This window comes from Haemorhous mexicanus, chromosome 1 (genome assembly GCF_027477595.1).
Source record: "Haemorhous mexicanus isolate bHaeMex1 chromosome 1, bHaeMex1.pri, whole genome shotgun sequence".
Classification (NCBI taxonomy): Eukaryota; Metazoa; Chordata; class Aves; order Passeriformes; family Fringillidae; genus Haemorhous; species Haemorhous mexicanus.
The window spans coordinates 37,042,387-37,330,744 of NC_082341.1; the positions used below are offsets into that span (position 1 = coordinate 37,042,387).

At 38.3% G+C, this 288,358-nt stretch overlaps 5 protein-coding genes across 8 annotated transcripts; 2 read left to right on the top strand and 3 right to left on the bottom strand.

Annotated features, from left to right (window-relative positions):
* Positions 1 to 1,753: 1,753 nt before the first annotated feature.
* Positions 1,754 to 16,319, bottom strand: EFHB (EF-hand domain family member B). The gene is made up of 13 exons (XM_059857543.1): positions 16,254 to 16,319; positions 15,899 to 15,958; positions 14,956 to 15,099; positions 13,446 to 13,626; positions 12,705 to 12,815; positions 10,963 to 11,089; positions 10,371 to 10,454; positions 8,587 to 8,654; positions 7,028 to 7,182; positions 6,026 to 6,233; positions 5,454 to 5,657; positions 4,778 to 4,959; positions 1,754 to 1,918 (listed from the first exon to the last, which is right to left on the bottom strand). Exons 1-13 carry the CDS (start codon positions 16,317 to 16,319, stop codon positions 1,754 to 1,756), a joined length of 1,755 nt encoding a protein of 584 aa, XP_059713526.1.
* A 6,008-nt stretch (positions 16,320 to 22,327) lies between these two features.
* Positions 22,328 to 38,431, top strand: RAB5A (RAB5A, member RAS oncogene family). 3 transcript variants are annotated; one of them, XM_059846084.1, is made up of 6 exons: positions 22,328 to 22,479; positions 28,144 to 28,396; positions 31,646 to 31,797; positions 32,870 to 32,992; positions 34,803 to 34,896; positions 37,233 to 38,431. In XM_059846084.1, the coding sequence occupies exons 2-6, from the start codon at positions 28,234 to 28,236 to the stop codon at positions 37,346 to 37,348; spliced, it is 648 nt and encodes a 215-aa protein (XP_059702067.1). In that variant the 5' UTR covers positions 22,328 to 22,479; positions 28,144 to 28,233; the 3' UTR covers positions 37,349 to 38,431. The 3 variants fall into 3 exon arrangements, with proteins under 3 accessions (XP_059702067.1, XP_059702073.1, XP_059702083.1); XM_059846090.1 differs by lacking the exon at positions 22,328 to 22,479 and adding an exon at positions 22,582 to 22,601; XM_059846100.1 differs by lacking the exon at positions 22,328 to 22,479 and adding an exon at positions 22,814 to 23,041.
* PP2D1 (protein phosphatase 2C like domain containing 1) lies at positions 38,039 to 51,462 on the bottom strand. The gene is given in 11 exon segments (XM_059838600.1): positions 38,039 to 38,984; positions 38,987 to 39,273; positions 39,453 to 39,596; positions 39,822 to 39,990; positions 39,993 to 40,030; positions 40,032 to 40,091; positions 40,638 to 40,650; positions 43,485 to 43,684; positions 43,686 to 43,727; positions 43,729 to 44,168; positions 51,406 to 51,462. Coding segments are annotated over 11 exon segments (1,533 nt in total). The 3' UTR covers positions 38,039 to 38,901.
* A 2,046-nt stretch (positions 51,463 to 53,508) lies between these two features.
* KAT2B (lysine acetyltransferase 2B) lies at positions 53,509 to 94,124 on the top strand. Of its 2 annotated transcripts, none has more exons than XM_059846114.1 (18): positions 53,509 to 53,745; positions 62,652 to 62,778; positions 68,064 to 68,209; positions 68,810 to 68,899; positions 70,632 to 70,813; positions 73,067 to 73,258; positions 75,740 to 75,846; positions 76,436 to 76,561; positions 77,995 to 78,131; positions 79,927 to 80,135; positions 82,325 to 82,451; positions 84,673 to 84,783; positions 85,770 to 85,913; positions 87,459 to 87,573; positions 88,334 to 88,370; positions 88,731 to 88,794; positions 88,892 to 88,976; positions 92,125 to 94,124. In XM_059846114.1, exons 1-18 carry the CDS (start codon positions 53,524 to 53,526, stop codon positions 92,316 to 92,318), a joined length of 2,415 nt encoding a protein of 804 aa, XP_059702097.1. In that variant the 5' UTR covers positions 53,509 to 53,523; the 3' UTR covers positions 92,319 to 94,124. The 2 variants fall into 2 exon arrangements, with proteins under 2 accessions (XP_059702097.1, XP_059702104.1); XM_059846121.1 differs by lacking the exon at positions 53,509 to 53,745 and adding an exon at positions 65,722 to 65,886 and having other exon boundaries at positions 62,666 to 62,778.
* Positions 94,125 to 95,232: 1,108 nt separating this feature from the next.
* Positions 95,233 to 100,158, bottom strand: SGO1 (shugoshin 1). The gene is made up of 9 exons (XM_059846133.1): positions 99,828 to 100,158; positions 99,395 to 99,537; positions 99,116 to 99,312; positions 98,603 to 98,707; positions 98,072 to 98,136; positions 97,775 to 97,914; positions 96,379 to 97,224; positions 96,014 to 96,188; positions 95,233 to 95,780 (listed from the first exon to the last, which is right to left on the bottom strand). The coding sequence occupies exons 2-9, from the start codon at positions 99,528 to 99,530 to the stop codon at positions 95,639 to 95,641; spliced, it is 1,806 nt and encodes a 601-aa protein (XP_059702116.1). The 5' UTR covers positions 99,531 to 99,537; positions 99,828 to 100,158; the 3' UTR covers positions 95,233 to 95,638.
* Between the last annotated feature and the right edge of the window lie 188,200 nt (positions 100,159 to 288,358).

The following is a 288,358-nucleotide window of genomic DNA, read 5'->3' on the forward strand; positions in this document are numbered from 1 at the left end:
GTATACACAGATCCAGTAAGTTTTTTTCATTTTCCCCTGACATAAGCTTGAGTATTTCATCTAAAATCTTCTATTGAAGAGGGAAACTATTTTGTTTTTTCTAAAGTAATTCTCTCCGATGCTTTTGAAAGTTTGCTGCCACAACGGTAAAGGACTCTTCCTTCCCACATAATATGAGCAGAAACTAAGCTTTAGAGGGTTTCACTGAAGGTGTTAAAATTCTAACATTGTAAATTCAATTGTAATCAGCTGTACATTTATCTTTCTTTCATGGTTCCACTTGGGACAGTCAGTCTGCTTCCTGCACACTTCTGAGCGCATGCAGAGAGTTCCAGAAGGATGGGGAGGCAAGGCAGCAACAGTGCAGAACATTCATTCACCGCAGGAAAGAAGTTGCCTTCATCAAGCAGCATTTCTCCCACCTGCTCCTTGGAGATACCAGAAAGCAAATTCTTTCTACTTGATATAAGACAGCTACTGTTAATGCTACAAAAATAATGTACAAAAGGGTCTGGCTTGCAGATTTGATATAAAAAGCTAGTTACATGCAAATGACCAGCTCCTAGAACATAGGCAAAAGAGGAATCTTAACAAACACAAGAGAAGAAGGAACTAAAACGTTAAGCTGCATTACATATGCGTTTCTAGTATTTAACAAAACTAACCTTTACTTTCATTGTAAAACTCAGTAATGCCTTTGGCTGGCAACATTCTCCAAATTTTATTAAGGTATTTAAAACACTAATCGGTGACAAAATAGCATTCTTCTTGAAATCCTGTATATCAAGATTACATTGGGCAAGGATCTTTCATTTGAATTTGAAAGTCTAGAAGAAATATTTCTCACTGTTAATAGTGAACAACTTCCATCTGTTTACAAAGTTCAGTACTGTAGTAGAAGAGTGAACATTCCAACTCACAGTTGCAGGTCTTCATATTATTTTCTTTCCATTGTTTATTCTTATTGGATGTTACATCTATTCATTGAAATTTGCATAATAATCTTTAAGTGTTTTCTATTAATGACTCTCCCTCTTCCCAAGAAACCACACTGGTCACAAATGAACAGCTGGCTCTCTGAAAGCCCTCACAAACTTTTCTGACTACTCAGTAATGAAATGTTTATTACACAAACACCTCTCAATGCTTTTCTCCTCTTTGTGAAAGCTGAGTACTATTAAGTAATAGTCATAAGCTTGCACAAATAATAGGAGCCCTCTGCCACAAACTGGACATTCAATTCTGGCACTTCTTAACCTACAGGTTTTTATGGAATCTATTTCATGACAACACTTTAGATTCCACACCTATTGCTATGTACCTTCCTTACTATTTGACTGTAAAGCACTTCCTCACATGAATGTTCAAACATCTCAAGTACTTTGCCACATCCAGACCCCTGTTGACAAGAAATTTGGAACATGAGAAGAAAGGGAAAATGCCATGATAATAATCTTCGACAGGCTTTGAATATCTGAAACATTTATCTTGAGCACTTTTAAAAGTGTCTTTCCATTTATAAGATAAAAAAATAAATTAAAAAAATGCAAAATGAGATATAAGGTATTTGTAAATATTTGTATTACATTTACAAGCATGGATACCAGTTCCTACCAAATGCAATGATTCATATATATGTGGTGAACCCACTACTCAGAAAGACAATACACATATAAATATTTCTTGTTTATTTTTTTATTCAGCACCAGACTAATGTTAAATAAAAGCAGTGCCCAAAGACTAGAATCAGAGTCTAGAAATTTATGCCTGATTCATGTATCTTATTCAGTATATTCCACATACTTTCTTCACAATCACAAAGCTCTTTTATCTCATGTTTTCTACACACTTGCTTCCATATTTCTTCAAACCTTTCATCTGAAGCATTCATGCCCATATTGTGGAGAACTTGTTTAATCTACAAAAATAATACAGAATAATGCAATTCATGTAATTCTAGTCAGCATTTTGTTAAACTCTACAGTGTCTGGCTTTGACATATTTAGCAATCTTTTTTTGTCAAAGAATATTTTCCAACTCCTAAATTAAAACTGACCACAACCTGCATCCTTAACAAAAGAAGTTTCTATTTAAGTAAATCTGAATCTTATTGCAATGAAAGCTGTACAAAATTGTCTGTAATTAATACAGTAGTGTTGATGCACTACTTCAACACTGGGAAAAAAATCAAATACAGAAGACTAAGGGAAAAGTAAATGTTTTTCAAAAGCCCTAAGTAAAGTTCTGTATATCCACTCTATTTTTGCTGTCTACAGTTACCAACATAAATCAGATTATATTATTATCTGCATTTCACAGCAACAGTACTACACACAAGGTCATCAGCTGGTAGAGATAAGTGGGTGAAGTGACTAAAATGAAATGGTTCACATCAACTTTGAGCCTTGCTATAATTTTACACCAAAATAATTCAGCAGAAGGGATTTTTTTTCCATGTTTTCTCACTTGGATGCTTCCTGTTGCATGCCTCATTACACTGACCTGTTGACTCATTAGAGGAAGGTAACTTTAGACTATTGACGCACCCTGTGCTTCTGTTAGTATCAGCAAACATTTGGCTTCTTCAATTGTATCATATAATGTGTGTTATATTTTTGCTATGGAGACATTATGCATGCTTTGATAAAGACCTTTAATGCAGTCAAATCAGCCTTGTTATACTGTCTTTTATATTTTTGTATAAATATAGGCCTGATCCCCAATACAGCAAATCTTCAGCTTCATCTTAGCCAATAAATCTATGAGCGTTTGTGTAAGCTGAAATTGCAGGAGGAAAAAAGGGACTGAATTTTGTTTCTTTAAGCATATGTGTTGTTTCAGTTACATCAATCATACCACCCGGTAAAACAAACCAGATCTGATCCAGTGTAAAATATAGTAAAATATAGTAAAATATAGAAATTAAACTAAAAGCAATATTCCTTCACAGGACACCACTGCAGGGAAAATAAAGGCTTACATGCTCTCATAATTTGGCTTCACCATATTAAGAGAGAGCTCTGTCCTGACTCATCAACTGCTGTAAAATCATCACTGACCAAACCACAGACTACTGTGTGCAGACAGGATAAAACTCACTCTCACCTATGATCAACATGTTGCATACAAATCACACACTATTCCTTAACTACATAACTTCTATTCTCTTTAACAGACTGGAGAGAATTTCAGTGAAGAAAACAGCAAGCCCAAAAACTATTTTGTTCTTTTGCAACAAGATGAGTCACCTCAGGAAACTATTTCATAGTCAGAATTTGCATTAATTTCTACCACACTGTGCAAAAAAAAGTATTAAATTAGTCTGAGCTTTCATCTAATAATAATATAATATAATCATAGAATAATTTCATTAACCATGAAATTTTTGGAAACATTAATTGTACATATCAAAACAATAATCATAAAATGCCCAATTATCCCATTTCATGAACATAGGGTGTTTCAACTGACTCAGAGGTGGTTCCGCACTGAATTCTATATAGCTGGTATAGTCTTTAATAGAGTACGACATCTCAGGACATGTTATAACTTCAAAGAACAGCTCTATCTAGTGCCTGACATCTAATTGGCAGATGTAATTGGCTTCTCAATGAAGCATGAATTCCATTTACTGTTAGCTATTTGCTGCATGCACTCATTTCCTGCTTTCAGAGCTAGATTAAAAAGTGGTAAATGCTCATGTACACAACATTCTGACAAGGCGTTTGATGAGCATGACACCACACCTTCTACCCCCAGTCACCAACCAGCAACACTATTTTTTGTAAAATACATATTCAATTTCTAGATCCACTTTCAAACTTTACTGCTGAATATTTAATATAATGAGTAGAGGTCATTAATGTAATGAAGAAGAGGTTGCAACAGCTTCTTTTCTCATTTTACATAGGAATTTCACATTTCATTACAACTCTCTAATAAATTGTATTTCAGGTAATGAAGTTCTCTTAATATTTTTTCCCTATGAATTGTATACAAATGTAAAAACAAAGTGGTAAGCAATACTGAAGAAGAAATAGCAAAATGATTTTAGTATTTATGCGAGAGAAATTCTGATCTGTGAGAAAACAGAGTGATAGGAGGCTGCAGATACATTAGAAAAATCATGGAGTCCCCAAGTAAGTTCCTAGAGTATCATGTCCCATCTTTGTCTTGAGAATTAAGAGACAGCACAGCATTGCTGTGTGACTCCCAATGTCCTCCATCACTATACAGATCCTTTGTAGACCTGAGCCTACAACTGTGACTCAGCAGAGCCCTTAAAAGGTACTTTCAAGTGGTTTGCTGAATTTGTCATTAGCAAAACCTGCCAAGTTTGTCTGAGGAGAGATGCTTTTGGTAAAATTTTCCATTAAACGCCCCTATGTGATAGAAATTATTTTTTTACACCATTAAAAATCTCCTTGTGGGGTTTTTTAAGACATCTCATAGAATAACTTAGATTGGAAGAGATCTCTGGAGTTCATTCATCCAATGACATAATCAAAGCGGGGCTAACTTTACTAATAAACCATGTTGCTTGAGACCTTGCTCAGAAATTTCAATAGGTTGAATCTCAATAAAATTAATATGTACTATCTTTATGAATTATTTAAAATGTGAAGAGTACATATTTTTCAGATAGCTGAATGGATGTAAAGCAAGATGGTAATGTTGCACTATGAATTTTACAACCTGTTTACTTGATGACTTCCCACTCCCATATGGCTAGCAGAATAGTTATCTTGGAAGAATATTCCCAAGAAATTGACTATACCTCTGCCTTTGGTCTCTTTTTTAAAAGATGTTTTTCATATACTCCCTTTTGACTGAAGACAGAGGGGAACAATAGTGAAAAACTACTGCCTTGGTCACCATAATTATTCGTGTCACTGAGGCGTTGAACTTGAGGAGCAGGAATATCTGAACGAATACTTGGAACACCACACAGTGGATAACCTGTGAAAATCAATCAACAGAAAGCATGGATAAATAGTGCCAGGGAGGATAAAACATTTTGCATGAAATAAGAAGAAATATGATGCTTGACATAGGTTCAAAAACAAGTTACATCATTTTCTTCCTCGTGTCTTTTTTCACATTTTTAGAAATCCTGGCTTCAGCTACATCATGAAGTGAGAAAACAAGGAATCTTGCAGTAATATACTAGTACTTACTTACTTAGTATTCCCAGCTGAAATTATTTCAGGTGATTGTAAGGAGATATGGTTCTCCCAAAAGTACTAGCATAATTTCTCAAAGACAGCTAGATTAATTTCAATTTGTTTTGTATAGACCATCCCTTCCAACTTCCAAGTCCTAATCCTAAAAAAAACTTAGCTTAGATAAAATAATTCACTATTTTACACTAGTAGAACCGGTAGCAATACTTTTCAACTTTGCTCCTGATTTTGTCTTAAATAATGCTCAGAAGTGAGCAGCATTGTACTTACAGGATGTTGGGATACCACCAACTACAGCATTATACTGAGAAGATGATGTTTGATAATTTGTATATACACAGTCTGTTGATCTTGTAAGTGGTTTTGGCATATTTTCTGAGCTTTCTGGTTCTTTTAACTCAAGATCTTCCTGTTCTGGTGGTGGTTCATCCTCCTTCTTTGTGTCTTTGGGAAGATAGGCATCTAATTTTTTCCCTATATACAAAAGTTATGGGACAGCCAAGATATATTATCAACATATTATAGACTAAGAGGCAAAAAACTTTGCTTGAATAACTGTAAAGGAGGTAACATAATTCATCTACATTTCTGATAACACTTCTAGGAGATGTTTTATTTTCTGTTGATTTGTATTACTAAGAAAACATCTCAGTGTCAACCTCAGGATGCAACACAGAACTCCAGGATTCTGAAACACATCTGTACCTGAGATGCTGGTAGTTAAATCAGTCTCTAAATCCTACCCTTCTAAAGGAGCACCTAGTTTACAACAGCAATGTCCTTTCAACAGCTATCCGAATAACAAGATCATCCCCATATTTTCCCAGTATTAAGGCACCTACCTTTTGTAATTATTTTTTCTTCAAACTCTTTAACACCCATTTTATCTTTCCAGTTCAGAAAGTTTGCAAAGTCCTGGTAATTAATCAGACCATCCTTATCCAAATCACAGCAGTCAAGTAAGGATTCCAGGAGCTCCTTATCCAGATTCATGTTCAGCTGAAAAATGATCTTTCGTAGCTTGTCCTTGTGGATCATTCCACCACCATTCTATTAGAAAAAAAGCAAAACAGTTGTTATATTCTATGATTCTCTAACAGCCATCATAAAGTAACTTCACCAAAAGAAACTGTGGTGCTATTTATATATATATATATATATATATATATATATATATATATATATATAGCACCAGACACACTATTTCAAGAAGAGTAATATTGCTGAATACAAAAATAAACCCTAAGTATTTCAGAAATCTGAAAAGTCTCAAAAAAGTAATTTTCAACCTAAATAATACAGTGATTTGTGAGTAAAGGTGTGACAAGCTATTGTGACAAGATAGCAGTCTAATCATAAATGTTGAGGAAAAGCCAAAATATCTTTAAAAGTAAGACATCAATCATTCTGTATACATTACAGTTACTGTTACATATGAAATGCCAATAACAATTTCTTTTCCAGAGAGAAAAAAAGAAAATACCTGAAATTCTGAGGCTTGGCAACCCAGTCAAAAAATACAGCTTGGAAGAAAATATGAATATAACCCCTTCCACTGTTTTCTCTTTAGGAAGGAATGCCAGATTTTGAAGTCCAAAAATTGTTAAGATTACTCCTGCTTGTGTGTCCCTTGCTCCCTCTAACCTGGATATTCCAAATAATATTACAAAAAGCTCCAAATACTATTGTGTCTAATTCCCTAGCATATCACAGTAGATGCACAGTTATGGTCTTCATGCATATTTACCTTGCTATGCTTATGTTTCTTCATGTCTGTATCTCTAGAGCACAGAAGCGCTAATGTCACACATTCCTTTACATTTATACCTTTTCAGAGCACCAACCTTATCAAAATGTCTTAATGCTTCTAGTAACACATCAAAATTCCTATAGTTAGCTTTCTTCAGACTTTCTCGAACTGCAATCAAGATAACTCTTTCCCTGTTCTTCCCACAGAGGAACTCACATGGAACCCGGACATGAAGAAGATCATGAACATCTATAAAAATGAACAAATCCTCAATTCGTTGTGCATATACAGTAATCAGACATTTACAAAAGAAAAAAAAAAATCTTGCATTCATTAGGAAAAGGAGACTTTCAGTTTCAAGATGCTGATTTTCGGCACTGCTGAACAGCTGATACAACCATTTCATTATTTCATTGCAAGATCAAATGGTTCATTGCAAGATCAAATGGTCCATATAATCATTTCTCTACTCACACACAGTTAATATCAAAAATTTTGGAACGTAATAACGTAGCTTCACAATCTATCCACTGCTTCCAAAAGCTTCTAAAAGCAGTAGTTTTTACTCAATGTTGAGATAATTGAGCAAAAAAGAAAATATATTATTGATCTACCACTTCCAGTCTGTCATGTTCCATATACTTATGAGATATAAGTATACTAATATACTACCCAAAATTTAGTATTTTGGATAATTATATATCACAGGTTTCTAGAAAGACAATGCACTATTTTTATGTTACTGCTCCCATTTTCCATGTATCCTAACTTTATCAGTATTTTTAAACACTTTAGCACACTGACTTACGGTCTTCATCCAAATTCCCAAGGTGCCAATGTCACTTTCTGGAGTGCAAGAAGTTCCTTCAGAGTACAGTAACAAAAGGAGTAGCTCACCTAATCCCCCTCTAACAGCAGTGTACAAGTATTATTTCCTATGAACTCTTTTGTTCAGTTCCTTCTGCTCTTCCTTATAGCATGAACTTTATTACACTACATAGTAAAACATGTAAAAGATTATGCACTCTTTGAACAGACTTTCTCTGGCCCAGATTAACTGTATTACTTTGATCCTATTCATTTTTTTGCTTCACAATTGATGACTGTGTTCCCTAATTATTAAACACAACATTAAAACATCATCAATCCCACTAATTATTTGAGTTGACTAGCTTTCAAAATTTTGTCATTATAAAAATTAAGAGGTTTTCTTGTACTCTGCTTTATATCTCCTTGCAACCTTCAAAAACTTAATATTCCTATTTATTGCTTGCAATTTTTACTCATTTTTAGAGAAGTGCTTGAGAAATCATTGAGAGGGAATATGCATGATTGATTTAAATAGCCATTTTAGTTGGTCACTTTGATGTCAATAAGGTTTTTCTGCCATTTCCCATTTTGTTACATTCAGATACAAAGGCTTTAAAAAAGAAAAAACCCCAGCATGATAATCCCAAACCTAAAGCATTTTTATTTTTGACATCTACTTTTTTCTCACTAGCAACTTCAAATCCACTCAAATTTACATTTCAGAAATTTACTGTCAACATATTTTTGTACCTTTTTTTAGGAAAATTGTATATACAACCAACAGTTATGACTTCAGCAGAGTTTCATCAGCAAGGTAAGATTTTATTCTGTGTTTGAACTTACCATATTTATCTGGTGGGACCACCAATCCAAATGTATGGTCTGGGGGAACATTCATTGTATCTGCTATACTGTCAAAAAGGACATTTTATTTGTTAATTGTCAAACAGCTTGTTAATCACCAAAATAAAATCTCAGCTACTATTAAAAAAAGTGACTAATAGTAGGGATGACACTCATAGTTTACCTGAAATTTGTTTATCAGGACTTTGTTTCAACATTACCATTCCAGAAAAGCAACCCTTTACAAAGCTGATTATAACATTCACTGTTTGTAACATAACACAGCCAAATGTAAACATTAACTTCTTGAACATTTATGCTCATTACAAAGAAAAATATTCTATGCCACTTTTCGAAAGAAAATGATAGAAACATATAAGAGAGGTCTTTGTAGTCAAATAATAGAAATATTTAGACAAAATCTCCAACTGAAATGTCTGAAATAAACTACTTTTGGCTAAAGTGGAAAAATTGAATCACATATCTGCTTTTCCACATGCAATTTTGTGTCTACCAAAAACAGCAACCAAGCCCATATCCATGCAGAAAGGTTTTCTCAGTTCTATTTTCCAAAAATTGAAGATTCTACTTTTGACATTCAAGAACTGTTTCCTTTTTTTTAATTTTAAAAAGATACAATGCTCATTTTATTTTTAATAATTAAATAATTAAAACACTTATCTGATTCAAAAATCCCCATCAGAATTTTAAAAAGATTATCAGTGCTTTGTTCTAAAGCACAAAACAAACAAACAAAAACCCACACACAGAAATGGAAATACCACAATCTAAAAACAACTATGTATGTTTTTCTTTTATCATTTTCATATCACACATAGGACGTGGATGGCATAAAATTCACCAAATAAGATTAAGGTAGTCTGTATCTGTCTTGTAACATTAGTGGTGGGTTTCAGCCTGCACTGCAACCATCCCTGACTGATCACACTGCTTCATGTTGCTCATGCTCCAGGTCTGTCTCACAGTAAGCTGGGACACTGACTTGTATTTGCGCTCACTGCTCACACGCACTTATGAGAACACTTCCCCAGATCAACGTAAGCCTGAGATCTTGAGTTTGAAATTATATTTTGCCACCAAAGTCAATGTAAGTGAGCCTTCAGATATATTTTTGCAGAAATCTAGAGCACCTGCAAAAACAGCCTTTGGATACATTCAGGAGCCCTAGATCTGCAGCACACCTGGATCCCAACCCCACTGTACCTTATGACTTCTGTGATGCTTCTTTAGCACTGTTCTGTGAAATTACAAACTGTCCCAGATTGCTTCATAAATGTCAGTTATTCTAACAATTCAACAGAGATTGGTAAATGCTGCTAGGTAATAAAATTTAGTTCCATGTCCTTTTCCAAGGAAGTAATACAGTGAGATTACAGATGATCTAACGAAGACCAAAAATAGTGTGAGAGTAAGCAAAATGGTTGAATCCCAAAACATTAGGTGATATGTGTCAGTCCTTTCAAACCTTACTAATTGCAAAATACTGGGGAGAAAAAAGTCTTAAAGAGTGCTTGACCACTTAAACACTAAGATCTAACTTCACTACATGGACACAGTACAGCCCTTACTAGAAACTTGTGTACTTATCAGCCTAATTTAGGCAGGTAGAAGATCCTTTTCCGTTAAATGAGTGCTGCACTTGAAGCACTAAGCACACAGTTATATTTTTTATCCAAGATATAAAAAGATATTGGAGAAATGGCAAAAGTGAGTGAATTTTGTGCTTGATCTATTTGTAACAGAAGGTATCTTTGCTTACTTACGGATCAATAACTTTTCCAACCAGAGGCTGGTATTTTTCCTTGAAATCATCACTTCGTTTTGACACAAGGTGTGGTGCTCTCTTCCTACAAATTACAAAAATAACTCCTGCATGTGTTTTTTTAAAATACACAAAAAAACTGAGATCATGCTCTCTCACTTGCTATTTTTCACATAATTTTTAAAATAATATATATTGCATTATTACAGTGGTTAAAATTAATAGTTTATATCTCAAAAAATAGCATACAGTAGGCACTGAACGCACATAGAGGAACTTTATTTTTTCAATAATATTTTAAAATATTATTATATATTAAAAGAAAACAGCAACTCCTTTCAACTTATTGATTAAACTACTAAAAATCAAAGGGCTTTACATAATGCTTAAGACATGCTGAGAGTTGTTATATGGTAAAACCTATTTGGATAAACTGTTCTGAAAATCACATCCTGCATTTTCTATTCAGTTCAATACAGCTAAGGATAGGATTGTGAGATATACAATTTTCTTAAAATATGAAGACCCACTCTTCCTGAGTGGGTCTTCATTAATTATCCCATTAATTAATTAATTAACTCATTGCAACTTACGAATCCAGGTCCAAGACCCAATTGAAGGTCTTGGCTGCATTTCGCCCATCTTCATAGTGAGGGGTTTCCATTCCATAAACAAAAGACTTGTCAAAGTGTGAGTTATACTTCCTATTGACTGATTCCCCTGCAGAAAAAGCAGGCATTTCAACCTGTGTAAAACACCTAGGAAAAATGTACCCAGTATCTCTATTCTTAAAACAAAACAATGAAGAAACAAAGGCAAATAACAAATCTGTTCAATTAAAGATAAATAACTAGCATTCTCCCTGTTTATTGAGTAGTTAGGAACAATCTCATTGTCAAAAGTGAAGATAAAAGGCAAAATAAAAAGCAAAACTGCTTCAGTTGGATGTTCTTTTAAGTCCGATTAAAGGCAAGGCCACCAAAATAAATTAAACCACATAGCCTAAGTGGTGAGGGTCAAGCAAACATTGCTTTATAATATCTACACTTGAGTAGAAATGGGTACCATTTGATTTATTGTTTTCAAAAAATGCAAAAAATGTTTTTGATGTGCTGCATTTTCAGATATACTCTTGCTATGCCTTTTTGTCACAGAAAAAAACAGTCATTCTTATTCTTCAAGGTCTTTTCAATCATCTTTTAAAAAGAATGATAATTAGAACTTTCAAAAATATTATTCACTGCATGTTTTCTAATAAGGGCTCCAAATGGCTGTATGGCAGTGTGGCATTTTTTACACTATTGCTGGGGCACATAGTTGACTTTTTTTCCATCAGTCTGCTTCTGATTTGGCCTCTCCATGGTGGATGGATGTTACAAGAGAGACAGAAACAGATAATGAATAATTTCACTAAGACATGCAAGAAAGGCAGAGAAGAGAGGAAATGAAGTTCAAGGTTTGGCCAATTTATACCAATACTATTTACAGAATAATTTCTCAGTGAGACAACAAAGTACTATAATTTCACATCTATGTAACAGTCTCCACATAAAATTTACATTTTCAGCGTAAGTGAAAGTCATGGAATTGGGAAAAATAGAAATGGCTGGAAAAAAAAAAAGTGTACTGCATTTTAGAGTACTATTTGTCACTCTGCTCCTGTGCTCTTGTGAAATAAATGGTAACCATACCTGAGCAGACCACATCACACAGGTACAGCCCCCAGGGGCTGAAGCAACACAGGCACAGCCCACAGACCCATGGAAGGATTCTGTAGGTTGTGGAACCTGCATTCCAGAGAGCCACCCAGCAGCCTGAAATTCTTCACAACCAGATCTTAATCCAAAACTCCCCATCAGAAAGTCTGCCTGCTCTGAAATTCTGTTTGTATCCTGATGAAAGAGAGGAAGTAGAGGAAAAGGTACTGGAATGGGTTGGGCTCACAGTATGCAACTTCAAATCTGGGATTGCTTTCAGTGGCAAAGACAATGCCAAATTCAGTAAGCAACCAGGGCATTTGTAAGTTTCTAGTTTCCTGGAAATATTTTGCTTTTCAAACAGCATCCAAAAGAAATCCAAAAGAAATCAGGCTTCCAACTCCTTCATGAGGTTCTTACACTGTTTTAAATGCCCATCCTGAAGTGATTGACAGTTCTAGAAACTGAGATCATGCTCTCTCACTTGCTATTTTTCACATAATTTTTTAAAATAATATATATTGCATTATTACAATGGTTAAAATTAATAGTTTATATCTCAAAAAATAGCATACAGTAGGCACTGAACGCACATAGAGGAACTTTTTATGTCGTTTCTTATGAGCCTTTTACCTTACCCACATAATAATCCTCATGTGAGAGAACATACAAATCATGTCCTTCTCTCGCTTCTTTATCCACTTCCTCAAAGGTTTTTGGTGGATTTACAACCTCTCCAGCTGTTAAATCTGGAAACAAATAAAGAATGTAGGGTTGGGGGAGCTAAGGGGGGGTGGATATCTTGTTTCACTTATTCTTAATTGTAAACAATACCTTGCTAGAGAAGTTGCTAACACTGTGGAAGGATGATACCCCTTACCACATCGCTAGTCAATCTATATTCATCTAATGAATAGATGAATAAACATCTAACTCATTATTCACATAATGACATGGGACTAGGGAGGGAATCACAGAAACCCAGATGAACATAACTTTTGCAAGAAAGCTACATGGGCAACACAGATGTGATTTCCTCCAGTCTATGGAGGAAAGCTACACATGTCAAGGAAGTTTCTTTCATGAGACCTATTAGAGTTGTTGGGAAAAAGAAGGTAAGTTGACAGTTGCACTACAGTTCTCACAGGAAATCTATAAAGACAGATCAGGAAGAAAGCCAAAAGCCCTGGTAGTTACCATATGTTCTCAGTTGCTTGTTTCTTCATCAAAACTGAAAAATTTTTAGGCCTTTCAGTAGCAGTTATATAATAACTCTTCTCTTGAAATGGAGTTGTGGAATCCTAGAGCATGTGCTAGATAATAAATTGCAGATTATCTTGTATTTACAGGAAATATGTTTTAATGACATATTTTCCTACCTTTGAAGACTTTCATTCCAAATGTAGTATTAATTATATCCAAGCCCTCAGGTAACTTCAAAGATTGATCATGTGATTTACCCAAAGGTGCTTCACGATTACTGGAGTAAATTGCTTCTTTCATGTCTTGCATCTTTTCTTGAAATTCGCTTTTAGCAACTGGACTTATCAATGAAGCTACCTGAAGACATCACAAACAACACCAGAGGCAGGAAAACCAACAAACTTTGATCATTCACACAGCACTATGACTACCCACACAAACAAAAGCTTGCTCATAAGTGTTCTAATGAGATCTTCCATGGTTACACTGACACAATTTTATCCACTGAGATGCAAACCAAAACTGTATCTTGAGAGAAGACCACTAATAGCCAATGCTATGCTAAATTTCCAGTTAAATAAAATACTTACTGTGAGATATTTTTATGCTACCTTTTCCACTTTTTAATATATACATTTTCTGACTGCAGTCTTTCTTTTCTTAGCACGTATTAGAAACTATAGTCAAATTACAATGTGACCAAACCTTAAGTGATTTGATTTTTCAGGCTATCCATTAAAGTAATGGGGATTCTAGAGAAGATTTATTATTAAACTCTTATTAAATATTATATGAAGAAATATTGAAAAAAGTAGTAGAAAATACAACTGATCCAAACCCATGCTTAGCAAACTGACTAGGCTTCCAACCCTTCCTACAGATAATTTTTAATTAATAATGCAAAGTCTTCAACAGACAGTACAGACTAATCCAGTACAGATCAATCCACTCAACAAAAAACTTCTGAGGAAGGACACCAAAACCTGGCTTTCTTTCATTTTGGATATGCCTAATAAATGTCTTAGTCAACATCCTGTAATATTGGGACTTATTTCCTTCATAAAAATACACTTTACTAATACAACTGCTATTTTGAGAGATAGGAACACTAACTGTGTGATAAAACCACTGATGATCTCATCAGTAGTTTGATTACAGATTACAAAGATAATTTCTAAAGAATATACACAAAATAGTCTGACATATCCAAAGCATCACTTCTTAGCTAAAAAAATCAGTTTCTAGCCAAAGGTAAGAAAGCACACAGAATAATTATACCAAACTGCAAATACATTCACAGATAATAGCTCTTTTGCTAAGAGCTCAACTGGTTTTATCTCTATAACCCACAAAAAAAAAAAAAAAAAAAAAAAGCGAGCAGCTAAATTTGTGGTCAGAAGACGGTTTATTAACATAAATCTTGAAATTTAATTAACAATTCAGTAGTCACTATGAAAAGTTACATCACTGATAAGAGTCACTGAAGTTCAAATATTTTCCAGTTTCAATAATGTTAAGTAAGTTCTATGATTTGACCTCAGAACTCAGATAATTCACAGCAGCTGTGAAATGCTGCAGTATAAATCACTCACCTTTATCCCTGACTATGAAGACATCAGTTGCTTTTACTAAGAACACTCTTAAGAGGTTCATTCTTAAACAAGAGTAAATGAGTCACATTCTTACAGTGAATTGGGCGGTTGACTTTATGCCATGTGTCAAATGAGTTGCAACATCGGGATCATCCGCAGTGCCGTAGAATATTATTTTAGCACCAGGAGCTGGATCTGTTGTATTTCGAAACTTTCGTACAGCAGTGGGAGTAACAGGCTATATGTAAGGCAAAGCAAAAACAAGTTTACACCAGACATTCACAAAACAGTAATGAAACAAATGTACTGCAGACATTTGTGTCATTTCAAATATAAGAACAAAATATGAGGATGCTTTAGGGCTGCAGTACATGCACATGCTCCTGCAGATGCTGATGCTGAGAGCATAAGGTCAACATAACCCAGACTAAATTTTATCAAACTAGCATTGCTAAGTTTCAACGCTTCTCATATTTATTTTTTTTTAATTTGGGTAACAGCTGTTTCACATGCTCTTGATGAAAACTAGATGTTACAATTATAAATTTCAGAAACCTTTAACCCGATTCACAATTTACACCATCAATGAAGCAATTTTGGAAATTATTTAAACTAGGGTGCTGGGGTTTCATTAATTATCATTTAAAGGGAGACCTGCTATTCACAGGATCCATTTGTGTCTCAGAGCCTCTGACTCTTCAGGGCCATGGGGAAGGGCCAGTGGGATTCCCAATTCTGGCAGCATCCTTGTAAAGAAGAATCTCCATCAGAAGTAATAATAATTTCCAATAATTACTTCAATTGCATTACCAGAGGAAAAAACTGCCTAAAACAATTATATTTAGTCCCAACTAAGCAAGCACGGTGACTTTTGTAAAATATGTGGAATGAAAATGAACGGCCAGAAGTGTTTTCCAGTCTTGCCAGCTAGTCTCTGTTATTTCACCTGACAAAAAAACATTGAAATAAATGGTAGTTTCAAAAGCGAAGGGATGTAGAAAAAAACCAAAACGGGAGCCTCTACAAAACCAACTCACCCTGGGTGTCTCTTTGAGACAACTCGCAACCGTCTTGCCCGCGCGACTCAACTTTCCAGCCTAAGCAATGCAATCAAAAAATAAATAGCGTCTAACTCGTAATAGTGCACACAACTAGTCAAACTGGGATCTGACACTATGCACGGGACGTTGTCCAATCGTCCCCGTTTTGATGAGGGCTGGAAGGAGCCTCCCTCATTTCTGGGAGAGAGGGGGCTCGCAGGGAGATGCCCCATCCCCTCCCACACGCTGCCCTCCTCCAGGCCCTTCCCTCGGTGAGACTCCGCCCCAGAAAAGCACAGAAATGGGCCGCCGCTCCGGGGTATCGGTGCGACCCCTTGGCCAAGGCACTCACGTTCGGCAGCTCCGGAATCCCGTCGGAGAGCGTCTCTTTGGGACATGGTGGTGGCTGCTCCGCCATGGCCGCCGCGTACTCTGCTCGCTCGGTAACGGCGGCGGCGGCAGCGCCGGCAGCGCTCGTGCGAGATGCGCGGTGCGGGCGGCGCTCACAGCGCTCGCCATACCCTCACAGCGCTCCGCCATCCCCTCGCACCCAGCGCTCCCCGTCCTGGCTCCTCAGAGCGCTCCGCCATCCCCTAACACCCAGTTCCCCCCGTCCTGCCCTTCACACCGCTCCTCCATCCCCTCGCACCCAGCGCCCCCCGTCCTACCCCTCACAGCGCCCCCCGTCCTACCCCTCACAGCGCCATCCCACTCACACCAGCGCCCACCTCTTCTCTCCTCGCAACCCTTCCTCCACCGCCCTTAGCACCCGCCACCCCTCTTACATCTCACACCTCTCGCGAAAAGTCGGGAAATAAATTGCACTGGGCTATTTTGTAAATGTCATGGTCTAGAAAAATAATTAGGGCCCAGCCGCAGAGGTCGCGCATTCCTTAGACCGACTGTTAAATCTTTGAAACTCTCCCAGGTTTCAGACAGGCGGGTTGAATCTTGAGGTTGAAATGAGGTCTTACATGCTCAAAAGTTTGATCAAACTTTCAATCTTTATTACTGTAATAAAAAATACTGCCTCTTTAACAAGTGTTGTCACATGCTATTAAAATATTGGGACTGTTCCTCTAGAGAAAACTGCAGCTCACCCACACACAGCTTGGAGGTGGGCGAGAGAAGCCCGTCAGCACTACCCCATGTATCAGACACGTGAGTGGTCTTACTGTTTGTCTTAAATGAGTCAACACCTCATATATCTAACCCACTGTATTTGCCTTTTAGAAACAGATGTGGATTATTTCAGAAAAGCAGCGTGGGTAAGACTTGAACACGTTTCACCGCTGTTTAAGAGACCCTCAGTTCTTACAAAGACTTTTATTCTCAGATGACATGTAGCAAACCATCCTATTCTTCCCAGCAAAATATCTCAATTTAATCACTTCTTGATCCATTCTCTATAGTCCTTCAAAGGCAAAACCAATTTTAGATAAATATACAGACCTTAATTGTAATTAATCAAACATTACCAGGCGTCACCATTTTATTCTCTGTTCTAACATTTGTTTTGTAAGGACTTTAGATGAATGATGCTTGATGAAAACTAAATTCCTTTTCTACAAATGGAAGGTGAGAGGCTCAGGCAGCCACTGCTATCTGATGATGTGCTCCAGCTGTCCAAGTCACCAACAGTACTTGTCAGTGCCATGATCCATGAACTTCCGGCACATACAAATGTATCTTGGAATTCTCCAGGCAAGAAGCATCATGTATAACATCAACTATGATCTAGCTGTGGCAATGCTGGTGCCCTTTTTCAAAAGACATTATGTGTTTTTCTGCTTTAGATGTGGCTGCACCCCTCCCCCAGTTTGGAACATCCATGTCCACTTGGGAACTAAAGAAGCTCTTGTAAAGTTTTAGTGTGTTCAGTTCTTTTCATATTTCAATCATATTTGTTGTTGCTAGAAGTTTCGAGTTTTCCTGCAAAACAAAGCAAGATTTTTTTGGTAGTTTAATAAATAAAATGATTGGTTATTTCTTGCCTTGTGAACCATTAATCTGTAAGATTAAATTTCTATCTAGTAAAGTTGCCAGAAGGGAGAACTATTCATAGAGCAGAAGAGCAAAGTACAGTAATGTAAAAATTAGATGGTAATAAAAGGGTACAGGAAACTGGGATTTTTTTATCCCTGGATAAAATTCAGGAAATAGAATTTTGGTCCTTGTGTTTGTTGTATTTCTAGATAGCTCTCTACCTGTGCTCAAGGTGGTATCATTTTTATACATTCTGTGCACTGCTGATTTATTTTTACCTTGTTTTTCCCCCAGTAGGTGGCCACACTTGCTAATTGAAACCATCCACTCAGCCCCGATGGAGTGGGTTGTGTCAAAGGCATAAAAATAGAATAGGACTTGGACATGTAAAAAGAGTGCCTATTGCAGAAATAAGTAGAGAAGAAGTAAGAAGTCCTCAGATTTTTTTTTTTTTTTTTTTTTTTGCCTCTCTGTTCTTCTTTCCTTTTTTGCAGAAACCTGGGTCCCTATAAATCAATTTGAAACCTACTGACAATATACATTCTTTCCTATAATTCCTCTCATTCTGGAATGAGTGTCATATCCATTCTTTCTTATACTGAAAGTTATTTTGGCCACAGAGAGAATATTTGTGGAGTGGGAAGGACCTGTAATTTTAAAGATAAGATGATGAATTAACAAAAAACAATTGAACTCAGGGAAAAAAAAAAAAAAGATTAAAACTTTCTTTACTTAAGCATGAATTTGTCATCTCCTATGTCAAAAGTAGGATCTCCAGAGAAAGCCGTTGGGAAAAAGTTGAAAATTTTCCATTCCACAGAAGCACTTTTTTTCCTCAACAGTATTTGACATTTCACTAGTTTCTGACATCCAATTCCCACAACCTAATGCCTTTTTCTGTCTTGTTTAGGCTAAAACAGGAATGGAAACTGTCCAAAACCCTGCATTTTACTTTCTTTATGAAGTGCAAGCACCCCATGTTCTGCAACACAGCTCTCACTCTGACTATGGTGCTGGCATAGACCAGAGTCAAAGCACTAAGTTTGAATATTCCTGAGGGTCTCTGAAGGCCAGAGAACTCCATGTACAACACTCAAAATGTTGTGAAATGTCTTGCGTCAGCCATGCTGATGCACTTTGCTGTTACTGCCTGGTTGCTTTCATGTTTTTTTATTCAGTTCATTTATGGATAGGAAATTACTGTTTCCTATGTGCTGCACACTTTCTGTGTGTTCTGATATGACTAGGCCAATGTAGGTACAGAGAAAATGTAGACAAGTAGAGATAGGAGACAGAGAAAAAAAAAAAAAAATGGGAAGTTCAAACACAATAAAGAGATTCTGCACATTCTCTAAAGTCAACTTCCACTTATTATTACACATCTAGCATTAGATTTAAAACCAAAAAGCCTGAGCAGAATATAATATTAAAACTCTACAGAGAAATTCTAAAATAGATGGAATGCCACCTGATGAAACCATGACCCACTAACATAAATTTGTTAATATCACCCAGCAGTTTCCCTTTTGGTACATGATCTATGAACTACGAAAAATAAAATATAAAAACAAGACCACTGGTAGGGGCTATCTGTGTGATTTCAGAGCTTTCCTTCCACATTTTTTTATACAAACTACAACAGAAGAAACTTGTCTTCACCACTAGAACTCACAGAGACCTGTCAAGCCTGAAATACAGAAATACAGTAAATACAGGAACTTGGTCATTTGATTACTGCCACATTCTCTCGTGCCTCTTTCACACATTCACAGTGAACCCTCGGTGTTTGCTGTCCCACTCTGTCAGCGTCAACCTGCTGTGAACAATTTGGGCATTTCGCAAAGCGAGAGAGATGTGCTACAGCTCTGCCTTGCACTCAGAGAGTTAAGTTAGCCAGCAGGAACCTCCTGCATGTAAAACAGGCTTCCTAACAGCAACTATACCATGTGAATAGAATTCCTGCATCAAAAATTCCATTTAGGCTTGAACTTCCGATACATCTGATAATCTGAAAGATAATTTCAATTTTATGAAGTATTCATTTATATTAGAAGCACAGATAATGATCCCTACATATGGAATAGTATGGTTCTTTATTAGATAAGATAAAGTGAGACATCAAATGTCATGTATGACGTGTTTAATCTCTAAAATTAATTTAGTTCAAGTAATTCTAAAGTGTGTAAATTCTAAAGATTTGGTGTAATATTTTTCCACAAAAACTGTTAACGTGTGTACTGTGTCTTACTGAGGTGGACTTAAGTTTCTTCATAGCAGCCTGAATGGTGCTGTGTTGCAGATTTGTGATTAAACTACTGTTTATAACACAGCGATACTTCAGCTACTGCTGAACAGTACTTGCACAGGGTGAGGACTTTCTCTTTTTCCCCACTTTGTCATCAGCCCCACCTAGGGAGAAATGCTGCTGATGGTTCGGGAAGATGGGAGTGGAATACAGCCAGGACAGCCAACCCAGACTGATCAAAGGGATGTTCCATCTCACACAGTGTTACGCTCAGCAATAGAAAATGGAGGTAGACAAATGAGATGTCTTCCAAGTTGGCTGCTGCTTGGAGACTGGCTGACACTGGCCTGTTTATGGGAGGTAGCCAGCGATTTTCCTTGTATTGCCTTTACTCTTCCACTTTCCTTCATCTATTACACTGCCTTTATCTTAGCCCACAAGTTCTCCTGCTTTTGTTTTTCCTGTTCAGTTCCCTGTGTTGTTGCAGGGAGGTGAGTGAGTGAGTGAGTGAGTGAGTGAGTGAGTGAGCAGCTGCCAGGCTGACTGGATGCTGTCTGGTGCTCCAATGCTTGCCTGTCAGGTGTGCAGTAAAACACATTTGGTTATCAGGAATCTGCTGTTTGGCCAGCAAATCCTGCAATCCAGTTGAACATATTGAGACCAGTCAGAGGGTTATGGCAAATAAGCAGTGTGTTAGGGCAGGACTACATGGTTTGAAGGACAACTCTCACATTTAGAAAACTCACAGCTCAAAAAAGTTTGTATACTTTACTTACAAAAACATGTTTCTCTGGAGCTAGTCTGGCATTCTACATCACTGGTGAATGCAAAGACTATTTTCCTTTTTTTGAAGTTACATATTGGCCTTTCACAAAGCACTCATGTAAGTGATTAACTTCAATGTAATAAAGCAGAAAGGGGAAATTGTTATTCTGAGACCAAACTGGTACCAATGGAAAAGTGTATGGAAAAGAAGAACTGATGAAGATTAAAAAACCAATCTGTTTTCACTCCATTCACTTCAGTATGTTCAACTATTGATATGTCATACTAAGGAAGGGAAAGTAGCATAACATTGACCACAGGCTTTACATAACTTGATTTTTGTTTCATTTAAATATTTGTGGTTGAAATAAAAAATATACATCGAGAATGCAACTACATCAACTTGATTATTTCCTGTGATGGAGTATCTAAACAATCTTCACTAAATTGTACCAATTACTAAATACCATTATTGATACACTTGCTAAATGTCTTACCAGCTTGTTTGTTTGTTTCTTTCAAATGGCAACTCTTAGACCTTGTTAAAGCTGCTATACTGAAGAAACACTTATCACGATTGTTCTGTTTCCGCTGCAACCCACTTAGAGCTTGTGGCCAACTGGCCTTTATCCTGCCCTCTCGCAAGGTCATGCTTTGCGCTATGAAGCAATCAAGACTTGTTCTGGGCTTTATCAGGGGCTGTTCGAAAAAGGCAAATTCCCGTTGGCAATTCAGGTTTTCCTATGCAGTTCCTCCTTTCAACTCATTTGACTAAGAGCTTTGGAAACTGGTTCTTTTAAAGGGTTAAACCAGGACTTGTCTGTATGTGCAATACCCAGCTCCCATGCCCGGCTCCACAGTGGCCTCCTCAGGCTGCAATGCAGTCCCTAGAGGATTGGCAGAGAAACACGGAGTAGTTTGGGGTGGGAGGGACCTTAAAGATCATCCAGTCCCAACTCCCCTGCCTTGAGCAGGGACACGTCCTACTACACCAGGTTGCTCAAAGCCCCACCCGGCCTGGCCTTGAACGCTGTCGGGGATGGAGCATCCTAAACTTCTCTGAGCAACCCATTCCAGTGCCTCACCACTCCCACCGTAAATGGAAGATGGAAGACGCGCGGGTGGCTCGCAGGGACTCCTCCCCCGGGCGCTGGGGAGAAGCGGAAGATAGGGAACACCCTACAGCCGAGTGTGGTTCGGCCGCGGTGGGAGCGGCCGAGCGGGAAGGAGGGAGGGAGCGGGAACAAAAGCAGGAGTGGAGAAGGTGGGAAAGAAAAGGGAGCCACGTGACGACTGGCGCGGGCGAACCGGAAGGGCACGGCGCGTGCGGGCGTGACGTGCCGGCGGCGGAAGTGCGTGTTGTGTGTGTGTGAGTGTGTTTTGGTCGGGGCAGAGGCGGCGGCGGAAGTCGGCGGCGGGGCTGGGTGAGGCACGGCTGCGCCCCCGCCCCTCGCCCCCACCGAGGAGCCGCCTCCCCTCTTACCCCTCCTCCGCCCACCCTGCCCCAGCGCGCCCGCCAGCCCCGACCGACCGACGGACGGACGTCGCCGCGCCGCCGCCCCGGCTCCCCCACCCCGGCCAGGTGAGGAGGCGGTGGCGGCGCGGGGGGTCCCGGCGGCGGCGAGACGCGCCTTGTCCGGGCTCCTGGCGGCGGCCGCTCCGCCGGCGGTGCGGGAGCGTCGTGCCGCGGTACGGGTGGCCGAGGTGGGCAGCCCGGCGTGCGGGGAGGGGACGCTGCTCTCTCCTTTCCCGGCTCAAAATGGCGCCCCCGGTTTTCCCACTTCCCCTTATTCCTGTGCCTGGAAGGGAGCCGCGGGGGAGGGGAGGTGGCGGCGGGGGTTGAAGGGGCTGGGCCCGGGAGAGCGGGGATCCTCCCCTGCGTGCGGGCGCTCCTGCAGAGAGGTATCGCTGTCTGCGGCCGGCCGTGAGGGCTGTGCCCCTCGAGTTGCTTGTGAGATATGGAAGGGGAGGTTGGGTGATGGGTCCCTCGCTTTCCCTTTCGCTTGCGTCTGGAAGAAGGACGGTGAACTAGGTGGGAAGTAAAATGCTCCCGACAATGCGTCGCCATCGGGGGGATCGCGACAGGCCTAGTATGGTGGATATCTTCTGCATCGCATGGAGTTGGAACTAGACACAAAGCTGGGGTAGGGTGGAGAAACAAACCTAAGCTTTTTGTGTTTTAGAGGAGAGCCGAATTGCATAAGAACTATCAAAATGTTCCAAACAGGGCCATGAAAGGCTGTTCTCTCAGCATTTTTAATTATTTTTTTTCTACCTTATACCTCTTTCAGAGCTCGGGGGTGGCAATGAGAGGCTAAGCAGCTAATTAAGCAGCTGAAAATAATCTGTTTCTTTCATGTAACTTTCAGGCAAAGTAAAAAATCATGGATTTTTTTTTCCTGTTTTATGGTGTCCCTTCAGAGTTACAGTCATGCTTACCTATAGATTGCATGTAGGTACTGTTCTCCATAATGGGAAATGTAAGGAAAAGGTAAATGTTGGCTGAAATGAGGTGGCTAGAGACAATGGTATTGTAGTCATCACTTGCATTTCCTGTATGATAAACCAGTTTATCTGAAAGCAATTGGTACCATTCATCATTTGGATGAGCTTATGAGATGGCTATTACCTTTAATTGTAGGGCTATGATTTTTTTGCAGCAACTGTGTTGATTCACTTGTTTAACTTACAGTCTCATTATGTTTCAATATGGCTTACATATGACAATCATTTTGTTGGTTATCTCTGTCACTGTCTTGAACACTGCAGTAAGGTGTCACACTAATTCTGCTGAACCTGGAAGGAAAATTCAGTTAGTAGGAGTGGCTAATATATAAGCCTTTGTAGTTACTGCCTTTTAAAACATTCAAGGAAGTCCAGTATGAAGAAATTTAAAGTAGGTAATAGTTGCAGTCTCAGCATTGTATGCGTTGTGTCCGAATGCAGCATACAAAAGTTTATTAGTAAGAAACAGTGTTGTTTGCTGTGAGATATAAAAGTGGTGGAATGTTCCAGTTTTAAATTTATCGTGAATTTTTTTTGTGTGGCCTTTCTATTTGATAATACACTTAATCACATTAATTGTAGGAACAGTGCTCACTGTCTTAACCTCTTCAGTAGGCTGGCTTTTGTCACCAATGTTACTTTGATGCTTCTGTATTAGCTGTATTGTAGTTGAAAATAGTCCAGTGCTTATGCTTACATGACTGAATTATGCCATTAAATTGAGAATTTGTAGGTATTGGCTGGAACTGTTGGTGTTTTGTACACAGACTCAAGCGTAATAAGATTTGTGTTTGATCTATTAAAATACTTAGTACTCTTTCATAAATGAAACTCAGACTGTCCAACAGCATACAAATTTCTCTCCTGGAGTGAGGAGAACACCCAGCATCCAGTAAACTAGTTGGTGGGATTTCCAGGAGTATTTGGCTAATAATATATTCCAGGCTTTGTGTTCTGGCATTTCAGCATGGACCTGCTCTGTCATGGGGGGAATATTCAATAGAAGAGTGAAAGTTCCTTATTAGCACAGTGACCTATGTATTTGTACTGCCCAAGACTGCAAAATGGAGTTTTTATGTTAAACTCGATAAAAGTAAGAAAATCTTCCTCATTTTCATCCATGTGAAGCCATCCATCTCAAAAAATTTTATAGTATTTTCTTTAGCAGATTTTTGTATTAGTAGGTCACTTCTGTAACTCCCATATGTATCAGTTTAAGAGCTTGTTTCAAGTCAAGCAGTTGTGTACTTGCCTTTTTGTAGGTGAATGAAAGTGTCTTACTCAGGTTTTCTTTCCTTACATATTCCAAACATATTGATTACATTGTATACAAAATTGGAAGGGGAGGAGAAGGAGAGCCATATCATTGGATTTTTTTCCCAAGAAATTTTCACCAGACCTGAGTTTGCAATGTATGTGTAGGGTACTGTGTGTACTATTCCTCCTGGGTTCTCCAGGTTTGTATTTTACTGATGAATTAAGAAATAGTAGAATGAATGTGACCTGGGACTTGGAGTGTGCATGGGGGACTGTGGCATTGAAATCTACTTCTGAATCTTTGTGAGACACAGTGTGCTCAGCTGACAGACATGAAAAGACCAGGCCAAAACCATTCTGCAGTGGCTGTGTCAAACTGCAGTACTGCTTTTCTTCAGATTAAGCAGGTACTTCCCTTGTTTTTTGTGTAAGTAAGCTGCCATGTTGTGAACTTCAACTACAGAGTTTTGGCATCATCTGAAACCTCAAAAGATTATAATTTCATATACACTGAGAGAAGGTGTTAGTGACTTTTTTAATATGTCACAATCATCAGGTGCTCTATCAGGTTTTCAGTCTTGAATTTTCTTTTATCCTGAGCTGTTAAAAAGTGGGTGGTATGACTAGTAGGATTCATTATTAATTTATTAGATGTACTGATGTGACTGTTGAATGAATGAGGTTTGCAGTATGTTTCTTAGATGGCCTTCCTATTAGGTCTTGTGGTCTGCTATCAGCTTGAGAGCTGGTTCTCTTTGTACATGATATCTGACTGTCTAGAATGATTTCAAGGGAGGGATGCTGTAAGACTGTAAACTTTGAAGGTCTCTGATAACTACAGCTTTTGTAGCTTGGGCATCTATAAAAATCAAGCTAGGTGTTTTTCTTGACAACCTGTGTCAGCTTTGTGTTCTGAAGTAGTTTTGCCAAGGGTAGTAATTACTGTTTCATGAGTGATAAAAATCTGAAATAATTACCAGCCATAAATGCTCAGGTGAAATTGATAAATATTATGCAAGTTAAATGTTCTTTTCTCATACCTCCTTTTGCTCTCAGTATGGGAAACAGCGAGTGAAAAATCAGTCGTAGGGAGTAAGCTGTGCAGTGGCTTGGTTTCCTCACTGTGTGTCATCTAGAAGTCACTTGCTCCCGGGAGTACTAAGTCACATAGTCATTGGATGTTGTCCTTATGTTTTTATGAATGCTGCAGAGTCTGGAAAAACATGGGACGTATTAAGATTAAAGGGTTTTAAATTATTTCATGGTTGTCCAAACACACTGGAATGCTACAGCAAACAGATGGGGTTTTTTCCATTTTAAAACAAAAATAACTTAATTGTCTTCATTACTTTTCCAAAGGAAAAGATAAACAAATGGCTAGCAGTATTCTGAACCACCTATATTTTGGTTATGCCTTGCTGCATTCTCTATTGTAGTACAATTAGGGAGAGATTAATTGTTGTCATTGGTCCATTTTTATCCAAATCGTTCCACAACTTCTGAATCATATTTCCACAGCATGGAGGGGGGAAGAGTCTTGCCTGAGAACCAACACACTAGTAGTGCAAAATCATTTTATGGTGTAAGGATGAAAGGTCTGATATTTTTAAAATAACTGGATCCATTCCTGTATTCTGAAATACTCCAAAATTAGTTTAATGAATAAGAATTGTAGTATAGAATTAAGGTGTGAATTAATAAGAATGATGGTAGGATTTGCAGGGACATTTTTGCTTCATTCTTTCACTGTGGAATACCTTCACATGTTTCTAAGAATATACAGCTAAAAGATAATACTTGATAGATTATGTTGTACAACTGAAATTTAAAAAATATGGTTTTTTAGTGTGATGTAATAGTCAATTGAACACAAACTCAGGACAGAATGCAAAATCATTATATTCTACCTCAAAGAAGGGAAATTATTTTGAGAAATAGGAGAAAAGGAGGAACATGAGCAAATAAAAGCGTCGCTAAGATGCTGAAAATATTTTTTAAAACCTGTATTCTGTTTACAATGAGAAATAAAGTACCTGTTTTTCAGCTGTTATGTTTTTCCACAAATAATGCTAATATTTTTGTTCTCATTTATTCTATGAATATTAGCTTCTAAGAGAGTATCTTACTGAAGGGTAGGGTTCTGCTAGACTGCTGAAACACTTTCCAGGAAAGAAGGTTCTTCAGGACTTGGGTTGAGGGAAGCGGGGGGAGAGTTAGGAAGGAGAAGGAATGCTTAGCATCTGAGCTAGGCCTGTAGCAAACTGGAAAGCTCAAGTGCCTGATCTGTGTTTGAAACAGGAAGGTGGTTAAAGACTACTGCTTGTTTTTAAATGTAGTTGCTTTATCACAAGGGATAAAGAACAGGAAGTCATTTGAAAGTATTATGTTTGCTTACTTTTTTGCAACATATTAATTAAAGCCATTTTTTGCATTAGGAGCATGTACTCTAACCTAACTCTCATCCTAGATGTTAGAAAAGCTGTATCCCTGCAAAGTGTGCTTAATTCAAGTAAATGATCAGCTGGAGCAGGACAAAATTATGAGCTAATTTTGAGAGGTCTTTTGTTTTCTATCTACTGTTAAGTGTGTAAAAGCATAAATATTAGGGTCAGAAGTGGTACCAGCAGAGTCAAAAGGCTTCCATTTCTATATGAATAAGTACTGTGGGTGGGGTTATTTTAAGCAGCTGGAAAGAAGAGTTAGCAGACTAAGCAATACACTGTTCATACTTGTTCTTACCAAAATCTCTGTTGTTAATACTGCTCTAGGACACACGTAAGTATTGGAAATTGAAATGTATCATCGTATGGTAGTTCTCTGGTAGTTTGTGCAAAGTGGCCTGGAATTATTACTGGTCAATTGGTTTTCATGTGGAAGGCTTCACTGTTGCTTCTCAGTACAGTTGTTAATTAGAGAGGATATTAATGGTTTGTGTGTGAAGATCTGTACTTGTATGTAAGGAAATGGTGTTTGATAGATGGGATAGAAGTGAATTGATGAACTACGCTTTCAAAGAAGCTGCTGTGGTGTTTGAGTTTTCCCAAATTGCTCCGTTTTCTAGCATCCTTGAGCAGTGCTGACTTTGGAATATTGGTTAGCAATAGCATAATTATGAAGAGTTATTCCTGCTTGTCATTTGTTATTTTACTGACAATTTGAAAGTCTGAATCTGTTGTGTTATACACCAGTCTTGATTTGTTAAGAAATAACAGGTTGCTGAGGTCTTGCAAGAAGCAGCATGATTGGATTTTAATGTGCTAATTTGAAGCTTTGATGAGAAGACTAGGTGTTGATGAAGATAACTGGTTCATGTGTCATAAATTCTGACTATAGTTGACAACTTACAAATGATGGTACCTGTAGTCTGGACTGTTGAATTTGGTAAATACTAGGTGAAGTTATGCATAATATATTGCATTAGTGAATGAGACTTGTCTTGCTTGGTTTGTAAATCTAATGCACCCACTGTCTTTTTACAAAATAGGTTGTTACTGGCAGAAGAACCAGGATTCAGATCTCAGTGGAACTTGCTTTCAAAAGCTGTTGAAACAAAAGACTGCTTTCTAATTTGGACATGGCTAATCGAGGAGCAACAAGGCCCAACGGGCCAAATGCTGGAAATAAAATTTGCCAATTTAAACTAGTACTTTTAGGAGAGTCTGCAGTTGGCAAATCAAGTTTGGTGCTTCGTTTTGTAAAAGGACAATTTCATGAATTTCAAGAAAGTACGATTGGAGGTGAGAAAATTACCCTGTTAATTTGTTTCATGTTATGTGTTTATATCGTCCTTGCCCTTGAAAGCCTTTAATGTAATGGCACTTCTAGAGTGGGTCATTGACAGCAAGGATCAAACCTGTGTCATTAATTGAGAACTATAGCTTTCTGAATTAAACACAAACATCCTTTTCTAGAGGAGGTAGTAAATGTGTTCTTAAACTGCATAGTTTTGAAACCTGGGCTAAATGTTACATTTTGTTTGTAAGTGGGTGTGTGGCTCTTTTAATTGTGCTGCATGCTTAATGCATGAAATAACTGCTTAGTAAGAATTATGAGCTTAGTTTCTGTGAAAAAACCCCAAGCATTGCATCTTCCATAAAGCTTGTGTTTGTCACTTAGGCATTCTGACTTTGATTTTGGAGAATTTACTACATTTCTGGATATATTTCTGTGTTAGTAATCACAGAATTTATTGTGCTGTTTTTCTGTTTTGTGATTTCAAACAAAACAGGTGCTGGCTACCAGAATTTAAAAAAAAATCTGTTTAGCTTTAAACAGATTTTGTCACACTCTTCCCCTTGGCAGATTTCTTAAGTTATGTTGTATTTTGGAGTTGTTTGTGCTTTGAGCTGTATTCCTCCTTGGATAGATTTAAATGTATCCTAAAACTACCTAACAGCATACAGACTTTACAAAGTATGTTTTTTTGTGAATTGATAAATACTCTCCAGTAGTTACTGTTGCAGCTTGCATGAGTCAGCCTGTTCCATTGTAATTTTTATGTGAAGGCCTTTCAGTGGTCTGTATGTGTCTTCACACACCAACAGTTGTTGAAATGTAAAAATGCTGGAAAGCTTACAAAAATAAATGCAAGCTGAATTTCATTGCATTCTTCTTTTGCGCAATTTCTAGCTGCTACATGTGTTTATTTTTTCTGTCTGTCAGCATAAATAGACAACCACATATTTTCTACTTTAGCAATCTTACTAATGCACACTTTTGGCTTTGTGCATTTTATCATGTCTTGAGGATGGGTGTTAGTATGATAGTTTCTGTATGCTCTGATAAACAGCTGTGTGGTAATACAGAGAGCATTCTCAAAGATGTGTTGTGAATTAGCTTTCCAATATCACCAAGGTTTTTAGTTTAGAAAAACAGTTAAAATTAAGTAAAATTCATTGTTCCATTTCAAAGATCTCAAAATTCATTTAACATTTTTTTAGTTTTTTTCTTGTTTTAGTGTTTGGAATAACCCAAACCCTGTTATGCTGATCAAAATCTAAAGGTTAAACAAGACCCTAAGTTCAAGTTCAGATATGTAAGGTTTAGTGTAATCTGTATTAACTTGTGCCTCTTCTATATCAAATAGAAACAAGGATATGCTATATAATACAGCTGAGAGCTGTGTTGGGATTCAGAAAAGTTTTCTATAGACAAATCTGTCTAACTCTGTGGCTTGTAGTTGCCTAAGGCATAATTTTCTTTGTATACAGAAGGGCCTTTTAACAAAGAGAGGCTTATGTGCATTGTGAATGTGGATAAAAACATCTGAAAGGGAGTGCAGTAAAAGGCAGACATGTTTCATGGTGGTGGTGTGGTTTTGCCACTTCAGACTAGTGTAGCAAGGCCTGTTAGTTGCTTAAGACAAAAGTGTGGCTGTTAAAGATAGACTTTCAGATAATTAACAGATCATTAATTGTCAATTTACTATGGCCTTGGCAAGGTCGAAGAAATTTATCTTTTTTTGCAGAAATTAACTGTCATTTTAAAGTGGTTGAAATGTTACTTTTGACAAAAACAAGAGGATTGCAAAGAATAAACCTCTTGTTAATTCTCTTTCCAAGTGCATACCTTCATTTATGCAGTGTAGGTACATTTTTTTGTTAAGAGAATAATGTCTGTGAGAACTTAACATCTTGTCTCTGCCTTGGAGAAGTATAATATTGAGCTGGTTCTAGGGAGAAAGCCTTTAGTTTAGTGCAGGATGTACGGTGTTTTTCCACTCTGCTTTGGTTCTGGGCTGCTTAGGGAGCTGCCAAGTGGAGCCTGTTCTTCCAGCGTTGGAATATGTAGCATTTAGAGAGATTTATGTTGATTTAACACTGGAACATCAAAGCTTTTACCTTCTCCAGCCTGCCTGCTCATCTGTGATGGATGCTAATACCCCTGAAGCAGGAGCACCTGACCACTTAAGGAGTCAGCTTCTGGTCACAGTTTAACCCCAGCCAGCAGCTAAGTACCATGCAGCTGCTGCTTACAGCTGAGACGGGGACACTTCCGTATGCTAGTTACAATGTCCTTTACAGAGCACGATTGGCTTCATTTTGGTTTCTGTAATGAGTTGAGTTGAAGGTTGGAGCAGTTTTGGAATGATTCATACACTATGGTGTCTCAGAATATGTAGGACAGGATGAAATCCAAGGTATGCAAGCATTATGGGTCAGTGTCTCTTCAGCCATTGGATTTAAATTGGTCACAGTCCATCAGTGTGCCTAGTGATCTGAGTTCCTGCTTCAGCTAAGTAGTGGGCTTTCCTTAGTTAAGTTTTTAATATGGATTTCTATGCTGTGTGGGCACTCATCTCCATACTTCTGATTGTACCTTAATCTGAATGGAAAAATTTTACTAGTAGTAACTGTTTGAAGACTTGGAATAAGTTAGTATTTTCTGGAAGACCATTATTTATGGTAATGCATTCAGCTGTAGTAGCAATAGCTGCAAGTTTACCTGAAACTACAGGCTGTTGAAATTGTGCTGAAATTAATTCTTGAGATGACTTGAAAAGTCAAAAATATAGCTGCTTTGAGAACAAGAACTTAAAAGAAGTGCTTCTTTCTTCCAGACCTGTTAGCTAAGGTGAAATCAAAGTTTTAAGATGCTATTCAAGTAATACAAATATGTAGAATTGAAAATACCTGAACTGTTGGATTATAGCATGATGGGATGCTGTTGCTGGTACTCTAGTATACATCCTGCTTCAACAGACTGTATCTAGAAGCTTTAAGAGGAGGCATACGGTTACTCAGATTCACTATAATGAAAAAGGGAATTCTTTCCAGTTTTTGCTTTCTTTTGTCTAACTTGAGGAAAGTCCAGTTGTTTAAATAACTCTGTCTTGATCAGAGTCAGATTGTCAGCTAATGATTGCATCAAACCTGTTGTATTTTAATAGTAGGCTTGAAATGTTTTGCATCTCTGTGAGCATAACTATATATGAATATAGAGATATGAGCAAACTTCTGGTTTCATCACCTCTGTCTTTTTTGTAGCTGCTTTTCTAACTCAGACTGTATGTCTGGATGATACAACGGTAAAATTTGAAATTTGGGATACAGCTGGGCAAGAGCGGTACCACAGTTTAGCACCCATGTACTACAGAGGAGCACAAGCAGCTATAGTGGTATACGACATTACAAATGAGGTAAGTACTGGATTAGGGATGCACAAGGGAGATCTGGAAGTTACCAGTCTTGCACTGATCTTAACTTATTTTTTTCTCACTGACTGGTGTAAATCAGTTCATCATTTGTAGAATCATAGAATGGTTTGGATGGGAAAGAGCCTTTAAAGGTTGTCTAGTCCAGCACTCCTGCCATGGGCAGGGATGCCTTCTGCTGGACCAAATTGCTCATTTCATACTGCACTGTGTAATGTCAATTTGTGTCTAAACTTTTCTGGCTAAAAGTCTGTTTCTAGAGTTGAGGTTTTGTTTGTCGTTGTTTGTTCTTTTTTGGGTTTTTTTTTGTTGTTGTTGTGTTTTGGTTTTGTTTTTTGTTTGTTTGTTTTGGGATTTTTTTTTTTATTAAAAAGATGGAAAGGAAGAGGAAAAATCCTCTTGTAAAAGTGTTTCAAACTCACCCTCAAATCAATTCATAGAGTTTGAGCTTTTACTCTCATCACATTGCTGGTGGCACCTTTATTTCTGATAGTGCAGACATTATTTTAGTATTGTATTTTTGCAAATTTTGATTAAGGATTGGAAAGGTAACACAAGCTATTGAGATGAAAACCTAAGGTTATTAGAGTTCTTTTTATTTGAACTAGGATGAGATAAGCTTCACTAGTTTCTGATAAAATTAGACTTAAAACCCAAAACTCTAAAAAAACCACAGAAATCATGTACCAGAAAGAACAGACCTCAGTAATTAAAAAATCATTTTGAGGCCTTTTCAGTGTAGCCGTTCATACACTTGAATCTTGCAGAGAAACTCAAGTTCCTGTTTTCTCTCTTAACCACTTCTTTCCTTACTCTGTCTGCACAAAGATCTTCCTACATATTTACTTCAGCATTATCCCAGCTAAGCACAGTTGAGAACTAAGGTAGGAATGTTTCATTTTAAAAGCTCAGTTGGCAATTTGGAGTCTTCGTTTGGACTAAGGTAGCAGCCTTGCATTGGTGTTTTGTGCTTGAAGTGTAGATAACAGAGATGGGGATAATAGGTGAGTACAAAAGGATGATAAAACTCAGTTGCATCATTTGTAATCATTAACAGGAGTCCTTTGCCAGAGCGAAAAATTGGGTCAAAGAACTTCAGCGACAAGCAAGTCCTAACATTGTAATAGCTTTAGCAGGAAACAAAGCTGACCTAGCTAACAAAAGAGCTGTGGATTTCCAGGTATGTGCATAATTTTTGTTCATAGAAATTGCATTTTGTTTGAATAGATAGTAAATAAACCTATGGGGAGCTTATATGTATAGCCTAGCTAGTTATTATAGAGGTCATGCTGTTAAATATAAATGTCAGCTGAGACTAATTAAATTATACATGCTACTGAAAAACCTATTTCTGTAAAAGTAATATGGAGGAATAGACTTTTTGGAATAATTAATTTGACTTTGAGGAATAATTAATTTATTTGCATATCTTTAAGGCTAATTGTGTATCTGTTCTTTGATGTGACCTCTTTCTGTCTTCTACCCAAAATTACCAGTAACTAGACTTTCAGTGGATGAGATAGCAGTAAATCAGTGCAAACTGTTCTGTCTGGCTTGTCACCCAGAGAATTTTGATTATTGTATGATACAAAGCATTGATGTGCCTAACTTGCTTGGGCTGTACTGTTGAAGCAGTGTTGAAATTTTAATTGAGCCTTTCATGGCATTTATTTTGGTTTAGGGGTGCTTTCACTGGTGTATTTTATCTTCTAGAAAGTTTAATCAAGTCATCGGAAAATAGCTTTTAAACTGAATTAAGCTAACTGCAGGTAGTTTTGGTCCATTCATGATTGACTGAATTTGAATTAAGATAGTATTTTAATTAGTCAGTAATTGACGGTTTTTAATCTGTGTTTGGGGTCACTGTTTGAGATACAGCTGCATATAGCAGTGAATCTTTTTGTAACTATAGAGAGTTTAATTAAAAGGTTAGCAGTGATTTAGGTGTTTTTCTGCCAGTTTTTAAATTTTATACTTCTGTGACAGTTGACAGGCAGGTTTGGTTTTATGAAAAATTGTGGTGTTTAACAAAAATTTCATACATGACTGCAGTCAATAATGTAATCACATTTAACTACCAAAGTAGACCTACTTGTACTGTGTTTTGAGCAGAGTCAATGTTTTTCAAATGGTAGGGGGTTTGCTACTGCGGATTTATTGGCTCCTTGTGGGCTTGACAGGCCTTTCTCATTGCAAATCAAATATTATATTTCTAAGTATTTGTTAATGTGTTGTTTCAGGTAGAATTACATAGATCTTAGCAGGTGTCAGTTAATTATAGAGAGTTGTTGAGTATTCTTATCATAGGTGTTCTGTAGTTCAGCTTTTTTGTAGGTTTCTTATTGAATGCCAAGGCAGTTATATAATCATAAGAAGCTGGAGATTCTCAGCTGAATTGACTAATAAGTAGTGGGAAAAATAGCATGGTTCTTAAGAGCAGTGTATCAGATTAAAATTCCCACTGAAAAGGGAGGTAACATGACAAATTACTGATTACTGCTTATTTGCTGTAACTGTGAATTTATATCAGGATAATAAAACTGTTCTGATCTATCTGCCTCATGGCTGAAAGATTCAAGATAGTTCAGACTGCCTTTTTCCAGGGTAATAATGGACTTGCTGACATTTGATGGCACTTTTGAAGCTTATTTGTAGTTACTGTCAGAGCTAATGTTTTACATTGGGGTTATCTCTTTCATAAATGTTTTCGTTTTTAATTTAGTTTTGCCTGAGATTTTTCCACTTATATATTTTTAAGATTAGTAGGGATCTTTAAGACTCCACTTAAAGTTGTTTAACTGATGGCGAAATTGTAACTTCTCCATAGCTGGTGTATAAATTTGTCAGATGGGTGTTTCCACAAATTGTCTTTCTTTCAAAATGCTGTAGAGATTGTTTCTTTGTAGCAGTTAAAAGTACAGTGTGTAATGATTGTGTGTGTTTTCTTTTTTTTTTCTTATGAAGTAACAGAATCTTATTTTAACTTTCAGGAAGCACAGGCTTATGCAGATGACAACAGCCTATTGTTCATGGAGACGTCTGCCAAAACATCTATGAACGTAAATGAAATATTCATGGCAATTGGTGAGTTTATGAACAAAATAAGAGCTTTAAAGGGAATGGTTTTCCTGAGATTTAGACCATAGCAACCTTCCTAACCTAAGATTTCTGTTCTTCATGTAAATTATTTTTGGTATTGAAGTGTTCTTACTCTCTTTCATTTGTTTAATTTTATTTAAGCAGCTATCTGAAATCCAAAAGCTGTGCCAAAGATGGCAATGTGTGCTTAAATTCAGTGTCCAAGTTACAAGTAAAGGATGCTGCATGTGAAAAGTAAATCTACTCATATATTTTTAACTTAGAATGATCTTAGGGATTTTCCTAAGATGCTAGCATGTAGTAGTAAGTATAAACCAAGAACTTTTGTGTTCCATTGATACCCAAAATTGTACGTAATTGTTAAGAGACTTGTGAAAGCGGAGGATAAAGAATTCATTTTTAGGCTGGCCACTAATCTATTTAGTAGTTACCTTAATTATAATAGATGCTTTGCTAGTAGTAATGTAGAGCATCAAATAACTCAATCTGTTTTGTCTGTTGCACCTCTCTAACCTGCTTTTTGTGAAAAAACATCATTGATGTTAAAATTAAATGTTTTTAAAGAGGTCTTAATCTTCTGCTTTCCAGGCCAGGAGAGCAGGAGGTAGTTTGTGGTGTCTTTCAAACTTCCAGCAGATGCAAATTAAATTATCAGCATAGCAACACTTTATAACAAGTACTTGCTTCATATTGACTGTAAGTTATTGAAAAAGGAGGATAGACACAGACACTTAACTGACAGGAAAGTGTATTTTTCTCTTAAATGTTCAAGATAGGCTTGCATTTAATGATATAGAAATGCTCAACTGTACTATTCTGGTGAAATTTCAAGATTAATGGTGCAGGTTGTTTCCTGTTTAAAAAAATCCCCAAAATCTGATTTTTTTAAAAAATTTGATACATCAACAATAATACTTGCCTCCATATTTTAATGAAGCCTCTAAAGTAAATTTGAGTAAAAAATGCCCAATTAGTAACTGTGTGTTTTGTCTGCAATGTTTTTTGGCCATGTGAGAATTTTACATCAGTGGGGTGAAATTCAGCTTTGTCAATGCATCAGAACAAGATCTGTACAGCAATAGTTTCTGAATGGAAATTCTGAGGAGGTTATATGTATTGCACGTAATTTAGAATGACCTGCAAAATATGGATGCAACCCTCAGGGCCATGTATAAATATGATCCTAAAGCTGGGAGAAAATGAAAAGTGAGAATGTTGAAAGAATTGTTGGATGCAAGCTGCAGCTGCTTCTAAATTGACTGCTTCAGCACTCATTCAGAACTCCCAGTTAAAAAATCCCAATGCTAATTCAGTTGTAGGTACAGTTCTAGAATCCAAAACATTGCTCTGAAGATATTTTTCTCTTGGTGCGTTGAGCCTTTGTACTGGCTCAGCAGCTTAGTACCGTGTGGATTCTTGGGTTTCACCACAGAACTCTAGAACTGCTCAAGTTGGAGCGGATATCAGAGGATCCCTGTGCCCCACCCTTTTGCCCAGCACCCTGAGGTTATCTGGCACCACAACATGTTGCTGTCAGCTTTGCGGTTTTTTGACTGGGTTTCATTCATTTTAGAAAAAGTTATTTTAAAAACTGACAGAAGTAATTACTTTGGAGTAAAACCATTCAGCCAAACTATAGAACACGGGTGGTTGTTGGGCCCTGGTAAGATAGGCCCATGGAAGTCCTTTTGTGTAGAACTTAGCAATTTTCTGATGGAGAGAAATCCAGGAGAAGCTACTGCTCAGAAGGGTGACAGCTCTCACCCTTATTTTTTGTGTTAAGACTGAGGAGGAATCTTGGAGCTGCAAGGGCAACAAAGAAATTACCAGTCAATTGACTGATAAAACTGGAGAGAAAAGACAGCTTGGAAAAAAACCAGGACTGGCTTGATTTGGTGTTGAGGGCCATTTTATATGTTGTCTGCAAACACTTATTCTCTCTGGATATCTGGGAGCTGTTTGACCCATTTCTGTCTGTGTTTTGTGCCTTTTCAGTGTTTCTGTATCTTTTTGCACTAACATCCTGATCTTAAAGCCTGTTCTGTGTGGGTGGATTCCTACAAGAGCTGTCATTTACTGGCATAGCACACCTGTGCAGATACATTTTACTGCTCAAGTTACCGAAGCGTTTCACTCCTGGAAATCATGAAGTAGCTAATCATTAAGAAGTGTCTTCACCTCTTTTATTACCAATGCACCAAATCAAATCAGATTATACAATAAGTACGCTGATGTGCCTATAATGTGTTGTTCTGTTTGCTCAGGTGATTTAATCTTAGTGAAATCTCAGGTTTAACTCTTACTTCCTGTTCACCCTACAGCAAAAAAATTGCCCAAGAATGAACCACAGAATGCAGGAGCCAGCTCTGCCAGAGGAAGAGGAGTAGACCTTACTGAACCCACACAACCACCCAAGAGTCAATGTTGTAGTAACTAAAAGATCAATTGCTTTAAACTGTTCTGAATATTCTTCTGCTTCCTAACTGTTAATAACCATGGAATTGGAGTGCTTAACCTGGTCCAGTACAGCTTCCAAACAGCGAAGAGACTTACGATAATAGTCAAGTTCATGATACAGAGTTTTCTTTTCACCTAAAATTTTAACATGCATGTATCCACCACTGGCTGTAATGTTTCAGCAGTAGAGGAGAGATGGAGGCGGAATAAACTTCCTTCAGTTGAAAGGTTTTAAAAATCAATTGTTATTATTAGGGGTGTAGAAGAACTACTTTCTGTGGACCTAATTGGCCAGTTCCTGTAGCCTCAATACTGATCACTGTTATAATAAATAGAATTGGGTCTTATCATAATTCTCAATTGTGCTTTAAAACCTCCTTAGAAACAGGGTCTAAAAATTACTTAAACTTATTTGCGGTATTGATGCAGTTGTTTCTGCAGGTATCCATTGTTTAGTTATACATTCCATAGGTTAATAATTTTATTACAAATAATACTTGCATTAACAATTTTAAGAATCCTATGCTTGCCAGAAAGTGGAGTTTTAGTTGGTACACTGTATGTAAATTATATCAACCCAGTTAGTTATCTTAATGAATTAGTGATGAATCAAGTCTAACTTCATTTCTAATCTGTTCAGAGGGTACAGACCAGTAAATTCAACTCTACAACTTAGGGTATGGGGTTTTTTGTCCTCTACAAACTGTAAGAGCTCTTCAAGTAAAACCACAACAAACTCGGTGTCTGTGACTTCTTTCTTGTTTCTGATCATTGCTGGCCATTACAGTTTGTTTTTCCCCTAAGGAAAAAAAATATAGTGCACTAACGATTATGTACATCCAACTTGATTTTAAATTTGGATATTAATGTACTGTAAATAGGTACTCTGCATTGTAGTCTACATTTGTTTAATACTTTCTGTAATATTTAAGAGTTGCTTAAAGGTATACAGAATGTACAGTTACTTAAAGCTAACTTTTTTCCTCTCTAATCAAAGGGGGTTCTGAGTTCTTCCTTTATGGCTAGAACAGTAATAAATGATGCTCCTGTATCTGTAACATAAGTACTGCTGTCTGTCAGTAATGAACTTCGCAACTTTGTTTTCCAAAGTACATTTTATTTTGATCAGTCCAGTATATTGCACTAATTCTTTTAGTTATTTTCATTATATGAAATCTACAAAGTGTGTCAGAAGAGATGAATTAGTCTATTTAAATGTTGAACTGATAGAAACTTACTTGTGCAGATTTTAAATTTGCAGTAATCTGGGTTTAGCAAGAAAAATGACAGTTCACCAGTGTTTAGTTTTATATTGAGGTGCTCAGGTTTGAATAAAGTGGTTTAAAAAATTTTTGATTGCTGGTTCTTATTGAGAGTTTCAGGAGGTTTTACTGCATTTGTACAGTTCCAGACAAGATGTCGGATTCACTGTATGGGTCAGCATTTACGATGCTTACAATAAATTCATGGCACAGCTAAATATAAGCTTGTCCTATATATATTGTGGCACTCCAGTTATCCTGTGATAAATCTTTAAATGTTGAGGTAATGGGGTATCTTATCACATCCATTTAGAAGTATGATCAAAATAGTAATATTGTCTCTTGAACCTGCAGCAGTGCAGTCTTTGCCAGTTGTTCACAAGGTGACTTGTTGCATTGCAGTGTCTCTGAGCTGACTGTGTCTCTTCTGCAGCTTGTGATTTGCAATTGATCAGGTACAATTTTTGTGTCTTTTTCAAACTGTGGTGGTGGTTTAGAACCCAGTGGTGATACAGTTTTTAGCAGTTCTTGACCAACATCACCTGCATTCACTTTGTCACAAAATGAATTGGAGTCCATTTTTTTCTGCCAGCTGTGTATTTGAGTCAGAATTAAGATAGCATGGTTTTGTCTATTTTGGGAGCATTTTCATGGCTTTAGACCTTCATGCCAGCACATTCTCTTGCAGCTGTTTATAGCTGTGACTTGGACCTGTTGCACAGAAAGTGTTGGTTTCTTCTTGCTCTGAAGTCTCACAGTGGATGAAAACTGAGATAAAATTTTCTGTCTTCAAACTGAGTTCTTCAGAGTCACCTTGTGTGCTAGAATTGGAGTAGTGTATCTCTATTCTTTGAATTTACTTCATTGTTACTGAAAAGAGATTGTTCTGGATTAGGTTGATTTTTGTGGTCATTGGTTTCCTTATTAAGAATTCCATTTTTACTATGCCTATAATTCTTCCAAGAACATTTTCACTGATTTTGTTTCAGGTTGCCTTTTGAGTCACTCTGAAAAATACTTTTATTGGAATAAAATAGCTGTATTCTATCTGGCAGATGATTAATAGTGTTTGAGTCAGTTAAGTTGTCTCCGGGGAGGGATACTAGATACTGACACACAATGTCCTGTTTTGTTGAACAGTGTTCATGCATTCTCAAATCATGAGTGAATGTTAAGAGTTGGTGCAAGTACTTCAAGTAATCCAAAACCCCTCAAAGCCCGTTAGAAGCCAAAATAAGAAACTGGCAAATAACATTGATAGGGACAGATGGAGTATGAGGTACAGGTATAACAGATGTTCTTTTTACTGGAGCTCTGTGATGTCCAAGAGCCCTTATAGTTCTCAGGTATCCCTCTACAAATCTGGTTTATTAGTGCTGATGTTTCTACCATTCTGAAGTGTTTTCTCTCATATTAGAAGTGCTGTGCTCTTGAGGGACATGACTCCATTTTTGTGTAAGACTGCATATACATCATCTGAAGTTTAAATAGTATTTATAGCATACTGGTTTTGTTGTTTTTTTTTTTTAAGATACTGCTGTTACAGTATCAGCCTTTTTTTAAGGACTGGGAAAAAACCTGAAATCATAGCTAATAATCTATTTAACAGGCAATGATATGTCCATCATTGAATCTCTTCCTGGTTTTACAGCAAAGTTTTCTGTGGTTTTTCCCCTTCCATTCTTAGAAGACTGTTCTGGAATTTTAATCTCTTGGCTGCAAATAAACTCTTATAAGGAGTCTTAGGTGACATTTCATTCAGCTTAAATTGCAGTCTAATGTGAAAAATATGCACTCTTGTTTAAAAGCCAGTCAAGGTGCAACTTCTCTATTTGTCTCAAATACTTTTTCTCCTATGAGAACATGTGCTTTCAAGTGTCTGAATGAACTCAGCAAGAGGTTTCAGCTCAGACTGTTTCTGGCAGCCTACAAATTCTAGTACTTGAAAATAATTTGGACATGATGTAGGATTTAGTGTTTTCTTACAGGATGCCTTAAATCTCTTACTTGGTTAAGGCACCTAAGGGAGCAAGAATTCTTAGTCATTGTGGGAAGTTGAGGACTAATTTCTTGGCTTTAGTAGGAAGAGGTAATTTCCATGTCCCTCAATGTTTCTGAAATCTGAGAATTAAAAGTGTTAGAAATTGCAACACTGCAGGGGGCTGGTCATGGTCAGATTTGAATGCAGAGCATAAAGGAAAGAGCTCTGAACCAAAGTGCTGTATTGTTTGAGATCCTCTGTGGCTGCCCTGGGGGACCATTTCTTGTGATAGGGGAGATGTTCCTCCGATCTGTTGGTATAAGGGCAAAAGCAATGCCAGGCAGAAGGAACTTCCTTCTGATGGGGTGGTTTTTTAGGCATGAAGCTGGCTGCAGTGTGTTCATTTATGTTGTATTTTTAATATCATCTGGCTAGACTGGGGCACAGACCTCTGAAAAGGGTGTATGAGTAGGCATTGCTTACACAGTAGTTGTGTTTCTTGGGCAGTATTGGCATCATCGAGTGTAGGAAACAGCTGAGTGTGGTCTGTGAAGGCGGATTTCTTCTGCTTTAAATGAGAAAGTGATTCAAAATACCAAACAGAAGGATGCACCTTTTTAATTAATTATAAATTTTAGATGCCTTAAGTTGTGCTCTGTATGTTTCCTTGTGCTTGTTTCCCCCTCCTTCCTCTGATTTCCATGGAGAGCTAGAAGAATGTGTAAAATATTCTTTAAACCCTTGGAGCAAGACCACCACCTGTAAGCATAACCAAGGCCATACTATAACCCATGTGGAACAATATGACTGCAAGAAACAGTAAAATCTAGTCCCTTTTGGATGCATGTCTCTCTTGTCTGCAAACCAGAGACAGGGCAAAAAAATCAACAAAACTTAGCTGACTTATCAATGTGGGACTAAATGAAGAAGATGGCCCATGTCACCACCTCCTGCTCCTTGTATCTGGCCATCCTCTTTAGTTGCTTACCTGGAGCTGAAGAAACATGTCTTCACTTCTGTAAGAATGCACTCCTTGGGGAAAAATTAAGGTTCATGTTGCATGAATTTTTTCCTTTGATATGGTACATTTGGTGGAAAAATAACTGTAGTAGATTAAATAAATGTGTATTTAGCAGTGGTTCAGAAATGTGGACTTGAATCATAAAAGATTTAAAGTACTTCTGATGAACTTCATACGTTAACTTGTTAGCAAAGCTTGAATTTATGGTATCCTTAATTGCAGCCAGCATGAAACCCTCTCTGTAAGGAATGGATGAGGCAGGTAACAAGACCCAGAAGCAATTTGGTAAAGAATTCACCCAGCCTCAGTTCTTGCCTTCATCAATCTCTTTGAAATAAAATATATTTCCAATAAGGTGAAAACAAATGCCTCTGAAAACACTGCAGCCTTTTAGTGAGATAAGGCTGTATTCCAGTAAAGGTGTGACTGCATTTCCTGAAAGAATAGCTGGGCTAGTGCTAAACTACCAGCCCAGCTAGTGTTTTGATACCGGTACCTGTCAAGGTCACATAGGTGCAGAAAGCTTATTTGAGGTAAAGTACTGTAGTAGCAAGCATTGAAGAATGGAGGTGATGGGATATACTATAGTTACCTAGATCAATGTCAGTGATAAATTTGGTTTACAGTGTTTCTCAGGCTGGCAGATAAGTGCAAATTGTTGGGGGTTTTGGTTTTGGTGTTGGGTTTGGTTTTTTTGGGTTTTATTTGTTTGTTTGTTTGTTTGTTGGGGGTTTTTTTGGTGTGGTTTTTTTTTTGTTGTTGTTGTTGGTTTTTTTTTTGTCCTGACAACAATGAAGTCTCTCAAATGGTTCTCCCTTTTTCTACTGATCTTTGACCCTCTTCATTAATTTTCTCAAATTTCATGTGGAGAAATATGAAGAAGTCTTACAAGTTTTGTGAATGCACACATCACAGAAGAAAGAGTGCCTCTGTCAGCTGCAGTGTCAGCCCACTCCTTACTAATGCCAGGGAGAGTGATAGAGAAGTGGTGTAGTGCTGGGCATGTGCTTCAAGCAGAGGCTGGAAGAGAATGTAGCTGCAGACACAAATCCATTTGGAACTCTTCACCCACCAGCTTTTTTATACCCACTCTGCTTTTATTTTTTTACCCACTCTGCTTGTGTGTTCCTTTGTGGGAAAGCAGGTATCTTGCTTGTAATCTCACAGCTGTTTTTCTGATTGTAATAAATAACTGATTCTGCACTGAAGAAAAGCAAGGTTCTACTTCATAAGGAAACAGGTCTGAATAGTTCTTTAATAAGAGTAAAATACAACAGATTCCTATTTCAGAAAGTAATTATTCAGATTATTTCCTCAAATCATGTTTTCAATTTGCTGGTCTCAAAATGGGGTGATACTTAGTCCAATGAAAGAAATTAATTAAAAGATTATCTTAGGCATGTTTCACCAACACAAGGACTTTGACACCTCAAAAATCTGAAGCTTGTCCTAAAGTGATGACACTTTTAACCTCTTGATTTAAAAAAAAATAAAAAAAACCCATACTATTCTTGCAGAGGTCACTTGTGTATTATGGAATATTTCCTAACTCTTTTACATTAATCAATTGAATTAAATGCTTTAATTCAAATATTGTGCTCAGGCTACTTATCTAATAAGCTGAATACTATTGTCTGATAGCAGTATCAGTTGTGAGGGAATTTATCATGTCTCCTTCACATTGTCAAGCTAAATGAATTGCTGCTTTTTATCTCCAGATGCCAACTGCCAACAAATCTCTAGATTAATTTAGGCTTTTAGGCTTGCTCTTTTTTTTTTTTTTCCCTCTTTTTTTTTTTTTTTTAACTTAATTGCATGAAGGGAAAAAAATCCTGGTGTGGAATGTACTTACCTATAATAGCAAGGTGCACTAGCCCAGGAACACCTTTGGCTGTCCTGACTAATGGGCCGTGTGTGTTGTTTTCAGGATGAGGATGTTTTCTTTCTTCTTCCCCAGTGCCATCCATCTCTTCACTAGGAATTCTTTTTCCCACTGAAGAGCCACTCCAGTGAACTTTGGAAACCTCATTCCTTCCCAGCTGTAAAAATCTGCATTCTCCAAAAGGACTTAGCATACACTTGCCTAATAGACTGGGCTTGTTGGTCTCCTCATTGCCTGGTTCTTCTCTTTTTCTCTGTAATCTGCCTTGATTACTCTGGCAAAAAATTCTAGAATTTGTTCTTTGTCACTTTTATTTTTGTGGGAAGAATCCATGTGAGAGAGCTGTTCAAGAAATAGAAGTGGAAGCTTTGCTACAATTGTTTCTGTAGCTGTCACACCGTTACAGCCATCAAGAATCTCCAGAAAACATGTATCTGACCTACTTTTGTGGTTGTCCAGCACAATAAACCTGTCTTCCATGTCTCTCTGCCATGTGGAATTTTTATCTTAGCAAATCAGTAATACTTTTATTAAAGAATTATTTATTTTCTTAGAAGTACCAGGATTGTTGATATTGGCAATATCACAAAATGGTGTGGGAGTGGAATTATCCTCAAGGAATTCAAGTGAGTAATGAATCTTCTGCCGATGTGTCTCAGAGAATTTAGCAGTGTAGAATTGTGTGAAATGACCTGACTAGTCAGCATCAGCTTCTCTGCCTGTCCTCCAGCCAGAGCTTGTATCTTCCCCTTGTCCCCCTGTACCTCCAATTCTTCCACTCCAGCTCCTTGCTTCAGTCTCCCCCATCAGCCCAGTCTCTCTCACCTCACTCTGCTCCCCCAGTGCTGTTCCAGGCCTGGCCCCTGGTGCTGCAAAGCCAGGAGTCAGAGCTGTAGAGCTTCTGAGCAAGGTGCTTCCTGACAGAGCCCTGGTGGCGCAGAGGGACCTGTCTGAATTCACTCCCTGCACATTGGCATGTCTCTACCTGGCATGGGTAAACTGATGCTGCTTTCTAAATATTGTAACTTGCTCTGATTTGGGCAAATTGACTAGAATGACGAAAGAAGCACTGCTGATGCCATTTCAGCCAAGTTGCCAAGTGGTAGTTTAAAACCTGACCATCTTGGAGCTTCTATAGGGAAAAAAAGACTTTTGGCTTAATACATTCAAAACAACATATTTTCCAGATCCTATTCTCAGGAACAGCTAAGCCATTTTACCTAGAATTTTTTCCCAAGTGATTTCTGCTTCAGGCTTGGAAAATTTCAGTGTCAACTGCTGCTTGCATAACATTCTCTCTCCCTAAACCAGCACGTGACATACATGCACAGACACCATAACACAAAATCCTGACACCATGTGAGCAGCTAAGCTTGCCAGCCTATACTTCATGTATCTACCAAGTATGAAAACAAATGTTTATATTCAAGTTGATTATAGGTTTTTTTTTTAGTGTCTAGCATTTATGGATGAGAAAAATCGGACAAAAATGCATGTGCTGTTGTATTCTCTATTATTTCTGTTTCAGTTCATCTTTGTTAACTGCTGATAATTCATCACCAGGGCAAAGGAAGGTAGTTTAGCAGCAGTTATACCCCACAGCCACATTACAAGAGCAGCCTTTGGGAATTTCATCCTACTTTAACCTCATTCCTTTATTAGGGCTCTCTCTTTGCATTCCATACAGCCACACCTGAATAAACTATTTTGCACCTGTTTTCTCTTCCAGGATTTCAGCTAGGAAGTACATTTTTTTTTTTTTTGGTCTCACTACTTCTCTTCATCCTATGTTTTATAAGGATTTCTGCAGTTTGTGTTTCAATGTGTGTCTCTTTTCTGTCATGGCAGTTAGATAAAATTTCGTTAAATTCAAAGCCCAGACCTCCTCCAGCTCAAATTAGTCCTAATACATCTTAATTAATCAAGTGCCTCTGATCAGCTGGGGTAGATCAATTACAACATATCTTCTGCAAAGGGTGATATTAAGCAGAGCCACTTAAAAACCCCTTTGACAGATAGCTTATCCTTTCAGAGGTGGCTTGCAGCTGGCTACAACTCTCAATCTGCTGTAGGACCAGTTTATAGGAAAGTCTGTCTCTCTACAAGAGGTGAACATCAGACTCCTCTGAAAATGCTGCACCACTCCAACAGGGAAAGGTAAGGAGGTACATGGGTAAAGCTGCTTGTGCAGATCTCTTTTCCTTTATTCTGCATAATTTGAATTTGAGACTGAGTGATGGCACAAGACTTTTCAGTGTTTTCATTACAATGACACATTCAGGCCTGAAAAAAATTAGGACTAATGTATACAAAACACTTGGTAAGCTATTTTTTGTCAGTCTTTTAAATATTAACTCATTTTAAATTTAGGGTATATAAAAGCCCTTGGAGACAGTAAATTGATAACTTTCAGCAAAATTTAGTTTGATCTCAGCAAACTGAATTCTTAACACTCACATATATTTTATATGGGTTTGTATCTCCATAAGTGGCTGTAAGTGCTAATAAATCACATTTTCAAAGCACCAAAACAGTCCCAGTTAATTACAATGTGTAAATAACCAGGATAATATACATAATAATTCATGTAGCAAGATAGGCTGTAACTCTTTAGTTGCAATAACTTTGCTTATAATTATTAAAAGGGCAGCCCTGATATTAATTTTTTATGCTATGCATAAATTGGTTATGTTAATAGCTAAAAGACTTGTAAAACTATATAAAAAAGAAACATTTGCTTTGCTGATCTCTTATGAAGTAAAAAGATTAGTCTGTATGTCCTTCTCTCCTTGCATTTCTATTATCAGGAACAAACACAGACTGGGAGGTTTTTTTGCTGTCAGGTTAAAGGATAACAGTGAGATACTGATAGCACAATACACCAAGCTAAAGCACTGCCAGTCTCACAGTGAAAGATAAAATTCAGCTTTCTAGCTCACTGCAGTTTCCCTGTGCCTATTTAGGGAGCCAAAACCCAACACAGTTTAATGTTCTGAGATGAAAATAGAAGCAGATAAAAAGAAATTAGATACAGAAGAATGGGGAGTGAACCACAGTTTGAGATTATGTGTGTTTTCAAGGGCAAAAAAATTGTATTTACTGTGTGTGTCATAACAAAGAGCCTCCTGGTCAGTGCTTAGTCTGCCATACCCTGGCCTGTCTAAAAGGGACAAAATGAGACCCATATGGCAGTTGATACCATTTTCTCAGTAAATCTCATATTTCTGGAAAACCTCTCTAGCTATGACGCTTGGAGCTGCTTGCTGTTAATAAGGTAAGGCAAGATTATTTTCTGTTTCTGCACTTAGGCACTACAATCATAATTTTTTAATTACCAAAGATGGAAGATGTTCCTGAGCTTTGAGGATGGAGGATCTGAGTTGTATCTGAGCAGACAAGTCCCATATGCAGTTATCTCCCTTTGACATGTGTTGTTCCTATCTCCACCCAGAGTGTTTCTTCCTCACTTCCCTTTGACACAGTCAGAACTTAGCTTGCACAATCTCCAGGCCTGAACTCCTTCCTCCCCTAGATTTGGGGGTTTTATTATTTGCTACATACTTATGGTCTTAGAAAATGGTGACTGTTATTGATGCTGAAACCAGTGCTGGAAAGATGCCTGCCTGCCTCTGGGTGATGGGACAAGGCAGAGAAGGACTGTGGGATGTACAATGGAGGTCATGGTCTCCCTGAGTTTCTCATCAAAATATTATCAACTAGTACCTATAAACAAATTCTTGCTGAATGAGCACTAGCTTCCTTGCCTGTCTTTTCCTGCTTCCCTGATGTACTTATTTACTTATTGCTCATGTCTCAGGTTGTGCTTCCCTCTCAGCCCTCTTCTTCCCCATGTGCCTGTGACACCAGGACATGGCTTCATTGCCTCCACACCTTCAGCACAGTTTCTGCAGCAGCACCTCCCCTGGAAAACTGTGAATGCATCACACTCACTTACAGCAACCATGACAGACTCTCAGCATGGCTAGGGCTCTCCCTGAGCTGCAGGGTGCCTGATGCCACCAGCATGTGTCAGCAGCCACCCTGGGTGGGCAGTGAGGCATTGGCATTGGTCTGGTGCAGTGTGGCTGTGCTGTGCAGCTCATGCCCTGCTGCACAGCTGGAACCAGCCTCTGCTGGGTGGGCGCTGCCTTAGCAGGTCCCAGGTTCATGTGGTCATCTTTGGCCAAAGCAGCAAAAAGCAAATATCTCATGTGAAAACCCTTAAAAGCCTTCCCTAAACTCATATAAGACCTCTGAAAAAGTCTTCACCTGAGAAAACAAACCGATTTGCCAACCCAGGAGCCATGCCCTATCCCTTCCATTATTTTTTTATCAGAGCTGCTCCTCTCATTCTCTAAAACCATCCACAGAGGGAATGGTGCAGAAGGAGCAAGACATCTTCTCCCAAGTGAGTCAACTGAAGTGTGCATACATAGCCTGCTTACTGCATCCCCAGAAGCAGTGATGTAGCTTCAAGAAAGTCTAGTTATGATAGGTGTGGGAAGAGATAAAGACAAACTTGGTGAGTCACAGGAGAATGCCAGGGGCAGAGCCTGCGTTCAGGACTTGGAATCCTGTACTCCCACCTGTAAACCTGATAATAGGTAAGAAAGAAGGAAGTGATTGATAATTAAAATAATTATGGAATAAATTAAGATAATTAGTCTCCTTATTTATCTCCTAAAGTGTTGTCCAAAACTGGAATCCCTGCATTCCAGGCCCTCTGGTTTTGTGCCACCCTATAAAATAAGAGTCCCCACCATTAGGTCTTCTTGGGCAAGAGTTATAATTTGTGACACTGTCCACTTGTGCAGAGCTGCAGCTCCTTAGCTGGGAGGAAGCATCAAAATGGGAAATAGGAGTAGTGCAATGATGACAAACCAGCTCTTTCTACACTCCAGATATTTTGCAGCTCTTTCTCATAGATGAGTCAGTCTCAGTGAGGCAGAAGTAGCACTTTGCTATCCCCCAAGGGCCGGTGTGGGACAGAGAGGCCATGAAACGAGTGAGGATGGTGAGCCTGCCAGCCTTGGCACAGGAGGTGAGGAATGTGAGGTTTGGGGATCCACAAAGAAAGCTGTGGCAGAAGCTAGAAGATGGGTGGTGATAATGTAACTGTGCCTTCTGCAGTCCCAGTGACATCCTGCCTCCCTCACCCCACAGATCCCCATCAGGGCTTGGTGCAGTACTCCTGGGGTTGCTCTGCATTTTTCAGCTCTACACAGCATGATTACAGTTGGTCCAAATGGAAGTTTTTAACCTGTCTAGTTTCTGCTTCTTGGCCAAGTGGTTAGCAGTGGTGCCTGTGGTTGTATCTCTAGTTCCTGGAAAATCTAGGATTTCCAGGATATGTGGAAGGGTCATGACTGGGTTTGCACAACCAGATGTGCTTAGGCCACTGTAACTTCATCTTACAGAACTAAAATCTATGTCAGTGTTGTATCAAGGGCGCTGGCTGGCACCTGGAGAAAGGAGGCCCTTTCTCTCCCATCCCTGCCAGCAGCACCTATGGCATTCTCCCAGGGGTAATTCAGGCTTCCAGCACCAAAGTACCTGCCCTACATGGTACAAGCAGTCAAAATGCACCAAGTGGAGTCCCAGAGGTTTGCAGGGACCTCTGCCACGAATTAAGGAATAGAAAGAACAGAAAAATACATTAGAGAAAGGAATAAACAAAAGAATTGTGGGGAGTCAAAGAGAAGGTAAGGGAAAAGTAGGTATTACATCCCATGTTTGCAAGAAGAGATCCAGAGCTCTCACTACGGCAATATAATACAGTGTAAGCCTATGCAGTGGCTGCTGATGGCTAAATAACTTCAACAAACATCTTCTGGACTTCACACACACAGCTCAAATTGTGCAAAGGCAGGAGTGACTCCAGCCTTTAGTTTTCTCACTTGGTTTGGGTTAAATCAAAGTCTGACTGCAGTCAAGAAGAGCATCCTCTAGGGAAGAAGCATATAAAAACTGCTAAATAGTCCATTACTAACAAGAAATTTGTGTGACTGGAGCAGCCATGGGCATTGCAATTATATTTTCTCCATTTATTTTTCTGCATTTTTTCCTTTAGAAACTGGATAATTGGGGTGTGAGGTTTCCTACCAGAGCAAAAACCTGATGGGAAGGTCTGTGTTGTTAGAGTCAAATGTAAGCACCATGCGAAGCTGACGAGATGCTAGAGGCGGCCTAATGAGGAAAACTTTTGTATTGTTAATACTTCCAGTGATTCATAAATTATTGATAGCACTCCTGAATGCCTGGTGGCCAGGAGGGAGGCCACTTCACCCACAAGGAATGCACTAATGAAAGGACACAATAGGATTTCATACTCAGAGAAGTTCCCAGGAAGAGCAAGAGCTAGATTTTTCCTATTGGAATTGAATGGCAAGAAAAAAAACAGGTGGGAGCGCTGGAAGAAAATCTCTCTTGAACAAAAGGAGGGAGACAAGGCTGGGTTGGGCCTGCTGGATCTGACTGGGCTGTGAGACAGGGATGAGGGTTAGGGGTAGACTCCCAGAGCTCAGCTGCGGGCTGGGTGGTCCCTGTCAGAGCAGTAGCATTCAGCATTAGGCTGCTATTAACTGAGTCATTCTTTAATTTATGGGAGTAAGATAGGCCCCAAAAGCCCTAAATGACAACTTGGTAATAACCAGGAGTCCAACACGCCCTGAACTGTATTTTGATTTCTCTTTCGTGACTCAAGAATGCAGCTGTCTCCTTTGCCTCCTTGGAATAATAGTAACACACAGGCTCTTGCATTTAAGCCTGTCAGGTGTTCACAGTGAATTCATGCAGGAGCAACAAATGTGAAATGCATGTCTGATCTGCTGGGAGCATGGGCTCTGAGCAGGGATCTCCTCTGGGCTATCAGCAGCCTGAGTGAGACCTGAAACCCACATGAGCTGGCACTTGTGTCTCACCTGGCCCCTGGCTTCCCTAATTTGATGTGGATGAGTAGCATTCCTGAAGTCACCTGGCTGCTCACCTGAGCTTGTGAGCTGAGCAGCACAGGCAAGATCATCTACTTCCACCTGTGCTTCCTCAACTTGGGTTTCAGAGTCAGCTCAACTTGTGCAAACCCACTGACATGCCCCAAAGGACAGAAACTGAAAAATGTGGTGAGGGTTTTTCAGACAATACTGTGAGTTTGAATCTAATTGAATATATTCATGTTTAATGATGAAAACCAAGCAACAGAGAGGTTACGTGGTGCTCAGATTTATGCATGCCTTATAATTAGAAAATTAGTATGTACTGCACTTCTGAATTCAGCCAACAGAAGAAACCAGCTTGGATATATGCAACAATGACATATATCCACTCGTAGGTCAAAGCAGAGGGGCTTTGGTTTTGTTTGTCTTTTCCCTCCTTAGTCTTGATAAAATTTTTAATGTAATATTTTACTTTTTTCTAGAGCACTTTAAGACAAGGTAAAGCTTTTTTTCTTTTTGTTTTTAACAACATATTTGCACAAAGTTAGAATGTGAGCAATGATCAGGCTTAATGTTAAAAAAAAAAAAAAAGAGGAAGATTACCTGTTCACAGTTAGAGTGGTTTCTTTCTACGCAGCTTCTAGCAGGCAGCAGTTCTGCAAGTGTAGTGAAATTAATGTTTATAAATGTTACTATAGCAACTGTATCTGTAGCCACAAGCTGGTGGACTTACATTTCTGGTTATCTGGCGAGCATCAAGGTATAATGGAAAAAAAGAGACATGGTATTGTAAGGCAGCCATGCTCTTGAGGATTCAAGAAGGAACCGCAGTAAAATTATTTGCTTCCTGACAACTTTCATCTTTGATTTTACTTTAATGGAAGTAATAAGTTTTCAGGCTTTTAAGGTTCCTAAAGAATAAGGTTGTTCACCTAGGCTGTGATCCTGTGAGCATTCACCTGTGCAGCTTCAGACATAAATGCCCACCGAGTGGCCTCGATGGCCTCGATGCACATCGTTGGAGTTATTCATCTGCCTGAAAGCAGTAAATGTATTTTCAGTATCAAAACTGTAATTCATTACATGCAAGTGTGCAAACTTAATGCTGGGTTAAATATCATTATGTACCTGATTAAAGGACAACCTGGTGATTTGGGGAAAAAAAAGAAAAAAGGAAAAACATACAAAGGCATGTAAAGGTACATCAACTCCCAGGAAAACTGGGAGCCTATGTTCAGGCGGGGATATTAAGAGGTCCATTGCAGCCAGCGTGTTGTTCCAGATGTGCTCTTTGCTTGTAACATTTGCTCTGCCGAGGAGGAGTCGTGGGAAAGCTGAAAGCGAAACTAAGCAAGAACAGTTTCATTTTCAAGTCCGAAAGAAGAAACCTAACCGGCATAAAGAAAATGCAAGAAAGAGCTTCTTAGGGGCTGCTAACATACAGCTGCTATTTGCCATTTTAAAACGTGATTCGGACACTTACCACAAAAATTTAAAAATAAAAGACTAAGATAATTCTCTCCTAAATTCCAGAGAAACTGGATTTTCGTATCACGTTTAATTTCCTATTAATCTTGAGGCTGCTATCGCCAAGGGCAGCGGCTCCTCCACCTTAACCAGTCCGTCTTAAAGCGCCGGGGATGGCAGCAGCCATCTTACGGGTCGCTGTCACAGCTGCTGGGAAGCCCGAAGCCAGCCCCGGCTCCGCCGCCGGCTCCCCGGGGTACCCCGGCTCCGGCGAGCCCGCGGCGGAGGCCGGGGAGCAGGTCTGACCCCCACCCCCATCGATTTTAAATCCCCTGTCGATTTTAAAACCTCAGCAAAATAAAAATATAAATAAGTAAATAGAGAAAAACAACACATCTTGTTTCATTAAATACTTCATTTTATTCCATTCTGGTTTCCTGTCATTTCGTGAATATGTCAACTCGCTGTATGACACCATGCTTGTAAATATCCCCAGGAGCTGCCAAGGGAAGAAGGACGCCTCAGGGTTTTGTCATCCACCCTTCCCCCCAAATGTTACTTCGCACAAACCCAGAGTTATTTTTGCTTTCCTCATGCAAGGTGCCAAGGCCCTGTGCCTGCAAAGCCCTCTCTCTGCGCTGGGACTTCCCTCCAAACTCACACTGCTTTTTTGATAGTTTAGCTTCACACATCAAAGAACCGTAAATCCCACGCAAACGCCCAGCCTCAATCCCAACCCTTTAAACCGCGGTGCCGTAGTACGGAATTGCCATTTGTGGTTTCTCACGGCTCAACCACGGTTTTACATTGGTGCAACGGGGCAGAACCGCCTAACACCCGGTGCGCTTGCTGCTGTGCACGGAGTGCGCTCTTTGGAGCGGGGCCATTTCCTTAATTTAAGTTTCAATTAAAGGGTATTCCCTTTAAGGTATAAACTGACCTGCTCTCAACACTTGTTTCTGGACACAACAAAAAAACTAACCCACAGAACCATGACACGAAAAACTGAGCAGAGAGCTTTTAATTAGCCCGTATTTCAAACTGACCCGTACTTTTACATTCAATTAGAAATCATCTGGGGAAGAAGACTGAGCCCTTCAAAGGTGGCCGCAGAGTACACAATGTGGGAAGGCAATGGTTAAGCCAAACAAAGTAGCGGCGCTCCGAGGGGCCACGGCGGTTGCGGCAGCACCGCGGGCTCACCGGGGTTCGGGACCGTGCGACACAGCCAGCGATGCCGCCTCTTTTTAGGGCAACTTTCCGCGCAGCCTCCCGGAGGGCCGGGATGGCTCCATAGCGGCTCCGCACGCAGCGGGTGCCGCCGCCGCCGCCCTTCCCGCGGGGGCGCCGCCCGCCCCGCGCAGCCCCCGCGCAGGGAGGGAGGCGGGCGGCGGGCGCGCCCTTGCGGTGCGCAGCGGCGGGAGGCGGGTGCCGGCCCCCCACCCCCGCCGGAGGGGCAGGAGCCGCCCGCGGAGCGGCGGGTCCCTCCTCCCGCCCCCCCCGGGGAGCAGCCGGCGGCGGCGGAGCGGTGAAGGGGAGGGTCTAAGGCCGGGCGCACCGCGCCGCGCCGGCTGGCCGGACGGACGGGCGGCTGCCGCCGCGCCGCGGGCATGGCGGAGCCTGGCGGCGGCGGGGCCGGGGCGGCGGGCGGCGGCGGGCCGCAGCAGGGCTCCCCGGCCGCCGCGGGGGTGGCCGCCGGGGGGCCGGTCCGCAGCGCCGCCGAGAACCCCGGGGGCGCCGGTTCGGCGCGCACCGCGGGGAAGAAGGCGCAGTTGCGCGCCGCGCCGCGGGCCAAGAAGCTGGAGAAGCTGGGCGTCTACTCCGCCTGCAAGGTACCCGGCCGGGCGGCCGCGGGAGCCCCCCCGCCCACGGAGGGTGGGGATTGACGGGAGGGGAGGGGAGGGAGGAAAGGAGGGAGGCGGTGGGGAAGGGCCGTGCCCTGCCGGGCTCGGGGGCGGCCCGGCTGCCGCCCGGGGCTGCCCGAGGAAGTGGTCGCTACGGCGGTGCCGGTGGATCCTGCTCCCCCCGGAGCGTTCCGGCCGGTGGCCGCAAAAATTAAACCTGCGCGCAGCGAATACGGGTCCGCGCGGGTAGCGCCGCCTCCCTCCCTCCCGGGGAGCTGCCCGTCCCGGCGCCGCCGCTCCCGCTGCCCGGCGCTCCGTCAGTCCCTCCGCGGGAGGCGGCGGCGGGCGGGGCGGCTCCTGGTGCCGGCGGTGAGCGCTGGGTTAGCAGCGCTGCTGCAGCGCTCTCCGCGTAAACATCCCGGGCGGGGAGCGGGGCACCTCTCTGCTCTGCCCGGAGGTCGCGGCCCCGGCCCCGGGCGGGGGCTGCTCCAGCCCGACCCTGGCCGCCGTCTCGCAGCGCGGAGCTGTTGACACCGCTGAAGACGCTGCTCCGAGCTGGAGCTGCCACCGTCGCCAGCAGCTCTGGCAGAGGGGCGAAGGGGCGCGGCCTCCACGCTTGGGACAGTTGTGTCCCCGGCGGTCACGCAGCGCCGGGCCGGTGTCCGGTATGTGGTGCCCGAGCGGACGGCGGGGTCCCCTGTCCACCTGTACCCTGCCCCAGCGGGGCTCTCTGCTCCGTGTCTGCCCTGCGCTCGCATTCAGGAGTGCTGCTCCTGGTTTCTAATCACAAGCACTTTCTGTCCACCTGCGATTTTCTTCTTGGTGGGAGAAGCAAGACTCGCCTGTTTATTATAGAGCGAGGGAGCTGGGTCAGAGCTGTCGGTCCCGCCTTTAGAGCTCTGACCGTGTGCATTGTCGCCTGCGCTCAGAGCACGGGCCGCTGGCTGCGCTGCTGCTGTCAAGGCAATTTGTGGATGCACAGCGGGGCTGACATATTTGGATTGGCAGTGCTGATGTCAGATCCTCTAGTAATGCTTTCAGCTTTGAGAGTAGCTGTTTGTGAAAAAAGTGCATCTTCTTCTCTCTGTTCTCCAACTTTGGCAGATGTTAAGTGAAAGGCCAAGCTAACAAACGAGATGAAGCATCATTGCACCATGGCTCCGTAGTCCTGGCTGGTGGTGCCAGGAGATTTAGCTGTATGCTGAGGGCATGCTGCAATGCTGCCATGGGAGGGCAAATTACGGAAGCCACTCATAGCAATGCCTTAGCTGTTCCCACATGTGCAGGCACCTACACTTCAGCTTTGCTGCATGCATGGGACAGTGTGAGATTACACAGATGCCAATAAGGTTAAAGAGCAGCTGCTGTACTTGAGCTTTGCAGCACTAACTGTGGCCAGAGCGATATGGTTTGAAGCTTTCCTAGTGATAATTCCCTTTTGCACCTCCATATTTTAATGTTACCAAGACTTGCTAGTAAATGAAGCTGGTTGTGAAGTGAGTAAATTTTTCGTGGGCTGTTAGGTGTGTGTGTGTGTGTGTGTGTTTGAATTGCTTTTTTCTTCCCTGGTTGGTGCTTTTTTTTTTTCCTCTCTGATGCACCTCCAGGCTATGTTTTTGTGGGTGAAAGCCTTCTCCTGTAGTGCTCGGCCCCTAAAGTTGCTGTACTGTAGAGAAGCCTTGTCTCCTCTGAAACCCTTTGCTTTTTGGGGGCTACCAGTCTCTCTCTTGCAGGTGTTTTGTGGTAAGGGAGGTGAGCACACTGTGGCCTGCTGTCAGCTCCTCTTTCTCTCTTGCAGACTCTGGTGACAGGGTACAGAGCAGGAACAGCTCCTGTTGTCAGTGCTCTGCTGGATATCCTTGCTGGCTCTCATATGTGACAAGTCTTGGATGCATGTCCCATTGGTACTGCAGTGATGAATGGAGCAGGACCTTGGTCGAGGGGTCTTCCTCCTGCCGGGATGTAGGCACAGTTCCAGCACTAAGCACTGCACTGTGTTCCGATTAAAGTTGCTGTTTGGCTTCTCTACAGTGGCAGGCAGCTTGCTTTCAGATCTCGTAACAAAAACAAGCGGACTGGAAGTTCCTTGCAAGCTTCTCCTGTGGGATAAGGTGGGAAGGATAGTGCAGGGTGGAAGAACGTTTAATTTTTTTTCCTGAGCACCTGGCAGGTGCTCCGGAAGAACATTTTTTGGCTTGTAACATTAGTGATTTGCTGGAAACTGTAGCCTGGAGAAGCTGGTTTGCCAACTGTAGCAGTGCAGAATGTAACTTTAAACTTTTTCTTACTTTGTGTTGCAACTTCTCTTTCATTGATTTTGCATTTGTGCGTGTGAGTACAAAAGAGTGAGAGGAGGCAAACACTCGCACCTTCTCCAAAGGGGACATCTGTTCTCATTCAAGTAGTGACTGTACGTGGATCTTATGTAAATCTACATGGAGCTGTGCAAGTTGGAGTGCTAAAATATGTAACGGCATCCTTAAAGCCAATCACCTTCTCCCACGGGAGTTTCATTGCAAAATTCAGTGTGCAGAATTTATTAGGAGCTCAGCCTCAGAGATGTTTGGACTAACAGCCTGTCAGCTAGGGATAAAGTCAGAACACAAGAAGGTGGAGAGGTCAGTGACCGTGCAGAGGGTGAGTCTCACTGCTGAGAGCAGAAATGCTGAGCAGAGGAGAGTAAAAGGCACTGCTCTGGGGCAGGGTGCTTGGTCCCCAAGAAGGACCTCCTGGTCGTTCTTTACAACCCATCCCTTTTCATCATGGGAAACATGGACAAAGACTGCTGGTAAATACATATTTGGTGTACACGTATCCTGAGCAGAATGAGCCTGAAGTTTAGGGAGCTGAGACTAGGCAAATGTGGAGTTTGGGTTTTTTCCTGATAAAAGAACTGGACAGGAGAGTTGTAGCTGTTGAGCTGCTCCACTTGACTTGCTCCTCTGTGAGAAAAGTCTGGGTGGGAGGCATAGAACAGGCTCTTCTCAGTAAAAACCTTCTTAAAAGCCCAAGTCTGAAGGAGGAGGGTGGCATTCTGAACAAGATATATGAGAGGAGTTGGTGCAGTTTTCTTGACTTTTGGAGGTACACAGTAGTGCTGTGTGCTGTGAGGGGTTTTGTATTTGGCACTTGCTGTGTCTGTGTGTGCATGAATGGCTGCATACATCGTTTTGGTTTTGTCCACTGTGAAATTGAGCATTAGGCATGTGAGCTTGCAGCATTTGATATAAAAGCAGCACTGTGTGACTTACACACATAAATATATTTAATGAAGATGTAGGAGGAAGGCTCCTCTGCATTTTTTTCCCCTATTGGTTTACAACATGTGAAAATACAACTCTCTCTCCCGTCTCACTGGGAGCTTTTTTTAATAAATAAGTGAAATATGTACTATTTTAGTACACAAAGTTTTCTGTAAACTCGTTTATTTTTCATTATACATATCTTACAGTAATGCCTGGGTGTTTACAGATATAATTAGAACCCAGTAGCTTAAAGCACATGCACAAAGAATAATGCCTTCTTGAAGAAAAGCTTTTTGCTTTAGCTAACCAAAGAAGACACAGTGAGAAGGGTTGTGATGAGATGACTTGGCCAAGGCCCTGCAGCAGGTGAGCAACAGGCAGATGTAGAAGTAAAATCCCAGCCCCAGGCTCCAGACCAGCTTCCAGATCCTTTCTGGAAGGACTTCTTCCCACTTCTCATTCTAGAGTGACCTCTAGTTTTCCCACACATTTTAAAAAAAAAAAAAAAAAAAAAAAAAAAAAAAAAAAAAAGAGTTCATAAGGTAAACTTGTACCACCTTTTCCATAAGAAAATATTTTATTTCCTGATTTTTATAAGGCAGATTAAGATGAGGCCAATTTGGCCATGTTACTGCTGGGCTCTGTATAGTGAGAGTACAGCTCCTTGAAGCTCAACTTGAAATGTATTGTTGAATGTATTGTTTTCTGCAGAAGTGTATAGGAGACAAAGAAGTCATCTAAAGATTTCTTATCACTTTCATTGTGTAGTGAATCTGTTTTATAATGTCTTACAGCCCAAATTATAGCATCTTCCTTTAAATAGGAAATCTATCATTAACTTTACAAGGTAGGAACTGTTTGCTTATTATTAATAAAAGCTTTATATGGTAGCCTACTTCTCTTCTGTAAGTGAAACTGGAAAGTACAGGGAATAAAATAATTGGATCAATCAATAAATGAAGAACATGCCCTTTAAGCTGCCCATTAAACTGCTTATTTTGTATTGTTAAAGTTAAATGGGTCAGCTAATTTCCTGATACATATGAGTGGCTCTTTGAGTAGAGTCCAGCTGTCTGGTTCTTTGGTACTGGATATATGAGTAGGAAAAATATATTATTTAAATTCATCAATGTATTTATTGTAATTTATGTGATACTCTTTCATAAAGTTATCACTTTGAGCTTGCTGCCAGCAGGAAAAAGCTTATAAGGTATTTTACACGGCTTTTGTGCTGGGAGGAAGAAGATGTTTTCTAGAGTAATTGTACTTGCTGGAAATAGAGAAGATCTGTAATGTTCTGTGTATAATCTGCTGAGCCTGTTTTGCATCTCAATCACCAAATAGCATAACCTGTATGATTTTTAGCTGGAATGAAAAATCCTGCACAACAGCTATTTGAAACTCAGATTTAGAACTGTTGGGGTCTTTCGCCTTATAATTAAGTTAGCTTGAAGTTTGCACATTCACTATCCAAAAGGGGGAGGGATATTTTAGTCAATAGGTTATTGTAACACTCCTAATTTATTCTTATTTGCAGAGCTGAAACTCACCTAAAAGGGGCTGAGATATGTGCAATATTGTAACTTTCAGGCCTTCCTTTTTAAATATATTGTATTGGCAATTTGTGTTAAAATGTGCTGTATTTTTTCACGGTCCATATTTGACCTATCAGTGAATACCTATTCAGTATTCTAAAGGGAACCATCACTTTATTTTTCCTAGAGTTATAGTTTTCACTGGACAGTTTGACTTCTCCCATTGTAACACTCCACCAAACATGGAAGGAGTTAAAAAGAAAATTGAAATTGTGTCATGCAGTGCAAAATGTACATAATTTCTGCAATGGGGTAGGTTGTTTTTTTTTTGCTTGTTTTGTGGTTGGCTTTTTTGTTTGTTTGTTTGCAGGGAGGGGGGAAGGCAATAGCATGTAGTTCTTGTGTTTTATTTTATTGCACTCCTCTAATTTTATTTAAAAATGCCAAATAAGGTGTGATGTTCATGATCTCTGGGCCTGTGAAAATGATGGTCATCATTTTTCAGGCCTCATTAGGGCAGAAGTCCCCATCGTTCCACAGGGGATTTATCAAAGCTCTGCAGATGTCCCAGAAAACAGGGCTTCAAGGAGGGAATGTGCTGCTTCAAATACTTTTCCTTTCTTCCCTCAAAACTGTTTTGATCTTACATTAAGTTTTTGCAGAGGTGAAGTCATACTTTATTTTCTAATGAAAAGCAGATGAGTGACAGTAAAAAAAAAAAAAGGAAGAAAAGAAAAAGCTGAAGATAGTAAAAGAAAGGATTGAATGAGCAAAATGCTGTGGAACGTTTAAAACAGCTCAGCAAGTTAAGCCACTGAGGAATGCACATTGCATATTCACTGCAAAATACTTGCACTGTCAACATCTACAATAAAAGCTAAGTTTTAAAGAGGACCTTTTTATATTCTGTTTTGCCTTGGTTAACAGAACATTAGTGCTGATTCTGGTGTTTTATTGAGATTAACCAAGAAAACCCCACCCTAGTGGTTGGCTGGTTCAGGTCTCTAGAATAATTCGAACAATACCAATTAACAGTTGTTGCAAAAAGATCTGGAGAGGAAATACCAAAAAGAGCAGAAAAAAATTTGTCACTGAGCATGCTGGTTTTGTTCTTCTGTGGGTGGGTTGATATTTATTTTTGTCAGTTTAACTGAGCTGTTATCACGATTCGTACATCTGTTTGCATCTTTGCTGTTAATTATGGTGTGACACTAAAGTTTGCATAGTTACTCACTGTTTATAGTTTTTTGGCTTGATAGTAAACATTGTTTGGTGAGCTTCTGTGACATACTGCTTCCACTCAGAGAAAAAAAAATCTCAAAAAAGCTTGGGCCTATTTTTAGGAGGGAGTTCTGGATATGCTTCATTGTGACATGATTTAAGGCAATAAATAGTAAGCATGGTGATATGTCAGTAATTTACAGTGTTGAACATTTGTCCAGACAGCTGCATGGGAAGGGTCAAATCTTACTTCCCTAAAATAATATTCAGTCTTTTTTTGTTTGACAACTCCTTCACAATTGTCTTTTGCATTTTCTTTGTCAATAATCTCATTTTCAGACTTTCTCTTTTTTTGTTGACAGTTTCTGTAGCCTCATGTTAAATGCAAAAAATTTCATGGCAACGTTGCTTTTCTCACAAAACAAACGTGTATAGTTTATTTGGCATTGGTTTTGCATTGGGAAGCTAATTGAAAACAAGGGGTTTTGTGTCATCTCCCAGATGTCCAGAGTCCTTGCACTGGGCAGTCTGTGCTTCACAGGTATCCCTCAATCTGTGATCTCTCAAGCCCATTTAGCTTGGAGGGCCTGTAGGGCTGGATGAAAACACAACTGGCTCAATGCCTGTGAAACTGCAAGAGACGGCTTCTGCCATCAAATTACACTTCAGTTCTCTGCCTATCACATTACTCACAGAAAACACGATAGGAGAAGAACATAAACTTCACCATAAATCTTTTCAGATTGCATTTTATGAGACTTAGAAAAAAAATTTGTTTTCATCTTCCTCTCATGTCATCCTGAAGCCTCACTGATTTCACTTTATAAATGCATGGGCTGGCAGGTGGTCTGCACCCACTCAGTGAGTTTGGAGAGCCGGGAGGTTCAGGCTGTGCAGGTTGTCCCTTTTTCAAGGGAAATAGGCGGAGATGGTTTTGCTGGGCACCTGCAGGTGGATCTCTGAGTCACCCTGGTGTCTGCACAAAATGCTGCTCACAGCCCTTGGTGCCTGCCAGACCGCCCCGGGCCAGGCAGAGGCCATGGCACCCAGGGCCAGGAGCCCAGCTGGATAAATGCTCAAGCCTCAGAGATGGTAAAAACATCATGTGTTGCTCAGCAAACTGCAGTTTTCTTGGTTCTCAGGTTACTGAATATTGAAATGAGTTTAAAAGAACAATATACCAGCCATTTACAAAGCTGTCAGTGTTAGGAGCTGTCAAGCTGTGATCCTTTCTGCTTCTCCTGGGTTCTTCTTCCTTAGGTAGGATGGGATTTGGAAACTTAAAAGGAAAATGAAATAGGTTCCTGAAATATATCACACAAAATGCATGCAGAATCAGTTTTGAAAAATGATACATTAGTGCAGCATATATTACCATCACAATTTTTCCTACTAAGATTGTTTCAGCCATAAATATTATGCAGCAATTGGCACACTTTCCTCACTGAGGTCTCGGCAGTGCAGTTTCATGAGTATCTTTTTACAACTCACTGCACAGATATGTCTGAAGAGTAGAAAAGCAGTCTTTCTTTCCAATTAGATCTTCAAATAGGAGTATGAATGATGTTAGAATAACCAAGATCTTTTGGGTGTGCAGAAGAAAATCCCCTCCTGTGAAGCTTCTCTTTGGATAACTGGAATCGGTACTTTGATCTTCTGAATGATTTGAGACACGATTACCAAAGTCACAACCTCTCCCTTCGTGGTCTTCCCTTTTAGCTGCATTCTCTTGGTGGTTGTTTCACATTCAGTGAGCGTAAGTAAACTTCCTGGGAAAGCAGCAGGTTGCAGTGGAAGTGCCACTGTCTTTGGCATCTGTTGCTTTTGCGGCCAAGCGTTCCTTGCCTTAAACACCTTTTCCAATAGTGCATTTATTGCTTGGTTATTTCAGCATTAGTTAGCCCTGCCTGGGCTGACATGGGCTTGGTTTCAGCTGTGTGATTCCTTGGTGCCGGTGTTGCTGACAAGGCAGTGACAAACGCGCTGCCTGTTGGATAACCTGTTTATGTTTAAATAATTAAATCCGTCTCGGTGGCAGTGATAAAAACTAGAGCAAGCTCCCGATACTAAGTGATTTCAGCTTTTATTATAAGAAAAAGAAAGGCCTAAAGCAAGGGGGCCCGCGGGCAAGCAGGAGCCCTCCCGTCGAGGATGCGGCAGCGCCGGTGCTGGGTCGGTCTTCTTTTCAGTAACGACGTAGCGATGTCCCTATGTCCCAGATGGAGCAGCACACGTTCACTGGGTCAGAACCCCCTTTTTATCCCTTTTTTTTTGTCCCTTTGGATTAGTTTCTTTTTGGATCCTTCATTGGCATGAAGGTTTAAGGCGCTGGATCGACCCATTACAGTTCTGTCCAGGCTGGATCGTTTTGCTTGGGGGTGGTGCACTTTACTTCGGTGTATTTCGGTACGTTGAGTACGGTACTTCTTAAAACCACCCCTTTTAAACCCTTTTACAGTATAATAACCGAACTAACAGTACATGCTAGACGATCTATCAACTATCTTACAACAGTTTCTAACCTGTTTTTAACAGCAGGATCTGTAAATGTTGTTTTACTAGTAAATATTTGAGTACTTTTTTCAGTAGAGTGAGAGCTGTCTGTAAAGGAGCTAGGCAGGGTTGGTTATCTGTTATGTTAATCTCTCTGTTTGGGATACTATTGTGTTTCTGATAATTTCCAGAAGTAAGGAAATAAGTAATGTGGTATATAAAAATGCAAACGAAACAACAGCAAAACTTCCCAAGTCCCCTCCTCTCATCCCAGCCCCCGAAAAAAAAAAAAAAAGAAGAAGCAACCTGTAATTCTTTTTTATTGCTTTTGAAAAAAGGCAGTTCCAGCAAGATCCTGTGTTCTGTGGCGTTGATCGATATCCCTTTGCTTTGATTTCAGGCCGAGGAATCCTGTAAATGCAATGGCTGGAAGAACCCGAACCCGCCTCCCACGCCGCCGCGGGCCGAGCTGCAGCAGGCGGCGGTCAGCCTGGCCGAGCCCTGCCGCAGCTGCAGCCACGCGCTGGGTGAGCTGCTGCATCCTCCTCCTCATCCTCATCCTCCCGCCGCACTCCGGGCTCCCTCGCCCTAACATTTCAAGTCAAGGCCTAGAAATGGGAGTTGCGATTAGGTGTAAATGTCAATAGCTTCGATTGGAATATGTTTAATATTTTAAAGATATGTTTAATGTGAAAAGAATCCTGAAATTAGTTTTAAAGAGATCCAGCTCAGGAGCAACTTCTAGCCTTCAGAAGTTGTTAAAGTGCAAAAGCACCATTAAGCTACCCCTAACAATTTTATTACTTTGTGTTACATATGCCTTAACCTTACACAGCTTTTCTCTGCTTTTGTTTCAAGGTGAATGACTCTCTCCTGCAGGCTGTGTTATGCTTCCTTACTTTAGAACAAAGTATAAAATATTCTTGAGCATTGCTGAAGCAGGTACTCCTACCTGCAAAAAGAACTGTGTCTTTTCTGAGTCACAGAAAATAAATCTAGGGTTGTACATCTTAGCTATTGTGAACACAGCTTGCATGTTTTGGAAGCAACTGCTCAAAATCCACTCTTAAATACTGTTATGGTTTTTGGTTTTGTTTTTTCAGACTTAGAATAAATAACAATTTGTTACCCACATAGCCTGAAAAACAGTGCTGAATCACTGTATTATTATTTTAAGAATTTATACTTATCCAAAATAAAAGCTGATGGCTTTTTCAGGATATATCAGAGTCACAGAACAGTTTGAGTTGGAAGGGGCCTTTTAAGGATCATCTAGTCCAGCCCCTAGAATCAGCAGGGATCCTCTCTGTTAGATCACATTGCTCTGAGCCCCAACCAGCTCTAACTTGGATGTTTCCAGGGATGGGGCAGCCATCACCTCTCTGGGCAACTTGTTCTGGTATTCCACCACCCTCATAGTAAAAAACCCTTTTTCTGATATCTAATCTAAACCGATCTGTCACTACATGTCCTTGAAGAAGTCCCCCTTTGGCTTTCTTGGCAGCCACCTTTGGGTCCTGGAAGGCTTTAGGATCTCCCTGGAGCCTTCTCTAGTCTGAGCAGCCCCACACTCTCAGCCTGACTTCATAGGAGAGGTGCTCCAGCCCTCGGATCACCTTCATGGCTCTCCTCTCGACTTGCTCCATCATATATCCTCACCCTTCTTAGCAAATACTGAATAAAAATTCAGCTAAAATAAAATTCAGAACTAATTTAAAAGAAGCACTTACTATTTAATTTTTGTTGCTGCCCAAAACTTACGACAATGAAATGAAAAAAAAAAAAAAGAGGGAAATTTCAAACCGTCGCAATATATCATTTATTATTTTACTTTAGAAAAAAATATTGTACTTTGAATGAAATACTTTTTTTTTTTTTTTTCCCATTGGATTTATTTCTATTTATGCCCTCCTCTTTTTATGGTCTCATTACATGTCATTTATTTCTAGGCTTTTCAGCAGGATTTTTTCTTGATATTCCAAGTATCTGGGTTTGCTTACAGGAGAAGGGTAACAAATGCATAGTATCACAGAAAATTCAGTCGCTTTAACCAAGTTAGTTCCAATTTTTCATCTCACAGCTTCTCTGTGCTGCTTCTGTTTGTGCAATTAGGGTGGCTTGTGTTACCCATCCCTTTCAATCCTGGCCTTTGAAGGAAGAGCTTTTTCTTTTTAAACTTGCAAAATGTGCCTGTCAGTTCTCTGCTCTTCAGCAGAATTTGTGGATGCTTTGTATTTTGTAGAAAAACTCAGCTCTTCTAAAAGCTGGCCTGGTTTTGGTCTATTAAATAATATTAAATCATTCTTTAGCCAGGGAACCAGGGAAAACCAGAACTGTAAAACCAGAATAAAAGTATTCTATGAAGAAACTGTATTTTTGTCTACTGTTCTGGGGTTTTTTTAGAAGACTTCTGACTGTAGCTAATGAGGAAGGTGTTTCATTTAAAATAACTCATATGAGTTGCTGTGTGCTTCCTCATACTCCTGGAAAAATATGTCTTTCAGCTGTGTTTTCCAATATAATTTTCCTATTCATCTCTTCTAAATTAGTGTGTTTCTGTTGAATAACTTTAAACCAGATTAACCACAAGGTGTGTGGGCTTCACATTGGCTGTGCTGCTTTTTCTTCTCAGAAAGCCATTGAAGTAGCAATATAGAAATGAGCTGCCTAAAGCTGTACATGATGTAAAAATGTAGAATTTCTCTTTTTTTCTTTTTCTTTTCTCTTTTTTTTTTTTATTTTCTGAATTTATTTATTTCATCCAGAGGTAATCCTACATACTATAATGCTTGAGATGTCTCTCTTTGGGGGTGTTGTTTTATCTTCAAGCCAGTGCAGCTTTTGGTGCATAAATCTATTTGATTGTGTTTATTATTGCCTCCTTATGTACAACATATATATTCACCCTTTTGGTGCTCAGCCCCACCGTTTGGCTCAATGTGGTTGTTTTAATGAATATTTCTTTTATTTGGGTGATATATTTTCTAACACTTTGGCTGGATTAGATGCTGGGACAATTCACTGTCCACCAGCCACAAGACCAGGTGTGGCAGGGTCAGAGACTCTTTTCTATTTGATTGTTTCTCCTGTGTTGCAGGGTGCATTTTTTAATTGGTAAATGCTGTCGGTCTTGAATCACTTTTAAAACTAGTTAATTGATGTGCTAACACACCATATATACATTCAATCTCTTTTTTTTTTTTCCCCCATCAGTGTCTTTGGTTCCTGCTGTTGTGGGTTTCCCTGGCTCTGGATTGAAGGCCCTTGAGACAGTAGTTCATGTTTGGATTCAAGTGTTTATTATTTCTTATCAGTAAAACAGTCTCACTACTGTGAGTTTGGCAGCTTTTCATTAGCAGGCACAAAATGGCTCACAATCTCTTGTTCCAAGGTCTTTTAAGACTAAACTATCCCATTAAGAACTGGCACCTAGATTATTTTGCCTTTTAACCCAATAACTGATCCCACAGACCCTGCAATGGAGACTTTTCTGCCCAATTACAAAATGCCACCCAAACCCAAGAAGAAGAAGGAAGAAGAAGCATGAAGAAGAAACCCAGGACAGCACCCTGTGCTCTCCATCTTGCTTCCATTCACAACATACTGAAAATCCCAAAACCTAAATTTTTCACCAGGTGATACACCTACACTACTCTCTACAATCTATTTCACACTTTTGTAGATTCCAGTCTATCTTGAAGTCTAGGAAACTTTCTCCATGAATGAGGGTCAAAGTCAGTGCTTCCCTGGGGGTCAGGACACCCCAGAGCAGACAGAGAAATACTCCCAGTGCCCTGGGTTTCCACATGCTGTGCACCTTCACATAGCATATTTGGGTATTTCTTGGTTGTAGTGTTTTGAGATAGGCTGGCTACATTCCTTGTTAATCTCTTTTTTCACTGTTCCAAATTTGTGCACTCCAGTGCTTTTTTTGCTGAAGTTGCAGGTCTTCCTGTCACTGAGCCTTGTTCTTCCTGCTTGCTTTTCTGTGCACGCCCTAGCAACCTATACATGTGATATTTGAATTTTCTTTTCAGGCATAACAGCTACTGAGGAAGGGTGTACCAGCTGAGCCGTGCATGTGATTGGGACTGTGTAACTCTAGTCAAGAGTGATGCAGTATTTGATGTCAGTGTACCAAAGCTTTAATTTTAATAGAACGCTTACTAACAGCCACAGAGTTTGGAATGGGCTGTGAACATCTGAATAAAGATAGTTTGTTGGCCTGGTGTATAAACATTGGTGTCCCTTTGGCAAATACGTGCTGGTAATACACTTAACTTTTAGATTCACAGAATAGGTAATAATTCTCTAGTTAAATAAAATGTTTAAACACCACTAAGTAGTCAAGGTTCAGCATTGTTATGGAAACTGCATAGAAATGGCTCCTTATGCTGATGTTTTATTCATTTGTTGAAGACAAGGTTTCTTTGGTAGGTTATCAGTTTCTAATGCAAAGCTCCTCTAGAAGGATATTTATTACTTGCAAATGATCAAGACAGACTGCTGGGAATATTAACCCTTCATACCTGTCTTAAGGACAGAAGTTAAATGATTTCATTCTGCCCAGAATATTTATCCTCAAAGGAAGCTTATGATGGCCATGTGCCAAAGACACAATATTATAAATTTTCATTTAAGTGGAAACAGTTGCTGTCATATTTTAAAGTTCTGCATTACAGTGTACTTTTTACTTGAAGTCAAATAAAGGTATTGAATTTAAACATTTTGGTATCATACTAAACTTCTCAAAACAAACCATCTTTGCTGCGTGGCCAACAAATGAGATCGTTTTCAAGTCAAGTGTTATTTCTCCTCACTAGCTCCCCAACTAAGGAGTCAGATTTCCATTGAAAAAATATGTTAATCTCAAGAAGTAAATATAGATAAAATTTATTAAAATATAAAAAGCTAATATGCCCGAAATTAAAAGTATTATTCTCTTTCTTCATAAGGATATTTTCTTGTACTTTCGGAGGAAAGGATAAGCATACTGTCTACATTGGCCTGGAGTCAGCTAAGATCATTGCTTTTTGTAATGCAAATATCTTCTTTCTGGGAGTTGACTTTTTGTTTTACACTGCCTTCCTTCTTCCCAGGGCCAGTTGTTCAAAGGAGCTTGAAATGAATGTCCCGTTTTACAGGGAGCAACCTCAGGCTTTTGAAAATTACAGATATGGAACTGTATTTACCTTTGGAGATGATAAAAGGGAGTTTGTCACTTGGAAATGAACAAATGAGCATGTACAGGATGCAAAATCTCTGTTAACACAGTGTGCACAAAGCACAGTTTGATCTTACGTGATATGAAAGCAAGGGACTTAGCCAATAATGCCCAGTTTAAAACAAAAAGGCATTTTTTGGAACTGGGTTTTTTTTCATTCTTACTGAAATAAGGTGCTGCTTACATCTGGATTACATAATTTATGAAATTCTGGATTTATTTTCTTAAGTCAAGAAACCTTGTCTCAAATGCATAGCTCTAGGACAAAAATGTATGTAGTTAGTTATGCAGTGGCAACATATTCACACAAGCAGGACTTGTGTAGTCAGCCTTAAGTGTTAACAGATGATGTGATTCCAAGCAGCTGCCATTCCTCTGCTGTGGAAGTTGCCACCCCTGGTCAACCTTTACAAACTGCTCTGATGTGACACAGGTTTCAGTTACCTCTGATAAGATGTGTTCTGTTTAAGTAGGTTATTACAGGGTCAGTGCCTTTACAGTTAAGGCTTAGTTGGAGGTCTTCTGAGGTACAGTTGGTGCTATGGGTCCTCTCAAGCCTTTACAAGTTTGGGTTTTCATTTTGTTTAGCTGCTCATGTTTCTCACCTGGAGAATGTGTCTGAAGAAGAGATGAACAGGCTTCTGGGGATTGTATTGGATGTGGAATATCTGTTCACCTGTGTCCACAAAGAAGAAGATGCAGACACCAAACAAGTTTATTTCTACTTGTTCAAAGTAAGCTGAACTTGTGGAGTGTCTTCTCAGATTTCTCACTTTCTCACACAGAAGCCAATTTCATTGCCACTCGGGCATGCATTGACTTTATCTGCTGAGACAGTTTTTCTCTAGGATGATTCTCTACTGAGTAACTGTGGGCTGGATGTTCTGGTACTTGTAATGCACTGATTCCTACTCCAAAAAGCCATCTAGATGATTGAGGAACTGACCCTGAGCCCCATGCAGCCTCCTTCACTGACATACCAGGAAGAGTCAGTTGACAAGAATGGTAACTTGGCTGCCTGCATTTCCTCAGGGAAGCCTCTTGTACACATTTCAGAGAAGGTGATTTCACAGTGCAGTTTAGTAATTACAAATTCAGCTGATTAAACAAGCATATATATCATATATCTATATCTATCTATCTATCTATCTATCTATCTATCTATCTATCTATCTATCTAAATATATATGTGTGTGTGTATGTATATGTATATGTATATATATGTAGCCAGGAGAATTCCAACACTGCTCACAGTGTGTTGTGCCCTTGTGACTTCCAATGACCCTCTGTATGAAAATATACTAACTTTTAAAAATTTGTGTGTTTTTTAACAGCTTTTGAGGAAGTGCATTTTACAAATGGGAAAACCTGTAGTAGAAGGATCTTTGGAAAGTCCCCCATTTGAGAAACCTAGCATTGAGCAGGTAAAGAGTCAAAATGTGGGTTTTGTTGGTGTATGGTGTTTTTTTTGTTGTTGTTGTTTATATACGTATTTTTAAATTTTATTTTGGTAGAGGCTTGAAGGCTTTGTTTGTTTTGAGATTTTTTTGTGGTTTGTTTTTCTTTTTGTAAATGTAAGCACTGGTTTTGAAAACGTGGCATTTTTTAAAGCACTTTGCAGATGTTTCTGTGCTCTGCTCAGGACCAAATAGGGGGCTATGGGAGATTGCTCTTGGTTCCCCTTTTAGTGTTTGTACAATAGTTACATTATTTGTATTCTCTTTCTCATCATTGGTCTTAGGCTTTAATGAAACTGACTTTTTTTGTGGGTTTAGAGAATTAACTTGAACTGCTACTTTTATGTGGGCAGTTCTAATCTTTCTTTGTTTCAAGTGATGAAAAATGCTGTTGAAGTTTTGAAATCCAATATTAAAATGAGGCTTGCCTTCTGTATATCAAGAAAATTGTTACAGTTCAATTCAGTGAGATCATAGCCTTCTCTTTCAAAGGGTACACAAGAAAAAACCAAAGCTGAAACCAAAGAATAATTGAGGCTTTTGTGACTCTCAGTAGATAAAGAACATATGACAAATTCAGTTTTTGGTTAAGCAAGCTCCTAAGAATGCACTCCTGGCAGACAAGTGGGCCCATGAGCTCCAGTGAGACTATGCAGAGGCTCACATACCTCGATGAAACAGGAGCTCGATGTTTTCCCATCCCTGGATGAATGGATGTTCTATTGTTAAGCAGGGTAATTTAAATGTGAAGACTGTTACTTGTAGTAATTATTTCTTTGCAACTCTCACTTCTTGTCATGTAGGAAGATCAAACCACTTTATTGCTGAATTTCTCAGAAGTCTTCACTTTAAGTTCTCCTTTAGTTTGACTATAAACAAAAAATGTGTATGTAATCCCCCATGGCTCCTAATCCGTAAAATACACTATTAAAAAGGTTTTGTACAATGCAATTTTTTGTCAATTCCTTCATAATGTTCAAGTTGCTTAAGAAAATAAAGCATAGAGATTAAAGGGTAATTCTTGTTGCTTCTTACTTAGAGATCATTTTTGCTTTAAAAAAGACCAATATTTTCAATTCTGTTTTTGGCAGCTCAGCCACTCAATCAAACAAAATTATTTGCTAAGCACCGGTATTATAAGGGGTTTATAAAATATATGTGTAGCAGCACTTTTAGTTACCCATTTTAATCATGTTCAGTAGATTTTTCTTCAAACTGGACAGTGTCCAAAGTGCAATGAAGAGACATGATTGTGAAGTATTAAGACTTCTTGAAGAAATAATATGGTTTGTAGACATAAACTTATGTAGAAGTCCATAAGCCCTAATCTATTATTGAAAAGTAGCTGGTGAGTTTTGAGGGTGATAGTTGATTTATGTATGGATTAAAGGCTACCAGAGCTTTCTCTGTTCACTGACTTTGAGAAGGAAGGAAAAAAGGAATTTCTTCTTCTTTTCCTTTCCATCACCTGCTGAGAGCAGGTTGAAAATACCTGGATGTACCTCCTGCTGTGTACACAGGTACCTGTGAGTCAGCATGTGTCAGCATGAGTAGCTGAGCAAGGTGTTCATGGTTTCTGATATTTCTTTTCTTTCCCATGCAATGCAAGTTCATGATAAACATAAAGTGAGGAATGTTTGAGGATGCTTCTGTAAAATTTATGACTAAATTATTAAACAGAATTTTCTTACTTTTTAAGGGTGTGAATAATTTTGTGCAGTACAAATTTAGCCACTTACCCTCGAAGGAAAGGCAGACAATAGTGGAACTGGCTAAAATGTTTCTGAACCGCATTAACTACTGGCACCTGGAGACACCTTCTCAGCGAAGACTGAGGTCACCCAATGATGATATTGCAGGGTATAAAGTGAATTATACCAGGTAATGCTGCTTCTGCTTGTTGGGAGTCTTCCTTACAAATACAGCATGTACAAACTTCAGGAGTACACCAGTATCTTTATGCCGTAGATGGACCTTGTGCATTCTTGCAGCCATGGATTTAACATGATGACCTAAGGGTTTTGCTGAGACTATATCAGTTTCACATGCATCCTTGGGTCTTGAGAGATGTGCTTTATCAGCCAAGAACGGGGAGTAGAGGCTGGAACACTTGTATTTAACAATGTCTCTGCAAGGTTTGTATTTGTGAAGTGCTCTCGGTCTTAACATTTGAGCCTCATGTAAGTTCCCTATTTATTATTCAACTTAAAAAAGAAGAAGAGAGAAGATAACATTTATCATTGTAGAGCATCACTGTTTGAAACCGAATAGCAGAGGAGTTGAAAAATCAAACTAATTTTGCAAGTGCTTGAATGCTAAATGGGGAACAGATATTTCCAGGTTCCTTAAAATTGTAGTGCTTGTTGTGACCATTTAATGAGCTGTTAGAATTCAAAGGAGTAACTGTGTTGCTGGAGGATGAAGAGCTAGGATAAAAAGACATGTCTCTATTTATTTTCTTTTTCTCACAGGAGTAGTGCAGTGCCTTTTTCAGTGAGCAGTTCAGGGAGAGCAGTTCAGGGTCCTGCAGCAGGGTCAGGCAGCAGGTAGTTAACCTCTGTCAGCACGCTGTTCTCAGGAACCCCTGGACATCTCTGCTGGCCCAGGGTGAGCACCACCTTCTGGCTGCTTTCCTGGTGGCCTTTCCTCTCACACACCTCCTCTTCCTGAAGGAGGACAGCAGCAAACCTGGTGTGAGTTGAGACTCTGGCTGGTCACAGAGCAGGCTGTGCTGTGTCTGACCCAGATGTCCTGTCACCATGAAGGACACTTATAATCCATGGTGCTCTTAAAACCATGTTTGGTGGGTGTTTGACCTCCATTTGTTTGTGATAACTGGTGTTACCCAGGGATGGTAGGAGTTAAATCTTTTCAGGAATCAATAGCTCTTTGGTTCTGGTTGGTGGCTTTTTGTGGTTAATTATTTTGTCACTTATGTTTTCTCAAACTATCCTGCCCAAAGTCCCTAAGGTCCCCCCACGACCCAAAGTGCTCTTCCCATCAAATCTCACTTATCATTGTGAGCTTTTCTCCTCTGTGTTGTCCGAGGCATTGCTCAGGGTGCTGCTGGGCACCATGGCCACACTTGAATTTTTGCAGTCACCAATTTCATTTGAGAACCTGAGGATTTGAATGAAACTGTTTCAGAGTTTCACATGCATTCTTGTGTTTTGAGAGCTGTGCTTTATCAGCCAAGAACAGGAAGCAGAAGTCTGTGAACAGCTCTATCTCACAAGTCTTTTCCAACACATGTTTGCAAAGATTAAGGCACAAGAGTTTGGGAGAATATTTCGAGACAGACTGTACTTTGGGTCTGGATGAGGAAATGTGTGCAGGATCCAGCACAATATGTTTGTATCCAATTCCTAATATTTTCTTTTCATTGCTGGAGCTTTCATAGTGGTTGTGGTCTGATTCTGCTAAAGCTCCAGATTCCAATGACTGTTCACTTACACACAGATATCAAAATCTTGTCTATACAATTAACAGATATTGTGATGTACATAGGCAGTGTACTCCTGAGTTATCCCTTTGGTACCATAATCTCTTTTCCTAGAAAAGAAACATGACATGCTGTAATTTTCCTTAGTGCAAAGTTTATTATGGATGGACATACTGGTAATGAAAGAATAACAAAGCAGGGTATGATGGGAAGAAGTCAAATGGCGGAAGACCAGGGCAGGAATCCAGTTGGATTGGGATGGAGCTAGTTAAAACTGTCACCCATTTGGCCTTTATGTGGGGAAAGGTAAAAGTTTAGAGGGGAAAACAGGCTGTGCTGAGGATCTTTGGAGTCAGTGGCAGGAGATGTGTGAGGCTGAATGGATGAGCTGTGGAGAGAATCCCTGACATAGCCATGAATTGTCTGTAATCTGTGATTATTGTCTGGAACAAGAGCACTTTGTTTAAACTAGACTGCAGAGAAAAATAATATATGGAAATTTAAAAGTACTTGGTTGTCATGTCTGTAAAAAACTGGGCAATATAAATGCTGCCTAACTCTGTCCAACCTTGTAGTGGAACTGATTTATACCTATAGCTCTCACTGCATTATAAATGGTGTGGGTAGTGGTTTTATTGCATTAAGTCCTATGTTAGATGGTGATAATTATCTGGCTTTTTTCCTCTTTACAGGTGGCTTTGTTACTGCAATGTCCCTCAGTTTTGTGACAGTCTACCTCGGTATGAAACCACCCAGGTGTTTGGTAGGACATTGCTTCGCTCTGTTTTTACTGTAATGAGACGACAACTGCTGGAGCAGGCCAGGCAGGAAAAAGACAAGCTTCCTCAAGAAAAACGAACACTAATCCTCACTCATTTTCCAAAGTAAGGGGCCACAGTGTGCCTGCATTCAAAGTTAACCAACAACTTCATTGTGGAAAGGGAGAAGTTGCCTGCAGCTTAAAATAATTTATCTTTTTATTCAGTAGCAACTAGATACTGCAGCTTTCTTTACTGCCATAACTTACATTAGTGTATTTTATGTACACAACTGCTTGCTTTGTTTTTACTAGGGACAATTTATTTTATAAAAAAGATTATTCATATTGCTGGGTGATTGTACTGGTTGCCTTTTAGCAGGTATTGTAGGTCAATTACTTTCTTTTTCTGTAGTCCTTGGAAACAATGGACTTCCAAAAACATTCTCACATCTGCTTTGGTGATGGAAGATTAAGGAGAGGCAGTGTTGTACAAAGTTTTTCAGTTGAAAAAACTGAATGTTAAAAAAACTACAAAGTTTTTTCAGTTGAAAAAACAGAATGTTTAATTCAATGTTGAATTAAACTGAAAAATAATTTCAGTTTAATTCAACATTATAATAGTGAACAAAGTAGTCACCCTACCCCCAGAAGAGATGGGGTTATTAGAGAGGAGTCAGTATAAAGCTGCATCATTGAATCCTAAACTGATAAATTTCATACTGGGTATCTTTTCCAGTACTGGAATGTTGATGACAATCTCTCACAATAAAACAGCAATAATTACCTATGGGGATATTGAAACATGCTCAACTTTGATAGTCATTAATTTCAAACATTTTACTGTTGTAAAGAGGGGTAGTGATGATGACAGGATCATTCATTTTAATGAATTTCTGTTAAAATAGTGTATCACTTTAAAAACATCCTTTTTTTACAAGGGTAGGTTGGTTCTCCAAGTCATACTTTAAAAGCCTGTCCCTCCTAACAACAAATGAACTGAACCTACAGAAGTCCTGGTGGAGCTGATGCTATCTATGCAAGCTACTCTGTTGGACCACAAGATGAGTTAGAGTTCAGGGGAATGAAAAACAACATGAACTTTCCAAAGCTGAGTAGAGCCAGGATTTGTTGCTCCTTCTATAATTAATAATTTATTTTACCACTGTGAAAAATGTACACTGTCTTTGGGGCAGACTGGATAGAGGCTCTGAAACAGACATAGGAAAGGACTTGACACCCCATTGATGCAAGGAGCAGATTTGTGGAGGAAGCAGGTGTGCATATGCCCCTGTTTCCACTGCCTTTTAAAGCCTTTTGCAGTAATTTGGAAAGCATTATTATTCACTGCAATTCCTTTTGGTATTCTGCTGGGGAAAAAAAGACAAGTACTGTTTGCAGATGATCTGTGGGAAGTATGAATAATGTTTTAAATCTTTCATGGGCTGTACTTATCTGAAGCATTTGTCTTTCCTCTGGCATTGTTCTGAGTGACCTGTGTCTCAGAGCATGGATCCTGGCACTGGCACAGGGCCCCCCTCTGCCCTGGGTCTCCTTTTGGACAAAGGGAGCACCCAGGGGTTGTGTCTGTGCATACCTAGGAAGGAGTATCACAGAGGATGAAGGCAGAGCCTCTGTGCTGCCTGGAAATGGAGCTTTGGCTGAAGTTGAATTTGTCCTTCTGCTCTGTCACAGATGGTCAGGTCACTGTTACAAACTTTTTAGCCATTATCAGCTGTACAGACTGCAGCAAACTCTGCACATTGCTTAGGTATGGCTGTCCTATATATACAGTGTGAGAGTGTGACTTGATACTTGAAAGCCCTATCCTGTTCAAGGAAGTTATACTCAACAGTCCTGTTGGTTTCAGCTGAACAGTTTCTATACATGTAGATGACTCCAGAGAGTAGAAATGTGCCATGTCAACTCCTGGTCTGAAAACCCCTTTTGTGCAATGTAGGATAAGCAGCTGTCTTCCTGCTGGGAGGGAATTGGTGTATCAGCCCTGAGAGGGTGAGCGTGCTGGAGAGTCTGATCTGTGGAATTCAATGATGCTAAGAGGGGCTTAACATGGTGCTGTTTCTGTAGCTGTACCAAAGTAAGGTTAAAAATACAGTTATGCAGTTAAAAGTTACAGTGGGACACTTAAAGGAATGAAAATATCTTCCTAAGAGCATTGTTAGTAACACTGGGGTTCTATCAAAGACAGAAAGCAAATGCATCTGCAAAATACTGATTTATCAAAACAGACATATTTTGCCATCATTGTATAACATCAATCAGCTCATGGCTTTCTCATTAGTGGGGTTTTGTTCTGTAAAAGTAGTTTGTAACTGTCTTTTTCTGCGCTTGCAAATGAATAACTATTGCTTGTAATCAGAGGAAAGGTTTAGTAAGTGAAAGCACTCTACTGAATTATGATACTTCGTGTCTGCTCTGGCTTGTGATTTTTGCATGTATGGAGTTGTTTTAATAGCATTGGCCAACAGCATTTTATTAGTGACTTAGTGAATATTTTTAATTTAAAAACATTGCAAGTGCTTGTTTTCAAAAAGAACCTGTTTGGAATGATCCCATTAGTTGATATTTTCCCTGGTTTTGTACCTAGGTTTCTGTCTATGCTGGAAGAAGAAGTGTACAGCCAGAATTCTCCCATTTGGGATCAGGATTTCATGGTGTCCAGTTCCAGAACTGGCCAGCTGGGAATCCAGACAGGTAATTTGCATTTAGTGATGGGTAACACAAATGAAAACTGCATGATTTAGAACTAATGTGAGGCTTTATATATATATATATATCAGAGAGAGAGATGTTACTCTATGACCTTTTAAAATAGTTTCATTCTCTTAATTGGTGGAACAGCTTCTCCCTTTATTGAGTTTGATTTGTCCAACCAGTCTTAGAGCACTGTAAATTAGACAGATGGAGCTGAATGATGAGATTTTGCTTTTCAATAGAGCCCTACAAAAAACTTTTTCATGAAGGTAAATGCCAGCAGGCTTGGCAGGTATTTTAAGGAAGTTTGTTTACTTAGCTTCTGCTCAGCACTGTGAACTAATGAAGCCTGATGTTTGCAATCCCTGTCATCCAGAAGCCCCTCCTTAGGTAGAATTTAGTTTAGAAAAATACCCTGAGATAAAGCTTTAATGTCTCTGCTTGGGAACTGGTGGCATTGCTCTGTTGCACAGTGTTCACTGTTACTTTTTGGGTGGTGGGTGTCCATCTTTGTGACAGTCTTTCCATCAGCACCAGAAGGGATTCCATGGCCTGGTTTTTTCTGTGTTTGTTTTTCATGTCATTGCAGTTATCAGTCCGCCTCCTGTTGCAAGGTCTGTTGCATACAGTGCAAGTCCTTCATCTCTGGAGCAATCCAACAGTGGGAATATGAGTCCAGCTTGTAAAGTTTCTTCTGCCCTTGACCCAAACTTAGGTAAGGGAGAAGGAGCCTTGCCTTTTGACTTCTGTTGATATTATCAGCAGTTGCAGTATATGGTAACCTTTGCCTTCACTCTACATTAGCAAACTTGAGGTGTTTTTGCTGAAAGATTTGCACACACATACCTTTTTCTCCACTATGGTAATGTTTAACTAACATATATCACAGCTGTATTTGCAAAAAAAAAAAAAACCCAATTGGTTTGTTTAAATTAAATTAAAATGGGGACAGGTCTGGCGGTGTCAGAGGTTTTTGAAAAACACTTTTCTTGGAGTACCTCTATTATAAGCCATGAGGAGAGGTTTCATTTAAATAATGTTTAATAATAACATTTGGGTTTTTCAATCTTTCAAGGTACTGAAAATGCATACATTTGGGCAGTGAAGAAAAACACAGACACACCAACTAGGTTAAATTTAAAACCTGAATGAGGTTAGGTCAAAGGAAAAAAAAAAGCCTCATAAGGAAAAGAGTTGGTGGATGCATAAATTCTTCTAATAAATCCTTTTTCAAACACCTCAGGATTAATGAGCCTGTCAAGAGAGGTTGCTAGGTCAGAGAGATGATCCCAAGCTTATGTGAGTCCTTCACGAAGGAGAAAAACTAAAACCAAAGTGAATTTCAAATCTCAGTATTCACTACAGAGAAACTTAGGGCAGCTCCTAAACTGCAGTTTTCCATGAGGTCATTTCTCAACTTGTCCCTCAGAAGTGGGAATGAGTAGGATAATGAGGGGGATAATCCTGAGCTGGCAGCTGGATCTCTGTTACTGTACCTCTGCTAGTCCTTGGTGGAATGTTCTTCTATGAATTTAACTAGTTTCTTTTGCTGTATGATACATGTGGCTCTGCAGTCAGTAGGGCAGTTAATAATTAACTTGGCATATTTTAATTTGGAAATTTTATATGGGTTTTTTAATATGTATGACACATCAGACTGTATGTGCTGCTTGATTTACAGAAGAGGTGAAAGAATTATATGATGGATACTTAGTTCCAGTGATTCCTAAAAGGGGAATTTTGTGTTATCAAGAAATAGGCACTGCAATTTGTGTATTGAGCACTGACCTTCCAAGACAGCTGCACAGAGGTTCCATGCAGAGGATTTTGAAGCAAAAAGAAAAAGCAAATGGTTTAACTGTGAATTCACAGAAGTGTAGTGGAAGGAGAGGTATATTTTCCTGCTTCATGCTAATTTCCCAGTGCAAAGCAGAAATTGAGAAGTGATAATTTTTCAGATTTCATTTATTTCTCTTTCTCTTTGTCTATAGGGATAAAAAACCACCAAAAAAACAAGCAAAAAAAAAAAAAAAAACCCAATCTCAAACTTGTCATATAAACTATAGGATATGACAGAAGTGCTAGACTTCATAGTATTAGTTTGTGACATTTTGATAATTTCTAATTTGTCTGAGTTTTGTTTCATAGGAGAAAAGAGGAAAAATAATGAACCCTATCCTGTGGAGGACTCTAAGAGACCAAGGGTTGTAGGAGATATCCCTATTGAGTTAATCAACGAAGTAATGTCAACAATTACAGATCCTGCAGCAATGCTTGGGCCAGAGGTGAGATATAGGCTTGGTGTTGCAAATGGTCTGTTTGTGAATGGTCTGTTCTTAGTAAATGTTCCACATGGATGGAATGTGATAAGCAGAGTCCTGTCAAGAAAAATAGACTTTGAAAGAGTATGATTTGGTGAAGGAAAAATACTGGTGAAATACATCATTAACATGAAAAATAGTTCTACAGGTTTTTTTTCCTACAGTTTTTTTTCCCTACAGTTTTTTTTTTCCTGTGTTGTGTACAGATTGGAAAGAGACTTGTGAATTATTGATAGTAAGAACATAGATCTCAGGTTGTCCTGCAAGATGCTTTTGTTACAGAATGGTTAAAAAAGGCAAAATTTTTAAACAAATTTTTACAAATCAGATCAGATTAGGATAATGAGAAAGTAAAAACTACATCTTAAAATACCTTTGCCCCATGTCTCCCTTCTTCCCAAGCTCAGCCGCATTCATGATTCTCTGTCTTCTCCCCCAAGCAGTGCTGGGGGATGGGGAATGGAGGCCATGGTCAGTTCCCTTTGTGGTGTCTGCTGCTTCTTCCTCCACAGGGAAGGACTTCCCACACTCTCTCCCTGCTCCAGGATGGGGAACCTCCCATGACAAACAGTTCTCCATGAACTTCTCCAGCATGGGTCCTTCCCAGAGGCTGCAGTTCTTCATGAACTGCTCCAGCAGTTTACCTTAATTTTTTTAACATTAATTATTTTTTTTAATTTTTAAATAAAAAAATTGTTAAGGTTAAAAAAGGTTATTTGTTAAGGTTAAGTAGGGTTCAAGAATTGCAGCAGAATGAAAGATCCAAAGTTAAAACCTCTCTCTGGTGCAGAAACTGATCCAAACAGTTATTTGCTCTGTCTTCCCCAGTTGCTCTTTTTTCGTCTGGAAGAGAAAAACAAACAGAATTGCGGAATTGTGCCATGCACAGAATTGCACTTTTTTTTCCTTGGCTGGCTTTTCCTCCTTCTGTTCTCTCTGCCAGGCTATGTTTTGCCAGCAGCTCATTTGCCAAGATTTAGCTAGAAACTGCTGAAGATTTGGAACCACCTACATTTCTTATTCAAACTATGTACTGTGACTGATGGCTCTGCATATTACAAATGCTGTGCCAGCCTGGCTGTTGGGGCTGGCAGTGACTGGAAACCCAGCAGCCAAACTTTGCTCAAAAAAGTAAACAGTATGTGCATACAGAGATGTTTTGGCATTGTAAAATGGTCTTGAAAAAAATAAGCTAAATAAATTTTCTGTATTAATTTAATCTGCACTTGGATATATAGATGCAATTGCTAGATATGTAACAGTAAATTCTGAAGGAATTAAAATCTTTTTTTTAGGCTCTTACAGTAGTGGCAGGGATAGTGGAAAACACGAATACAATGAAAAAAAACCCGACTTTTTCAGTGCTGCCATTAAAGTGTGTGATTTGCAGTGTGTGTAGGCAAATCCACAAGTCATGCCTGAGCTGGCTAAGAGTAAAGCAAGTATGAAGACTTAGTGGCATAGGCTTCAACTGAATGTGTGCTATCCCTCAAGGGGTTTTGGAACTTTTTGAGTCATAACCATGGTTGTTGTTATCTAATCTGTATCAATATATATTCAGATTGGCCTTTGTAGACTGTAGTGTAGACTTACATCTGGCTTATTTGATGGTGCCCCTTCTGCAGAGCTACATTAGGCAATCATTGGCAGTTCTGTTGGAAAAAGAGAGTGGGGTTTATTTGTTTGTTCATTAAGGCTGTTCTGTCAGAGGATGTGAAATCTCAAAACCGGGATGTTGTTCCTCATTTGTGTGGCACAGACCAACTTCCTCTCGGCACACTCGGCCCGGGACGAGGCAGCGAGGCTGGAGGAGCGCAGGGGGGTGATTGAATTCCACGTGGTCGGCAACTCCCTGAACCAGAAGCCCAACAAGAAGATCATGATGTGGCTGGTTGGTCTGCAGAACGTGTTCTCCCATCAGCTGCCTCGTATGCCGAAGGAATACATCACCCGCTTGGTCTTTGATCCGTGGGTATCCGTGGGCGTCCTGGGACAGGGGGCTGGCGTGGGAGGCAGAGGGACTCTGGTGCTGTTTGCAGCAGAGGAGGGGTGGAGAGCCCCTCTGCCTCTGCTATGCTTTTGCCATCTTTTCCAGCCCTCATAACTCCTGGTCAATCTAATTGGGTTGAACCCAAGTGCCACCTTGGTGGCTGTATTAATGATAAGTGGCTTCCTGTTGTGGGACCGTGGTGGGTTGACATTGACTGGATGCCAGATTCCCACAAAACCTGCTCCATTGCTCCCCTCCTCAGCTGGACAGGGGAGAGAAAGTACAAAGTTTTGGGATAGGAGGACAAGGAGTGATCACTCACTGATAAATATCACAGGCAAAATAGACTCAACTTGATGAAATTCCTCTAACTTTTTAGAAATCAGAATAGGATAATGAGAAAATAAAAACTACATCTTAAAATACCTTTGCCCCATGTCTCCCTTCTTCCCAAGCTCAGCCGCATTCATGATTCTCTGCCTTCTCCCCCAGGCAGTGCTGGGGGATGGGGAATGGAGGCCATGGTCAGTTCCCATTGTGGTGTCTGCTGCTTCTTCCTCCACAGGGAAGGACTTCCCACACTCTCTCCCTGCTCCAGGATGGGGAACCTCCCATGACAAACAGTTCTCCATGAACTTCTCCAGCATGGGTCCTTCCCAGAGGCTGCAGTTCTTCATGAACTGCTCCAGCAGTTTGACTTTCCATGGTGAATGCCCTGGGGAGGCTCGTGTCCCTCCTCAGCCTGTGAGGAGCCCCGTGCCAGAGCAGGTGGATGCCTGAAGGAAGCCTGTGGTCCTGTGGGAAGCCCACCCTGGAGCAGCCTCCTTGCAGATCCTGTGACCTAAAGAGAGTTGCCCACACTACCTGCTAGAGCAGCTTGGCTGGCAGGACTTGTGTCCCTATGGAAAGGGACCTGTGCTACTGCAGTTCCTGAAGAACTGTAGCTCACAGGAGGGACCCCACGCTGGAGTAGGGGAAGAACTCCTCTGCCTGAGGAGGAAACTGTGACATAGACAGCATGGGGTGAACTGACCCTAACACCATTCCCCACCCCCCTGCACTGCTTGGGAGAGAAGGCAGAGAATCAGGAAGGAGGAAGGGAAAGGTAGTTTTAGGATTTGTTTTACTTTCTGTCATCCTGCTCTGATTTTGATTGGTAATAAATTCAGCTAATTTCCCCAAGTGAAGTCTGTTCGGCCTGTGGAACTTATAACTTGTTGAGTTATTTCTCCCTGCTCTTACCTCAACTCATCAGTCTTTAATTACGTTTTGTTTCCCCTGTCCAGCTGAGGAGTGATAGAGCAGCTTTGATGGGCACCTGGCATCCAGCCAGGGTGAAACCACCACAAAAGCTCAAGCTACTGCATTGCTGCTGTCATTCCACAAGTAAAAAATGTACTAAAATATGCTCAAGAAAAAAAGAATATGTAATATGTATAAAATCTACTTCAGTAGTGGCAATGACTACTTTTTGGGCTTTTTGGCAGGGGGTCATATGGTTTAAATGATACTGTGTATTGAATAATCTAAAGGATGGTGCACTGTTTTCACACCTTGAGGATTATATAAAAATTCCTTATCCTTGACGTAAGAGTTGAGAGTGCACCTTGCTACATCTTTCCTGGCAGTCACTATAAGTGAAACAGAAATGGATATTTATTCTGGTCTTGATTCCCAGAGGAGTGTGTGATTAGAAATAAGAAATGTCCTCTCTTACTTCATCAGCTGCATTTGAGACTGATTGCTTAACGATGGAGAGTGCATGCAAGGAAACATGAATCCCTTAGAAAGGACTTGCTCTCCTGTAACTCCATTAATTTCTAATTTACTCAGGATAAAATCATCCTGGGAACTGTGCAACAGTGTAACTATCAGCAATAGATTTCATGAAAGCAATACAACTTTTATTTATTGGGCATTACCTGAGTATCTCAGAGTACTTGGCAAGGCCAGGAGCTTGCTCTATAATGATCACCCTTATGGTCTATTGAAAGCATGATATTAAAGTAACAACTCTTCTATAGATACAAGTGGCTAGCTTAGGAGGCATACAGAATTGCATTATCATCGTGGAAAGAAGTGAATCAAGTTTCTGAAAAGGGAAGGTTAATGGCACTTGATGTACTATGTACATGAATTAAAGTGACTGTTATTTTTGTCTGCCCAGGAAACATAAAACCCTTGCATTAATAAAAGATGGTCGTGTTATTGGTGGTATCTGCTTCCGGATGTTCCCCTCCCAAGGATTTACAGAGATTGTTTTCTGTGCTGTGACTTCCAATGAGCAAGTCAAGGTAAAGAGAATTCTGTATTACAAGTGTTTATTAAATGGATTTGAATCCCATTCACCCACTGCATGTGTTCCTAATACTTTTAGTCATGTTGAATATGCTGCTGAGTTGCCAGGCAGAAATAGATTTTGAAAGATACAGCAATTCTGAATAAAATACACAAAAACCAAAGTCAAATGTGCAGATTTAGCATCATCATCATAATAGCAGGATTACCTGTATTTAATTAATTAAATAAAATTTTTCTCAGCAGAGCAGTAGTGGCCAGTAGTCTGCCATTCTTGGCATTTTCATGCCTCTGTCCCCAGCAGCGGTGTCTCTGTGTAGTGTAACATCTCGTGGCTGACTGAAATACATATTGTTTGTGTGGGGCAGTAATATGTGTTCAAGTACTTTGTGCCATTACATAACTTCAATCTAAATGAGATCTAATAAAAAAATTAGGTGTAGTCTTTCATCTCAAAATAAGCACAGGGTCAATTCTGTACACTCTTCTTTGAGTTAATACCACAACATGTTCTCAGAATTGTGAGAATTAGCATCTGTTTTGAAAGAATATAGAGCAGTATGAATACATGAGATTCCTCCAGCTTTTCCAGCTACTCACCAGAGTTTTGCCTTTAGATGGTGCTCTAGCTTCATGATTTTAATTTCAAGAAGCAAGAGCTGAGGGTTAACTCCGGGTGTACAAGCAGTTAACATGCAAAAATTGTACACCCTGGTGCAAAAGAGTAACACAGTGGGATTGAAAGTCTGTAACAACTGTTAATATTCAGGTTATCTTTGATTTTATTCAACTCTGGTGTTAGAGAGGAGCATTTCCCTACATTAAGCAATGACCTGTCAGCATTCAGAGTGTTTTTGCAAATACAAATCCTAACAGAATATGCCTAAGTTGTGCTTAACTGCACTACACAGGTGAGGCTGCCAAAGGTGTGCTGTGATTTTCTAGGAATAATCTTTCAAAATAATAGAGCAGATAATTCTGACCCTTCAGACTGCCCCCAGGGCTGCATAACACACTATTTATTATTTTATCCTCTGGGTGCTTTGCTGTATCAGTTGAGTGTTTCTGAAAATTTGCCTCCTGCTTTTTGCTCTGAGTGAGCTGACCCTGTCAACAGGTAACTGAGAAAAAAAAAAGTTCACACATGGGTGACCTGCCAGGCCTTAGGAAAAATAAATTCCTATTTTAATTCAGTTTGAGGCTGGAGTAAAAAATATAGGAATTGTTTTCCCATACAAATTGAATTGGTTTTTAGGTAGTTTGGTCCCCTGTTACAAAATAATGCTAAGTTTTAGTGTATGTGCCTGAGTTTCCTATCTGGCAATTGCCATATTTGGGGCTATGAAATTGTAAATTAAATCAGAAATTTGTGTTTTCTAATGCATTTTTTCTGGCTTTTTTACATAAGTAAAAATTTTCCCAGTTTTCAAGAGCAGCATACCCAAAATGAATTGGTGTATGTTTCTCTAAGTGTCCTGTTAGTCTGCATGATAGGAAAATTGAAACATTTGCAGGAACAAAACACTATTATGGGATTACCTATCTACTTTACATTTCTTCATATCACAGCAGAAGGGGAAGACTATAGCTTCCTTGGCAATGTGAATAAATGCAACCTTTTGTTTACTTTGGGGCTAAATTTAAATGGAAACCATACCTGTGTGCAGTCAGAAGGCGTAGCTGTTTATTTGACTGTGGACTCTACAATTTTCTGCTCCTTATTATGGTAATTGTTCACTGTTCCTTTTTATGCTTATGATAATCTTAGATAATAAATCCTTTGAGGCAGAGACTGTTTTGCTACAGGTTCACAGAACCCTGGAATAATTTCAGTATTGCTACTGCTTTGTAGTTTTGAAGTGATACGGCTCAGAAAGGATGCTCTATTGTTACAGTGTGTGCAGTTTTGTCATGGGTGAAGTATATGATTTTAATGGTTGATATCTAATTTAAAGGAGGAACAAAAAAAACCCCACCAAGGTGGGCACCTTGAATTACAATTTCCATGCTGGGTCGCAAAGGTTCCCCTACAAGGCTCAAAAGATTTTGCTCTTGAATATGCAACACCCAGTTAATTAAGAGAAAATCTTTTAAACAGGATCTGAAGGACAGACTGCATTTTGAAAAACAGTGTGTAATAACCCAGAGTGCACAGGTTCTAATATGTGCAGTCCCCAAAGGCTTTGTCATGGCTTTTTCCTGCTGTGTTTCACACAGGGTTATGGGACCCACCTGATGAACCATCTGAAGGAGTACCACATCAAACACAACATTCTCAACTTTCTCACGTATGCAGACGAATATGCTATTGGCTACTTCAAAAAACAAGTAAGTTCAATGCAAGAAATTACTTTGTGTAAGAAGTTTTATATCTAGTAGGGTTGACTAAATAACTAGGAATGACAAAGGAATTGGATAAAACGTATAGTGCAATTTTACATGTGTATTTTTTATCTATAAAATGTGCTCATCTCGGGTAGTGTTTTGCCTTCTAACACATTTTACTTTGATAGAATCATCTGAACAGAAGTATATGGTATAAGTCTGTAATTTGTCTAGTCTAAAAATGTAGTAAAATATCAGTTCATTCACTGATTCTATAAGAAGTGTAAAGAAGGACTAGGCATACCTGTGACAGATTAAAACTTAGCTGACCTGCACTTACAGCTCCTCCTGATCTGAAGCATGAGGTTTAAATTCAGGAAAGATGGCAGTGTCTGTTCTGTCAAATAGATTTGATAAACAGGTGTCGGCTATATGGTCAGCCAAAGGGAGTCAGATTTATCTCAGAGGTTTACAGCATTAGGCAGTGAAGATGACCTGAAAAGTGGAAAATCTCAACCAGGTAGAAGGAAAGTTTTTTTTCCTTTTATGTCCTGAGAGTGGTGAAATACTGAAAAATGTTGCTGAGGGCAGTTGTGGAATCTCTGCCCTTTTACAATATTCAGGACTGGTCACGGCCTTGATCAGCCAGATATGATGAGACCTGTTCTGAGCTGATGACCTCCTCAAGTTCCTTCCAGCCAGTTCTACGGTTCTGTGTATAAAACTGGCACAGTCTACTCTTCACACATTCAAAAGGAGTACAATCTCCCCCATTGCCCTACTTAGCAATTAACTGTTCTTTTATGAAGTGCCTCCCGTGAGAAGGCTTATGCAGCACTGAACCATGGTCTGTAACTCACTGTTGTATTTTTTGTATTTTAACATTATGATGAATTTGGTTCTCAATCCTCATTCATTTCAGTTAAAACAAAAATGTAAAAGGAAAATAGCATAATGACAATATAAGTTCTATTTTTTTTCTTTTTCAGGGTTTCTCCAAAGATATTAAAGTACCAAAAGCAAAATATGTTGGCTACATCAAGGATTATGAGGGTGCCACGTTAATGGGGTGTGAATTAAATCCAAGGATCCCCTACACGGAATTTTCTGTCATCATCAAAAAACAAAAAGAGGTGAAGGCTGAAATGAAATGTTGAATGTTACTCTCTATTCAGATGTTTAGAAACAGTTCAGTGGGTGCCAGGTTAGCTCTCTTCTTTGCCTTGGTGCTTAAATTTGAGTACATATTTTTATTAGTTAGAATAATCCCTTCATTCAAGTCCCAGTGCCAAAACTTTGTAGTTGAAGCATCAAATTCTAACTTACTGACTTAATAAGAGCAAGACTACTAAAGTACTGGTATTTTGAGGAGTAATTCACAGTTCAATTTTGTGATAGTTAAGTAAGCAAAATCTTGTGAGATTGATTTTTTTTTTATGACTTTTTCAGTTCCTTCCCTCCCATATCAGTAGTGTTCATTAGAGTGACATTTAAATAGAGTGTTTGCATTGAATGGCCTATTTTATTTGAAAAAACGAGGATTCTTTTTTTTTTTGCCATTTTTAAAGTATATAAATCAAGGGACTGTCTTAATTTCTAGTCTCTCCCTCTTTGGATTTTATGTGGGTTGTTTTTTATTTAAAGCAGTTTATTAGCAAAATAATTATGACATTCCTGCTTGTATTTAAATACTTTCCTTGGTTTTTAAAGAAATACTATTTATAATTTGTTCTTTCAAGATTGCTCAAACCTGACTTTTTAATTTTGTTTAAAAAAAAGTCTGGTTTTATCTTTTTCTCTTCTTTGAGAAGAAATACTATGTATGAGGGAGTGAAGGTCCTTAAAAATAAATAAATGTCCATTTTTATTATTTCCAAAGAAAATATTCTATCAGACTGGCAGTCTGCATGGCTGTGCATTTGTTTACTCCAAGTCATGAAGTTTTGAAAGTCACATATCCAGGACACACAAAGCTTAGAGAAGTATCTAAGTGGGTATCAAGAGCACCAAAGAAAATTGCTTAGAATTTGAGGTAATAAGATTGCAAAGTAAAACAGAGTTGTACCCTGGAGTGGGAAAAGCCTTTCCCCAGCATTTGCAAAGAGAGTAGAATTTTGGTTCTGAAGAGTGGCATCATTCTGACATCCTCCAGAGAAAGTCTTTCATGAGAGTATCTTTGATTGATACATAAGCAACTCCTACAGATAGATATATGGAGACTTTGAAGTGAATGGGTTTCTAATTTCTAAAATATGAACATGTATGTACAAAAAATACGTGCATTCAATATGTGCCTTGAAGTTTTTGACCAGCTGTGCTGGAGCATTTCAGAAGTTCCAGCTGTTAAAATTTAACAGCCAGTTCTCAAACCTTCTTCCAGAAAATTTCCTTCTCTGCCGCTGCTCCTGTCTTCCCGAGAGCTGTGCAGCTTGTGATCAATAGAGCCAGCAATGACTCCATTTTTTCTAGATTTGTGCCAAAATAGCTGACAGACTTAGTAGCTTCATTTGCAGAATCAGTGCTTGGTCAGGTAGCTCAGCCCCATTTTCAGCTTCATGGAAAAGGACTGCAAGGTTAGGAAGGCAGAATGTTTCTGTCCATCACAGTTTTGCATTAATCTTCTGGGTGACTTTAGACTAAATAAATTACTTTTTGTTTTCTCTTCTGCTTTATTACAGATCATTAAAAAGCTCATAGAAAGGAAGCAAGCTCAAATCCGAAAAGTTTATCCTGGTCTTTCTTGCTTCAAAGATGGAGTACGGCAGATTCCTATAGAAAGCATTCCTGGAATTAGTATGTATCAATCTCTTTTAATGTAGAGCAGAAGCAGAATAGCCCAAGAAAGGTCTGAGACTAGAAATACTAATGTAGCCACATAGTTCTTTTTGATTAGAATGTAATTGTTTTGGTCTGCTGATTTGATTTCTGTGAAGATTGTTGTGCTTCCATTGCAACTGCTGTCTTTGAGATTTCCCCAAGGCATCCCAGGCTGATCCTCTTTTATGTACGTGTGTATAATTTTACTTATATGTGATCCCTCTTTGATTTGTAACACAGTGTAGGCAGCATTTTCCCTCTGGCACCATTTTAATGCACTGTACTCCTGAACAACAATGATTTCTGTGCTAGGCTTGAATGTACAGGACAAAACAGAATTAAAAATAATTATCATATTTTGGGGGACTTTTTTTCAGCTATGCTTTTCTGCAATTTATTCTTTGTCCCTGGGGAGTCAAATCGGATAACTTTGTCATGATTATTCTTTACAGGGGTGGGTTGCAGTAAAATATGCATTGAATTATTGAAAAGAAATGTGTTTCATATAGAAATATTTTAAAATCTTTTCAGCAGTCTGGTGGAAGAGTCATGTAGGAAATTGAATGGAGCTGCAGGCTAGATGGTTATGTTATTTATTAGGAGTAGCTTTTATTAAAACAAACCCATTTTACTGCAGTAGTGCTGAAATGGCTTTTCTTCTTTGAATTGCAATAACTCAGTTAATGTTTTGACCTACTGTAGTTCCCATATAATATCTCATGTTGTTGGTGTACAGGAGAGACTGGCTGGAAACCAAGCGGAAAAGAAAGAGGGTAAGTGCCACACAAAGTAAAATGTTGCAGCAGTTGGGATAGTCCTTTGAGAAAAATCTTTAAACAATGCCACTTGATATTTCCTTCCATCCACTGGAAATCAAATAATCTACAATAGATGAGTTCTTAAGTGGCTTTTTGGCGGTATTTTTTATTTTATTTTTTATTATGGGCAAGTGTGGTTTGGGGAATGGGGTTCTTTTTTGAGGATTTTTGTTTGGGTTTGTTTGCTTGTTTAAAATTTTATTTCTTCCATAAAATGCTTGAAACTCTGGAGTTGCTTTTAGGTAAGATGCAAATTGTAGGAACAAAGATAAGGGACTCAAACTAATCTTTTTTGTATTTCTATTTTCCTTCAAGTAAGGAGTCCAAGGATCCAGATCAACTTTACAGCACGTTAAAAACCATCCTGCAGCAAGTCAAGGTGAGTGCTAGCTCTAGTTTACTTTCTGTAAAGATTTTAAAATTATTTCCAATATCTAGTTTCCATATTAGATACCTTACTTTTTTCTTTACCAAAGAGCCATCAAAGCGCTTGGCCCTTCATGGAACCCGTGAAGAGAACAGAAGCTCCTGGATATTATGAAGTTATAAGGTTTCCCATGGGTAATGCCATTAACATTTTTTAAGTAGAGTTTAAAAATCATTATAGCTGCAGACGTAGCAGATAAATTTTAATCTGATTGTTTTATGGTAAAAGAGATATGTTACTTGCAGCTGAATACCTTGCAGCTATGAAGTGTCAAGAGTGTGATGCTGTCATTTGAAATTGATGAGTGCTCTGTGACCTCTGTGAAACATGTGTGGTGTACCTATCTGAAATCTTAGTGTGCCCTAGGGAGATCTAGCAAGCTCTCAAATGGTGCAGTCAGCTAGAAGCTTTCGGGACTAGCTCATGTAGGTGAGTTGTGGGGATGTGTTCTTGTATGTGGTAACTAGTCATTGCAGATCCTACTCACATGTTAAAAAACCTGAAGGCAAAGCAAATTTTCAGGAACACCTGAGCATTTGAGTTGCTTTGAAATACAGATTTAAGATATTTAAATCATATAGAGAAAATATTTTCAAAGGTCACAGAGTTTTCTAAGTAAGTCTTAATACTTTGCTGCAATTTAAGTTTAGGAAAATGCTTCATGCAACTAATTTTAAGCTAACTTTTATCCTTATCTTTTAGATCTGCCACAGTTGTCTGAGGTGTTACATTTATTTATTTATTTATTTATTTATTTATTTATTTATTTATTCATTCATTCATTTATTTAGTTAGTTAGTTAGTTAGTTAGTTAGTTAGTTAGTTAGTTAGTTAGTAAGTTAGTTAGTTATTTTTACTTCTAAGCAACACAGCTATTGTTTATGTAGGATTGCTTGCAAAGGGAAGTACACAACTGCTAATGTTTTTCTTTCGAATTCTTCTAACCCAGCTTTTAACTTCTGGGACATATAATTTTAATGATAATTCAGTGATACTCTTAAAGAATGGATGATTTGTACTGCACCAGATTTAAAACTGAATTCTGGCACTCCTCCCTCATTTATGCAATACTCACCTCTATCATTCTGATTACAGTTTCTGAACCCTTTAATATCATTAGAGAATGAAATACAGGTTCATGGCAGGCTACTAGACATCAGCTTCTCAGAGAATAAAAGTATTTGTTCATGTTGCTTTGCATGGGCTCCAAGCCCATGTCTATCAACTTAGTTTAAGTATTTTTTATATTCAAATTACCATTCCCAAATAGCAGATGTTCATATACTTTATAAACCAATCACTGGCTTCCTGTACCCCCAGCACAAATTTATTTTCTACCAATGAAGAAAAAGAATGTGAGTCCCCTTCTGTGGCAGAGTTTTCTCTGCTTTTCTGAGCAGATCTAGCTCAAAAATCTGAACAATGGTGACAAAGAACTTACCTGAGTTGGCAAACTCAAAGTAGGAATGTTGTCTGTCCTTTCCTTGTTCAGATGCATTACATTAGAGGTAGGGGCAGCAGTTTACTTTGAGGGTTGAGCTGAGGTCTTTGGTTTAGTTTTGTTTTGCTTTTTCAGCTAAGGAACCAAGCATGACTAAACTGTGCCTTGATTTGTGACAAATTCAGATTTTTTTCTGCTCTCCCTGCCAGCATGCTGATACTGTAAAAAGTTGCTCAGACAAGATAGAACAGTTGCCTTTATGTTTGTGTACAGACTAAATGGTACAGTTTTTGAGCGGTATGGCTGTAAATTTTTTTTACTGCCTCCTAAGGTCAGTTCTCATGTATAAATGCTTTTTTACCTTGTTTTAAATGCTCTTCAGATGCTGTACTAAGCAATACTCTTTGAGTTTTTTTTCCTTTTTTCATTCAATAGCTGTAAGGCTGAGTGACAGATGGAACCAAACTTTCACTGTGCTTAGAGAACAGCTTAACTCTCTAGTCAGGCAACATTTGCTTTAGGGCCAGCTGAACATCCTTCTCAGCTGGGTGCTAAAATTACTCTAGGGGATATCTACTTTAGGTATAGGCACCTGAATTTTAGACTTAATGGGAACTGAATGAGCCTTTACTTTTGCAAAATATTGTGCAAAACTAGGGAGTGGCAAGTTCTGTACCACTGGAAAAAAGTGTTTGAGAGCGTCCATTAAACTTTCCTTAAATAATCCCATTTTGTCAATTTGAAAGCCTTTCCTCTCTTTTAATAAATTCAAATCTCCCTTAAAAAAACCAAACCCACCCCCCCAAATCCTCCAAACCATTACCAAATCAAAAACATTACCATATTTTTAAATCTGAAGTTAAAAAGTTTAATTCCTTTGCATTGGAGGTCTTTGGTCTCTGGTGTCCTTGAAATACTCATTGACATTAAGTCTTCTTCATTTCCACTACTTCTGTTTCACAAAGGTGCTGCTGATGCCTGGCTCAAGCATTGCTAAAAAACTAGTTAGAGCATCTGAGGTGAGAAAAGCCAAGGCATCCAGCACACCTCCCACTACTTCTATTCCTGTACTCCTAGAACACTTGTAATGTAGACAGAATTTTTAAATGCTTGATGAGAATTACTGGGAAAGTGACTATGTGGAGAACACAGATGATTTACATATTTTAGGGATGACTGATTTTAGTTTAAAGGAGAACACTTCTTAAAGAATGTTCTGTAAGTAAATGTTTTGCATGATGCTCTGAAAGCAGGGGAGATCAGTTCTCACATGGTTCTTAAAAAGGATATACAACTATAAATTCTGAAGAGGTAATAAAAATGTAGAGCGTAGAGCAAATTTTAGCTTTTTTTTTCAAGGCTACAAATCCTGCTTATAGTGCAGACCAGTGTATCTTCTCTGCTGTGTTTGCACAGCAGTAAGGATTTTAGTTCAATGTACATGTTTTGTGATGTTTGAATTCTTTGCCCATATACCCCTAAGGCCTCCTCCAGCAGAGCTGAGAACAGGTTGTCTCAGGACAGTCAGAAGAGGATTAAGGACATCTACTAACCACAGAAAACTCAGAGCTCTAAGTATGAGAACAGAACAAAAAAAGCTTTAATGTTTTAAAGAATTAAAAATAAACGCTACATAAATTCATCCTTACAGTGAGGTATTGCTTAGTTCCAGCAGCTCAGTGGCTTTTGAAGCTAAAATAGACCCTGCCTGAGATGAAGGCAATTTCCATTCCAAATCCTGGCTTTGGCAGTTCATGTTAAATGGCAAATCAGTCTGAAGGGACACTGCACACAAAACGTATTTGAATCCAACGCTGTTAATCTATTTTTCTTCTGTGCAGATCTCAAAACAATGAGTGAGCGACTCAAGAACAGGTACTACGTGTCTAAGAAATTATTCATGGCAGACTTGCAGCGAGTCTTTACAAACTGCAGAGAGTACAACCCCCCCGAGAGTGAATACTACAAATGTGCCAATATACTGGAGAAATTCTTCTACACAAAAATTAAAGAAGCTGGATTAATTGACAAGTGACACTGTCTTTTTTACAACCAAATAGTGTGCCTATGTTATGGACAGGGAAAGCCGTTCTATATCTGAGTTGTGGGACTTTCAAGAAACTTCTGTTTAATACTTAGCACTTTTAAAAACCCTTTTAGTTTTGCAAACATGTATTATACTGAAGTTACAAAAATTATTTTATTAAAATGCTTTATAATGTATTTAATTACGGAATATTTCTTTTGTGTGCCGATTACCTTATGTTCCTAAGTTTATCAGCTACAGCCTCAGAAACCCCACAAACATGGGGGAAGTTGCACATGTTTGGGAAGATGGAGAAAATTCCCAGACAACAGATGTTATAGCTTACCTAATGTTATAGCTTACCTAATGCAGTACCTATTTGATAAAGTTTTATTATTTTTTCCAGTAAAAAAGAAAATTGTAAGGGAAAACAACAGGTGTGGGGGGGTTCTGAAACACTTGTTTCTTTGTAGAATCTTTTTATAAGATGTTATTTTTTAAAAGAAACACTCAGCTGGTTGAGAAGCTGTGAGAGAAGAGCAGTCAGTTCTGAAAAAGGACTGCCTGTGATCTTTGATAGATGCAAGTTTTTTCTATTCATTTTCAGTTTTGATAAATATTTTACCTGCAAATTGTAATCTCATAACCACTCTTTAAAAAAAAAAAAAAAGGAAAAAGAAAAAAAATCTGGCTAGATGCGCAATGTCATAGTGACTTGGCTTATGCAGGACATAAGTACCCAAAAAAACTTTAGAGACTACTTCACATCTACTAGACAATTTTAATTGGCTTAGTAGAGTTAAGGTTTTATGCACTTCATGATCCACCCTACTTACTACTCCTCACTGCTAAATTCTTTAGGTTGTTCAGCAGAAATAAGACTATTGTACACAAAGGAAGACAACATAGGACAGCTTCGAGCTTAGATACTTGGCTCTGTGGTAAACTGGATTTTCTACCAAGCTTTATTGTAAATGCATATTAACTGTGATTATTTAGACCCAGGAACATATTAACATTATACAACTCTTAGTATATCTTCAAAAGGAACACACACTCATATATACATATATTATATATACATTTTGCTGCTTACACTACATTTAAGAGGTACACCTAAATCCTTAATGGAGATCAGTACAGGCCAAAAAGCTGTCCCTTGACATTTTTTAATTAGTTTGTAAATTATAACTGCTTTTGTGAAAAACAGATTAAACTTTCATTCTTGGTGTTTTATATTTACAGATGTTACACTGGTAAAATTCAAGTTATGAGACAGAGAAAACCAATCCTGTGCTGTGTCAAAGTATCTATTCCTGCAAAATGCCTGTGCAATGTTAGATCAATTCAGCAAGGAGATGTCAGGAACTATCTAGAAGTAGTAAATGTGGTACCCAAGGTATTCAAAATGTTAATGCTGGACTTGCCATCGTGTTTTGTATGAATTTAGTCTGACCTACATTGGGATCTATAACAAAGGTACAGTGAGTACTTTTTCTTTAATAGCCAGAACAGGATACTATAGACCTATTTTGTAGATTGGGCCTACAGATGCACCTGTTAAGCTTGGTAACCTGTGAATTTTTGTTATTTTCAGAGTAGATTTTCTTATCGTCTTTCAATCAGATTGTCTCTTCTATATTGAAACGTGTTTTCTAATTTAAGAATTAATATTTTCATAGATACTGTGCAATAAAGTTATGGTAGGATATGTGGTTTTGCAAATGCTTTAACAGCTGATGAACTTTACATTTGTCAAATTAATATATTGTACTGGTACAGAATAGTTTTAAATTATATATGTACAAAACCCTACTTATTTTGGTCTCTTTTTTTGTTTGCTTGGTACTTTATCTCTTCAGTTTTTAAAGCTTGCTCAATCCATTAAGAAAAAAACTACCCAGACCCACCACACCTGCCTTGGGTTGCTCTACACTCACCCTGTTCTTTTTCTCTCTCTGCTAAAACAGCTGTTGCAGATTTGTTTCCTGAAAAAGCACCTGAGGTTCACGGAACACCCTCAAGGACCACTAAGTGCACCTCTAACGTGAATGGCTGATACAGGGATAGGACCCACAACCTTGGCATTTTTAGGACCAGGCTCTAACCAATATAGTTCAACCACTCACTCTATCTCTAGTCCTAGAACTCCAGACTGAAATGGTGAGGCCCCATGGCTAGACTTTTAGGGTACAAAGGTAAAACTAAGTTTCCATTCAAACATCCAAAGGCTGTGTTGTGAACAACTATTTTCAAACCCTCAGCTAGTATTGTTATTAATAGAGAATCATGGAAGAAGTTACAAACAAAATAGTAAGTAATAGTTTTATTACTGAAAGGGAGAGATCTTGCACCTATTGAAGTGGGACAGGCAGTCTTACAAAACAAAGGAAGAGCATGTAGTTTTTGTGTTTTCCCATTAGGTGTTTAGAATGTAGCTTTCATTTGGATATTCACAAACCTGTTAATACTCCAGTGTGTCTCAAGCAAAGTGAAAGCATTTTGAGTGGTGGACAGTTGATAACTCTGTTTTCTCATATGCAGCCTAGCGTGGCACCTCTTCCTCTGGGAAAGGCACTGGGCAAAGCAGGAACAAAATTATTATAAACTGTTATAAACATCCCACAACAGCTGGGATCCAAGTGGAGCTTTCTTCACCAACCTTTACAAGAAATTTGCTTTGTTTCTGTCTGGTTGATGCTAACTTGCACTCACTCAATGCAGGACCAACTAAGCCTAAACTGCTGCTTTTGAGAGCTGCAGCTACAGAATCAAATTGCAGCTGCTGAGTTGCTTCTAAACAGTGCTTATATCACCACAGAAGATGGGGACAGAGTACACAGGCCTGTAATGGCCACTGCTGACATTAGTGCCCTTGGAGCAATTATGGAAACTGCCAAAAGAACACCAATTCACTCAGAACTGTTTCCAAGTACTAAGATGTTTATTATAAGATTTGATATGAAACTAAAGCCGTCACGTAAACAAAATCTGTACAAACACAGTTACTAAAAATATTTGTTGCTCAAAACATTTTAAGTGCCTAAAGTTCATCCATACAATGACATTCACCATCTTATCCATCAGAGATTTCTCATATACCCCCAGATCTGTTAAAAAGGAGCTTGAATAGAATCACTTTAGTTATAAAAGTAATCAATCCATATCATTAAAAATAAGTCACTAGAATAAATCCAGCCCCCCTTAATCTGATCTCCTTAATACTAGACACAAAACTATTTACATATTTATAGAACACATTGTGCAACAAAATATTTCATCCAGGAAATCACTTTCTTCATGGCAGAAGCATGGTTTTGCTGAGAATCTCAAAGACAACTAACCGATTTCTCATTCGATATTTTCATAGAATCTTTCTTATGGGAACGTCGCTTAGCATCTCTTTTCAGCTTGAAAATTGGAGAACATAGGAACTTAGTATCTGTAAATGGATCTCCTCTCCTGAGTTTCCTGTTAGAAAAAAAAAAAAAAAGGGCAAAAACTGAGTTCTGTTCCCTACATCACTTAAAACAATAACTTTTAGCTTGTAAGTTTCATTTCACACAAACTGGCTGCATTATTAACTCTAGAATTTGAGTTCTTTGAGCTCTTTTTTTAAGGTCTTGTTTTGAAAATCTAAATAAGCCTTTCAAATCCTCTATTGGATGGATATTTATGTCAAACTGAAAAGTCAAGACACCTACCCTACAATACTCGGTTCTTTGTAGTTCACAGTAGCAGCACAGCTTCGCCGCTTGCGTTTTGGAGACTGAGGTCCTTCACCTTCAGGGACAATTTCTGCATCCCCAGTGCTGGGGAGCACTGCAACTGTATTGGTAACATCACAGAGATGCCCACGAGATGGCTCAGGAGACTGCTCTGTGAACAAATTAGGCACAGTTCAGTTCATTCAGATAAGCAAGCTATAAAGAAAATCTAACCATTCTTAAAATATTACTCTTTTAGTTGCTATTAAAAAAAAAGCCCCTAAAATAAAAAAGCCTAAATCTCAAAACAATATTATCTTTCAAGAAAACAAAATCAATTACAGAACACTTTCTGTACTTACTAATAGACTTATCACTTGATTTGTTTTCAGTCTCTTCTTCATGACAGAGCTTCCGCTCGTGCTGTGCCAAACATCTTTTAGACCTTGGCCTTGGATGGATTGGTGACATAGGGTTCTCATCCACTGAGCTTTGCCTTTTCTTTGATTTACTCTTGTAAGGCTCATAGAGGCTGTCATCTGAGTCACCTGCAGTACTGCTTGACTCAATGGTATTGGTTTCAGCTGAGTCTTCTTCATCCTCCACTTCAGTATTGCTGTCGTCCACCTTGTTTTGTCGAAAAGGTGTAAGATGGACACTCTCTTCCAAATGAAAGTCATAAGCATCACTGATGCCACCCAAGAAATTCTGCTTTTCTTTAGAAGCTTCTTTACCCAGTTTTCCTGGTCTTTGTTGGGAACTAAGTGGCCATTCCAGTTTTCCTTTCTGATGCTTTGCTTTCCTTCGTTGAGGATTTTCTCTGCTTTTACACTCTGGCTGTTTAAGATCAGAATTACGTTTCAATTGGAACTGTGCAGTTTCAGAAGTTTTCTGCCTCAATGCCAGCTCTGAATCAACCTTGCTTTCATTCAAGTGAGGAACAGCTGCATTTATATTTTCTGTAGCACACTTCTCTATACTTTCCTCAAGCCTAATTTCATCCTGTTCAGAAAGTTCTTTTACTGAATCGGGTGCTTCTAAATGGTCCAAGACACCAGTACAAATTAAATCAGAGTTCCTCATCGTCAAAAAGTGACGTCTGGTGGATACACTTTTTGGTAACACGCTACCAAATCCAAACTTTACACTTGAAGAAACATTTTCCAGCTCTGGCTCTGTGTTGTTCAGATGAAAATCAGGTGGCTGTCCTTGTAGTTGAAGGGAAAATGTCATATTAAAGGCAAACAGAAAAAACATGTTAAGATGTGCAAAAATTCAGACTATTCTTTGGCTTTTCTCTCCAGATTTTCATAAACCAGAATTTGGCAATTGAGAGCCCTGTTTAATATAGCTTCCACGCAGAAAGAATATAACACTAGTATTTTCCTCTAAACTGTTCCTTTTGGAAAGGTTATTTACAGATCATTTCTCTTCCTGAGTATTTTGCCTTGTTAACAAGTTTTTATTGATTTCACAAATGCTAATGACTGTATAAATGCAATTTTACTAGGTTGAACTGTTTGATAGATAATGAAACTGAATTGCAGCTATAGAGAAGATAAAGCAGTTTCAAATTCCTCCCCATTTTCCTGGGGATCTTCATTCAAACATTTTACCAGTGGACAGCATTAGTATTTATGACAAGAAGCAGAAAGTTACTTATCAGATCCTTCAAAAGCAGCAATTTTTTAAACTTGTACTCACACATTATTCCTAGTTCAAAAATAGAGCAATGTCTGATACTTTGATTTTAGTTACCTTCGCTTGGAATTATTTTGGTAAAGGAAATGTCACTGTCAGATTCCACACAGATCTTTGACAAAGAATTTCTGTCACCACCAGCTTCCATCCTACTTGGAAGTACAGGTTCATCTTCAAGAACACAATTTAGAGGTCCTCTAGAGAAAATACCAAAGGTAGTATTTACTGAACAGCAATAGATTTTAACACAAGCAACAGTTTTCATTACACTGGGTTGCTTCCCTTTTTCCAGAAAATTAAACTTCCTGTAACAAATCTTCCAAACATAGACAGGCATTAATCAATGACACTTACATCGAATGTGTTGGTCCTGTGACACTGCAACTGTTTCCAGGACCTGAAGAAAGCACTCTTTGATTCTGTCAACAAAATAAATCTTACTGTGATTTAACGGCTGAAACAAGCTCGCACCATCTACAAATATTAAACAGCCAAGTTACCCCAAGAAGCACCAAAGAGGCCCTTGACTCTATTTCTGTCTAGCTAACACCAAGTGCTGTAGGTGTTAGCCAGCCACCTTCTCAGCCTCTGCACATCAGCACATTCATCCCTAGCTCAATCCTACAACAAGCAGACAGGGGAAGGAACTGTGCATAAAACCCCAGAAAATCAGGGTGCTCCAATCACTGCCTAATAGAACCTCAGTCCCACTTATAACTTACTGACACACCCCCCACAGTGCGCTCCCCAGGATACTGGGAGCTGTGGGACTAGTCCTTCCCCTGAACTAGGGCTCAGATCTAAAAATCTACGTGCATCCATGGTGGAAGAAGTGAAGGCAATCAGTAACAGAAGTCCCGCTCCTCAAGAGGAAAAGGCACTTACTATGTCTATGGAACACAAGTTCTTTGCTGGGCCAAGGAGAGTGACTGAGTCCAGTAAATTCTGAGAGACTTTGGAAATGATCTCATTCAAGGCTGACAGTCGGTTCTAATGGACAAAGGAAGAACAGTAACACTGTCATACTCTAGTATCAATGACAAACTTATCAGCATTACGAGATAACTAAAATCTGAAGAAATCTCTGTCAGGTGCCTTCACACGTGATAAGCTCCCTACAAAATTCACAGAAGACAGAGTAAACATAAAATCTTAATTAACAAAAATTAAACTTTCTTATTTTAAGTAAATGAAAAAGAGTAGTGAGGGAAAAAAAAAAATCATTACCATGTGTCAAGGTATCCAAACCAGCACACCAAGATAGGTGAAAAAAACCCCATTGAACATATTGAGTTAATATTTTATGAAACATTTAAGATCATAAAGATATTTATCAATGGATTGGTACAGATTCTGATGTTCAGCTTCACCAGCTCATATAGTTATTATTAAAAATACCTCCACACGTCCTTGTTCTTGCTGGAACCTATGATTTCTTTGCAAGTCAAACATCTGAGCCTTCAAAATGTGATACTCTTTCCTTAGCTGAAGAATGGTAGCTTCAGCTTCCCTCAGTTTGAGCTTGTGTTCTTGCAAGGACAGAGCCAGATCTCTGTTGTTTGCTTGAATGATCTTCATTTTGTTGGAGGTGTTGGCTGCAACACAACAGCGAGTGTTTCAAATGGGATTCAAAGAAAACATATAAATTATAAATCCTAAGATATTTAAGCATCTTACTTGCTCTTTTGGCCTTTATGGTGGAGAATTGGGTAGTTTTACCCAGCTTTAACCATTTCTGAGTTCTTTTCTCTTTCATACGTTGTTTTATATCACTCAGACTGTCTTTGAAGGACTTCCTCGATTGTTCTGCCATCTTCGACCTTTAAAAGCAGAGACTGTGAGGAACTCACGAAACTGGGGTCGCACCACGCGCCCCCGACGCCAAAAGAAAAGGCCCAGGGAGAGACGAGTGAAGCTCGGGGCAGTTTTAAGCGGAGGAACACACACAGCAAAGTCCCACGACCAGGAAAAGACACGCAGCTCTGGCCCTTCTCACCGCAGCTGCAGCAGCGAGGCCGCTGTCCCGACCGCGCGGTGGCTGAACTGCAAAGCGCTCGGTGCCCGCGGCAGGGCCGGGCAGGGCTTCAAACACCTGGGGCCAAGAGCTCACCTGGGTGCTCCCGAGGCGCCGGCAGCCGGCCCCCGGCTCCTCTAAGTGCAGGCACAGCGTCCCAGCACCCGGCAGGGGCCGGCCGTACCTCCTCGGAAGGGCGAGCGCAGAGCCAGGTCCCTCCCCCCGACCGGCTGCGGCCGCTCAAGCCCCCGGAGGAGGCGGAAGGGCCACACGGCTCCGGGCGCAGCAGCGGCCTGGATTTTCCCTCGTCCCGCAGCTCGGTGCTCCCCTCCGCGCACGTCCAGCGCCTCGTCTCCCCGCGGCCCGGCTGTGCCCCGCTCCGCGCTCGGCCCCGCGGGGCGGCACCACCCGCGCGCGCCGCTGCCGCTACCGCCGCCGCCGCGCGCCGTTCAAACGCCGCCGCCGCCGTCTCCCATTGGTGCGCCCCGAGCCTCGCGTCACGCCGTGAGCGCCGCGCGCACCCGCGCCTGGCCCCGCCCACCTCCGGCGCCGCGTCAGTAACAGCGGGGCGGTGGCGAGGAGGACAGCAGAGGGTTAATGGGCAGGGCCGTGAGATTTAAGTCCGTAATTGAACTCCTTAATATAATTCCTTATTTTAACTCCTTAATTTGTGGGTCTTCATTGCCTGTGGCCGCTTATTGCAGCCATAGCAGGATGAGCCTTTCACACTTTGGAGCTGTACTGTGAGAGTTAACCAGGGCCAGGCTGTGAAGTGTAGGACAAGGGCGAGAGGAAAGCCATTGTCTTCACAATTTGGTGGGTGAGGGTGTGGGTGTTAAAGTCTCTGAAATAGGTTTTGGTGTCTCTGACTTCGGGCGGCAGGTTTGTTGCAGAGCCCTGGCAGCTTGGCTTGTGAAACAGACAAGGGGCTGCACAGCCTGAGTTTCTGAACTTTGGGGTAAAATAATGGTTCAAGGGGGAATATGTGGCAGGCGGTTCGGGAAGGCTGTACCCTCCGAGTGCCTCAGCGATGGGCAAAGGAAGAGGGCAACGTGCGTCCGGGAGTTCTGGATAAAGAGGCTGTCCCCCTCCACAAAACCTCAGGAGAGAAAACCGTGCATCTTCGTGTCCCAGTGGGCTCTCTATTACAATAAAGTTACAGGACTCCTCTGTCTCCTTTTTGGACATAAACCTCTCTGGTATTTGTGGATTTTCCTGACAAGTGTGAGGGAACTTGCGGCTTGTGTGCTTATACACATCTTTACCACAGCGTGCTGAACCTTGATTAATCACTGAGAGAAATGGGAGGAAAAAAAGATCAGCAACATGATGTCTTATTAACAGAATAAATGGTATTCTCCATTCTGTTAAATCAGCGTTTCATAGCTGCTACACTTTTTTTTTTGTTTTACAGCTATTCCTGATTTCCTGGTTTTATTCATTACAGTTTGGATGTATTGTGGCACTCTGATTTCAAACTTGAAAAATTCTTGTGGATGATAACACAAACCATGATGTGCTTGCTTTTGTTCTTTCCCACTCCTTGCAAAGTCATGTAATTTTTGTTTCTCCAGTTAAGCCTTGAAGGCCTCATCTATGTAGTTTTACAGTAGTATAAAATGAATATTTAACTTTCCTACTTCATCAGTAGATACTGTTAAAGTTGGTGTTCCATTCCTGTTAGCAAAGTAGTTGTCCTGCAAGCCCAGCCCTGGATGCAGTGTGACAATTCCCTTTGGAGACATGGAATCGTGTAAAAAACCCATATTTTCTTTAGGATTCAGAATGAAAAATTACGAGCAGTTTACACACATTATAGACCTACTTACTTACTAGTAACACACAAAACCACAGCAACCCACAATCTTAGTTTCTCATTACGTGTTTTTTTTCTTTTTTCTCATCAGCCTGATGAACCTAAGTAACATCTGCCCGCCCATCCTTCCAGCCCCAAAAAACTCTCCCAAAACAAAACAAGACCTCATAGGCCTGGGGGAAAAAGAAAATAAATGTTTTTAAAAACCCAACCAAGCAATCAAAAAACCCTGAAACCACCTCAGTTTCCCTTCCCCTCTCTCCCTTCCCTGCCAAACCAGAAGAAAAATAGAGGCCTACTGAACATTAAGAATCACATAGTCTGTAGAAGTGCTGGTTTTCTGCTATTGTATGATTAGCTCCACATCCCCATCCCTCAGGCCTCTCACTGTTCTAAAGGCCATAATTGGGCACACTCCTCCACTCAGAGTTAGCCAACAGTGTCAACTGGAGCCTTTCAAATCTCTCTCTAAACATAGATGAAGCTATCTCATGGAATTCAGCTTCAGGGGGCTTGGAGGGTTGATTTTCAGGTTTTTGTTTTTTCTTTTTCCCCAGGTAGGCACAGCTATTCTAACTGAAAGCAATACCTTTCCCTACAAACTTTGTCTTGCCTAAAGGCAGCAGGTGTTTTGCATTTGGCCAGGTAGCAATTGATGGTTTCCAGCAGTGCTGGTAAGGTCTTTTATCCATTAGTCATTTATTAGCTTGACACAAATACACTGATTGTGATTAAATGAACCCTGTTTTGATTAAAAAATGATGCTTTCCTCATTATTATCTAAGTGCTACTCTTTATTAATTTGTTTGTCCTGAGTATACTTATATCACCTTTTTTTCATTCTTTAGTTTCCATCAATTTTGTTAAGCTCTTTCAGAAACACTTTGGAATCCTTCTGCAGATTATCTTTTATTTCCTGTATTTGAATTTCTATATCCTGATAATCACATTTTCTCTGTTACTGAGGTGTGCTCCTTTGTGCATTAGTCTCATCTCTATAGACAGTTTTGTTTCTATTAGATTATTTGCAGGCTACACCCTCTGTATCATTTTACTTATTTATAGTGGAGGATTCACAGTAGTGAATTTTTCTAGCTCAGCTGAATCTTTGCTGTAAGCAATTTCACGTTTTCCTCTATAAAGATTGATGCTGTCATTGCTGCCAGAGTTGCTGTGGATTATTAGTTTATTTCTAGTGGGTGTACTCATGTGGCAAAACAGCTGCTGCTGTGACTGCAATTGCAGTATGGAAAGATTTGCTCTCATCTTAGATTTATTGTCTTGCATTACAAGGCAAGAGTTGCTTCATATAATGACAGCAAATTACAGGAATCACAGCCGTGATTCTGGGAGCATTCTGGATGCTTCTTATCAGAGTTGTCTGGGTGTGATTACATCATGATGTCCAATACATTCTGTTAGGTCTCAAAGTTAGAAAGTTGTTTTTCCCAAAGCAAACAATCAGATATTAAATATCCTGTGCAGATTTAAGTAATTTACTTCTATTGCTACCAAAACCAATGTCTTCAAATAAATGGAATTTTAACTTTTTGAGTGAATGCTTAAGAGGCATTGATAATCCAGTACTTGATGGAAAATGTTTTTAAAAGTCTTACTGGTTTCAGTAAAAGGATGAAGTGTATGGCTCTAGAAGAACAGATATTTAGACTTGCTGTATCTACTTTTTCACTCGTTTTTGGTGATCACCAGTAGGGCACAGAAGAGCAGCCATGATGTGGTGACTGATGGCAAGCTTTTGCTGATGCAGATAGCTGGGTAACCTCCAGATAACCAGCTTAAATACCCCACCCATCTTTTCAGCTGCTCCACGTCCAAGCCTACCTCAGACAACCATGATGTTGATGCTGTCTGGTGTTAACCATCACAGTTGCTGAGTTAGGATGGTAGATATGACTCATATTTTACTACCTCTACCACAAAGAGGTACAGAGCTGGAAATCACGATGTATGGAATGCAGTGCATACTGTGTGGACAAAAGGAAAAGTGTATACAATATACTGTTATGTGTAGTACCAAATTCATGAATCCTGCAAGTTTCCTGTTAGAGGACATCCTTAGAAGTGGCTCTTACACACCAGCAGTATTTCCTTCCCTTAGCAGAGAGAGAGACTGATTAGTGGCACACAGGGCTGTCTTGCTTTCCATTACCTTTGGGGTTTGGGAAGATCATTTATGTCTTGCTGAGTCAGCTCTGTTCTCATTTGCTGTGACGTGCACACTGATGCTGCCTTGCAGTGCATGGCCATTGAATGGCTCATTTGTGAGCTGCTTCAAACTGTTCAGCTCTGATCAGCTTGGAGTAGGATGTTTGTAGCTATCCTTGTCTTGGAAGTATCATGACAGGAGTCTAAGAATATTTGACGTGTGGGAACTGCAAGATGCTGATGCACACTTCCTGAAAACAGAAAAGCAGCAAAGGTTTTTTGAAGAAGCTGGCACAGACATATTTGAGTAAATAAGGTGTACTAGCTTGAGCAAGTTTATATGAAAATCCTGTAGAAATAATGACCTGAAAAGATTTTGACAACCAAATAATTGATATTTGTCCTTCTGCAAGGTTAAAAAGAACTGTGAGCATTTTTTTGGGTGTCATTATTTTTATGTATGTACCTATGTGCTATTTCTTTCACATTTCAGAGAGATATATCAAATTAGAGCTAAAAGTTGCTAAAGTTCAGACCATTTCTATTTTGGACTATGTTATTAGTATTACATTCTCTATTCTAAGTTATCCATAACCACTTTCTAATTACAATGCTAATTTTTTTCTTTCTCAAAAATAATTTTGTTCTACTTACAAGCAAAGCCACAAATATAAGAGGAAAAGAAGCCTGAGTTAATTGAAGCATGAGGCAACATGGATTTCATTAAGCTAAAATTAATTAGCTATAAATCAGCATTCCTACATTAGTTGTATCAGTGTCTTTTTGATGTAAATATGTATTCTAAATTGTTCTAAATGCATATATATACATAAATCTTTGTGTTCTAACTTACTCTAAAATGTTTTTAATTATTAATCAGTTTAATGTAAGTAAGGATGGGAAAGATTAATAAGTATCTTGATCTGTTTATGAGAAATATTCCAGAGACAAAAACATATGCAGTGATAATTATATGCATCAGATACAGCTGTGTCTTCCACTTTAGACACTCTGAATTATACATGTCTGGGTTGCCACCAAATCTTTCCTTTCAATGCCAGGGAAAATCCAGAATCCCAAAAGAATGTCTTAATCCATAGCAGTATGCAACACTATAAGTGCCAATCTGAAATCTTAAAGCTAAATGGTCTAATGAGCAAAGAGGAATAATGTGTCAAATGTGTAAATTAAATGTTAAACATTTTCTCAGCATTTCTTTTGAGAATGTACCTTAATTTTTCATTGTACCACCTGTCAGTAGACCAGAACCCTGACTTTCTCCAGTACACAGCAGTTCCAGGGCATGCAGTCTGAAGCAACATCCTCCCCCTCAAATTTTCTATCCCCAAGTCTCCTACTAACCTCTGTCTCACATTACTGAAGTGAAGATTAGCACTGCTTCAAGGTTACCAGGCAGTAAACTTTTTTTCTTTTTAAGCTTTGAATGGTTTTTTGGGGGGATTTTTTTTTAGTTTTTTTTTCTTTAGTTTTTTTTTTTTTTAACCATTGAATATTTACTGACAAAAATATTTCTTTTCCTTCTACTGTTTGTACAAATATGTGGCTTTCCACCAGTTATTACCCTGTTTTTTTTCTGATGAATAAATAGCTCAGTAGTAGAATATGCCACCGGTAGAATTGTAGCATAAAGAGACAAAGGCAAAAATGACCTGCATAGTGGATCTTGATGATAACAGAAATGATTATGATGATGATGATGATGATTCTGTCAGGCATAATGGAATGAAACTCGTTCATGGATACAAGAATATATTTTAGTGTGGCTTTTCTTAATGCTAATATACCTGCATAATCTGAGAGGTGAATATTAATCATATGATAATAAGTGCAGAAATCCTGTATCCTGATGGAAGAGGGTGCCACCAGCTTCCTCACTCTTGCATACTTTCTCTATCTAGGTTCTGTGGTGTCAGTGGAGAGGGTCTTGGTTTTCATGGGTAAACCTGGGGTTAAAGCTGACCTTTCTCTTTAAACACAAGTACTCTTATAAATACACATTACATACAAGTATTTATTTAAGGCCTTGTAGTAGTGTGTACAATCCTTACTGGCTCCTAAAGTTACTAGTAAAACATGATGAAAGACAGAGGACTGAAGAAATTAACAGCAGAATTTGGCATGCACATTGGCTAGGACACACTGGTACTGGGTAGGGAAAAAATGTCGTGTCAGCCAGCATTTCCTCTAGATCAGAATATTCAGTTAAGGAGGATTTTTATGAAGTGTGGAAAAGCAATTTTCCTTCCTGCTGTGGTTGTATTGCTGCAGTCAGCTCTCAGAGATTTGGGTCATGGGTGAATGACTTTCAAAGAGCTAATCATTGTTCATAGGTAGGAGACAGAGATATAGATTGACACTTTGTTCTCTCAGAAGAGGTCCTGCACAAACACTTTTTACTGACTTTAGTCCACCACAGAGAACAAGACAGGGTAGACAGGGGAAGATAGGTTATAATAAGTTATAAAACCTAACAGCCAAGGATAGACAAAGAAGCAAACACCATTACCCCACAGTACTCCATTTTGTTCTGCTCTAGGTATGTTGCCTATATTAAAATAAGCAGGATTGCTTTATTATTTAAATGCTTTGTGGGAAATGCTGTGGGTAACACCAGACAGAAAACAAAGGCAAAAAAAGAATGGTCAGTTCCAAAATAAAGCAATACCCTGCAACCATCATTTGATGCTTCTGTTGATAACAGATCTACTCACACTGAGGGTGCAGTTTCTTTTAAAGAAATCAGGGGTTTGAATGGCAAACACTCATGAGGATCAACTGAAATAATAATTGTATGGACAAAATGACATTATAACATTTGACATTAAAATGGCTTCTAAGGTTTGAGGATGTTTGTTTCTGTAGCTTAGCTTGCCACTAACATCCTGATGTTTACTTGAACAGTTGAAGCAGATCTGTCACCAGCAAAAGCTGTAAGTGGCATGACAGTGGTAAAGAGATATGGAAAGACAGCTGAACTGCTGCAGATGTGAACTTCAAACATGACAAGATTTTTGACTGACAGAAAAGTGGAACAGAGGCAGAATTCTCCAAGGTCTCTTATCTTTGCACTTCTCTCTCCTTGTGTTCTGCTGTATCTTGGTACCTTTTATCATTCTATTATCGTGCTTTGCAACTGTACTGTCATGTCCAGTGTTACAGCTTTTCGTTCCCACAATATCATCTGGTTTTCTGTCCTTTCAGAATATTTTCTCTCAGTTTCATTGGAAGAATCAGAATAAAAAGATATGATATTGTTATTTTATATTTGTAGACAGATACAATAGGCATGGTAAGAACTAGAGATTGTATTAAGAAAGAGGAAGCAAAAAACCAGTATGTTGTAAAAGGCTATGTTTTAATGGATGTTCCATGGTTCTTTTAGTTTATTTTGTGTAATTCAAAAATTTAAAATTTTGAGAACATTTGAAAAATTAGATACTGGGACCAAATTTCTTTCAATCTTAACTATTTAGATCAATAGAAATAGAGCACAGCATTTGTCATGATTGTAAATAATAAGTGCTGGAATATCACTGAAAAAAAAGTAATTAAAATACTATGTAACGAATTTTAATGTGATCAGTATGTTCCCAGAAAGTTTTTCACGGTAGTTAAGCCAACAACTTCTAATATAAAAGGCTGGGAGGAGACCTGATAAAAAAAATTTCAAAATGCTTTAGTACTAAGCAGTTTTATAGAAATCTCATGAGATAAATTAGATTGAAGTAATTGTTTACCAAGAAATAAATACAAATCTGAACAGAGCTGCTCAAATGACAGTCTTCTATGCAGATGCTGCAGACAGAATGAAATTGCAGGCATGGAGCCCACTCAACATGCAGTCACATTCCTACACATCTGTCCTACCACCTTTGTGTTGGAAACTAGATGTAGACTGCTGCAGAAGATTCTCTGAGTTCCTGTTAGATAGATTTAGATAAAGCTACTTATTTCTGGCTTTCCTAGTTTAATTCCTACAGGTACTATTGTGTCTGCATCAGACACCCTGGCTGCTGCTCCAGTCAGCAAAGGAAATAAATACACACAGACACACACTCACACACACACACCCACACCCACTCACACACTCACACACTCACACACACAGATACTCGTGGTCATCTTAGGCCAGCTAAGAAGTGATGGCTAACCTTAGGCCTCTCTTTTTTTTTTTTTTTTGTTTTTTTAAAGATGTCTAGAAACAAAGAAGTTCTGGAAATAGGAGGAAAATACTGCTATGCATAAAATAGGAGCTCAATGTGCACACCATATTTTATCTGATTGCCTGTAGACTGAAAAACCACATATTACCCAGCTGCAAACCCATTTTAATTCTGTTATTTTTATATAATTTGTCAGACTGTGCATTATTTGATAGCAGAGAGGCTTAGGTCTTAGTGAATGGTCTTCTGTAGTCAACTGGAGTACTTACTAGTGAGCAAGGAATGAGGGAGTCTGCAGTTGCCATAATTCTTTTGCTAAAAATGTTTTCATGTGTCTGCCTTAGTACTGGCTTATTGTAGCTTATCTGTTGCCTCATGAAAACTCACTTGGGCTTTTTTTTAATCCTGAAATCTTACATCAAAGTACAATTTAAAATCAGAATTACCAGATATTTCAACTAAGTATTTATTTTCTTCAGTGCAGCCTTCAGCACAGATTTTACTAAGATCTTCACTTTCTTCTTTTAATTTGTATTGTGTTCTACCAGCTTATTGCTCTACTTCCTTATTAAGCTGCTGGACAGTCAGTTTACAGTTTGGGATAACTGTGATTTTTAACTCTGGAGTGAATGTCTTCTTATGGGCCAGTGGAATTTGGTGTTTCTAGCTTTTGTTAGAGACAATAACACTAATTGTTCAGGATTCCAAGGATTGTATTTCCCTCTGTTTGGTACTGAAGTTGATAAGTCATAAAAAGTCATCAATTTCAAAGGAATAAAGTCCCAGAATGCTAAGGATAGGATCTTGGTGAAAACCCAGAAAAAAAACCCCAAGATTTTTATTTGCCCCTGAAGTTCAGCATGAAGAATATGTGCAATTCCCGCTGCCCAACCCCTCCACATTAGGTGCAGCGTCAGACTAACAAGAAATCAAAGCAAAAATCTGGCTTTTAGAAGCATCTCAACGTGTTCTTCAAGAGGAGTCAGTTCAGATCCAGAGGTGATTTTCCTTGCTATTTTATTCACACCCCCCTGCCCCTTCTCAGAATAACACCATGATCTAGGACACTAGCAGCTTCTATTGGTCTGCAAGGTTGTCTGTTCCCTCCTGTGACAAGATGCAGAGTGGAGCACAGCTTTGATGTGAAATGCCTCAGGCTTTCATCTTACAATGAGCACCCCCAAAAGATCCAAACAATTCTAGGCTAAAAAAAGCTAAACTTTATTTAAATAAATATTTGCATTTCTACTTTTTTTAATATAAAGAACTCTTAAGGCAACTTGAGGTGACACACGCAGAAAAAAGATTTATGCATTGTTCTCTTCTTGTCCACTATCACTGCAGACAGACCTTCGGTTTGAGCTGGTGGGTGCCCAAAGTTTCTGTGTAGCCCTGTTTGCAATTTCTTTCCAGTTTTTCTAGAGCCAGGCTGTTATTTCTTGTAAATGTACTGTCTATTCCTTCATGTGGTGCCCTCTGGTTTTCCTTCCCTTGGGCATGCTGATTTATCTCCTGTTACGTGGAGCAGGCTTCCTCCTCAACCAGTCTTTTCAAAGGAACAGAACACATAACTGAGAATACAAAAATTAAATAAACACTGCATTGTTGTATAGCTATGGACAATGGCAGAGAGAATGATAATCCAAATATATTAATATATATTAAATTAATTTCTATTTGTTTGTATGCCCCATGTGTGTGTACATCCATGGGTGTTGGTTTATGATTCCTACCAGTAGCTGTCAACCCCTTGCATTGGTTTTTCTGTTAAGAATTAATCAAAGTAAAACTCTGAGTTTGCTCAGCCTTTCCATAGTCTTCCTCACCAAAAATAACAATGTAACAATGATGTAACAATGATGATAAAAGAAATCCTGCTGTTTATGGTAAAATTGATTAACAGTGATATTTAAACCCTATCAACTGCATCATGGTAGTTTCAAATTTCAGCAGAGCTACTTTTTCATGCCCCTGTGAGCTTGCAAAATCTAAGTGCAGGGTCTTTGGGTGGGTTCACAAAGTCAATACAGGCAGCATCCAAAGCAATTCCAGTTTCACTGTCAGGCTTCATAGTCCCTCCCTGGCCACCTGAAGTGCTTTAAAAACTTCCCTTTCAGAATGTCGTTCAAAATTAGTTTTGCAGAAAACATTTTATAATAATCTTCTTTACACCTGTGGTTTTCATCCACTGTGTTTTTAGCTGTCTAGAGCATGTTCTCTTAGACCTTACATTAAGGACTGTGTGTAGCAAGTTCATTCATACACATTCTTGATATTCCAGCAGGCTTTCTCTCATTATCTATCTGCACCTGGAAGGTGTGGAATGAATTTCAGACAACTGATTTACTCTCCTGCCTCCCACCTACCCTTCTACAATTATTCTCACAGGTGTTGTTGGTGGAGTTACTAATAGTAATCCAATGGGTACTTTTGTAAGACAAAATTTCATCCAGTGGGACAAGTTCATTGCATTGCTTCAGTGTTTTCACTCACGATCTACACTTCAAGATAATCTATTTAAAATGTATGATATAGTGAAGTTCAAAGCTATCCAGCAAAATCTCATGTTACCAAATTAGGTTAATATTTAGTACCCTTTTGTGTTTTCTTAGGTCCGTATGTCGACTAGCAATCACAGCAATCGTCACTTGGTGGAGCCAGATTACTCTGAAAGTGAATGTGCTTTACGAATAGTTTGCAGAAAAGCTATCAAAGACAGAATTTATAAATAGTACTTTGGAGGAAGATAATAAAAAATTTGTGGGATTTCAATACATCCTTTTAGGAATTAGAAGCTTTTCAGCTTTTCTTTTAATTACTCCAGCACAGAAGAAGTGCTGGCCAAAGCAAAGGCTATCTCCTTTTGCTGAAATAAAATGGAAATAGAGGATATTGAAATGAAATGGAAATACAGTATATTTGATAACGTACATGCAAACCTGCAAGTATGAAGCCATAGCTGTCAATCTTGGTACCATTTTTTTTAAATTCAGCGTGTTAATGTTTATAAATGTTTTTACATTATTTTCCCATCAATATTTTAAATTTATTCCCTACTTGTGTCTCTCTTCTAAATGTTCTTCATAAAATCTGGAAAGACACCTCATTTATTTCTTGTGTAGAGAACAGATTATACTTGGAGGAAAAAAGGAGGGGATACCACAGTTATCTCTATACTCTGCTAAATATGAAGAACTCTCAGCAACTTTTCCTCACAACTTGTTTCTTTTCTATCCATATGAATGGGACACTATTTAAAGAAGTGTCAACAGCAGAAGCACCTACTCATTTTTATTCTGCACTGTACTGTGCACACTGTAACAAAGAACCTGGGGAATTTATGGCTCTCTCTGCCATTGTGATACTCAGCAATCAGAGAGTGATACTCAGACATCAGAGGATTGTGTATTTTCTTGTAGTTTTGTGTGGTTTTTTTCTATTATTATAGTTTTTAAGTGTTTTTAGCGTGCATTGAATTCCTTTGAGATGGATAGGTATTTTTGAGGAGTTGTTCTGACTACCATGTGAATAAAATCTTACACTTTCAATAGATTCTTTAGACTTGTCAGATCTCATTTACTGGGAATAGACTGTCATTTGAGCTCAAGCTTCACATTTTATTGTGCATTATATTGAGCACATGTCTCTTTCCTGTTTGGTGACCCCCTGTGCCAAAAAAGAGCCAGTTCTTCCAATCAGCCATCTGTTGACAGATATATCTGGCAACCAGGGTTATAAAACAGGAGAGAAGCTACAACACTGGGGAGAGGAGCTTAAGATTGGCCAGCTAGAGGGGTTTATGCTCTGAAAATCCAAGTTAAAAGACAAAATTCTCAGTGACATAATGGCATCACAGTCCCACACATTGCATGCCTTCGCTCCGAGCTCCCGTGTGTGTTTTTAGAAGTACATCTGCTTCCGTGACCTGTCAAGTCAGATGACAGTTGAGATTTTCAAGCCTTTGAGATACTGGCAAACCTGGCACAGAGTGTTCTTATGACTTCTCCTATCCTAGTATAAAAAAGCAAGAAATTTCTTGAAAATCTGATGTTGCAGCTTCCTAGAGTGTACATGCGAAATCATGCTAGGGACATTATTCAGAACCACTTTGATTTTTTAAATAGTTAGATTTCCTCAATTATTTTTGCATAGAACATGTTCTTTCTCAGTGAATAAAAATATGCATCATGAAAACAAACCATATTTCTAGAACATCTTAATTTATAACTGTGGGCAGCAATAAGATATATGTTAAAAAGAATTAAAAATGACTGCATTTCTCCCCTGCAAGAGAGGAGAAAAAAAAAAAAGGTAAATCAAACCTTCATGCAAAGAACAGATCACATTTTATGGAAAGACAGCAATGACATTACTGGTGAAAAAGAGGAAAGGTCAAACAGAAGAAAAACTTGAAATACAGAAGTTACTTTCCCACCTGCAGATGGGCAGGATGTGCTCTGTTAATGCTGGAAGATGGAATGGGGCAGGATAGGTGTGGGTGTTGGTTTTGCACATCCAGAATATCTGGAAAGAGCCCTTGTGGTGGCTTCTTTTTGGATCACTGTCCAGAACTTCTATCCAGACAAAATGATGGCAAGTGTTAAATTTTGCAGTGCTTTTCCAGATGATGAAGTCTGTGGAGGTTTGGGGAAGTTTTTTTTTGGGGGGGGTTTGTTTCTAACTGGATAGCTCTATTTCTCTTTTATACTTTTGGTTATACCCTGGAAATTTGCATTTGGTTTCTCTGCCTTTTCTTAGGATGAGAAGTACTTATTACAAGTTACACAGAATTTTTGACATCCTTGAGCAAGGAAGAAAATTTTTGTATTTTTCTTTTTCTTCTTTTCTGCTTTTCTTCTGTGATACCATTTGAACAGCTGTATCTAGCTCTGCCAACAAGGGAGAGAGGTTCTCAGCTGAAGGGTTTTAAAGTTCATTAATTTAATTTATTCTGCCTCTCCAAAGGAGATTTGCATTGTCATTGGAATAGTAGCTCTTCTCTGGTTTTTTTCCCTCTTCCTTCCTCCCCAGTTGAATTGGAGATTTACAAATAAAATCCCTGATTTCATGCATTTTCTAACTGGCATGTCTAGTTTCATTCCTTTTATATAAACTACTTGATTTTATGTGCTCTTATTTTCATTCAGTTTATTGCTCTTTTCTTTTTTTCTATTCTCCCTGTGGTTTCGTATCATCAGGAAATATCACTTCTTCCTGAACACATCTTCATCCAGGTTAAAAGGGAGAGACAGTCAATCAGTCAGTAAATCCCTACTCCCTGAAAACACAGTCAGCACCAGCTGTAGCTCAATTAAACTCAACACTTGAATAGTTCACAAGAGAACCCACACTTGTATACACACATTAATCAAATAAATCCATTTTAACCTGTAGTCATATTCCAAACTTCCAGTTAATAGCTTGGACAGTAAAGTGTGGGTTGGAGATACGTGATGCAAGTAGCAGATAATTAAACCTCAGCATAATGTTTAAACTTACAATGTCCTGACATACACAGTAAACAAGGCATGCTAAAAAAACCTAAAATATATGGAGTTTACATGCCTAAATGTTGATGAACACTTCCCCTGAGTAATGCAAGCAACTCAGCTGTTCAGAACAGCTTGACATCTTTCTAGTTTGAAAATAGAGAAAAATATTTTAGGTTTTACTTTTTTTTTTTTCCTAGGATTGTGGTCGCAACAGTTTGTAGAAAGACTGTATCTATACATGTTCTCAAGTCAACTTAAAAACATTGTAAATAAAGTTATGTTTATGTTATTGGGACATGATGACTGTCTGCATTTCTTAATTCTGCAGATATTAAGAATAATGCCCAAGGATCAATGATTTCATAATCCATATTTAGAACAACTTGGATGTAACAATATGGGCTTAAATCCTGCTGGCTTGATTTTAATGACCCACACTGCCTTGACCATGGGACTGTACAGCCAGCAGACCCCTACTAAAGGGCACTAAAAAGCCAAAAAGCACCCCAGTCTGTGGAGAATACAGGCCATGTCAGACTCTATTCTAGCCTTCTAGTCTCATTAAGTAAATGTCTTCTGAACAGATTTCAGACAAGGTCAGGCTGACCATGCTGATTGCTGTTTAGAATGTGTTCCAAAAGGAACATTACTGCCACTGGTTGGGAATATTTTACTGAAATTACTTTTGTCATTAAGTGACTGGTTGTCAAACTGAAATACATTTAGTTTCATTTGGGACAGCTATCTCAACCCCATACTGGAAAGAGATAAAGATGGACAAGCAGTTGTCCCAAACCACAGCAATCAAGTTCCCAAACTCTACTGAGATCAGATCCTGGCTGCAGTAAAATGTTTGAGTGTTTATAGATAATATATATATGCAACAGTTCCACCCCAAGAAAACCTGGTGCTCATGCAATGTTAGAAAAAGGCTTAAACTCACACCCCTTGTTTAGACCAGGCTGTACACCATGGTGTACCTAATCTGGAAGTGTCAGGGAAAGCATGCTTTCTCTTGCTGAAAACCTTCAAGAAGCTTTAGTTGCATACTCATGTGGAGTGAAAAATGCTTGAAATGTGGAATTACATGAGAAAATACTTTTTTTTTTTCACAGCTGTATTTAAAAACCCCTTTTCTCTAATGTGATGGGGAACATTTTTTGGTGATAGACTAGTAGACATAGCTGTGAAAATGTTTTGCTTGTCACAGGCCATCAGCAGTGATCCTCCCTTGGGCTGACAGCAGTGATACAGGCAGATCACTTCCCACACCCTCTGCAGTAATTGAGTTGGATTGCTTGAAATGAAATCATGTCTTCTTTGGCTGGCTGTTTCACCTTGCACCCAAACATTCCCAGTTCCCAGCAGAAAAAGCCCTAACCTGGAAACCTGGGAAGTTATTAGAGACAGCCTGTGAAAACTGTACCACTGTTCCTTCTTTTGCCTCATGGCCTGTGTCCTGACACTGAGAGCACTGAAGTTAGTCCAGGGCTTACTTAAATCAGTGGGATCCTTTGGATTGGCTTTGTTGTCTATGGATCAAGTCCCAGCAGAACTCTGAAAATAAAACTCTAGCACTTTACAAAATATTATTAATTTAGTGGTGAAAAGTTTTCTGTATAATTGATAAATAATAGGAAATTTTCCAAACCTATATTAAAATCTTTACCTCACTGACACTTCCTGGCTCCAAAATAGTTTTTATAGAGGATTGTAGTAGTGCTCTAGGTTCTGAAATCCCTGGTGTATTCTTTCAGACATTCCTAGGAATCTGCTTGCATGTGAAAGGCACAGACAGTTCTGAACTCTGATTAAGGCATGATTTATGGTATGAAAAACTTGAACATCTTTTGGTAAAAGGAAAAAAGAAACCCTGGCTTCAAAAGCTGCTCCGGTTCTGAAACTTTAATAGATATTTTACCCATTTTAATTCAGTATAATTTTAAATAGAAGCACTGAAAACAATGCCATAGGCTACATGGTGGCACAGCTTCAAGGTGGCAAGTGAAGTAACTTGTGGATATTTAGAAGTGCTCAACAAAGCAGAAATTACAAGAAGGATCGGAAGACAGCAAAAACTCATATGCCTACAAATAACTGAATGTTTCCCTAGGGCAAAAACATTAATGACTTTAATTAGATTATAATTGCTCGTGGAAGCATAGTCTTGCACAAGATAAAAATACCTGACATTGCATTTGCAGCTAGGCAACTGCATGAGAAGTACAAGGAGGTTTAATGTTAAACAGGAGTTATTTACTAAATATAAGGTGGTGCACAGTATATGCTCTATTCTCAGGATATACTCATGTTTTTCAGATGCTTCATATATTTGGCACTGGCTTGTAGCTGTTGGAGTTAGAGATTGTAATAACTGAAAGGATAACAGATGGCAACAGTGTTTGTTTAACTGAGGGTCTTTTTATTTTCGTCAGCACACTTGCAAAAGGATGCCTCAGTGACAATGCTTGGAATACCCTATCCTTGTGTTGAGTGAAGATCTAGATATTCCCCCAGTATTTATATCTCCTCAAATTAAAATCCTGATTTAGGTCCATGAACTGCATTTCAGCTAAAATAGTCCTGTCACATTTCAGGAGGTTTGTTACACCAGGTTATCAGGCATGTCTGCAACGTGGCCACACGATGACTAAGTCCTTTTGCCCATTCTGGAAGTCTGCTGGCTGCCAGCCTGTAAAAGTCACAATAGGGAAGTACAGTTGATTTTAAAAAGTGAATTTATTCTCAGTATGGGAACTGAGGAGCTTTAACCCTCAGCTGTAGTGGTGCTGAAACATTACCTCTCATGGAATCTTTGTTCTCTTGGCTATATGGCAGTGTAACCACACCAAGAAGATTGCAGATAATCTCCTGCCCTCTTAACTTAGAATCAAGTGATTAAGTTTTCTGTCAAAATAAGTTTTAAACCACTGAGGTAAAAGAAAAATGAGTTCTACTCTCTTACTCACTGTTTAAACACACTAGCCACTAAGCAATTATGGATAGAAGAAAAGGGCCACGACGAAAACACACTGAAAAGATGCAGCTGCTGCAGATTGGTTCAAAACCCTGTGCAAATCAGAGAATCCCTGCTGTCTTAGCATGGGGCAGATATGCATCAGGTGTCCTACTGCTAGTTTCTCATATGGATGGATCATCTGTCCAGTAATGTCTGCTCTGTTAGGGGTAGAAGGATCCACCATTACTGGCATCTGTTCACACTATTAGCAAGATGAAAGATTTTTTTTTTTTTGTTATTGGTTTTCACAGGAAGTGGTTACATGAGGACTTCACAATTATGAAATGTTGTGGGAGAATCAAAATGGTTAAAATATATTAATCTTTCGATTATGTGTTTATATCAGTGTTAAAAACTTTCAGGAAAAGTTTAAAAATGTAATACAAATATATAATACATAAAAAACCAAACACTGGATCTGACTTTAATCTGAAACATAGCCTGAGGCAGCAGGCATTTTCTCACTGAGAGCATTTGATCATTGACTAGCATCAAGGTATTAGCTCTGCCACAGACTCAATTCACAACTGAGATCAGCTATTACATGGAATGTTTCAAAAGCATTTAGACACTTTCTGGGGGAGAGAGACTGTGCTCTGATTAGATCCAGCAGACCTGTAAACTAACCTGTGTTGACACCACCTGCAGTATAAACTTTGGAACAGTGTACACTTGTATATTTGGCAGAGTTGAACACACGCAACCCCACTGAAATGAAATATAAAGGAATAAATATAGATGAAAAAGCACCATGGAAGGTACTGATCCCATGATGTTGATTTACTGCTGGATCATTATTTAGAAGATATTAGCTATGCTAAAATATTGTAGGGTGGCGGGAGGGGGTTGTGGTGTTTTTAAAATTCCTTATCTTTAAAACCAGCAAGATTATTTAACTGACAAGGTCCTTACTTTCATATCATTGCTTCCCAGATTAGGTTAATGTCATTGACCATTGGGTCTCAGGAATAGCTGCAGGTGTTCTCAACTAGCACAAACATTTAATTTACTTCTGCAAGACTTTGACCTTGCTCCGATAGAAAATAAAGTGTTTCAAACAATTGTAAGACCATTAGTTACTCCTAATGAGAACACTATTGACCAAGATTATACAGATGCTTTACCTTTCTAACATAAAGATGTAGCTTGTTGCTGATGAAAAATAGGTCAGATGAAAATACTAGAGGCCTAACTCTGAGATCCTTATTTCATTTTTATGCACTTTTTTCTTCTTTTTATTCTAGATGGATCAAACTTTTGACAGAGAGATCAGTTAGGAAATTGGGGGAGAAAAACAGTCTTTAGCTCAATACTCTTCACTGATTTACATTTAGGTAGTGGTATTTCCTTAGGATTGTAGGTCTTTTAATCTTCTCATATGCTCTGTACTATAGCTCTTTTCATTTGCTTAATCTCAGTATTTTTACCCTACTTTCTTCTTTTATACTTCTCTGACTGTTTTAACCCTATATCTGCCATAATTCTGGACTTTACCTTTGTGTCCGTCAAATAAAATAAATCCAAGATGACAGTTACTGTCATACCTGTAATGATCCACTGACATATTATCTCTCTTTCCCTAGCCCTCAATTATCTTCAAATCTGAAAGCTCCTAAAGTAGGATATGTCTCCCTCCATTTGACTGTATGGAGTCTCAAGGAAATGTTGGCTCCTGCACTGTAAGAGTGAGTGCTAATTTAGTGGGGCGGGGTCCAAAAGCACAAAGCTTCTTCCCCTTTTCTCTCTAAGTGGTGACTCACAAGCTTGGTGTACCCCAACTTGTAGGTAATATGGTTGTGTTGACTTCACAGTTCTTCCTCCCTCCCACCCTTCTGGCTGGAGCTGTCCCTGCCCCAACCCATGACACTTGACCACTGGCATAATTTTGTTGTTTTAGCCACTGTATTCTTTCTGTATATTTTATGCATAACAACAGTTTAAATACCAGAAAAAAACAGGTAATCAAGATTCACACAGTGCAGAGCTGTCACTGTAAGTACTGAGTGTTTTGAATGTGGTAGAGTTGATACTGAAGGAATCACGTATTTCTGGGAATACCTTAGAATCCTAGATCTTGATTCATGAATGTCATGTCAGTATTATTTATTGTATTTTTTTTTTAAAGATACTTGAAAATGTGATACAGCCACACTTACTGTACACTAAAACAGACTTAAAGAAAGGGACATTATTGATAATTGATTAGCTTTAAAGTTGAGCAGCATTAACTCATCCCTTATTTCAGGGAAAATTTAAACAAATGTGTGACTTTAAATGCTCATAAGTTTACAATTACTGAACCATTTTTCATTAGCCATGAATAATTTTTCCTTCCTCTGTGAGGATTTATAAAACAACCTGGAATGACATGTGGAGAATTAGCCATTTTTAAGATTTCCATGCTTGAAAATTTCAATCAGCACATATGGCAAAAGCGCAGCTTATTTTTCATGCTGGCTTAACTCAAGTGACTGAATTGATTTTACTCATGCTTTCCAAAATAATTCATCACTGTACTGAGAACAGGCACAGACATTTTTGGCTTGACAGAATTTGCATGAGAAAGTTAGGAGCCACTGATGCAGGGGAGGGCTGAGCAGTGGATGGAATTCCTCTTTAATGACAGGGGTCACTACCAGTTGGATCCTGAAGAAGCTTGATCTGCACACTCAAGTGAGCAATAATGGGAGATTCCAGCAGAAAATTAATAGACTGACAAATACTTTTTGTGCTTGATGAACTGTAATTGCATAGGAAGGCCAAACGCTAATGGTAAAACATAGCCTAACAAAAAAAGATTTATGCCATGGATATGGGGATCGTTATTTGACTGCCTGCTCAAAGCAGCAGTTATAATTGGGCAAAAAGGCTCTGTCAATCCCTTAAAAAAAAAAAAACCTACTATGAAAAATGAGCCACTGCTAATGTGTCCTCTTTTGCTTTTTGTCCCAACATCTAGTAAGCTACAAACACAAAATTACAGCTAGTATAAGTAAAGCAAGTAAAACCTTGGGAATTTCATTTCTGGACAGACTCTAACATATATGTAAATAGCACTGACATGACACTGATGAATCAAGATCTAGGATTCTGGTGCAACTCTGCCTTGAAACTGTGCACAGTTCAATCATCAGTACCTCAAGTGGTAAAAGGTATCTTGGCTTATCTGTGCTTAATATCTGCTTCCGTTCTGTCCTTTATACAGTTTCACAGAGATGTGTTGCTTTTCCTGAAGGATTGGTTACCCAAATGAGACTTTTGGCAAGCTCTATGGAAATTACATCATCCAAAAGTAGGGACTTGTTGGCAGATCCCAGAAACATCCAGAACAAAAGGGTCCATCACCAAGAGTGGCCCTGACCCCAAAAGCAGTGTCCAATGATATTAGCCTGTCTGGGGCAGCATGGTTATGTTAACTGAATCCCTGGGCTAAGAGGTGTTGTTTCTCAGCAGGGCTGTTTTCTTCAGCTGTAAAACCACCTTGATGCATTGTTTGTGGGCAGCTCTTGCCAAGGTAATGATTTTGGAGAGCCTGGCATTCTTGTTTAGTAAAACAAACAAGAGGCGGAGACAAAGCTTCTGAGTCTAGATATACCACAGAGGAGAAGGAAAAAAAAAAAAAAAAGAAAAGAATGTAAGTGTTGGCCTTGGTATGAAGGGAAATAAGTAAAATTCGACCATAAGGAAAAATAGGCTTAGACTTTACAAAGGCTTCTAGCTAGATTTACAAGCAGTTTTTAGAACAAAATGTTTATGATAGTAGGGCAAAGAAACCTACAGGTGACTTGAAGTGGACCTCCTTAGATCTAAAAAAAAAAAAAAAACAACTTTATAATGCTGTTAGTGAGTTTAAACATCTAGACTTTAAGGATACAGTCCTGGAAACCTCCCTAAATTTTTGTAATATTTCTCTAGGAGTAGGAAAGGCAACCGATTGTAATTCAGACAATTTTGTTGCTTGCTATTCCTTACAGCTTTTCCCTAGCTGATAACTATTCAGAGCCTTGCTTAGGTCTTTCCTTTCTTCCTGAAGAGCAGTTAATTCAGATTCATACCTTCTGCTTGTTTGTACAGGAAATAAAGCAAAACTCTTGCTGGTTTGCACTGCAAAAAAAAAATCTCCCTGAATTTCAATTAATGAACAGGTTCATTGAAAACTCTTCTCTAGCTAGTGAAGCATAATTATCCCTGCGATAGTTAGGGCCAGTTCACCTTGCCCCTGAAAAGAGCAGTGTCTCTCTCTTCTGAAGCCTTCTGAATTCAGCCCTTAGCTATATCATTGTTACAGGATAGATAAATTAGAGGAGAAATGAGAAATATAGGTGAAGTTTATTGTCATTTTTGGGTTATGAATTGTTCTTCTGTTTCCTGTCTTTTTCTTTCCTAATCTACCATAACTGTGCCAAAGTATATGAAATGGTGTTTTTTTTTCCTTGTCTGAGAACAGTGAAGCCTGCTGGAATTAATGAGTGAATCAAGGATAAATGAACTCCGAAAGCGAATAATGAGAAAAATCTCAGGATAACAAACCTTTTTATATGGCCATCAAGAAGACCTGAAACTTAAATTAGTTGTCTTTAAATGCATACAATGTATCAAAGAAATTTTAATACCTACTTTATGCCTTAAAACATTTTAGTGCCTCATTAATACACTTGATCAGCCAGGTTGTTAAATGTCCATCCCCAAACAGTCATAGAGCGCAAGAAATTGCCTTCTGTACCAATAAAGTGTCCCCTGAATCCAGTTTGGAACTGGTGTTTTAAAGTTAGCAAGATAGAAATTGCCAAAGAAATTTTGCTTTAATTAAATGTCATTAATTTTTATTCTTTCTGAGCCCTCAAAGTTGTTCAAGTGTGTAATATGATTCAGATTAGATGTCCAAAACATTGCTTAAAATTTTTTTTATGTCTTCTGAAAGAAAACCTGGCATTTTAAGGAGCATTCTTAAAACTTTAATTTGTTCATATTTTTCCTACAGATATAGAACATGCAAGTTGTAATTGGCTTCCAAGTACCATGACCAGTGTTTTGATCTTGTCTGTGCAAACAGGACCAAAACAAGTTATACTGCCACATGGACAGCCATGTCAACTAGAATTTCTTCTGAGCTGATGAAAAAGCCTGTTTGGTTAGGCTTGCAAACTTTGTCTGAGCTGCCCAACAAATGGGTTGTGCCACCCAAAGGTAGAGTGCAATTGAATCATGGAAAGGCGTGTTTTAGTCCCAGGCCTGCTGACCAAGGGTGTTTTGGCATCATATTAATAACTGGACCTTAAATTTGAAATTCCGGCTGAATTGCATGCTGCAAAATATAGGCAGACCTTAGTGTTGGTAGAATTTACCACCTCATAGAAAGAATGTGGTTTATGATGCCTCGTAACTTGAAATAATTTCTCTGCTATGTAAATTGTGTTCTAATTGTTGTGAAACAAGATATTTCAGTATTAGAATTGATTACTGGCAATTTCCTGTGGTTGAAAGTTCACCCTGGTGGATTGTCAAACATCATTCTGTTCTGACTGGTCTCCTTTGCTAAGTTTACTTTGTATTTATTGAGTATGATATTCATGGTATAAGGGCACTTCGGCCAAGGAATGGCTGTTTCAGTTCCACTGCCAACAGCTTGAAAAATCAAAATTTCCATGCAGTTTTCATTCTGAGATTTGAATTTTTTACTTCTGTATGCCTCTGCTTATATAGAGCTACTTGAATAGCCCTTCAATTTCAAGGGTCTTGCATTTACCACCATTAAAAGAATGTGTGTTTTAGAAGTTTGACTGACAGCTGGGTAGTTAACTTTTTAATGTGAGCTTTTTTTGATCAGTTTTTACTCACACAAATAGTCCATTGCACTGCAAAGTGATTTTGGGATCACTCTCCTCACTGCTGTTAAGAAACAGGACATAAATTAGAGGCATTGGGATGATGTACATGGTTGATGCTTGAAGAATTGTGGGGAGAGCATGGTCTGAGAGTGTTGCAAATGCAAAATGAGTGAGAATATTTCATATTCTCATGGATGGGTGTTACCTGTCTTGCTATAAAGTTGAATATGGGTTGGAACATGTGTAAGGAGACCAGGAAAAGGAAAAGACTTGTCTAATCTGTAGTCTCTGATGCTTGGTTACTCTGCTCACAGAATCAGAAAACTTATTTTATAAGTCTTTTCTGTTAAATTACTTTTCTTGTTTTCCTTGAAGACTTGCATTGCTATCCATTTTAATAGACTTGATTAAATATTTAATATTGACTGCATTGAACTGGGAGGCTTATGATATTTCTGTGTCTGTTTTACTGGTTTTTTTTTACTCTTAACAGATTGTTACTCCACCAGGAAAACCCCTTAAATTAGCAGGCTAAACCCCTATAGTAACAGTCTCCAGGCTCAGCTCGTTGGCTAAGAGGACCAAACTATCTTTAATATCTCCTTTATTTTGTCTTCTGCTTCCCTGATATAGCATAGAGAGCAAAAGTGACTTTCAGAGGCCACTTGCTTCTCCTAGTTACCTCCGTGCTCTGCATAAAAACTATCTTGCCTGAGCTAAAGGTATTCCTTTGCATGGCAGAGGAATCTGTTTGTTTGCTTGTTTGTGTGTTTTTCCTATTATGCTAGGACTATATTCATGTTTATAGATGGTTGCTACATCAATCCATGGAATACAAAAACCAGCACAATAGGTCTGGAACAAAGAGAAGTAAATTAATCATACAGTGGAATTCTGGAGACTGCAGATTTATCAGGGACAGTTAAATTCCCCTAATTATGTGTTATGGAAAGCCTGCTGAAAGAGAACTTTTCTCCTCAGACAGATACTGAACAAGTATCATCAGCATAGTGGTTACTGTTGAGCATACATGAAGATGGGTATGTGGTATGTGTTACTAATAGCAAAAAAAATCAGTCTTTCTTGGATCTTCTCACTGTTTTCAAAATCCAGGGTAGGGATCTAGGGACTGATTGGCCTATTACACACAAATCTCTTAGGAAGACTCTCTTGCTACTTGATGCCCTCAGGACTTACATAACTATATATCTTAATTATAGTGTGGTGAACTTGCTCTCATAAAAAGAGAGCAGCTTCCATTCCTCAATGTTTGCCGAGTTTTAAAGCCAAGTTTGAACTTCTAAAGTACCTTCTATGGAGGTTATGTTCCTAGGGACTGGGTACCCTAGCAGAACAAGGTGCTGATCCCTCATGTGACTAAATGTGACAATTTGAGGGCTAATTAAATGTGAAGCCAGAGCAGGAGGTTAAATGGTGCTTTCCCAGTGCCTGATCCAGGCAGGGAGAGTGCAATCCAGCAGGAGTCTGGTAGCAGTATAATGCACCATGTTCTTGGTTTGCTAACCCCTGCCATGAGTCTGCCCCAAACGTTGCCTTGATGGAGTGTAAGCTGCTATTCAAGTGGATGAGGGTAGAAATGTATTGAAACTAATAAACTGTCCAGAAGAGCTTCACTGTTTTTTCCCCCTATTTAGACCAGTTGGTATAACCTCATTGGGGTACCCTCCATCTAACCAAGGATTTTTTAAAATAAATGTATGAGTCATCTTGAAAAGAAGTATGACAGCACCATGTAAATTTGTGACTGGATGGGGAAGTGGGAAGAAAGCAGCAGTCAAAACCTATTTTGATACTTCCAGAAGTCATCCTCTGGCATGACAATTTCTGTCTAGACCTAACAGAGCATCCTTCACATTGGGGTGATCCAGCCACTGCGGTCAGAGGACTGGGAGCAAAAAAATAAGGCTCTGTGCGTGCTAACTTCTGGTGTGATGTCTCAGCCACATAGGGATCCATGAGGGATACAAACAAAGCAAGGGCACCCACATTTCCAGCAGGATGGGGGTGCAAGTAGAGGAAACTGTACACACAGAAGAGAATGATGAGGCCTCATTGCCCTCGAGACCTGTGAGAGAGTGGTGTGTATGCAACTGTGAATGTGGGGGATGCTGTAACTCTTGGGATTAGTTACAGTGTGCTTAGAAATTTATAGGTATTAATTAGCATTTCATTCTAAATTGTGTTTTATGTGTTGTGATACTGATCCTGAATGTATAGTTTACCGACTGCCAGCTAATCGCATCAGTATTAAATCACTGGTTTCATTGTTCATGGTTTGATTTAAAGCATGTGAATTGAGCATTTTTTTCTTGTAATGTACCCTAAGAAGACATCCCTTGTGCAGCACCAAAGTAATTACTCCCGAGTCACTGCCTTCAGGTGGCTATCTTCAGCTTGAGTAGGGAGTGGGCTGTCTTGAAATGTTCAGGTTCTGAAGGAAAAGACAAGCCTTCTTGCTGTCTGCCCATGGTAGTTATGCTGAATGGCATGTCTAAGTGAGCACAAGATATGTCTTACAAATAGTTGCTTGGGCTCTTCGTGCAATCATCTGTTTTGGATTTTAGTCTTCCAGACTAAAAAGGGAGAGCCTTCATCTGCCTCAAGCAAAGACTAGCTTATACTAGTAAAGAAAGCAGTTTCTAAAAGTGACAGTCAAGTGGATTTAAAACCCCAAACCTACTAAACAGAAAAGCCCCTAGTACACTTCTCTGTGTAATAAACTATATGGACCAGAAAAATAATTAATTAACCATTATATGAAATATTATTTTATTTTGAGCCTTGTTATTGCTTTTATAATTTCTTGAAGATAATTAAAATTGTGTGGGTTTTAAAATTATTTTTTTAGCCTCCTACAAAATCCTTTCCCAAATTGAACAAGTGTAGGAAGTCAGTATTGCAGGAGTGTGCTGCAGGTTTGAGTACAGATGAAGAAAGCCACTGAATAGGTACAAAATGTGATGCAAGGAAAATTATGAATAATTGTCCTTGTTGGTTTTGTGCATTTCCAGTCGCATGCTCTCCAGGCTAGTTCCCAGGTTTCCGGATGGTCTGTGGCAGAGCAATCAAAGATGTGGATCAGAACTGTAATAGCAGGTGGAGGACATCTAATTAAAATAAGCCAGGCAGGCCATGTGATACTTGTCTCTATTTCCAGGCGTAATATTAGCATGAGATGAATCGCCTCATATAATTACATACTTCCTGATGTTCTTCCAAAGTAGTGTTCCATCCCACACAACATTGTAGTTGCAAGTACCTCCTCTTTAAAAGAGGCAAATGCAAATAATCTTTGTAAAAATTATCTTTGGAGGAATTACTTCTTTGCTATGACAGCTTGGTTGTCAGCTGCTGAATTCATCCAAATCCATGTGCCTAACACGGTAAGAGGTCTCACTGGCAGGGAGGAGGTGTGTAAATGAAACTCTGATTTCTAATGGTAGCAGCACCCCATGTGATGAAAAGGTAAAGCTTGTAAATATTTACAAGGGAAAACCTGTATTGTGGTGCAGGTTTTTGTTCTTAGTTTTGAGCAACCTACTGATTAATCAACACATACTTAATGTTTACACCTCATTAAGTGTAGCAGTAGTCAGTGCTTTTGTTTCATGTAAACCCTGACATATCATTTGGTGGAAGTCTAATGTAACTCACTTCATGGCTCTTTTCTTTTCCTTTTAAAATTTCCAACGAAATTTCTAGTGAATAAATTAGTAAATTTATCATTTTCTCTATAATAGTGTCACATGGACAGTTTGATGAAATAGCTCATTACAGTCAATGAAGTGAAATATGAGTTCCATCAGCACATTTTCATCAAACGGAGTTACAGAAATTAGCTTGCTGTTATCAAGGACTGTGGAATACAAAAATAAAATTAAGCAAGCTATTAGAGGATAGATTTAGGGAGGGTCCCAATTGAGTTGGAACGCAACTGCCACTGTGGAAAACAGAAGACTGCTGTATGCTTAAATGAATTGTGAAGCATCAGTATTAATTGTAAACGATGTACTTTAGGGACGAAATTAAATTCAGAACCACCTGAGTGTACATGAATATCACACACTGCGCAGCCACTCAACCAGGAAAGAATGAAAAGCAAGTGCTTGCTGTTCTGCAATCACTGTCAAAGTTTGTAACTGAGCTAAACTGTCTTCACCAGTGTTGCTTCTGTGACACCATAACAGGCCAAATAGATGGAAATTCTCTACTGTTAAAGTTATCCTTTCCCCAAGTATTTTCCAAAGTCAGAATGGAGAAAGAATCTGACTCTGAAGAATTTGTTGTATTCAACCTGGGAGAATTAAGCACTGAAATAAACCCTTCCATAGTGGGGTGCAGCTCTCTCCTACCAATCTGAGAAGCTGTTCATGGACAATGAATTGATTCTTTAAGCACCGATTTTTAAGTCAGTAACAGTCAATAATCTGTGATCAAGTGTGATGTGCTCAGGCCTTCTCATTCTTGGAATACTACTCCCAATATTTAACTTTAACCTTGGATCTTCAGCTGACATTTAACATTTTGTTTTAATAAATTATTATTAGACTCTATTTGCTGTATGCAGAGGGAATTATTTCAGCTGTTTCCACTTATTCATGTTATTTTTGTATGTGGTCCCTTTCTAATTTTACTCCTTAACTAGACTGGGAATGAATTCTTAGTGTCTTGATAATGATGTTACACAGACTAAACACTCCAGGCAGCCAAATGCCAGTTTCATGTGACATTTTTTGCAGGTGTCATATGTGGTAAAGTTCTTATATATATAAAGTTCTTATATATGAGGAGGCAGCTTAAATCCTGCCAGGCAGGAACTTGAAGGGATTAGCGCACTTAAGGAAGCTTGGAGGCTGCCTGACTTGTTGAAATGAGAACTGGCTCACTGTCATACTTATTTTCTCTTGAAGGTTATTGTCCTAAGTAAATTCAGTTTCACAATTATGACTCAGTCTCTAATGAATTCTAATAGACATAACTGCCCGCTCCATTTAGAAGCATGCATGTGTAACATTCTCTCCTCCACTGAGTCATAGGACTTACCTAATTTTGGAGACTAAAATTAAGTTTAATTTTGGGATGGCATTTCCCAAAAGGGACATGAAGCTATAAATAATGGAAAGCCGTAACCAGTAAAAACTGTTTGCATTTTGATTGCCCTGTTATGTCTGTTATGCAATAGTTTCAAACTGTAGAGACTCAGGCAGTTTCGTAGTTGGGGAATATTGCATGGACCGCCAAATTTAGTAAAATACCCAATTTATCTGTACATGTAGCATCACTTGCTTACAAAAGTAGGGTGGTATTTTGTCATTTTCACAGGTCTGCTTCAGCTATCCACAGAAAGCATCCCCACAGCCATTTCTCACATGTTTCTTTCCACCCTACTGATGGACTAGAAAAGCAAGAGAGGATCTGGGAGATGTGATACCAGTTTTGCTCTTCCCCTGCCACCGTGCTCCCACATTAAAGGAAATGTTTCTATCCCTTTCAAAGGGGTCTGACTTCATCCAGAAAGAAGTCAAGAGAGAGGAGGATTAAGATATGCAGTCATTAGGCTAAGGTGTAATACAGTAAGCGATCCCTATACTTCCATTTGGAAACTTTATTTCCATCCAATTTAGCGCCAAATTTTTAGAAGCAACTGAAGTAAGGTAAGACTTAGAAGCTGAGAACAAGATCTAAGAAGTCTGTTGCAGATATACAGGCCTAGAAAACAGAGATTTCTGATGGGCCATAGGATTGGGCAAAAAGTGAAGATAGGCTCATGCAGAGGAGAAATCAGGGGACGAGTGTGACTGGTACTTGGTAGGTATGGATGACTGAGACTGAGATGCTGTCACGGTCATTGCCTCTTGAGAACCCTGTAATGGGAGAAGGCAGAGGAGACTTACATCCCAGCTGCTGCTCTCATGCCTGAGAAAACATTTATTTATTTTTATATTTGTCTCTTTCTCCCACTAACTTGTGGCATGAGACAATGTTAATAACTTTTTGTGTAAGGGGATTTAAAGAGTGTATACTTGTATGTAGGCAAAATGAAATGTATTGTTGAAAAATTTTGAGAATATCTGCCACCATGGAATCCTAGAGTGGTTTGGGTTGGAGGTACCTTAAAGATCATTTAGTTCCAATCATCCTGCCATGGGCAGGGACACCTTCCACTAGAACACATTGCTCAAAGCCCCATCCAACCTGACCTTAAACACTTCCAGATATCATGCATCCACAACTTCTCTGGGTAACTTGTTCCAGTGCCTCACCACCCTCATGGTAAAGAATTTCTTCCTAATATCTAATCTAAACCTGCCCACTTTCAGCTTGAAGCCATCATCCCCTGGCCTGTCACTGCATGTCCTTGTAAAAGATCCCTCCCCTGCTCTCTTGTATGCCCCCTTTAGGCAGTGGAAGGTGCTCTAAGGTCTTCCTGGAGCTGTCTATTCTACAGGCTGAACAATCCCAATTCTCTCCATCTGTCTTCATAGGAGAGTTGCTCCAGCCCCCTGATCAGCCTTATGGTGCTCTTCTGGACAAATTCACATTTTTGTTCCCATTAAAGCTGCTGATGTCATGGATCTGCATTATAGTTCCCTGAAGGTTATTCTAATGAACAAATCTAGATTCAATTATTCAAAAGTGCTGGAATTCTGCCTGTACAATTTTCACTTCACTAATGGGCTGGGCAGATTCTGATTTTTCTCAAACAGTTCACAAATGAAGCTTAACATCATGTTGTTAACTGCTTTTATTGCATTTCCCATAACATGAAGCAAAACATAAATTTTAAATGCAGGAAAATGAAAAAGTTGAATGACTGCAAGTCCGAGGTTTTGTTCAAAATATTCTGGTGTCATTATTGGCTTTTTTTCATTTCAGTTCACATCAGCTTAACACATTTGCATTCTGTCTGTTTATATGACTGACAGCTTAGGAGAATCCAGGGTAGGAGTTAACCTGATTGACTTCCATTTACCTTCAGATACCCAAGCTCTGGTAAATGAGTTGTATGTGATCATGCAGGATTTCTGGTTCTCAGCTAATTTGTATCTCACATTGCTACCTCTATCAAAGCATAGTGTGCACAAAGACACTATTATATCAGTATTATTTTTTTGCTTCCACTTCATGGGTGTCAATATATCTGCAGTTTGGCCCAAGTGGCATGTCATGTGTGTCACAGCCTTATATACTCTGCTCCATCATCCTTCTTTCCACCTCAAACTCTCCAACAGATCAGGGAACTTTAAAAAGGATGCCCAAACTTCTCTTCAGTTTGCATAGCCTCAGATTACAATTTCATTCTCACATGTTTCAAGCCAGATGTTCCACTCGTCCTCTGTGACAGAGGATCTTTCACAACCTGGAAATCACAGCTGAAATTTTAGCACACCTTCCAGCTTGAGCCTGCAAAGGCTGCAGCCAGAGACTTGAATTCCATAAGATCTCTTTTGGATAAATCCACTTGCCCACTGTGGCAATGTGTCAGGACCAGAGGTGAGCTTTAGGAGCAGGCTGATCTATCAAGTGAGTAAGCCGCTAGTAAAACTGAAAAGAAACCTCTTTAAGACCTGTGGTAAATTGTTTAAATTTCACTGGCTTAATCCCTCAAGTATTAAGCAAACAGTCATGACTTGGGACTTGAGGAGGAATCTGAACAAGATGAGGGTTAGGGTAAATGTTCGTAAAATTAGAGTGGTAAAATTAGAATAATAAAACAAATCCAAACTGTTAAGTGGGCTGATTAAACAGTAAGAGCTCATTTTCCCCTTCTGCTATTCTAGTAATGTTATGTTCATTTTAATGACATTCCTATATCTTTCAGGGCTGTAAAAAGTTCTGTACATCTTTCTGACAGCAATAAGAGGCAAAGGGCATGCAGCAGAGGCCTAAATGACCATATGATAAATTGAAGCAAATCTGGATCTGCTAGACTGGTGAGGAATGATTTAGGACTGGGATGGGAAGCTGGTGTCACTGCTGGAAAATGACATCCAGGACAGATACCTCACTGCTCTTCCTTTGTGCTCTCTGCATCTGGAAAAAAGGGTGATCACAGCATTGTGCAAAAGGGCAATTCAAATTGTGAGTTCATTTTGGATGTTGTGGGTTTCTCCCCTTTTAGGAGATTTTCTGTGTCCACTGACTCGTAGAAAGCCTATGATATTCATTGATTAAAAGTGGTGCCTAGGACTGATTAATGCAAATGCTTTTGTTGAGTGGCATAGACCCATAATTTCAAAGGAGAATTTAAAGGTTTAGAGAGCTCAGGTGCTGTTCTGGTTTACCTTTATCTGAATAAAATTTAAAGGTCATTACACTAACCAACCACATACAGTAATCTCTGTGGAAGGACCCATAGTGTGTTTGTATTGTGCAAGTATAAAGCAAGCTATGGTATTTGGTATTTCCATCATGAGAAATCTGTAATACTGCCACAGGAATCTGGTTTGAGGCACTGTCCTTAAACAGGACTGTCCTTAAGCACTTCCAGGCATCATGTATCCACAACTTCTCTGGGCAACCTGTTCAATTGCCTCACCACCTTCACAATAAAGAATTTCTTCCAAATATCAAATCTAAACCCATCCCCTTTCAGTTTTAAACCACTCCCTAGTTTCCTGTCACGACAGGTCTTTGTAAAAAGTTACTCTCCATCTTTCTTGCGGGCTTCCTTTAGGTATTTGAAGGCTGCAATCAGGCCACCCTGGAGCATTCTCTTCTCCAGGCTGAACAATCCCAATTCTCTCAGAATTCCCTTGTAGAAGAGGTGCTCCACTCCTCTAAGCATTTTTGGTGGCCCTCCTCTGGACTTGCTCCAACAGGTTCCTGTCCTTCCTGTGCTGGGGATGCCAGAGTTGGATGCAGCACTGCAGGTGAGGTGTCACCAGAGCAGAGCAGAGCAGAGGGGCAGAACCCCACCCTTGCCCTTCTTGCCACACTCCTTTTGATGCAGCCGAGGACAAGTTTGGCTTTCTGGGCTGTGAGTGCTGGGTCATGTCCAGCCTCTCATCCACCAGCACCCCCAAATCCTTCTCTCCAGGGTTGCTTCTGATCTGTTCATTCCCCCAGCCTGTGTTGATACCATGAGTTGTTCTGACCCGGGTTCAGCACTTGCATTTGGTTTTGTTGAACTGCATGAGAATCCCATGGGTCCACTTCTTGATCTTCTCCAGGTCCCTCTGGATGGCTTCCCAGTCTTCAGGTGTTCCAAATGCACCACTCAGCTTGGAGTCATCTGGAAATTTGCTGAAAGTGCACTTGATTTCTTCATCTTAATATCTTCTTTGCAAAACTATTGAAGAAATTTCCTGAAGTGTCCTTAAGTCTCAGCTGTTCTTTAAATTATGTTATGTGTCTGTTCATCTTATAGAAAGGATAATGTGATTCTGGTATGGAAATAGCTCAGTTTTTTCTCCTGTAACTTCAGGAACTAATTGAAATTTCCTTTCCTTTAAATCCTCCTTGAACACTTGAATTGCTCTATTTATACACATTTGTAACAATATGTTTAATAAATGTAACATGTTAATTAATTCAACAGTGTGGTTATTCAGCCTGTTAATTTTGTAGTGCAATTGTTCAAAGAAAGACTTATAGTCAGGGAAATAGCCAATGACTAATCCAACATCCTGAATGGGATTCTTATTTGCTTCTTGAGAGTTAGGGCTGAATCACCCCACCCCACACAAAAATCCCTACCAACTCCCCCCTAACTTTAAGTGTTGTATGTTTGCTTACATAGAAATAAAATAACAAGAAATCTTGGGTTTTTTTCAGAGAATTGTCTTCAACATAACCACAAAAATATATGGTAAAAAAAAAAAAAGAGATAAAATCATTCAGTAATGAGACTGTTGAATTAGAGATGGGTAAGAGTGAGCAAGAGGAACCTAAAAGAATATTAAAGGAATGAAAGATACATATATCCTGCCTGAAAAACTATAAAAAGCAAATGGGGTATATTCTTTTTTCTTCCTGAAAGAAAAATAAGTGTTTGAGAAGAATGATGAAAAAATCTCCTGGAGAACCTATGGAAAACCTGCTAGATTTCATTAGCAGGATTGGATCCTATGATCATAACTTCTTCAATATCTTTAAAATGAAAAGTAAGAAATTGCAAATGTAATTGTAAATAAAAAATGTAAGAAATTGTTTGAACCAAGGTTGTTGAAGTCAACCAATTTTTCTTTTTAGGAACTACTGATTACTCCAAGAAAACTCCTTCTTTATACCTGAGATTGTTCTGTCTTATGGATCTGGTGCAGACATACATGCCATTCCAGCAAGGGATGCCCTTGACTTTTCCAAATTTTGACTTCTGTTTTGGCAAAACAGAAGAGTTTTCCTAAAACCTGAAACCAAATAGGTATGGTTGTCTGATCTGGTGTTTCCTTAAGAAGGGTCCTTGAACTTCTAAACAGCCAGGTGGGACTTTGACCCAGAGGGGACACAACTAGGTATTTATCCATAGTCTGCTTGGGGTCTTTCTTATAGGTTAGGAGCTAGCAAGTACCAGATTTCCACCAGAAACAAAGTTAAAACCACAGCAGATCATTTGATGTCAATTTGATCAGCACAAAAATATGCAGATCTTAAGCTTCTTCTTTTCTTCCAACCTTTAGGTTGGAAAGGCTCTCTGGAGATCATCTGGTACAAGCTCTAGCTGAAAGCAGGCCATTGGACTGGGTTAAACAGGGCCCTGTCCTGCCAAGTCTTTAATACCTCCAGCAAAGGAGATCACACCACTTCTCTGGAAACCTCTTCCAATGTTTAACTGCTCTCACAGTAAATAACTTTATGTAATACCCCAGGTTCTGCATGTTGCTTTTTGCTCTGTCACTTTCCTTCCTTTGGGAGAGAGTGCTTACATCCTCTCTGTGACTGCCTCTCTTAGGTACTAGAAGGATAATTTATACTGCTCCATTCCCATTTCAGCTGTTGGCTTTTTAACATTTTTAACATTTTGTTTTAACATCTGGCATAGTTTAGTTTAATCTTAATCAAGTAGATTATTAATGATTAAGATGCTCACTAAAACTAAAACTATTAAATGGAGAGAAGAGCCAGTATCCTCTTTGCCATTTATAGGAATAATTCATTTCCTATGCCAGGGAATAAAACTGCAGGGGATCAGAAAGGTGTTCTCCACTATATCATCTGCTTTGTGGAAAGAAAAGGAAAAGTTCATTGTAAGGCACCCTTACTTCACCTCTGAAATTAAGTGAATTCCAGCTCGTAGAAATTCTTCTTGCAGACACAACTGTGTGACAGGTGACTCTGACTTAGTGCTGCCCATGTCACTTTGCATTAGAAAATACAATGTGACAGACATGAGTGATATAAAATGTCAAGTAAGAACTTGTCAAAAATGAAATTTGAACCTTTTCTGTTTAAATGTAGCAAAAGAAACTGTGTTTTAAAACCAAGTTAGGCAGCCTGGGGTTTGTTTGGTTCTCCTTTTCCCCCCACTAAAGATGACCTAAGAATATTAACTTCTAAATAGTTACAAAGGTTTTTATAAATTTATGCTGACAAGCTGTCTCACTGATGATCAGGAGCAGTCTTCATCAAGAGGCAAGGGGACTTTCAGTCACATTGTGTACACCTGAAATCACACTTTCCTGCTCTGAAGGTAACAATTCCTGCATTCCTAATGCTGCCATAAAGATTTTCTCCAGCTCATTCCCATGTGGAGTCATAGAAAAGCAACAGAACTGTGCAGCTGCCTTAATTTCCCACTTTTCTCATCCCTACTGTTCCTATCAGCAGGAAAGCCTCCAACACTTGGATAAGATGCATAACAGTGTTTCTGTGCCTTACAGTGTGATTCTCTGTATAAACCCTTGGACCAGTTTCATCTCTAAGGAGATAAGGATGCTCAGCAAGTGACAGCACTTGATCTTACACAGTGTTATAGTCATAGTTTGCAATATCAGATTGTGGTCCTGTCAGGTGCACTTTTAGCCCTGTGGGAGAATAATTGTGTCCTAGACTTTAGGGTATGTAACAAGTAGATTATATAAAAATGATGTAAAGTCATAGATATAAAATACAAATAAAAATATTTGAAGTGATTCACAAGTAAGATATTTATTATCTGAAAAATATTTATTGGCTAAACAACTTTTAGAGGGTTTTATTGTTGTCTTTGGGAAGCTGGACTATGGTAAAGATGCATGTCTACAAGGAAGTTTCCCTTTAGATATTCCAGAAAAGAGCTTTCCATGGCTGCTCTTGCTGTGCAGTGTTGCTTTATTCTTCAGTGCATCTTGCAGTTCTGCCCTAATTTGATGTGAGAGATCCAGCCCAGACACAGAACTTCCTCCATAAACTCTGGTTTTGATAGATTCATGGACAGACTTGTTCACTTCCAAATCAGCAATAGAAATTGTTACTGTGCATTAGACCACATACACTTACACTCCTCTTTACATGAAAACATTCTTCACCATTTTCATTTATGAATAATTTTAATACCACATAAAATGAATTTTTGAAATAGATTTTTTGTTTGTTAGCTGAGTGCAAATAAAAACAGTGATTTAAAACAAAGCCACCTGCTTCTCCTGGTGTTTATGAATATGAATGCAATTAAATTAATTTCTGGGATGTTTTCTAGATAGTAATGCCTCTGTGCCATGATATAGCTGCATAGATTTAGATGTCAAATTTAGTGTGAGAGAAGGTAGTCTGTGACAATAAGGCTGTTATGTGGCACTTAAACTATTTTGGTTAATTCTGCAGCAGATGTAAAGTGATGACAAGGACTATATATAGATCTCAACTCCTCCTCTGGTCATTTCTTCTGACTGCTACGGATTCATCTCAAAGTAAAATAAGTAAAATAAGACATTGTTTGAATTATGCTGCCATCCCAAAGCTTATTACTAGTATGGCATAGGCTGGCTCATCCTGCTTAAAGATAAAAGAGGCAAATACAAATGAGGGGTTGATGTAGCCCAGGGTGGTCTAGATTAGGAGGCAGAACTCTTTCAGCTATGAAATACAAACTGTGTACTCTGAAAGGACCCTTGACTTCTGGCTCAAAAAATCCAACCAAAAATCTTGGGGGAAGGGGAGAATTTTGAAAATACAAACACTGCTATCTCCTTCATTTGGGTTGGAGCTGTTGACTGACATCAACATCCTGACCCGTTTCATATACCAGCTATTGAAGCTTGATTCTTCACTGCATCTCCTTTCTTTCTTGTGTTCCTTATGTCTTGAATATTATATTTTTCAGCAAGCATTCACACAGTTCTTTTTGCTCTTCCCTACTTCCCCTGTGCAAGGATTCTTTTATAGGTCAAGCAACATAATGTACTGTGGTGCTTCAGCAATGCCAGCTGTGGCTCCATGTGTTCCATACCCTAAATAAAACACGTAAGACAAGTCCTTAGGTCACGCAGTTGAATATCTGTGATCAGTCTTTGCCATGCTGGGGTGCATCAGTCGTATACAGTGTTACAGATCATGGTAACAGCCAGCATCTTTCAGCTAGGATTATGCAGCAAGAATAATAAAATATACAAATACATAATTTTTATACTTCTTGCCACAAACACATAAATCTTTTAAGGACACTAACGTATTTCCACAATCTGATGTATAGAGTAACTTGTAAAGTATGATATCTAGAGAGGAAAAAAACCATTATTTTTCTCTTAACACATGAATGGATGCTGTTGCTAGCAATTTTAAAGAGATGACAAATCTTCTAGATCTGGAGCAAAAAGACCCAGTGTTCTGGGCTGCAAAATCTTCATTCTCTGCAAATGCATTTTATTAGAAGAGAGTGTGGGATGGTACTGAAAAGGTTATTTAGAGAAAGGGGAGGAAAATGTAAGTAATTTACATTATGTCGTAAAATAGGCTTTTACAAACAGGTTCTAGAAATTACATAGTGCTCATGCAATCGGTTTCAACTCCCAAAAACTGTTCACTAACTGTGAGTGAAAAAGGGAATGATAGTCAGTTGAAGGAAAATGCCAACACATTTCTCAGTTGTTTCAGATGTTAAATAACTACATGTTTTTGCAGCATATGTTCCCATGACCTTTATAGCATGGATTGAAGGATAGTTTCATAGGATGTCAGAATGCTTCTCATAAAGGAAAAAATGACATATTTTCAACCTGCCCACCTTCTGAATTGTGAAGCATCATATAATTGGAGGGCTAACAGCACAGGCTGTACCCTGTATAGCAGAAGTACAAATCCTATTTGTCATGAGACTTTCCACTATGGGAAATAGGTCATCCTTAAGCATTAGAATTAGGGTTCTGCAGACCTGTTTTTATCCTTGATTCTGCACCTGACTTAGTCCTTAATTTTTCAGCAAGTCTTTTTTATTCCTCCGTGTTCAGAAGCCTAAAGCCAGAAGCCTAAAGCCTAAAATGGTGTTTGGTGACCCTTTAATGTAGTTCAAACCTGAGGTGATCTTCTGCAGTTTGGAGAGGATCTGGCACAGTGTGCCCCTGATTCTGTGTGAATCACGCACATGCTACAGTAACCATTGTCATGCACTATTGTTTCTGGATCTGTCTTTGCTGAAAGGACAGGCATTGGCTTAAGGCACACATGGTAAGCTTCATGTATGTAAAAAAGGGAGGAAGTTCTGTGTAAGTGAAAATAATTAGGCAATTACATGTGAAAGTTGAGGACAATACAAGCAAGTGAATAAAGAAGGCAGGAGCTTGAAGGCACAGGCATAGGAGTCATTCTTACCCAGTATCCAAGCACCAGCTGAATTTCAGTAGCTGGTCACATGTATGCCTGGAGAGGGAAATCCTTCTTTTGGCTGTTGGGATTCTCTCTAACAATATAACAGAGTTACATTTGATCCCAAACTACCAAATAAAAAAAAAAAAAAAGCAATATTTAGATTAATAAAAGTTGATGCAACAAGGAGGTATAGAAATAGTCTCCTTTTTCTTAGGCTTTAGAATTCAGAACTGGAGACTCTAAAACTGAAACTGTGTTTTAAATTAACAACCATTGGGGAAGTTTTGCTAAACTCTAGCTTTTGGTATATGCAGTCAGGATATGGAAGCATTGGTTATATATCTATACATTGAATAATTTACACATTTATCTTCTGTATTATGCCAGTAAAGGAAATGAACACATATTCTGTAAAATAATACAAGAAGCAGTTTTGTCCTAGACCAGATGAAAACATTTTTTTTTCTAATAGAAACCTAAAGAAAAAGAATACTTTTTTGGAAGTAGAAGGGGAAACAGGAGATATTCAATGGTTTACTTCTAACAATATCTTCTGCACATCCCATTCAAGGCAATATAAACTGTGCTTATGTCTTCAGAATCATGATGGCAATAAGCTGTGATTAATACACTTTTAATGTCACACGCAGGAAGACAAATTCTTCACTTTGAAATCCAAGGGCCTACAGATGGGCTGACAGTCTGAAATGCAAATTTCCTCTAAATTCTCTGTTTTGCTTAACCTTATCTCTAACTTTTCTGATTAAAACCCTTTTTTTCTTTTAATTAGATGAGGTTTTCATTTAATTTGTAATCATATAAAGGTGGATGTGGTTTTTCCAGATAGGTTCTGGAGCCCAACTGCTTACCATTTTAGACAGAGTAGTTGGTTATCTCTAAGGTTGGAGACCAGAATAAGTATCTTTTCTATGTTACTTTGCAAAAAGATATGATTCTGATTGATGTGCTTTCTGAATAGAATGTTCTCATAATATTATTCTTGATGCCTCTGAGTTTCCAATGAAAGCAATTTTACCACACAGGGTCCCATGATTGTAGATAATTCTTCGATTTAGTCAGAGAGTACTCACCACTGTATGTGAGGTAGCACTTACAGAGTGCCCAAAGAGGTGAATTTTTTTGTTAGGGGAGAAACAAGCAAACAAGCAAAATCCCCCCAAACAAACCACCAGCCTAATTTTAAACTGGGTGTTTCACTAGATTGCAATATGTTTGGTCACTTTGTTATTTTTGTGCAAGTCTGGGACACTGAGAGAGTTTGTGGCAATGTCAAGAATAGATCTGTGAATGAGAGGGATTAATGCCCAGTATGGAGAGACAAGTTTCTAGAGTCTTCCCTTAATTTCACACTTCATAATTTCTTGTGGAAGAGTTGTCCAGAAAAGGCTGAATCAATGCAGTGAGATAGGTTGCTTGGTTGAATGGGAACTTCCTTCTTACTCTGGACCAAAATGAACCAACATCTGCTTCGATGTAGTCCTGCTGGCTTTACAGTGGTGTGTTTTACTACCCATGAAATTAGATTGGGCTGAAGCTGACCCTTAGAAAATTTAGAAGGCCTGCACCTTCCCATATTAAAAAAAAAATGGATGGAAATCCATTTTCTTAACTCCTGACATTAACCTCTTAGTCATCATTTTCTTAATTGCTATTTCGTATTTTAAAATGAAATATCAATTAAGAAAATGGTAGTATCTTCTGCACTAATACAGGAAAATGTACTTTCAATAGTAAAACTGTATGAAAGACATCTCTGATCTTTTTCTTACCAGCTGTGACTGTCAGCACTTTGCCTTGGTGTTTACAGCTATCACATCTGTTAGAAGATCTATCCTGGAGAGAGGTCAGGTAATAGTTGGCAAACAGGTATGATGCAATTACTCTGGTGTCTCTTGACAAACATATTCAACTTCCTCCAACAGCAGATAGCTCAACAGGCTACTCAATGTGTGTCTGGACAACAGAGTAGGAGAGCAGTAAGTATCTAGTGGAGAGGGCATGTTAAAGGCTGTCAACTTTTTAGGACTGATGGAAGACCCTTTCAAGATCATCAGTGAAAGAAGATGTACTTCTCCCTCAGTTTCTTTGTTCTGTATCTTTTTTTCCTTAGTGAGTACTGAGAATAACTCTTCAAAGCCCAGTGCAGTCATGCTGTGATTCCTAGTCTGGTTCTGCACAACCCAGCTTACACCTGAGGCACTGTAACTACATTAAAGCAATGCTCTGCCCCAGCTAATTAACTCTGAGCTAGCTCACACTTCCCAAAATAGTGCTGTAAAGCATCTAAATATTTACTTGTGATGAAGAAGGTGGTGTACTGGAGAGCCATGGCCCTGCTTTCCACTTTTCCCATTAGTACCATCCAATTATATTTGCCTGGGCACCTGACAGGGTTGCAGCTACTTAGCTGGCTTTGTTCACTTGGAAATTGTGAGGAGGAGGTTTTGGGTAAGCACTATATAAACAGTGAGCTTAGAGATAATTTGCAATGTAGATAGACATGTACCATATGGATAGACAAAACAGATGGTGGGTGAGGGAGGAGGAGAGTTAGGAACAGAAGCGCAGAACAGCGAACAGATTTCCTCCCAGTTGTCCTAGTGTCTAGTACAGGGTCAAAATTAGAACCCAAATTCCTTGGCCTGAAGGCTGGTTTCTTATCAGTATTGCTTTAGTCAGGGAGCATTCTTTTCTTATTCCCTTAACTCATTTGCTCACTTTGAGTATTGCTATTACCTCCCAGAGAATTTAAAGTGGAGTTTGTCTTTATGTCCGAAAAGTTTAGAGATTTTCTATTCACAGTGGTTCTCATCAGGAAAGGTCAGAATAAATGACATTTTTCATAGTCAGTCTAGTTTAAAACCTGGCCATGGTTCATGCATAACAACAGCAACAATTTGCATTTATATAGCACCTTTCCTCCCTTAGGACCTCACAGTGCTTTATAAACCATATGTGGGAATAACTTCACTGAAATAACAGTGGAAAATACTCCTTGAAGTCCTGCAGCCAGGGGATAGCTGAGGGGCAGCATACAGTCCAGCACTGCTGCACAGCCCACAGAGGAAAGCATTGGGAAGGTGCTGTTTCTCACTACACAATGCTGCTAGATGAAGGAAAAACACAGTTAAATTGCATAGGAGAAAATTTGGCTTGAATTCACTTTGAGAATCACTTATCCTCACAGAAAGAATTGTTGATAACATTTCAGGCTTTGTTTTTCTGATGCTGTAGGATGATACCTCTGACAGTACATGACATTATTGTACTGGCTCAGGGTGAACATATCCATATATTTCACTGTTCACACTGTCCTCAGTCAGTATATTTATTTGGGTTAGAAAATTCCTAGCAAGCGATGTTTGGTAATATATTTGGTCCCAATATCAGCTGAACCTCTCTCTGCTTCAGTCTGACAATATTAGCATGGAGGTTTTTTTGTTACACAGTGCCTTCTCCTCCAAAAAACCCCTCCACAACCAAACTTGTATAGTCATACACATTCTGCTTACTTAGAGAGCAATGATGAAGGTACTGAGATGAAAGTATTCACCGCCAGAAGACCTACAATAAATGGGAAAAAATCTGTTAAGTGAGTTTGACTTAATCAGATAAAAATGTGCATGGTTCTCATTACTAAATTAATCACTTCAGCTACTGAAAAATAAGTTGCATACAACCCCACACTGTCCTTTGGAAGTGATAAAGCAGTGAGGGAGTAAAGAATACGACAGACAGGCTTTCTGTGATGTCAACTTGTCCCAGTGCTTTTCAAGGTGAGCATGAGGGTTTTTTTTTTGGTGTTACTTTCACTGAGTCATAGGAAAAAAAAGTTTAGAGATTAGTATAGCCTATCAAATATGCCATTAAGTTTGCCATTGTCCTAATCACTGGACATACAATTCCTGTTAGGGAGCAGGCAGAGTTTAGTGCATGGCTGGGTTCAGAGGGATGCTTGTACCCTACAGCATACAGTGAGCCCAGCGGTAGTACAGCTCTCCTTGAACATCTCAGCCACCTCTGAGGGCACTCCTCATGCTGTCCTCAAGGACTCCTGTGGCTGACTGGCTTCAGCAGGAGTTGGTGGTGCTCACCCTCTACTCTGAGTGAGCCCCCAGCAGGGTTGACTCAGCTCTGCCACCTTTGTCACGGCACTCGCAGAGGTGAGGACACATTTCTGCAGGGAGCTATCGAGTTATTAAAACCCATAATGGTGATATAAAAATAATATTCCCCTGATGATATAATTTGTTTTACATGAGAGGAGGGCTGAAAAATGCCCCTGAGAAAGACTATTATTGTTAGAGTGCAAAATGTTGTAATAACAGTCTGAGAGGAAACTGGCTGCTTAAATGACAGGTAACCAAACCATCTCCCAATCATAAAGTGTCTCCTTTTTCTCCCTAGTATGTTATATTTTACTACTATGTCCAGGGGAACCCTTTGTAATAAAGTGTTTAGTTCTTGTGACTAATTTGCTCAAAGAAAAACAAATGCCTGGAACCTACTGTTATTCAGCACTGTTTTACTTGAACCATATTTCACTTAAGAAACACCTGAAAAACATTTTTACCCCCAGCTCTGCCTTTAAAGAAATATTTTTTAGTACAGGTGTGTGTTTAGGTTGCTAAGTTTTGTGGTATTGTTTCAGTTATTTGGCTGGATGATTGAAAATGAGTAAAGTGTAAAAGGAGAAGACTTCAGTATAGAAAGGGAGATAAGAGAGAAGATAGATGTCTATAAAATTGTAAGTGGCACACAGAAAAATAGAGAATAAAGTGATGGAACTCTTTGCCATAGGGTGTTGCAAAAAATGAAAATTCCTCTGGGTGTCTGAAGTAAATGTGCAAGCACATGGGAGTAGAAAAACAATAAAATAGGTATCCCCATACATGGTTGTGTTTCCTTCATTTCATAAGGTCCCTGATCTACAAAAAAACAGGGTGTGAGGGTGCAATCTGAAAGGTTGTCACTTCAAACTTTTACTCTTCTTGTCCTCTTCCCTTGACTTTGTTGCTGATCAGCTGGAGACAGGTTATTGGGCCAGCTGGATCTTTGGTGTGGCCAAGTTTCTTGCTCTTCATTTACTGAATTTCAAGTTGTCCAGACAAATCATTCCTGCGTGTCAGATTTGTAGATGCATGTTGTATGAAGCATTGCATCACTTATGTTTTCTAGAAATGTTAAAAGTAAATGGAAAAAAAAAAATTGTATGCTTTACAGGGGGAGACTGAAAGATGGGGGATTCTTGATATCCTGGTCTAACTTTGCCATGGTCCCTTGGGCTGCCTCTAATGCAGGTGAGCAGAATCTGAAGTGAATTAAGGATGGCACAAGAGTCCTCCCATACTGAACTGACTTTGAGCAAAAGTTGCAGTCAGAGTGGGAGGAGTGGGTGTCCCCAGGGTGGATTCTGACCTGGAAAACACCTCTACTGCTATTTCTGGCTATGGAATAGAGGCAGAGCCCCAAGACAAACCAATGCTTCAGAATATGATTAGGAAGTAAGTTCCTTTCTTCTTCCTTGATACCTACCCAAGGGTTCTAAATGGCTTGACTAGCTCAAGGGATACCTTGGGGCAAAGCATTGTTTGTGATTCTTGTGCTCAGTGGGGCAGACTCCTAGATTTCTCTGGGTTTAGAGGTGTTTTGAGTTGCTGTGTGTAATGGAATTCTCCCTGTCAGCCTCTCGCTTTCTCCCTTTTCCCCCTTGCCTCTCTCTGCTTAACAGACTGAGCCAATGGGGACCCTGGAGCTCTCTGTGGCTGTTTTATTCATAGATTTAGCCCCTTTCTTAGTGCAGCAACTTCATAAAATATTTCTCAAGGACAACTTTTCTCCCTAAAGGTTTGCTCAGCAGCAATGACTGTCTCATCTAGGTAATCTATTCTGATTAATTTGACTTTAGCTTTCTTGCTGCTCCAGTGGAGTCCAAAATTGTCAAGGACTTGAATATATATACAAACATACACACCAGGGAAGTTTCACTAAAAAAAAAAAAACCAAAAAAGCCAAAAAAAAAAGAAGAAGAAAAAAGAAAAGAAGAAAAAAAAAAAAAAGAAGAAGGAAAAAAAAGAAAAAAAAAGAGAAAAAAAAAAAGAAAAAAAGAAGAAAAAGCCTAAATACAGAGCACAATGAACTGCCTCCTAATTTTATTAAGAGGTTCGCTACTGGGAAAGGCAGTGCTGTTACCAGCCTGACAGAAGTGGCATGCAGCAAACATTTAGCAGTTGAAGCTGCGAGCATTGAGTAGTCTCTGGCATAACCGCGAAGCGTCCAGGCTCACTCTGTGCGTGCGTGCATGGTCTATTCCTGTATTTATTTTTATTTTATTTTATTTTATTTTATTTTATTTATTTTATTTTATTTTATTTTATTTTATTTTATTTTATTTTATTTTATTTTATTTTATTTTATTTTATTTTATTTTATTTTATTTTATTTTTATAAATTTTTTTTCGGGCTCCGGTGGGTGCCCCGGCCGCGCGGCCCGGGCGCGGTGCAGTGCGGACCGCGGCCGGCAGGGGGCGCTGCCCGCGGCCCGTGCGGGGCCCTCAGGGCGCGGCCGCGGCCCCCGCAGCGACCGAGCCGGGCCGGGGCTCAGCTCCAGCCCAGCCGGGAGCTGCAGCCGCCAAGGTGCTGCGCTGCAGGGACTCGAGGGAGCCCCGATATCGACACAGGCTGGGGGTAAAGGGATGGAGAGCGCGACCGAGAGCGGCCCTGCCGAGAAGGGCCGGGAAGGTGTCGGTGCATGGGAAGCTGCCCGTGAGGCAGCAGTGTGCGCTCACGGCCCAGACGGACAATTTCACCCCGGGCTGCAGCCGAAGCAGCGAGTCCAGCAGGGTCAGGGAGGGGGTGCTGCCCCTCTGCTCCCCTCTGGTGAGACCCCACCTGCAGCATCTGGCTCTGGGTCCCAGCACAGGAGGGACAGGGACCTGCTGGAGCGAGTCCAGAGGAGAGCCGTGAAGCTCTCGTCACACACGGCTGGAGCGCCTCTCCTGTAAGCAAAGGCTGAGAGTTTAGCCTGGAGAAGAGGTGGCTCCGGGGAGACTTTATTTTCGGTACAGAAAAGGGCTTGTGAGAAAGATGAGGGCAAACGTGTTAGCTGTTGTGATATGACAAAGGGCAATGGTTTTAAAACTTTAGAGAGGGTTTGCTTTAGATCAGATATGAGGAAGAAACTTTTTACAATAGGGCTAATAAAACAGTGGAACAGGTTTCCCAGAGAAGTGGATGCCCCATCCCTGAAAACATTCAAGGTCAGTTTGGACAGGGTTCTGAATAACCTGACCTAGAAGATGTCCCTGCACCTCAAAGCGGGAGTCAGACTAGGTGATCTTTAGAGGTCCTTCCAACCCACACTGTTCTGTTATTCCATGATTTTGATTTTATCCCACACTCTTTTCCCTCTCTGTATTTGCTTGTTTAGCTAGAAACCTGTCTATTTATTGTATTCTCTTCTGGTAGAGGAACCTAGTTTTTATAAACCCTCTTATGTTGGTCTTTCTTACCTGTACTCCTTGCTCATAAAACACACTTGTCCTTAAACAGCATTTGGCCACTTTGCTATCTTAGTTTAGATTATTTAAGTGGAAATTGATAATGGAATTCATAAAGAAAAGAGTTAAATATTTTCTTCTATCATAAACCAATACAGGCATCGCTTTCTTGCAGAACTAAAAAAAAAAGGCTGAGGGAAAATGCAAGAAGAGAGAAGACAGAGCACCCTTAAAGATGCTGATAGGGTCTTGGATGATACCAGAAACTGAAGAATAATGTGACTGGAAAACATCTTTACTGATGGGCCTGATGAATTTCTAGGTCCCCAAGAAAATAAGTCAGTCTTCTATTCAGCTGTGGCTTCTCTACCTCTCCTTCTATAGTGAATGCAAGTTTGAGTAAGGAAAGGAAACACGATAGGGGAAGTGAAGGTAAGCCTGGCTTTTGTCATACCCCATGGGGTATTAATATTGGAATGGCTGTGAGTTAACTAGAGCACTTACAGGTATCTTTGTGAGGCTCTTAAGCTGGTAGTGAAAAAAAATAAAAACTCTCTTCCCATGCCTTCAGAGGAAGTGGTTGTGGAGCTCATTGTACAGCTTCAGAGAAGGTGTCTGTAAATCAGGTTTTTTTCCCTTTCGCCCCTTGTTGTCTGTCCCACAGACACATGTGTGACCGCACAGGGTATGTGCCTCAGCTGGCACATGATTCAGGTCCCATCTGTGGCATGCTTTCACTTGATCAACCTGCCTTTGCCACAAATGCTGTTGTGCTGTTGCTCAGCAGGTGAATACCTAACCCTGGTCCTGTTTGTTAAGTGTGTGATGCCCTGAGCTACCCTTTAATCCGATTGGAACTGAAAACATCCTTTTACACAACCCCTGAGGGTGTCCAAGCTAAAAAATGTGAGCTGTGATGGGTGACTCTCAAGAAGCATCTCAAAGCTGGTATTAGAACATCTCACTGAAATAGGGCAGATTCCCCAGAGCTCAGGAGGGCTGAGTCCTTGTGGGGTTTTTTTGTGGGTTAGCAAAGAAAGGCAGATTAATTTCTCGGTGCCCCAATCTACAGAACTTTCCTAATTTTCCATTTGGGTTGCTTTCCTGCTCTTTGTTCTAGGGTTGTCTGTAGCTTTGCAGGGTCTCCTCTCCCGGACTCTGTCTCATTCCCAAGGGCATGCCATAGATGAGAGTGCCATGCCTTTTATGTCACTGTGTGCTTTTGGTATTAGCAATTCACTGCAAAGAAGAAGATCATGAGAATTGATTCCAGCTAGGATGGGAAAAGCAGACAGGGGCTGTTCAGAGAGGTAGACTCCAGATGCTTGTCTGTGTGTGGTGCATTACCTTTCCTTACTTGTTCAAGGGCACTATTGAAAGGTGAATGCATTTGGAAGCATTAGCATTCCTCCACACCTTCTGAATAATTTTACTATTTTATAGCAGTTAATTTTGTTTGAATTTCTTCCTGTTGTTTTCTTTCCCAATCCCCACCACTTAGGAGGTCAACAGAAAGCTCCAGCTTGCCTCATATTTATTCAGTGACTTATTCAGATCAGCAGCTGTCTCTTCAGACTTCTCACATTTAACCCCTTACTTTGGGTAAACCTTTGCTTTTAGGTTTGGATATAATTCCCTAAATGTCCTCTGCAGTCTGATTATGACATTGAATTTGGAGGAAGATTTCTACTTCACAGGGTTGAAAATTATTCAAGGGAATGTTGTGTACTTGTTTTCTTTTATGTTAGACATTTTGCACTTCCCACAGAAGTATAACTTTAAAAGCAATATGTTCTGTGTTATCATATCTAAGTAAAGTCATTAAAAATATCTATACCATAGCATTGATAGATTGAACTCAGGTTGTTCCCACAAGAATCAAATACTCAAATCAATACTTCTCTCCAAGGCAACTTTATTAGTTTTTAAGCAGCTTTTTATTGTTTCAAGAATGTGTATCTGACAGGAGTTACCAGCCAGAGCTGTCTTAGGTAACAAAACCAGTGTTCAACAGAAAGTTGCCCAAAATTTTACATCCTGATTTTTTGGGGGGAGGGGGAGAGGGGTGGGAAGTTTTTTATTTTACTTCCTATTTGAACATAGTATTTTAGTAAGACTTTCCTGCTGTTTGCCATGTACTTTTGCCTTGCAAGTGTTTGGGAATCTTTTTCTGAGGTGCACTTAGCTCTGAATAGCTGCTCTCTGTGTTTAGGCTGTGAGTAAAACCCATTCCCTGTCCTTCTTGGCTTCCCATGGTGCTAAATGAAAGCGAACGTGGTACAAGACATTTGGATGAGGTGCCAGCTCTCATGGGACCCTTGTGACCTGTGGGGTTCAGGCACTGTGGCACCAGGGCTGGTGGCTTCAGGATGAGCAGGAGGCAGCAGCCAGTCCCCACCGCAAACACAGGATCTGAGAGAAAACACGCAATAGGAATTCTCTGTAACACCTTCCCCTTGGTCCCCTGTGTCTGAACAGATGTGATAAATGCACTTTATGCGCAGTGTATAGATTTTTACCCTTCTGTTGTGTGCTCAGATATGCAGAGAGGACATATATGGTAGACACAGAATTGCAGATGCAGGTAATATTTTTAAGCCAAGGCATTTTTCTCACTGAAGAACAAGTCTGCATTTATCAAAGATTTCAGTGAAGGGGTTTCTGGTTTGTCTTCCACAAAAAAGGATTATGTGAATATTGAACTTTAACATTTGTTCTATGATTTTTTTTTTAAACAATGCCTTGGTTGGGAATTTGCTAAATTTTTTAAACACAGCAATCTATAAATATTGGAGTTACTTCAAACACTTCTGTTACTCCCCAAAATGTTATTCTCTTCTCTCTAACAATTTAAAAAGGACTTAGGAACAAAAACTTCCCATACTTAAATTTCTCTAATTTTAAGATTTGACCTACAGTGACTCTTTGAATACAAAATAAACTTATAAGTTGAGGAGTCAGCTTTTATTCCTTCTAGTGCTTCTGTAGAGTGATTGTCTACATCTGAGACTAAATTCAAATATTAATTGTAAAATTATGAATTTGAAAATTTAATTAGGAATTTGAAATTGATACTTGATTGGAAATTTGTTTCCATTTGATTTAGGCCTACCTTATTTTATGAGAACAAATGCAACAGCAGACTTTAGAGGGTTCCCAATTTTTGATTAAAGAAAATTTTTATTTGTTTTAAGGCACAGGAAGAGACGAGTGGTGAACAGTATTTATTAGTACTGTCATTTGCAATTAGGGCCAATGTATAAGTGTGTCATCTAGGTAACTAGATGAGTGCTAGATGAGTGCTGGAGAATTAGGGTCTCGATTTTCAGAGCAGTCTGTTGAATGAACAACTTTGTTTATTGTGCTTGTAAACTCAGCCTTTGTTTAACAAGAGTAAATATTTTTACAGATGTAAACACATGGCCCATAGTGCGGTGATAGAATTCAGATGAATACCTTCCCTGGACTATGCTCAAGTCCGTATTATTTTTCATGATCATTTCCTTCCAAGGATGACACTTGCAAACCATGCTGCTTTGGCCAGGGAAACAGCAACTTCCTTTCACAGTTTCCATCTTAATTTGTAATGGGGTGCATTAATGTTCCTAAACCTTGATTTAGGAATTGTTGCAACTAAATGATGGGGAGGCAAAAGTTAATGACATTGTCACCATGTCTGGAATTTTCCAGAGAAAAAATAAACTGTGCCATGGTGTCCTCATCCTTATTATGTCTAGTGGAGGCCCAAGGAAGCAGTGCTGGCTCAGGACAAGAGTTGGGAGGGGCACAGCCAAGGCCTCTGCACAGAAGGAGCACAGAGGAGGTGCTCTGCAGATGCTTTCCCACATTTCCAGAAGCAGCATGCACTGCAGAAGACAAAACTAATGGAAGGGTCTCTTAATAATTCTCTACCTAAAAGTAGAGAGTATCTGGGAGTGATTTGTGAAATTTCTCAGCCTGAATGGTCTTCTGTGTGGGTTTAGAGTTGTTTTTTTCATAAAGCTGCCTGAGTCTGGAGAATTAGCTGAGATTTTGTATGGCCCCATGCTTTTGGTGTTGGGGATTTTTTGGTTGTTTTCCAACCCAAAGGCCCCCCCCGCCCAAGTGTTCCTTAAACCCTAATAACCTTGTTGGCTTTTGGAAAGAGAATTTCCTACCACTCGAAGACAGACCAAGGCAAGATTTTGTTCCTGAGAATGTGACATTTGACATGGAGGCAAGACCACATATTTCTGAGGATAATACGATCTCCGGACTATATTGCTGGTGCGTGACTGGATGTTTTTGCCAAGAAAGAATTGCTCGTTTGACTTTGAGAAAAAGAGTTAAAGCAACATTTTCTTGGGTGGGGATGGTGACTAATATCAATGGCTTTATGGCAGCATGCAGCCAAAAAGGAGTATGACTGATGGATAATTAGTTGATGTGAGATGGATATATGACCTTACATCCTAAAGACAAGTTCTTGCCTGTTATCACTTGGTCTTAGGAACTGTCTGGAGAGAAGCATTTGGGGCTCTGAGGTTGCTGAAAGCCTCCATTGTGTTGTTCTTGTGTTTGATGCTTTGCAGAACATCTTCTCCCACTCTGTGTCTTAAGCTCACCATGCAGGACACAGAGAGAAAAAATTCCTCTTTTTTGCTACACCTGTCCTCCACTTACGAGGGGGAAAAAAACTCTTTCATTCCCCTTGTCAGGGCAAGATTTATCCTGTAGAATCCAAGCTTTATGGATATTTTTTCTTTGCCTGCTTTTTTTAATTGAATGCTAGAAGTGATTTCTCTAAGAATGCAGAGAGCAACCAGCCTGGAATACCAAAATATGGCACCTTCTTAATTAACCAAGCAATCATCAACTTGATCGAATCTCTTTGAAGTTTTCCAGCAACTACGTGCACGCCATATGCAAGGAGATCAGTAATGTGGAATGGCAGTGCTGGCAGTAAGGTCAGCTTCTTGATCAATAATAACTCAGCCTGAGCAGACATTTAATCTGAAAGAAAGAGGTCATCTCCAGTCAGGTCCTTTAAAAGATCAACCAACAAAATCTAATCACTGATTACTGAATATTTAGTCATGCAGTGACCTTGGTTACTATTGTTTAATCATACATTGTTAGCTAATTCCTTTTAACTCCAGCCTGTGAATTAGATTTTGTCCTAATTATTATCACAACTGTTAAAGAAGGAAGGCATTACGTTTTATATGACACTGACTTCATAGGCCAGAGCCAGCAAAATCAAATCCAAAATGTTTCTGTGAGATTGAGTCTTTCTGTCTCCATATTGTTCCTAACAAATCTTTCTTCAGTGTTTTCTTAAGTACCTCTAGTGTTGGACAATCCACAGCTTCTCAACACAGCAGAATGTTATAACATATCTTTATCTTATACACAGGGGGAAAGTAAGGAATATGTAATTTCATGGGTACGCTCAAGCAGAGCATCTCACTATCAAATGTTATCAGTATTAGCAATGAATCAAATACTAGAAGTTGCTTCAGATCAAAGAATTTGTGTGTTTACATAGGGTTGATATCACTGATAACTTGGTTAATTTTTAAGAGCATATTGTAAGGGGACCAGTTCATGGTGGCTACCAGTAAAAGAGCCAGAAGGCTAAATAAAAGTGAGAGAGAATAGTCTTCAGTTCCAGATTCACCTTGCTGTTATAGGGGACTTATTTCCCTCAGTTCTGACTGAACACGGGTGAAAAGGAGATAGGAAATCACTTCGAATTTTCAAAAAATTATATCCAGAAGAGACTATTGAGAATGCCCAGAGTTGATGAAGATGCAAATCATTCAGATTGCTTCTGTATTTGAAAAAGAACCAAACAACAAAACTAACAAGATAAATAAAATAAACCCACACCTGACTTGCGATAACAGTAATCTGCTGGCTCAAAGGGAGACAGTATTTTAAGGCCAACATTAAATCCAGGATGATGAAAATAGGATTTTGATGTGATTGTTGAATCCCCAGCTCTAGTGTCCAGAATGTATTAGGCGATAACCTGCAATAAAACTACTATTTTCTACTTTTTTTTTTTAAATTTAGGCTAGAATTGTGCTTTGTAGTTTACTTTGTTATATCCCATGTGTCTCAAACTGCATAAAAGCATGATATGAAGATAAAGAAATCATAGCTTTGGTTCATCTTGAAGCCTATAAAAAGGTGAAACCACAGATCCCCACAGATCAGCCCTCCTGTGTCTGTTGGGCATCTTTTAACCGACCCAGCTGCCCCATCTGGGCTCAACAAGTGGCTTGTTCTCTGTCAAGCATCAAAAAGATACAAAGATGCTTTTACTCTCTGACAATTTTTGGAAGGAGTTACCTCAGCAGAACCAAATCCCATGGCTGAGCAAGGACAATTGAGAACAAGCACTAAAATATGGTGGCATCTCAGCAGGGGGAATTCCAGCAGCTCCTGACTGTGCTTGTTCTTTCAGAGGAGCCCCTTGGTGAGCTGTAGCTGCCATGGTGCTCTCTCCAAACCCTTGGGTGTGAAACACACCTGTGACAGCTGTGTGCCAGGTGTGTCCAGAGGCTCTTGTGCCAGGACCAGTGTCAGTGCTGGTCTGCAGCAGGACGCAGTCTGCTATTCACATTCCTATGAGAGAATCTGCGTGTCTGCCAGCTTCACCCGAACTTGCTTATTTCTTACACACTGAACCCAAAAATGTGTCTGCAGCTTTTTTCCAAGTGTATTAACTGTTCTCACCTGAGGTGCCACCTAACTCAGTGTGTTTTGCCTCTGTCTCATTTGACCGTAGCTCAGTTACACAGACCTCTGTTATGTTACTCTTTTACCATAATTTCAGTAACAATAGAGCTCTACTGACATCACCTGCCTCTTAAGGGCAGTACTGACCCTTTTCATGTCTTAAAATGCAGCACTGATCCATGACAGGCTGCATCAGGCATAAATTAGAATTTGGGTCTTTTGAAGGAAAAAATGAGAGATATATTAACTAGATGTTGTTCAATTAAAGTTGGCAGTTGGTAACTATTTTTTTTTGTTTGTTTTGAAGTGTTGACATCAGACTGCTTATGTATTACAGTGTTTTTTATGAGGGGAAATTTTAGTATTTTGCATCTGTTGCTCTCAGAATTTTGGGTTTCGAATTGTTCTCACACAAATTTAAGATGGGGCTCTGATGCCTCCCATATCAGAGTCACACAGTTCGTGATGGAGCTAAGGAAAGTGATTTCAGGTTCTTCTTGGTAATCTTGAGAGATATCACTCTACTGCTTTATGCCTCAGCCATCCAACTGGGAAAGCTATGTATAAATCAAGATCACAAGCAAAGTTAAATGATGCCTCAGTGGGTATATTCAGTGCAAAAACTTATTTTCTGTATTTTTATCTTTCCTTCAGATGGCTGTCCTAGTAGACAGTCACACTGGGATTTCATTTTACATGAAAAGAGAAAATAACTTTTACTGAAGGACTCATTGTGGCTTAGCCTTGCAAATCTGCAAATATTAGACCTCAAATGTACTGAAATCTGGAAGATTGATCTTGCAGAAGCCAATGTTATAACCTCAAACAAATTGATATGCTGTTTGCTGTGTCCTCTGGCCAGGGACTAAAATGAGTCACATGTTTGTTTTAGTGCATCTTTTAAATGTTTTATCATGTTTATTGAACCATGCATATAATGTTTTGATAAGCAAGGATTTTTGAAATAATTTAAATACTGATTTCATAGCTGATAACTAATTTTAGTGATTTTAGTCAGAATTGGTTAAATTTATCCAGGTTTTCAGCCATTTGTCTAAAGTCAAATCTAGGAGGAAAGGGAGGAGTCAAGTCACAGCAAGCTCTGCAAAGCTGGCTTTGTTTTATTGTTAGATAAAATACCATAAACCTCATATAGTGTCTGATTCCACAAAAAGATTTCTATGGGAGAGGATTTTTTTTCTGTCATTTCATATTGTATGTTTTCTTTCTGTTGGGGTAATGTGTTTATTTCCTTATTACAAGTGGAACTGAATCCTCTGTTCTCAGTATGGTTAGGGGTTGTGGGTGCTCAAAAGGATGGATGCTTTTGAGGTATAGGACCTATCAGCCTCTGGGTACCTTTTTTCCTCTGATTCAGCACAGCTAAGTGTTTACAATGTCTCCTGGGAAAGGGAAAAAATAGCCTTTCTGCTTAGCTGCTGCTGTTGGATTGTCTGTTATTTCCTTTTATATTTATTGTATATCGTGACACGACAACATAGATATATAAACAGAGTGGATGTTACTAGGAACTGTGTATGTGTGTTTGCATGTCCTTGTGTGTGTGTTGAATAGGAATTTTTCCCAGAAATACATTAATTTTCTTTGCATTGAAATACTGGCAGGGAAAAAAAACCAGTAGAGGCTTTAACCCTCTAGGGTGCTGTCTGTCTATATATGCGATCTCCCTCTGAAATGCCCTGGGCTAAGCAGAGCACATCATAGCAGGGGAGGCTAGAAAAGGCAGCAGATCTCGTTCCTGTGCACAAACCTGACATTTTATATCCCAGATGGTAGTTTTATGGGCCATTATGATGCTTCAGACTGACTCAATAGGTGAAATGACAGAATGAAAATAGTCCTATTGCCAAAAAAGAAAAAGAAAGAAGAAAGGTTGATTTGGGAGTTCAAGAACTGGCCCTCAATAGGGCTGAGTAAGTCACAGACCAACTGCTGTGATTTATGTGATGGTACAGTGTGATTAACTTTCCCCTGGATCATTAGAGAGTCTCTGTGGGTGGTGATGTGCCAGTTACTGTTCTCAGCTGGAAGGAGGATCAGCAATAAACAGCTAGATGGGGGGAAAAGAGGAGAAGGAAATTCTTAATCAGAGCTGAATTTTTTAGATTAAATCTGCACAGATTTTAGGTCAAGTAAAAAAGTGTTTACTTTCTTAACCTCAGGAGCTTCGGTTGTCTTTTTCTGTAACAGCAGGACACAGGACATCTGTCACCCAGCTTTAAATCCTTGTCTGCAATTTGCAGAGCAAGCTATAGGAGTGCCAAGTACAGTTATACCCAGCCCACTTCGAGACCCACCATGAGCATGTTTGCAGCAGAGAGTTGGGTATGTGTGTGTCACAACTGTTCTGTGGGGTGGTGGAGAAAGTACCCAGGATGTGTGGGTAGGTAGGCACCTCACTGCTTGGCCTTTTCAGTGATGTAAGTTTAAAATTAAATCAGATGAATTTCACTGTGACAGGACTGCAACTTGTATTTGACACTAACTCACAGCATCTGCTACTGCTTTACTGCTAAACTGGGCTTAGAAAGAAAAGCTTCCACAGTCACTATGGATGTCCTTGAGCTGTACCCTTTTTTGAATCGAATATCTCCAAATGCAAAGACTTCAAAACGTCCATGGGAAACTTGTGCTGGTGCTCAGTCATCCTCCCAGAGGAGAAGTATTTCCTGATATTCAGATTATATTTCAGCATTTCAGTTTGTGCTGAAACACAGCCTGCTTTAGTTTGTGACTGTTGCTTTTTGTCTTGTCACTAGTTGCTACTGAGAAGAGCCTGGTCCATCTTTAGACCCTTTAGGTGTAAAAGGTGTACTTTTTGCACTCTCCTTTCAGGTACTTATACACTTTGATCCTCCACTTCTCTTCTCCAGGCTGAAAGCCACGTCTTTTTCAGCCTTTCCGTATAGGAGAGTTGCCAGAGTCCCTTCATACTGTTGTGGCCCTTTGATGGACTGTATCCAATATGGCCATGTCTCTCTTGTAGTGGGAAGCTCTGAACTGAACACTATACCAGGTGTGTCCTCACCAGTGCTGAGCAGAGGGAAGGGATGCTTGCCCTCCACTTGCCCAGGCAGCCCACACTTGCCTTCTCTCTAGTGAGGGCAGATTGCGAGCTAAGTTTTGCTTTTTAGTTTGAAGGTCGCAGTCACGTAGCAGTAATCTGTGCTCCAGAGGCCTGGGGTGTGCTGAGCTGGCTGAAAGCACATCCTGCAGCTTTTGAACTACTTCAATCTGCTCTCCTACCCCTCAGTTTACCCTCTGCTATTGCATCTTTTGCAAAGCCTGCCTGTGTATTGTCTACCACTGACAGAAAGGCTGTGGCGTGGTGTAGCAGGTTTTTACATTCAGACAATCAGGATGAGTTTAGGGAGAATCCATGCAGGGCCAGCAAACTGTGAAATCACTATTAAAAAGGACTAATCCTGTACAAGATTACAGCAAATCATACTAGAACATTTCCTCTTGTGGAGGCTCTGCCTTCAGTTTTGCAAGTGGAGGGATCTTTCAAATCACATTGTAACATTTTACACTGAGGATGTAAACCTCCAGCCTGTAGGCAGTAGCAGATGATAAATAGTGCTGAGCTCTTTTTCCTAAAATCTTGTAATTACTTAACAGTATGTTTAATATTTTAATGTTTCTAAGTGCAGAGATAATGATTGAAAAATCATTGTTATAACAGTATATAGCATAATAGCCACTCATATATGTCTTTATGATATCTATGCCATCCAATTAAACTTATAAACCTCTTTACTAATTGATCTCCATCAGAGATAAATCTTTTTCAAGTAGACATCATTGTAATAAATCACGGTTAAAACACCAGAACAAAAAAAAAATGTTTCTTGTGCTTGTCTCAGTGTAGAATTTCAGTTTTACGTGGTTTGTTCTATACCATCATTCGTAGGGATGTCTGCAAGTCCAGTTTTCCTTCCCAAGGGCCCAGAACTGAAAATACTTGCATCTGGATCAGTGACAGGTCTGAGATTTGCTGCCTTGTGAACCATCGGAGACAGACGCTGCAGCTTGCTGTCATTCAAAATCGTGACTCACTATTTCCCAACAAGATAAGGTTTTGGTTTGAAGGTCCCTATATTCAGGAAATGTGAGTCTTAGTTTCTGAATTATTGCCTATGGAATATAGAAAGCTTTAAAACTTGCTATTTGTCATTTCCCTCCATCTGACACTTTTATGATTATCTTTTACTATAATAATAGTGTTTTAATTTAAATTTTGAGAATTTAAGGAGCATAAAAACCCTAGCCTTTCTGTAAGGCAAAAAGCTCTTCTGAATGCTGTCTTGTCCTTAGCTTGTGTTTCTCTCTCTGCCACAGATAATCATATAAATTTTCCATTTCTGGTTATTTTTATCTTTTCTTATATGTCACATCTTTGTTTTCTTCTGAATTTGATATGCTTCTCAAGTGTGAGATTGATAAAACTTTAATATTGAGGGTTTGAAGCAACTCAAAAGTCACAAAGTCAAGTGTAGGAAATGGAAGAACTGCATGAATATAAAAGGAATAGCCCATTCATTATAATGTCGCTTAAATTAGGAGAGAAATAAAGCTCAGGGTGAGTGAGACTGGGGACACTGTATAGTCACTGCTACTCCAATCAGTATTAAATTACACACATGAAGTAGAGCCAAGAATGGAGGACCAAGGCTTACTTCACTTCCTTGCTTCCTCTTTCCTACTCTGGGCTAACTCACATTTGCATCAGAAGGAACTTTTACTCAATTCTCCTCAGACAGGAGAAAAAAATGAACCAAATCCTTTTTCACTGTGAGTGAAAAAAAAAAAAAAAGCCTTTTCTTGCTCTTCCTTTTTGAATATTGTTGTGTACTTCATTTGCCTTTTACATAGTTTCTCCAAATCAGAACATTCAGTTTTAGACCTCTTGGACTGTTCCATCAGTTAATATACTGATTTTTTTATCTGGATTTCAAATTTTAAAAAAGGAAACACAATCATGAAAAAACTAAGTCTGATGATATGCAGTAAAGTGTGTTGCTTAATTGTGTCTCTTTTGCAGTTGGACAGTCTTCTGGAAAATTGGTAATTTGCACAGCCCTCACAGTGGCAGATAAATCCTCACCACTGAAACAGACCTTGCTGAAGAGTCCTGCATCACTCTGAACTGAAAATTGCCTCTGTTGTCTGAGCAACACTATCATTCAAATTTCTGACCTAGGTCAAGTAAAGTCTTGCTTGAATAATGGATCTTATCAGTATTGTTTGCCTTATGCAGTGCAAACGGGTGCAAGGCATGAGAGAGAATTAAGGTTATGTTTATAGATTACTATAAGCCTTTTAGACAACATATGCTTAGGACCTGATCCTGAACTTTTAGTAAATTTGCAGAGGGTCCTTACCTGGAAAAGAAATGCAGATGATGAGTTTTAAAAGTGGAGCTGCTTCATCCATTCCTGACTTACAGCTGAGCTATACAGAATGCCACTGTTGGTTCTCATGAGCATTAACAATTTGCTTAGATCTGCCTTTTAGCAGACCTTGTAACACTATCCAGACAGTTTTCAACCCCAAGTCTCATCTTCTGTATTTTAAAAATCGTTGTTCTATCTTTATAGTGACAGAGGTCTAGCAGGGAATGGGGACATTGTATCACTTTGCGCAGTAATGGAGGAAAGGAAGAGAAATTGTCTATAATTTGTTTTTCCATCCAGGCAAGTCAAACTAAGTTATGATGAGAGCAGTGCAGCAGTCATGATCACCTACTGTTTTATAGCTGATGTGATTGTTTTTATGAAGCCTATAACATTTTTAACAGTGCTGTTGTGCTGATCATTGTTCTTGTCTCAGCAGAACAGTATTACTACAGTCAAGTTAATTCAGCTTGCAGGCAGGGCGTGCTGCTGACAGAGTGTGAGAAGAAATCTCACAGAGAACTCTTTTCCCTTATTCAGATGTGGTCAGGGGACAAGAGAGTGCAGGGACACTGTTCACTTGGTCAAACCTTTCAATGAATTATTCAAAGATTTTTTCTTATCCTTTTGGCAAGGTGACTAACAGTTCTGCCACGTTTCAGACAGATAGCAACCTGCCATTTAGCTTGACTCCTCAGCTTTTGTTATTCACACAGTGTTTGGGTGAAGGGCACAAGCATGGATAAAAATAAAGACTGGATGTAAAGGTTGGGGTTTTTTTTCCCCATTGATCATTCTGGATTCTTCTGAGTGCTCCTTTGCAGAAGGTCACAGAGGAGTCAGCATAGTCCTGGCTACAGCAGCCCCCCAGCAGAAAGAAAAGGCAGGTGTGTGGCAGAGAGGGGGCAGACACTATATCCCCCATTCTTCAGCTCCTTAGCACATGGTTTTTCTGCTTGCCTCCTACTGGCCCTCATTTGACTGCTCTCTTGATTACTCCTATTTCCCATCTGAATTGCAGTGGAACATGACTCATAAACAAATGAGTAACATCTTCCTAGCATGTGGTGAGGTCAGGTGCTGTGCTTGCCCCTCTGCTGTGTTTGTGGCCCTGCTGAAAAAACTTTCCTATCTTCTACAACTCCCCAGACAGACCAGTGATCTTTATCACTGTGATAAGAGGAAAGATAAACTCAGCCTACTTCTCTGGTCCTCCGATATTGCTCATGTCATCTGACTGTCTCCATGCCTATTCCTTCCTGCTGAGAGGAAAGAAGTAAAAGTAGATTTGGCAAGAAGAGAATAGTTTTTGCTCAAAGTGACCTTGCAGTTTAGAATGCTAAAAATGTTGGTGTGGGAAAACTCCATTTATTTTGCCTAGCGCCTGTTTTGAGAAGTAGAATTCCTGTGTAGGAATAACACAATCTCACAGACATGCTTGAGGTCATAAAAGCACAGCCTTGAGATAATCTGTGTGTGTGAAGCCCCTTGATGTATTGGAGAAGGCATTGGACCCTGGCCCCCACTGTCTGCTGGGTGAGCTGAACCTAATGGAGCCTGTGTCCTGCTGTGGCTCTGCCTGCTGGGATGAGCTGAGCCTAACAAAGCCTGTGTCCCTGTGTGGCTCTGCCACCTGGCATTGCTAATGAGGTAATGACATGAATGTACTCTGCATTTCAGCTCTGTTTTGGTGGTCACCCTGGTTACCTGTACCTGTTGATTTACGCACCTCTCATTTACTTTGATGATACCCTAAGCATTTTGGTTCAAAGTTAGTGAAGTTACACTGGTTAGAAAAACTTTCTTATTTCCCTTGTTACTTTTTCTGCAGTGTGACCTCCACCATTTTTTCTTGCCACCATCTGCCTGCTTCTGACTTAAATAGAAGTCCAGTGTATGCTTTGACAGTTGTCCTGGTGTTTTGGTCCCAGGAGACATTTTAAAATCCTTTTTTTTTTTTTAAATCAGCATTGCTTAGTCTAATAAAGGATATTAATTCTACAAAAATGGGAAAAAATAGACAAGCCTTATGAACATTGACATAGATGTAATTCGATGTTCTGGAGGAAGGTGAAGAAGCTACTGTGTTTTTCTCTTGCCCTTCATCTTCTGTTAATTATTACTGGGAAAGCTTGCCACTTTCTGAAATTCATCTGGGTTTAGTTTTTTGCTGCTTCTGCTCTCTTTCTGTAACAGTTGTTTAGAAATGGGTATTTAAACAAACTGAGAACTCTGGCTTACAAATAAAAGCACTGGGTTTTCAGCAGATATAGAAAACTATTTAGCAAAATAGCCAGGGTCTAGAACTGGTAATGCCTGTGGATTTACTGGGTTTTGCAAATAATTCTTGAAGGCAAAAGTGTTGATGTAAGTATTTCTTAATCTAGGCTAACACAGAAGGCAGAAGAAATCAGTCACCCATCTGAAAAATCACCCAGAGTTTGGTGATTTTTTGAATTGAAATGGGATTTCCAGTAGCTGCACATGCAGAGAGTAGAAAGTTTTAGTGGGGATAGACGGAATCTTGTAATCTTTTTCCCTATGTGAGGATTATGATGTTGACAAGGACAGCAAATTTTCTGGTCCTTTAGTGGAAATTGAGGTGTGAAAATATTTGCACTGATTTGTTTTTTAAACATTTGCATGTACAGAAATGCCTGTGAGCATTTCTGGGCACATGCTTTAAGGGAGTTTTAAAACCAGCAATGAGTAACTGGCAACATAAAATTCCAGGCTGAAACTCTTGCTTACACTCGCTGTAAGTGAGATCTAAATAGCTAATGGACACTGTGGAAAGAATGAGGAGGAAACTTGTGGGTTTAGCTGGCACTTTCTTCCTTTTACCAAAATAAGCTCCAGCATCTAGGCCTGAGTCTGAACTAGCACTGCTGCATGACTGCACTACCAGTTTCCAAGTCATTTATTTTCAAGTGCTCTAGGATACTTGGAGTATGAAAGGTGTCACAGAAACGCAGATTTTCTTTCATTCTGTTTGACACTTTGTGTTTGAGCTTACTATAATGATACATAGAGATTTTAAAGTTTACTGAAGGTCTTGCATGTGTTTATGCAAAAAACCACCCTGTGTTATAGCTGGGAAAACAGAAAATAAATGAAATATGAATCTCCAAGCAACAGGTCCTTTCTACTAATTTTTAAGACTCAAAATTTCCTGGTTATCATCCCATTAGCTCCCATTAAAGCATAACAGCCTGTTTAAAGTTGAAGAGTGTATGTGCATTTATGTAATGTGTTCCCCTATAAGGTTACTGCTTAATGATTTAATGAACAGAGGCCATATTGGAGGGTAAAATTGCTGCATTCCATTATATAAGAACTTTACTTAGTTTTTCCATATACACAGTTGTATTCAGGAATATACTTTAAATGTGCCTACATAAAATACTTGCAGATATGTGTTGCACATGTATGGTCCTAGCTGTTGGACACACAAGAAATATGCCTTGGACAGAATGCATTAATGGCACTCACTAATGAGAGAGATCTCACCCTCACGCTTTTATTTTGCCACGTCATGGGGAGCCTGAAGCTATGGATTTAACATTCAGGTTCATGGTTCTAGGAAACTGTTCACCCCTCTCACCTCTGGTTGGTTTTGCTGGCAATCCATATCAGGAACATCTGGCTCCTAATTGGCTTTGATGTGGCTTTTCCCGAGCTTTCAACATACAGCTTTGGAAAGGCCATTGTTCTCTTTATTAAAAGAACCTGGTTGAAACAAAGACTCATGTCTGTCACAGACTGAGAATGAAGAGAGAGAACAAAGAAAAGTTGTATCCAGCCTGTGAGCCAGATGAGTAAGTGTTTTAGCATGTCAAGGTTTGCAGAGTCCTGAGGAAGTCAGAGGTGAGCAGGGATTCTGGCTTCTATCCCAGTGGAGCAATGGGCGCTTCTGTAGCCACAGGCAGCTAGTTAAATCTCCCTGTCCCTTGCCTGGTCCAACAGGAAAACTGGATGAAAGACAAGACCTAGTTAGACACCAGATGCTGTTTATGAATGGAATTTTCCAAGGAGATGTAAATGCAAACAACTGTGCTTTTACGAAATGCCTCATAGACTCTTATCAAAATGTTCAAAAGTGATGTGTGAGGCTGACAGCTCTATCTCTTGATTCATTAGTGGGCTGCCATTTGAAAATCTTCTGTGATCTTGAAAGTGTGATGCTAGACAGGGTTTTTCATAGTGCTGTGTTTCTCCTGTGAGTGAACACCAGAGTTCAATATAGGGGAAGGGGCAGAATTTATTTGTGAATCTCATAAAACAGATTTTGTATCTATTTCCTTCTTTGTTTCTAAAGTGGAAGACATGCTTGACATCGGTATAGGAAGAGATCTAAGTGATGTAAATATTGCTTTGTCTGAGGTTCTGTTTCTGATAACTGTGTGACAGAAAAGGACAGCAGGAATGGGAAGATTCAGTGACATAATTAAGGTGCTAGAGCACAACTGCTCTCCCAAATTGGGGGGGTGGAAGTTTCTTTTTATGTCGCAATTGACACATTGCTAGCAATTCCACCATTGAGGAGTAACATTTGTGCACCACCTGAGTACCTCAAATGTGCATGGCTACAAAAATGAACTATTTGTGTCTCTGTGTCCAAAGCACATGGACCTGGTATGGGTGGCCTAATTGTTTTCATAGTGTCTATGGTAATTACTGATTAGAAGGAGGTTGGAAATGGAAAATATTATGTAAAACATGTACCAAGGGATGGGAAAGCAGGGATGGGAAAGGAGGGCTGCTTTTGTACAGAGTGGGGTTCGATAGTCGCATGTGAAGTCATGATTTCACTGTTGGTGTGAATTTTATTTGAAACTCTTGTGGGCCTAATTTCCTCCTCCTCTTTTAGAAGGAGTCCTGACATGATAAAGCTTGACATGGCACGAAGTGAATTGTGGCTAAACCAAGGCTGTGCAGTAGAGAATGATCATTCCTAAAAGAAAGGATAAAAAAAAAAATAGTAAAATAATCTCTTTCCATGCTGAAGCTGACATCCCTCAAGAATTTGTGTAAATGAGGACAGTTCTCCACTCTGGAAATATGTAGCAAGTAGTTTAGAGAAAACACCAGGAGTCCTCTCCTGACAAAAAGCTTTCTTTTATTTCTCAAAGTGGATCAGGATTCCTCACACAGATCTTTCACAACACAGTTGAATCAGTGTGGGATTTGGTAGTTTTGTTTATGGGTTTTTAAATTTTTTTCTTTTTTCTCTCCCAATTTATCCTGGCTTACAAGGTAGGTTTTTTTTTTTTTTTTTAAATTGTTTTTTTTGGCAATATTCACTTTATGGAAATGCAGTTTAGAAACAGAAAATCACAATGTTTTCTATCCTTCCTATCTTTCTTTACTTGCCTCCCAGGACTTTTCTTAGGTCTCTCAGCTGGCTGTCTTTTCACATTGTTTGTTTGATTATTGGAAGAGCAATACCTGAAATATGAGATGTAGTCATTACAAGCACACTGCCTTTGTAGTATAAATGATATATAATGCTGTGTTATAAAAACAACAGTGACAAGATATTCTGGTGAGTCTCCCTGTTTAAAACAATCTGCATTTCTACTGAAACACAGCTGGTTTAACTTTCTTCATCGCTGCAGCTTTTCTTAGATTGCTTCCTGATGCTTCAAGTTTCACAGTCTCCCACCTTGCTGCAAGCAAGCATTACAATTTCTTCTACAGCCACTTTTAAATTCTGGGCAGCAGATCTGCCATCTGCAGTCCATCTGCTGGGTCTAATACCTAAGAAAAAGACTTCAACCATGAACAGCTAACCCCTAGAAATTGTCAGTAATGAAGAGTCCATCATAATCACTTAACACGTCAAACACCTGTGTGAGCAAGACAATGAGGGAATGACTTTTGCAGGAGAATGGATATAGGATTAGATGGAGCGTTACTTGGGGCCTGGATGGGAATATTTGTTTACAATGAAAAGGGCAGTCATTGTGACACATCTTCTTGCAGCAAATAATCAACCCTGCAAGTCATAGAGAAGCACACATCCCATTTGGCAGTAGTTTTCCCAAAGAACTGAAGGTGATACTTAAAACCTGGAGATTTTTTTATGGGCTTGTCCATGATCATGCCATAAATATATGCAGAATCACACAGAGGTCCTACTTTGATGAATGTCCCCAGTTATTTACAACCTGAACTGGAGGGATGGTGCAGCACAGCTGCTCTTGCACTGTCTATCCCTGATAACCATGAGACACTTAAAACACTGTGGGATTTTTTAAGTAACCTGCTATGTCTGCTGTGCATATTTTCCTTTGCTTGAGCTGCTTCAGAGGGCACGTGGTCACAACACTTCATTGCTCTGCCAGAGAGGGCTCCATTATTTTCAGGATGCTGCAAAGAGAGGGAATGAGCTGAGATCACAGGGTGCAGTGTCTTTGCTATAAATCCTGAGGACCGGTGTTAAGAGATGCTGTACCTCCTATTTCTGTCACAGAACTGGAATCCTGTGTTAATAAAACTAGGAGCATGTTTATTTAAGACCCTGTCATGTGCCATAGAGTTTGTTTCCACAGAGTACTACTTTTAGCCGGCCATGGCAAACTGTGTCCAGAGCCTGTGGTAGTTCCTGCAACAGCTCCAGGTAAAATGTTACTACAGATACATTGCTGGAAGATTTAATGAAAAATACCTTGAAGATGGTACAGAAAGAGGATGAAATTAATTAATTAATTAATTAAATTAATTAAATTAATTGAAATTAATTTAAAAATGTATGAAGAAAAACAGGCAAAATTGTACAGAAGAGCTACTTATTTTGTGGAAGGAAAGTAAAATACACAGAAAGTGGGAATGAGACTTTGGATGTTAGCAGATTGGAGCTTGTGCCCTGGGGATAAGGTTTGTGAGCCTGATGCAGAAAATGATGGGAAGTCATAGAAGGATGATAACAAGAATGACCTACAGTGAACTTCTGGCTTAGGAAGTGAGACAAAAAAGCTTCTTGAAGAAATAGAAGGTGCTATGCCCTTGGGAAAAAATCAAAATGTTTAGCAGTTGAAGCAGTAATATTCAGAGCTGACATCAAGAAAAGAAACAGTTTGCCTCCTCTTCCCCTGGTACAGCTTTTCTTTTTACTTCTTGCAGATTATGTTTGTTCAGGGTTTTTATATTTAAATTGAAAAAGATACACACACACGTCATATTTATTGTATTAAAATATCTGTATAATATAGCATATATTATAGACACACTTAAAGACCTAAATTTTCCCAAAGACTAGAAGATATCTGGATTTGCTGAGAAAAAATTATATTCTGCTCACTTTCAAAGTGGAGAGTGGTAGTGAAATTGGATATAATGCCAAAGGCAATTAGGAGATGCTAAAGCCATCCATGTCTCTAATTCTGAACAGACTGATGGAAATATAATCCTTGTATCAAGATGGCAGAAGCCATTGTTCCATGCAAAAGTTCAGCAGGACACCAGGTATGGTTCCTTAAAAAACATGCTGTGGATTCATCAACACCTTGCTAAAACCAAGATGTTTTGGATGTTTTTTTTTTTAAATTATTGACAGATAATAATAATTTCCAAACAGGTGTGGAAACTTAAGGAAATTCTCAGTAGAAAGAGATCTATTACTCTGGGAAAACTGGAAATTTTAAAAATGCTTTCATTTTTCTTCTCTGTCTCTGCAAGGTTATTGTTGGAAAAAAGTTCATTTCAATTGGATGTCAGTTTTGAAAAGAGTCACCAGCTGTGTAGCATTTCAGCAGCAGTGGAGATGAGACACCAGTCAAGATTATATATCTATATAAGCCTATATTAATATAATTCTAACACATTTGTTGTCAGTCTCTTTTCACCTGAAGACCTTTAGGCATTTTTTTGAAGCAGTTGTCAACACTTACAAAGAGAATTTAGTCCTAGTGACAGCGATTTTCCTTTTCTTGGCTGTCTTTCACTGTAAGAGTGGACAGAGGTCCTCAGATTCTGTGGTTTATACACTGAGAGTGACTGATCTAACATAAAATGAATCAGATTTGTGTAGTGTGTCCCAAGAAATTCCTTTATCATCCTTTTCTAATGATCACAGATCAGCCTTCAGCCTTGTGATGTGTAACAGTAGTAAAATTTCTGAAGTTTTACATGAAACTGGTAAATTGAATGACATAAATCGCTGAGGTTTGCACTGCATATCTTTTGGGTAGCCAAAGGTGATGAATGTAGAATAAAAAAGTTCTACTCTTAATTGCTACCTTCAACTCAGGACATTTGTCTGTACTTAGCAAAGAAGTTGATTTACGTAATGGGATTAGGATGGGTTAGTCAACGTAGTTGTTATCCTATATCCAGTACTATCATTGCAGTTACGAGCCTGTCACTGCTTTAGTTGTTAGCCTTCCATCTAAAGGTTTTGAACGTGGATAAAAGATGTAGTTTAGACTGAAAATTTGTAGACAAAGATGGTTGTCCTCTTTTTAAGGGCCTGATCAGGTTTTTGGGCCTCTCTGATCACTTGTGACCTTGATTTTTTATTTTTGTTTCAGATTGTTAGTCTGTACTAGTTCTGAGTACATACGTTGTGGTCTTGTCACCTGTTGACAACAGCAAGTTGGCTGCCAATTCAAATTTTCTAGTCTCTCAAAAATACAAAACTGTGGTCTTCTTTTTATTTTTGTTGAGCACCTGTGAATGATGCCAACATCATATATAGGAAGGTTTATTTTTATCTCTACTTCTGTTGTTCTGTTTTGTTACTTTTGTTACTTTTACCTCCACAGGACCTTCAAATCAAGGCAAAGTTGTCAACTTTTGCATGGGATTGAATGAAAACAATATATCTTTCACTACTGCTTAAGCAAGTTGACTGAATTTCAGGTTTATTAAATAAGGTGCACAGATGCCTGTCCAGGGTACTCCGCTGGCAGGTCTTTACCAAGCTTAGTTGAATTAAAACCAATAATACATCAATTTGGAGAGGAAGTGTTCATATAAAAGCCAGGAGCATTCATTCTCTTTAAACTTGTTTTTGAGGTAGAAATTAAAAACAGAGCCTTTAGAAATCACAAAATTGTGTCTTTGGCTTCAATAAGCCATTAATCAGAAATTATTGTGTTGGTATCTTTTTTTGTTGTTGTGTTAGTGCCTGTATTTTATACATTACTTTTGGTTCAGAGTGGAGGTTTTTACTCTTTTGGCTTCTGTCATACTTTTAAAAGCTAATTCAAGAGTAACCCCTTCCTCCCTTTTCTGCTTTCAAACATTCTCAAAAGAAAATGTTAGTCTGTAACAGGACTACAGTATGAACTTGCAGCCCAGATTCATTAAGCCTCTGAAAGAATGTGCCAGAGTATAGGGATAAAGAGGTGAGTCTTTGCAGCTGAAATGTATGGATTGATATTTTTTTCTTTTGCTTGCTTTTCTTTTATTTTTTTTTCCCTTTCTTTTTTGCTTTGGGAATAAGTGGAGGAAAGTAAGTACAGGAAAATTTAAAGAGTAAAGTCTGTGTAAATGGTTGGGACTGAAGAATAATGAAGCACACTTAAACTTGGTCTCTTTAGGGCTGGAGCTTGGAACTTCTTGGGCAAGGCAATTCACAGTATTTATGTTATCGGATTTTGATCAAGTTTTCTCTAAAGAACAACACTATTCATGGAAAATTTTCAAGTGTAAAAGATGAACACAAAAGTAATCACCATTTTACAGAATGGGTAGATGGTCCAGCAGAGTCTTCTTGGTTACCTTTCTTTTCCTGAAGGCACTAGTAGGATGCTATAGAAATTTTTTTTTGTCCCCTGCTTATCTCTGGCACTATTCCTGATGTAAAATTTGTAACATTCCCAGGGGTTGAACTACCCTCAGGTACAGAACAGGAGAAAATGTAACTTTCTAAACTACCCATAAAAAGGAACAGAAAAAAATCAACAGCTCCTGCATTACTCTTGACACAAAGAGAGGTCGAGATGGTAAAGCCTTGTCATTCAGAGCTCCTTCCTGAAGAGTGGGAAGGAAATTGAGCGCTGTCATTCACAAAATTAGTTACCACCTTTTTTTGTCAGCCAAGCAGTTACTAATGCTAATATTTAATCCACCAGCTGGGTTATGCAAGTTAATGCCCCAGAGAAGGAGTCAGAGTTGCTGTTTTAGGCTTTCTGCTGCAAGCATTATGTTAGTCACAACCGATTTTGAAGATTTCAATGGCAGCTTGTGAAATGTAAAGACTTTTTATAGGAAAGAGAAGACCTTATCTACATATGAACATGGCACTGAATTCACTAAATCAGCTTTCCTGGCTACAACATAGCAGAAAATAGGACATCAGCCATACTGCCTGTCACAGGATAATTGAGCCCTATCTCCAGGGAGGCTCAGAGATGTATGAAGGAAAGATGATAATCAGTGTTTCATCTAGGATAGAAATATTTGGATTTTCTACCTTCCCAAGCTTTGTGTGTCTGAGTATGTGTAGGATATGATCTCTGACTCAATTTGTTTACCTTCCAGCACTGCTCCCATAACATCTGGTACATTTAATACAGAGATCCCTTCATGCCAATGGACTGTATAGTAGGATATAAATATTAACCAGACTAGTAAAATGTATTTTCCACTCCCATTCTCAGTAATGCAGTTGAATTAAAAAAGACAGTCTTAAGTGGCATATCCTTACTAACTTGCTGCTGTTCTACTTTGTATTCATAAGTCTTCTGCAATTGCACCTGCTCTGATGCAGTATTCTGTCAAGAAAGCAATATTAACCAACTGCTTCTTCTCTCTGCATATTAAGTAGAGTTAAAAGAGCAATACCATGGTAATGAGATAAGGAATTCCTATTCGGGGAACTGGCAATGTATTTATAAGGTGTTGGACAGAAATAACTGTTTCTGAAAATACAGTACTTATCTATTGTAACTCCAGTGTTCTGTTTTTGCTACAAGATTTGGTAGATATAAAACTCTGGAGCTTCAGTGGATTAAAATAAAACATTTCAGTTTTAGGCCAGTGACAGCACAGAGACATGAATTAGAATATGCATTATTGTTGAGTCAATAATAAAAATCCCTTCCACTTTGTAGAGGATTCTTGCAGGTACTAAGGAAACTCAAGGCTTGGTGAATTCTGCCATCAGGGCCATTTATCTTTGTTAGCCACTTTCACTAGCTATGCAAGGGCCTTTCCTCAGCTTTATCATGGTGTCAGCTGTAAGATACATCACTTGGATTGAGTTGCAATGAAGCTGTCAGACCTGAGGAGACACTGGACTGTCTGTTGTGCTTCAAACACAGAGATGTCTTCAACTGTGATTCCAAAGCCTGGAGGTTTTACATGCTTCATATGCTGTCCTGTTATACCTGGGATGGAGGGCAAACAAACAGGAAGAGGTCTGGAAAACCATGGTGGCCCTTTGTTTTGGTGTCTTCTGTCTTTTGGCCTTAACTCCCAAAATGCAATAGATTGTCAGGAAGGAAAAATATTTCCTCTGATGGGCCTCTCATTTATTCAAAATTTTGGTTTCAAGGAAGACCCTTTCATTGCCTGTTTGAATGCATCTTGTGTCAAGAATCAATTTTTTGGCATTTGTAGGATACTCATTTAAAGGACAGACCACTTCATAATGTTATTTATAGCTATTTATAGCTATTATTATTTATAGCTATTTTATTTTTCCTTTAATGAGATAACACAAGCAAGACAAAAACCTTTGGGGAAAGCAGCTCTTTCAAAGTCTGGAAGAATCTGAAATATCTTTCCTGTTTGTTTGAACCAGTTTACTACATCCACATTTCCAAAACAGTGGCATTGTCTATTGTTTAAAGGAAATTTCTTATCCTTTGAACTTTCTAACCTCCAAAAGGCAGACAAGTCTTGACCAGCAGTATCTCAGTTTCTCTTTTTTTAATTTCCAGACACCACAAAAAATGTCTCACACTGTTTCAGCCTCTGGTTTTCTCTCTTATACTATCAGACTTAACCTGTGAGGTTAATCAGGCTATAAGAATGGCAAAAATGTATTTCAAATAGGTAATTTCTATTTCCTTATGCAGAATCAGTTTCTTGATGACTGCTTTTTAACACTGATTCTAATTTTTAGGCAAAAAATCTCTCAAAAGTAAATGAGTTTCTATTACATACTTTTAAGTAAAGCACAAAATATATTGGGTAAACACTCAGTACGTGCTTCTGAATAATTTCCCCCTAGGCTTCTTTCTGTACTTGCAACCTTACTTTATTTTTATTACAGATTATAAATATTTCTACTTCACCTGAAATGGAAAATAGCTACACTTCTTCTGATGCTATAAAATAAGTCACAATCAGTCTCATTAATTGTTTAATTCAAGCCCTTCAACTACCCAGATATTACTTCTGTACTTCATTGCATTTTTGTCTTGTTAGAATTAGAATCATCAATGTCACTTTAAAATTACAAGATTTAAATATAATTCCAACAGGATTTCTGCATAAAATCTTGCTTTTTTCTTTTTACTGAGGACCAGTCAGACACCTGGACTTTTTGAAAATATTTTATACTTATCTAGACATATCAATCCAGAATTATCTTGAAGGACCTTTTAAGTAGATTGTTGCCTTATGCATAATTCCGTACATAAATCAGGGAATGGGATTATAACATTCATCATTCGCTTTGGGAAGTAATTGGGAAACTTCAGTGATTTCCATAGTATTGCATAATCAGATTTTGTGTAATAATTAAAAAAATGTCCCTCCATGGAATTGTAAGAATTTTAATGAATTCAAGTAGATGAGAATTTTTTTCAGTACTGCAATGTCCTTAGCCTAAAAGCAGTTCATCTCTGACCTGGTAATGAATCCACTCTAAAGCCCTTCATCCCAGCATGCCAAGCTCCTGGAAGTTCTGAAGGACTTTGTTACAGACCCACCTTAAATAGCAGCTCAGGGGAAGGATCCTGACTGTAGTGGCCTGGATTTCACATCTAACCAATGACCCAGGCTAACCTCAGTTAGCTTGTGAAATCTTGCAAGATCACAGCCCGAGAAAAAGGATTAAGGAAACAGGAGAGGTAAGTTGAAAAAGGTAGCTTGTTCTCTTGGGGTCAGCCTCAGTATAAAAGGTTAACTCTCCTGGTCTGCCTGTAGTATTGGTAACCTTGATAGAAATGCTGATGGAGTAAAACTTTTGTGTGAAGAGAACTTTTGTGTTACCCTGCACCTGGGCTGTATTTAAGACTAATTCCAGCCTGACAGAAGTTATTCTGAAGATTTTATATGAACTGTACTGGCTGCCTGCCACCCACTATGGTTATTAAGCTGAGCTGTGCCATTTGTTTCTTTATCTCGGGTTGCATGTGCTCGAGCTTTCCCTGAGCTATTGTCAGTTTGCCTACATTAATATATTGCAGCCTCAAGACCACTAATACACAATGCCATGATATAAGTTTTTGTCTTGTTGAATACTTCATAATTCACCAGTGCTTGTGTCTAGCTAGTGAATTTCAAAGACAATACATCATGTTGTGCTTTCAAAGGCTGAATCCTTCCTTTGGGGTTATAAGCAAATACTACTCTTATTTCACACAGACACTGAAATATCTCTTGGGTTCAGGCCTCGTTCATCTCCCTTAATGTTATCTCTGTGCAGCCCTGTGCATAAAAAAAAGAAGTGGCAAAATTGCACTTGATGCCGACTGCTTGTGAAAGGGCATCCAGGCTTCAGATGGAAAGGTCTTCGTGCAGAAAATCAGCAGGCTCAGACAGGGGACAGGCATCTCGCCTCCAGGCAGAAAGGCTGCAGGGTTTCCTTCTGCCCGGCACTGTTGGGATCCAGGTCTGCTGTCATCCAGTAGCTGCTGCTAAATGCTGAGTGGTTAGAAGCCAGCAGGTGGTTTCTAACATTTGGAAAAAAAAAAATCTTTCTGTTGGCTATTTTAACTTCTGAAGTTAATTCTCCTTTAGATTATCTTTTCAAATGGTTCTTTTCTGGTCACTAGATTGAAAGGTATTTGCTGACTCATATGACTATTCTAATTCTTTCTCCTAACCATCAGGTGATGCTACCTTTTCTTGTTCAAAGGCAAAGAATAGCTGTCAGAAAAAGCTGTAACTGCAAGAAACTGTAACCTCAAAGACAAATGCCTGCTGACAGGGATAACTTAGTAGTACCATGATCAGGACAAGCGACTCCCTCAGATGAAATAAAAGCCACAGAAATGAGGCTTTTTTTCTTGCTGTCAGTACAATGCCAACAGCACCAGCCTTTCCAGAGCATTTCTCTGCAAAAACATGAAAGGAGAAATCAAATGTCTTTCTTGAAATTCTAAAATAGTTTTTAAAAGTACTTGGGAGGAAGCTAAGACTGAGCAGCTCCAGTTGGAGCTTTCCTGCAGTCCAGATGACCTGACAAAAAGATACATGGTTGGATGAAAGGGTACTAGTGAGCGTTTCTGAAGGGCCTGGGAATTGTATAGTCTCATAACTAGAGACACAGCTGATTTTTAACATTTTCGTGAGGCAAATTTATCTACTTCAAGGTAACACATAATCTGTGCTAATTAATCAATATCAGATCTCTAGATCTGCAGGCAATTGACTACAGCAATTCTGCTGCTCTTGCTGTTTGGAGGGAAGATAATTTATCCATTAACTACTATCTGGGAGTGGCATTGAAACTTAGATAACATTTTGATTTTTTCAATCTTGTTTTTTTCCCTGCCACTAAATAAAAATGAACTTTCCAACACTAATAAAAAAAGGCTGGTAGAGATATATCTGTGACAGACATCCCAGAAATCAACAACCGAATAAAAGATTAAAGGTCCTTGTTTGGTTTAGAGACATCCCAGATGATGGTGGAAAAAAGCTTGGGACCTAGTTTTGACAGGAGCTAAGTGCATTTCAGCTTTCAGTGAGGGCCAAAGGAGTCAGAGAAGCTAAGCTCCAATGGTCTTGATATCTGGGAATTTTGGCCATTGGCCTGTGCTTAGAGGATTATTATAGGCTTTACCATCCCGTTCTACCATCTTTTCCCATCTCATTCTTAAGCTTCAATTTGCTAACTGGGCTCATTCAGAGAGCCAGTCCTAGCAGCAAGAAGAAATGGAAATTTTGTTAGCTCTGAGCAGTGTCACCAGGAATTTTATTGAGGGGAGTGTGTTAACCCTTGAATAAACAAGCACTTGTCATCTGTTTTGCAGCCAGGGTCACCCATCCTGAGTGACTCCTCTGAGTTGTGGTACCCTTTTTAAAAGCGTTGGTTGCTAGAAAGATAGTAATAAATTAAAAAGAAATAGAACAAATACTGCCTTGAGAATAAAATGACACCACCCTCTCTGGTGTTCTGCAAATACCTTACATAGTCTATGAGCTACTCAAATAGGATGTTAAAGCAGAAATGCCTAAGTAGTACAAAGAAATTTTAATGTCTTTCTGTGGAAATTTAGTTTCATATTTCTTCATTTTCTGTCTTATAAAATACCTTTGCAGAAATAGAGAGGATGGTTTACATTTATAGAAGGTGCCAAAGGCAGAGAAGAAATATGGTGTTCAGTACAGTAGAGGAAAAGAAGAGAAAGCAAGAAAAATAGACTCTATTGCTCCAGCTATAAGACACTATGTATTTCAATTCAAGCCTCTGTCATCTCATGTGCTGAATTCTCTCTGATGGGCTGTTCTGTAATCTTCTTCTCCCTAACAGCCATTTTTCTTATCGATATATCATTTCAGAATGAAGGCAGCAGAGATTTTAGCTAAAGCCGTAGTTGCATGAAAACGTAAATCTGCCCTTGCAGATCCCAGCACTACATGACAAGCACTGTGGTCCTGTGGCACAGAGCCCCTCTTCTGGTTCAAGTGCATTTAAAAATCATTGGCAGGTGAACCTGGAGTCTTTGTAACTGATCGGCCTTGACTGTGCCACTCCTGTCTCCCACCAGACTGGCACCATCTGCTCCCGTCCAAATCCAGTGTGAAGGTCACTTAAGCTGTACATTGTGTGAACTGGATTATTTGGCAGAATTTGGAAATTGTTAGGAATGCCGTTTAGGCAGCCCTGCTAAAACAAGACTAAACGTGTAGTGCTTTGTTCGCACAATGATCTGACACTGATTAGCATGTAGAAAGGAGAAAAACTGTGGGACTTGTATACATTCACGATGGCCTCCTGCATTTGGGTTATCAAAACTTTCCTACTCCCTGGGCAGGACTGCTAGCCATGTAAGGTGTTTGTCTTTTGGTGAATGATTTTTCTTTTGCAGTACACACTTTCAGTGTCACACATGAGAGACATGAGCTCAACTGTCAGCTTCTTCTGTGATGTAATTGATTTAAAAGACAACAAAACCGTGCTCATTGGTAAGGCCCGATACATAGATATGTTTAAATGATATAAGGGAAACATAAGTTTAACAGCTAAAGGGCTTTAATCTGACATGAAAGATGTACAGGTTATAATTCAGGAATTTATTCAAGTACATAAAATTAGACTTTAATTCCTTTTTATTTTCCTTTTTTTTTTGGCTTGATATAAGCTATTAATAAATGCCACTATGTGCTGGGGACTTCCTGTAATGGTGCTGCAAATTTCTGTCCTTTGTTTACTAATGCATGGGCATCCATTTTTAGTCCAATATTAATTTAATCAGTGTTATATTTGTCAAGAACACATATTTAACAATGCTAATAGAGACGTATCAGTGTAATTGCAAGGAAGCAGAGTCATAAAGGAACCATAACTCATGGCTTCCAAATGAGAGTTATGACAGGAAAGGAGAAGCAAACTCTGAACATGTTGGTTTGTAGTTGGAGGTGGTATACTGCCTTATTCACACTTGTGAGGAGTAGTGCCCAAACTTGATAGCAGGTTATTAAAATTAAAATCCCTCTAAGAGCTGGCTTTTGTCACTTGCCCATCAGTTCCTTGGGGAAACAAGGAATGAAGCTGACTCTCAGCTACATATTCTAATCTCTTGTATTCTAACATCTACCCAGTCTGAGGCCACACGTGACAATTGAAAAGTCATTTCATGACATCACTGCCATGAACCAGGAAGTTACCCAGGAAGTCCTAGGACTTTTCAAAACATGTGTGAAAAGTCCTCCTGGAGGTCATTTAACCTGTTAGATGTGTTTTAATTTCCTGATTGTATGCAAGTCTGCGCCTATTGCTTCACTGTGTGATGCAATCTATAGCCCAAGAATTTTTCAGTGGCAGAAGCATGTTAAATCACTTCCTTCCAAATTTGTGAGATGTAAAAAAGTAGCCTGAGCTTCTCACTTTTGATTTTATAGGAGCCAAAGGCTTGTTTTATGGAGCCAGGTGGCAGCTTTTCCAATGCTGAATAATTTATCTTCTGCAATCTGAATTGTATTTTCCAGTTACATTTAGAGAAGAACATCATAGGAACCTGTTTCATAATTTGATGTTGCATTTTTTTAGTTTAATCTGACTTTACCACATCAAGCTTTTATTTCATACCTTTTTGCCCTTCACTCCAAAAGTCATTATATGAAGATTATTTTATCTTTACTTGTACCTGGTTCTCTAATAAGCATTTAAAACATTAGTGAAGAAAAAAGGCAACCACTAGCTCAAACAATCAAATAAACCTTTCAGCTTGAAAGCTGTTAATTTTGTTCTGATTTCAGCAAAAAACTCATAATTGATAAATAAATGATTCAAGATAACTTTCCAGAAAGCTCAGATTCTGGATGTACTAAAAAAAAATTACAAATTAATACTAAGTGAAAGTTTATTTTAGTTTTGTACATATTTCACAGAGCTTCTAGAGTTAAATAATTAATAAGGGCTAACTAGAATGCAGTGTAATCCAGATGAGGTAATTGTTTTCCATTTTTATTACACTTTAATACTCTGCAAAGCTTCTTTCTTGATGGTCTGTGTGCTTTGCTCTTGACTAGTCAAAGTCGCTTCTTGATTTTGACTAGTTAAGAAATGAATAGGCTAGATGAAAGGGTATGGTTTTTGTAGTTTGTTTCATAAATATTTTTAAATCTTCAAAGGTTACTTTTGTAGTCTGTCTGAAAACTCTTTTTAAACAGTGCTTTAGCTGTTTTTAGCACTTTGTGCTGGGATTGCAATATATTAATTGTTCTTTTTCCTGACCTCCTACATGATGGGGAGAACATTATCTGTGCCTATGCATATGTATTGTCAAAAAGTGAACGAATATTTTCAAATTTTTCTTAGTTCCAGGTGAAGATAAGGGAACTTCAAATCTTATGTTATTACTTGTAAAACTTAGTAGGAAATTTACATTTTCCTAAAGGAACTGTAGTGGTTTCATAATATTTTGTATTAGGGGGAAAAACAATTGCACTGAATTTTGACCTCCAGACAAGTCCAGGTGCACTGAAATCTTGAATGACTCACCAAGCCAAAAGTGGGTGTGAGTTTGCCAAGCAGATGAGGGTGGTGAGATGCAGGAACAGATTGCCCAGAGAAGTTGTGGATGCTCCATCCCTGGAACCGTTCAAGGCCAGGCTGGAGGGGGCTTTGAAAGGTGTCCCTGTCCACAGCTAGGGGTTGGAACTGGATGGTCTTTACAGTCTCTTCCAGCCTCTACACTATGATTCTATGAATGCTACTTTAAAGATCATTCTAACTGGTTCCCTCTAAGACTCAATTGTCATTAAATAGGACAATTGCAATTTTATTCTATTCACTTTTCTTTGCCTTTTGTAAGTAAAATAGAGAAAATGAGTTATGGAAATGAGATAACCTGTAGAAAACCATAGCGTGGTGTGGTAAGTGGGAGATATCCATCAGAGCTTCTCTGACGTGCTGGTTTTTGGGAAGAAGAAATACTGGTTTTAAAATCAAGGATGCTAAATAGGATTTGGTGAAGAGAGTAGTCATGTTATGCCCCCATCTAAGAGCATAATGTAGACTGTCACTGCTCCAAGTTATGTGCAATAGCATCCCAGTTCAGGACTAGATGCAGGAAATTCTTTATCTCCAGCAGCTGCTTGTTGCCTACAGTTTGCTGTGTTCTGTCCTCATGTGTTTTCTACCTGTAATCTTGTATGTGAAAGATACAAGATGTGGAGGAAGTGCTGGTGAAGACTAAAGCAGCAAGTCCCATTAGATGTACATGATCTTTGTGCAATTTTCCTGCATCCAGGTAACACCCTGAATTTGAAAAAAATTAATTCTATTTTGACACAGAGAAATATGCAAAGATACTAAACAAAGATAGCAGTTTCCTTTTATATACTCTTTTAATCTGTATATTTGTTCTTTAACTTGTTTCATTATTTTGTATTCAGACATGGAGAAATTCAAGATTAACCACATTGAAAGTTATATCCTGATCTCTGCTGTAAACATTTACGGTGCAGTAATCCAATTATTTATCCAAAAAATAAAGTAACTGATGATAAACTAGATTTCTGTTATGATAATACAATGGAATTTTCCATACAAAATATTGAATGATTAAAAAGGCACCCAAAACTGGGTATGATAATGAGCTGTTAAAATATTATCCTGAAATCTGCTTTTACATTTCATCCCAGTAATTTACAGTATTGCTAATTGCAAGCTGCATAAAGTATTTCCAGTTATAAGTGTTAAGAAGGTACTATGACTGTACAGCACGCAGGATGTCAATGCTTTTAAAATCAATATTTTTTTCCATAGCTCTTGTATGTGATAAAAGTAAGAATAAGGTTTCTGGGTCCTGTCAGAAAAGAAGGTGCAGATTTTTGGAGGGAATATGGTTCTTTGGCTACATCATGCTCATGCAAAGTAAGCTGGAGTCTCTAAAACTATGAGCATGGATGGAATTTTATGAACCCATAAAACCTGAAACCTCAGGCTCAGCTTCAGACTGCTTGATGTGCTTCAGACATTCCTGCTTAATTATTTTGGAAGAACACATCAATGTTTCTGTTCCTTACCGACCAAAATGCCTCAAACCTTTGAACAAATTATTCCCCTATGCATTGAAGATCTGCCAATACTGCTTTTTCTATCCTGCTGAAAATACATTTCAGAAGACAAATATGACATTGTTATGAACAGATTGGAAGTGGCCTGCTGTCTTTATACAACCTGTTCTCAGTCTGCAGAATCACTGGCACGTTTGTAGGCTGGCAGTGCACTGGCATTCATTTTGAACCATTTATTAGGGTCAGAATTGAACCTCTCTGTTCACCTCCCACTAAAGAACTTTGACAGAGAAGACAAAATGGTGAAGATTCTGTTCCTGCTTTTAGCTGTTTAACTCCTTAGTCAGCCCATTTCCACTGGCACAGCAGTTATTATGCAGAACATTCTTGTGCAAATAAATCTCTTGCCTTTGAATGTGTGCATTTTCACTGCTGCCCATTCAAGTGGCAGGTATGCTGCTATCTGATGTCACCTCGGACAAATATTCTGTGTCATTGCTATGCTCCCTGTCTTGTGCCAGAGATGGATGCTTCTCTGCTCATAATAAATTGCTAGTCAAGGAAGAAAAAGTGATGTGGTTAGGCACAGGTTGGCTAGTGTGCAGTTGAGCTAACCAAAAGATTTCTGTTGTTTAAATAGCTATAAATGTTGCTCCTGACTCAAGCAGGGCTCACCTCTTTCTTCAAAGGTAAATCAGGTTTCCCATACCTTTTTCTTGCTGTTTCTAACAGCATACAACACAAGTCATGTTGTTCAGTCTGACTGCTGCAAAATTCTCACGACTGTGAAATCCAAAGCATCAATTCAAGAGCCACATGCATTTTTTAATCTCTGTGCAATATCACTTTTAATTGTTTGAATAGTTAAATTCAAAGTAAGCTTTAGCAAGGTTTCTTAGGTTTCTTACTAGTTTTACATTAACTTGAAATTATGAGAATCATACCAATGCAAAAAAAAAAAAAAAAAAAAAAAAAAAAAAGAGGGTGAACTGACTTTTACTTTATTGAAGTTTAAAATTTGTCTCAGCAGAGAATTAAGTCTGGATGAGTTCATTATAGAAAACCTTTTATAATCTCTATTTTAGGCATCAAGCATAGGTATTCTGAATCACTTTCTCTGGAGATTGCTTACCTCTTTCCCCTGATACAAAAAGGCCAGATTTCCACTATGCCTGAGGTGTCTATCCTCCTTTGGTTAGATATTTGGTTCAGTGGAGGCCACACAATACTAAAAATTAGACTTCCATTAGAAAATTTTATAAGCTTTCGATAAAGGAGAGTTGTTAACAACATGTTACTGGTAATATTTAAATCAAATCATAAGTGGACTTGCAAAACTTTGTGGAAGTATAACAATATTTTGATATTTCATAGTTACAAGAGAAATGGCTGATGCTGATGTTTTACTTTTTTATTTGATATAATCAATGAAAATAGATTTAAGAATATTTAGGTAGGGAAATCACTCTGGATTTAATAATTAACATATCAGTGTAATGGGGTTGTTTGCTTCCTGTTGCATCTAGTTCAGGGATACAGGGATGGCAAAAAATAATAGTATCATTATTGCCTGTTAACATAGCTCATTAACATGTTATAGTAGTCATTAACTTTGCAAGGAAATATTGATTCCTATGGAAACAAAGGCTTCAAGTTAAAAATAAATAAATGAAGAAATGTCTCCAGGAGCAATCTGTGCACTGCATATGCACTTAATTCTTATAATCATTGTACTTTCATGCTGTTCACTAGACTGCTTGCTCATAGTACAAGTCTTAATGACATAATGAAAATACATTGTATTCCACTCTCATTTGATATTTGTTGCTTTTATAATTGTAATGCCATTATACAAGGAAAAAATTTCCCTGTGGTCAGAATCTTCTTGCAGTAAGATGGAGAAGTGATTTTTGTTTATCCGTGGCATGATTCCTGGGTATAATTCTTCCAGTTTTGAAGCCTGAAGAATAGGTGTAAATAAGGTTACATCATTTTGTTCTGTGACTACACTGAGTTAGTCTACAAATCAAGTATGTCGTGGCTATGCTTTCTTTTAGTATTCAGGTGAATGTGCCCTGTTGATTGTCAATAATGTGGGCATTTTCAGATTCTTCTCAGGGCTTTCATCAATTGTGAATACAAAAGTAGTTTCTGCAGACTTGGAGTCTGGCTGTTACTCTCCTTCAACAGCAAGATGTGTCTGACTTCTCTCTTCTGGTTCTGTTAACACTCATCAGTGATGATTAATTCCTAAGATCTGCAATGTTATGGAAGGTTTCTCTGAACTATTTGAGCTCTCATTTTCTTACCATGTGGTTTTGATTTGGGGGCATTTAAGCCAGTAAAATTTACTTTTTAATTTCTGCATAATTTTTATTTTATGGAAATCCTTAAGTCAATGATCTTTATGTGTGTTTACAGATTTTCCAGTTAAAGCAAGCTGCTACTCAGGAACCTTTCTAGGTGTTTGACAACTTCAGATATTATTTCTCCTAATTGCCTTCAATGGATGCTTTTAGAAATTATAGATTGCTAGAAATTCCTCTGAAAGCTTAACTTTCACTTGTATGTGAAGGTAAAACTAATCTCATGATTGGTCCAAAATATGGTCTAAAATGCAGCAGTAATTTACTCAAGCTAATATGGCTTATCTGGGATGGTCCAAAAAGTTTGATTTGCTCACAGCATCCTGAATGATTTTTGTGATTTATGACATGATCTTTGTTCTGTCAACTGTTATCCTCAGTATTTACAAATCCTTTTATCTTTGTTTCAGCTTGATTCCTTTCCAAAAAATGATTTATAAAAATATTAAATAGGTAGGCACCAACAACTCTGCTCTGTGACAATGCCCTTGGAAATACAGCCATAGCCTGGTGCTTTCCAGTGAGATCAACAAGACCTATCCTTGACCAGTTTTAATTCTTTAATGTTTATGTATGCAATGCTGATTTTGTGTCCTTGTTTATTAATTAGGATATTGTGCAGTGCGCAGTTAGTTGTGCCTTTCAGGAATCTACTTGTATTGTATAACTCTATTAACCTTTATCAATCAAAAATATAATCTCATAAAAATATTGAACTGTATTGAGATCTATTATCTATAAGAGCATTTTGATTAGTACTTCGATGTATTGCTGTCCTTTAATTGAGTCCCCTATCATCTATTCCATTATTTTCATTGGGATCAACACAGGATAACAAAGTCTGTAATTACTTCAGGTATTGCCCCATTTACCCTTTCTATCTTGGCAGAAGAATATTTTCTTAGCTTGCTCCCCTGAAAATTACCATTAAGAACTGGAAATGAGTCTTTGGTCTCATTGGAAATCCACAACAATTCAGTCTTCTCCTATAGCAGTTCTCCTCTAGCTATTAGTTGAGAGTTATCTGGATGTGCTGAGTTAGAACTGCTTTTGAATTAAATGAATTTAAAATAGCTTCTATTGTAATATTTTGTCTCAGTACTAACAGAATGGGTTCATTATAACCACATAATTTACTTTCTACAAGCAAAGAACATAGTAGCAATATTTATGGAAAATCTCTGTGCCTGTGTTATTAACACTTGCCCCTTGCTTATTGAACAATATCCCAATATAATTAAGATACTGATCGTTATTAGTGTAATAGAAAGTCTCTTCCTTTGGTATTAATTGTAGTGGTCAGAGACTCTTCTTATGACTTTCAACTTTCCTCATTAGTGGTTTGCTTTCCAGTGGCTAATTTATATTCATTGCTATTATCATCCCATTTTCTAAATGACATTTTCCAAGAGATTTGTTTGTTTTCCTGTGCTTCATCTAGGTTATTAATTAATTTCTCCTCTTGTGTTGATCATAGCTTTGGAAATTTTGTGGCCTCTAGGGAAATGTTCCAAATCAGAACTTCCTTCTTTTTTATAAGTATTATTTATTTTAAATTATTTTTCAAAGAAGATACACCTTATGTTTGTCCCATTTCTTTCTTAAAAGCAGTCTTCGAAAGCCCCAAACACATGTTCTTGATATGGACTCCACTGCTTTTGCACGCAATGAGTATAATGATGTCATGGACTCAAGCAACTGCTTTTTACTCCTGGAACCAATACCTGTTTCTATCTAGATGATGTAAACTTCATATATTTTCTTTTTTATTTGAAGGCAATGCTTTTTGACCCAGGCAGGTGTCATCTGTAGTTTGTGTATTCTGTGGTGCCTGTAATGGTGGCAGTATGACACTTCCCTTCTGATGTGTCCCTGTGTGGCAATTTAACAGTCTTTGCAGTCAAGACAGATAGGGGAAGGAGCTGAAAACAGTATTCTTAGATGAGCAATGGGAGTATCACCCAGTCATTGGTGATTCTGTGTGAACTGGTATTCCAAAAGTACCAGCTGAACTCTTTGAACAGAGCATGAGTGGGACTCGAGAGGGACCTGAGGAGATTAGAAATCTGTCTCACTCTCTTTTAGCGCGTACAGATTTAATTTGTTTGAACTCTTCCCTGTCCCTTTAAATTATTGTGTAAGAGAATTGTGTTTCACTCTAGATTTTGGACACCGTGACCAGAATATGGATATCCTTCTATAGAATATTTTTGGAGTAACAAGAATACTCTGGAAAAACTTGTGCTTTAGTATAGGCCATGCTTTTGCAATATTTTCTCTCCTTACTCCCTTCAGTCATGTCTCCAGGGAATTTTCTAAATAGCTACTGCAGCCATAAAAATATAATGTTTTTTTTTTAAATTAGGTAGGCACAAAAGCAGAATTAAGGTTTAAAAGTCACATCAAATCTTTCTGCTTCTACCATTAATCATTGTGCAGTTAGAAAGGTTTCTTATGTGCTTAAATAAATTGTTCCCCTCTTCTATGAATTTCTGTAAAATCCCACCCAGTTCAGACATTTCAGCAGCAGTAGTTGCCACCGTAACTACTTCTTATGGAAAATGTTCTTGTAAGCTAAACCCTCATATTAGATTAGTGACTTTTTATTGCACTAGATATGGAAATATTCAATGAATAACCAGTTACTGCAAGAGGCTTTTCATCAGCAATGCTCCATAGCAGTACACGGAAAAGGAGAATGATGTGGTTGGATTAGCAATGCCATACCAAAAGAAGTATTGACCCACTTCCACTAAAAATCCATCAGTTACTACAGGAAGATGAATCTAACAATATTAGTAATATTCCAACTAAAAACATTTTGTAAAATGCCATGCAGCCTATGTGTTACTGTTTGAGGAATTGCAGCTTTGCATTTCTGTTTGCCAGCAACTGGCTGCTGTACTACAAAAGCACAATTATGCATTTCAGTGGGAGCGACTTCTGTTTAACACCCTACCCCTGAATTCCCTCTCTTCCTCATTGTGTTCTGGCTGAAGCATCTCTTTATCCCTGGTTTATTACAGGAAAGAAAAATGTTTTTAATCTCTTTATGATTTTACATTTTATATTGGTTATATAGATATACTTTTTTTTTTTAGAAATATCTTTTTTAGTTTGTTCTACAGCCTGCATGGCTTTGTTCAAATCTAGATTGGGTAAGACCAGTTTAGGTTTTGCTGATTTTTTTAATTGTCCCTTAGATATTGAATGGTTATAGACCAGAAACAGGTTCCACTTGCTAACAGTCACTGTCCCCTCTCAAAGCATGTTGGCAACAAGCCCAAGGATCTTTGTGAATGTGCCCATTTCAGAATCACTTATAAATTATAGGCTTTATAGAAACTCTGATTTAGTAAGTATATTAAAGGAAGTACTTTCCAGATTGTTACTTTGGCTCTTAATAAACACCGGTTTTACGTTTAAAAAAAAATTAAAAATAGGCAGCTCAAATATTTAAAAGTAAAACAGCAAAAGATTAAACAACAAAAAAAGGATTCTAAAGTTGTCCATCTTAACCCCTTCTGTTTTTCAGTGATTATATATTTTCTGTACTCAGAACTTACGTGTCTCTCCCCACTTATCCCATAGGTTTTAAAATAACGCATAGGGAAGAGTAACATCATACAAATTTGGTTCTTTTCTGTAGGAGATATTGAAAGAACAGGTTCTTACTTTGCATGGCCTTGTGAAAGTATAAAAGAAGTACATGCTAACAATGATTTTGAAGAGCAGATATGTATGTGATTAAAAATGGTTGATTCCAACAATATTGTAGTGCAAGTCCACAGCATAAATCTTACCTGATTTTTCTTGATTTAAACTATTGGCCTTACTTTCTGATTTTTAAGTCTTACTGTGGGAAATTTTCTTTTTTTTCAGTGGGAAGCTTGGCAACACAGATTGGAATGTTTGCAGTCTAGTTACATGATGTGTCAGCCTGGCTGATATATCAACTCCAGACACAGTTGGATCAAACTGTAGATTTATTTGGCAAGTCTAAGACAGAATTTCTACTCACCTACTGCCCCATCCCTTCTATTTAAGATTTTCTGTCAAATATCATTTATGCTTTGAAAACTTTTATGGGAACAGGTGAATTCTGTCCAGTAGAAAAGGCTAATTAGAAAGTTTCCACATGCATTGACCAGAGCCCATCATGTCAATGTATTGTCCACGCAAAAGTGGTTGAATTTATTTTCCTTTGAAGGATGATTAACATATAATTTGACAGACTCAGGCTCTGACCTATAAATACACATTTTAAAAGGATTCTTAAAGGATTCTTCTTTGCAAAGATATTATTCCTTTTTGGAAATGTATTTCTCCAAGTGAACCCAAATCTGAATTTCTATTCAATTTGATTGTGTTTGAAAAAAAACATTTAACTGCTTATTTAAAATAATTTACTTACACTTACACTAATCAAATACATGACAAAGACCTTAATCCTCAGAAGAATCTTTGATTATTTCAGCGGAAAAGTAAAAGGAAAAAGCAAATGGAGAGAAAATTATCAAGAGGTACTGGGAGGGGGGAGCAGATGGAAAGAAAAGGAAAAGCAACCAATTTGGCACCTCTGGGAGCCTACATCTGGAACTGGTAAAGAATAAATTGTTTTAAAAGCTTGTGATATCACATAAAAGCAGGCAAACTCATTCTAAGGGAATGATGGAAGCTTTTAACTGGAAAAAAGAGAGAAGGAATAAGAAAAGAGACCTTCTTCCTGACTTGTAGTTTTCCAGTAGACTAATGGGACTACTGCAGATGCCTCAAATAAAAATTATTCATGAACCTATACACACATATATATATATAAAATGCATGTGCTCTTTGTAATTTTTTTGGTTAATGAAGTATTTTTCTATGCTTATTGAAAGCAAAAAAAAAAAAAAAAACCCAAGAAAATATTATCAAGGCAATTATGTAATTTGTAAGATTTACACATCCAGCATGCCAAGTGAATCTCTGGAGACAACACTTTTTATTTTTTGATTAAATCCAGAATACCAAAGCTAAAACCCAATGTTCCAGGGCCTGTGTAAAAATTCCCATTATCTCAGGAAGAGCAATTATTCTCTGATGTAAGTTACAGTACTGTCTTGAAATGGCAAAAAGGCTAAAGTAAGATCAAAATGGTATTCTAAACTAATTCAGCTGAGAAAAGGCATTAGCAAATAATTACCATAAACAATGTTCAATTATTATATTTGAATAGTACTTTTTATTACTGACTCAAGCAAATACATTTGTTTATCCCAGTAACACATCTCTGAGCTAGGGGTTTTCATGTTATGCTTCAAAAATTTGGAATCATTAAAAAGCAAACAAACTACTGGAGATTTCATGCATATAACTAAAATTATGAATATTCATGACTGCAAGTGTGATATTTCACCCTGAATTCTGTTGACATTGGATGATGCCATAGAAGAATTTGATGCTCTCTCTGAATTTCATGTCTTTAATTCAAGGTCCATATAACATATTTGATAGTTTAGTTTAGTATCCATAATCTAGCAACACAAATTTTGGCTTCTCTGTTTTGATAACAGCATTTTCTCTTTTTAATCAAACCTGTTTTAAGAGACAGCTATAGCTCAAGGGAAAAAAAATCCAGGTTTAAAACTGAATTCCAGTAGCAGCATCTTGCTTTGTCTGGACTGCTAAAGAGGATCAGTAGAACACATGCTTTAATGAGAATGAGGTGAAGTGCATGTCTAATGTATGTCATCCTGAAGCCTGATCAGGGAAGAGAGAGTATTCTTCTGAATCCAGACTGGATCCTTTGATTTGAGACAGAAATATAATTTAAAACAATTAATTAAAATTTTTAAAATTTTTCCTTCCTTTAGCTAAAAATAAAATAACATAGAACAAAATTTGTAATTCCCTGATACTTCAGGGAAGATTTTTTTTTTTCCCCCCCAATAAATAAGATTCTGGCTCTGATGGTGCAGCTGAAGGGCTTTACACTAAGTCCTCAAAAAGAGTCTAACTTTTCTCCAGTAAAAGTCTATATACATTTAGCTGCTCTCAGCCCAAAAGTCTCAGATATCTGGAGACAGAATCCTATACTTTAGATGTGTTTGATATAAAGGGACATCTTTATGCGAGTCTTTGAAAAGAAAAATATTTCTGCTGTCTGATGATCAGTTGACATTAGGGAAGAGAGGATATAGCTGAACATAAGACTTTGATGAGCCAGTTTAAGAGAACTTCTTTATGACCTATATTTTGTATTTGTTTCCATTATATTTTTAATGTAGCAAGCTCTTGTTTCTTTAATTAAATTTATAGTTCTGCATATAAGATTTCACATTAGTGAATAGAAATCCATAAGTGACTGTACTTCTGCAGTGGGAAGAATGAGACTACAATACACTATATGACTAGAAAAACTTAATACAATTCTCCTGAAGGTAAAACAGATACTTCCTGTGTCTGATTTAGCTGGTGTTATGCCGACAAAGATGCTGGCATTAAGGAAAGAATTGTAGGGAAATAAGGTTTTGACTTAATCAGTATTACAGTGCCCCAGGTTATCAGATATTCTTGACCCTTTCCTAGATTGACCTCTCAAGCTGTTCGAAAGGCAGGTTTTCCATGCCATAGACTCAAGGTAACACTTCTAGAGAGCACAAAGAGCACACACAGAAAATCTTCTGTCGAGATAAGGGGAGGGAGAGCTGGGTTAATCTCTTTTTTCACTTTAATTTGGTTGTGCATACATCAAATGTTATATCTAAGATAATATCTAATACCATTTGAATTATCCTCATTATTTTGCAGAGTTACAGTTATTTGTTTTTTTAGAAAAAATGTTATCCAACAGGTTTATGTAAGTGATAAGGCTTGGCTCGGTCTCCCTTTATTATTTATAGATAAATAAAAAAAGGACATAAACAGCCATAGAATTTTTTTTAAGCTTTATCAATAAATTATAGCCTTGCTATGAAAAGCATGCTGTGTAAATCCATTTTCTGCTAGCTATACATTAAAATCTTACAAGGGCATGAGGAATTGAAAGTGTCTTTCTAATGGATCATCCATCTTAGAAATTAATTGAAGTCATGGATTAAATGTCACCTTTGAAAGCTTTTGGTGATTCATTTTGGATCTTAGAAGAAATAACATCTCTACTGCAAAATAAAATTATTGCATTTTCATATTCTGCATTAGTTCTTTCTGGAAAAATATTTTTAGAAAAATAACCTGGGGATGCTTCCTCCCCCCACCTTTGAAAGTTTCTAGCATTCCATGTTGCATTGGTGGAGGAGTTGCCAAGACAAAGCAGAGTGCTTAATGGGAATAGTGTGCACCATGCGCTGAAAAGATGACACTGGCTAAATGTGCTGATATGGTTACTCAGTTGCCAGTAAACAGAACTTGGATGGAGTTTAGTATAGAACTTCTAAAAGAATTGAAGTATTGTAGCAAACCCTTACAGTTCTTGCAATAGAAGTGAAGGGAAGTATCAAAAGTATTTATCAATTTGACACAATCATTTAAGAATGGGGTAGAGAGAAGGCTCTATGTCCCTTCCCCCGCCCCAGGCAAAGTGAAAAGTATTGATGGAGAGATGATTGACAGTTAAAGCAATAGAAAGATCCTTTGGCCTTTTCATGGATTTAAATCAGGTTTGGAAACACATTAAATAGAATTAACTTCAGACATTTAATTGCAATGCCTGAGCTAAGAGCTGAGTTACTTTAAGCACCTCTGTAATTGAAGAAGATTGATAGACATGTCCAAAGGCAATTCAGCCTCCTTAGTATCTGGACTGTCCTTCTGGTGCTAACCCATTTTCTCCTCTGTGATAGTTGCCAGACTGAAATTTTTCAAGTGGCTAAAATGAGACAAATTGAATCCAGGTTTAAGAAGCCAAAATAATTTTGTACTGATGAGGAGAAGCAGGGACAAAATTATTGACGGATCTAGCTTTACAGGCACTGAACACGGTGGAGCTCAGTTTGCCTTAGTTTACCTGTATTTTGAAGTGTCCAAGGAATTGTCTCTTAACTGATTTCTTCATAAAAAGGCAAAGGGGACTGATCTGTTTATCAAGTGTCTGCAAAACTATTCTGGAATAGGAGCTTATAGGTAAAGATGCAGTCTCACTCTCACTTTAAAAATCAGGAAAAGTATCAATGAGGCAATATGCAGTGATCCCTTATATTTTTGAATATGAAAGTGCTGGATCTTACAGGTTCTTTAAATGTGCCTCTGAGAAAATGCTGGGGAGACTCTAAGATTTAATAAGTACAGAATTAAGAGAGTTAAATTTTTGTGTTGTTGGAAAATGTAGATGAAAAAATGGAAACCTTTGTTACAAAGAGAAGATAGAACTTCAAGATCTTCAGGCAACTCTGAGAAAATGAAGGACTAATTTATGAGTTAAGGCCTGTGAACATTTTCAGAAAAGGACGCCAAACAAGACAGGAAGTCTTTGTTTTAAGTGAGTAAAGAGCTTTACGTAATCAGAATTGCAGATTTTCTATAATGAGCTAAGAGAAAGCCTTGATGTTCTACTAACCTTTGCCTAAAGATTCAGTAAAAGCCTCTTTCAGGACTACAGTACTGAAAATAGGAAAAACAACAGACTGTTGGTAGCATGAACAGGGTAGGGAAAAAACCCTAAAGATGCTCTGATGTCATTATGCATGTTTTAGAAACAAGTTTATTTTGAACACTGTGGTCAAGTCTGGGTATTTCTCCTATAAAGTGTTATGGAAAGAGAATTGATCTAAATACAGGAGATAAAGCTGATTGAGACATAGGGCAATAAGGATTTGTATAAAAATAGACTATAAATGTTGGGATTATAATGAAGAAAGAGAATGAAAATGAAAGGCTGGAAAAATAAGATAATTTGTGTGTTCCATTTATAGGAATTCCATTATACAAGGGAATGCCATTATACAAGATCAAAAGGAATTCAGATGTATTGAAAGTAATGCATATAAATATGAGAAGATGTTTCAAGTTGCTGTGCTTTCAGTTGCTGTCCACTTCATCACATGCTTTCACACTGCTGCTATTCCCCACTGGCAGAAGTCCTATTCAGACCTTGTAGGATATGTTTTTTCAATAGCAGAGAATAAAATCTTGGTTCATTTATAACATGAGTGTTAGCTGATGTCTATGGCTTAGATTGTGTCACATGAGTTAATGCTTTCCTGCCATGTTTCCATGGTACGGAGGACTGCCCCGCAACTCTTACCTTTCTTCATAGTCGCTGGGGACGGCTAAACACAGCTGACATTCCTGAAGTGCCAGACTTTTCTTTTACCTGGGGATGCCATTCCTTTGCTGTAGGGAGAAATACTCTAGTAGATACTGATTTCCAGAGTAGCCACACAACTAAATTTCTGATTACTATATCAAATGAGAGAAAAAAATAAAGTTAAAAACCAAATGAAAATAGAGATATGCTATCCAGAATACCTGACTGCAATTTTTTTAAACTTTGGTGGAACTTAACCTTCATTTGGTGATATTGAACAGAACAAACTTGTTAAGCAGAATGGAAACAGGCTGAAAGTATGTGGCAGTTACCTGGCCCAAAATATCAGTGCTGGTTTGTTACCGGTAAAGTAGTCAAAAGTGTATTCTGGGAAAGGGCATATTGTCTGACAAATAAGTTTGCCATTAGAAACATGGGAAACATAAGGACGTGGTAAAACAGAACATCATTTAAAAGCATTTACCTTCTCTTAAAATGCACTATAGGATGTTAAAAAGGCTGCTATAAACATTCCTGCAACTGAGGCCATGGGCTACTGCTCTTCAGCAGATACAGATTTATGGCTGATTAGGACATGGCTTTCTTAGGCACACAGGTGAAAAAAACCTCTCAAGTTTGTGACCAGTAGGTGAAAAAGGTTTCATACATGGTCAGAAAAAGTGTTCATACATGCTGGCTTGTTGTCTTGATGGATAGTTATTGTACCAAACATAGTGCTGCTATAGAAGATAAATACCTGAAATCAAAATATTATTCGTAGCCAGTTAAAAAAAAACCAATAAAACCTCCTTAAAACAATAATTTTATAACTTTGTATTTACAGATCTACCTTGAAAGACACAGACATTTTTCCCTGGGGGAAAATAAAATTTCAAAAATTGATTCAAATTATTCTGAAGATATAGTTAACCCAGAGATAAATATTCTGAACTATTGCTGGAGTAGCCTATATGAGTAAAAATGCACTAAAGATTCATTCCCTGTTCTTTGGCCAGGATGAATGAGGGAGAAAGGAATAATTTGGTTCTGTGTGAAAAAGAGAGACAGGAATTTTATTGAGTCACTTTTGTAAAAGCTTTTATGGCTAAAAGACATAATTTCAAGTACAAAAGCAATCTCACAATTTAAGGGAGATAAGTATTAGTTATAGCTATTTTAGGATGAACCAATGCAGTCCTGAGATTTTGGAATGAGACAGGACTGCTGTTTGCATGTTGCTTTTTAAAATGGCAGGAACGTGAAAGGAAGCTTCAGTGTCTGTCTCACTGGGGAATGCTTAGGACCATGCTGTGTTTGAACACTCTATCTTCCCCATTTTTGTCTGAAAGCCAAGTGAATGTTTTAGTCTGAATCAGATGACTGTAGGAGGTACAGAAATGTGTGGCTGCTGGTGAGTGATGTTCTTCCTGAGGTGAGGTGGAAGGTCAGTTTTAAATGTTTTTCCCTGCTAGTCTGCACCTACCAGAGACTACTAAATCAACAAGGCATCCACTTCCCATGTAAGCCTACTAGTTCAAACAGTTTTATCCAAACTGACCTCTCAGTAGTTCATGTGGGATGTTGATGCTGGAAGCCCTCTCAAAGCAAATTCTGAGGGGAAAATGAAGATTTCTGTCTTGATTCTTTATCCATTACTTTTTTTCATTAGTTTGATTTTTAACTCTCTTGAGTTTCTTCTTCCACTCTCAGAAAAAGAATTATATTGAACTAAAAAATCAGGATTGGAATATGTCATGGGAAGTAAATGAACCATGATATAGGAGTGGATGATCTAATTAAAACACAAACTTTCATGCACAATCTGTCTCTTCTATCATCTGATCAGGATGCCTGACATTTAAAGTGAAGTATGCAACAAAACTACTTCACGAAACAAGTATTTGAGCTATCATGTCTCACCTTTTAAATGAGCCCTGGCACTTTAGACAGCTATTACCCTGTTTCATCTCTGTGTAGAATGTGCACTCATGCCACATTTAAAGCTAAGGATCTCAGGAGGAGCAAGTACTTTACTGTGGGATTATATCTGATTCTTTGTACAGACTGTTAGCCTGGGAAAGGTGGCTAGGAAAGGGTGGGATGAACAGCTTGATCCCCCTGTTTTCATAACTGCATTAATTATCGTAACCGGTTTGGTTCATTGCAGTCCCTCATTTGTGCTTATATTGACTTTTAAGATAATTAAATATATTATTTTACAAACTCCAGAAGACTTTAAGACAGAATAAAAAATGGATCATTGACTAAACTGCAGTCAATAGGCTATTATAATTTTCCTTAATACAGCGATACTGAAAGGTTCTACTTCATTTCAAAGATTACAGTTACTGAGCAGTAACTGCAAAAATAGAGAAAAAGCCACTCAGTGTTGGATAATAAGGAGATGACATGAAAAATTATGGTTGTGAAAGTAATTTTCAAATTCAGTTTAACTTGAAAGGTGGCTATCTTTCTCATTCAAAAGTAACACTGATTCTGCTGCCATTTAGCTAGAATCGGTGAACTCCTCTTGCCTAATTTTGGATGCTCTCAAACACTGTAAATTCAGAAGTTTACTTCTGAGGCCAGTCAGGCCATCCCTGTATCAGTGTTTCAGTTAACATCCCCTGTGACAAAAAGTAAGAGGTGAGGACACTGTGTCTGACATGGGCATTCCTAATGTTATTAAAATGGAACTCCAAGGAACTGCTGTAGTCCAAAATGTCTTTCCAAATAACCCCAATGGGTCATCATTTGACATATGATGTGGACTTTTCAGTACATTTAAACAGGTTCTGAGATTCTTGGCAGAAAAAGGGAAAAACTATTATGGCCCACTGGAATGATGAAAAAAACCTTATGTTAGTGTAGCTATTGTAGAATAGATGAAATCTGATGTCATCTTGGAAAGACTCCTTTTGGACAAACTGAGTAGTCATGGAGAAATGATAGATGGAATATAGGAAATTATTAAAGAGCTTTCACATACAGACTAACTTGTTAAAAGAAGGTGATTATTGATTTTGTGATTAGTGGGGAGCATTCAGACTAAATGACTCCTGTGAGTGTAGTCAGGTAGATTAATGTCTTTATGCCATCAGTTTTGCCTGCCATTAAATGAGTTCACAATTAATGGAAGGCCACTTTTTGAGACCAGTGCTGAAGAGGATTGTGTGGGAACATAAAAGACAGGAACATTATTGTTATTTGATAAAGTAAAAATATTTACAAAGTATGTGGTTGTGGCGTGTGGGAATATTTTGGTGCTTTATACAACATTCAGACTTTTTATGCTGTTTTCTGGTTAGCTAATAGAGTAGAAGGGAGGTGGGTACAAAGACAGGTATAACTTCTAATAAAAGATAAAGTTGATAAATAATGTGAGAAGGTGAGAAAAAAATGGAAATTATCTAGAAATGGCCATATAATTTACCTGCAAATTAGGTAAATAGGGTAGGAAGCCCTGCCATGCAGTGGGACTGCTACCCAGGCTGGTCTTGGGGGCACCTCATAGAGCTATTCCAGCCAGGGAAGAGCCAGATCCAGTGGAAACAGCCAAGGGTGGAAGTGTTGTGGGCACACTCAAGAAGATGTATGATGTGCTCACTGAGCTGGAAGCAGTAGGCTTTACATTAGTGGATACATCGCTTCCAGCTTGTGATGGATGGCTTCACACTATGCATCAAAATGGTACAGGGAAAAAAAAAAAAACTACTCAGGAAGGATAATCTACAAGATGGTGTTAAGGAAAAGAACCAAGGGATATGTTAAATTAAGCCACATCGGTGGGAAAACCTATCAAAGCTCAGTAAGATATTTGGCAGCACTTTTCTCCCACCATGAGGTAAATGACAAGATAGTGGCAAAAGATGAGATTTATTTTAATGAAGTGTTCTCTGAGACAACCTCAGTGCTGTAGATTATGGAATGTAAGGAGGAAGGGCCAAGTTCCTCACGATTTAACCAGGATTCAGTTTAGGGTAATGCTGAGCAGATATTCCGGTGTAGGATTTAACCAAACTCCTAAAAATTAGATATCAAATGATGGCACATAAGTTTTGTGCAGTATTTACATCATTTTAGTGCAAATAATTTTAAAATGGGAACTCCTCTGAAAGCAGCTGTAAAACTTGTGTTTCAATAAGCCTGTCAAATTTCCACTTGAGGGTACTTTCAGGGTAGGAATAAATACAATCGATAATGACTTTGAAGAGTTTGCAATATGAGCCTTCAGAAGAAAATATTTGCTTCAAACATTAAGATTTTAAGACTGGTTATTAAAGAGGGGCTAAAGAATTAGTCTTCCACTTGCTATTGAGTGGCATTCAGGCACTTCATTTCCTCTAAGCGGCTTGCAACTCATAGCATAAAAGAATCTTCAGGGGTTTGTGTGCCCTTTAAAAGAAATGCAAATGAATGCAGACAGCATCTACAGAAGAGTTCCTTTTTTAATATATGGACTTGGTTTATACTGTTTGAAAAATAAATGCCTCCAGATGACCCACCTGATTTTATATATGTTAGTAAACTCATTATTACACCAAGAGAGAATATTTTTTAATACATGCATTTTGCTGAATCTCAGTGGTTCCTCAGTCAGGTTTTTGCTTCTCTTGCATTTCAGGAAAGTTTATCTCTGGCCTATTGGGAGTAAAAATAGACACATTACTTTGCCTTGCAATGCTGACTTATTTCTTCTTTAGTTTCCTTGTCTTATTATTGTGTTTACATGAACTAAATATTCAGTTTGAGACACCTTTTATACTAGCACTGAATCTTCAGGGTTAAGGTGTATCATTTGGAATTCAACCATAGGTGGAAAAAGTGTGTAAACAAATATATCTGTCTGTATGTGTACTTCTTGAATACTGTACTTCAGGCACAATTTTGACTATTTCCCTTTAGTTATGTTAAGATATATGCACACATTTGCATGCATATATTCCTACAGTTGCATACATAAACCTTTAGCATCTCACTAGTGAATTTTCATAGCTTCTGCACTAGAATTGTTTTGGCTAGCAGAACAGAATAGGAAATTACGATGGTAACGGTCTGTAACTGTAAGCAGCTACCCTTTGAAAAGACAGTGAATCTACTGTTGTAAAGAACTTTTTTAGTATATTCCTGTAAAATAATCTATTGAGTAATCTTTTGAAGTCAGAATTGAGTTGATGATGGAGGTTTGCTCCTGTATGACACAGAAGTCAGCTCTGACTAGACCTATGCCTCACCTGTTTTACTTGTAATGTAGATGTGCATGCAAATCAGATTGGTTTTCAAAACCTGAAGTTTAAAAGAAGAAAGGAGAAGGAGAAGGAGTAGTCTTGTAGTTCCATGCACTTCTTTATTGCCAAAGCTAAGGGTGTTTTTGATGCTGCTCAGGCACAGAACCACAGAAAGTAAAACATGTCCCATTCAGAGGACAGTTGCATTTGAAGAGTGTTTCTCTTCTTTCTGTCAGCAATAGCTGAAGAAGGCTGGAAGAGTCCCAACTTATTAACTAATACCATAATAAATAGGGAGCCTGGATAGAGCTTCAGAAACTCTTAATTACTATTAATGAGGTGCCTACAATCCATTCCTTGTCTTGAATCAATGAGTTTCTAATCCAGAACATGTGCTGCCTTGAAGATAATTCTGGTATAACAAGGAAACAAGGTACAAATTCAAAAAGGTTGTTTTTTTTTTTCTCCCCAAGTTAAATTATTCTGAAGTGAACTAAAGAACTTAGAAACTTAATATAACTTTTGAGTAATGTAGTATGTTTTTCATTATCCTTCTTTCTTTTCATCTGTTGCTATTTACCCACTGAAATTTAATTATCCTTTTTATTTTCTTCTCTTCAGCCCATGGGTCATCTATTTATTGTTACTGTGTTCAACTCTCTTGTTAATGGACTACTCGTGAAGAAAAGCTGTAATGTCTCCACCTACTTGTGTCTACAACTATGTCTCAGCTGTTCTGTAAACCAAAAGGGCTGCCTTTTGGCAGATTTCATCTCCCATTGCAATGGATGAGACTGAAGAAATTTGATTACAGCACTTAAACATTAAGATATCTTTGGGAAGAAGCCCTTCTGACTCCTCAAGACTTTCTTCATCTGCTTGAGAAAGGATTAAAAATAAGTATATGGCTAGTATTTAAAACCAAACAAGTTCCCAATGGAATTAAGTCACAGTATTTTTACAATGAACATGACTAATCACCAGGGGAAAAAAATGTATTGAGTTCTTAATGTACTCTTTCCAGTTCAACTTTGGATCTTTTTCTAGGAGAAAAGTAAGAAAGTTTGCATCTTAGTATGTGGGTCCTAAGCAAAATATAAAATCGGGCATAAAAGTGGTTTCAGCAAATGGCTTAATCATGTCATCTGATCCTAAACTCTTTAGTAGCTACTAAAGTCAATGAATTCTAAATTGATCACTAGGGTTTTTTGTATCTTCATTAGCTTTTTCTGTATCTTAACATACACCTTCCAATGAGCTATATAGCCTTTTTCTCTTTTCTTGTAATTAAGTTATAGTCAATGGCTGTACTCACAGTATAAATATTTGGTTCTCTCATCACCTTTTATGAACACCCACACTCTGCCAATAACCTCCTGATGGGGCATGGAACAGCACAAAGTTTAAGGGAAGATTTTATGGTAGCATGTTCAGTTTCTTCTAACACTGCTGTTGTCCTCTGAGGAACCTCTTTGAGGAAACTCAGTTGTTTGATATTGGTCATGGCGAGAGATATCCATGGTACTCATTCTGTTTCCTTGAGGGATTTTACAACAATGGAATGAAGGAAAATTTGTGAAGATCTTAGCAGTCAAAAAGAGCACCAGTCAAGAGTACTTCAACTTGTTGAGACTTGGCAGCTAAATTATTCTTTTTCATGCAATTCTGTAAAGGCCCATGTATACCACACTTCTGCATGCTATCGTTTTCAGATGCTGATTTATTAGGGCTTCCTGGATATGACACAGGGACTCTTTCTCAAGAGCTGGTTCTGGAACACAGCCTGCAAAGAATTAGCCAGCTCATTTGCCAGGAAAGAAAAGCAGGCAATGATCAAACAGACTGGACAGAAAACTGCAAACTTTTCCCCAGCTGTTCATCCATTTTTTGTCAGAATATTTTAAACTGTGGTGTATGAAAACCACAGGGAAAACCATAGAATGATATAAATAACATGCATGACTAATAAAACAAATCCTCAGAAATCCCTGTGCAGACATTCAGGCATTGGAAGAAGGAAGCTAAAAATGTAGTCTCATACCTTCACAGTCAAAAAAACCTAGTGTACATTCCTGCTTAGGAATAATAGAAAAGCAAGCTGTAAAGAACCCAGGGGAGGGATCCCACACTGTGAATGAGGACATTTATGCACAGGCCAAGTGTGGTAAGAGAAGTAGCTGGGGAACAAGGTATGAACTCTAATGATCTATTTGAAAAGCAACAATAAGGTCTCTTCAGACAGGATGTACCATTGGTTTAGACACATCTGAGTTTTTGGAATGACTGTTGCTGTGTATTTTCTAAGGCATTCCAGAAGATTCTGCTGCACCTCTTCCTTGCCTTTTGTATTTAATATGGCAATGTTGCAAGAAGACTGTGAACTGATTTTTTTAGCAAGTCCTGTGCATGCTTATTAGAGTAAAGGAAACTACTCCCAAGATGTAGTCAGTGGTGGAGTATAAATGGCTGTGTGAGAATGAGTTAAACTGCTACCTTTGTTAAATGTTTTTCCATGTGTGGGAGGCCTTGGTAATGAATGCACTTTTTCCTGATCTGCAGATACTGTCATCATTCCTACATGTGACTGATTTCTCTGCCTTCATAGGTTTGGTACCTGACACTGACACTAGTAAACAGATTAAAGTCACTAATATTAATCTCAGAAAAGACTCAAGAAATTTTATATGGAACCACCTGTGTTTCACTTCATGCCATTCCCTCTTGTCCTGTCACTGAGCGCCACTGAAAGCAGCCTGGCTCCACGATCTGTACTCCCTTTAGGTATCTGTGCACACTGATGAGATCTCCCTGAGATCTGCTGCTGGTTTTTTATTTCATCTACACAATAATATAACTGTACACTGTTCAGTTGTGTGTTTACTCTCACAAGCCATAATATAGAGTGTATGTTTCCATACTGTGACCAAACAAAGTAGTTTAGCACAGTGTGAAGTGAGATGATATTACAATATTGTTGGCATAAATACTTGAAGATGTCAGTATCTTATTTTAAGAGACAACCAAAAGGTATTTCCCCATAGATTCTGAGCTTTTAAAAGACCACAGTCCATTGTTTTCTGTATTATAAGTATTTAATATACAAACCTTCTTCTTGTATATATAAGCATAATCTAGAATTTAATAAGATATCCAGATACCGCTGGGTATCACTGTGGGCTATAGCATAAAATGAACTGCCCTGAAGAGCACAGGTGAGAATTAATGAAATTGGGATGGAAATAAATGTTTAGAAAAAAAAATCATCCCGAGTTAAATAAAAACAGAGTTACAATCAATGCCTAGTAAATCAGGCCAATACTTCTTTGCTTTCATAGAGAATGAAGGATCCTCCTTTACCTTAATTTCATAAAGATTTGAATATATACATTAAAGGAAGAAAGAACTTGTTTGACTTTGACAACTGATATTTTCAACATTTTTTAGTCTAAAAGAAAGAATTTTGTTATCTATGTGTGCTTTTCTTCAGACTGAGCTGGATAAGAACATAATTTGTCTGGGATATGCAACATCTATTCAGCCCATCTCTTCTAAGACATAACTACTAGGTCTTTTAGCACCAAATGGAGTTCATAGGTATCTCATATATTGTTATGAAAGATTTCTTTATACACTGCAGCACCATTCTCAATGAAAAAAAAATTAAAAGATACAGAAATTATTTTTTTAGTTCCTGCTACCTGAAAGACAAATTTTTTCTAAATCAGAACTTTCCAAGGGCAGCTGCTATGTTCTAAGATGTATGCTTTGATGATTGTGTATATGACTAGAGAGAGAGAGAGGAGGAGAGGGTGATGGAACTAATATTCTATTGGATTATTGTTTTATCTTTAAATAAAAATATGTTGTCACTACAAAGAACTGTACAGCATGGTCATGTGTGAATTTTCCTTTTGATGCTTTTCTAATACTATATTGATAGACTAACTGCATTTGCTTATCTTGAAGATATCATAATTTCTTATTAATTGAATTGGAAAATGTGCTCAGCACTCTATGGGCAAAAATGTGGATTAAAAAATACATGAGTTATTTACTCAATTGTTGAGTAAACTCTGTTTGAGGGAAAGGTCTTTTGATGAGGCAATTCCATTAAGAGAGAGATGAAGTGATGGTCTCCACCTTTATAATTTAATGAGACCATTTTTTGCATTCATTGACAATGTGTTCTCTAGAGATAACCTCTCTTCCTCCCTCTTCCTTCCTAATCAACAATATTGCATTCAACATACTTCTCAAACTTTTCAACACCCACCTCTCTATGCTGTGATTTTGCCTTCTGCAACATTTAAAGTTTGTTGAGGCAGTTTCTTTGTCCAAAAGCTTGTTCTTAAAGTTGTAGTTATGAGAAGAGTTTCCAGGGGGGTCAGACTTCCAATAAGTTACATCCCTTCAAGTCTGATGAGGTTGTCCAGTAGTGGTTATGTGACATCTGTTAGCAATGGATGCAGTTGGTAACTGGACCCTTCTTTCCTTGAACTTGGAAGGATTTTACTGTCTTCAGCTTTCTTCTAGGTAATATTGTCATCTTTTGGGAGAAGAGCTCTGTCCTGACTGTGGTAAACTGTATCAGTGGATTTTTCATCTTCAGTAAGGGAGTAGAGTGAGTGAAGATAAGGTGGGCAAGGTTAGCCATTTCCCTTTGAGATACTTCACCACTTGTGTAGGGCATCGAGTGCTATCAGAGTGGCAGATGGACAGCAGAACTTGGTTGATGTGTATTGTAATTATATACGTAAATGCAGGATACGTATATTTAACTTCTTGAGATATCATTCTATATGCATGCATTAGCTTTCAACTGACTGAATTTGAATTTTAAAATTAGCACCTATTAATGTAACTTGCTGTGTAGGTATTTCAAGTTATCTTAAAAGCTCTATTGTACTGCTAAATTGTTAAAAATTCAGCAAATAGCAAAAAAAAATTCCTTTCCAATAGACAGGTAGTTATTTTTTAGCAGAATTATCCATGCAATCAGCTTTTCAACCTATCCAGGAGATTTCTTTATGCTAACATCTTTCCATTAGTGCCAGGTGAATACTGTCAATACCAAAGGCAAATTTTCTCAAACAATAGGCACAGATATGCCTTATTAGCAATTACAACAGGAAAAGTGACATATATCTTATTTTATTGTTATAATATCATGAAAAAGTATCTATACTTTCTGACTGAGAACACTTATGTCATGAGGGCAATAAAACAGGGTTTTTACTCTTCCATTCCAATGTGATTTTGCCAGGAAATACGTGAGAGACTTGAAAAATGAAAACATTTAGTTGAATAGAACCATCTACATTTTCAAATATTCTATTACATGAATAATTGCTGAGGTTGGGATGAAACTGTGAAGTCATTTGAAAATGTGGGGATCTAGTGGTACAGTCTAACAAAAGAGTGTTATTGCTTAATTTATAAAGTGATATGGTCCTGCATTACATGTTTTTTAATTGCATCCATGATGCAATTCACCCCAAAGAAGTTTGTATATATCTTTAATGTATTTTTAAATAATATAATTGAGGAAAGTTTGCAATTATGAACCCAATTTTAAACGGAGTTACTCAGTACAGTTTTGAGGTCTAGCAGCAGATAAAAGAAGATAATGCCATTTAAGTCACTGCAAAGTTTTACTGGACTTTTCTTGGACACCAAGTACAGTAAAAAGGTCACCTTTCTAAATGCAGTGTGACTTAAACCAGGGTGTCTCAAGTATTTTACTCCATATTAATTTCAATGAATTAAGAAAATTTCCATTCCTTGTAATGAATAGTTCCTAGCTATGAGTGAAAGGTGGCACTTCCTAATTGGTGAACTGTTTCTGCTTGAGAAGTACTTTATTAAGTATTTGATTAGTCTTTCAATGGAAATGCTAGAAATACAGTTAATTAGGTATGAACTTCCTAGTCAAAGTACTTGCAGATGTTAGAAATGCCAGTCTTCCTCTGATAGAAGATGAACAAGTGAATAATCTTCTGCATTTTCCGTACTGTATCCTTTGTTTTCCTATCTAAATGACCTAAGACTGTACTGCCTTTTTTTCTGTTTAGGATAGAGAATGTCTGACTTGTACTTCCGTATTTCAAGGAAAATAAAGAGGCTAAAAGAGAGCTATAGGCGATATTTCTCTTTTGTTTTTATCACAACTTGCATATGTGTCCACATCCTGTCCTGACTCTTGGGAAATGGATCTCTAAGAAATTGTGGGAATTTATAACATTTACTCATAAAACTGAATTATAAGACTGTATCGCTTTGGCCATAAAAAAGCTCCTTCTAAAATTCTCTGCCACTGAATATCAGCCTTGACCTCTAAACACCACCAATTTTCATGTCTTGGGCTACTTACAAACTGAGGCTGCCAATTAAATTAAGACTTAATAAAATTAATCTCATTTGAAACACACACTTTCAATAAAAATAGGAGGCCTTAATAACATTCAGTGCAATAATGATGGCATAAACCAAATGCTTTACTTACTGAGCACTGTGCACAGATACTGAGCTCAATGCAACTGAGCACTTAATGGAGTGGTAACTTTATGGAGTTACAACAGAGGGGATCTTATTTTCCGTGAGGTAAAGTTTTTGGAGGTATATAGTGCATGCACTATATGCACTATAGTGCATACACTATATGTTAAGTCATCCATAAATTCTCCTTTGCTGTGGTGATTATGCAACAGTTCAGGCATGCACTGCATTTTAGTAATTTCTTGAGTCTGGTGTGTATTTTTAATCTTTTCTTCTTCATAATTTTAAATTGTTTAAATAAAAGACTGCCATGCAGCTAACAGACAAAATAAGATGCTGCAAGAACAACTTCAAAAAAGAGAGTTTCTTTGTAAGACCAAAATCCTATAATTCATTTTTGATACTTCAGGGAATCGACAACCAAACAATTTTTCTTTCCCTGTTTGCGTAAACTCATAAAAATGCAGTCAATTCGCGGTAAGAAAAAGAAATTATGGACATTCCACTTTTGCGGAAGAAATGGATTTTGAGTTCCTTTTAAAATTCAAGCTGGTGCTGTTTACATGATTCAAATTGCAGGTAACTTTTATATTTGAAAGGGTGCCATAATTAAGGTATTATAAAGAAATTCTGTCTGCACAGGCAGAGCCTATTTGTTTGGTCTTCATCAGGCATGTAGTATAATCAGTATGATATAATAAAATTGCATAATAAATCATGTAATCTGGCTCCTGATGAGACTTCTCAGGAACCATGATAACACAGAATCATACATATACATATACATAACTCAGTGTTTCATTGCCAAGGAGCCTATAGCTGTACTCCAGAATATAAAAAATGTCTTCTGAATAATTCCTCCTGTAGGCTTCGGCTAAGACGATTGTAGATACCTTCTTTTATGTGGTTCTTCACACTCCGCACATTAGAGTGGATGCTACACGCTAGCATATTTGCTCACAGTATTGGAAGAAGAGCAAAGAAATGTTAGTTCGGTCACTTTTTAGGTGCCATATCTTTGCAAAACCTAAATATTGCTTATGCTCTGAAGCCCACTATCTGTCCAAAGTGGAAAGGAAGGCGGGTGTTATTCTAGATGAAGTCCTTTCCATTGCCTGCTTTGCTCACTTCAGCTTCCCAAATGTTCAGCCCCTACAATGAAATTATGAAATCCTTGCAGCAGTTATGGAGCACTTTTGGAATACCATCAGTGCAAGTCTGGCTGAGACACTACTATTTCTTGCAAACAGCTGTATTGCAAATAAACTGATTAGGAATGTGTTGGGATCAGTGAGAGGCATGTCTTGCTTCTCTGGACCACAGGCTTAGTGATGAGTGGAGCAGCAGCAAGCATGTTGCAACCCTGGTCCCAGCAATAGCATCCTTTGTCATAGTCCTAGAGGGATGAACTTTTCTAGCAACTATTGCTTGCCTTTAAAGATTTTTAACGAGATCCTTTGGTAGTATGGGAAGTAAGAATGACAGAAGGTCATTCGGTAATTGATATGACTTAGGCGGATCTCAGCTCTTCAATTAACATTGTTATTGTACAAATCAAATGAAGATGATCTGTTCAGCCACACAAACAACTACCATGGAGACAATGCCTGAGATTTATACAATGTTGAAATGAGAAGAAAGTGAGTCAGAACACTGGGGTTTTTTGAACACATTATTAGTCAATTCACTAGTTGGATTGTATTCAATCTAGATGAAAGGAATCAATGGTACATTTAATTAAAAGGGTTATTGCTTTTGTAAGAGGACTTGCAGAAGGAATTACAATTCTCAAAAGGTGTGTTTCAAAGTGTTCTTCATAGGGCACAGCATGCCTCTTTTATACCAAAGTCATACAAATGAAGGCATTTCCTTCAAATGCATGTAATTGCATATCTGTGCAGCTAAGAGATTTGATTTTCAAAAGTGCTGGATGCTGATTTATTTTTAATTTTACAGGTCCTCACTGCCTGTGTAAAGTAGGCCATTTATATGAGTACCTAAATATAGATTTTGGTGCTTGACCTTGGGCTACCAATTTTGGCTTTGAAAATAAAATAAATAAATAAAATAGACTTTCTAAGCTGAAAGTATTGCAGTAAACTTGGCTCTAGCTAGACAAAAATTGACTGTATTACAGCAACAAAATGTATATCTGTTGCACCCATTCCACAAATTCTAAGTGCCATGAAAAAAATCCCAGCAGAAATGGTAGACTGAATTCTGAAACTAAACTCTAGGCATAAGCAAACCCTGATATTTGTATATTTCTTTCACCACATTGACCATTCTACTGAAAAATGTTTTGATGGACTATCAAATAGAAATTTGTTCATATGTTTATGTATGTGTGCCTCAAAAGCATAATAATCAGAGATGGGTATGCAGTCGAATTCATCTTTTTAGCTGGTAGATTACTCAATGTTAAAAACTGAAACAAACAATTAAAGACTAGAGCTACAGCTGTTGTAAATCCATGTGCTGCATGGACTTCAAAGAAGGGAATGTGCTGATATAATCCAGCTGAGCCTTTGGCCTCTAGACATGAGTTTACTTTACATTCAGCATTGACAGTGAGATCTACAGGTGGTATAAGTCAAAGCAGATCAAATGCAAGTTAGCAGAGCAGAACTGATTTGTGGCAGTTGCAGAGCAAGAAGTAGATTATGATGACAAAGATGTTTCTCATTACTTTTCTTAAACACTTTCTCATTTTAAACAGGCAAACAAATCCACATACTCAAGTAGAACAGTATAGATTAGCAGTTTCTGTTTTAGTGATGGTTTCTTTAGCACTACTGCATGGCAGTGACTTTACAGTTGTAGGTGAGACATTTGGCTCTGCTGAAGAAAGTTTTTTGTAGTGCAGAGCAGAGTGTAGGAGCACTGCAAACTTGTTTGATCCTGAAGGAAGAAGAGTGTTGGAATTTCTTCCCATAATGTAGATGCAAGAACCTTCCAGAGGGACATTGTTGATTTTTTTTTTTTTTTTGGTGAGAAATTATGGTTTCAAAGTACTGGATTTCTGACTGATGTAAATTAGGGTCAATCTGTTGCAAATTGAAGTGTTCTGTTGATTTAAGTTCACTGTAAAGTTGATTTCAAATGTGCTTGTTCTAGTGCTTTGTGCAAGACTCATGTAAAGGTGAAGTATATAGTCTTAAAAGGAATAAGATAACTTATTCCTTTTAAGAAAAGGAAAAAGATAAGAAAAAGGGACTTAAAATTTTGGATTAGACTTTTTTCCTTTATAATAAAAAAGAATGGAATTGGGTGCTTTAATACCTACTATTTTGTTATTCTAGATGAAAGTCTGGGATTTATAGCTCTGTATAGGGGAATTAGCTCTGAGGCTAACGAACAAGGTAAACTGCAAAAAGCTACATAGCTTTCTGGGAAGGGTAATAATTTGGGAAATGAAATGTGATTTAGTTGTGCATAATTTACATGTAGAATTACCTTTGATTTGTCTGAAACTACAAATTGATGGGTGTGTTTGCAGGTCACAGTGCTTGGCAAACTGTGAGCAGTTGCACTGTGAGGTGTTCAGGAGAAAAGTTTGTTGGATTGGGGGCCCAGTTCCCAAGATGTAGAGCCCTGAACTTGCCTTGAGAAATATTTTCAGATTTTATTAAAGATTATGTGACAGTGGGAAGTGTGTGAAAAAGCATCTATTTGCAAACTACTGAAACAACACAATTCAAAAGTATGCTGAAAAATGTGGGATCTTTGCCACTGACTCATCTGTTTATTGCAAAAAAGTGCATGAGGGAGTATTCAAGGAATTTCCACAACTGTATCCTTTAGCCTTGCAAGCAAGGCAGTACCTGCTGCCAGTGTACAGCCCACAGTGATCCTGAGCACTGGAAGGCTTGGTAAAGCACAGGATGCCTCACAAAAAGGAGAGTCTTTGCTCTCTCTGATCATTGGTCTCTCATTAATTTAAAAAAAAAAAACATTGAATATGAAGTTTGAGTCTTGCCTGATACAGAGCTTTTTAGTGTGAGACCAAGGAGCAAAGGGAGATGTGATTCTGCAGTACTTGGTGCCTTTATGTACAAAATCCCAAGTGCTGGGACTTGGTTTGCCTGAAAGACTTTATTACTTAATACTTCAATGCAAGCACTTGGTTTAATGGCTACAAATGTTCTCATATTTGCTCTTTGTTTAGGCTGATGGCTGCTGCATTTACAGCCGAAGTGATTAAGTGACTGGCTGTTAATCCCAGATCCATGTGCACGTTTATTTATTTATTAAATGCATATGAAGAATTTCAGGAAAGGTTTGAGAGACTTTAAAAATCTGGCTTTGGGGTAAGTGTTAAAGGCGTTTGTTTCTTTCTTAAATATAAAACTTTTTTAATATGCTTGTGCAATTTAGATGACTTTACTGTTCAAAATCCATTTGCTTCTCTGAGTGGTAGAGCCCATTGCATAGAGTGAAGGCTGGTCACGCCGTCTGCCACCAGGACAGTAAAAGTCACAACCACTCAGCTGTGAATTTTCACCTAAAGTTTCTTTATCAGAATTAATTTTTTGACTTAGGGAAGAAATTGACTTCTCTACATGCTTGAGGGCGAAGGAAGCAAAACAGCATCTCTGCTCTGTTTTGCTGTTTTTCAGTCATCCTTTCTCACTTTTTAGGGGAACATCTTTACATATTTGTCTTTTCACTGCCTCTCAGATAGGGAGGCCTTAAATTTAACCTCTTCTGTGTGTTATGGCTCAGTAGTTCTTAAATCTGACAGCAGGGAATGAAGTCTTACTTCCAATATCTGTCCACCTAGTTTTCTTACATGGGTTTTGTCTTTTTTCTTTTCCTTTCTGCATTAAACCAGGTTGATAATTTCTAGAGAGAAGATATGTGCTATTGGTTCAACTATTTATGCTGTGTACAAGTGCCAATTTGTCTAATTTAGCTTTTTTGTCCTCTTTATAAAGTATTTTAGTGTGGATAGCTATTCATTCAACTCTTTTGAATTAACTGTATGTTGCAGGTCCTAACTATGATTGCTACCTTTTTTCCCCAAAAATGCATCTTTTCCATCTCTTTTGATCTAAACCAATGTGACTTGCATTGCAATCAGTTTTCAGTAGAACCACAGAAGAGGGTAAGGTAGTTTGCCCTTGGTAAAGTGATCTTCTTCTCTGTAATTGTCAGTCTCAAGCAGGATAAATATTCTATTTTTGTTGATCTCTAAAAGGCCTCAAATTATTTGGTACCAACAAGGAAAAATAAATGTGCTGGGGACAGGAAAAGCTAGAGCTCCATTCCTGCGTAACAGTCTGAGAAGAAATCATAATTGGACCTCCCATCATCTCTACATTGTAGAAAACCAGAAGAAAGTCTATTCTTTGTCATTTGTGTCACTTAATACAAATCTCAACAAAAGAAAAAGTCAAACCAAATAACCTAGAGCAACAACAGAGTAATACATTTTCCATTAAATACTGATATACCTTGAAACAAGCAAAAACCCAACAGTGCCTTATCACATATCTACAAGAATTTGTAGCCTATTGGATTTCTAGCAAGGAAAAAACGTTTTAGCTAAAGGTGCTCTGAGTTGATCTGACTCTTGGTTATCTTGTTGACAGTGTACCAATATAGATTAAACATTGAATGGTTTCTTCTCATTCTGCCTCATCTGTTCTTTTTGGCCATTTGAGAAAACAAAAGTTCTGTGATTGGGAAATAATTTTTAAGTCTTAAAAATGTCATTAGTTGATAGCTTAAACTTGACAGATCATGTTAAATTGTCACATATTTGAGAAAGAAACCATTACCCCCAAATTCTCAAGTTTGTTGAGATTTGTGAGATGAAAAGATGAAAAGCTTTGAGCTTCTCTGAGTTCATATAACCCATTTCTTGTCTTTAGCATGAGTAGTTTCTCTGGTTTTATGGGAGCTGATGGTGGCTTACAGTGGGAAGAGAAGGTATCCTTGGTTAAGAAGTTTAAAATAATTTAAAGGAATTGAGGAGCTGTGTACTAATTCTGGGTTACAGGCCTAGCTGTCCTTCTGTCTTAGTACATACAAACTAACTTTGTGTTGCTTGTGCCAAACCACAGTACCTTTCATGAGCTGGGGGGGAAAGATAGGAACAGGTAGGTGTAATGATTCAATTGATGCAAAGCAATTTAAAATAGAATAACTTGATTCAACACATACACAACAAGGTTCGTGTTTTAATACTGAAATGCTTGTTGGGAAGAAGAGGAGGGATTTTCTCATCATTTTAGAATAACACACCATGGGGGGGTGAAGTTTCTAGGCTGTATTAGTGCACAGAAGCTCTGCTCTTCTACTTTTACACTAGACAGATTGAGTTGTGCCGAGCAGAGAACGGTGAGGCCTAGGAATGAGGACAAAAGTCCTTCCACCTCCCTTCCCTGAAACCAGAGCAGCTCTTAAATTCTTAGAGCATTTGGACACTTAGGATTTTCACTCTCTTTGTCAGACCTATCTCATAAAAGCTTTTCCCCAGAAGTATAGCTAACACAATTACCTCCCTTAATTTTTGCTTTAGTCATGGAACACTAATTAGGAAAACTCTTCCAGGGTCAGCCTTTTGTTCCATGTAAGTCAACAGGCTGGGACAGGGACACAGAGACAGCAGGAGCTTTCACAAAAGCCCCAACTAATTTGAGTATGCATAAGTGTTTTCATTACAGATGAGTTCATTGTATTTTTCCGGGGGAATAGCTGAGAAATTGCCAGCCTTTCCCTTAAAAAATCATTCTTATGAGTTCCAAAGTTTTCGGTATTCTCCCATCCAGCGCACTCCAGAGGCAGCAGCAGCTCGTGTATCAAGGGCTAACTTCTCAAAAGTTGGACATGCTTCCACTACAAACCTGGCAGAAGTGGCATGGAGAAGTCTATTCCTCTGGAGAAGGAGGGGTTTGAATCTTGAGAAGGCAGAGAGGGGATGGTCCTCTACCTGTAGAAGAATTTCTTTTCTTGGAGAAAGGTCATGCGGCTGTAGGGCTTGCTTTGATTTCAGAAACAACAAAGGCAGCCTTTAGTCCTTTTCCAGTGGTTCTTTGATATGTGTCAGGTACTGGATCCAGAGCTAGTTTTAATGGAGCCCCAAACAAATGGAGACTAAGTTAAATTTTACAATAAAACAATCTCCATGTCTGGGGTGAGAAAAGGAGAGACCTTAGCTCATCAGCTGAAGGCTTTATTTGGAAAAATAAATATTGGCATAACATCTTCCTTTTCATAACATGCCATGCTTTATCTTTCTAGGTACCACAGCAGAAGTTATAACCATGCTTTCAAACTAAGGTGTCAGTGTGGTTGTAGTCAGGTGAGCTTGGTCTCTTTCCCCAGGCAGCAACTGACAGAATGAGAGGACACAGTCTTAAGGTGTGCCAAGGGAAGTATAGGTTGGATGTAAGAAAAAGTGTTTTACTGAAAGAGTGACAAAGTACTGGAATTGCCTGCCTGGGAAGGTGGTGGAGTTGCCATCCCTGGATGTGTTTAAAAGACTGGATATGGCTCTTAGTGCCATGGTTTAGTTGAGGCGTTAGGGTATGGGTTGGACTCGATGATCTTGGAGGTCTCTTCCAACCTAGTGATTCTGGGTTTCTAATGACTGTAATAAATTTATTTAATTCTGGTCCTGCCCTTCCCCCACTGTCATCAAGCAAAATTCAAACCAGAATAAACTATGAAGGTAATGAAAATCTTGAGTACTTTTGCTGTAATTTTCTGATTTCAGAAGCAAAATAATCCTGTAGTTCATCACATTCTGATTTCAGGGATGACATATTCCAGCTTTCTCCAAGTTACGCTGAGACATCTGAACAGACTCAGTTGAACAGGCCATGCTCTGGTGGTCCCACAGGAGCACTTATGGGGCTCCAGGGGCTGAGGTGGGTTCTTGTGGCTCAGCAGTGAGGTCAGAGCCTGACATTTGGGGTTGCAATCCTTGTGGGCAATCTGGAAGCTTGTTCTGAAAACCTGCAAATTTGAGAGTAATTCTGTGGTGTTACTTATTCACCTACTCCAGTTAGGGGAAAAAGGAAAAAAAAAGCAAATGAGATTAAAATCCGATTGTTCAGAGAGTTTACAACTGAATGAATTCATTGAGGGGTCAGTAATGTGGTATTACATGTGATTTTCTAGTCACAAGTCTCATGTTAATTGCTTAGTCAAACGGTCTAAAAATTCTCACTGCCTGACCTGTTCATCATATCAGTCTCTCAAACTGATTCTCACCTGCTTATGTGTTCCCAGAGTGCTCATTTATTGCTTCTCTGATTGCACACATTATTTTGCTGAGACTTAATTTCTACTGGGTCTCTTAAAATAGACTCACAGAGAATGTGCAACTCAATTTGTAGTGTAAAAATCTTAAGTAGAAACCTTGAAAATCTTGGGGCTTAGTCCAAGTTTGACATTATACAACACATATTTTTACTGTACAGGAAGTAATTTGGCTTTATTCTGGGTCTAAAGTAGTCTTTTTTTTTTTATGTTGAAGTATAAATATTTGACTTAGAAGTTGCCAGATGGGAAGGAACTTTTTTTTTCCCCCTCCTTAAATCTTTCATTCACTAAGTAATATAATGATTCAATCTTTATGATTCTATAGTAGTGATTAATGAAGGCTGCAATAGTAGGATGAAAGGTGGTTTTACTGAAGAGTCTTTGAATCCAAAACTATATAAGTCTGAGTAAAAAAAACCCAACAAAAATAACAAAATACAAAAAAGGCCCTAAATTGTTTTGAAACTGTCTGCTGATGAACTCCTTCTGTTTTGATGAGCCATACCAGATGAGCATTTCTGAAATTTCTAGGACACCAGCTTTTAAATTGCATCTGTCCTCTTCTATAAAGTTGGTAAAACAAAATGAAATTAATTAAGCTGGGTTAAAAGGTGTCATGAGATTGCAAATAGGGCCAAAGTGTAAAACCATCCGGGTATTTTCTGTAGAGATTTTGATTACTGCATGTGTGTGTGGTTGTGGGTGGTTATTTTGTTTGTTTAGGATTTGTATTTTCCCCTTTTTCTTAAATCTAGAAGATTTAGACCCCACATTTTTATTCTACCATGGGTGTTCCTATTCATAGAAAATATCAGGCAACATGTTTGCTACAATGACCTGTAGTGCATCTGTCTTGTAAGGGCTTTAATTTATGTTCATTTCCTACAATTATTATGCTGTGAACTCTCCATACAAGACACCATATTTGATTGCATTCACCTTACGTGAGCAGGATGGTAGGAAATTTTGCATCACACTAGTCATTGAAGGTGTGCTGCCTGCCAGTCTCTTAATCCAAGTTTCAGCCTCCTTGTAGTTTCATAATTTAAAATCAGGCACTAAAAGTATTTCACCCCTGTTTTTAGTTGTTAATGCTGCTGAACCATCAAATCCAACTGGCTGAGAAAGTCTGATCACATTCCTTAAAATATTGTGACATGCTATCTGGATTTTGGATGGTTGTACATCATGTTGAATCAACCGCTGTATTTTTTAGAGTGCAGTAACCTCCAGTGAGAGACATTTGCTTTGCAGTTGCTTTTGCTAAGTGGCAAGTCCCTGCTTTAAATGGTGGATCATCTCTTAGTCTCATACAGCATGAAAAAATACTGTATTTTGCTTTTTTTTTTTCTTTGATAGAAAAGAGTTATTTTGTAATTTCTTTCAATTGTTCAAAGACCACAGCATTTTCTGAAACACTGATGGTGCTATTTGTGTTGCTCTTCAGCAATACCATGTCAAGCTGCCCAGTCTCAGTGACCTGTCTGTGCTCTGTGGGATTTGGAAAAGGAGTGCTTCTGGCTAACGGGCTGAAAAGAGGAGATGGCTTTCAGCTTCCCTAGGCATGTCCTTGGTAGATCTGCTTCCATAGTTGTGGTATAAATGCAAAATGAAATGGCATTCCCTGCCCCAAACAGCTTCAATAATGAATTGTGGCATCGTATGGGTTTGTAAACTGCTGTAAGCTGAATTTGCAGCTGGGGCAAATGGAGGCCTGGATAAACTTGTAATTTTCTGTGGTTATTCATGAAAAAATTGCAGATTCAGAAGGCTATGTATATATATCTACATATATACATATATATATATATATATATACACACACATATATACGTGTGTCTGTATATATATATACACATATATATACACACACGTATATATATACACACATGTATACATATGTATGTATATACACATATAATGTAGTGACATATATATATTATACAGGACTGTATACATGCTCTGTAAAAGAAGGCCAGTGGCCATGCAATATCCTAAGGAATTAAAAGTGACTAATTTAAGAAATACCTCTGGTAAACACAGCATAATTTTTTCCAACATTGTCTGCTTTGATTCAATTAAGGAATTAATGTGTCGCTGGAATCATAATATTGGGCACATTTTGTAAAACATATGATAGCCATTGGTTGTATATAGTTTAAGAAGTGCAAAATTTACTTATTTAGGATACAGTTACTTGTAATAAATCCTCAGACAACCTGAACATAACAAGAAGATCCAGAGACTCTGTGAGGGAAGCAACCACCTGTATGTCACACATAGAGACTTTGTCTATATACACTCACTCTGATGCTTGACCATAGAATTCATTTATTTAATTTTAAGCCACGAATTATATATATGCTTGTGAATTCAGAGAAAGCAGCACTATAGACAGCAGTTTTCAGAGTAACAGTCCCAAATTAGGATCAAAATCACTCTGTGCTGGGTGTTAGATAAGCACCGTAGCTGGTGCATAGATTTTGCAGTCTACATGACGGAGATTGCATTTGCTGGTTATAAACAGTGGGAGGGAAAGGAAAAGAAATAAATGAGGAAATTGAGCACCATTGTGTATTTGATGGTGAGGATCATTAACTGAAAACAAATAGCTTGTTTGAACAGCGTGAGTGCCATGCTTGTGAACTTTATAGAGAATGACTCTGAGAATATTGAAGAGCAGTGAGAAGATGCACTGTGTGTCTCTGAAGTATAGCCTGCCCACAGTCATCTTGAGTTTTCATCACAATCCATAAGCACCCTACCTAAAGCTCAGGATGCTCAGCAAGATGACTTCCAGGAATCTCAGTGGTGTTTGCCTGAAGTTCTGGTGCAGAGGAACAGCAGGAGCAGTTGATTTATAGCAGTATACTATGGGAGTAAAAACAGGAGGATCTGTACATGTGTCTTCTTGTCAAAGCCGTAATGAGTAGTACCATGCAAGGATGGCAAATTACATGTATGTGAGCACTTAGCATGTGGCTTTGGCATCTGTTTCATATTTCAACATTTCTATTATGGTAATTCATTTTTAAAAGGTTTCTTCACATCTTTATGTGGTCTGTGAACTCAGAAGCCTGCTGGGAGGTTTTAATTTGTTTTTAAAGGGTTTAAAAAAATGAGAGGCTGGATTACATATGAGAGTATTAGCTGCCATTTTTGTTGAGTATTTTAAGGTCTGTAAAATCTTCTTAATGGATGTGAAAAGACAGGTGGCATTGCTAATACTACACAACTGTAACTATATCACAGCAAGCAGTTGACCACAAGGAAAAAAAGCCCAATATTCTTAGTGCCAAAGTAGGTGGAATAACTTGTTCTTTACAGCATCCAGACACGTGCAATCACTTGGGACTTGTCTAACTTCATGGATTTTCTCACATCTGTCAGATGAATCAGGAATCCAAATGCAAAAATGTGTCATTCATATCCACCATGTGTGTCTCTGAATGATTCATGCTTCTCTTGTGGGGGTATGCTTGCAAAATCATTGTGCAGTTGCTGCAGTAGAGAGATGAATTCTTTTTCTAAGGTTGCCTCAGTAGGGAGACTAATCTAATATGGCAGGGTTATTATTATACTAATAATAGTAATAATGCTATTTCTACTCAGATTGCAACAGCCAGCCATTCCCACTTGTGAAGCATGACACATCTGCTTCCAGCCCAACTATAACACAAGCATGCAGATGAAGGACATAAGAAAACTGAGTGGTAGTGGGTGACATGAAAGGATCTTTGGAAGAGGACATTGAAAGTGCAGTCTTTTCAGCTTGTTAGTAGCTGTTGTGACACAATGCACTTCAAGGAGAGACTTGCAAGACTGTAAAGTAGTACTCTTCAGATGTTTTCAGAAGACAAATGTTTCTCACAGCACAGAAAAAGCACTAGAATGCTTCTTTTCATATTTAACAGTAGCTCCTTACCTGTTGTAATCACATTATTCATACCTGTTGTGTGCTCATAATCCTCATGAATCCTCCACATAATCTTGGTGTTTAAGAGGTTTGGACATTCAGTGAGGGCCTGTGCATTTTCACAAGAGTACAGCTCTGAAACGCTCATATAAAGGCTTAAAACACAATTATTCCTCGTTGTACAGCCTGCCTATTCTCTGTCAAAATGTCATCTACTGCTCCTTGGTGTTCTCTTGACACATAAATTTCATAAAACAGTAGGATTAGTAAATCAATATTTATTATATTCTGTACAAACCATTACTGATTCTATATGACAATGTTCTTAAGGGAATTACTTAGGGAAGGGATAATAATGCTAATATTTCAGATAGGCCATGGTTAGTGATACTAGCCACTAGACGGTGTCTGTTTGCCAACATAATTTTCAGTAGTTCCTTATTGAAGATTCTTTAGTTGCACTGTAATCAGCAGGGACTGGTTTGTATTAAACACCTGGTACCTCTAGTGGTGTCAGCTGCATTTAGTGTAATGTAGTGAACTATGAGTGAATTTATAGTAATAACTATAAAATTAAAGATTCCCCAGAGGACATCTGATCAGTCAGGTGGTGCACAGTGAAATTTGGTGAATGTTTTCAAAAGAAGCTAAGAAAGAAGAGTTTTGGGTTTTTTTTTTTAATTTATTTATCATTTACTTTAGAGCCCTACATTTTCTATGGCTGTTTTCTATGGGGTGAGGTTGAGTACCCAGTTTGAGGCTGATCAAGGGGCACAGAAAGGAGAGAGTGGGGATTAGGGAAGATGGAGGTTTTCTGCAAGCATGATTGCCCTTCCATCACCCAGCCCTGAACAGGGATACACCCTGTGCAGTTTTCTGGCAAAGGATTCAGAGATCAAACAGATACAACATATTTTTGAAAGGCAGATATCTCAAACTGCAACATAGATCACTGTCTTCTTTTGAACATGTAGGCCACAGGTCTGGCTTATTTGGTGAGATAATGTTTTCCTGAGTCCTAAATTCTGAGCTACATAATTTCACATGTGGACCTTGTTTTCCCATTTCCCCATCTCGATGATAATTCCTGCAGCTGGACTGTCTCTATTGTTTTTCCTGCATGAATATTCATGTCTATTCATTTAAATATTTTCAGTGCTTTTACAGAAACAGAAATCTTAATATAGTTCTGCAAGAATTTTAACAATGCCCAATGGAAACTTGCTCTTCTGCAGAAGCAAGGCTTCCCATTTCTCATTTAGATGCTTTAGAGAAGTAGCTCAGGAATGATGGAAAACTGCTGCAGTTCAGCCAGTGGAATGGAAGTCTGCACATGAGCCTGCTGAGAACAGCTTCATTGCAAGTTATCTAAATCTCACAGTGCTGTAAATTACTAGGAAAAACAATCTAACACATGGACTTAATGGAATCTGGCTTTCCTGTGCATCAGGTGATATAAAAAACCCAAAACATCAGCTCTGGAGATCATGAACTGTTTGAAATCTACCTGGTGCATAGAGATAGAGGAAGCAAAATGAACAAAAGCCTTACTAAGAAAATCTTCTCATGTGTGAACTTTTCATCAAGTTTAAAAAGGTGATGCACAAAGTTCAATAGCTAGTTTCTTTCTTTCTTTTTTTTTTAATCTCTTTATCTCTCTATGTCTGTACCTACCTACCTACAAGTGCAACCTTGCACTTCTACCCTGTAAATTCTGAATAACAGCACAGTCTACCTTGGTAGGGTATTAAAAAACTATTGACTGCCAGAATCTGCCACCCCTTGGGGTGTGCTGTATGTGATGCAGAAGCCCTGATGAGCCAGTCAGTGGCATAGCTTTTGGATTTAAATTGGAGTCCCATCTGGAAATTATTTCCTGCATTAAGTTAATCAGACACAACTGAGTGGAGCTGAACTCTGGCATTGCTTAGAAGTTGGGGTTCTGTCTGGCCAGAAACAGATGAGGGCTATCTACTTAGAAGATGGACAACATGTCCTGATCATATTGTTTTCCTTGATTTTTACAGATTTTTTTTTTGTCGAAGCTTAGGATTTTAGCCTGATTATCTCTGAAAAACAGACAAGAACTCCAGTTGAATTGTGTACTGTTTAAGCTTAGAAAATGTGTACTTTTTGCTTGGTTGCACAGTCTTTGATTCTGCTGTGATCCCTCAAAGCCAAATGCATCGCATTTTGTCTATAATTTCTTTTTATTAGCCTAGACATAAACCCACATGTCCCCCTCCAAACAAAGAAACAAAATTGCAAAAAGTGAAGTTTCTCAATTTTAAAGTAGGTGGTTAAGGGTATACCCTGAATTTCAGTAGTATCAGACTGAAAGGCCAAGTCTCTGAATTAATTTTTGAATTGTGAAGTTATATAGGGAAGAAACCAGAAGTGCTCTAAGATGGCCACAAGAAATTGATCAGAGGCTTCACAAATATCTGAGTGTCATTGCATACAGTTATTTTATTTGTTGGTTGTTTTTTGGTTTGATTTGTTTGTTTTCCCCAAGCTTTTTCTTTGAAAGTATATTCCCTTCCAGGAGATAAGATTGCATTCCAAGGCCAAACCATTAGTCATCCTTACTGGATGTAGTAAGCTTAGCCTTTACTCCTTACCTGAGCTGCATTATGCTTTCCACAGTGCATGTCATCTTGTCACTGGGACACTACTTAAGCTTTTCAAAGTGGCTTGAGTTGAAGTAATTTTTACTAACACTGCACATAATGAATATAAGATTCTTAATGGAGCAGGGATACTTCAGACCAGATGAAATTTCACCCAGACACTCAGATAACACCTGACAATCAATTGTACCTCAAAGAGGGAAAGATCAGTAAGATCTCTTATGGATCCTGTTGAACAAAAAAATACCACCAGTTTAATGGAGATTTAATAATCCAAGTTTAAAAAAGGTGAAATTTCTACACACATAGCAAGCAGTGAGAGATTCCTTATCCTTCAGACTTAGTCACTAATGGATTTCTCAGATAGGACCACATTTAGAATACCAGCAGAAAAGTTATTTCCTTAAGAATACCAAAAAAAATACAGTATGGACTCAGTTTGACTCTTGTTGATAGTTGCTGCCATATGGGGAAATGTTGCAGCAACATAACATGTTTGCATGACAGTAATGTAGAGTCGGTCCAGTTGTCCTGATGCAGTCTTGGCAAATGTATCCCTGCCTGTAGCCAAGTTTTTACTGACATCTCTGCCTTGTAAATTGCTTCATGTTTCTTTCTGTCAAATCCGATTTCCTTCCCATCCTGCTTCTCAGGCAATACATAGTTGGAATTTCTTCAGCAATAAGCCCATGATTTGGGAGGCTAATTGATTCTGAGACCTTCTGCAAGGATCATCCTGGTCATTTTGTTGGAATCATCTTGCACTCTGTGAAAATCCAGGTGCTGCCTGTCTGTTGGTTATGCTGTGTATGTGTGAGAGTGGCAGTGAGACAAAACTTTAGAAGCTCCTTGCTGAAGGTAGTGCTGTCAGCTGCTGTCTTCCAGCTGGGTCTGTCAGTTTGTTTCATGAGACTTTTGTTCTACTTAAGTCTAACTGACATCTAGACAGGTTGAGACCAGCCCTAGGCTATATGGTTGCATCTTCTCTGCCTTCAAAAGGTTTTGTGTTTTTCTCTTGTTCTTTGTAAATCTGGTTCATTTCTCAAACAGATTTGAGACCGATCAGCCAATCAAGCTTAAGGTCAACTTCTCTCATGCAGCATTGACAAGCAATGGATGTGCTAGAGGCACATCTTTGTGTCTCAGAGCCATGCTAAGCAGAGCATAAACAGTCTTGTTCGAATGTACAAGGTAGAGGAAAAACTTCACACGTGGTCTGCACTAAGTCAGACACAAGTAGGTCCCACATTTGTGATTAGATGAGAAATCCAACTAGTAAAGTGTCAGACTTGCATGGATTTTTTTAAAAAATTAATTCAGTTTCCAGGAAGTCTGAATAATTTTTATTTCTCTCTTTCTTTAGTCTATATCACTTATGACTTAGATGTTTTTCTTTTATAATGTTTTATTATACTTTCAGGACAGTTAAAAGAAAAATAATTACAAGTATATTAAAAGCTGTTAATCAATTAGTCATACTGTCATATCACTGAATAGAATATGCAGTACACCCCAAAAGGCATGTTAAAATGTCCAAAATTATAGTAATTATTAATTTTGTAAGGCAAACATTTAAGAGTTAGGAAATTTGGTAATTCACCTCATCCATCTTCATTCATGGCCATGTCGTGTTTGTGTTAAAATGAAGTCCTCAGTCTCTGGGCCTTGTGCTTTCCTCTCCCAAGGACCTGTAACTCATTTGGTGCACAGCACTAACAGAATTTTCCCATTGACTTCACTGAATTCAGGGAGAAATAAAACTTGGTTCTCTAAAGCTTAGTTTTCTCTGTATTCAATGCATTTTTTAAGGTTTTGATATATTCTGATAAACAGAGAATGAGCAAAATATTACCCCACACTGGAGGCTGTGGGACTGAAATGGAGGGAAGATGAGATCATTATTGACGGAGATTCTTGTGGTCTGACTTCTCCATTTGCACCTGCCCATACACACTCTGTGCAGCTCCAGTGACTACTCACAGAGGGCTCTCCAATGAGAGCTGTGCTGTGGCAAAGTAAGGAATACCTCTCTTTGGAGAATGATGTGATGTAGAATGGCTGTGCAGAGGCAAGGACAGAGACTGTTGAAGGAGCTCTCATTTCAGTCAGTGGTGCAGCCATTTGGTGTCCTTCCAAAACACATTGCCTCCTCTGCCCCACACCTTTCAAATTCCACACCAGACAGGTGGGTCCTTCCCACGCTCTGAATTCTCTGTTCACCTCTTATGCCCCAATGCATTGTTCCTAGTGCAGAAGATGGTAAAGATACTGTGGGTATATGTCAAGATCAAGAATTAAAGATTTTCTTGTGATTTGTATATATCTGCATATTTTAATATATACATTTGTATATAGGAATAGGGATGGGAGTTTTAAGATTGCTGTTGACTAGCTGGGCTCTCTGGATCTGGCACATGATGGGTATGTAGACTTTCAGGTAGGTGAGACTTACTCCCCTTTGCATACTTTTTGTAGAATTTTCTTCTTTTGTGGTACATTCTAGTTTAGCATATCAATAAATTATTATTGGATAGAATAATTCTCAATTATGTTGAATAACAGTTTTGTGTACAAACTTCAGACTTGTGTGCAGTATTCTTTTAGAAGGAAAAAAAATTACCCCAGAGACACAAATTAGGAAAAATATTTTAACAATTTTTTTGTTTAAATGCATAATCCTTAGAAATTGAAAGAGTTAAATCCTAAAACTAGGAAATGAGACTGAGTAGAATATTCATTTTAATCATCCAGATGGAGGAGGAGGAGAAGGACAATTCATCTATTAAAAATAAGTTTCATTTTCTGAAGTATTTTATGCTAATTATTCTTGGACAGAATCTTGGTGCTAAAATGCAAATGAGTGCAAAGAACTTTAAAGCCTTTCCTACTCCACAACTGAATTTTGGTTGAAGCTAAATCCCTTTAGGATCAGAGATTTTTATCCTCATTATAACTTCTATTTTTGTTTTTATTTAGGGGCTGACTTTCCAGGCTACTTCTTGCCAAATTTCTGCCGGGGCTGCACTGTATAGGTTGCAGGGTGTAATAGTCTTAAATTTTGTAATGTAAAATTAATGGTCAAAAAAACCTTAATGATTTCTTAATAACTTAGAAGATCCAGCTCAAACTTGTCCTCCCCCACTCCCCTGCCCAAATGATTCTATCTACTCCATTAGGTGATCTTAACAGGAAGATAATTATGTGGATCTCTGCAGGATCCACTGGACTGAAATTTGAGGAATGAGTGTTGGCAACAGTTTCTACTCTCTTCCCTTGAAAAGGAAATCTCATCCCTGGTTTTACAGCTTTTGCCAGGTTTTAATCTGGGTATTATAAATAGATTTTTCTTATTTATGTGTTTTTTGAGAAAAAAATCCAGATTTCTGGAATGATCATTTTGTCCTAGCTGATGTGATCTCAGCATTAGTAAGGAAAAAGATCTGCTGTCAAAGCCTTTGAGAGGGTGAATAAGGGGGTGTAGTCAGCATATTCCAAAATGCTGTCTCTGGCATTGCTTACATCTGGGTTCAGATTATTCAAGGAGTGTGAATAAGGGTTCTAACATGGCCCCTACAGGGTTTGAGAAGGGACAATGAATTTACTTTTTTCAGCCAAGTAAGATTCATTCCCAAGGGTCCCAGGAAGGATTGATGCACTTGCAGTAGAGCATTCTGTGAAAATTCTGAATTAATTTGAATTATGTTTCAAAACATTTCCTATTCTAGGAAGCACATAAATTGGTCATTCTAGAACTGGAAATGTTAGAAGAATGTACTAAAAACTCTCTGTAGGTTTAACTGAACACTGGACCTCAGCCTCCATTCGGATCAATTCTTCCTTAATATAGTAATCTGCTGGGATCATTAGTGGCCATCAGTGCAATGTTTCTTTCTGAATTATATAACGTCCTCAGCCAAATCCTGGGATACAGACTATGTTTTCTAAAATGGAAGTTAGAAAGCTCAGTTGGAGCTGAGCTGTAAGAAAGACTTAGTTGTTTTCTAGCTGTTGAAGAATAGTTTCATGCTTCCCAAGCAAAACAGTGATTAATGAGAATTTTATTATAAGCGTTAATGGAGTAAACTTTTCTTTGTACAGCTCTTTGAAGGCTACTTCTGGCCTATGAACCACACAAATACAGGGACAGTCTTTTACGTGGTTCCTTTAAAGCCTACTGTGCAACATTTCAAGTACTATCTTTAAAATGTAGTCCAGAAGCCTGAATATTTTCATGTTTAAAATTCCATTCAGACCCTTCCCTGGGAATATTTTCCATTGTGACAGCTTAGAGGCTGTCTTTAAGTCTCCCAGGGTTACTTTTAAACTAATTGTTCTTGCTTGCAATATGTGTGCCCAGAGCAAGATGGAGGAGGAAGGATCATTACTTTTTCATTAGTAAAGCTAGATGCTGGTGGGTGCAATATTTAGTAAGGACATTCTAATCTGCAGCTTCAAATGTGCAATTATCATCTTCTGATTTTTCACAACACCCCTTTCTTATAATTTTTGCACTTTTTCATGTAGGTGGAGTTTTAGGAAGCAAGCAAAAGGATTCTAACATAGAATGTAAAAGTTAAGATTGAGCTGCGTGAGGTATGAAGCAGAGTGCATGGGTTAGCACAAGCATACAGTACAGGGAGTCTATTTACAGACAGACTGAACTGCAAAAAAAAAGCAGCAAGATAATGTAATTCCATCTCACATAGTACTGTCCAAATAAAAACAATTTTATAAATGAGATAACTGAAGCAAAGACATTCAAGAATTTGCGTCCAAGTTCTGCAGCAGAGAAGAACTAAGACAAAGCTTTCACCAAGTTTACCTCATTGAGATATTGGCTAAATTTTAGCCCTGTTCTGCTTCATGTCCACTCAAAATTTAGATATTGGTCTAGAAGGAATAAAAATATTAGATGGGCCTGAATAATGCCTTGTCTTGTCTTGTCATATGTTGAGTTTAAATCAGATTTAAGATTCTCAGCCTCTCTCAGGAGATCCTTCTTATCTCTAGAATATCCTTTACCTGTAAGTCTAAGTAAGCTCCGAAGAGCAAGGCTCTAAGAGTATTCATGAAAGACTTTAATGCAGGTATTTCAACAAGAACATTGCCTTATTGATCTCCTGTATGCATAATGTGCATTGACTGTAATATGGCTGTTGATATTTGCTGTTCAGCTGTACTATTTCTGTTATTGGTATTACCAATAATTTTCTGTATTTAAATTCTGAGCTGCAGATTTTACTACATATGATTCTCAGACAGCAATTCTTAACAATTGTCTGCAAGAGATGAGTTTATGACTGAGTTATAATCTTGTGTTATGAAAGATGTGAAGTTAAACCTTTTATCTGACTCACATATTGTTTGTTTACTGTGGTTCAAGGGCTTTGACCTTAGTAGTAACACTTGAGTAAAGAAGTGAAAGAAAATAACCCCACAGTCTTTTGGGGTTTTTTTTTTGGGTGGAGAGGGCTAGTATGTGTGTCCATGAGGACCCCAGATTCCTTAGGAATACCAGCCATGCACCTTTCTACAGAAGGAGGTTAACCAATGTGTCAATACATCTGACCAGGTGACCAGTCAGATACATTTTGAATATTAACAGGCAACCCACAAAATAAAGCATTTTTCACTACTTTTCATATATTATTGTTGAAGACTAGTAAGGTTAGAATTGAAAATGCACAGTCTACTGTGTGTTCTGCAAGTAATTGAGGAGGAGACAGCAGAAAAGGGGTAAAAGGGAAGCTGAATTCGGTGTACAATTAAATTCCTATGCTTTATTTGCCTCAAATGGCATCATATCATAAATCCATTGGATTACCTCTTGGCAATTCACACAGGAATGAAGGGGGAGCTGTCTCACCAAGAATTGGTGCAATTCGTGGAGCTGTCATCTCCAACATGTACATTACAGCAGGAATACCTCTGTCATGACCTCAATGTTCCTCCTTTCTGTTCCAGATCTGCGTGTCTTCTCACCACTGCCTAATTAGGTGTTATGATAAAACACAAATGCCCATTAGGGACCAGGCTGAAATTACCAGAGTTACTTTATTTGCAACCTACATTGAATTCAGGTCTCGAGAATTGGGAAATGGGCAATTGTATTAATCTATATTTCAATAATTCCTTGATAATTTATTCTGAAATTTGGCATCCTTCCCACCTCTGTCCCCAGCAACTCCCCAAAACCCCTTACCCTTCACTGTAAAATATTCTGGGATTTCTTTTGCATCCCAGGGAGGTCTAATGAAAATTAATTGGTAAGCATTGCAAGCATTCCCTTTCAGGCTATTGCAATTTGGATATTTTTGCAGACAGAAGCAGCCCATAGTTTATCCATTATTTAGCACTTTCTAGTACTTGAAACTGGCATCAGGCATTCACCCTCCAGGTGCCCCATCAGCTTGGTTACCCTTATAAAAGGGTAACCAAGAAAGTCTAATTTGATTTACCAAACTGGATGCTGTTGTGCATAACATCACAGACTTCCCACTATTATCTCTGGCTGAGATGGAATTCAGCAGCTAACAAGGGTAGTTAAGCATCTACCATTAAGAGTGAAGAGAAATCCCTTCACAATTTTAAATAGCTTTGCATTTCTAAAATGCTTAGGGATCACTTAAAATCCACAGATGCTTTTGAAAGAGGCACGGTTCACTTCACAGTCAGTCATAATGTTGCCTGGTCTGAGCACAGAAGAGATATGCAGCTGACGTAGCTTTGGAAGGTCATAGTTGCTGTAGTTACTGGAGCTTATTATTAGCTGGAAACTCTATTTTTGCTATCAAGTGCTCTTGTCAAATCCAGGCTTGCTGTCATAGGACAGTGAAGAAGTGATATTCCCTGAGAGGCTGTCCTTCTTATGACCGTTCAATAGTATCCCTAAATGAAGATTTAATGTATTTTGAATGGAAAACAGAATCTGTGTTCCATCCATTCTGAGTCAGGAAAAAACAAAAGCATAAGCAGCACTCAGCCTTTTCTCCATGGATATATTTCTGCAGAGCAGCAGGACTTTGGCAGCAGAGCTCTCTTCATAAAGCAAGCCATTTTCAGGAAGGTTGGTGGGGTTATTTTTTTTCTTTCTCTTTTTGGAAGAAGAAATTACCCAAACAGTGTGTTCTGGGAGGTACTTACTTTAGTGATTCCTGAAATTCTGTCCCTTACTTTCCAGCTTTAATTTTATTATCTAAGTATAATTTTCTTTCCTTCCCATGTGTTGTGCATCTGCTCTACAGGCTCCAGCCAGGAGAATAACCATATGGGGACATGAAAATCTCCACTGCGTTGATGCCAGAAGACAAGTTTATGTTCATTCCAAATGGCATAAAAGGCTGCTTGTATATTTTCCCTTTACATCCCTTCCAGTGACTTAAATCTGTGGTGTTGTCTAAAACACACAAGAAAAGAAAAGGCCTGTCAGATTATGAACTGAAAAATACTCCTCATAGTGCTGGAATTTGGATGATCAATGAATTTTACTTTAAAGCACTTATACCATTGAGCGTTTTCTGCTTCTTTCTTTGTCAGGTAGCAATTACTGCACAAGGACGAGCTCTCCTTCTGACTGATCCCAGTACTTTTCTTCATTTTTGCTCATGACAGATTCCTTCCAAACCTGCATAGAGGCAATATTCTCTGTAGGAGTGAAAATATTTCTGTTAAAACTTCTCCAGTGTCTGGTGCTCTCATTAGGTAAATACCTCACCTGCTGCACTACCTTTCTCATTCAGTGCTGGTTAGAAAATACTATGTAGGCATTGCTAAAAAAAAACCAGTCAACATCAACACAGCTTGATCCAAGCTGATGCTGAGTTACTGACTTGTCCTGGGAAGGGGTAGTTACCTCATGTTGGACAAGCAATTGTTGTGCACAATTGCTTGTCATAAAATGATAGGTTAAAGAAAATTGTGCCATCGTGGACAGAATGGCATTTATAAAAATTAATAACAATCAAAAGTCCTGACTGTACTTGAGTAAAAGTAGCCAAGAACTGATTGCTTTCTAAAGAACTCAAACTGCATGATATATCCTTGTTTTTATAAATAGCTATTTGAAAACATATGCAAACTTCTGGCAGACATGGTCCTCACCTATAAGTTTGACCTGAAAGAAATTTGGTGTATGGAATTCATCTTCATGCAGTAAAATCCATTTTACTTGGAATGAATTCATTGCTAAAGGGGATAAAAGCAATACCTACCATTGTTTTCTCTGACACAGGGCCAGGAACACTACTTGGTCTAGCATGGCTGAAAATCTCATGGCCAGAGTGCAGTTCCACAACATGGTGGTGGCTCCTGTGCCAGCTATGACTACTGAACCTTGGTGCTGGTGTTGCTCTCTGAGTGATGACGGCTTTGAGAGGTATCTGCAAATAGAAGCTTTATCCTAGAAATTTATGTGGAGCAGGCTGGAATTGTCACTTATTAACTCCCTGGGATTGAGCTTCCTTGTAGTATTTTTCCAAAGCTTGATCTGTCCCGCTTACCAGGCGTGGAGAACTTTGACTTTTTACAGAGGAAGAGTAAGTGTTCCAAAGTCTCTTTGAGGAGTCGGTTTTTTTCCCATTGCTTTACATATTCCTATGTCATGTTCCCACTATTTTTGTTCTTCTGGAATTCTGTTTCCATATCCCACTGACTTGCATATTTCCCAGTGCCACTTCTTATTTGTCAGATGTGAGACACAGACATCATGGTCTGGTAACAATGAGTATCCTCAAAATCTGTGCAAATAAACACTTGTTCTTGAAATCAATGCTCTTCTGCAGCTGAGAAAGCTCAGAAGGCAGCAAAAGGAACAAATGGCTACCCACAGTGTCAGCTCCTCATTGTGTTGCCCTCTGCAAGAGGCAGCAGCCAGCACAACTTCTTACAGGCGGGTCTCTGTGGCTGAGCTCTGTGGCTGTGGTGGGCTACATGTCCAGAGTATCAGTAGAGATACAGTTTAATCTTTGTCCATGTAATATCAGGCAAGGAGCAATCTGTAAAATTCTCAATTTATCCAACCTTAGAAATGTATATAACCATAATCTATTTCTATGGAAAACCTGCCATTTTAATTCTTGTTCATCTATGAGACAGCTCAGTCCAGAACTGGGTATATGTTGCTTGTGAATCATAAATAATCCATTCAGGACTGGATGTGGTCTCAGCAGCAGAAATTCATGCTGGTCAATGCCTCTGAAAGGAAGAGTGTTCTCCTACTTTTGTGTGTTCCCTTCCTTCCTTGTCCTGTGCTGTATGTCAGCTGAGGCTGAGGAGTGAGTTGTTGAAGTATGGTTATTAATGAAGAATGAGGGAGACATTCTACATCTAATGTGCACAGCTTTCCATAATCCTTACACTTATTGTGTTCTCTATTAGCTTTCACAGTGACACTTGGCATTTCCTTAATTGTTAAATATGTTTTAAATTGATCTTAAAATTGAACTGATTTTCTCTGCTGTCACATCTGCCACTTCATGTCAGACTTCAAACATTCCTGTTCTGGCTCAACCTCAGTATCCTTACAGTACATGATATGTTTTTTCTGGGAAACATATGGCAGATTCCAGAATAATTTCCTGCTATTTCTAAATGCCAAGGTTAATACTGGATGTGGCTGGGTTTAGTACTGGCTTCATTATTGCAGCCATCCCTTAGAGGCTCCGTTTTCTTTTTTCCTAACTTTTGGTTATTTACACTAGTGAAAATACATCTCATTCTTATGGTGGTGTTGAATTAGCAGTGTAAATATCATCTTTGATTCTTTTAGATATTATCTGTCTATTTTCCTGTTCACTAAGGAATGATTCCTTAGCTCTCACCTCCCTTTGATCTTGAATGCTACTTTTCTCATTACCATTATCAGAAATTTAATTATAAATCACCACTTGCTTTATTTAATTATAAAGCACCACCACTCTGTGACTGGCAGAACCTGGCCTTAAAGTAATACATTTTGTCTTCTATCTTTTTATTTCTTTTTTGTACAGCTTTACTTAGAATTGTATTCAGAAAGATTATATTCAAAGGAATTCACATTGAATTATAGTTTGATCGATATTCCAAATACCAGATATTAGACTTTAAGCTGACTATATTTGTGGACTGCGTTCATCAAAGAGGATGTGTATACCTCTGCTGGGGAAGACAGGGAGAGAACAATCAGCTGTATTAATCTGTTAGTTAAAGTTGACAAAAACAATCTTTAATATTCTTCCTTTATGTACATTTCCTCCTGGTTATCTTGACCAGAGGAAACAGTTTGTAGCACAGAAGAATTTTCATAAGCTGATTTTCAATAGTTGGAAAAGATTAGTGATAAGTTGACAGAAGCTAAAAGTTGACATGGGCAAAAATGCTAATAATGAAATTATATGTTGCTGAATATCACCTTGTTTTGAATTAAATAAGATCTGTGTTCCAGCAGATATCTAGGCTGGAGATTCTGCTGCCTACAGTACTGTTTCTACTCTGCAGAATGGAGCCATTATGGGGGGAATAACATGGCATATACTGATGTCAAGGGAAATTCCTTTAAAACTGGTGAGAACTTAGCCTTTGTAAGGACTGATTCAGATATGTAAGCCAGTTGAAATCTATGTGTATATGTGACTTTTTGCATAATTTCTTAAGAGGTACAAGTAATAACAACTTCATTAGTTGTAATTTCTACAGCTTTATAAAGAGTATTTAAATCAAGCCACCAGTTCTGCTGGAAATGCAATTATATCTAAATAACAGCTGCTGTTTTGCATTAACCTCTGCTTCCAGACAACATGTAGTATGAAAAAAGTGTAAATTCAGTGGAAGTATCCTAAAGTCAACTGCAAACAACAAAAAAAAAATCCACTTTGTTAAAAGATTTTATTTTTTTGGAAAATGAAAAGAAACAATTCAGAAGAACTTTTAAATCTCTACTATCGTGAATTATTTGCATTTGTTTGCTTGCAAAACATTTGCTGTACTGTTTTTCCATATGCACATGACTGTTGAATATAACTTTAAAATATGCTTTTTAATTGACTTTCTTTAACTTTTGTTTATCTTAATTTCAAATGTCTGCTTCAGAATAGGTGCTTGGCAGATGTTTTGCTGGGCTAAAGCTGAACCTTGATATATGCCTCATCTTCTTTGAGTGTTCCTCCTGTTTTAGTTTTCATTTTTCTCAGAGAAACAAAATGAAAGGACTTGGCAAGGCAATTCAGCTTGATGCTCTGAGGCATTGCATGAGTCATTGGAGCAGACTGGAAGATATTCTTGCCAGCAATTCAGCCCTTTTACAAGGTTCTTGTTTAGAAGTAATGGACAACCTTTCCATTGCAGTCTCTTCCTCTTGCTTTAATTTGCCAGTAGAGCCAGGATGATGGGCTTCGCCATTATAAATACAGCAGCAAGTGTAATTATTTTGAATATTTTTAAGGGGGTTTTTTTAGCCTGTTCTGTTTTCTTTTCAGGATTAGTCAATTATTTTCATGGATGAAAAAAAAAGTGCTGTTTCATGGGTAGAACACAGTGAATCCAACTAATTAATGTAACTAATGATGTTGGAAGTTTATTAATGGTATTTCTTACTGAGTTCCCCCTGAACAGGACAACTGAGAAAAAAATGCATGAACAAAAATTTTTCAGTTATTTTCTAATTCTATATTCTATTCCAAATTCTATTTCCTAATTCTAATTCCTAGATTCCATTTCTTCTCAGCTCTGCCTTCCATTGCCATTATGCTCACTACTAATCTCTCTGTAGTTAGTGCTGGCTTGTAGTTTGAAAGATGTAATAGCAATTTGGGTTTATGATTTCTCCATTAGCTTGAAATAGAATTGAAACTGTTGTGAGTTAATCTCAAATTTAAGTCCAAAACTGCAAGCCAGATCCCACTAATCTTCAGAAAATCATCTGTTTATTTTAAACAGCATCCTAATTGTCTTTCTCCCACTCTCCTTTAGCCACTACAGTGAAACAAGAATGTATGTGGGGATCCAAAACAAACCAAAAACTAACAACACAAGTACCGAATACAATACAAATACCTAATAAAAACCTCAAACTGACATACTAGCCTTGTGGAGAATCTGTGAGGTGGTAAAAACAGTGTCATGGTCTTTGGACTACCAAAGAGTGAGGCGTAATATGACAATTCCTGTGAAAAACATTAATGATTTTCCTTTATCAGGGTTCTTTTTTCAAAGGATATTGAGACTGAAGCTTTCAGTTGATGCCCAGAGGGAAGGTTTGTTTCTTTTGAATTTACTTACAAAAGTAAGTGCTCCTCTTTTGCCGTCTACTATGTCAAGTTAAGTTTATATCATAGATATGGTGCCCAATATGTTTCCTGTGTCTGTTCTTCCATTGAGGCTGTCATCAATTTTATGCTTCTAATTGATACTTATTGTATACTTTTAATTCAGTCCTTTTATGTGGTATGTGAGAAATGTGATGGTTATTTATACCTAGTTCTGGAGACATGGTTTCTAGAGTAGCTTTTAGTGCAACATATCAACTCAGCAGCACAGTCACCCATGGACAGCCAGCAGTCTCTGTGAGGGTGTGCAGGTTTTGGCATGGGTAGAGTTAATTTTCTTCATAATAGCTGCTATATTTTGGACAGAGCTGTATTCAGAGCTGTGCCTTTTCTGCTTCTCACACTTTACCCCCAGTGAGTGCACTGGAGGCTGCCGGAGAAAGAGATAGAGATAGATAAAGCCAGGACAACTGACCCCAAATGACCAAAGGGATATTCCTACTATATGGCATCAGGCTCAATATAGAAGGAGTGGGGAAGAAGGAAGAAAGGGAAGTTGTTCAGAGTGATGATATTTGTCTTCCCAAGGTACTGTTACCTGTGAGGGAACTGTTACAGGAAGCTGTGCTCTCCCTGGGATGGCTGAACATGTGCCTCCTCCATGGGAACTGGTGAATGAATTCCTTTGCTTTGCTTGTATGTGCTGCCTTTGCATTCCCTAATCTCTCTTTATCTCAACTCACAAGTTTTCCCATTTTTAGTTCCCCAATCCTCTCCCTCAACTTACTGTGAGGGGAGTGAGCAAATGGCTGTTTGGGACTGACTTGGTTGCCAGCTTGGGTTAAACCACATGGGGGGCCTGGGTCTGAGAGTTTGAAAAAAGACATTCCTCAGAGGACACTTCAACTGTCCCTGAGCCCACATGTGGAAGTCCACTGGTTTCATGAGCCATCAGCTTGGTCTCAAAACCAGCTGTATGCTGGTATCAAGCCATGTGGGTAGACATACCTAATGCAATTTATTTTAAATCATAACCCTGAGATTGTTCTGTGGATCGATGTCTCAAAATGTTAGAGGCTGACATGAATCCAAATAGCTGGATATAGAGGTCTGTGGTATGGATGTTATTGCTGCCAACCATTATAAACAGTCTGTTTTATTGCTTTCTTGGGGGAACAAAGTCCACATTCACACAAGAAATGAGGGGTGTTGGCCATTTCTAATAAATGCTAAATAGATTTTACCCGTTTGCAGTTTTACTAGAGCAAATTGATACATTGTTCCTGTCAATTTGTTACCACTTCTTCAGTTGTGAAAAACAGATGAGCAAATATAGCATGCATATGACAGAGTGAGAAACAGGTTCTACTTCAACAATTTTGCTGGAGTTTTATGCCTTATAACTTGCTTGGTAAGCTGCATGCTTGATTGACAAGGAAATGGTGTGTTCAGTTGATGTCAGGCCAGCGTCAACATGATGTTCATGTTAGTGTAGATTTAGATGCAGAAATCAAACATTGGTTTGGGGAGGCAGACATTACTGCTTAGAGGTACTGCCAAGCATGGGAATTTACACAGCTTGTCTTTAGTTGACTGGCAGTAAATATCTACACCAGTGAACTGAAGACAGTCAGGATCTGCTAGATGTACTAATACAGCATCTTTGTTTTGGTAATTTAACTGAAAACTAGGAAAGAGAGTTAATGTAACCTAGGCTGAAATACTCCTTAACATTCAGAAAGAAATACCATAGTACAAAAGTCCAGCTAAACTTTGTGAGTCAAGCTGCTTCCTTTCTCTATTGAAACTAGTGTGAAAAAAGATGGAGCTTCTGATAATGTACTACTTGAGTCACTTATCTTTCCCCTTTGTAATTAAGCTGATGTTAATGGTATGTGGTAATGAGAACAGACAAAGAGACAAGGTCTGACTAAAACTCAGCCTAAGCACCATTCTTCCTTCAGTGGTGATAAGTGGTGAATGACCAAGGAAAGATGCAACAGGTTAAACACATGGACATGTTTCTATTATACATCTTCTCAGGTTCTGCTGATCTGAGGCTCAAGGGCAGAGGCAACATCAATCCAGTAGTGGTTTCTCACCTTCGGAAGTCTGTTTTTTCTGATTCCAAAAGCTCTTTCAATTTTTTTGTTAGGACTTACTTTTCTTCCACAAAAATTTGTAGAGTTTTCCTCCAATGTGTAAGTAGATGCTACATCATGGAAGATGCTTTCATGGTTTTATAGTATTTCTTTTTTATCTGTTTGGCTAAAGGTCTAATTTAGTTGACCATTCCTGTATTGTGGATTATTGATGAAATTTGCCAGTATTATATAGGCTATTGGCAGTTATGTTAGTTCCTGCTCGGTTTCCTTTACCATGTTTCCCAGTTTGTTAAACAGTGTAAAAACACAGCTAAAAACATTCAATTGAAAAACTTGATATTTCATTCCTCCTTTATGAAGTTTCTTGAAGGGGAAAACACAACAGTAACTCCTGTTGAATAGAATTTATTTCTCAAATGCTATTCTTCAAACAAGACTTTGTTGTGCACTGGTAGATCCATTTATTAAGTCTAGAAGAAATCATTATTGACATCCAGTCGTAACTGTTGTGTAGTGCAGGGCACATAGTTTCTGTGAGTTTTTCCTTCAGCAAGACCCCTGACATGTATGCCAGAAGACCACCGAATTTTAACTAGGTGTTAAGAATAAAGCTATCAAAATGATCAAAATACGTACCACTGGCCATTCATTTGGCAAGTTATTCCTTAAGTTCGTGTAACGTGTCCTAGCAAATGATCTCTCAATGAAGTCAGTGACAAAATTATAGACTAATTAAATAGCCAGTGCTGAACCCATTGTTCTAAGTCCAGTTTAGAAGAAATAAGAAGAGGCTTGTCCATTCAAGATGGCAAAGTATGGTTTGGAATTATTATTATTCTCACTTTAAACTGTGTCAGTATTGTTCTACTTTTGTAGTTCAGAGTCATGTGACATTGTGTTGCCTGCTGAAGTTTTCATCATGCTGCAAATTTTCCCATGCTGCTGTCTTTCAAAATTTCTTTTGAAAATCCTCTTTAGAAAAAAACCCCAATATGTATGAAATTGGATGTTAGAAATGATAAATTATAGTATAGAAATATTTAGAATACCTCAACAGACCCCTATAACAATAATGTCTGTGTATTAACAACTAAAGAAATACATTAAGAGAAAATTTGAGGAGTGAAATTGTTGTGGCCGAGGAACTGATGTTTGAACTGTGTTTATGGCCCTGAATTTACCTCAGACTTGCTTCATTCTGTTCCCTGAACAGACATTAGCAGCCAAACAGAGCACATATACTAGGTTTGTTTCTCCTGAGAGATTTCCCGTTTTTCTACTCTGACACCAGTTTAAAAATAGGGAAAGCCAATAAACTACTGAAAACCACACTCCAGAGCCAAAGTAGTGATGATATCAGCAATTTCTGCATTCTTCTTACTGAACTTTTCCATACTTTTCCATAAGATACCACAGCTTCTGGGTTTACTCATTCTCCTACAACCTCCTTATAGCAGGAGCTGGTTAGTTGCAACAGAGAATGACTTTGGATCTTAGGTTCTTCCCCTGAAGAGTAATAGTGCCATTTGAATTTCCTGGATTGTTTCATATGGGTATTTGAAAATCTAATCTAACCCTGTATGTATTTTCATCAGGAAAGCCTGAAATGAAAAACTGGTGGACAGGTTTCCTGATGATTGACCAGGCTGATAATTCTATTTCTCTTCTTTCTTGATTGCAATAAAGCAATGTGACTTGGCAGAAACAGAAGGAAGCCTTTTCAGACAGCCTCCCCAGCAAAGGCTGCCATGTGAACCACGACATTACGGTTGCATAATGACAACTTCTCACCAACACCCCACCTGAGACTTGGCCGTCACTGCAGATACAAAACTCATGGGTGTGACATAATTTGCAGTTGGGGATGGGCAAAGGGTTTCTCTAAATAGTAAATCTTTAGTACTTCTGGAACTCTTCAATCATTTAGGTTTAACATAGCAGCAGTATCACTTGTCAAAGGGAAAATGTCAGGGTGATATGTCCAGTAGATAGGAGATGAGAAAGTCCATTTAAAGTCTTTATGCATCCTAGCATGAATGTGGATCTTAATTTTCCAGCTTGCAGGCTAGCAAGCACACAGAGAAAGCTCTGATAAGTTGTTGTGAACTCTGTCTTATTTCTGTGAAGGCACATTCCCAGAGGCAAAGAAGAGAACTGAGGTATGTCTGGTTCCAAGAAAGATGCACTAACTGTGAGGTTAGAGTGTTGCTTTCTTGCTCTTGTGCTATTTTTAGAAACAGTCTTTTGGAAGACATTGAATGGTTCCTGAAGAATCGGGCAGACTGGTACATTTTAGGATGTTCAGAGTCACATCAAAATACTCTGTAAATATTAAACATGCCTTAGAAACCCAGTTTTTTTTTGATATTTAGCTGGAAGAGGGAGACAGTCCCAGACTGTTGGTGTGATCTGAGCCTAGAGTGCATTTGCACTTGGCTTCTTTAACTAACACCTGAACTTCCTTGGAAAAGGAACTTTGTGTGAATTTTGTCTCAATCAAGAGTATTTGCTGTCTCTTTTTTTAAGGGACCATTGTTAATGTTGGGTGGGTTTTTTGTAGCCTGGAGTGAAAGGTGTTCCTAATTTTAAAGTAATGTCCTATATTTCCTTGATTTTCAGCATGAATCAAGCTGAATCAAAACTCCACAGAATGTTCTGTCAATGTAGATCAATTTTTTTTTCAGTGCAACAATCATTTGAAAACTCAGAATTTTAAAAAAAACTGATCATACAAAAAATTCCTTTGTGACTTAAGAAGATAGTATAAGGATCCTGTCTGAAGTTTAATTCATAGATGTAACTTTAAGTTTCAGACTTTGACTATTAAATAAAAATTCTTTAAGAATCCATTTTTACATTTGCAGCCCAATAAGAAAATACTTTGCAAAGAAAAAGTATTTTGGACAAATTAATGACTGACTATGTAGACATGCTGTGCTTCCCACATGTTTTATTAGAAAGACTTAGGTCATACTGTATGTACCAGCTCACCACTGCCCTTTGGAAGACCTCAACATTTATGGATGTAGACCTTCCTGGAGCAGTGTGGAAAGCAATCAACCACAGCAGAAATTACACAGGTAACTATATTCTGTTATGCTGAGAAGTTTGTGTAAGAGAGGGGTTTGGAACCAAATGGTGATGAAGAAGAAGTAGTGATTATGTCTCCGAGCTCTTCTTGAATGTCTCTTTGAGAAAGAACATCTCAGAATCTCAAGATTTCCTTGAAGAAGCATTGCTAGGACCAACTCATGCTCATGCTCTCATATCTAACAGTTATTTTCTGGTGTGAGTATACAGCATTAAGGAGTAAAAAAGTTTTTGATTCCTGGGCATATTTTATGTGTGTCTATTTTCTGGGTAATTTAACTATCTCCCACATGGATTGTAACTGTGCAATGACTTTGAGAGAAATATTCCATCCATAGATTGTAGAATGACAGAACAAGTTGGGCTGAAGGGGACTACTAGAACACTCCTCAGCAGCAGTTTTGCCTTGGGGTTGTGAGGAGTTCCTTTTCAGCAAAGAAATTTCATCCACACCTGCATGACTTTCCACATGTTGAAAAGGATTGTTCTCATATTTGAGAAGGCTGTCATAACCACACACCAAAAATAGTTCTGTGCATTCTGAGTAGAGAAATGATTTTGCCTGGATCAGTGAACATAGCAATAATAGCCATAAAAGCTTGCTGCAGTTTTTGCAGAACAGGTTTCTTAAATAGCCAGAGTAGTCTGTCAGATCAACAAAGCATGAAAATGAACGGGGTTATAAAAATAATTCTAACATATAATTTTATGAATGCAATCCTTGAAACTCTTTTTCGTCACTGTGAAGATGCAGAAAATGACAAAGAACAATTGTTTACAGCTACAGAAGTAACAGAAGCACACTAAACCATTATCCAGAATCATTCCCATAGATCACTTGTTTGGGATAACAAAATTTTCTGTTCTTTGCAATAAATGAAGTAATTTGGTACAGCAAAAGTTTCATGTACTGCTGGTATTTTTTCCTTTTGCAACCACATTAAAAAAAGGCAAAATGGAGAAAGGGCAAATTATTTTCTGTAACTCTGGATGCCTCAGTAAAAAAAAAAAAAAAAAAAAAAAAAAAGTAAAAATGTTGCTGATGCATACAGCTTAAATGGAACAATCAGTTTTCAGCAATGGTGATTTTCAAGAACACTTGAAAAGTAGAAAACCTACTATAGGCAAGAGGTTTAAATTTGGAGATGCATTTTCACTTATGAGTAGAAATGAGTGTGCAACTATAGAGATATTGCTTTATTACCTAGTAGTTTAAAATGAGAACAAATATATATTTCTATCAGTTGTCCATTTCATAAACTGTGTAATATAGCAGAGAATACTAGGGGTACTTATTATTTATTTACTTTTGCTGAGAGTTCTAGGTGTTTCATTCTCTAAAGTTTGAATTAATGAAAATTTTGAACTTAGTGTCCACAAGATGATGATTTCCATAGTCTTCAACTGCATGAATCCTAAAATAATCTCCATTTTATTAGAGATACACTGAAGATTTAGTACATTACATAAGATGTGTTTTTAAAGCCCTTTAAAAAATATAAAGATCTTCTATATATTTTTTTCAGTGAGACATTTCCTTCATCATACTGTGTTGTATGCTTTAAACTACATTTCTAAAATTAAATCACTTTGTGTAATATATGTTGAGCTTTATTATTAAATGATTTTCCACTGGACATTAAGTGATACTAAAACATGATTATTGTTTAAAATTATGAATATAATCTTAATTTAAAAGCTACCATAGAAAAATAAAACCATAAATAAATAAATATACATTTTTCTAGAAGATTTCACAGTGCATTAAGCTAAACAGTCACTGTGATTCTGTGAAACACATGGTTTAAGATAAGAAGATGATTTATGAGGAAATTAAGATGTGTCATAGAAATATGTCTGTCATTTCTTTGCATGAAAAGTAGGATCCACTGAGAGATTCATACATTTTTGTTTGCACAAACTTGAGGTGTTTTAAGAAAAAGTCTATTTTCTCTGTTACTCAGTCTTACTGAGGTGAATATCTTAAAACTTGTGGAAGGAAAATTTAAATGTTTTTCTTCTAGTTTAAACAGTCTTGGACAGGTGGAAAAACTTTAAAATTATAGTTATCTTTATGCTAAAATCTAAAGTTAATGTTAATTGCACTTTTAGAAATGGTAATGAACAATTGGTTTAAAAGTAACAAAAAAAATCCCCTAGGTTGTATTTCTGCTTTTTAAAGCTGGTCATATAAAGGCATTTTAAACACTGCATTGAAATTTATGATGATTTTTACTGTGAGGAATTAAAAAATGGAAGAAAAGTATATGGTATACCAAGGGCTTCTTCCTCATAAATGCTGGAAATGCATCTGTCTTAGTATTGCTCTTATTTTAAGTGACTTCACTTTCACATCTTCCCAAGAAAGATGATTGCTCTATCTCAGCCATTTCTGATAGAACTGTCCATGGTTATAGGGGCCCTTCCATTTGAAATGCAGAGCACTTTGTTTGCCTAATAAAAGCCTTATATAAAGCCCAATTTTTACATTTTCTCTCCCTAATCCTTCTGTGATCCTAAGCTCCTCTGGCAGCATGAGGACTGACTGAGCTACACTTGGGGGGAGCACTGCAGGTGTCTTGAGCAATTTATCTCAATGGGCAGTACATTCAGATTATTGCCCAACATAACCTGGTGGTGATTAGTTTGGTCATCTTCTGACCTTGCAGATCTCAGGAAGATAGTATTGCATAGGCAAAACTGCTACTTTGACATAGTATATCTAATAATCATAACCTGTGAGATATTTTAGGGATTGTGCTCTCCAAATAGCACTGATAATTCTGGCTGGCAAGAAGGATAGAAATAAAATTAAGTGATACAAATAATCTTTTCATCAAAGAAGGCAGAAAATATTTCTCCTTTTTTTCCACTGTTACTTTGCTGTTTGGGGAAGGATGGCTTATTCCTTGTGGAGTCTCCAATTATTTGAAGAGCTCTAAATCTCATCCAGATGGAGTTCCATGTGATGCTGAGTAAACAAAGTTGGCTATGGCAGCTGTGCTTTGCAGTGCTATGTAACTACAGGCCAGGTTCAATGACACAAAGGGTTGCCTTTGGCAGCACTGCAGCACATACACTGAGGGTGCTAGACCTAAGTGTATGTGTAGACATCCTACACAGAAATGCCTGCCTGCTCTGTTCTCCAGTCTTTTGATAATGCCTTACTGATGACCTGTTTGAAAAATATGAATTAAAGGGGTTAACATGCTTCTGTCACTACAAAATGTAAATCAACATTCAGTGCTGCATACAGACAGGCTTCAGTCTGTTTATACGCATAGCAAACAAGTTTAAGCATTTTTATTTAATGATATAAAAATTGTGGGGATGGGGAATCCACTCAGACTTGCAAAGCATTAAGAAAAAAAAAACATTTTAACAGCTGATACTATTCCCTTTCATCTTAGTTTAGAGTGTTTCTATAGAGACCATTTTCTTTTTACTTTGCTTTTAGAAAATCTTGTCTCACAGTCTTTTAGAGGATACTGAGGATGATAACTATTGGAGAAAGACTGAAGAAAGAAGGTACTAGGGATGTGAGCTATTGTGGTTGCTTTTGCTGATGACAAAGCAACACGCACACAGAAGGAGAGAGGGGGGAAAAATAACTGTGTAGAATGTGTAGCTTCTGCTTCTGGCTCATGCTTCAGATCATACAGTTAAAGACTGGCACAGCACCTGGTCTCCTCACCCATTGTAAAGTCTGTCAAATATCAACATGCTTAGGACTGTGCTTTTAGCTGCCTTTCTAGCATGAGAGGCACACAGCACTATCATAGAAACAAATAAGAAAAGCAGCTGTAGTAGACTAAATGAAATGATAGGCGGATGAAAAGGAGAGAGTGGGAGAAAAAAATCATATAAAATGAAAGAAAGCATGGTAAAGACTTCTGTTTAGCTGGTTCATATGACTTATGTACCTAAAGGAACCAGAAGTCTTCTTTTCAATCTCTAGTTGGGCCATCTATCATCAAAGAGGTGATAAAAACTGATACTGATCCTGGATGCTCCTTCTAGCCTACCCACCTGCCCAAAACCTCTGATTAGAGAAAAGGTCTAAAATTAGTGGAGTAGCTCTTCTTTTCATCAATTTATTTACCAGTGTGAACTAAGCTCCAGGATAAAAATTTTAGTTAATTCGTTTCCATATCTTTACATCTCGTGTTCACTAGTTATAAGAATATGGTTTTGATTTGAGTGCCCTATTTTGGGTTTTGCTAAATGTTTTCTCTACCATGGTCTTTTAATGACATTTCTAACCAATGTAATCTAACAAGTGAAGTTGGATTTTCATTATTTGGACAAACATGCAGCCCTTGTCTTAGGGAACATAATTGCATTAATAGAATACTTTCATTTTGGGATTCTAAACAAAATTAAAAACCACTAAGTAAACCACGAGCATCTCAATATCTTTCTGAGAGCATGCTAGTGCTGGCTTTCCCCCTCCCTCCATCTCTCTTTTTCTTATATGAAAAAATAGTACTCAAGAAGATGATGCAACTTTCTGAAGATCATTCAAGATGTTGTGGCAGAGCCTGGAGCTCTTGGCTCATGTCCTTGTAATCCAGGCAATGAATTAATCTTCTTTAGAGTATTTTAACTAAAAGACAAATGCTTGTAGGCAATGTGAGTAAGACTTATTTTTAATTAAAAAATCCTTTATTTTTAAAAATTTTCTCCTGGGCTCAGAAGCATAACTATATAATCTTTCATGATTTTGCTTTAAAAGCCTAACTTATTTTAAAATTGCATAATCTTGTTTCATGGTTGCAGTTTTAAGTAAGCAAATCTAAAATAGTCATGAGGCAACATAACCAGCTGCTTGGTATTTCTGCTGAGCACTGTGCTGTTGTACTAGATGCCATTAACATTTTGCAAGTGTGACTGAATACGAAATGAAGAGTTTCTGTGTAGCGAGTACTTGTATTTTTATAAAGACTTGGTTGGGGATCCATGGCAGTGATCATGGCAATACTGCTTTCAATTATATATCTTCATAGAAGTTAGAACCTCTATGGATTAGATTTTTGTAAATACAGAGGTGGAGTTTGTTCCTTAATAATGTGCAATGCACTGACTAAAACACAGGCAAATAACTGAGAAAAATCCTTTCATATTAATATTATCTTATTAAAATTGTTTGTTGTACAGCTATACACTGAAGAGCAAGAAATTGTTAAAATTAATGGCAGGTATTTCAGTTTAAGAAAAAAAGCAAAAACAACCAAACAGAAAACCATTAAGAATAAGTTGGCCTCATAGAAAACAAAGTTAATCTGTCATCATTCAAGAGATTTTCTTTCTTTCTGCTCCCTGTCCATTAATATAACATGGAAAAAGATGGGCTATATTGCTGATTAAGAAAACAACTCTGTGGGTGCTAACCAGTATCACACCTTTGTTTTGTAATGGCCAGTGATGTGCTGCCTTCTAGCCCCTAGCTGATTATTATCAATTAGATTCAGAGATGGATTTTGCTGAAAATGTTTTTGTTGCTGTGCTGCAGTCTCTGCTGCCTCTCTTGTACCTTGAACATCTTGGAGAACGTCACAGAAGGTGCTGCAAATGCTGCTTGGCACAATGTCCTTCCTGAGTCAGTGAGACTTCCCTGGTGAGAGAGGCTGATGAGCTGCTGAAAAAGGCAGCTGAGTAGTGTGATGGATGGGGAGACATAAGACACTGATAGAGAACCATTTTGTGAAAACAGCTGAGGGTTTTTTCCCTGTTTTTCTTCCCTCCATTCCTTCCCTGAATGGAGAGTGTGAAGAGTGCAGAAACATGTGCTGATTCACATATATTTTAACTGGATCAGGAGGTAGTGTCTACACTTGTATCAACAGTAGGGCATCACAATAAGAAGTAGTACAATTAAAAAAGAAATCAACATTTTCTTAGCGGCTTAGTGTATTAAGTCATTAGGAGAACAGTCATTTGAGTCCAGCACTGCACTGAAGGCATTTTTTTTTACCCATGTTCTTGCCCAGTAGTGCTGAAGGGATCTCTGAGACACTTTGTCATTTAATACTTTCCTAATAAGGAAAAAAAGTTCTGGTGAGTCTGATCTGATCTTCAATATATGGGAAGATCTTGGGACAAGCTGGAAGGAATTGCTGGATACCAAGTATAACTTTTAGTTTTTAATTTTTTGCAAGAAATTATGTTTCTTTTATGGATAATTTCACATTACCATAATTTCTGTGTTTCACAGAGACTTCTGTAGGTATGTATAGAACAGAATCCTATTCTATTAATTTCACAAACTCAGATACTCAGACCAGGTAGAGGTCTTGGTACATTCCCAAATGCAACTTAAAAACCAGTACTAGATTTCCTAGTTCAGTACTCTCCCCCCATTTACCTGTTGTCACTGAAGGTGTTGTGAAAAATGGACACTTCTATAAATGTGTAGTCTTTCAGTACTCACGTCTCACAGTATTTAAATACCTTTGCAGGTATTTCCAGAACTGTATAAATTTTGGTTTGGGCATGCTCCACTGTCAACCTTGCTTGCAGACGCTGACAACCAGGATGTATCTCATGGAAATCATCCTGGCATTAGTAATATAAATAAAAATCCTCTCTTTCTCTTCATAGTTCCATATATAGAAAACTCCTCAAGAATTTGGGAGCACTGCCTCTGATGTATAAAATGAACCAAAGATATTTCAGAAATGAAGAATCAGATCCACTGTGTCCTTCACCTGCCTTGCCGACTGGTCTACATGTGTTCCTGAAAACATGCCTCGGTTAAAAAACAGACTCATGCCAGAATTTTGAAATTATGCCATTTCCACATGTTCATTTCCCATCTGAGTAGCAATGATCAGATTTAACACAGCAGAATTTCAAAGACTTCTGAGGAAATCTCATTTTTTATATGGAACCCAGTGTCACCCCCTCCCAGACAGTAGTCTAGCAATAAGGATGACAATTCATTTACCTCTGTGAGAGCTGTGGAAGGTAACTGCAAGTAAAGTGAAGCATTGTGTGGACATTATCTATTCAATTCTGGGGTTTTTTTGTATGTGTGTATGTAGTGGTTATATACAATACATATGTGCACTATATATACTCCACTGTTAGCTCACTAGTGTAACCTTGATTTCCACTCACGGCTTTCCTTTCCAAGTTGATGTTGCTGTTTCTGGCACTGTATGGTACGTGTATGTATATTCATGAGCAAAGGACATGTATGAAAAGCTCAAATGACTTGCCTAAGAGATTCTATTTTACGAAACGTAGGTTGCAGACAATCCTCTGTTCTCTATGAAACTGGAATGATTAATAGGGTAAAAACCAGGCAAAGCAGTGGTCAAATATTAAATGGAGTTTTGGTTTTTTTTGGTTTTTTTTTTTTTTTTTGCAGACTTGCAATGTTAACTGAAATTTCTGGCCAGATCTGCCATCATTTAACCTTGTTTTTTATCCCCTAGTGTTTTCATTCTTGGTTCATTTCTAGATTTTACTAGAATTTGAAACCAAACCCAGTCTCAGTCTGTAGATTTTAGTTTAACTTACTATAAATGGAAGGCAAAACAATAAAAATCTTTGCAAAAATCCACACTATATTGCTTTAACCAGAACTTTAATGGACACTGTTATACAATATTGCTTCTTACTAAGACTTGCAAAATGAATACTGCCACTTTTTGTCAATACTGCTCCAAAAAAATGGGTTCTATGGATATGTCTGTCCCAAACACTAGGTTATCTGTTCATTATGTCTAATATATTTATGGAAGATGAGGAGTTTAGGACATAAGGGTGAAGCTAAGGTTAAATTTTCAGCCATTATTGCTCTTTCTGTCTTTCACAATTACTTCATTTCAAAACCATATCTGTTACTTAACCCTCTGCTTCATATTCTGCTTTCCTGCAATGGCTTAACTGGTGATATGAGCTCAGCAGAAAGGATTTTTTCTTCTTGTCTCTGTAATCCAGGTGTAATTTTGTGAACTTGGAATGTTGCTTAATAAAAACTGTTAGCTTTAGAGTCTAAACCTTGTGTCAGAGTTTTTTTTCTATCTTCCTTAGAAAATAGATTGAGAAATTAAGAAAGTTCTTCCAATTACTTTGGAATCATTTGGTCTTCAAATTCCTCTGTCTCCATGGAGTATATATCAGTTTTAGTTTATGTTTGTTGTCTGTATAAAAAATACCTGCTCCCTTGATGACCTACCACTTGTATTTCATGCCCAAAGGCCATATATTTACCTTTATCTCTTAAACAGGGTGTCAATCCATTATCTAAGACAAGAAGATTCCTTCAATCACAAAGCTGAAAAAGATTAATGGAAAATGTTGCTGTGATCATTAGAATTTGAATATTTAATTTTTATTAGGTGCACATTATTGTAACACTGAATCTCAACTTTAGCTGTTCAGACAGGATTTTCTGCAGTAGTGGGAAGGGACTCAAAACCCTGGATCTCTATGCAGCAACATTTTAAGAGCTGCTGAACTTTACCTTTTGTCTTTCATTTCTCACAAGCTTCCTCCCTCCATTCCTACTGACAATGCCTGGTTCTTAAATACCCTTTTGAAATAACATGAGTCAGGAAAAAGTAATTGTTAATTCCATACCTATTCTCCAGTTTAAATAAATGTCAATGCGTATATAGAATACTATTCTGCACTGGAGTAGTTAAAATGGAGGAGGTTTGAGTGCTTTGTTTTCTTTATACCAACATTCCATCTCTATTACAGGAAGAGCAATGTCATTTCAAAATTCAATATGAAGACCTATTTCATTTTGGATAATAAAAAACCAAATTTGCAGAATAACATTTTCTAACAGATAATTTACAGAGTAAGTTTTATTTTGTATTACAGTATGTTTCTCATAAAAATTCCAAAATTGCTATCTAGGATGTATTGTTCATCCCATTCAGTAGAATGGCATCTCAGAACATTTATTTTTAATGCGCAGTAACTTCTGAGAGTTCAGGGTTATTGCTATGGTGGTATAGTTTATCAAAAGGAATATTAAAAGTAGAGGAAAGGAGTGCAATCACTCTGCAGTAGGAACAGAAAATCATATGGTTCGGTTTAGAAAAACATGTTAAACATTGACATTCTGGCAGTAATAGAGTTTAACAGCCATCGTGGTGAGTCAGTGCTCAGCAAATTGAAACAATGAGAAATACAGCTTAAAAAAAACTTATGACCTACATTTCTAGTGACTGGTGATTCAGAGCCCTGGTATATTCAAGGCAAGGCACAGTGGAGGGGACTAGGTCTCAAAAACAAGGACTCTGGAATATCTCCAAGACTGAGTTACTCAAAATCAAGCCTCACTTTTTTAAAAGTGCATCACCCTCTCACATCTGATTAAAAAGTAGGGAGTAGATAATATAATTAGAATGCACATACTGCTACTTTTACTGAACTCTATGACCTCATACAGTTGATTCATTTGTGTGGCAAAGTCCTACAATGTTGATGAAAGAAAAGCTAAAATAGCTTTTGACCAACTTCCATTGATCTATATGAATTTACATCATTTGGGGACTTGGATCTCAACACACATGAAACCTGGAGCATTCACTGTAGTCTATTACCTGCCTATAACTTCTGCATGCATATCATATATATTCTTATATATATAAACCATACAATCATAGAATGGCATGGGTTGGAAGGATCCCTAAAGATAATCTAGCCCCAATCCCTGTGCCACAGACAGGAACACCTCCTCTGGGACCAGGTTACTCAATGCCCCATCCAACCTGGCCTTGAAAACTGCTGGCTTCCTTGCCCTCTCTGGCTTTCTTGCAGGCCTCCTTCAGGTACTGGGAGGCTGCTATGAGGTCTCCACACAACATTTTCTTCTCCAGGTTGAATAGCCCCAACTTTCTCAGCCAGCCAACATCATCTGTATTTACTTTATAATCATCACTATTTTTCTACTTTACAATCAACACTTACTTTATAATCATCTTGTTAACATCTGACTGCAAAACAGTCAGACTGATGTAAAGGAGTATAGCAGGGGTTGAGCTTGAACCCATGCAATGAACCAGCAGTGAGCCTAGTTACCATTTGAGACAGGCTGTTCCTACCCCTGGAGATGCTTCTGCCAGAGGACATCAAATCTGGTTTTGTTCTAATGCACACAAAAATGTGTGTCCACGCACATAAAATGTAATGATGTGCCGGCACATTGTGCATAAATTGAATGCACTGAAAAATGAGGTAAGCATAAATATCAGAAAGCAGGTATAAGAGCAAACAGAATACATTTTAAACCAGTTAGACGCCCAGGCTGAAAGGGTGATTGCAGTTGTCCCAAGACAAGGTATTATAGTTCTCATCGTATTCATGTGCATTTTTCATCTGAGCCTGGAGGTCCCAGTTTACTGTATCATAATGGGCAGATAATCTATGGATTATGTCTATAACAATCTTAACTGTCCTTGTAATGGTTGCAGACAATAACCATGTCATTTTGAGTGGGAATATCTGTGTGATCCTAATCTGGATACTTCTAGGAAGACAAATATGTTTCATTATTTGTCTTTCTTCTACAACATTCAGACATGTTTTCTCTTAATTTCTGAACTGTGGTATGTTTCCTAGTAAAGCACAAACCACACTTAGTTCCTAAACTGGTAGTTGACACCAAAATTCTCAGTGCTGGCAGGACTGACTGCAGAGATCTTCCCTTTACTTTGTTTTTCCATCTCTCCTCTCTCATGTGAGTTTCATGGTCATTCATGAAGGGTTTCTACTGTGTTGTGTGTTGACCTTTTCCTTTTGTGTTCACAGATTCTCTCTCTGATGACTCTGCTTTGTTTTCTTACATCTCTTGGGAGAGATCCTTTTTGTAGGAAGTCCTGATTAAGGCTCCCTGGCCATGTGCTGGTTTAGACATCCGATCCCTTTCCCAGTATGCATGCGATGTTCTTTGATGAAATGAGCCTTATGATTGCAAAGCCTAAATATTTGGAAAAGATGAAATGTAAGGATATTTATGGACATTAGTGAAAGGAGCAGTTTCATTTCTAAATCATCCATGTATAGGAAGGAGAACCTTGAGTTTGTGCAATAACCATATGATTATGATCAGTGCATAATGATTGCTTTTTTATTATTTGTGATTATAAATTGGATTTAACTGCTTTTTTCCCAAGTGGCTGCTACTAAGGAAATCCCACACATGCAAAAAAAGTAATGTGTTCGATGCATTTTTCTATCTTGACATGCTGAAATGAACTTTATCTCAAGTTTCCAGGCTTTGTATCACTGAACAATTCTGTGTTCCCTGAAGGGAGGTTATTTTTTGTTTGTTTGTTTTTAATTTCAGTTGTTTACATTACTGGTTTTGACTCTGGCAACTTTATTTTAATATCTTTTCATTTTGTTTTTCAGTATTTTTCTGTTTGTTAAAAATACCCTAGCATCCATTTCCCCAGTAGCAGGCAATTAAAAGATCAGGCATGTGATTTAATGATATGGTGCAGATGGGCAATCTGAGAAAAAGTAAAATATGTATTTATGTCTTACTTTGTTCCGACTTTTAAATCCATAGCACCTTGTCTTCCTCCTTAGATTAATACCAAGTAATATTAACCCATGAGACTTACATATTCTGTATCTTCTAAAGCCATGTTTAATAACAACTAATCATTACATATTTATTACTGCTTATCTCAGTTATACTTATATAACTGAGCTACAAGTGAAAGATTGAGTATTTAAATCTCTGGGCTATTTACTGATTCATGCTTAAACATTTAGTTTAAAAGTTGAACTGGAGCAATAATAAAGAAAGAAAGAAATGAAAAAAAAAAATAAAGGTAATACGACGTTTCATCTGCTCCTTGAAGTAAATTTATAATAATATCTGGTGGCAGTTGTTGAAGAATTTATTTAGTGTTTCAGTGAATTCCTGAAAGCTATTAGCTCAGCCTCAAAGTAAATAAAATTCCCTTTTCATCTTCTCCATATTTTAGTTATCTGAAAAGCACCATACAGTGCCTGTGTTATATTATAAGTCATCTTCAAGTTATTCTCCTTCAGTTCTTCGGGCCATAGTCAAAAACAATTATCTGCTTTTTTACTTAAGATATCCAGTCTCTGTGGGAGCAAGGTATCCTTGAGCACATTGCCACATCAGAAGGCTGATTATGATCATGAATGATGGTGCTGAGTCATTTTCTTTCCTTTCTTGTTGGGTGGAGGTGAAAGAGCCCAATATAGGTTTCCAGCTACCCTAAATACTGCTGTATTATTCCAATGTAAGTGAGAGTCTATCTCTAGCTAAATCCAAAAGTGAGTGCTTGGGAGAGAAGTGCTCATGTAGAAAGGGATTGCAAGAGCTAGGTTTTTTTGCTTAGGACTGTCATTTAGTTACAATTTCACTTTGAGCAAGAACTTTAAACTACACTCTGCTGCATGTGACTTATCTGAACAGTTGTTGAGGTTCTCAGTATGTATAAATCTTCCTTACCTCCCTGTTAAAAAAACCCAACCAAACAACAAAATCTCAGCATCCTATAGCCTTAATTTCTTTTCCTCTTTTTTTTCCCCCAAGCAAAAGTGAGAGTAGATTGTCTTTTGGCCAAATTCTATGCCAAGGCAAAACTGAACCCCAGAGGAAAATGAGTTGGAACCTTTGCTTGTATCTGACACTTAAAGCAATGAGTTTCTACTCAGAATAAACAAGAGACTCTCTGGAGACAAACAACCATTCTTCCTGGCAATTCCCAGCTTTAGCCTGTTAGTCCTTCTGTTTGTTTACATGTTGTTAAACAGAAGTGTTCTAAGATGATTAGAGAGCCCAGAATGCTCTCTAAGCAAGTAGTCCTTCACTACTGGGTTATCAGTGTAAATCTTGCTGATTAAATAATCCACTGGGAACTGATAATAACTAAAAACGGTGCAGAAGAGAAGCTTCATCAAGAATTTTCTACAACCTTTCCCATGATTGCCATGAGAATTTCTCTATCAAGATGATGTTGCAGGGACAAAATCTCCAGGGTGTAGGACTTTCTCCAAGCCAGAATTTGATGCTGCAGCCAGGGAAGAGAAGATGCTGATTCAACGGCTGGATTTTCACTACCAATTGATTGGCATCCAAGTAGCATGGCACTTAACCTGCCAAAAGGCTGTTGAATATGGAATGAATTTAACATCTCTTGATTTTGCACTAGCTCTACTTATTAAGGAATTAAAACAATTTTTCTCCTTTTAAATTTCTGAGAATAAAAGTAAACATCATACTTCTTTCCATTATGGGCAGAAAAATCATTTACTGAGTGCTCCATAATAGCACTTAGGTCATAAGACACACTTTCCTGACAAATTGTGATGTCATGCTTGGGTGGCAAAAGTGACAGAACAATTGAAGGAAAGAATTAATCATTGTCCAAAGTAATTTCTTTTTGGGTAAAATAGGTGTAGACTACTTTTACATCCTTTTCTTCCAGAATACGAATGGAAGTCACCCAGGAATGGAAGAGTTTTTCACTATTATTCTAAAAAATTAAATTAAAATCTTGCATTTGTCACTAGTCTTATTTAAACACTCTAATTGCATCCAAATGCAACTCCTGTTTGAAGAAAAACATTGTAAATCCAAGTGACAATGACTTGTAGAAACCTGAAAATGAGAATAAAGTTTCAAAATCGTGAAGGGATGAGCAATGTGTATAAGTTAGCCAGCTTATTCAAATAGAAATTTCCTCCTTTACCTCTTGAATCCAAACAAATAGGCATTTGGGAATTTAACTTTACATTACTTCCCACACTAGCAACAAAAGAATTTCAGCAGGAAGCAAATTCAGGACTACCTCCAAAACTATAACTGCCCAATTTGAATATATTAGATATTTGAAGGGATTGTTTGCTGGTTCTCTATCTAGATTATTTTCCTTCAGCCAGAGTAATGAGAAACCTGCTGATTCTTAGCATCTCTTGGAGCACAGCTGTAATTATTCAAGGACATGCATTCAAAAATGGAGAAAAGTGAAATCAGCAGACTGACATTTTGACCCATTTATCTAGATTGTTCTATTCTCTGCACCGAAGCCTACAATCTTTAACAGTACATCTTGGTAAAACACCTAATATTTATTCTTTAAATGTATTTATTGCCCCTACTGCATTATGATTGCCAGGCCAATTTAAAAAGAAATCATTATTCGATGGAATTACAGATTCTTCAATTACCTCCAGAGGTTTTATCTGATTGGCCTTCTTGAGGCTACAGTGTGCCAGACAGATTGCATTGGGAGTTTTAAAAACCCATTTATTCCTTAGCACCTCCATAGCATTTTAAAAGTAATAAAAAAAGTTTCACTTACTTGCATTCCATCCCCTCGAAGCATGCTTCACAAGTTTTCTTAAATTTGCTCTGGCTGCTCTTACATTGATTTCTACTTTGCCCTCTAACCCCTTTCCAGCATTCAAGAGAGGCAGCTGGTTGCCTGTTGATTATGACAGTGACTTCCACTTCTCATTTCTTGTCTTTAACCAAATGTTTCAAACTTCTTGTTGATTGCTGTAGAATGGCTTTTATGGCACCCAGCTGTAGTCAGTGCTTTGACTATGGAAATCTGGTTCCATTTAATGTGATTCAAGTTATAACAGTTTACAATAGTTTCAAAAATTTGGTAAGAATGATATTGTTGGGGGCAAATACTTTGAAGTAGGATGCAAGAAGGATGCAAGATGTGAGAGAGTTGGAGAAATAATTTCATAAATTCCTTTCATGACCTAAATTTTTATTGGCATCTGTGGGAAGATGTGATTGTTGTCTTCAAATCCGGTGTTCTCTGACTGTGTTAAATTTCCTGTCCACTTTTAAAGTTAAGGAATGTGTTTTTCCCTCTGTTGAGAAAGGTAAGGAAGCAACCAGATATATTGTCAGGGAATTATTTGTTTCCTGAAATATATCACTGGTATGATTGTTTGCTACATCAAAATTACAGCAGTGAAGTTATAACAGAGAGGAAAAAGACTTTAAACAGAAACAAAAAAAAAGTGAATACATCAACTCAGAATTTGAGTATTACTTGTTATGTGACATAGGAGTCTTTTTGACCTTAAAGATGAAAATAAATAAAAAAACCGTAATGAAGTAGCACATTGACATTTGACATCAGAGAAAGATGATCTCATCAAAGATGAAGTTATTAATTTGAAGTTATTAATTTGAAGCTATTAATTTGAGTTTATTTATTTCTAAAATAGGAAGTGAACCACAGACAAAAAACCAGTCTATTTTCATATTTTCCCACAATGCTACTCATGAAAAAGTTGATTTACATTACAGTTTAAGTAATATCCTTCCTAATTAGATGTTTTTTTAACCCCATTCATAGAATGTGACTTGAAATTAAAAGCAGAATGCTTTCCACAAAAAAAAAAAAAAAAAAAAAAAAAAGGGTCATGCTGTAGACTGCAATTACCTGGTTATGGGTTTGCACAATCTTTCTCTCCCTCCCTGGATAGTGGCTACTATTCTACAATAGTAAAATAGTAACTAAACTTCCAGTTAAGTATAAGTTTGTCAGCATTGATTGAGTGTGCCTGCATTTTGCCATTAGCCTGTTCAGATGCCTCCTCTTTGAAGAACTGGTTCAGAGAGCAGTTCCTGTCCTTCATGCTCATTAGGTGAGGGCTTGGAGGTCTTCATCCTTGGGTTAATTGCTCCCTGCAATTGGTTTGTTCTTCCAGCCTTCAGGTGACTACTCCTCTGCCTCTGCTCAAACTATTTTCAGACCTATAGTCACCAGTTTACCATCTTACTCCTATGCCTGCTGTCCCCACTACAGACTTGGTCCCTATTCTAAGGGCAACATATCTGTAATGACTTTTCCATTTCTACTGGGCTTTGTTATAATTTTTTAATCAAATCCTACCCAAGTCTAGATTGCACCCAGATATTCGTTTCATAATCCCATCTTTTTTGGAAGGTGTCTTCATGTTCCCTGTGTTTTTAAAGCCTGTGGTCTGATAGGATCCCATCTGGCTAAGACCTGTAGCTCCTCCCATAGTAAAATCCTCTGAGTGTGGAGATGCACAGCAAGATTGGATTTTCAGTTTCAGAGAAATAGATTAGAGTAATGTTTCTATTAGTTACTCCAGAAGTTTTGCGAATTGTTTCAACATCTGCTTTGGAGAGACTGCTGTTTTGCAAATACTGCCACTTGCATGTCATGGAATTGTGCTTGTTTACTTTTGCTGAACATCTATCCCATGGATGAAATTCTGGCATGTATTAAGTACAGTTTCTTTTTTCAGACCAGTGGATTTTCTTTATAAAAGTCTTTTTTGTGGTCTTGGTAGGAAATCTCAATACGGCCATGCTCTGAATTCATTTATTTCTTTGTAAATCTGGAGTCAGTTCGGAAGATGTCTGTAAAGTTGTCCTGCATTAACTTCAGTGTCACACTGACGAGGATACTGCCTACTGTCTGTCTTGGTGCTACATCTGGTCTGTCACCAGTCATGTGCATTTCCAGGTGATGGGATTGCCCTTTCCCCAACTGCTTCCCTGACAGGTGGATCCTGTAGTTACTTTAAAATACTCCAAATCCCAGTGGATAGAATAATTAGTATGGTCATTGCAACAAGCTTTCCATTGACTGCTGAACCAGTCTGTGTTTAAACTGCCATCCATCTCCTAGGCCTTTCTTGCTGCCAGCATGTCAGCTGACATTATCCCGCCTGCTCAATGGAATGAAACTGGACAATACTGGCCTCCTGCCAGCTCAGCATTTCATCACCAACTCACCTCCTAGAATCTAATTTTTTGTGGGTAACCATTTTATTCTGCCTCAGCCACTTTCATTTAAAACTCCTCAATCTTCTAAGCAATAACCTTTTTCATCTATGTGCTATAATGTTTTCTTAAGAATTTATGATTTTTTCATTCCTCTCACCCTTCCTAGTTGTGAATTGCCATATTAGCCTATTTATAGAATTAGACTGCAAATGCTCTTTGGAAGGTCCTTTTCTTGACCCCCTTCCTCTTCTACAGATAAAAAAAAAGCCTAGAAAAAAAGGACTTAACCTTTGATGAACTTGCTGCTAAAGTAGATTAGTCGTTTTCAGTTGGCAAGATTGATGCTGCTATCAATATTATTAAGTAACTAGGTATGAATTCCTCCTTGTGTAAACCCAAAGTAATAAGAGCCATTAGAGCTCCAGGCAATCCATCTCACTCTTGCCTTCCCAGTGTTCTTTCCTAAGTGAAAAATAAATTATAAAACTGTGAGACTGTTGGCTTTGTTTTTACCAGGTTTTTTTGCTTGGTTTAGGTTGGAGAACTGAGAATTGCAAACTAGTCTGAGTTGTGGCTGTGTTTCACAATTTTGGGAAAAGAATGTTGTATTATGGGTTATTGTATTTTTCAGTATTTCTCCTTGTTTGGGAGTGTTGGCAAGGTTTCCAATGAAAAGGGATTCTGAAAGCAGAGAAAAGATATACAAAATAAGTTGACTTTCAAGGAATAGTTCATGGGAATGCGTAAAAGTATCGAGGAGAATTCTTTTTGGATGTTGATTGTTTCATCTTTTCTGGATTCTTAGAGAACATATTATGGGAACCAATAGCTCAGACTTCAGTTATCTGGGCCCCCAAATTGTCTGTCACACCAGCAACAGTGGTCCCTATTCTAAACTTCGACACCCCCTTCACTTCCTATGAAATTAATGCAAAGATCTATACTGACAGTGATTTTTTTCAGTAACATCAAGAAATTTTAAGGGTGTTATTTTGAGTGCCTACATCTCCTGCCTGGATGAGAAAATTCAGTACCTTGAGTGACCTTGGCAAAAACAGAAAGGTGGAAAACACATGAAGTGAGGAAGTTGTGGAATTACAAGTATGGAGAAGTATTTTTTATTTCTTGTTGATTAGTTCATTTAATATTTTTTTTGTTAAGTTTGATTTTAGTTTTGATTAATTGACAGACATGAGATGCAGATGAGTTTTCCAAGGCAAATAATGTAATTTGCCACTCTACTTCTTTGGAATAAAGTGTGTTTCTTTTCCTTCTAAAAGACATTAAATCAGGGTTCTAAGATGTTTTACTCCTTCAAGAAAACACTTTTTCCTGAGATATTCAAAGTCAAGAGCACTTGCTCCCCTGTCACTGTCCAGATATGTAATCTTTTCTATTTTTAGGAGAAAAAATAATTGAGTCATGTGACCAATAAATGTCAGCCATAATGCAGTTGTATTGAGATTCAGGAAGTGAATAGTTTACCTCGCTGAACCTCCAGTGTTCCCACATTGCAGGGAGGAGTTATTGTGTCTTTCTTTGCTGTGTGCTTCAAGGCTGCTGGCTGTGTGCCTCAGAGAAGTTAGCCAGAGTTGGCAAAAAGTCTGTTTTAGAAGGGCTGGAGAGTGTCCAAGGGTATCCATGACCCTTTGACTGAGCACTAAACTATACAAGGAAGTGAAAGAATAGATATGGCATTATTTTGGCAACCGGTGCAGAACTGCCTGTGCCTGTCAGCATTTTCAGGGCCACCATGACTTCTGGTCTAAACAGAGCTTAGAACTTGTTGAAATACTTTTCTTCATTTCTTCCTCTTTTGGAGATTTTCTGGGATTTTCAGTTTTGTCTTCTGATATACCTTTACTAGATCAGGAAGATAAGCCTTCCTCTACCTGAAATTTGAAGGTGCAATTGCGAACTTCAAGTCAGCTTTCATGCCATTTAATTGTGGGCATAAATGAGAGGATCTAGCCAAGTAATAATTCAATTAACAAGTAGGTGGGAGCCCAGCCTTTCTACCTTTCCGTATATGTATCTGCCATCCTAGATTGTCAGCTGAGTTGGCCTGTTTACCAAATGAGTTACTATTTTGATAATACTTTTCTTCCTTTGCTATATATAAAGAAAGTAAGAAAAACGTTTGCTTATTACATTTAGATCAACTGCACTATACTGTTCTTTACTGTCAAATGTCGTAATTCTCCATATCAATGTTTTGTTTGGTTAGATCTGCTGATGTCGCAGTTTTTCGTGTTTTGCTTGTGTTTGATGTTCAGAGTGTGCTGTAACTTAAGCTGTACAAAGCCTGAAGCAGAATTTAAAAGATGTGCAGGAGTCTCACACAACCCTTGATGTGTTTTAAAATCTGTTGCCTGTGAGAATGAACTAAATGATGATGCATTTGCTGATGGCTGGGGCAAGGGATTCTGCATATGATGAAACTGAAGAGACTTGTGTGGAAGTTCTTGCTTAATTACTCCATTGTGGTCTCCACCAATTACATAAAAGTAGTTTGATTTTGTGAAAGCCCGAAAGGGATTTTTATCTTCAAAAGGAGGCTGATCCTTTTTCTACTCAATAAACTGTATTTTGAAGCCCTGTGTATGAACCATGAAAGTCACAGCACTTCTTTGTCAACACTATTGATTTCATACCATTTAGAAGACTGCAGTGAAAGTTTTTCCTGGAGGCAGCTCCTGGAGGCATCAAAAATTTTTCTGGGATGGCATTTCACACTCTACATAAGCATTTCTGGAAAAGTGGGGAATGTGCTATGTGGAAATGAAGATAACCAACTTAATATAATTTGTTAATAATCTAATATTCTATGACAATATTTCTCCTAGCTTATAATTTTTCCAGATTACTCATGTGAGGAAGCCATCTTTTCTAACCTCCTTTTCCCCTTTCTACTCAAATTTGAAATTATTCTACAAAATGTCCAGTAGGCTCCAGGTTAACCTCAGCAGTTCTGCTTCAGATTGCAGCCAATTCATTACCAACACGAAGCAGACTGGCACAAAGCTTCTGTTAGCCTGTAAATCAGATTCTCAGGAACAGACCCATACCTCTGTAAGGACTGAATGAGAAACCATATATCCGAAAGCAAAGTCTGAATTAATAAAAAACTATATGAGTTTTAAAAGTTAGAGCATTAGCTGGTCCTCAGAGAACAGTATTAAATCTTTGACTGAGTTCCGTCAGTTTCTATCTGAGAGTATGGAAAGGTAAAAATATTGTGGTCTTAGAAAATCTTGACATAAGCTGGAAATCAGACTTTTGGCATGAGTGAGCAGTCATGAAAATCTGTGTGGGAAGAATGTTGCTAGTGGTAAGGAGGCATTGAGGGGGAGCATACTAATGGATGACAGGGAATCAACCAAGAAAACCATCAAATGGACTGCATGTGGAAAAAACCCAAAATATTGTGAAGCTGTTATAACCAAAGCACTGTTTTAAATCCCAAATATCAGAATGAAGATCCAGGAAAACAGATTTCTCTACCATTACTTTAGTCATGATGTAAGTGAGTGGTGGTCAATTATTCAAATCTTTCGGCACCTCTCTGAGTCCTATTGATGTTTTAAGGCCTGTTCTACTCTTTGCATCACTGTTAAAATCTGACTGGAAAGGTAGATTTCAATGATGACATTTGGTGAGCAGAAATCATAAGAATACAGTCCACTAGCAGTTGCACTGAACAGTTGCACTTTTCTAAGCTAGTTTATGAAGAATGACAGTGTGACCCTAGAGTACTCTGGACAAAAGAATGAATCTTAATCTCACTTTTACTGCTAATGGCAATGAGTCAGGTTTCTAAGAGAATTTGTATTACAGTGAATATATTCCAGGAGAAAAGCATAATTGGAAGACAGGAAAATTAGAGAACATACTTAGAGAACAGTTTTATTTCATGTAAAGAAGCATTTTCATTTGAAGACATGCAAGGATCCATAATTTTCAAAATCATGTGCTTTTTTAGGACCCACTGCTAAACTTCTGCACTGGTTTGATATTTTTGGAAGGCAGGCAATATAATTTTCGTATTTATCTCTAATTTTTTTAGATTTTCTTTACTCCTTTGCTTTTTTTCCTCTTCCATATCCTTTGCTATTCTACTCAGACATGAGTAAACTTCCCTCAACTGAAAATGCCACTGTTCTTTTTTACCTTTACTACTTCATTCCTCTTTTTTCTTAAGGCTTTTGCTGCTGATCTCTCAGTAATGCATTTTAACTATGTGAAGCATTTGAGAAACCATATCAAAAGCTGGGTTTGTTGTGGTTTGTTTGTTTCCCCAGCATTGTAGTTAATGAATTTTAGCAGACAGATCTGCTTTCTAAGAGTTCAGTTTTCACCACAAGCTTGCTTCTGCAAGATCTCAGAACAGATTTAATAGAAATATAACCACAAAGAACAGGGTTGCTTAGGTTCTTTTCCTGTAATCAGCAGAGAGGGGTTTTTTATTTCTGGGATAAGCATAGGTTGACTGTGAACATGTTGGAAGCCCATGCTACTTTAAATTCTGCCTTTTCCTCTTCCAGTAACTCATTTCTACATGAATAAAGATATTTGTTTGGTTTTTTCCCTGAACAAATTTTCTCTATTGTTAATATCTCATGCATGTATTTTAAGGTCCAGGTGGAGAAGAATTACTACTCCTTATGGCATTTTCTCTGTGCTGCTTCCATGAAACAAGTCCAACAATTTCTGCTTACATTTTTGCTGCTTGGCAGAAAGTGTCCTCCTGGGGATTTGCTACAGACCTGGTCTACAGGCAGCAAATGTTCTAGAGCTATTGACAGTATATGTATTTTGGGGACTTGGGGCCAATGAAAAAGGAGAAAGGTCTTGCTGTAATCAGTTTAATGGTCTTGTAAGGACTCATAAATTCATACATAGTAGGTCCTTTTCTTTCCTTCAGGATTAGAATACTGCAGCTGGAGGGAGGGCTTTGAAGCTTCAGGGAACAGAGATTATTTGTTGTAGCATCCCATGAGCTCTCCCCCCTTGGCCAATCCACAAGCCCTCAGCCCTGGAAACATTAACTACTTACCACAGAGTCATCCCTCCCAAAGGGAAAAATAGTCTCCCCCATGGACTTGGTGTCACAACTTCCCCAGGTTTCCCCTTCCCCTGTCACTGGCTTGGTAACCCTGGTGGCCACCCCCTACCCCTGGAGGCCAGGCCCCTTTGCCCAGCCCTTAGCTCTGCCCCCCACCCCTTCCCCTTTATAAAATATCTGCTCCATGTGCTTCATCCTCTTTTTCCCGGGTTTGTTCTTTGGCTACTGTGTTACTCTGCTGGAAAAAAACCTTGCAAAAGAGCTTTTCTTGCCTCTATTGCTGAGCCAGTTGCTGTGAGTATTGAGTGGAGGTTTGACTGCACTGCCTGAATGGTAACTCAGCCTGCCTTTCCACAGGAGAGGCTTGCTGGGGACAGGAGATAGGCAGCAGCGCCTACCACTTTAACTCCTGCATTTTTAATTTGTCACAGAATTGTAGAATATCCTGAGTTGGAATGGACCCACAAGGATCATTGAGTCCAACTCCTGACCCTGCAGAGCACCCATCTCCACGAGTCCCATCATGTACCTAAGAGTGCTGTCCAAACACTTCTTGAGCTCTCTCAGGCTGGTGCTGTGACCACTGCCCTGGGGAGCCTATTCTAATGCCCAACCACTCTCTAGTTGAAGAACCTTTTTCTAATGTTCAGCCTAAACCTCCCCTGGCTCTGCTTGATGCTGCTTCCTTGGGCCCTGTCAGTGGTCACCACAGAGAAGAGATCAGTGCTGCCCCTTTGCTTTCGCCTCACCTGTAAAGAAATTTAAAAGGCATATCACCTGTCTAAATAATACAGGGAAAGGTAAAATGGGATGTATAGCAGAATATTTGGTTTAAAAGTTGTCAGTCTGGGAATGAGAGACCATATTCTTGCATGGAAGATGTCTGCTGATTCAGAATTAGAACAAAATATCCTAATATTTGTTTGGTTTTCAGGTTGTTGATGATTGCCCATTGTTTTGTTAATGTTATTATCACCATTTTTGCTGCCTAGTGCTTCTGTAAAATTTTTGCAAATATGTTGGGAGCGATATTTAAAAATGATACTTTACTTTTTCAAAGAAGTCTTTTGCCTTTAATTTCCATCACTTTTCTCCTGTACTCACTTTTGCTAATCTCATCCTGTGAAGTGTGTTACAGAAATGTTTCTGACAAGATTCAAAAGAGAGTATTGTCTCAGTTATATATATGTGTATATAATTACTTACAGAATGAACTGCAAACTTACCTTTTGAAAGCTATGGAACAGTGAAATTAAGTGTTAGTTAACTTCCTAGAATTATTACTGTATGATCATGATATTAAAGGCTACATTGTAATAGAGATAATTCTTTCTTTAATTTCATGATCACATAATTTTTTTGTTTTAAGTGGTCCCCACTCATCAAAGTGTAAATGATCTCTAATCAAAGAGGGATTCACCATTCCCTCTTACCCTTACTGCTAAAAGTTTTCCCCATGCTCTCTGTATGACATGTCATTCAGACTGTCCTCCACAGAAAAAGACATTAATTTCTGTATGAATTGAGGGCTTAGCTGTTACTGAGCCGACTTTTATAGCATGCTACAAAAAGGGGTTCTGACGTTGTTGTATTACAGATGGAGATACCAAAGCATGAACAGCTCAAGATTTAAATGTTTCATTTTGGAGTGTGTCCTAATGTTAAATTACTGAGATTCAGTTGATGCTTTGCTTTATTTCCAGGGTACTAAATATTATTTAGCTTTTTATATCTCGCCATCCCATAACTGCTACAGCATTTTTGTGGGGCAGATTGGCAACTTGAAAGATATATGGTGATGGATAAAGATGGATAAAGAAACTGCCATCACTGGTGCAGACGTGGTTACTGCAATACAAAACATTTACCTGGCCATGCCTTGATAACATGTGAGAGAAAGCAAGTGTAGAGTCCAGTTATCAAATGCAGTGTTCATGCACTCTTTCTGCAGTACTCCCTCATTCATCATTTTCCTGCAAACTCTATAAGAAGTTAAGAGTTCTGCGCTCAAATATCTTGTTCACTGCAGAGTTTTACTATTTCCTAAGAGACTAGGGAAGGAATAGGTTCTTGTCAGTAAAAGTTGCTTCTGTCTAAGTAAAGAAGGCTTCAGGGTAACTTAATTGCAGCCTTCCAGCACCTGAAAGGAGCCTGCAAGGAAGACGGAGAGGGACAATTTGCAAGGACATGCAGTTTCAGGACAAGTGGGGATGGCTTCAGTCTGGAAGAGTAGGTTTAAATTAGATATTAGGAAGAACTTCTGTACTGTGAGGGTGCTAAGTCACTGAAACAGTGCCCATAACATTTGTGGATGCTCCACCCTCGGCAGTGTTTTAGGCTGATTTGGATGTGGCTCTGAGCAACGTGGTCCAGTGATCAGGTGTCCCTGCCCATGGCAGAGGACTTTGAACAAGATGATCTTTAGGGCTTCCAACCCAAGTCATTCTATGATTCTGTAAAGTAACTGGGTTGTATGTGAAGATGTTTTGTATGTTATGTATCGTCTAGAGAACGAATTTCTCTGCAGCACTAGGAAACTAAGAGCATGGCTTTCAAACAGAGAGAAAATGGATATTGTGTTGAACTCATGATAGACAAGAGTTTGGTTTTCACTTTGCTTTTTTTCCTCTTCAAGCACTGATTTATTCAAGAAATCCAAAGACACATTAGCTTTATCCCCCAGTACTGCCCTGTATGTAGCTGGGTGACAGAGCATGGAAACAGTTATGTAATGGAAGGGCATCAGCCTAAACATAAGTACTGCTACACCTGTGCTCTTTCTTAGTTTTAAGAGAACTTGTGATTTTTCTTGTGATGCACAGTGGCTGGTTTGCTACTGGGTCAATCTCCCTTTCCCACAAATTTGGTTTAAGAGGCATTCATTAGTGTGATTTTGTTTTGAGCAGTCCTAGATCTATGTCTAGCATGCACATTATAGTTATCCTGATAAATTCACAATGATGGTGTTAAATAAATATGCTAAGTTTGCTTCCAGGAAAGTGTTAATGTCATTTTTAGTGAAGCAGAGAAGGGGTTAATTAGGAAATTATATAAGAAAGATATTAATAATTGTGTTTTGAAGCCATGATCTGTTAAATAGGCAGGAAGATAACAGTGAAAGGAAGGACCTCTATCTGTAACTGTAAAGGAGATTCAGTGCCTTTGCAGCAATTAGGAAATCATATGTTTCAGGTCCTGTTAAACATCAAACTGTAGGTGTTTGTTAATAAAATGCTAACCTCCACAACAAAGGATTTCACACTCGTTTCTTCTCTCTCATTTTAGGATCAGCTGAAGTGACACATTCTAGCAGTTTCCAGGGAGACAGCATTTTGCTCACAGACCAAACTCACATTGTGCTGCTAACTCCACAGATACTTTGATTAAGGGAGAGAACTTTTTTCTTAAGTTTTTAGCCTTTACCATCAGTAATGAAGTTTACAGAAAACACCCTCAAGTGCTTTATGATGCTGTTTTCCCATGCAGTTAATTAATAATGTTTTCATTTTCAGTGTGTGTGATCGTTTCTCATAAATCCACATTAGCTAGTGCTCTATTCCCATATTCATACTAGTGGGGCTTGCTGTAGAATATGAAATACAGTAGTTTAGCTTAAATTCTTTTAAAAATTGGCTTAAGTAGGTGTTTCTATTTATGTGCATATTTTTTTAACCATTCAATCTGTGTTCAAAAGTGTTTTAGTTCCCAAAATATTTCTAACCATTACAGTGCTTTCAACAGGAAATGCATCACTTTTAAAAAGCAGCAGTTTCAAAGCTTTTCTCAACTCTGCCTTTAAAAGAGGTCATCATTAATCAGCATCTTGTTTTTTTTCACTAGAAATCATGCAATTCTTAGAACTCCTGGTTGTTATTCAATTGCTGTGGGGAAAGTAAATGTCCTTTGAAGTTATATATTAAGAAAAGCAAAAGACCATCCAGCACATAAATTTTGGCTGACTACAATGGGGTTTCACACATCTACCTAGTAAATTAATCTACCTAGTAAATTACTGTGGATAAATAATGTGCCATGAAGAATTACTTAGATTTTATTAGCCTGCACTGAACCATACTCCCATACTCCTCACACTAAAATATTTCACTGCATTATTTTATTGCCTATATACTGTCACAAAATAAACTACTTACTATGGAATGATGTACCAGTTTTAGACAGATTGATGAATCTAGATTATGTGAAAAAGGCATGTCTTCTTAGGACATTGCAACACTAAAGCAATTCTGTTGTTCATAAAAGACAGCAGCACATTTTAGCAGGGTTAGGACATGGAATAGAGGCTGGCAGCTGCACAGGCAATAGGGAAGGTTTCAGTTTGCTGTTAAAGAAGACTTTCAGAACCCTTCTGTTTAGGAGGTTTGTTTCTGCAAACACTCAGAGGAAACTTCTTAAATTTCATACCTAAGTAAACTTAAGTCCAGCTTGGTGTAGAGCCTAAATATAAATAAAACATCATAAATATCTAAGCCATAGTATAGATCTGTTAGAACAGTGGGCTAGGGTCAGCAAAAGTCTCTGTGTAGCTCAGCATCCTAACTCTGGCACTGACCAAAAGGAGGAAAGGTCAGAATAAGGAACGGCTCATATATCATGCATCTCCCTGTCCTCTGGAAGCTTTGGGAAATTCTGAATGAGACATGATTTCTGTTGAGTGAAATAAATGCCAATGAAGATGTCCTTTCTGGGCAGGCATATCCCCGTAGATGTGGCAGTTCCTGTGTAGCCATCTGAAGGTACTCAGGCACAGAGTTTGTCAGGGTACAGCCTTTAGACTGGGCTGCTAAACCAGCCTGGAAATATTTGTATGCCTGAGTAAAGTATATGCACATTGCTATCTCTGTAATTTGCAGCACACAAAGGTAAAGTAAGGGATTTCTTTTTTTTTTCAAGTTATTTTATTTCAAATCGAGGTTTTTGGGAAGTTGATTAGTAGTTTTGCTCTGCAGGTGAACCCCTGTTTAAGAAGAATGGCAATGGTTACTTATAAGCCTTAGACAAGTCTCAGTAACTTAATGATGTATGTTTTCACTTTATTGCAGTGTGAAGAGTTGCTCAAAATGCTTAAAACTTCAATTTCATTTTTGTGTTTAATTTAATATATATATAAAAAAGCAAAGCACTTAAATGGAAATTCTTTTGATTTATGCATTAGTATTCGATGAAATGTTTTAAACTTCATGTTAAAATAATAGTTCTCTCTTTATATTTTTCCCAGAAAATAAAAGTAATGTATTAACCTGCTTTAGTGAAAATGTTATATTTATAGAAGAAATAAAATATTTTTATTAGAATTGGGTTCACCACAAGGTGGATTTTGTAAGCTTCCCATCTTTTTTTTTCCTAAAAAAATTAATTTTACTGCTAACCTGTCTTTTCATGTCAGCGTATGGAAGGCTTAAATAAAGTAGCAAATTACTTTTTTATATGTACCTTAAACAAAGATACCAAGGGAAGCTGCAGTGCAAGGACTACATTTTAAGCTTAACAATGTAATGTAACATAAACTGAACCTTTCTGCTCTAAATGGAATCATTATATTTAGAAAAGGAGCAGTCATCTTATTACCAGCCAAACTCACAGACTAGTCTGTAAAAGTTACGGCTTTGCTTCGAGACAAATCAAGAAATAATCCTCTGTCATTTTGGAGAGGTGGTGAAGGAGTCCTATGGATACTTCAGCCTTGAGTTAGCTGTGAGCAAACAGGCTGTAGGTAGGGAAACCTTGTTGTTGTGGAGATGGAGACATGACAGAGTTAGCAGGATTAGGCATATGTTCCTAGAACTGCTGCTCCTGCTGATTAAATGTGGCTAATCAGATGCTGACTGCTGAATTTCTGAATTCTCAGCTGTACTGCAGCAACAATGATCATTGAACATCAGTCATTGCCAGGTAATTTCAGCAGCACACACTATTTTATACAATACCTACAGGGCTTGAAAAGAAACCAAGATACCTTTGCAATGTGACATTTAAAAATATGAACAGTATAATTTTTTTTATTTTGGCAGCGGATTGTGGAATTTTCATTCTGGGTTTTCTCAAATATCATTGTTAGTGTTTCTTAAAATGAACCGTATCTCATTAGTGGCATGATTTTCATGCTAATGTAGCAGAAATGCATTCAGCACAAACATAGATGTACAGTAAATGCACACTGCCATAAAGCATTCTATGATTTTTTCCTCCTGTATTATTAATTGTGAAAGGTTCTGAGTTTGTAATGTTTCCAAATGCCATACCACATTTAACCCTAATAGCCATTATTCAGCATGACGCTTACAAATGTACTTTACAAAAATGTTTTGTGAACAACAGTTGGGACGTGCTCAAGGATCCTGAAATACAAACATTGAACTGCCCATCCATCCTAAAATAGTAATGCCATCCACACCCAGCAATACAGGATACTCTAAGCAGTGGTTGTATTCCATTTCTAAAGGCTGGGGGAAAAAAATCAAGCAGAGATTCTAGTAGAAATGACAGGAATGTTTGCTAGGACCTGAAGGAGTTAATACATTTTCAAATGAGCCTTATAATAGTACATATTTTATTACTGTATATAGATTCCATCCAGTACCTGAAGGGAGCCTACAAGGAAGCTGAAGGGGGACTCTGGCAGGAAATGCAGTGATAGGACAAGGGGGAATGGCTTCTAAGTGAAAGAGAATAGGTTTAGATTACATGTTAGGAAGAATTTCTTTACTGTGAGGGTGGTGAGACACAGGAACAAGTTGCCCAGAGGAATTGTGGATGCTTCATCTCTGGCAGTGTTCAAGGCCAGGCTGGATGGGGCTCTGAGCAACCTGGTGTAGTGGAAGGTGTCCCTGTCCACAGCAGGGAAGCTGGAACGAGATGATCTTTAAACTCCATTCCAACCTAAAACATTCAATGATTCTGTGATGCTTCAGGCATAAAAATATTGCTTTAAAGAATGAAGCATTGCTAAATTTGATCTATAGTGAACAAAGTCTGTTGGCTTTTCTTGTACAAGGGAATAATTTTGACAGGAATTGAAAAACTCTAGGGTCAATTTGCAGATGAAAATGTAGTGTGCAGTATCTTTTCAGTGATCCTGACATCGTAAGTAAAGAAGAATGAGGAAATTAACACCATAAAGTGCTGCTTCATTGAAACCAGAGCAGTGCTGCAGGTGGCTCAGTCCAGCTGGCTCGTAGAAATATAGCTGGTTCCCAAAGTGTTTGTTAATCTTATCTCTCAGTTCTGCTTTCCATCATGAGACTTGGCAGATGCTTCCCACTGCTCCTCTTGAACTTGCTCCTTCTCATTACAATCCCATAGGCACAGCAAAGGGCTGGATCCTGCTGGGGCAGGCAGGGGAGAAGGGGACTTCCAAAAAGAGCATATTTAATCCCTGAAACAGTGTTTTCCAGCAGAATACTACTCTGTTGGAAAATTCTCAGCTGGCCGTGACTACTAAGGATGGTGAATCTAAGTACATTAAGCAGAGATACCTTTGAGTATCAGATTTAAATATGGAGTTCTCTCTATCAAATGGAAAGAATCAGGCTTCATTGCCAAAACCATGGAAGCTATTTACTTTTATTATCATTTGCAATGGGATAATAGTTAGAAGGAAATAACTTTGGCTTTTGCAGGATCTGAAAGATCAGGGAAAGATTTTTTAATATTATTATTTTTCTATGAAATGAAATATGTTGCCTTTCTGAATATATCTGGACTTCTGGTCTTTTGAAGTGAAAAGGAGATGGAATGTCACATGTTTTGGTGTTAGCTTCAGGATGTGGAGTCATATTAACATATTTATGTACTTTACTTCACTGAGGATTAAACCTGTGCTTAAATGCTTTTGCTGAACTGGGCCATGAAAGAGACTGCTTAAAAGAAGACAAGTTACCTGGGGAGTTTGAAGAAGAAAATCAAGTCACTCTCAGAACTTAGAAATGTCATATAAATCCTCATCTCAACATTGGTGGGAAAATCCAAAACTGCATGTTGCAAAGCTTTGCAGAAAATAGGAAAATGAGGTTTCACTTTGAAAAATTCAAGCTGGTACTTATGCATAAGATAATCAGAAATAAGATTATCAGAGCAGAAGGATTTAAAAAGACCTATCAACTTGAAATACATTCATTTATTAAAAAAAGCATTAAGTGTAGTATCAGATAAAACTCCTACTCTGTGGTTGCTCTGGAAATTCTAAAGGCTTTACAGTCACGATTTTCATTCTGCTGTTACAGTGTGAAAGAGTCACAGAAACATGAAAAACAATGAAACTGAAGATACACAGAGGGCATGCAAATGTAGAAGTAAACAGACTAAAAAGAAACAGAAACAGTTTTTAATTTTTCCAGTTTTTGTAGTTATAACAAGCCTTGGAGTTATGCCAAACAATAAAAAGCACATTACTTTCAGGCAACAGACTGACTTTTAAGTAGTGTTGCTTAAAGGCAAAAGGCATTGATCCTCAATTAAATGAAAATTAATTTACTATCCTTGTCCTTTACTCCTTCATAAAGGTTCTTCAATATCCTTAGATTTTTTTTAATCAGAATCCAAAAATTATTTCAGACAAGTCTTGTTGGCAGTAGAAATAGAACAGAAATACTGTTCCCATAGGAGAATTAGGTCACTTAATTTTGGCACCTCAATTATTTTCATCTTTAGCAGGATTATAGAAGAAGACTACTTCAAAATCTTGTCACAGGATGTCAAGCTATTTGTAAATTCATCTAAGCAAGGAAGTCACAAGTGCTAAAACATGATGCTAATTCTACATTTATGCCCCATGGCCAGATGGTAAACTTCATGTGATCCTACCACTTTATAGACACAGATCCTGTCTAGTTCTCAGGCTAGTGCACCTATACTGAAATAAATTTAACTTTTGCTGTAAAGAAATAGGGAAATGATGGGAAGTGAAAAATCAAATTAGAAATAGATTTTCCCCCCTAAATATCAAAATGTTTTGATAACAGAATATATTGTGCACACAGAACTAGGTGACCTATTCTGTGCAAGATTGGATCTTGAGTTTGATGGGACTTATATTTCATTTGATCTTGTGGGCAGAAAGAGGAGAAAACAAAATTGCTTCCTTACCTATATTTTTAACAAGGGATCTAGATTTGGTTTGAGTTGCTTTTGGGAGAGCTCACATGTTAACAATACTTCTGTTTTTCTGCAGTTCTATACATCACTATGATATCACTATAGTCAGATATCTACTGTCTTGAAACTGTGTGTTATATCCTCTAAATTTTTCCCAAGCTAGTTTTAGCAAATGAGATGAAAAAAAAGAGGAGGTAGGAGAGGATTATGCATCTGAAGAAGTATTTAAATAATGATAAAATATTTCTCAAGGTGGCTTCTAGTTCAATTAAATAATGAAAATGTATTTATACTCCTCTCAACTTCTAGTTTCAGACATTCTAGTTTCAGATTCTTCTCAGCTTCTAGTTATAGAACTTCCTTGTTTTTATTTTCTTTGTGTTGTTTTGTTTGTTCATTTTTGTTAACACCAATCCTAGCAAGGTTTGAGCAAGATATGAGACTCAACTGGAAGCTTTAACCTGTTGAAAAAGTTGGATAGCACTATATTGAAAAGTATTAGGGCAGGATCAGTCAGTTTTTCTTTCCCAGTTTGTCTCCTGGTCCCTCATTGCCCTTGAGTTGTGCACTGCAGTGGCTGTTGGAATAATTGATTTTTTCAGTTCACTGACTGAAAAAAATTCCATTCACACTGACCTTAAATGATTTCTTTAGGAGGAGCATTGCTCATCACTTTAAAAATCTGAAGGCTTAGAATATTTCATTGGAGATAATTTGAGAAATAAAAAAAAAAAAAAACCAAACTAAAACCCCAAAACAAAAGTAAGGTAAATGCTGAGGCAATCATCAGCCTGAACTCAAAATTATTTTATTTTAATAATGGCAGAAAAACTGTTTTGACCTTTAACAATTGTTTTTCCCCACTGAAATATGCCATGTCTTCAAATGAATCTCAAATAATTTTAATGATACTTTATTGTCCTAGAGATATGTTGGCCACAGGATTTTTTTCAGTATTACTGCAAGGCTGTACAAAATTTTACAGATTTTGTATCAAGATAGGGCAAATTAGGGACAAGATCCATGTTTTCTTTAAGTGGTGTGTTTTCAAGGTTTTTCAGGCCATACTTTCTGCCTTGTCAGCCCTGGGCAAGCTAGGTTCAAGTTCAGAGCATGGATACAGACCACATTCCTTCCTCAGAGGAAAGGTACCACACCTGTATTATGGGGTCCATGAAAAACAGAGAACACGTTCATAGGAGATGACTGAGATCTAGAAATAATTACCAGGGGCCAGTCCTTATTTAAATCAAGGAAAAGTTTTCTTGTTTCCATTTCTTCCTTCCTTCAGATCCAGCTGGCAAAATTGTCGTGCTTCCTGTGTGCCTGTAAATAGTGACTTCTCAAAGGAACTGATTCGCTTCAAAAGCTTTAAGGGGCCTTGTACTAAAATAGCTTTTAAGAACATGTGCACAACTGTTAAAATCAATACCAGAGATGTGTTAACAAAACCAGGGTTGCAAGGCAGTGAGATGTGAATATATAGCAACTAAAATAGTTCAAGCAAGCCATGCCATGAATAACCTTCCCACATGCTACAGTAATGCTACATATTTATATCACAGAGGAACTCATGAGAGCAGGAACATTGGGAGGAAACATCACAAACATCACAAATCCAGGCCTGAAAGGAATGTTATCTTGACCATGAATTTTGGTTGAATTTGTGGTGTGTTGAAGACATTGTTTTTTTTTAATAATCATAGAAAAGTTTAAAGTTTTGGAATGGAAGGGACCGTAAAATGCCATCTATTTCTACTCACCCTGCCATGGTCAGGGGCACTTCCATTAAATTGAGTCGTTCAAAGTCCCATCCAAATTGACCTTGAACATTTCCAATTATGAAGTATCCACAACTTCACTGGGAAGCCTGATTTAGTGTCTCACCACCAATGTGAAGAATATCTTCTTTATATATTCTCCCTGAATCTGTCTTCTTCCACTTAAAACTGTTGCCCCTTGTCATGACACTAGAGGCCTTGGTAAAAGATATCCTTGTGTAATTTTTATTATAAGGGTCTCTCCAAAGCCATTGCTTCTCCAGGCTGGATAGCCCTAGCTCTCTGACTGTCAACGCTTTGCCTGTCCTCATGGGAGAGGTACTGCAGCCTTCTGATCATCTTCATGGCCCTCCTCCAAACCTTCTCTAAGAGCTCAGTGTATTCCTTTCCTATACATCTTACTATAGTGGGAGTGACACATGACTAACAAATACACTACTTGCTATAAGAGCCTGAAGAAGAGGCTGGGCCATTTTTTGTTTCACTGAGTTTACACCTTCTCAGCTAAGCAAGCTGCCAAGAAGTCTTTTTCTGCTTAATGGAGAGAAAGAAAAGCAATTTCAGGATGGGTTTTTGTGGCCACACGTGAGACATCTAGTTTGGATGAGTTCGTTTTCTCTCAATAAACTTTGCTGTGACTAGCTACCATGTAGGTATTGGTGTTAAGGCAGGGGAATCAAGTGCAGAACAGAAGGTCACACAGCCCCACTAGGCTGTGGCCAGAGCCTGGGTTTGCTCTCTTCCAGGTCAGTGAAGCCTTTAATACTGCATTTTCTGGAAATGCCAGTGGATAGCACACAGACAATTTTCTGCCTGCTGCCAGGACAATAAGCTGTTTCTTTAACCAGCTGTACTTTAGGGTTAGTGCTTTGCAGGTTTCTTGGGCTGCTTATTTCTTTCCTCTCTCTACTGTCTCCTTGAATGCTGGACTTCAGCTGGACTGTGTAGTGAATAAGAAAGAAGTTCTCTCTTTGTCCTGTTAATGAAGAAAGTGTTGGGAACATGTAAAAGTTGCCAGCTTGCAAATTTACTAAGAAAAATATTAGGTGAAACGGAGTTGTTTAAAATGTGTACAGATCATCCAGTTTTTCATTTTTCAAAATGATTTAGGTGGACTATTCTGGTATGACAGTTAAGACTCATGCCTTCTGGGAATATAATTTACAGTAAGGTCATTACTTTGATTTTGAACATTTGTACTCAAGGGTTATTAAGGGGGAAAATTACCCTTATAATAAACACGATCCTTGAATAATATGCACATTCACACTGACTCAAGGCTTGCTTTTGGTTTAATCTTTAATTCAGCAGCAGATTGCTTTACACAGTAACATTATCAATTGTAAAAATTATCTATTTAAAAGAACTGGAGAAGCTATCAAAGTCATGGGGGGTTCTTATGACAGAGACAGCAGACAAGTCAGTATGCACCCTGGAGAAAGCACTAATCTCTTGTTTTGCTTGCTTTTTTGTTCAAGAAATTCTTGACACCTGCCTTACCTCCATTTTTGATTTTTGTGAGGCATCTGTTGCTATAAGTGAAAAGAATTAAAGTCAACATAAAAAAAAAAAGTTACTATTAAGGCAAAGGAACTTTTAGAACATTTGTGTTCAATTACCAGCTTCCCTTTGTTCCTACTTCCCTTTGTGATCTTGGGTGAGATCTTTCTTTGTATTGTTTTCCCTCATATACACATTGTGTTTAACAAAACTTCCTTTCTCCCACTTATTATGGTTTTAGACTAGAAGTAAACTTTTGGGGATGGGACCAGTCTTTCACTGAAGTTGTAAAGTCCAGTCTCAAATGTACACTACCTTTCATAGTGGTACATAATTTAGCTGCAGCTGTGGCATTCTTGATAACCACTGTATCAGGATTCCTGTAGATTAGTCAGTAGAAAATGTATTATAGCACAGTTTTTAATAAGCTAAAAGATTCTTCTAAAATGATTTTTTTAAATGACCACTCATGACTAATATAGTAGCACGATGAGTGCACAGTCTGATTAAGTATGATTAATGTTTCTGTATTTCCAAATTTGTAAGTTCATATACACATGAATAAATATATATTCACAAAAGTAAAAGCTCTTTCCTCAACAGGTACTTGAGAGTAAAAATCTGTCTGAGATGAAGCAAAAAACCATTAGAATTACAATGGCCAGGACAGATGGCAACTAAGATTTAATGCAAAAGTTGTTTGATTTTTTTTTCTTTAACCTAAATTAGTATGTGTTTCTAGTGAGACTGCTTGTGCCAGAGTAAATGAAAATTCTTCTGAGGTCTGAACAAGCAATATACCTTGTCTGAAATCTGATGTCATGTAATGCTTGTGGAGTGAGAGCAGTTGTGATACTGCATTTATTTTGTGTCTTCTTTCACAGTAATATGAAAGTCATTGGCTCTTCTGGAACTGGTACTCTAATATACCACACAAGAAACACTCTGGCAAGAGAAAAACATAAGGCCAACTCTTAACAAATTACCCATTTGATAGAAGAACAAATGGAAAGATTGAACATAATGCATGCCCACCAAGGAGGGTCACCTTGTGTGCTCTGCAGTCTTAGAGAGCAGCACGCTGTGAGAATACACAATGTTTGTATGACAGTGTGCTTGGTTACCTTGACTCATACTGGTCTTCACTGGAAAGCTTCCCTGTTCTGCACATCCACCTTTCAAAGTTTGGGCTGTAAAAGTGCACATCCGTCACCTGTGGAGATTGTCCCCATCATGGGTTGGTACTGCAGGGTGCCAGACTCCAAATTGCACACAGCAGGGCTGATGCACAGAAGGAATATTGATGCTTTGCAGTTTCACAGGAGTGAACTCGGCATGAAGTAGAAACTGCTGCCTCCTGGAGATGCTGAGCATCACTGACAGATGGCATTTTGCCTGTTTTAGTGGTAGTGTCTCTTGGTTCTTGCTCACTTGATACTTATATGCTTAACTTCTAGCCTGTAAAGTGAAATATCATTTGATGGGCTGCCTTTGAAGGACTCCAGACACCCAGTCTACTTCAATAATTGCTGGAGCAGCCAGGATAGCAGCCATCTTTCAAGTCTGTAATATCAGCTCCAAAAGAAATGAACATTTGCTTTGCTACTAGTAGCATGATTTCCAGAGGAAAGAGAGGATTATATGTGTGATCCTGACCCCTCAGCCTCCCTTCCAGCATTGGAGATGAGGTAAGACAATAAGGTTTTATCTGCTTTAAGGCCTTGAGAGAGTAGTGCAAGAGTTAGGAAGGGGAAGTAGAGCTAGTGTCCTAACTTCTTCAGGACTCTGTGACTGTAGTGGCTAACAGCTGTTCAGAAAATTAATTAAAGTAAATGACATTAAAATTCCCCTCCAAGATAAGCCAAAATATTAACCCTCAGAGAGGCTTAGCTGAGACATTTTAAAGGCTAAATACCTTAAAGAACCTTGTCTGAATACAGAAGTTTTATGTGTTGCAACAGATGGAATACTTGAAGAAAGTATCAACTCTGAACCTAACCCAAAAGCAATCCACTGTGTCCTTTCCAGTTTTGGAAGGGGGAATGAACTCCACTCCAATGATTTCTCTGCTCATATCTGTAAGCTTGTTCTCTGCACATGCTGGACAAATTTCTCTAATATCTGTCAATCTGCACCAGAAGCCCAGACTCCCTAATGTGATAACTTGAATATGAAGAGGGCCTTATGTAAATTGTATTGAAATTAAATCAAGGAAGACAAACTGCAGACATCTGCTCCTTGCTTTGTACTGTTTAGGTGTTTTCCCTTGATCTGCATGAAAATGCTTACTTTGCTTGAATAAATGCCAACCCAACATTTTAGCTAAATAACCATGTGATTGGCTGAATAACCATGTGAGCAATGGCAGTGAAAAGGTAAATGGGAAGGTGAAGGCATCACAGGATATGGATTAGCTGGCTACAGTTCCTCATTCAAAAATTGCTGATTAGTGATCTCCTTTAAAATCTGATTAGAAAGGAACATTGTTTTCATTCATTTAAGTAGGGGCCGGTCACCTTTTATGCCTCTAAGTATATGAGACAGCATTTATAGGAGTATGACTCTCATGGGTGAAAAAAATATTAATGAATGGCTTTGGAAAAATAACATTTAAATCGTCCTTTAAGCAATGAACACATTCTCCTTTGCTTCCCTTAGTCCTGATTCTCCTTGAATCATAATTCCTGTGTGATGAAACTTTATTAGTCGTGACAAATTTTGCACCAGAGATTTGTCTGGATGTTGTAAAGTATCCACCTTCTCATATCCAAACACAAAACCTCAATGCTACAAGGTAGCTGTGATAGGCAGCAATCCCCACAGCAATTCTGGTGTTAGAGGGAAGGGCTCTTGGCTCTCTAAGGCTGCAGCAGGCAGTGTCTGTATTCCATTGCTTTCATCCAGGCTCAGGTCCTTATTGTGCCAAAGCTTCTGAAATTGAGGAACCACCTCACTGGTGCTCTCAATTCTTCCAAAATTTGGATTGGTAGTCTTGCTTCATAGTGCCTCACGCTGGCGATAGCTAAAGGGCACATGTGCAGCATGCTGTCACAGTGGAGCTCCCTATGGGACTGAGGTTTGAGCTGGCTTCCAAAATTGTTTAGCTTCCCTCTGTGACTGATTGGTAAGCATGCTGCAGTGCTGCTTTTTGAATTTGGCTTCATATGGAGCATCCCTGGAAGTGCTTGCTCCATCTCATTCCTCTTTTAATCGTTCAGCTACTAATTATAGCTCAGACTTCATAGTGATGATGGGAAGGATTTAACTTTTCTCATCTTTCTGAAGTGATTTGAACCTGGGATTAACTACTGTGGGCAGACTGAAGATGTTCTCATTCCCCCTGTTAAAGCTTCTGTTTTATGTGGAATAAATAAATGTGCACCATGCCAGATAATAAACACGATACAGGAGTCCTTGAGGCATCTCAGTTCTGTTCCTGCTACTCTATTTATATTCAATAAACCCCACAGAGGGATGGGATTTGAGGCATACTTCTGCTTTAATGTTGCCTCTTAGCTGGCTGCTATCTTTGCAGTGTTTTCCTGCTCTTTTATTCCTTAGGCTGTGGCTGCAAGGAATAGAAAATATGGTTTTAGAACCAAGATTTAAATGTAGGATTTAAAATGTCACAGCCATATGGTAAGGCATAGAACTGGTTCAAAGTAACCCTGGCTTTTCCAGTGTGATCAAGGGATTTTTAAAGCAGGCAGTTATGCACTTGATTTTATGCCAGCTCAGATATTATCTGACTCTCAGTTCTGATGTTACTCACAGCCAGATACTTTCTCCTCTACTGAGAGTGACATAAACAATCTTTGCCTACCTTCCTAATCCAGGTCAGGGTCATGTGTCTGAATGATCTCAGGAAGTCCAAGTCTGACCCTGGTTAGCACAGAACTGTGACCTTATGTTCCTCACAGGCAGTTCAGTAGTCTTAGACATAAGCCTAAATGTGATACCTCTCTGCCTTTTGTAGTCTTAGCATTTGGCAAAAACTAAGTTTCTATTATTGGGATGAAATCTTTAGGTAGAAGAGAATATTACATTGATTTGATAAAACATATTTGTTAATGTATATAGAAGTTTGTCTCCCCAAACCAGTAGAAATCAAAAAGGAGAATGCTTTTTCTCTTATAATTCCTGCCCATACCCCTTTGTTTTCCAGACTGCATTCCCCTCACAAAGCTCTCCTGGGTTTTTTTCTGGTCAGGGTCACACCATGACTAGCTGCCTTTGACTTTCTGTTGTGTTCTCCATCTGTGGTTTCTGTGTGTTGGTTTCTGCATACACGTGCCTGCATGCATCTCCAATGGAAAAAAACCAGCTATATCCACTTGCTTTCATTCTCTACTACACCTCTCCCTACGGATACTGCTCAGCTCTTAATTTGACCTGCATTTGTAGTGATGGCTCTTTTTTCCTCTCAGACAGAATAAGGAATTTATTCACTTTATACATATCAAGAGGCTATCATTAGTTTTTCCATGAGTCTTCCATCCACAGTCTGCCATCAGATGACATATGAAGATGGAAATTCTTATTTATTACGAGGTGAACCAAATGGCCTTGGGCTTGACTCTTTAGGAAGCCGGAAAACTTTCAAGTATTTATTTTAATCCAGAAGTAATGCTGTGAGATCATTTTTAGTGCAAGTAAGTAATTTGATTTCATAGGAAAGAGCTTGGAGTTGTGTGCAAGTTCTGTTTTCTACTACAAATGTGTTAGCAAAGAGCTGGCAATGGGAGAAGGTAGACACACATGTTGCTAAAACCTGGGTTTTCATAGGCAGTGAAGACATACAATCTCACATTGGAAATAAAATTTACTGAATCCAGATGTTTGCTCTAAGATCTGAGTAGCTGCATTGGTATATTGCAGGGCATGTTTGAATATTTCCTTCTCTATGCAGCCAGATGTGTCTGAATGCATCCTGACAGATGTGCCCTTAGTCTGGGCATGTCAGTGGGTGTTTGTGTAAAGTGAAGTTTTGTTGTGCCTCCCCTTTCCTTTCCTCCTGTATGACTCAGGAACTTTGAGTAGAAAGTTGTGGCACTGAGTCTTGAAGAGCTAAAACTGACTCAGTGATGACTCAAGGTTAGGTGACACACTGTTCTATTGGGTAATGAGTGCACACAGTGCAATCTCTGGGAAGAACTGCGCTGAGTTTAGCATGTCCTTCAGATGCTCTGGAAAAAGGCATGTGACAGTGCAAATGAGAGATAGCAGAGCTATTCCAGTAGCACCTCTCCTAAAAAGAAGCAAGAAAATGTAGGATGGTACAGCAGTTATTAGCATTAGGTAGCCCTTACTCACCTTTTAACCCCTGTCAGGTCTAATTTTTATTGGCTAGGTATACATGTAGTGGGATACCAATATGCAAACTGCTGGTAGCTCCTCAGAGGAAAAAGCAAGTGGGTCTAGTGGCTAAATTGCTTTGTATTTATTGAGTAATGCTACACCTGGAATAAGCACACAGTGCTGCAAGCTGTAGACATGACCCAGTGATGTAAGACAGATGCGATTTAGTTTGTCCCAGTCTGCCCTCAGTGTGGCACTGGGGAAACTCCCCTGCAGCAATTTCTACATGTGCCTTGCACTCAAAATTTCCCCAGGCATGCTGGTAGTTTCCAGTGTCAGGGAAATGCCCTGTAGAAGCAGTTATTTCCCTTGTTATGTCCTCAACCTGCCACAAGATGACAATGTTTCAGAACTTTGATGGCTAATAATAACAACCAGACAGTTGTATCCTTTCAGCCGAGTGCCTAGGCTTGGGTGGTGTCCGTAAATGACTGTGAATTTGGAGTGCTAAATGGGATGTGACATTATAATCGAGAGAGCAGAGATATAAAAAAGACTGTCAGCCCACTGAGGTGCTGTTCTGCTGGGTCAGCCAGCAAATGAAGGCAATCTAAATCTAGCATTTGCTTTGTGTTAGTCATTGAGGCAGCCTGCTGCATACACACTCAATGTTTCTTGCCAGAGGTCTAAAGACAAGGTGTGTTGAATTTTATCATTCATATCTGGTTTGGAGTTGCTGAATGAAATATCATTGCCTGACATACAAAACAAAACTTAACTGGAGATCATACAGCTGCAACATCAGTTTCACAACTCTTATTGTTATTTAAATGATAGTACTTTCATTGCTAATATCCCTTGACTATTAAATGACAGTTCTTGTGCTCCCTTTCAAAGAGCAGAGACTGAAAGGTTGACAGCTTAAACGTGGAAGATGAACATAAAGTAGCACTCTTTCTTCTACTTTTGACTTGGCTTTGCTTTTCAGATGCTTGATTTATCTAATAGAGGTTGTTTTTCTCCCATGATGTTGGTGGACTGAAAAGCAAGGAGCAAACTAGGTTTGCATTGATTAAGAATTATGTTACTTGTTTTGACATAATCTGCTACATAAATATGTTTAAGCGTGCATATTTAAGAGATCACTCATAATCAGAAAATAATCAGTCCTTAAAAAGAATCCATGAACTCCTCAGTTGAGAGTCTTTATATAACTACAAGGGGAGATATCTTCTGAGCTACTATTTAATTTTAGTTTCTGTTTCTTATAACAGTTTACCAAAAATCTGGTATTCTATAAATAATTTTTCAAAGGTTTGGAAAACCTGGAGTACCATTTCATCTATATATGCCCTCATGTCTTCTTCCACGAAGTGGGGGCAACAGTATTCTCCTCTTTTTTCTTTTCTCATAGAGTCCTGTGATGACAGTGTGACAGCTCAGCCAGGTTTGCTGGATGATGCCAAGTTCAAACAATAAAGTCAAATGATTAAAGAAAACAAAAGCTTTTTTTGTTAGGGAGAAATTTTGTCAAAAATATAAGACGGAAAAAAATCCCTAAAATTGTTTAGGAATTAAAAAAAAAAAATTGTTTAACTGAAATACTGTTAAGAAATCTTCCATGTTTTCATTAATTTCACTGAGAAGGAGAGAAGGCATTAGTCTCTTATAACTTTAGATATCTCAGAGTTGTTCATCTATTCTGACCTATTTACCTGGAATGCTCTTTAGTCAACCTCCAGGCAAGTCTTCAAGATAATTAATCCCATATATTGTAGACATGGTTTTTGAAGCAACACCCTGCGCTTGAACCAACACCCTGTACAGCTGATAATAATTTTCCATTAACTAAAGAAACAGCCTAAAAGCTTGGTGAGATCAAGCTTGTTTGTATACATCCTAAACATCTGTCTGCGTGCAAGACTAGATCACCCACTTTTAGCTTTAAAAACCAGAAACAGGTTTTTTAAGAACTCAACTGTATGACATGAATAAGATCTGCCTTTAGGATAGATAGGAATGGATTCAAAGAAAAACTGGGGAAAGAGCCATTATGCAAAGGAGCCTATATGTTACTGCAGATTTTTTTGTTTCTTACCTTGTAAGAATTTTTCACAGATGAAATATATAATATTTTTTTATTTTAAGCCAGGAAGTTATTTAAAAAAAAAAAGTGACATTTTAGGAATTTGTTGTTTATCTATCAAAATACTTTATGTAGTTTTTTAACATTAAAAATAGTTGCAGTGATTAATAGTCAGCTTAATAAAACAGTAACAATAATATCAAATTAAAACATCAAAATCTTGTTTTGATGAAGAAAACAATCTGCCATTCCCCATTCCTGGGAAATATTTTTATAATTTCTAAATATATTTAGAAATATTTTTATAATTTCTAGGGAGGGAAGAAAACTAATCTTAAGGTTTTCTGTTAGGAAAAACGTTGGGTTTTTGGACGAACCAATATCTTGGGAGGGGAAAGAAATTTCTCACTATAAAATTTCCCACTGTCTTCTTTCCAGACAACTTTGGGAAATTGAGGTGTTTCATGAACATTTAGGTGTTGAGTGGAGCAATTTTGCCCCCAGAGGGAATGTGCTGAAAGAGAAACTGACTGATAAATCATTGACACCTGGAGAAAATGTTAATGGAACAGAGACTTTCCTCATATCTTGCTCTTAAACTCTTCTCTGGATTTGTGCTGCTGACTATTTGCAAGCACCAACTCTTTCTTGACCCAATATACAGTAGTACTGAGAAGCAAAAAATAATTCTTTGGCTTCTCTCCATCTCCTAAGGAGCATGTGGAAAGACCAAAGATTCCTCATTCCATAGTGCTTTCCAGGATTTGTCCAAGGATGTCTTCATCCAAAACGATTTACTAGTTGCTATCTTCTTTCCAACCCCCAAACTGGGAAAGTAATGCCGTGTGCAAAACAGAGGGATAGCATTTCTGCCATCATGAGTTGTCTTGGAATGAGATGTATTCACCTAAGACAGCTCTAAATTAAGAGGTCAGAGACTGTAGGCAAATAAAATCTGAGCCATAAATCTTGGGAAGCCAGAGTCTAGAAGTGTCAAAGGCAGAAGTAACTCTTATCAACCCAAATCCTTTCTTTTAACATGGCAAACAGAGGTGACCATAATTCTTTAGAGTGTCCATTGTGATGTACAGTAGGGGGGCTTTTTTCTCATGCTGAGGTGCATCAACAGTGCAATGTCTGACTTCTGCATCTGCTGGGTTTATTTCAAATATGTTTTTGGGAGGCAACTGTATTAAAAGGTTTGGGAGATTGTATCCTCCTTCATCTTCCCTGCTGTGTGCTATGCTGTAGAAGAGTGGCCAAGCAGCTGTGTGTCCCAACTGACCAAATAGCAGCTCTTCCCACTTCTGTGTGGAGAAATACAGCAACTGAAATATGAAAGAAAAAATAAAAAGCTTCACAAAATGAATAAAAATGAAGAATCGACAAACCCTCTGCTTATTAATTTCTGAATTACTTGTTTAAAAACATTCAGGTCTGAGACTAAGTTGATGTATAAGTTATAATCTGGGCTTTTTACAACTTTAAATTCTTACATAATTTGATTCACGTAGATGTTCTAATATCACTTAATCTCTACTAGTGGGAAATGGAATTTGCATAGAAACTTAACTTGCCCATCAAGAAGCTATTTAAAGTAACTAACGTTAGCTGTCTTAATTTACACCTTTGAATAGACTCCCATTAATTGATTCTCTTGTGGCACTCTTCTACTAAAGCTTCGACACACACATTAAGCCAGTTTTAACATATATGAACCACTTAATTTATTGAAGTTTCTTGCATGCTAAAAGTAACTTTACAGAGTCTAGAAAATGTAGTCCTCACTAGCCGTTTGTTTGATGCATTTTGGGATCTCTGCCATTAGAGCATAGAAATTTCTGAGAATACTCCAATAACATTGAAATTAGATTTTAAAATTGAGCAAAGAGGTTTTTTTATGCTTATTTGTTTTAGGAGGCTGCAATTAACTTGACAGAAGCATCACTCTAGATTTGTTTCAGAAAACAGAATCAGTCCCAAATAGGTCTTTTTATGGTAAGGTCAGTGACATACATGGTCTGTGTATTTGCTTCTTGCAGCTTATGTCCAAGAACTCACAACTAGGAAAAACTATTTCACATGGCAAGGAACTGCCAGTACGCAGCCAAATACTAGCTTTAAAATGCCTTCAATTAAGGTGTGACTAATTTTCATATGTAAGAGAAGGTAATTCAGCTCTGAGAAACTATTACCCATGGTGTTGTGACTTTCACCAAATGCAACAGATGGGCTGTCACCTCAGCAAATTGATTTTGTGGAGATATGTCATCTTCCATTAGTGGAGGATTACTCTCTCTGGTCTTTGTTCCTTCTGCCTACTCTGTCAATGCAGTTAATGGATCTGGTGTCTAAACACAGATGCCACATTTTAAAGAGCAGATATTCTCCTCAAATCCAAAGTCAAGTAAATATTAAGGATGGAAAATAAAATGAGATGTTCTCAAGTGTTAGCTTTTGACACTAGTTCCCAAAATTTGAAGACTGGTTTTATTTCACAAACCATTTATCTTCTTACTCAGGGGCTGTCTCCATGTTCCTGGCATGAGGGACATGGGGATGTCCTTGATATATCTTTCTATTAAAAGCTAGGAACAATAATAGAGCAGCTTGACCTTTGTCTTGAGGGGATGAAAACCCGATGATATCATAGGAAGGCTTATCTTCTTCCAAATGATACCAAAGACTGAGGCAGCAGGCAAAGCAAGAGCAAAGAGATGTCAATATCAACTGCAGACTTCGGAAGACAAGGTGAGGAACTACTTAAAGATGTGCAATATCACAATCAGAGTCCTATTTAAAAGTGGAAGAAGAGAAATGCAACTCAGATCACGAAGAAAAGGTCCCCAGGCAGAGAAATGACTTTGAGTTTCCACAGAACTCTGCCCTTGGCCCAAGCAGGTTTTTGAAGCAGTGGAGAAAGAGGTCAAGTCTTTTAAGAGCCATGTCTAAATCTGGGTATTTCTTTTGCAAAGCATAACTGAATTTGTTTGATTTTCCTGTTCAAAGTCTTTCAGAATATCCATTTTACCTATTGTCATACATTGCATCGAATTTATCAATAAACCTCATGTCCTTGCATGGCTAATGTTCTGGAGGGTGACATGCTTAGATTATTAAAATACTGGGATTTCTGAGAGTAGTGCCCACATCCACACCAAGAGCTTTCAGGTCTTGGGCTGAGGTGTTCCCTTTTACTCTGGCAGGACTCCTCTGCAAAAATAAATGCCATGGACAGAAAAGGGGGGTACAATTCATATGGACTCCTTGTGCTGGGGCCAAAGAGATTGCCCAGGAAGGGAACAGAAACAGGATTATTTGTTGTGGTTTCTGTGTCTATGTGTGAGTTTCTAGTAACTGATAAAGTGTGCTACAGTTCCACTCCATTCCTTCCAGTGCTCTTCTTATCAACTATGTTTTTTTGTAAATTGTAAAAGAGATTTTATACAATTCTCAATATTCTAACTTGCGAACTGGAGAAGGAGAATGTTGGACATGAGGAGGTATTTTTTCAGAAAAATAGAGTAATAACATAGTAATAATTTTTGGCTAACTGAAGAAGGAAGAAAAATAATACAATCTAATACATAACTGTCATTTGTTATGAGTCACATCTTTCATTTTAGATCCAGATTATCTCCATCCCACATAAATGTGGCATTCCTTAAATTTCTAGTGATACAAATTATTGACTTAAAAAATGTGTAGCACTTGTAGGAGACTATTTTACTAGAGGAATGAGTCATTGCAGATTTCATCATCCAGACTTCACTATTGCTTGTCCTTATGCCTCAGTGTAAGTTTTTTCTTAAATCAGGTCTTAGGAAGGATTAAATTTGCTATACCTTGAAGCTTTTTATCTTGGGTTTTTATAAAATATGGTCTTTGGGATTGTTTCCTTTTGCAGTAAAACTCAGACATAAAATATTTCAGCTGTGAAATTATATGCAGCTATTTGAGGAACTGTAAGTGGGGAGACTGACACTTTTACTAAAGCAAAGGAAGATGATAAAATAGAAACAAGTCTAAAATAGGAGCAAAGAAGTATGGGACTAGCTCTATATCAGTGGTGGCACACTGTGTCTTAGAATTCTCTTACACCACAGTTTTCTCAATATTTCAGTATTCCTAGGGCATCAGCATCTCCTTGGTAGTGACTGGGGGGGATTTGCATTGGCAGCTGTGTACTAATATTCCATAAGACTAAAAATTCAAACTGTATCTTGACACAGAAAGAGTGGAAGTAGCAGGCCTCCACAATTACTGTGTAGGTTGCTTAATATCTTGAAATTACTTGAAGGTCGGGGCTAAGAATAGCAGAGTGAACCTGTTTGGTCATTCTCGAGAGCTCAGCTGAAAAATAAACAGCAAATAACAGAGAAAAGAGGCTATCTTCTGGTGGCTGATGTCACTGTCACCTTTCTATCTTTTTCTGGACTACCACTTTAACTCAAGAAAATGGAGAAGTATCATACTATAGTGTTCAACATAGAAAAACTGGTGGGAAACAACATTAGCAAGATACAAAAATATTTTCCTTTAAACATTGGTTTTCTAAACCCTGTGGCACTTTGGAGCTCATGGTCACAGATAAGTGCAGAAGAACATAAACAGAGAATCCCATAATCCAGTGAGGAGTAACAGGTCAGAATGAAATTAATTTTGAGTAATAGACACATTTCACCTTTTTTAGTGAAAAACACATTAAAACTCAATAAAAAAGCTTCCTTCTCCTTTCTCATTAACAGTGAATAAACCAGGAAAAACTTTGCTGAAGCCAGTAACATTAGAAAGAAAGAGATTAAAATATTTTTTAATCTCTTTCTGCTATCTGCAACCTTCCCTTATGAATATATTTGGGATAGTGAAGTCTCAACTGTCAAATAGTCAGTTTCTTGGCTCTAAATCTTAAATAAAATATAAAATTTCTCAAGCTTGGTTTATCATCCTTTATTTTCACATAAAAACTAACACTTCCAGGGAGACACTACCTGTAAATTTGCCCTCCCACAAACACTAGCAAGCATTTTTTATATACATCCTTTCCTTATGACTAACAAGTATTGATTGAAAAATTTCTGTCCTCCATTTATTTGGTTTTGAAAAGCTGTAAGTGTATTTTTCATTTGCACTCTGTCCTTTTATTCTGCTCCATTGTGTAGCCTTTCTGTCATCAGTAGGATGGTTCTCAGTAGGACTTCTTTACATTTTGCTTCCTGCTGTAGCTTTTTTTTTTGTTTTCATTACATTGAGCCAGATTTCCAGTTAATTAATAGTCATAGCTCATAAATGAACATTCAGATGGTTCTTGAGCACCCATTTCTCCAATTAGAAAGATTACTTTCCATCCAGTTTCATTAAATACCTCTGGGTCAAAGATGAAAGAGTTTCTTTAAATTTTCTCCCCAAGAACATTTGTGTTCTTTATCTCTTTCATGATCGATTTTCCTGGGTGCTCTTACTTCAGTAGGTCTGAGTTCTCTTTTTCATGTTTTGTCTGACACAAAACTAGAAGTGGAAGTTGGCTGAGTAGAAAAAGAGGGGTTTGGATTTCTCAGGGTCTAATGTAAAGCCCAGTGCAATCCGTGGGAAGCCTCCCAGCAGTTCCCTATTAAGTTCTGCCCTGACTTTGTGGCACATTCTGGTACAGATAGATGTGAAACTCACTTTTACATTTTTCCATGTTTTATGAGTTCAGGCAGGAAGAACCACTCCATGAAAAATAAAAAAAACTTTTCAAAAATATCTTCAAATGAAATGTAAACCTATCTAAGGTTCAGATAATTCAGTTAACTGCACTCTCCAGTTGCAGAAGAGTAGAAGTGCTAAAAGTACAGTTTTGCTGTACTTCTGTGCTAGTTCAAAGAGTGGACAGGGTGAGAACTTCTCAGAGCCAGTCCTTACAAGATTTCTGAAAGTGAGAGATTTAGGAGCCCAAGCACTTCCCAGGCTTTGGGAAGTCTCCTGCTATAAATCCTGGTGCTGTGGTCACTGCCAGACACAGAGTCACTGAGTGCTTGTCATTTCCAAAATAATATAGCTTCACATTATAAATTAAAAGTCTGATGCAGGTAAGTAACCTCCTGAAATGTTTATTTAGATAACAGTCCAGTTAGGTCCTGAGAAGCAATCAATGTTAAAATGGTGGATTTTATTACATTCAAGAAAACACTTACATGTTGCAGAAATGACATCTCCATTTTTCAAATAGCTAGAAATTGCTGAGCTTAATGGGCACTGGAGTGATGGCATAATCACATTTTTCTCTGGTGTATAGCCCCTATCATTTATTATTTCAACTGCTGTACATTGGAATCTGCTTACTCTGACAGCCCTGCCTCACCACAGGTCAGCTTGATAGCATCAGCTGGGAATGGGTAATAACCAAGCTGCTCTGACAGCAGGTATGGCAGAGATAACTTTAAAGGTGGAAATGCGCTTAAAAATACATAACGGTGTGACAAAAATGGGAATTGAAGCAGTCCTCACTTGAGTTTTATATGGCTCCCTGGATTTTTGATTTCCAGATGTTTTACCTATCAGATATTCCCTGATGGGTTTCATTAAAATTCCAAAATATACTCTCTCAGCTGCTCAGAGACATGGTATTGATGATATGGTGTGTAGTCATGTAGCCATGGATACAGAGTAATCTTCCTTTTCCTCTTTTTCTTTTTTTTTTTTTTAAATAATGGAGAAGCACTGTTTTCAATCCCCAACAGAGTTGCTGAGGAAACCCAGCAGTTCTGGCCATGGGAATCAAACATCATTTTAAGAGACATGTAGAGACCATAGTCTTTACTTGTAGGGCTAAGTACAAACCACTTGTTGGAGACTGTGGAGGTAAGCCAAGCCTGTGTGGCAAGTGACTTGCAAATGACCTACGTCCACCCCCTGGACAATCTGCAGGAAGCCAGTTCAGTGGACTACTGCATGCAGAGCCGATGATGCCTGTGCTGGCTTGGCAGCAACCACGTCTGTGCCCAAACTTTCTGAGTTCCTCTTCCCCACAGTGGGCTGCCCGCTAAGGAGGAGCTGCATTCAGCCCAGGGAGTCAGTCAGGAGAAGAAAACCTGCAGCAGCTCCTTAGGCAAAACTGAATATCAGGAAAATAATGCTGAACCGAGGTGCCTTTAGTTTATCACAGTCCAGTGTGGTCTTGCTGCATTTCAGGGCTGCCTTTCAGTCCAGACAGGAACCTGGTATTTGGGCTAGAGGCTGAGGCATGCAGATTGCACAGTACAACTGCTGATGGCAAGCTGGTTCTCTGCAGCCTCATTCAAACTCTGAGAGATGTGTCTGGGTAAAACTGAGCAGTTCTTGACGAGACCAGTGGGGCCACCTCCTGTGGGACACAGCTTGAGGAGGCTCAGCAAATACCTTCCTGATTCAGTGTTCATGAGTAAAAATACTGAGCTCTTTGTATTTGTTTCTATGGTCCTCCTCCACCCTAAACCTCCTCCTTTCCTTGGAAAAGTATGTTGGGGTGTTCTTGATATCTCCAGATTACTGGTGGTGGGGAAGAACTGCTTGCCAAGAGAGATCATGGAGAGTTTAGTGTTTTCAGTGGAGCTGAAATAAGAACCAGATTGAGAGCTATGAGCTCTCAATCTTGTGTTGCTGTCTGTACAGTATTCAGGTAATTTTCTAAAAGGACATTTAGATATCTGGATTCTGCTCCTGTCACCTTATAAGGACTTATTTTTTGCTGCTAGTGTTTGTGCCAGTTTGTACCTGTTTACTTCAGTTGCCCCAAACCTTTATGTATCTATTTAATCTTTTCTCCTAAGTCTGTCCCACTCAGTCCCATGAACCAGCCCAAATTAACCCAGTAATGTATTTTTTTTTCTTCTCCTCATTTCCCTATTCAGAGCATATATATATATTTGGCCATAAGTTACCCTTAATTAATGAAATAATCCAGAGACAGCTGTAGCAGAGCCCTGTAGATTGTAGATAAGGGACTGTTTTCTCTCTACTTTGTGATTAGTTGCCAGAGTTCGTTACTTGGATTTTACGTTCCCCCTCTATCATATTACACTGCAAATTCATGGCTAGTGAGATGTCCACAATTTCCCCAAAGAACATACTGCTATTACTCCTTCCCTGTTTTTAACCTGATTGTTGGATGCCTGTGTTTCTCATTAATTTTCCTGAGATATTCTGGCTTGCAATTTTTTAAGATTAACTTGATTCTTGGTGGGACCCTCAGTCTACGTATTTCTGTTCTCTCTTCAATCCAGTCACGTATTATTTTTTTTCTTCTCTACTAGAGCCTCATCTGCTTTATCAGAAACATACAGTCTCTGGGTATTAGGGTTTTCAGGCTCAGCTATTTTTACAATACCTACTGCCATGTTCCTTTGTCTTCTTTCATTCTCCATCTGCCTCTTATCTGGTCTCTCACCTTGTTTTCTTTCAGCTGACAAATAAATGTTGCCAGTGTATTTTTTTTTTTGTCTCCCATTGTCTCCCACTACATTTTTTTCTCTGAAACACAAGGTAACCTTTCATCTATATGTTACAAATATGTAAACTCCATTATTCCTTTTGGAATAAGTGGGAGCGGCCTATTTGATATTACTTCATCAGAATCTGGTTTTAAAAGCATCCTGAAAGGAAAAAAAAAGGCTGTCAAAACAAGCAAACAAATTTTAACAAATAACCTTTTATTTGATGGGGTTTGCATTCTGGCTTGGTAGAGTGTAAGTTAGATATTGCTCTGTTAATTACTTTCCTTTAAAAACTGTATTTTATTCTATTTAAGTTCGTTTTTAAAATAGTTTGTTCCATCCTTTAACCACTGATATAAAGTTTGGTCATAAAGACTTGTGACAAGAAGACGTATTGCAAAAGAAATCCTACAGGCAAGCTGTTAAATATAGAAAGGAGTAGACCTACTAGCCTTAACTTACAGAAAAAGAAAAAACTCACCTTTTAGTAAAATGTTCCAAAACGTTCTGACCTTTTTAAAAGAAAATTTTATTCAAACTTTGAGATTTAGTACCAGAATCTCTGTCCTAGACAGCAGTTTGAAATAGGAGTTTGTGAACTCTGAGAGCTGACAGAGGTTTTATGTCTTTATCTACTACTCTGTGCATGTAACATTCATTACAGTGACTCCTGTATTTTTTCATGAGAACTAAACATGTAGTGAAACCTTTTGAAGCATGATTCTCCAGTATTTCATGTCTCATACTTGATTATTTAATTTCCTCAATCAAAATTTGAAGATTTAAGTAACAACTCACTGTTACCTGTATAATGGGGAGATGAGCAGGTCATAATTTGAACAACTCACCTGAGAATTTCAGCAAGAATGCAATATTTTAGAAATTTCATTACTCATTCTGAGAAGAAAGGAAATTGAAATGGTTTCAAACCTTGGACTCTGAAAAAAAAATGACAATAGAACAAATCCTGCAGAAAAGCAAAATTATTGTTACATTAGAGTTATATTTATTTAATATAGATAAGTAAAGCACACCAAATAAAAAAAAAAAACCATCCTGCCTGAAGCTGTTGAATCCATACATGTGAGTAACTGCTGAATACTGTGCTGAATATGGGGCAGGCATTGGTAGCAGTTTTCTACTAAAAATCATCATCACTCTGGAAACAAGATAGGGGGAAAAAAAGAAAAATAAAAAAAGTCAAATCAAAGCAAACAAAGTAAAATTGAATAGACTACAAGTGATTTTACCAGGTTTTTAATTAATGAGAACACAGGAGATTGCTAAAATGAGTACATTACCTAATTGTGAATTAATATTATATGCTGAAACATCCCACAAGGGAAGAATTGGATATGCTAATATTGTATGAAAGAGATTGCCACTGGCAAATATTTTACTTTAGAGAATTCTGCATTAGGCATAAACTTAGAAAAAAAACAACCCTCTTAATATATGTCATGAAATATTAATTGCCTAGAAGTTGCTAAGGCAAGATAAAAGCTTGATTATACACCTTTGCATCCTTTTGATGGTCTTTATTGACCATTGATCCAGAATTGTTTTTAGAAATGCAATACTTTATTGTATGAGTAATAGAACAGACATTTTGTGGTATGAAATTATAATTCCTAAGCAATAATATCTAAAACTGTAATTGGTCTAGGCCTAGTGGGACATTACTTAGAACATCCTAAGGGGAAGATATTTGGCTTTAGAATTTGCTTTCTTCTCCTTGGTTCAAAAATACTGCCTGCCCTCTAGTACTATTTTGGTAAGCTGCTCTGAAAAATGCACCAGTTATTTTTCTTAGTGTGAAGAGTGGATGGAAGTGCAGGCAGTACTGGATCTGGTTTGTTGTATCATACTACAGCACAACTTTTTTTTGGTAAAATACTTTGCAGTATCCCAGGAGTAAGTGAATACCTTTTTAAAAAATGAACAAAAAAAGAGGAAGGAGTCTCTTAACTTTTACATTTACAATTGAGATAAACTGTTACCCAAAGAAAACAGCACACAAGTCTTTGTGTTTTGGCCTATGAATGTTCAAGGTACTTAAACCTGAAAGAAACAGCCAACTTTTATATTGTTCCATTAAAAGCAATGAATCTACCTTTATTTGCTTTAACATTCACTGACTTCAGTAAACTCTAGGGAATGAGATTCAATTTTCATACTTGTGAGGAAAACTTAAAATAATTACTATTTTCTCGAACTAAAGTTTAAAAAAGAAAGCTAAAATGCAAAGCAATGCTTCCCCCAATTGTATAGAAAGTGATTGCAACAGAGAGACATAATTTTTCAGGTTAATACAAAGTTAGATTATATACCTTGGATTGGCTGATTTGAATCAGACACAAATGGCACAGTTTAAATGTTGTTAGTAAGTGAACTAATTTATGTTTGGTTAAATTTTTTAGTTCCATTGGAGCCATTGTGGTGATTGTTATAATTTCTACTAGATGACTGGCTTTTCTCTGGCTAACCAGTTGCAAAATGAAAGTTTGATTTCATACCTTTACTTCCCTTTGAATATGAACTGAAATTGGTAAATTATTTGTCAATGCTTTCTCCTTAACATATGATGAAATCTGTTTTGATCTTAATGTTCAAGATGTATGAAATGGCAGAGAAAGGCCTTCAGCTGCTGCAAACAGGTGCAGATCCACTTATTTCTGTGAAGAGTTTGTAGAGTTTTCAGTGGAATGCAGCTTAGATACAGCCCATCTATTCCATCTGTGGTCTGCTTCCCAGTTGCCTTATACTCAAAACCAAGAGTGCTCCTGAACAGTTGCTCATTCTGAAAATATCAAGTGTGTGAGTGAGAGGTTTATCTTGTATTTTGAGGGGGAATTTCTGAATAATGAGTTCAGCCTTGTGTTGGGTCACTGCACATTTTTATTGCCAGCTTGGTGCTGTTTAGCTTATTTTCTTCCATGATAGTATTTCTTCTGAGGTGCTGCTGCTGCTCCATTCTCCTGGCTTCTGTCATTCTCTTGAAGATGGTAAATGACAGCTTACTGCATGTTACTGCTTCGTTCCAGCCATTCCATCCTCCAGGCCTGAGTAGCAGCAATCACTATAATCTTTACAGTGACTTAATAAATAATAAGTAAACCTGTTTGACAGTGCCTTCAGAGATTTGATTCTGAGCAGTTTACTAAGCATTTTGCTAGGCCTTATAAACAACCACTTCTTTATCTTTCAACCTTCTGATTAAGTGTTTTTAAAATAACTTTCTCAAGAAGTCCAGTTATATATAGAAGGCAATGTTCTTCATTTCTGGTTGCATGCTCAGTGAAGCCTGATGATGCAATGTAAATATGGTCAGTGCAGGAAGTCTGGCACTATTAAATGCTTTCCTAGAACTGAGTATGGAATAAGATTGGTTGAAAAACAAAGCAAGGACGTATAAATGGCTGTGACTTCTTTGTTTGTACTCAAGATAGAATATAGTCCTAATGTCCCTGATTGAGAAAGAAATTCATGTAAAGTAAACCTGAATATAAGAGTCACTGTCAGATGCAGCCAGGGCATTACCTAGAAAAGTACAAAGTAATTTCAGTTATCTAACACAACTGTCTGTGCCAGCTGGGACTGTGTTTTTCTTAGTGCTGCACCATGGCAGGAAAATGTGAACCCAATCCATAGCATCTAAAATCACCTCCAGGGACTACTGTGCCAGCCTGTCTGAAGCACTTCAGATGTATCTTTTTTTTTTTTTCTGGAATGTTCATAGTCATTAAAAGAATTGGGACAAATGAAAGAGGGGAAATTACTAGATTAATTCTGCATAAGAATTTTAAGAACTAATGTGAAACAGAACAGAGTATATGTAAGGGGTTTCAATAGAAGAAAGAAAAGTGAAGGTTGCTGCAGTTCAGAGGAGATTAATGCCTTGGATATTGTTTGGGAGATACTAAAAGGTAAGAAAAGGGAAAGAAGGAAATTAGTCTTGATTCTCATCTCATGCTGCTCAGTGATGCTTTGTCTCAGTTTTTTGGTGCACAGTTCTTAGTAAACCTAGTCTAACTTGCCAGTGACCGCAATTTGCTGGGGTCACACTGACCTACAGCTGCTCTGAAGCCACGAAAGATGAGTAAGTTGCTATGTTTTTTTCTTTAGCCTGTGCCTGTGCCACCAAAGTTTTTGTGAGACCTAAAAACCTGGTCCTTACTGAACCTGAATTAAATGTGCCTGTGTCACTCTGGCATACCATAATATACTGACAAACAGTAATTATTATATATGTGATAAGCTGTGTCATAGACTAAACCAGAAATTAATATCTACCACCACTTTGTGCAACAAGGAATTTCTTTAACCTTATGATTTTTAGTTTTAATCAAAGTGTTGTAGACTGTCCTGGATGAAATGATGGTAAGTATCTTCCAGGACCTGGACTCAGACACTATCCAGTAGAAGCCCAAGTTGATTCTAGCCATCCCTTATAGCAGGATATCATCACATGAATCCACATGCAAGCTGGAAGCCTAATTTGAAGTTTGCTTTCTGCTAGCTGAGTGGCTATATGGGATTCATTGGAATCGATCGTGGAAACAAATTCCAGCATAAAGGATCTGTGTCTTCTTTCAGGTCTTGCCTATACTTGTGCTTCCTATAGCCTGATCCAAGTGCAGCCACTCTGGCATGTTGTAATCTCCTGAGCTACAAGCATAAGTAAACATGGAAAGGGGATTATCCCATGTTGTACCGATTGTTTGGAGGGGTGTAGATTGTACCTATGTTGGGGAGAATGGGAGAGCCCAAATTAAAAATGTGCCAGAGAATATCAGGAGTCTTACTCGGTGCATATAATTGGTATAATTATCTACCTTAAATGGGAAAATCTGTGCAAAGATGGGATTTGCTTTGAATCATATCACATGCGGCAGTATTTTTCTGAGTAGATGTTGCTGGCACAAATACCCCAGGATTTGGCAAACCAGCAGCTGAAAAAAAATTAGTATTTATATGGTGTCTGTAAGGATGTTGACTACAGAGGGATTATTATGGTTGTAGATTGTCATGGGTAGTGAATTGAGACCATGTGTTCCCTTAGAGCTCCCCTACAGCAATGTCCCTCACTTTTTTTTGCCTGTGTAGATACATAATGTCACTGGCATAACTAGTGTTCCTGCAGGTGCAGGCTAGGCTGGCAGCTAAAATGTGTCTCTGTTTTCTGCCTGCACAGCAGCCACTCAGACGGGTGTGCAGCTCATCACATTTGTTACCCTGGTATGGGTTGTAAGCACAAAAATATGCCAGAGTAAATTGTTCAGGTGTTGCCTGTGCCTGTAAAATGATGGTCAACCTTTGAAAATAAACTCATGGAAAGCAGGCTATGTATAGAAAGCCATTTCTTTGATGGATGTTAGCTGCAGGGGGAGGATAAAACAGGCCCTTACCTGTAAGTGCACAGGGTAATCATTCCTGTAAGTGAAACTTCTGTAATCTCACAAAGATCTGAACACTGTGAAGGCAAAATCAAAATGCTAACAGACAAGTTGTCCTCCAGTTTATTAGGGTTCCTTCCCAGGAGGGCTACATTCAATTATGTTTTCCGGTGGTTTGCCAAAAGAGCTTCACAGCTAAGCCAGCTGAGTTTGCATTCAGATTTTCTACTTTAAGTTACAAATGTCTTGCTTTTCAAAGCTTTCCAGCTGACCTGAAGTGTCATGCCAACAGTACTGCAGCTAATTGAAAATATATCTAATTTTTCATTGTTGCAGCTTTACAGACCATTTCCTCATTAAAAAGGTGAGTGTTTGCACAGGAACAGACAGGAGAATTAAGCAGCAGGAAAATCTCTATAACATGACATTGTCTTTTTCTTTTGTTTTTGAGCTTGGCAGCTGGATACTTCTGTTAACTCCTATTTATCTTGCATTAACGTAATAATTGGGAAATGCCTGCTTTGCTTCAGCAGAAGTACCCTGCAGTTCAGTGTAAGAAGCTCTGTTTGCCTCCAGGCTGTGCTCTATTGTGTTTATAGTGTTGTTTGTATATATATCCCTATAAAATCTGGAGAGATCATTTGCAATGATTATCAGCAAAGCACAATTCTGCAACGATTGAGGAGGATAAAAAATCTCAGATAATTCACAGATAATCAGTGCACGTGCCTTTGATTCTGGGGCTTGGTGCTCTTTGGGTTCTCAACAAGGGGCACCATTTTCCATTGCAGTTTCTTTCCACTAAAGGAAATGATTACTTACGCACATTTCAAGGAAAACTTGAG

Excerpts from the sequence above, each read along its gene's own strand:
- EFHB (XM_059857543.1), bottom strand. The coding sequence starts at position 16,319 with ATGGCGGAGCAGCCACCACCATGTCCCAAAGAGACGCTCTCCGACGGG. Across the intron at positions 13,627-14,955 it reads AGTCAACCGCCCAATTCACT|GTAGCTTCATTGATAAGTCC; the intron begins GTAAGAATGTGA and ends TGATGTCTTCAG. Across the intron at positions 7,183-8,586 it reads GGTCCCACCAGATAAATATG|ATGTTCATGATCTTCTTCAT; the intron begins GTAAGTTCAAAC and ends TCATTTTTATAG.
- RAB5A (XM_059846084.1), top strand. The coding sequence starts at position 28,234 with ATGGCTAATCGAGGAGCAACAAGGCCCAACGGGCCAAATGCTGGAAAT. Across the intron at positions 28,397-31,645 it reads TCAAGAAAGTACGATTGGAG|CTGCTTTTCTAACTCAGACT; the intron begins GTGAGAAAATTA and ends TCTTTTTTGTAG. Across the intron at positions 31,798-32,869 it reads TATACGACATTACAAATGAG|GAGTCCTTTGCCAGAGCGAA; the intron begins GTAAGTACTGGA and ends AATCATTAACAG.
- KAT2B (XM_059846114.1), top strand. The coding sequence starts at position 53,524 with ATGGCGGAGCCTGGCGGCGGCGGGGCCGGGGCGGCGGGCGGCGGCGGG. Across the intron at positions 73,259-75,739 it reads ATCCTCACTCATTTTCCAAA|GTTTCTGTCTATGCTGGAAG; the intron begins GTAAGGGGCCAC and ends TTTTGTACCTAG. Across the intron at positions 78,132-79,926 it reads CAGCAATGCTTGGGCCAGAG|ACCAACTTCCTCTCGGCACA; the intron begins GTGAGATATAGG and ends TGTGTGGCACAG.
- SGO1 (XM_059846133.1), bottom strand. The coding sequence starts at position 99,530 with ATGGCAGAACAATCGAGGAAGTCCTTCAAAGACAGTCTGAGTGATATA. Across the intron at positions 98,137-98,602 it reads ACTTGTGTTCCATAGACATA|AATCAAAGAGTGCTTTCTTC; the intron begins GTAAGTGCCTTT and ends TTTTGTTGACAG. Across the intron at positions 96,189-96,378 it reads ATCAAGTGATAAGTCTATTA|AGCAGTCTCCTGAGCCATCT; the intron begins GTAAGTACAGAA and ends ATTTGTTCACAG.